Source organism: Eumetopias jubatus, unplaced genomic scaffold (assembly GCF_037043125.1).
Source record: "Eumetopias jubatus isolate StellerSeaLion01/CBP00866 unplaced genomic scaffold, mEumJub1_p1.0 scaffold_1, whole genome shotgun sequence".
Classification (NCBI taxonomy): Eukaryota; Metazoa; Chordata; class Mammalia; order Carnivora; family Otariidae; genus Eumetopias; species Eumetopias jubatus.
In genome coordinates, this window is record NW_028274807.1 from 102,621,764 (window position 1) to 102,910,121 (window position 288,358).

Here is a 288,358-nt window from a genome sequence, read left to right on the forward strand (position 1 = left end):
AATGTCCCTTGAGTTACTGGGCCTTTACTACCCAGTAAGGGGAAAGGCTGCAGTGGCTACATGGGCTGGAACCAGGCTGCCCGGGGTCAAATCATGGCGCATCACTTACTCGTCATGCAAGCTCACGTGGTTTCTTACCTGAGTTTCCTCGTCTATAAAAACGGGAAGGTAATAGTTTCTCCTCGTACAATTATTGGGAGGATTTTATGCATTTGTGGTAAACGCTTAGAAACACGCCTAGCATTTAGTTAGCACCCAGTAAGCATTAGTTAATGTTACTTCTAAAAAAGGTCACGTGAATATATTCTCTGATGTTAAATTGATGTCATAATTCACATACATATTCTTAAAATGATTTTATTTATTATTTTATAATAAGAGAACAAGTGAGGGAAGGGGCAGAGGGAGAGAGAGTCCCAAGCCGACTCTACACTGAGCGTGGAGCCCGATGTGGCATTCGATCCCATGACCCAGAGATCACAACCTCAGCCAGAATCAAGAGTCATATGCTTAACTGACTGAGCCACCCAGGTGCCCCTGCATATTTTTTTTTGTTTTAAGTAAGCTCCAGGCCCAACGTGGGGCTTGAACTCACAATCCTGAGATCAAGAGTCACGTGCTTTACTGACTGAGCCAGGCAGGTGCCCCTCCCATTCATATTTTTAATATTGTATTCAAGGAAACATAAATACAACTGAAGTTTTTGACCTGTTCTCACCAAATACATGTCAACCAAAAAATTGATACAATTCAATTTTTTGAAAATGTGGCTGGGTTGGTTTTTTTTTTTTTCTTCCTTATTTAAAATAGATTTCTTGGTCAGCTCAGACTGTTACAATAAAATACCAGAGACTGGGTGGCTTAAACAACAGACAGGACATTCATTCCTCACAGTTCTGGAGGCTAGGGAGTCTGAAGTCAGGGTGCCGGCAGATTTGGTATCTGGCGAGGGCTCTCATCCTGGTTTGCAGACAGCCACCTGTCACTGTGTCCCCACAGGGGGGTGGGGGTTTCTCCCAATCTCTTCTTACAAGGGCACAAATCCTATCATCAGGGCAACACGCTTATGACCTAACTCACCTCCTAATGCCTCACCTCTAAGTACCATCGCTTTGGGGATCAGGGCCTCAACGTAGGCATTTTAAGGGGGCACAAACATTCAGTCTGTGGCAATATTGTAATGCACTTTGTCCTAAACTAGGAAGCCAGATCATGCTGGCTAGGACCAAGCGTCTAGTCTTCAAACAAGGATAGCACCCAAACGGTTCAGGGTGATACAGCCAAGGGGACTTACCCGTCTGTCGGTGCTGGCCCCAGACAAAGCTGGTTTTTCAGGGTGCCTGGGTGGCTCAGTGGTTAAGTGTCTGCCTTCGGCTCAGGTCATGATCCCCGGGTCCTGGGATCGAGCCCCGCATCGGGCTCCTTGCTCGGTGGGAAGCCTGCTTCTCCCTCACCCACTTCCCCTGCTTGTGTTCCTCTCTCGCTGTCTCTCTCTCTCTCTGTCAAATAAATAAATAAAATCTTAAAAAAAGAAAAAAAAAAGCTGTTGTTTCTTCTCTTTCTGTCCCCATGTTTTCTTTCCTCATTAGGATGTCTAAGGTGCTTTTGCATCTCTTGAGTTGTCCAATACCCGCCTTTGGATGTCTGGCCAGGCTACTCCCCAGAACTGTTCCCTTTGCCCAAAGCTCTGGGCCCTCGGTGGGACAGCTGTCAGCGGTTTGTTTTCATGCTGATTCTCGGATTAAGTCATTCTCAGGTGTGAAAAACACTTTCACTCTTTATTTCCTTTTAAAAATAATTTGTTGATCAAATGAATCTCTAACAAGCTAGGGCTGGGGAATATTTTTAGGGAGGAGGGGCCTTGGTCCTGTTAAGTTCCTTTGCTCCCCATCCTTTATTCTGTGAAGGCAGGGACTCGCACCAGGCACCTGGTGAACACCTGTGATGTGCTGAGTGCTGTGCAGGGACAGGGCATTGCGGAAATCTAAACAATCTTAACGCTTTTCACAAACTGATGTTGAGCATTGACTCGATGCCGGCCCTGTACTGTGTCATCGAATCCTCACAACAGCACTGAAATAGGGCCTACAGTTTTCTGAATTTCACAGGTAAGAAAATAGTAGCAAAGGAGGGTTTCACCAATTTGGCCCAGTCACCAAGCCCAAAGACTGCTAATAATTTTCAAAAATTGCTCACATGGTGTATGTATTACATGTCAGGTGCAGTGTGAGTGCTCTGCATGAGCTGTTCCATGGAACCCTCGCTCTGATCCTCTGAGGTAGGTTCTAGCATCGTCTTCCCTTCTTAGAAGAGGAAACAAGGAAAGGTTAAAACAACTTGGTCATGTTATACGACTTGTAGATTGTAGGCCCAGGATTAAAAGAAAAAAGAGACAAACTAACCACATAATGAAGACTGGAACTAGTTGGGAAGAGGTTTCTTGGGCCAGTCATGGTAATTTCTAGAACCAAAGTAACGCCTGTGTTCCTCTGTACAAACCCTGTCCGTAGATGATCTGCTTGCCTCTCCTTGTTTCTGGGCACAGACCACAGATGAGTCGTCATTACAAGTGAAGGATGGCCCATCATGCCATAAAGCTATTCTTCCCATTATCAAAGCCACTGAAACCCCAAACCCAACACTTAAAGGCAAGAAACTCCTGTCTGTGAATCACTTGCAGGCCATTCAAGGTTGTGGAGGAATCCCTCAAGAAAAGGGGAGTAGGTGTTGGGATCTAGCTTCTGATGATTTCTATCTAATTGTATACCAAGTGGGGTGAGACTTTAAACAAACGAGTCAGTCTGCCACACAGATGAGGGGTCCCCAGGGATACGAGCTGGGCTCTGGTGGGCAGGAGTCACGTGAGGAAGGCGGCAGGACCCCCTAAATAGTGCCTTTCTTACAGCCTTTTCATATGAAGGAGGAAGATGATTATCAGAGCACTAAAATTACATGGTATTCTGCCAAGTGAATCTTTTAAAATTCACATGGTTTAGAGAATTAAAAAGATGGAATTTAATATTGGGTCATTAAGAGCACATCTCTTAAGTCAAAGAGAGGCAATTATCCATGTGGTTCAGGCAGAAGTTCTATATCATTTGAAGCAAATGGAGAATTTTTCTCGTAATTTGGAAACAGCTTCCCCCTGAGGGCCCAAAGGGTCACAGAAATTAGAATAATTTAACTAGAAGGCCTCTAAATGATATTTTTCTCAGTTGGAGGATGTTATTATGCATTTATCTAATGCACACAGTATGTTATGGGGCTGTGGTTAACAGGGAAAAAACATTTTTAAGTATTTTACTTTTAGATGCAGATGTTGAACAAAATATACTCTCAAAAACCATAACTCACCCGATGGCCTTGGTCTTAAAGCGTATCTAGTCTTATGAGTCTCCCTTTAAAAATAAGAGATTAGAGGAAGCAGGACTTGGGTAAGAATATTGTGGCATTCTTTCCAAGGGAATTTTGTTCACATTGGAGTTTTCAGTTTTCCCACAATGTGTATTTTAATGCTTAAAGTATTCCAATTAGAAAAAATATGAGACATTTTATTCAATCATTTTATTTTTAGAACATGAGATATTTCTCAAATCCATCTGATAATAAATACTTTAATAAATATAATATAAATAAATATAAGTTAATTCACATGCCTTCATGAACACAAAATTATATAAATAATTATTTTAAAATAAATTATGCTTGAGTGTGTTTCTACAAACACTTTGGTACAGAAATAGCTTATAAATTCTTGCTCTTCTATTAAAGGGAAAAGAAAAACATGTTCAGTGAGGACATTTTCCCTCCTTAGCAATTTGCTCATGAAAACTTAAAAAACAACTTATCCATAGTAAATGTGAAATCTACTTGATCAAAGGCAGCCTGTGGATGTAACAGTCACATCTTTCAGATTTGGGGGGGCAACTAATGTAAACAAGCATGAGAATTATTGTACTAGCTTAAGTAGGACCAGGTCAAGCCACCCCCTCCCTGGTTCTTAACCCACATCCTGTGAAAAATATTTTTGGTTCACATTATTATAAGAATGACTTGAAGGTCGGGAGGGACCTCAGCTTTTTAGGAAGAATTCAGATAGCTCATCATTCTATCGATGGTCACTGCACGAATTCTGAAAGCATGAAGAAGTATGCAGAGCTTGATTTTAGTTTTATAGAAATCCGGTTCTTCAAGGGAGGATTTCTGTGGCACAGTCGCACTGTTGAAATTCAGGGCCTATGAGGATAAATATTAAGGATGACATACATGGTATTCCAAAATTAAAACATTCATCCGTAGAAATGGGTGAAGCCAATACATGTCTCAGAGTCTGCAACCCACTCCCTCATTACATCTCCTAAACCCGACCCAAATCTACTCCCAGCCAGATGGCCAGGCAGAACCTGAGAGAAGAAATACTCATTATCCAAGCACATGTATCTTCAGTGGGCTCTGAAAAGACTCTTAAAGCTATTTAGAAACTCATCAGTGGGAGTTGAGTTTTAGAAAGGAACAATTCTGTTCAGATGACATCTGCTGCAATATCTAATTAATTTTTGTATGTTATACTAAGAAGCTAAGTCCTTTTTAGAACAGAGAGGTGACGGATTGCTACTGATCGGAACTCCTTGAGTAACAGACCTGTTTGCTACAGACACTCATTTGTACCAGATACATAAACCTGGCAACGGATCTCTCAGTTTTACCCTTTCATTTGATAACACAATGCAAGATCTTATATTTGCACAAGGATCAATACTTTCACTTGTTCCTTGCAAAAAGTCCAAGAGAAAGGTAAGGTGGGTAAAGCCACACCATTTTACAAGGGAAAATACCGACTCCCAAAGGGGGTGAATGGTTTGGGCATGGTTGGCTGATTCCTGGTAGAATGGATTCCGATGCTCAAGTCACCCGACTCTAGGACCCGAAAATGAAATAACTCTCTAGATGCTAACATTCTTTGATACTTGCAGGAAGCTCATTGCCTTTCAAACAGTGATTTGACACAAAGAGAGAAACCATACTTATTTGTATTCCATGCCCTGGTCACCAAGGTAGTCACCCTGTTCTTTCTTATGTGAACATTTCTCTGTTTTGTATTAGCATCATGAGCTATGGTGACTCAGAAATTACAAAGCCAGTTCTTGTCTATGAGTGACATTGTGGATGTCCCAGGTGATAGGTCATTCTTTTACTTCATACACATTTTAGTTCAAAATGGGTCACACCCAGGCATTAGTCCCACTTGTCTTCTCTGACAGTATTTGCAGATATGCATGCTGGCCCCTCAGTGCACATCCTGGAGCCGTTAGAGGTGAGAGGGAAGATAAGCGTCGTGAAATCTCTCTGATGGGGGTTTCAATCCTGGCTCTGTCACTTACAAGCCATTTGGACAAGCGGCTGACTCTAAGCTTGGCTTTCCTCCGTTGTACACACCCCATGTGGTTGTTGTGGGGATGGTAAGAGAAAATCTATGAAAACATCTGCAGAGAGCCTGGTGTATACCACATGATCAACAAGTGGGAGTCTGCTTTTCTTGCTGTGGCCTGCTCACGAGTGCCCTTTGTCAAGAGGCTCTGTAGGGGATATAGGAAGGGGATTTCAGGCCTTTCCTAATCCAGGAAGGGGCGATTTTATACTTCATCATGGACCCTGACTAGCCGTCTCGGCATGAAGAAGGTGCTCTTACTGGTAGTATGAAGTTCTCACCTGTAAGAGCTCATCAATAGCTGTCAGCATGTTTTGATCCAGAAAGATCTGCCTCTTAGGATCCATTAAAAGCTTTGCGTTCATGGCCTTGAACTCTATCTGGTACATCTTCAAGTCCTCATAGATACTGCTAAGGCACAGGGTCTAAGTGATATGACAAAATGGGGAAGGAACCACTTAGATGGCTAAAAATGTTTCCCCCACATTGCATTTGAGGAAAGAAAGAATATTTGTGTCTTACCGTCATAAAAGATGCCTTTCTGGAGGCCAGGCAACTCCCATTCTAGAAGAAAAAATAATGAGACATCAATGATATGAATTCATCATATGGGCTGAAACCTTTAATTTTCTGACTTACAGTTATCAAAAAGATCTCTCTGGAAGCCAGGCAACTCTCATTCTAGAGAAAAAAAAAATCACATCAAAGATATTAATTCTTAATATATGTCTTCCTGGCTTTTCTCAAACATATCTTTTTTATTGTGGTAAAAAACACATAACATAAAATTTACCATCTTTACTACTCTTAAGTGTACAGTTCAATAGTATTAAGTACATTCACATTGTTGTAAAACACATATTTGTTGTATATATATGTATTTTTTTTTTTAAATTCAACTTCTGAAGTGGGACCTGTTAAAATCTCACGATGATAGAGACCAGAAACATGCACATTTCTGGAAGAAGGTGAGGTTTGATGCCTAGCTCTTAACTGCATTACATGCTTGGGGAAGAAAATCATCTATACCATGGTTAATTCCAATGGTAAGCAGGCCTCCACTGTGCTGGTTTTATCCTTTGTGATATCTTCATGATCAATCTCTTCGGAAGTGCAGGAATAAAGTTCTAGGGTTTGTCTGGCCTGTAAAAAACATAAAGAGTAACCCAGCCTATATTATTAATAAGGCACCTGGCTTCATATGAGGCTGGCCCTGCAGGGTGCCAGCAAAGAGAGAGCCGGCTGCTTCTGACATCCATCTCGTTGACCTGTAGGAAATTTGGGATCTTCCTAAGACAAAAGGAAACCGGTTATTTACATTCTCTCTCCATCTCTCTGGATGATCCATTTTTCCATTATGTAAACACTATAAATCATTTCAACAGGCTATGCTAATCAGCATCTACACCACGCTGTGACACTTGTTTCTGGTGAAGACAGTTTTTTCCTTTTGCCAAAGCACCTGTGTTGTATGAATATCCTTTTCAAGTATAACTTCTAAAGGCAGAACTGTTAAGGTCCCAACTTGATGGATATAACAAACATGTAGCTCTAAAGACAAGTGGAGATTTAATTTGCGGTTCACATACACATACGCAACCACACACACAGATGTCATCTTACAAGCATGTTGGAAAGCACTGTCGGATTAGAATTATGAAATTTATCTAAGAAGTCCATAAATTTGATCGAAGATTGAGATCATTTTTCCATTCATCAAGGCCCAGGTGTGCGAGTAGTCCCCCCTCTTATCTGTGGCTTCACTTTCCTTGGTTTCAGTTGCCTGCCAGCAACTGTGGTCCGGAAGGAGATGACCCTCCTTCCAATGCGGAGTCAAGAAGTTACTAGTAGCCTTATGCTATGCCACAATGCCCCTGTCACTCACTTTACTTCGCCCCATCACGTAGGCATTCACATCACAAGAAGGTGAGTACAGTACAGTAAGATATGTAGAGACCACATTCCCATAACTTATGTTGTTAGAATGGCTCTATTTTATTATCAGTTATGTTATTAATCTCTTATTGTGCCTAGTTTAGAAATTAAACTTTATCATAGGTATGTGTGTATAGGAAAAAAACACAGTACAGGGTTTGGTACTGTCTGCAGTTTCAGAGGTCCACTGGAGGTCTCGGAAAGTATCCCCCTTGGATAAGGGGGGACTTACTGTACTAAGGAACATGACAAAGAAGAGGACTATCATCCGCTGCTCCCTTCCCAGATTCCAAGTTCAACTGCAGAGACAGGAAAGTGCCCAAAGGATGAGGAGTCATGTCAGCAGGTGAGAAGTACTGAGAAGGCCGAGATGAGACATCTGCATTGAGAGGATTAGAAGGTGGCAGGCAGAGGGGAGGGATTTCAGGCAGAGGGAACTGCATGAACCGTAATCAAGACTTGAGATGCAGAGCATGTTTGGAAAAAAGTAGTAGAATCTCTGTGGTAAGCAGAATAATGCCCTAACCAGAATAATGCCCTATCCCCCAACCCCACATCCACTTCCTAACCCCTGGAACCTGAGAATATGTTACACGGCCAAGGGGAATTACAGTTGCTGATGAAATGCAGGTTGTTAATCAGCTGACTTACAACAGGGAGGTTATCTTGGATTATCTGGGTAGGTCCAATGTAATTGCTGGGTCAACGTCAGAATAATGCAGCATGTGGACCACTCAACTGGCCATCGCTGGCTTTGAGGATGGAAGGGGGCTATACACCAGGGAATGTGGGTTGCCTCTAGAAGCTGAAAAAGGCAAGAAAATGGATTCTCCCCTAGAGTCTCCAGAAGGGACACAGCTCTGCTCACACCTGGACTCTAGCCTATTTCAGATTTCTGAACTCCAGGGCTGTAAGATGAGAAATTGGTGTGGTTTAAAGCCGCTTACTTTGTGGTAATTCGTTATAGCAGAAACAGGAAACTATACACTGGTCCTGGAGGTGTTCACACACACCTGGGCAGTCACCATCCTGAGCAGGTGGTAAAGAGTTACGTTTTGGAAATACGGGCCCTCTGTTGTAGTTCTTTAGATCTTTTCGAGAGAAGCCGGAAATCTGGATTCTTATATGAAAGGTCCTCTTTTTCAATGGCATCAAACTCAAAATCAAAGACAAAAGGTATGGACCAAACTCTACAAATCTGTGGGCTGTGAATCACATGCATTTCCCACCTCTTTCTTCTTCTGTAAGTAGCCAGCTGATTTGTTCTAGCTAATTTGACAAAGGAATGATATAAAAAAATATCAAACTGAGTTCTGCAATCTTTTGACTGTTAGTGCTGTACTGGGGAGTTGAAGAGTTAGCTTTCTCACAAAAAGCATCTATTTAAATTGCAGCTCCTCAACTGTATCCATATCGAAACTTTCTTGAGGAGTCAAAGCACTTTTCTCTGCAGTTTTCATTTGGCCTTTTTAATTAAGATTGAACTGTCAGAAGCAATTGGCAGCACACTGTGAAAGCTTAGAGCGGGAAAAGAATTCTTTAGAGGGCCTTGTGGCCTTGAGCTTATTTTAATATATTCATAAAACAACAAGCTAGAAAATATTCAGGAAAGATTTACTAGAGGACAGGAAGCCAAAAGACAGCTTTTAAAACATCAGTTTTTGGCTGTTCCAGCAGAAGTATAGGTATAGAAGTACTTTTAAAAGGAAAGAAGATGTTTTTGCTTTAAAATATGAAACCTAAAAAAATGAATGAAGCTGTAAATAATATTAGATAACTCTCTCCCTAGAAAATGAAGGCTGGACGCCCACTGCCATAGGCCCCCTGGAATGTGCTGCTCAGACAAAGAACTGTGTTACCACATTGGAAGCTGGTGAGCAACGTGAGGGGAAAGTCTAATTCATCTTTGTAGCCCCTGGAGCACAGAGGCTGCACCTAATAATGGTTTCCTGGATTGATAAGTGTGTCAGAGAAACAGTGTGGGCCTGACACAATTCCATCTCTGTTGGCAGGCTACAGGGAACACTGTAAATATCCGCTTTCCTCTGTGTAGACATAGCCAAAATGAGTGCCCTTATAATTTATTACCACTCTTGCTTTCTCTGGAGACACAATTCCATTGAGACTCTTTAGCTAATAGTTGGGCCCTTTGTAAAGTTCTGTCTCCCTGTCTTGACAGCTCCTGATTAACGTCCCCAATTTTTCCGCAGTTCTTTTCAGGTGACCAGGGGTTCAGAGAAGCCCCTTCCCTAGAGAGGCTGCAAAGTGGGAACAAGAATATTGAAAAACTCACCTTCTGAAGCGTGTTGCTGACGGCTTTCAGCAGGTTTTGGGAGTGGTTGAGGCACTGGAACATTCCTGGGCTTGGTGAGGCTGTGGGGAGGCTCCTGGCCAAACTGAGGTGGTCCAGGTGGTTTAGGAGGACCAGGATGGTCACAAGGAGGAGGCCTGGAAAGGAAGAGGAGCAGGCTGAGCTTGTCAGCTTGGTTAGGCCTGCCTCTACCTTCTATCCATTCTGGTCATCTCCACCCATCCACATCTTAACCACACCAACTTCCCTCCACCATTTCCAATCTTCCTTCAACACCTGAGAAATGAATCAAGTTCTTGGAAGGCAGGGCTCTTTTGTAGGGCTAGAAGCCAACTCCCTGTGAGGGCCCCCTAATGAGCTCAGACAAGGATGTTGGATTCAGCGCTCTCCCAGTAAAACCCTCTATTTCACCAGTAGGGAAACTGAGGCCAGGTAGGGAAGTGACTAGCCTAGACTCATGGCCTAGTGTTTTGGAAACTGGGGAGACAGCCTCACTTTGAAGCTGGCTGGGATCCGCCCTCTCATAGCTATAGCTGAGGGACCCTGAGAAGGAAAGGTACCGGGTGGGGCCTGAGTTTCAAACCTGTGAAGTGGGCATAATGATAGCCCACGAGGCTGTTTCCAGATAAGGAGACAGTGTCCTATTTAGCGCATGGTAAGCACGCATTCATTCTTTCTTTCACCTCTGCACGAGGTTGCTGACTGCCCTCCAATCTTCCTTTAGCGGGTCCCAAGTTTCTGCCACCTCTTCCCCGGCTGCCGCCCCTCCCCACCCGAGCGCCGCCGAGCGCGCCGAGCGCGCCGAGCGCGGCGGCTCCGGTCGGGCTGGGTACTCACCGCGCGGCGGGCACATGCTGAGCGGGCACTGCGTGGACGCTGGGCCGGCGCTGGACGCGGACTGAGGGCGCAGCAGGTGAGGGCGGTGGTGGGAGGCCGACCCAGGGGGTCACATTTTTATAATTGTCCCGAGGCGCGGCAGGACTTTCCCGGGACTCTGGTCTCCTGCTTGCTTTCTCTCTCTGTCTCTCTCTACATCAGCTTCTCGGTGACACGTGGAGTTCGGCCCGCGGGGTTTGCGGCGCTTTCGGATTAACTCCGCGGTGCCCGGCCGCAGCCGTTCTGGGGACGGCCCCGCCGCCTCCAGCTGGCCCAAAGCGAAAGCGAAATTCGCGCAGAGTCGTGGCGCAGGGTCCGCCGGCAAGCCCGACCCCTCGCGGGCCACCCTGGGTCCCCGGCCTCAGACGCCCCCGCCCCTAGCCATCCAGCCCTCGCCCCGCCGCCCTGCAGCACCCCCTCCCCACGCAGCGCCGAGGACTGCCACTCACTATCCATCTATATCCAGCATGTGCCCCGATCGTGACCGCCCGCCCAGTCCTGAAAGGGCGTTCATCATTCATCCACTTATCATTTGTTCATTCACACGGGCCACCGTGTGCCAGGTTGACATTGTGCTAGGCGTTTGACACCCAGTGGTGAACAGGTCCCTTTGGGGGCACTCCCACACTAATTCTGACTCCATGTATTTTATTCACGGTTGTATCTTAAATATGAAAAGGGATGAAACCAGACTGGTTATGCAATAAACTATTGTCATAGAGAATCCGGTTTCCTATAGTGAGAGAATGTTATAATTTAGTGGGATGGATGCACGGGGTCTTGGGAGAGAAGCCCAGAGAGAGGGCACCTCAGCAGGACAAGGGGATGGGGAGGCAATGAAGGCTCCCAGAGCAGGGCCCCCCAACATGCTTCTAGGGGCATGAGACTGTTCCCAGTAAATGGGATGCAGGTTCCAGGTAGGGGGAACAGGGATCAGAAGCACAGTCAGGGAGGGTAGAGGGAAGTGGGGATCTGGGGGTCCTGCCATCAGGGTGTGAGGTTGGAAAGAGCAGTGGGGCTATGCTATGAGAGTAGTAGATGCCACGCTAGGGAGCATCTGCTCTGATGGTGGTGGGGAGCCTTCTAAGGTTTTAGGCAGGAGACGCGGTTAGAGAGGCATGAAGATTCCCTTCAGCAATAGCACGGAAGGTGGGTCCCAGTGGTCAGGAGTAGAGCACAGGGAACGGCTGGGAGGGTATGGCCAAGGCCTCAATCAGAATGAGGAGGAGAGAGTGGGCCAGAGAGATTCTCAGGGTGCTGAGTGGCCAAGGCTTGGTAACTCCTTAGGTGTGATGGGCAGGAAGGTGCTAAGGATGGTGGAATGGAGATTGTTCCAGGGCCTGGGCAGGGGTTACTGTAAGAGGGGAGCAAGTTTGGAGGAGATGGTGAGAAGTTCCATTTTGGATGTACTGGGTGTGAGGTTCCTGTGGGGCTTTTCAGTTCACTCATCTCTACCACAAGTGTTAGTCACCCTGGGTATGTGTAAAAGGGAGGGGTGTGTTTGGTCACCTACTCAGAGCTTCTGATGAGTCTGACTGTGCTCAGGCCCCAGGACTACATAATGGAGCCACCAGTACCCACTTCTGTACAGATGAGCCAGTCTTGAATAGGGAAAAGCCTTGAGGATACAAGAAAGAAGAGTGGATGTTCCCTCTTTCTCTCCTCTAGGTCCCCATTGAAGTCGGGATGGATGAGTCACTGTAAGCCTTGAGATGCTGCCAGGAATGCTAAGCAGGGCCAATTGAAGATGGAGTGATGAAGCCAATTAGGAGAAAGCTGTGTTAGCCCCTGGTCTGATTCAAGCTCTCTCAGTTGTTAGCATCAGCCCCCCAAGGTGGATCATCTGCTCAAGGGTGATGAGGCACCCACTATGGGGACTTTTAGATGAGTGTAAAATGAGAGCAACACTTGATCTCTAAGGCTCCTTCCAATGCTGCTGTCTGTGAATTGCCCCATGGGGATGGAGACCAATGTGTTGTCAGAAGCAATTGCATCTAGCAGATTGTGTGAAGCAAGTGACAGGTGCAGAGCTCTGTTGTTGCTATAGGGCTTTAGGATGGAATTAAATGTACTTACAGTCAGAATGAAGTCAAATTTATCACAACTGAGCTATGTCTCCCCTGGAAGGGCTATCTCCTAAGGAAAAGTAATATCTGTGGCGTAGATAAGCACAGGGCCTGTCTGCTTAGAATGGATTCTTGACCACCAGACACAATTTCTAGCCTATAGTCTCTGAAACAGTTCTCTGATGTGCTGCATGTATATAGCCAAGATAAAACGAAAACCTTCTTCTGGGACAACATTGCCTTTTTTAAGAGACATTCTTTGCCCATGATCTCTTCTACAGAGAGTCTACCATTTACTGGAAGTCTTGGCCAATGCTATAAGGCAAGAAAAAGGAATGAGAAGACTTAAAAATTGGAAAGGAAAAGACAAAATGGCCATTATTGACAGTTGATATACCAAAAAAAAAAAAAAAGGCAACAGAAACAATAGACCATAGAACTAATTAGAGAAATCAGCAACTTCACTGGATGCAAATATCAGCTTTTAAAAATCAACTACATTTCTGGAATTAAAATTAAAAAAAAGAACACTAGGTGATGTATGGAATTGTTGAATCACTATATCGTACACCTGAAGCTAATGTAACACTTTATGTTAACTATACTAGAATTAAAATTTAAAAAAAGAACTACATTTCTCTACAACTGCAACAATAAATTAGAAAATATAATAAAAATAATTTATTGGATAATGAATGAATAATAATACAAAGAAGATACCATTCACAATGGCAGCCAAACTATGAAGTTTATAAAGTTACTGCCTGTAAATTGAGAGGCAATACAGTGGTTAAGAGTATGGACTATAAACTATTTGAATTGTAGGCTGTTACTTACTTTACTCACTTGCAGTGAGTTCTTGGGCAAGTCCCTTATTTCTCTGGGCTCAGTTTCCTCATTTGGAAAATGGTGATACTAGAAGATTAAATGGTTGTTGTGATTATTACCTGAGTTAGTGTAAGTATAGAATAGTCTTTGGAAAAAAATTTAAAAGTCTAATCAAGAACATAGAGTGATTTAATTTAAATGGAAACACATTCCATACCCTTGGGTGGAAGATCTTAATATATAAAGAGCTCAAGTCTGTCCTAATTAATTCACATATTCAATGCAATCCCAATGTAGATTACAAATAATTTTCTGAGGAACTTAATAATAAGCGTACCATAACATGTATATGTAAGAATAAAAGCCCATGAATATCTAAGCTAAACTTGTAAAGGAGTCATAAACAGGGGGAGTAGCCCAGATATAAAGACATCATTCAAAGCAATAGTAATAAGAATAGTGTTTGGCAAAAGAGATAGACCATTCAAATAGACCATTGAAACAAAATTAGAGACAGACGTGTACATATGAGTATTTAGTATAAGATTCAGATGGCACCCAGGTCAATGAGGAAAACATGGATTGTTTAGTAGAAAATGTTCACTATATGGTGAAATATAAAACTGGACTCCAACCTAAAACAGCATACAGAGAGAAATCCACTTGGAAGTGGATTAAAGACTAAATAAGAAAAGTAAAATTGTTATAGTGCTAGAGGACAATGTAGGAGGCTATCTTTGTCACTCATGAATGGGGAGAACTTCTTAAAAACATCAAAGCTCCAAGCCATAAGGCAAAATACTGATAAATTTGATTACCGAAAAACTAAGAATTTTTTAAAAAAGATTTTATTTATTTGAGCTACAGATCGAGAGAGAGAGAGAGAGCATGAGCAGGGGGCAGAGGGAGAGGGAGAAGCAGGTCCCCACTGAGCAGAGAGCCCTATGTGGGGCTCGATCCCAGGACCCTGAGATTGTGACCTGAGCTGAAGGCAGACGCTTAACCGACTGAGCCACCCAGGCACCCCAAAACTAAGAATTTCTGTAGTATGAATTCCTGTTAAGCATTGACAGTTAACAGACAGCTGACTGAAAGGGAGAAGATATTTTGCACTGTCCCATAGGAGAGTAGACTAGGACCTCCTGCAAGTCAACAAGAAAAAGACAGAAACCCCAGTGAAAATTGGCAAAGCTTATGAACAAGTGATTTACAGAGAGGAAACCCCCAAGGCTAACCAGCATAATGAGATGCCCGCATATATTATAATCAGAAAAACACAAATGAAAGAAAGAATGAGATACCACTTTATATCTATTAGATTGGCAAAAATTAGAACATTGGATACTGACAAGTGTCGGGGGGAAATGTCGGATTCCAGAATGCTTTATATAATACAAGTAGACCGATGCAGCTATGTCCTGTCATCTGATTCGGTCAGATTAAATACATGCATACCTGATAATTCAGTGTTCTACCGTCAGTGTCCATCCCAAAGAGATTCTTATGCAGACTCACAGAGGGACATATATGAGGACGTCCAGCAAGTCATTCTTTGAAGCGGTAGGGAGTTGGAAGCTGATCTGGGTGGAATCAGGTTCTGGACAACTCGAAATGAGAATTTTTTCCTAATCCATCTCACAGGAGGAATGACCCATCTCTTCTGGCCAAAACAGTTAGACAGGAAGACATTTAAACTCAACTGTTTGGTATCATATACCTCTGTTTATTTGATGACCCACTGCTTGGGAAATTTATAGGGTCTGATAACACTGATCTCAGAGTAAGGAGAAGGAAAATGGGACAGGAAAACACTGGGCATATTTGTACTTCTGAAAGGGAAGAGTTGAATCAGTTTTCTGTTCCCAAGTGCTACCTTTTGGCAGGAGACCCAAGCTTTTTATTTAGTAGATTTCCAAAGAAGTCCCAGGTGAAAACAACAACCCGGACCTTTACTGATAGCCTACAATTTCATTTCCTCTGTTGTTTTTACAACGTAAAATGTCCCAGGGTTTCTCTCCTAAATAATGACACAAATTTACCCAATGTCAAGGAACTTCAAAGAATCTAGAACACATTCTGAATATTCATGCCACTGGTAGGAAGATCCTCTCAGACAACAAATACAGAACAGTTTTGTTTCTCTCTAGAGCTGAAGACTAATGTTCCCACACCCAATAAATATCTCTATAAAAAATTAAGCTACTGTGTTCTCATAAAACAACTGAAAATGATCTATTTTGGATTTAAATAGAGCTAAACTGATTTTATGCAAGTTTTAGGGCCTCCATCTGATAAATGGCTCTCTACAAATGATTTCATTTATCTTGGGATCACCTCAGCCAAAACTTCCGAGGCAGCCAAACAGCAAACTCATTGAATTCCAAATTAATTGGAAAGAAATTCTTAGTTAAGTTGCTCAGGGACTTTAAAACAAACAAACAGACAAACAAACAAGCATTGATTTTTTTTGAAAGCCTATGGCCAAAATGTAGTAGGTCGATACCCGTGAGGCCTGTTGATGAATTATACAGCTGTTCGTGCTGTGATAGTTCCGAATTGTGGCCATTGCCCCTGGAGTAGATATGTTTCTCTTGAAATAATAAGAAAAATACCATTGTGAAAATAATGTATAACGCGCAGAAAACACCTTTCAGAAGATCCTCTTTGCTTCCAGGTGGTAACTAAAGAGGCTGCCATTTTCAGAATACCGAGGCTTTGTGTGTGGATACAATAATTGCGTGACTTCAGCTATAAACAGTTTTATTAAAAAGGGAAGCTTGGTACTTTTCCCGACTGTGTTAGGGGATTTTGCACCCAAATATTACAATGGCTAGGAGTGAATCGGGAGGAGTGATTTTACTGGTTACTGGTACCAGTTGATAATACTTATTGACTGCATGTTATATGCCAGGGACTATAATAGGCAATTTTATGTTATCATTTCATTTAATCTGTATAACAGCCTATGAGCTGGATACCCCGTTACTATCCCCACTTTACAGATGAGGAAACTGAGCTTTCATGAGGTTAAATAACTTTCCTAAGAGTGGGGCTGGGATTTGAACCCAGCACATCCTTGCTAGTCTCTTAGCCTATAATGGGGTGACAGGGATGGTTGAGGGTAGTAGGAAGGAAGTGTAAATTAATACGACCTTTCTGGAAAGAACTTTTGAAACACTTAACAAAAGACTTTAAAAACATCATATATTTGGGCCAAACAGTTACATTTCTGGGCTCTAGTTCAGGGCATTGATTAGAGATTTGTTCAGCGATCATGTACAAGAATGTTCACTGCAACACTATAAGAGTTTATAATATAGGTTGAAAACAATTGTCCATAATAGGCACATAATATAAATTATGACAAAGGCATAGTTGAAACATTACATATCTTTTACTAATAATATTAAAAACATGTTATTAGGGGGCACCTGGGTGGCTTAGTCAGTTGGGCATCTGACTCTTGGTTTCAGCTCAGGTTTTTGATCTCATGGGTTGTGGGATCGAGCCGCGTCAGGCTCCCTGCTCTGTATGGAGTCTGCTTGGATTCTCTCACTCTGCCCTGCCCTCCACGTGCTCTCTCAAATAAATAAATAAATCCTCAAAAACAAAACATGTTATTGGGAAGATGTTCAGAATTTGTTGTCAGGGGAAAAAGAAAGATGTAAGACTATGTGTGTACAGTAGGATCAAAATTATGTTTAAAATGGGTTTTTGTGTAATTTTTATTTTCTATCTTATGCTTTTCAGTATTGATACATTTTTCTACAATGAGTATGAATTACTTTTATAACCAGAAGAAAATGTTATTTTTTTAATTTTGTTTGAAGAACAGTAAATTAACCAACATTGCAATTTTCATTGTTAGCAAATCACCTTTTCTCCTGAAGTTAATTTTTTAAAAATTTCTTTTGCTCTTATTTAGTATTATTTTTTTCTGTGTGACTTCTAAAGTATCACTGTAGAAGAAATTGTGATCTCAGGCAGATATGTTGGGGCAGAGTGAAGCCCTGGGTTTACTCAAACCTGTGTCTTAAATACTGTCAGTGCTCTCTTTGGTCACATCTAAATTTCTCGGACTTTCCCCGCAGATGTAAGAAGATGCCAAGGCAGGGCCCAGGGAGCTGTCGTCAAAGAACTTCAGAATTGGAGAAGAGAGTCAAAATGTAGCCTCTGATATCGACACTAATCAAAACAATAGAAGAGCACCTACAAAGTAAAGGTACTTTTAGAGAAGATTTGTCAATACATTCTTTTGTTTACTCAGCAAATATTTATATTTATACCACCTTCTGTGTTAAAGATTCTGTGTTAGATGGCTTGGGGAAAATTAATATAAATCAGCTATCATGAGCCCATGTTGCTGCCTTAGTTTTTATTAAGATGACAGGTCTCAGGGCGCCTGGGTGGCTCAGTTGATTAAGAGTCCAACTCTTGGTTTTGGCTCAGGTCATGATCTCAGGGTCACGAGATAGAGCCCCACGTCAGGCTCCATGCTCAGCAGAGTGTCTAATGAATAGGAGACCGAGAAGGGGCAAAACACAAAAGTAGATCTGGTCCCATCTTTCTCCCTTCTCTTTTAGTATCCTCAGACTAGAATCTCAGATCCCTTTGGCCAATATCATAATGGATCCAAACACCTCCACGAATGGCTGCGAAGCCCCTCATGGACACTGCTCTTCGTGTGCAATCTCAGGTCTGACCTGGCTCCCTGTCCACCCACGTTTCCCGCGACTCTCAGGAATCACTGCCTTTCTGGCCTTGAAACATGCCGGGCAGGTTCCCACGGCAGGGTTTTTGTACTTCCTGTTCCTTCTCTCTGCACCACTGTTTCCCTCAGCTATCTTCACAGGTCCGATCACATGTCTTCTCGTTGTTGCTTCCTCATGACTTCGTGTAAAATGCGCTTTTCCCTCTGCCCACTCTGTGACTCTCCAGCCCACTACTGTTTTATTTTGCTTTCCTAGCAGTTACCACTACTTGACAATATGTTACCTGTTAGTTGTTTGTTTAGTGTCTGTTGTTCTGCATTAGAATGTACAGTCCCTGAGGGCAGGGTCTTTGTCCATTTTAATCACTGTTCTATTCTCAGCATATAGAATAGTGCTTGGTCCAGACTAGTTGTTCAAGAAGTAGTTATTGAGTAAATGAATGAAGGGATGTACTTTCCTGGAGGGCAGTTTGGAAATAGGTGTCAAAACATAAAATTATATATGCTTTTGACCTAGTCAGTTCAACCTCTTAGATTTGTATTTTGGAGATAATTATACAGATGGGAAATTATATGCGTAATAAGGTTAATCACAGGATTGTTTATGGTATCACAGAGAGAGAGAGAATCTAAATATCCATTAACGGAACATTGTGATATAGGCAAACTGACATTGTGATGTGGAGGTCAATGTTTATCAACACGGAAAAATGTTTACAACATATTAGGGGGTGAGGAAAATCAATTGTGGAACAACACATATGGAACACATTAATAAAATTCTATCATACTTTGTATATATCTGTGCATACAAGGATGTGTGGAAAGGTATTCACCAAAATAATAACAATAATCTTGGTGGGTGGGAGTGGAATTTGGGGTAATTTTTATTTGTTTCTGTATACTCTTGTGTATTTTTATTTTTTAATATTTATATATATATTTTTAGGATTTTATTTATTTATTTGACAGAGAGAGACATAGCAAGAGAGGGAACACAAGCAGGGGGAGTGGGAGAGGGAGAAGCAGGTTTCCCGCCGAGCAGGGAGTCTGATGCGGGGGCTCGATCCCAGGACTCTGGGATCATGACCTGAGCCGAAGGCAGACGCCTAATGACTGAGCCACCCAGGCGCCCCTACTCTTGTGTATTTTTAAAAATAAATGAGCTTGAATATTTCTGAAAAAAGGTTTTAAGCCAAGCTAATAGAACTGTTTTATAAGTGAAAAGTTCTTCCTACTTTAGAATTTATTCTAGTGCATCTTATGTCAAAGCAGCCCACAGTGACCTGACTCGCTTCCTGTGATTCCAGTGAAAAGTGTTGTAGTTTTATCTCACGGATCCTACAGGGGTGGTTCACTGTGCTTCCCGATGTCATTCCTTTCTCCATTGCTCCTGCCACTGCCCTATGTTAGACCCTTACCTGGACATGCAGATTAGAGAGCAGTTGGTCTTCCTGCCCCCTCCTGACTCTCTCCTCCAGTGGAGCAAACCACAGTGGCTTCCTGTGACCCATAGGAGAGTCTGGCTGGCTCAGGCCTTCCACACAAAGCCTCTGCTTCTTTTTCTAACCTCATCCTCAACCCCAACCGTCTTCTGCCATCGTTATCTGCCCAGTGTGTTTGGCTCTACCTTACATATTCATGCCTATCTTTCTCTCTGGAATTCCTTCCTCTCTACCTACCCTTCTCTTAAGGCTCATCTCACCTTCAATTTTTTCATCTAAGCCTTAGAGAACTACCTTCCAGGAAAGCTACGGTACTTAAAATCAGTACCAATTCTTAGCTTCTTAGAAAATTGGCTTCTTTTTATTTATGTATTATATTTGTATCACTGGTAAACTCTTTAAGGGCAAGAATATTTCTTATGCTTACTTGAATTATCCATAGAATCTATTTATTCATTCAACAAATATTTGTTGAGCACCTCCTGTGCACCTGACCTTGTGCTAGGTTCTTGAATAGAGCAATGAATGCTTCAGAGCTTCTAATCCAGGCAGCCACTGAGAAGGGCCTCACTCATTTGAGATCTCTTGATTGATAGTCTTCCTTCCAAACTGCACATCTACTAGTAATATTTTCTCTGTCCCTTTAGCAAGAGAATAATTTGTAGAGAAAAGGGATCAGTAACTAACACTTGCCTCTCTCTATTATTAATGATTAACAAAAGGATTTTGAAAGGAGATGGTCTCTTCTCTTGGTCTTTCAGGCACTGTAAACTCTAGGATCTGTAGAAGGAAACCCCCAGATTTCTGATAAACAAGGTCCTTTGAACCAGGCAAGCTTCCTGCTGAAGAGAGGATAGTCATAATTCTGAAGGTGAGATCCTGACGTTCATAGACCTTTGTGAACCTGTCAAATGGATCATTCAAGGGCATGATTTCCTCTGTGAAATGTGGCAAAATATAAGATCATGTCATATTATACACATCCCAAGTTTTTCATGGGTAAAAACCAGGAGGTTAAATCTAAGAATGCTAAGAGTCTACTGTTTAAATACAAAATATGAAGTTATGATTATTAATAAGTTTGAGAAGTCACATAAATATTAGTAAGCAATCACAGTTCTCAGCAGCTAAATTAACAAAACGCACAGTATCTCAGTACTTACCCTAAGTGTTTTAGGGGGATCCTTGGCCAATAATTTCCCATGCTTTTTTCAGACCTTAAAGTAAGTATTTAGTTCTTTTTGGGGGGAAGTGAATGAAAGATTCAGAACCCTGAGAGACAAACATAATTCAGAAGGCTTTTTCAATAGAACCTCTTTTGCTGTCTACTCAAGGTAACATTAAATAATAATGGGTAATGCTTTTGCTAGGTTTTTTTCCTCTGGCCCCAAAAGTCCAAATGGGGAAAGACTTTTTTTTTTAAAATTTTTTATTGTTATGTTAATCACCATACATTACATCATTAGTTCTTCATGTAGTGTTCCATGATTCATTCTTTGTGCGTAACACCCAGTGCTCCACGCAGAATGTGCCCTCTTTAATACCCATCACCAGGCTAACCTATCCCCCCACCCTCCTCCCCTCTAGAACCTTCAGTTTGTTTTTCAGAGTCCATCGTCTCTCATGGTTCGTCTCCCCCTCCGACTTACTCCCCTTCATTCTTCCCCTCCTGCTATCTTCTTCTTTTTCTTTTTTTTTTTAATATATGTTGCATTATTTGTTTCAGAAGTACAGATCTGTGATTCAACAGTCTTGCACAATTCACAGCGCTCACCATAGCACATACCCTACCCAATGTCTATCACCCAGCCACCCCATCCCTCCCACCCCCCATCACTCCAGCAACACTCAGTTTGTTTCCTGAGAGTAAGAATTCCTCATATCAGTGAGGTCATATGATACATGTCTTTCTCTGATTGACTTATTTCACTCAGCATAACACCCTCCAGTTCCATCCACGTCATTGCAAATGGCAAGATCTCATTCCTTTGGATGGCTGCATAATATTCCACTGTGTATATATACCACTTCTTCTTTATCCATTCATCTGTCGATGGACATCTTGGCTCTTTCCACCGTTTGGCTATTGTGGACAATGCTGCTATAAACATCGGGGTTAACGTACCCCTTCGGGTCCCTACATTTGTATCTTTGTGGTAAATACCCAGTAGTGCAATTGCTGGATCATATGGTAGCTCTATTTTCAACTGTTTGAGGAACCTCCATACTGTTTTCCAGAGTGGTTGCACCAGCTTGCATTCCCACCAACAGTGTATATGTGCTGCCGAAGCGAGCACTGAATTCCTATATGAGTTCTAGCAGTTTTGGGGTGGAGTCTTGGGGTTTCCACATACAGTATCATATCATCTGCAAAGAGTGAGAGTTTGACTTCCTCTTTGCCGATTTGGATGCCTTTGATTTCTTTTTGTTGTCTGATTGCTGTGGCTAGGACTTCTAATACTATGTTGAATAGCAGTGGTGAGAGTGGACATCCCTGCCGCGTTCCTGACCTTAGGGGAAAAGCTCTCAGCTTTTCCCCATTGAGAATGATATTCGTTGTAGGTTTTTCATAGATGGCTTTTATGATATTGAGGTATGTCCCCTCTATCCCTATACTCTGAAGAGTTTTGATCAAGAAAGGATGCTGTACTTTCTCAAATGCTTTTTCTGCATCTATTGAGAGGATCATATAATTCTTGTGCTTTCTTTTGTTAATGTATTGTATCACGTTGATTGATTTGCAGATGTTGAACCAGCCTTGCAGCCCAGGGATAAATCCCACTTGGTCATGGTGAATAATCCTTTTAATGTACTGTTGGATCCTATTGGGTAGTATTTGGGTGAGAATTTTTGCATCCATGTTCATCAAGGATATTGGTCTGTAATTCTCCTTTTGGATGGGGGTCTTTGTCTGGTTTTGGGATCAAGGTAATGGTGGCCTCATATAATGAGTTTGGAAGTTTTCCTTCCATTTCTATTTTTTGGAACAGTTTCAGGAGAATACGTATTAATTCTTCTTTAAATGTCTGATAGAATTACCTGGGAAGCCATCTGGCCCTGGGCTTTTGTTTTTGGGAGATTTTTGACGACTGCTTCAATTTCCTTAGTGGTTATAGGTCTGTTCAGGTTTTCTATTTCTTCCTGGTTCAGTTTTGGTAGTTGATACATCTCTAGGAATGCATCCATTTCTTCCAGGTTATCTAATTTGCTGGCATGGAGTTGCTCATAATATGTTCTTATAATTGTTTGTATTTCTTTGGTGTTGGTTGTGATCTCTCCTCTTTCATTCATGATTTTGTTGATTTGGGTCCTTTCTCTTTTCTTTTTGATAAGTCTGGCCAGGGGTTTATCAATCTTGTTAATTCTTTCAAAGAACCAGCTCCTAGTTTCGTTGATCTGTTCTACTGTTCTTTTGGTTTCTAGTTCATTGATTTCTGCTCTGATCTTTATTATTTCTCTTCTCCTGCTGGGTTTAGGCTTTATTTGCTGTTCTTTCTCCAGCTCCTTTAGGTGTAGGGTTAGGTTGTGTATTTGAGACCTTTCTTGTTTCTTGAGAAAGGCTTGTATTGCTATATACTTTCCTCTCAGGACTGCCTTTGCTGTATACCAAAGATTTTGAACAGTTGTGTTTTCATTTTCATTGGTTTCCATGAATTTTTTTTTTTAAAGATTTTATTTATTTATTTGAGAGAGAGAATGAGATAGAGCATGAGAGGGGAGAGGGTCAGAGGGAGAAGCAGACTCCCCGCCGAGCGGGGAGCCCGATGCGGGACTCGATCCCGGGACTCCAGGATCATGACCTGAGCTGAAGGCAGTCGCTTAACCAACTGAGCCACCCAGGCGCCCAGTTTCCATGAATTTTTTTAATTCTTCTTTAATTTCCTGGTTTGGGGATGGACTTCTAACCCTTTACTTAAAACCAAAACGATTCTCAGTAGACATTCAATTACAACCTTTCCTTTCTCATTTAGATACTGAAAGGTCAACTTTATTTTTTAATAGAAATATCACAAGATAGCAAGCATCTATAAGTTTTCAAGATATAGAGCATGTTATAAAATTTTGCAAAACGTCTTTTTTTACATTTTATTATTATTTTTTAAAGATTTTATTTATATATTTGAGAGAAAAAGAGAGAGTGTGCATAAGCAAGGGAGAAGGGCTGAGGAGAGGGAAAAGCAAGCTCCCCACTGAGCATGGAACCCGATGTGGGGCTCAATCCCAGGACTCTGGGACCATGGCCTGAGCCAAAGGCAGATGCTTAACCAAGTGAGCCCCCCAGGAACCCCCCAAAATGTCTTTTTTTAAAAAGCTATCAATATTTTAATTTATTTTTTATTGAAGTATAGTTGACACACTATATTACATTAGTTTCATGTGTATAATATAGTGATTCAACAAGTCTCTATGTTATACTATGCTCACCATACACTATTATAGTACCATTGACTATATTTCCTCTGCTATACCTTTTATCCCCATGGCTTGTTCATGCTATAACTGGAAGTCTGTACCTCCCACTCACCTTTGCCCATTTGCCTATCCCCCAGTCCTCCTCCCCTCTGGCAACCATCAGTTTGTTCTCTGTATTTATGGGTCTATTTCTGCTTTTTGTTTGTCCATTTTGTTTTTTAGGTTCAACGTGTAAGTGAAATCATATGGTATTTGTCTTTGTCTGACTTATTTCACTTAGCATGATACTGTCTATGTCCATCCATGTTGTCATGAATGGCAAGATCTCATTCTTTTTTTATGGCTGAGAAATCCATTGTGTGTGTGTGTGTGTGTGTGTGTGTGTGTGTGTGTGTGTGTGTACGGCGTCTTTATCCATTCATCTATTGATGGACATGGGTTGTTTCTTGCAAAGTGTCTTATGCTTCCATTAATTCCCTTATGGTAACATACATTATCCTTTGAGAATGAGACATCTTGCACCTACAGCTCATACCATTCTCTTCTGGAGATAGGGTCCAGATGAAAGAAGTATTGTCACAAGGTAAATAGCCAAGAATTTTGGTCTATAAGTGCAGGATTTTTTCAAAAAGTACCTTCATTCCCCCCCCCCCCGCCTTTTTTTTTCTGTTGGGAAAAATGGTCATAAAGATGGCCGTGCATTGTATTATTAAGGATGTGAATATTGATGTTATTTTAAAGACAAAGGTAGCAGCAGCTTAAATAAGGTAGGCATTTCTCTAGCTCACTTTCTTAACAATGTGGGAGGAAATAGCCAAGGTGGGTTTGGTGACTACATGGGGTTAAGGATCCAAGCTACTTTCATCTTCTTGCTCTACCCTAACATGCAGCTTCCACCTTGTGGGTCAACGTGGCTGCTGTAGCTCCAGCCATCACACTTGCATTTCAGCTGTTGGGAAGGGGATAAGTGGAAAGGGAGAGCATACTTCTTTCCCTCAAGGGTATGACCCCAAAGTTGCATACATCATTCTATTTCCATTCCACTGGCCAGAACTTAGTCACATGACCACACTAAGCTGCAAGGGGCGGGGCAAAGAAATATCAACTTTACCTAGGCAGCTGTAAGACAAGCTAAAAACTCTAAATCACATGTAAGAAGATGAGACTGGAAACAAGGAGACAATTGGCAACCCCATCCCCATGTATGAACAAAGAAGGAAAAGAAAGAATGAAAGAATTTGGCAAGTGAAGAAAGAGTGAAAGAGAATGGGAGAAGGATAAGTTGAGATTGTGTTGATAAAGGCAGATTATATTTTATGGTGTTTCTCATTTTCTGCTGTTCAGTTGCTTCTAGACTTCTGAGTTTATTTCTTATCACTGCAATTTGCAGTGCTATGTAACAGATTTAAACCTCTGTTAATTTATTCTCCAAAGCTCTTAATTATTGAACTCCATTCAAGGAATAAGTATTTGTGAGTGCTTTCAGCAAACCTGAAATTGTGGTAGGTGTAGTCATACAGTGGAGAAGAATAATTGTCAGTTTCTGCCTTCAAAGAATGATGTGAAAGTTTGGGGGTGGGGAGATACTGACCAAATAATTAAACAATGATTAGTGATATAAAATGAGAAGTACTATAAGGAACTACAATGGCATAGAGGTGAGTGCCCAGGCTATGTTGGGGAGAGAATAATTTCTCTTATTAAATTCCTTTCTGAGCAAGATACCTACAGAAGTCCATTAGAAGGAGAATAATTTTTCTGGATTGCATTGATCCCAAGAATGTTACAGTAGAGGCTAAAGATTCAAGCCCATTTAATTGAATCTAATGAAACAACCATATCTTGAGTATCTACTGCATCTGAGGTACTGGGCCAGACACCATGGGGACTACAAAAGAGAATAAGAGATGGTCTTGCATCTTAAAAGTAGCTCATGCCCTGATGAAGGAGACAATAGTGGCACTCAGGGCAAATGTGATCAAGAGCTACAGTAGAGATGTCCACAAAACCTAAGGGGAAAGAGACAAATTCTACCTTGGTAAGGTCTCTGAGCCTTCAAGGAGAACATGGCATGTTCACTGAGCCTTGGCTAATGTGATTGGGTTAAAAGGGTCCTTTTGGGAAGACACAGCTGGAACAAAAGGCAGAAACTGCAGTGTATGTTTAAGGACTGACATTCAGTCAAATGTAGCAGATGCAGTGGAGGGCTGGGCAAAGGGGTGTCTGGTGACCCCAGGGTCATGCAAAACAGATACTTCTGGAAAGGCAGAGGGCAGATGGGAGAGAGGCTTGATCACAATGCTAAGGAAGCTGACTATGGAGAGGAGGAATCTGAAGGCAAGGAAATGAGAGGAGGCTTTAAAATTGGCTAGACAGAGAACATCAAAGAGAGAGTCCCTGTTGAAGAGGCATCTTTAGGCTGAGCACCTGACTGGATGTTCACAGGGGTTGGAAAAAGCAAGCACAGAGGTGAAGAAAACACAGAGGTTTTAAAAGCCTGAGTGATTAGAAGGGTGATGGTAACATTTAGTGGTTTAGGGAAGAAAAGGAGGAAAGAAGCAGTGTATAGACACTGCTCGTTGTCTCCCCAACAGCCATGTCCCTGTTCTTCACAGCACCTTGATTTTGTCAGATGTCCAGCCCATCCTCCACCCCCGAGGAACATCCTAACTGGTGTGAGCTAATCAGCTCAAGGCATCCCCCTGCAAACTGTCACTGGTCTGGGCGTGGGGCTGGGGCTGGGAGACATGGCACTTAAATTGGCCTTATATTGAGTGTGTATATCACGTTTGGGAATGCATACTCTATGTTGTGGGAGGTACACAGCCCTGGGGTGGGGGAGACTAAACACCCAGATTGAAAGGGAAGCCCCCGGGAATGAAAACATATCAAGAAGATCATGGAGGTAGAACAGCTCAGGAAATCAACCCCATCAGATAGTTTATGAATCCCTGGGCTCACTCCTGGGCTCACTTGGACCTGCATCTGTGTGATCCTAAACAGATTATTGGATTATGAGAACAGACCTGTGGACTGACACCACGCTGGTCCCTTAGTGGTCACTGGATGGCACACACAGGGCACAGATCTCAATAGCTCTGCAAAGACACTGAAAACTGAACTGTTGTTAGAACTACGATCCACAGAAGGCGGGTTGGAACTTGTGGACTGACCCCAATCAGGTCAATTGCCTGTTAAAACAAAAATATCAGAATTTCCCATAGGATTTACACATGACTCCAGGTCTCATTACAAACATTTAGAATGTCAAAGGTGCAATTCAAAATCACTCGTCATACAGGTAAATGTCATCTCACATAAGAAAAGCTAAGTGACAGATGCCACTGCTGAGATGACACGGATTTTGGGATTGTAGCTTTTAAGTGGTGATTATAGACATGCTCCAAGAAGTAAAGGCAAGCAGTCTTGAAATGAATGGGAAGATAGAAAAGACTCAGCAAAGAAGTAGAAAATATAAGAAGAACCAAATGGAAATTTTAGAACTGAAAAATACAAACACCAAAATAAAAAGCCTCCAGATAGACAGAATAGCAGGCCTCAGATAACAGAAGAAAGAGTGAGTACATTTGAAGACAAATCAATAGAAATTATCCAGTCTGAACAACAGAGAAAAAAGATTTGGAGGGGGTAGGAAGGGCAAAGCCCCTTTCTCCCGTGGGAGAATACCAAAAGATCTGAAGTTCATGTCATCAGAGTCCTAGAAGGAGTGTGGAAGGAGGAAACTTCAGAAAAAACATTTGAAAGAAAAATGACTGAAAATGTCCCAAATTTTAAAAAAATGAACAACAGGGATACAGGATAAAAGGAAAAAGGCAAAAAAATGTCATAGAAGACGATGAAGGATTGAAAAGGTTTTGAACACATGAACGCCCAATACTGCCCCTTACTTATTGTGTGACCTTGGGGAATTTTGCTTATCCTTCTAAGTCTCAGCTTCATCTGTAAAATGGGTAGAATAAGACCTACCTAAAATAAAGCTATCATAAGAACTGAATGCATTAATCTAAATTAAGCACTTAGCATAATTCCTGACTCACAAGAGGTACTTAATAAATAATAGTTTTTAAAAAGGAGGAGAGTGGTCAGCAAAGATGTCAAGGATGGTAAGGACTGAACAGAGAACACAGGGTTTTGCAAGGAGACCTGAGATGATTTTAGTAACATGGCCCGGAGAAATAGGCATTAATAGAAGAGTGAAAAGAATGACTTAATATGTGAAAGATCCACACACACATATAAAGATAAATATCTGAAAATTACTAGATTTTTCTTTCTTTCTTTTTTTTAAGATTTTATTTATTTGACAGATACATAGCAAGAGAGGGAACACCAGCGGGGGAGTGGAAGAGGGAGAAGCAGACTTCCCGCAGAGCAGGGAGCCTGATGCGGGGCTCGATCCCAGGCCCCTGGGATCATGACCTGAGCTGAAGGCAGATGCTTAACGACTGAGCCACACAGGCACCCCTAGATTTCCTATATACTAACTATAACCAGTGAGGAAACATAATGGGAAAAATATTGCATTCCCAATAGCAACAAAAGAGATGAAATGCCTAGGAATAACTTAACAAGAAATATGAAAGATTTATATGAATAAATGACAAGATTTTACTACAAGATATAAAAGAAGGCTTCAATAAATAGAACCATACCATGTTCTTGGGAGGGAGAATGGAATATTATAAAAATGTCAATTCCTACCAAATTATAGTTATAATATAACTCCAGTCAAAATCCCCAAAGGGTTATTTTTAGAATATGACAAAATCATTCTAAAGTGCATCTAGAGGACAACAGACAATATAACTAATACATTTTGAGGAAAAAAAAGAGAGGTTGCAGGGAGGGATCAGCTTTCCCAGAAAATAAAAGACAACAGAAAAGGGCAATAATGTTATCAACTTGTTTCTACTGTTAGCGGAGTTTAGTGAAACAGGAGAGGGCAGAAATAGCCCATAGAACATCCACGGTGACGATAAAGATGGCATCACAAAACAGGATGGCAGTGAAGGGTTCGCCAGTGAATGGTGCTGGATGTCACTGGGTGGGGTGGGGGCGTGAGAGTGGGGTGGGAGGAAGGGATAGAGAGAAGCTGTTTTCCTGAGTGTGTGTTTCTAGGTACAGGGTCATCAACTAGAATCACACTTCCTGCTCCCCTCCCAAGCCTTTACTTTTTCCTTTCTAGGGGAAGAAGAGGGAAATACCTGACTGATGAGTTTAGAATTCTAAGAGAAACAAGAGTGCTTGTGACTCAAGCCCTTCCTCCCTCATTTGGATCTGCTGGCCTGCAGATAAACTGGATGCTGGTCTGCCCTCTGCTTGGGGGTCCCTTAGTGAGAGGGTTCCTGCTCCTGCACTTCTGGGATTCTCTGGGCGTCTATCAGGGCCTGGGGGGGAGGCAGCTTAATCCAGGGAGGAGGTGCATTAGCAGCTTATTTTGGCTGATTATCTAACATTACATGTTTTAATCAGCTTTACAGCATTAAGAAGACAACATCTGCCCACGTTGTATCCTTATCTCTTAAGTAGTTTCTAATTCAAGAGGGGGAAATGGTGTTATTTGTTGGTCCAGCTAAAACTCCAAAACTGGAACATTAGTGGTTGGTTAGTTGGAAGAAAAATTTATATGATAACACTTGCCATGCCAGTATATGAAGAGCAACTTGAATAAATCTCAAACTATTAAAAACAAAAACTAGAAGACAGTATCAAATTTCTGGATCAGAGAAGACTCTTCAAGGCTAAAAGCAAATGCAAAGAGTCCAAAGGCAATGATACATAGCTTTAACAAGATTTAAAAACAGTAGGCACAGGGGCGCCTCGGTGGCACAGTCAGTTAAACGTTGGACTTGGTTTTGACTCAGGTCGTGATCTCAGGGTGGTGAGATCACCCCATGTCGTATTCCTTGCTCAGTGCAGAGTCTGCTTAAGTTTCTCTCTCCCTCCTCTCTGCCCCCCCCAGTAAATAAGTCTTTAAAAACAAACAAAAAACAGTGGGTATATGTAAAAAGGCAGAAATGAATGAAAAGGCAATCGTCAAACTGGAAAATTACTTTTGCTGAATGTTACACATAATTACTACACTAAATTTATTAAATGCACACACAAAATGTTTAAGAACATGGGGCACCTGGGTGGCTTACTCGGTTAAGCATCTGCCTTCGGCTCAGGTTATGATCCTGGGGTCCTGGGATCGAGTCCAAGATTGGGCTCCCTGCTCCTTGGGGGACTTGTTTCTCCCTCTCCCTTTGCCCCTCCCCCTGCTTGTGCTCTCTCTCTCTCTCTCTCTGTCAAATAAATAAATAAATAAATAAATAATCATGTTTAGGAACATGAATACCTCAATAGATGAAAGAGAAAAAAACATTAATAGGCAATTTGCAAAAAGACAAGTACAAGTAGTTAATGAATATGTGAAAAAATGTTGTATATAACTTGAATGATCAAAGAGATGCAGTTAAAATAAAACCCTATTCGTTGGCTATCCAGTTGGGGAAAAACTGGTAACATGAGAACACCTAGTCTTCGTGAGGGTATAATGAAATGATCACTGTGACTAGGAACATAAATTAGTACAGCTTTTCTGAAAAGAAACTTGGCAAAATTTATCATAAATCTTAAAGTGTGGCCCCATTTGGCCCCAATAAATCTAGAAACCTACCATGAAGAATTTGCAGAACTGCAAAATAAAGATTTATGTCTCTAAGTTTTTATGATAACAAAATAACTGGAAAAATATATCTGTGTCCAACATAGTATAGGTTAAGTACATTATTACATAATGGAATATAATGCAGCCATTAAGCTTAAGCTCCAAAGAGCTTTTTAAAATCACCCAAGAACACTAAAAGAAAAACAAAAACAAAAACAAAAGAACAAACCCAAAACTTAAAACTCTCTCTATTAAAACAAAATGATTTAGGGCAGCTTGTGAGTAGATTGAAAATTCAGCAAGAGTGCTTCAGTTAGAAGTAGATGAGGGAAGAGGCCAACAAATGTACGGACAGATTAAGAGCTGGAAAAAAGATATTGCAAAAATGAAAACAACTGCTCAAGTCTGAACGTGAGCTATAGGTGGGACTCCAGTCTGGCTCTGTGCAAATTCAAAACGGAAAGGTGCTCTAGAACATCACAGTGTGGAATTTGCTAGGGAGGCAACATGAGCTAAATACAAAAATGGTTAGGTATGATTAAAGGCACACGTGAGGTTTAGCAATATGATTTTGTGGTGTATCCACTTGGCAGACTCTCAGCAGCCTGAAAATAGTAGAAGCCACAGCATCAGAGGCTGAAAAGAAATGAGTGTTATCTAAATTCAAGTTTGGAGGGGCGCCTGGGTGGCTCAGTTGGTTAAGCGACTGCCTTCGGCTCAGGTCATGATCCTGGAGTCCCGGGATCGAGTCCCGCATCGGGCTCCCTGCTCAGCGGGGAGTCTGCTTCTCCCTCTGACCCTCCCCCCTCTCATGCTCTCTCTCTCTCTCAAATAAATAAATAAATAAAATCTTAAAAAAAAATAAATTCAAGTTTGGAAATTGACACAGTGAAGGTGGGAGAGAGCCGGGGTGGTAAAGGCATGTGGAGTGCTTGTTTGAGCAATCGTTTATTCATTCAACAAAATGAGTAAGTTATTGACACATGTCATGTGCCAGGCACTGTCCTAGTCTCTCTGGGGATACATTAGTGAACATAACAAAGATCTCTAACCTCAGGAGTGGGGTGGATAGGGGACACGGAATAAATACTAAAGACCATACATTTGTGTGGTTAGCAACAAAAGAAACCATGGAATAAGGTATAGGGAATTGGGAGTGTGGCCCAAGTGGATGTGGGTGTGCGTGAGCAGGGAGTGAGGATTGGAAGGAGGTGCGGGGGTGAGTCATGAAGATTTCTGGAGGAAGAAATCTGGAGATTTCTTCACCAGGGGTGAAGGCCTCTGGGCCACCAGGATCTGGAATGGGCAGTGAGGAAAGAAAGGTGGGGTGAAGACCTGAGTGTTGGAAGGAGAGAATAAAGAGGGTCTAGGTACAGTTCTCGAGGGAAAGAGAGAGAAATCAGGAAGCTCTGCCGAGAGTGGGGAATTCCTGAGTTTGGAATCTTAGAGACTCACAACCCTTATCTTGAACCTATTCCCTTTCGTCACAGAACTATTTTTAAATTTTCCAATTACACATGTCTCCAGAGGTATACAGCCCTTTCCCTGCCTTGATTTCAGAGCAAGTGCTATGTGGGCCTAGTGAAAATTAGGATTTTATAGGATAGAACTCTTTGATAAAAAATTTTAAAAAGAATTGAGTGACTCGACATTTGCAAGTGCCTTCTTCAGAGGTTTAAAAATAAAAAAATAGAATTGTAGAGCACGTAGTTGTTACAAACAGGATGATCACAACTTTGTCAGATAACGACATGATCCGCAATCATCTGCATAGAACAAGGAAAGGAGGGTGGAAGAAAACACCACATTATTGACTATGGCTGGCTCTCTTTGGGTGATGGCATCATATGAATTGTCTTCCTATATTTCTTCTTGTTTCTTAATACTTTAATAATGGCTGAAGAATCTTTCACCTAAAAGTAGGGAAAGTCCTGCTAGAAAGAAAGGGAATGCAATGGATGAAGGGCACAAACAGATAATTAACATAGGAAATAAAAACAGTAAAAGTAGTATGAAAATATACTCAACATCACTATAGCCAAAGAAATGAAAATCAAACATTTAAAAATGTATGTGTTTTGCTTATTACATTGGCAATTAAAAAGTTTATAATGTGGAACTGAAAAAAATCAACAAAGAAATGGTTCAACAAAATTTTCTGGAACTAAAGGAAACAGAAAGAGCTCGCTGAGTGGCCATCAGCATAAATGAAAACAGACTCACATCAAGCCATCGTCTCATTAAATTTCATAACACAGGGATGTAGATGTGATCCTACAAGTTTCTAGAGAGAAAGGAAAACAGATTATGTAACAAAGGATGATGAATCATAACAGTTCTGGATTTTTCACCAGCAAAACTAGAAGCTAGAAGAAAGTAGAGAAATGTCCTCAAATATATCAGAAACAAAATGTTTTACAATCTATAATTCTATACCCACCAAGCTATCAAGCAAATGAAGATGAGGACATTTTCAAGATCTTATAAATTTACCTCTGATCCATTCTTTTTTTTGAGGGAGGCTGCAGAAGGGTGTGCACCACCAAAACTCAGTAGTAAACCAAAAAAAAAAAAAAAAAAGAATTGCTGAAAGAAGAGACAGGGAAAAAAAGAACATCTTAGGGTGATGCTAAGAAGTATCCCCAAATGGCAGCTAGCTCTGATCAGAACAGGTCAGAAATCTCCAAGAGAAAATTCTTCGAGAATATGATTTTATAAATTTCTCATGTTTCCGAACATCTGGAGAAGAATTTAGATGATTGATGGAAACTTTTTGGTTGAATCAGTAGTAAGTATGTTCAAAAATAAGTAAATAAAAATAGGTAGTTGTAAACTCCAGGAAAAGCCCAAAGTTTTACAAGAAAGACTATAAATCATAGAATAACATCTGACTCAGTCTGAGTAATGTCTAAATAGTCATCAGAGTGTAAACACTGAATATCTCTCTAATCAAAATGGTGATGTAACTCTGTTGGGAGAATGGAGGACTAAGAAGGGGCATGTGTTTGGTGGGAAAAGAAAGCAACATCCTTTTCTTCCAAAGAGTGAAGTTAAAACATAATGCATAAGTTGGATAGACACCTCTTCTCTCTTTGGGTACCCTTATATCTGGATGGGAAGTTACCAGAAAGGCAAGCAGCCTGAGGCTCAAGGTGACCCAGTGAGGATAGATAGCAGAGTGGAACTATAGAATTAATCAATCCTGGAGTCTCCCCCAGTCTACTTGGTGTGCAGGCACCGCCCTCATGACACTGTGAACGTCTATGGCTTCCACATTCGAGCACTGTGCACAATGATCCCCACAAGTTGGCACATCTTCTATACAAGATTTTCATAAAACTGGAAACGCAAAGAAAGAGTCAATGTTAATGGTTAAGATACATTATTATTAAGTGCTGACAATGTGCCATGTCCTTAAGGCTACCTGAACTTTGATGGCCCTTTTGGACCATGAATTTTACTGCCTTTGGTTTTAAATCTTTGCATACATGGAATTATTGAAAGAAAAAAAATGACTTACTTAAAATACCCCCTAGTGATTATATAGAAGTTTATACTTTTAAAGAATAATTTCGACACGTGACAAGTTCCTATTCTAAAGAGACACACTACTATGTGCTAGTTACTTCAGAAATGCAGAACTAAAGAAATTAATATGACCATTTAAATTTCTACAGGGACTTTCAACTATATAAAATTACCAAAAAAAAGAACCTTGTCCTAACATCACAGGACAATAAATAAATAAGTAAAGATGAAGATAGGTGGAATTAAAGAAAATCATAATCACAAGTATTGGAACTAAGCTTATATATATATCAATATGTTTGCTGGTATTGGTAGAGATTTAAGGAAACTGACTTAATCTCTAACCATTTATCTCAAGTAGCCAAGAAAGAGCTCACCTACATCCCATGACAATAGCTTATGATTTTTGAGTTCCTGGATGTGGTAGGTGCTACATTCAGTACTTTATGTGCATCCTTTCATTTAATTTTCACAATTATCTTAGGAAGGGAGTATTACTATCATTCCCATTTGGCTTGAGAAAAGTATAGTTCATGGAAGTAGGGTTTGAACTCAGCTATGCTTGGTTCCAGAGCCTGAGCCCTTAGCTACCGTGCTATATACTCTTTCAGTAAATGTGAAGAAACCTGATATTAAATATGCTTCAACCATTTTTGAATAGATTTCCATACTAAATATGCAGTGTGGGGGTATGTTGATGTGGGTCAGGGGTTCTCTGATCGCGGGTACACACACCTGGTATTCCTCTCAGCTCCTGATCTCTCTTTACGCTCAGAGGTACTTGACCCTGGACTGGATGTACCATGTAAACACTGCTTTTACATTTGTTTGGGATTTTAGTATTCTGTTTGTAGTCTTCTACTTACTCACCAAATCGTGATGTCTGGTTTTGATCCCACGCTCCCACAGACCAAGGCTTTTTGTCTGCCTCACCTGCTTGTTTCAGAGTTCTGTCACAGTCCTGAATTTTGCCAGTCATTCATGCAACCTGCAAGTAAGAAAAATGGGTGAGCAGGAGGGGCTCAGTAAGGGGGAGGTGATGATCAGACCTCACTCAGGCATGGAGCCTGGGAGCTGTCTGAACCAAGGGCTTAGGGGAGCAGAGACCCTCTGGGCACCAAACAGAATCACGGTCTGAATTCTCCTTATGGCCACCGTTAGCCTGCTACCCTCCAAAGATTTTTCACTTGCTTACCAAGGAATTGGTACAAAATGGCTTGTGAATAATGTCCCAGCATGCTCCTGACAAACCCCGAAATTCGAAAGCATTAAACAAGATTGTATTGTCAATAAATGATATGTAAGAACATCAACATAAAAAGCTTTTATATCTGTCTCCATTATTTAATCTCTGCCGGTTCAGATGCACATCTTTCCTGCCCTAGTGTTAATAAACACTGACATCTGAAGCAAAGTGAGCTGTTTCCATATCCTTTGAAAATGGGAATGGAGGTGTCAAGGGAGTGCAGGAAATAGAAATGGGAAAATGCTGTTCATCATAATAGCCGCTGATTAAAAATGCACAGTAATACTGCCAGGGCTGTGAATCCGTACAGCGGGTCTTCTGGATGATAACGGTGTTTGTCAGATTGGGCCTTTGGCTCTGGTGGTTTCGGTCAGCCAGCTGCCGAGGCTGACTGTGTAGATGTTCCCCCAAGTTTCACTTTTAAGGGAGTCTTAGAAATATGAATATCCTATACTAGAAGAGACCTTAGAAACCATCAGAGTTGGGGCACCTGGGTGGCTCAGTCATTAAGCGTCTGCCTTGGGCTCAGGTCATGATCCCAGGGTTCTGGGATCGAGCCCCGCATCGGGCTCCCTGCTCCGTGGGGAGTCTGCTTCTCCCTCTCTCTCTGCCTGCCATTCCCCCTGCTTGTGCTCTCTCTCTCTGACAAATAAATAAATAAATAAATAATAAATAAATAAATAAAATCTTAAAAAAAAAAAACCCCATCAGAGGCAATGCTTTGTTCTACAGAAAAGGCAATATAATCTAGAGAGAGGAGGCAGCTTGCTAAGGTCAAAGCAATGGTCTACCTGCATCCAGAACAGAACACAGGTTAACACAGGTTAACTGTCAAGAGACATTGTCACATGATGCAGACAAGCACATGGTTTAGTTGAAAGGACAGGCCCATGCTGTGAAAGACAGGCTGACTTTCTCTTAGGCACCCAAACACCTGGGGGCAGACAGGCACAGCCATGTTTTGTTATTTCCGGAGGGTGGGATCATGGGTGATTTTAATTTTCTTTTTGTCTCTTTCTTTTAAAAAAGAAAAGTTAATAGTATTTACACTGTTTCTTTTACAGTGAGTTGTATTGCTTTTGTGCTTTAAAAATAAGATAAAATATTTAAAACAGCATTTCAGGGTCCAGGATATGACCATGGGAATGGGTTGTTAAGATCAAAGAGTATCGAAACTGGGGGTGGGGTGGTGTCCACAATTGGCGGGTTGTGAGCTGATTTGGTCATGTGGATGTTGAAGTCACTCTTGGCGATGTTGTGAGATGGGTCAGAGAGAAAGCTGGAGTCAGGGCCAATGTCTTCAATCAATGCGCCAAGGTAGGGATGTGTGTGTGTGTGTGTGTGTGTGTGTGTAAATCAAGACGGATAGTGGGCGACTGAGCTTGGTGGCATGGATTTCAGTGGAAAATAAAAGAGTTATGCTCTAGAAGCAGCTACAAGCCCCTAAAAGTGGAGGAGAGATGTGGATGAGAGAGCCAGATCTCCACCAAGACAAGGAGTTTGAGTGAATTATTTTGTGAAGAGGTTGAAACTATGGGGGAGTTCCCATTTTTCTTTTCCTTTCTTTTTATTATGAAATATAACACACATAGAAAAAAGTATATCAAAACCTAAATGTACAGTATAACACATAATCGTAAGGCATCTGGCCATGTGACCACCAACCTGTTGAAGAAATAGATCATGGCCAGCACTGCAGCCACACCCTCTATGGTGTTCCCTCTTCTTCACGTCCCCTTCCCTCAACCCTGGAGTTAACCACTGTACTGACTTTGGGGGCCATTACTTCCTTTCTTTTCTTTGTAACTATCATGTATTATTTTTTTCATCCCATTTTTCCTTTCTGCTTGTTTGTTCGATACCTTTAGTGTATCGATGTCTAGTGTTACCCTCCCAAAGGACAATAAAAACAATTAGGATATTCTAATTTCATTTACTGCTTTCCTGACCTATATGTTATTGTTTTGATATATTTTAATTTTCTATATTTTAAAAACATTAAGACATTGTTATTATGTTATGCTGTCAGTGTTCATTCAGCTTTACATACGCACTTTACTACTTTCTTTACTTTTCTTTCCCTCTTGTAGCTCAGACCTTTTTACTTGCAGTCATTCCCCTCCCGTGCAAAGTGTATCCATCCTTTAGAATTTCCTCTCACATGAGTGTGATGGCAGTGGCATCTCTTGGTTTTTGTTAGTCCGGAATGTTTTTATTTCATCTTCTTTGTCATATGATATATTTGTTGGGTGTAAAATTCAAGTGCAGGGGCACCTGGGTGGCTCAGTTGTTAAGCGGCTGCCTTCGGCTCGGGTCATGATCTCAGGGTCCTGGGATCGAGTCCCACATTGGGCTCCCTGCTTAGCGGGAAGCCTGCTTCTCCCTCTCCCACTCCTCCTGCTTGTGTTCCTGCTCTCGCTATCTCTCTCTCTTTGTCAAATAAATAAATAAAAATCTTAAAAAAAATAAAATTCAAGTGGCAGTAATCTTTGGTAAGCTCTTTGGAGATAGGACTGCATTGTTTTCTTGTCTCCATTATTGCTGTTGAGAAATTGTCAGTTTAATTGATGCTCCTTTGAAGTTGATGCCTTTCTTCCTCTGGAGGTTTTTAAGGTTTTATTTATCTTCGTCTCTAGTTTTCACTATAATGTGTCTAACATTTTTAGGTATATTGCTAAATATTGTAGTGATTTTTGAATTTTTGGATTGGCATCTTTAACCAACTCTGGAACATTTTGAGCCATTATCTCTTCAGATACTGTCTTGGCCCAATAATATCTAGCTTCTTCTGATACCAATTAAATACACATTAGACTTTATCCCTCTGTCTTCTGTTTCTTACCTTCTCTTCTGTGATTTCCATTTTTTTGTCTTTCTGTGCTCCACTGTGGATAATTTTTCTGACCCATATTTCAGCTTACTAATTCTCTCTTCAGGAGCATCAAAAACCATCCACTGAATTCTTAATTTGTTATTGCATTTTTCTTTCACAGAAGTTCTATTTGGTTCTTTTCTAAATACATTATATTGCTTTTTTATGGTTTTATGTTCCCTGCAGATATCTTCAAGCATGTCTTTCATAAACTTTAAACACAAGCATAATTGTTTTATAGTCTTTATCTGATACTTTCAGTATCTGAAGTTGTGCGTGAGAGTTTTTGTTTATTGCTTATTGCTCTGGAGTTGTTAGCTGTGATTGTGTGTGTCATTATAGTTGAAAAAAATCTGTAATAACTCAAAACCTATGATAAATTCTACAAAAAGAATGTTCTTTGCTTCTGCTTGGGATCTTGGGGCACTAATAACCTAGGACCGCCTTGTAGATTTAAGGATTGAGGTTCCCAGGGTGAGCCAGTTTAGCCTCACTCTCAGGCTGTACTCTTTGGCAGTCCTAGCTTACTATGGAACCTGTCTATGTGTCTCCTGTTAGACCCTCGGCCTTGTGCAGGTCCAGGGATTGGTAAATGTGCCCTTCACCCACAAGGCCATTAAAACCAAAGTTCAAAATTTTCAGAATGGACACATGGTCTTAGTAACTTTTCTGCTTATTGAACTCACTGGGCTATCAATTTCTCTTCAGTTTTATAATTCCTTGCTGAATTCTTTGATTCTTTCAAGAAGACTTAAAAGTGAATTCAGCTCTTTTTCAGTTGTTTCCAGCAGGAAGTTGTTCCAAATAACCTATATTACTAGAAATGGGAGATTTGGAGATTTTTGTTTTTTTGTTTTGTTTTGCTTTTTACACAGAGTGAGGATTCCAAAGGGAATGGTAGGCAGTTTCCTTAGGAAAAAATAATCACGGTGGAAAAAGATGAGAAAGAAGCTCTAAGGAATACAGAATTAAGACTATGTGAAGTATGAGAAACCGAGAGAGGCTTACCTTTTTTACTATAAGGAATTATAGTAAAAATTTCTAGTTTCCAGAGAGGACAGGCAAAGAACCCAGTGATATCAATCCAACAACCGGTCAGACTTAGAGACTGGGGTTGTGGGCACCAGCTTTGCTAGGAAAACAGCAAAGCTCTGAAAATCCATTGTTCTGGTGATCCTGGAGATTCCTCTTCCTGGAAGGTTGGGAAGGGAATTCTTAGTTCCAAGAATGCTCACCTCTTGAAAAAATTAGTGATATTCAGTGTCTTGGAAGCCTCTGTGGCCTCATTGTAATCTGGGATATTAGCAGGAATTATGAACATTGATCATTTAAAACTAATTTTAAATGGTTATAAAACTCTGTAGTTGTAGCTATGTTTTATGGCACATCATTTGTGGCCCCTGGGATGAAGTGCTGAAATCCAGATCATAGGCAACCCCAATTATAATTTTTTTCTATGGGGAAATAGACCATGCTTTTAATGTTGTAATTACAGATGTAGTCACATATGTACAGAAAAAAAAAAAAAAACCCTAAGAAAACACATCAAATACTGACAGGGAGTTTTTAATTCTTTATTCAGACTTTTCTTTTTTTCCAAAATTTATACAATAAACATATATTATTTGTATAATCAAAAAATAACAGAGGTTATTTTGGAACAGTAACAAGGTGTTGTCCACTCCACAGCTGAATCAGAACAATCCACAGATTCTTTGTAATGTGGGATTAGAATGTAATTACACCATAATTTTAAAATAGAATGTACTGAAGAGAAAACACTTGGGATATGGGAGTAGGTGTCTTCAATTCTCGGGTACAGGAAATAAGGTCAAAGCCAAGCAACTCATAGAGAATTTGGCTGCTGTCTTGTCACAGGGATGCTATTAGTCAAGGAGTAGTCATCCATTAATTTGAATCTATTCTGGGACTGTTTATGGAATCCAGAAAGACCTCTGATGGCTTTGCTCTCTGTCTCTGGAAGATTCTCCTGGACAGGAGCTCTGACCTTGTCTCAATCAGTACGAAAGCCTGAGAGAGAGAGGTGGGATGGGGCGGGGGGGGGGGGGGAGTGGGAGAATGGGAGAGAGGAAGAGAGAGAGAGAGAGAGAGAGAGAGAGAGAAAGAAAGACTAATTTGCTGCTTGATTCAGTCTTGCTTTATAGCTGCACTTGATGGAAACATTTGTTCTTCAGGTAAAGGGTAAACATTTTAACTACTCAGGAGTCAGACCCTATCACTGCTTTTGGATCAGGTTTTGGAAATGAAAATTGCAAAGTCTCAGTTGGCAAGTCAGAGGATCCCACTTTGTTTCCCTCCAGCAATTTAGTGAACTAGCAGCTATGTCAGGAGCTTTGTCGTGGGAATACTTTGCTGGAGCTTTGCTTACACTTAGTTCTCTATCACCCCAATAGCTCTGGGAAAATCACCTCTCTTGGTCTCTGCTTCTGACATCCAGCTTCCAGATGACCCCCAATAACTGCTGTCTTCTCCTATTCATACCCTTGTGTAGTCCCCTCCCACCCCATACCAAGGTAAATAAATAGGGACAAATATTTTTATTTGTACTGCATATGCAAGAAAGTGAGTTGTTAAAAGAAGTGACTTGATTAGTTTAATAGGCTAAAGGGAGCAAAAATCTGGTGTCACCTGACACCAAATCCAATACCTTCTTATGATGCTGTTCCTTGGAGGGAGAAGAAATGAAATGAATGAAATCAATAGTTTTGCATTCATTCAAATGGCTGCTCACAGGGTAAGTAGTGCCCTCATACCCAGAGGAAATGCACAAATATGTATTTACCCTTCAAAATTCTTTTCAGTTAAATACATTAATAAATGATGAGTAACATCAAGAGGGATGTGTATCCCTCTTTCCTCCTCTATCTTTTTAATTAATCAACCCACCCCCTTTTCCAATGGCTCTGAGATAGATTTGCATAACATCTTGGTTGCCATGGCTGATAACGTCCTTTGTTAGTTAACTCTTAAAGGAGAGTCATGAAAAAGCCTGTAAATGACCACATGAATTATGCATAAGGAACTCAACTCAAGTCATGCATATAAAATGGGCATTAAGAACACAAGTTTGACTCTCTTATTCTTTTATAAAGAACCCCACACAGGGCTTGCTAGCTTAATCTGTAGCTCTCTCATAGCATGAAATGGAGTTTGATTTATTGGTTTGAACTAATTTACAAAATGGAGATCAGTAACCAAGAAAATCAAGTTATATAAACACAGTTGGCATCTGGCAAATAATAATATGCCTTTTACAGTTTCTGTGTACCTTGTAGACCATTATATAATATTCTGTACACATGGTGACTGATAAAATCTAACCTTTTCTTCTCCCACCCAGCCAAGAAGAACCAGTTTTAGACTGGTGTGTGATTTGCTGAAGAGCTCAAAAGGTACCAGAAGAGATTCATATTCAAATCCCAACTCCCATTCTCTAACCTTACTCTCTATGATCCTTTGAAGACAAAACTTGAGTTTCCACAGGAATAATCCTACACCAAAAGGACAGACGACTGCTGATTTAGTTAGCTGGAGATGCAGGGGTGTCCCCTGCTCTTCAGCATGGCAGCCAAACTCCCTTTCAATCTCTGCTGTCCAAGACCCAGTCCAGCTAGTTCAAGCTCATCTTCTCAAATTCCAAAGCTATTAAAGATTCAAGGACACCAAAAGGGTGTTTCCTCTATTCTTCTGTCTGAGACTAAGACAACTCTAGCATGGCCTGTTGGAAAAGGGCATCCCTACATGGTTTGATTGAATCTTATTTGGGAGAATTCATTTTTGTTTTTCAACCACCAGGTAACTTAAGAACAGCTTATTGATGCTTTCCCATGATGGCAATGGAAAAATTGAGATTTGGGTCAGCTGGCATGCATGCCTCATCCAAACCATCACCCTCTCTCACCAGGCTACTGCCACAGGACCTGGTGTGGTCTCCCTGCCCCCGCCTCTCACTCTGTACAGCCCGTTTCCCACTCAGCAGTTGAAACCATCTGTGGCTTCTCATCACACTTAGAGCAAAGTCCAAGCCCCTGACCGTGGCCCATGAGGCCTACCATGACGTGGTCCTCCTAGCTTTCCTAACTGATTTTGTCCCACCTTCCTCCTGCTCACCACTTTTTAGCCCTTATTCTCTTTTGGTTTCTTGAACACATTAAGTGCTCCTCCCTTAGGTCCTTCGTGCTTTTTTTTTTTTTTTTTGGCCTGGAACAATCATCCCAGTACCCTATCTTCGCCTTCCCAGCTCCTACTCATCATTTCCTTTTCTTATCAAGTGTCACTTCCCCCAGAAAATCCTTTCCTGACCGCCCAATCTGAATTAGTAATTCTAGTACATTACTTGGTTTTGTTTTCAACCTATTACTTCCAGATATTTACTTGTTTATTCAGTCTGTTTTATTGTCTGTCTTCCCCCTGCCAAACTGTAAGCTTCAAAGGCAAGAACCTTATATTCTCCTAGAACGTTGACTGGCACTAGTAGACACTCAGTGTTTGTCAAAGGAACAAATGAATGAATGAACACCTTTGTTTTAATTTTTATTGGTCATCTTAGAAAAATATGGTTGGTTTATTTCCACTTGGGTTGATTTGGTCCTTTAAAAAAAACAAATCTTTTCCAGTTTAAGTCAATTCATAATTTAATAAAAATTACTACATGAGCCAGCTCAAGCTTCAGTAAGTTAGCATGCTATACCCCTCATGTATACAATTCGTATCCCTGACGCAGATACCTGAAAATATAATTTGAGTTACAGTTGTTGGTTCTGAGATTGCTTTACTTTACTTTGGTCTGGGCTCTAAGGGCCCAACACAAGTCCCATGTCCTCTGTAAGTTTTCTTTGACTTGCTGCCCCCTGACCCACAGAAACGCTTTCCTTGTTGGCTCTTTCCTTTTTTATAGCACTTAGTATTTCAGTCACTCAGCAGGCCTTGGGTAGAGGTGGCTATTAGGTAGTGTCCGCTCTATGGGGTGAATTTGCAGGGAGGTTGTTAACTTTCTGTGTCTCTGTTTCTCCTGGGCTTCTCTCTTGGACCCCTTCATACCGTGTTTGTCCTGTGGATAGTCTGTTGACCAGCAGACCCAATTCCAGTAGCTTTTTCTCCAGTTTTGTTATTTTTAAATGAGTGTCTCCACCTAGCAGGGGTAGGCCCCCAGGACAGTCTATCTCTAATTTTGGCCATGGTCAGTGGCGATGGGCAGGGCGGAGTTCAAAGGGGGGCTCTTTCCAGGATACCCAAAATGTGTAGGGTGTTTCCCCTTTTCCTTACTGTTGAGATCACCCAGTGAAGTTATCCTTAGCCAGAAGTGGCTCATAAAAAGGTAAGAACTATGTCCCTTTTCATCCCAAATAGCTTTCCACAAAAGAAGGAGACCCTTCCAGCTGAGATAAAGCCTAATTTTAGCCAAAGCTGCAGGGCAGACCGACGACAAGCCCGCCTCCATGGCCAGGGACCCATCAGTATCTCTTAGCAGATAGGAGATGATGCATTAGCAATAGACTGCTGACATCTTGTTCCCCTGAGAAAGGGTTTGAGTCTTGGGAGAAATAGTGTCCTTAGTGTAAAGATATGGTTAAAAAACACTGCTTTTCTTAACAGCAGGCAAACCTTCCCCTCTCCACAGAGAAACTTTTAGTATAGGTGATTCTTTTGATAAGATGCTTGGCATGAAGGTGGGGCATCTGAGTTATAATCTTGGCCTTTGGGGATGCCTTCTAAAGGAAGGTGGGATCAGATGATTGAAAAGTGCATGGAGAATTCCTGCTCCCCATCTCTCTCAGCAGTAAGGAGTGTCTGCCACAGAGATGAATTCCTTTTTTGTCTTGAAAGCCTTTCTGCCTTTCAGCACTTTTATTAAAACGTAATTCTCCTTGACAGGGGTAAACTCTAAGACATTCATCAGGTGGTGGGTTATGGGAATAGACTTTCATGCACACTCCGGAAAGTCTTAAAATAATATAAACAACCTATGATACAGAATTTACTACATTGCTTTTTTCATGGTTGTGACCCCACCAGGTGGACACGGACCCTGGAGCACAATTTATCTTATTTATCTTTTCACCCTCAGGGCCTAGAACAGTGCCTGGCACATGGTAAGTCCTTGAGAAATATTTCTGAATGAGTGACCAACATTGCTAAATGCTTCCAAGTGTAGGAGCCAGCTGAGCCAAAGAGTAGAACACAGATTTTAGCCCAAGAATAGTTGTGGGGAGAGGGTCTCTATACAGAGAAGCAAGAGGTTCCCAGGACTTCTGGGAATCTTTCACCCTTGGCCACATAAAACGGGGATGGTGACAAGGAGACCTGATTTGGCAGGGCTAAAGAGAAAGTTCTCAGGAGACGCCATTGGTGTTTTTCAAATGCTAACTTTTTCTGTCCTACTGACACAACGAGGCCCCTCCTTCTGCGACTGTGACAGCTGAGCTAACCCATTTCATCCCCTCACTCATCAGTAAAAGTCTCTCCTTGCTAAAGCATTTGGAGGGTGAATTCTAAAGATAACCCTGGGAACTGCTCCTTCACCAAACTGAGGGGATTAATGTAGGCTTCAGGGTCGGCTGTGCTAGAGATGATGGCAACATGATTTGCTCGGGTCACATCTCCCCCTGAAAGGAGGAGGCTGCGTTTCCTTGCTGACCGCGTGCTGGGGAGTGAGGCTTATGGTGGCTGCGCGATGGTCCCCAGTGGGCCCCAGTCCCGGCAGCCCCAAACCGATGGTGGGGCAAGACAACCTCTGGCAGGATCCCGGGCGCTGGGCCAGAATGGACCATCCCTACAGCAGGGAGAGGGCAGTCAGCTTGGCAGGATGCGTTTAGAAAATGTTTCTAGCGTGCTATCACGAGGCACCTTTGTCACCGAGTGTTGTGTGGATTCCTCTGGCAACTTTCTTTCCAGGAGCTGTTGCTGCCTCTGTTTGGGTTTAGTAACATCAGCAGCAACAACTAATACTTACTAAGCATGTACTGCGTGCTCAGCCTAATTCCGAGTGCCTGTAGGTATTTGAATTTACCCAATCCTCATACCAACTCTATGACGTAAGCTCTGGCATCATCCCTATTTTACAGCTAGGAGCTGTATGAAGACGCACAGCTTAGGGGCTCTACCTTAGCCGTCCTCTTCCTATTGAAGACTGATGTATTAGAAAAAGGTCTCAGCTTTTGAGTTTCTGAACTCAGAGGGTCTCTATCTTGCTGGCCCTTCCTCCCGATTTGCTTCCCCCTTAGCGGCCCCCTCACCCTTCATTTCTGTTGTACGACTGGCAGTTGATTCTGCCCTCTGAGTGCCCTGGGCTCTGTACTCCCGGCCCACAAACCAGCCCTGCTTCACCTGCATCACGAGCGGGCCCCTGAAACCCCTAGCTGGGGTCAGATGGGTGGTGCCACAGGGTGCCTGGGTCTGGGAGCAGAGTACATGATTGTGTGGAAACACCAGGTCCTCTTGCAAAAGCGGGTACTTAGCACCAGGCAGGTCTCTATATGCAGGCGTGTTCTATTTTGTCTATGGGAGCGCTCTCCATTTTCTGGGCCTTTGGAGAGTAAGATCAAGTTCCTGGATAGTAGAGTAACGTCTTTGAAAATCCATGTGCTGCAAGAGCCCTCCAACACATCACTGAGAAGTCAGCTTCTCTAAGATACCTTCACTTGAATCTCCACCGAGATAGCTACTCCTCCCACCCAATTCTGCACTTTTATCTTTTATCTTCTGCACCTGACATCATTTAACTATCACTTCAGCTACTTCTCACACCCCTGTCCTACTAGTTAATTCACACCTAGCTTCACCACCACACATGTCAGCAATCTCTATCATCCCGGGTTGTATTGGTTGCTCTCGCTTATTCTTCTTCTTGTGTGTTACATTGTTTCCTTAAGTAGATTGTAGATCTGGAAAGTCATTTATAATTTCTGTACCACCAGTATCTAGCCCAAGGCTGGGCAGAAAACAGATAACTTAGAAATTGACTTTGCTGTTGGTGAGGTGCCATATTGGCTCCTCACTGCATGGGCATCAAGGATTCTGGTGTTGGATGTAGGCCTTCCTTAAAACTGTGGTCTCCTCCATTGCTGTCTGCCTCTCTTCTACACAATCTATGAATCTAGACTAACCTACATTTTTTTAAGAAAAAAGATTTATTTATTTTATTTTAGAGAAAGAGAGAAAGCACGAGCAGGAGGGGCAGAGGGCAGACTCCCTGCTGAGCATGGAGCCCGATGCTGGGCTTGATCCCATGACCCTTGAGATCATGACCTGAGCTGAAACCAAGAGTCAGATGCTTAACTGACTGCACTACCCAGACACCCCCAGACTAACATACTTTTATAAAAATTTTATTTTTTAGGTTTTTATAGACTTTTTAAAAGAACAGTTTGAGTCACAGCAAAATTGAGTAGAAAGTACAATGAGTTCCCCTATGCCCCTTTTCCCCACACATGTCCCTTTCCCCCCACTATCAATGTCCCCACCAGAGTGGTACATTTGTTAAAATCAATGAACGTACATCAACATGTCATTATCACCCAGAGTCCATAGTTTCATTAAGATTCACACTTGGTGTTGTACATTCAGTGGGTTTGGACAAATGCATAAGAACATGTATCTGTCATTACAGTGCTGTGCTGAGTAGTTTCACTGCCCTAAAAATCCTCTGTGCTCTGCCTATTCACCTCTCCCTCACCCCAACCCCTGGCAACTATGGATCTTTACTGTCTCCATAGTTTTGCCCTTTCCAGAATGTCATAGAATTGGAACCATACAGTATATGGCCTTTTCAGATTCAACCTTCTGCTTTTCATTTTTCAATTACTTCTTTTGTTGCACTTTTCCAAATCCAGGATTTGTGTCCCTGGATATGTTGGGTAATCACATAGCATAGCCTGTAGGGTGTCCACAAAGAGAGAATACAGTGGAATACTATGAGTGCAGTTCAAGGGCCAGAAATTCCCCTCCTACTCTACGTTACGTTGCAACTGCCCTTTAGGTTCAGATGTTGAAGTTCCCTGTTAAAATACAAACATAGTATCTGGAAGGGATGATAAAGATTATTAAACATTAACATGCTGACTCAAATTAGATGAACAGAATAGCGAAAGGATATCATGAATTTGGGAAAATGTGCCCAAAAGTTAGGGCCTGGGAGCCAAAGAATAGCATGAGGGGTCCCCTGGGTTGTTTGTACTTAAACAATCTGGACTCTTTGAAAAGTAGAGAGAGATAAAAACAAAACAAAAACAAAAACACATGGTATGGTGAGAAGAATACACTTTAGGGAGACAAGGAACAGAATGAAGAGCTCTCTAGTTTATTAGTTATTTATTTCTTTTTTAAAAATTAATTAAGTAACTTTTTATTTATTTATTTATTGAGAGAGAGACAGCATGAGCAGAGGGGGAGGGGCAGAGGGAGAAGGAGAGAGAGAATCCCAAGGAGGCGCCCAGCTTACAGCCTGACACGGATCTCCACATGAGATCATGACTTGAGATGAAATCAAGAGTCGGAGGCTCAACGGACTCAGCCACCGAGGCACCCCTATTAGTTGTCTACTTCTGTGTACCAAATTAGCCCCACGACTTAGTGGTTTGGAACAATAAATATTTGTTATCTCACAGTCTGTATGTGTCAGGCGTTTGAGAGTGGGTTTTGCGCAGTTCTGGCTTAGAGCCTCTCATGAGGCCAGAGTCAAGATGTTAGTTGAGGCTACCATCACCTGAACACCTGATTGGGTGAGCCCCCCTGCCAAGATGGCTCACTCACAAGGCTGTTGGCAGGAGCCTTCAGTTCATTGCTGGCTGTTGAAAGGGGCCTTAATTCTCTCCATAAGGCTGCTTGATTGCCCTCACAACTTGTGTGTTGGCTTCCCCCAGATGAGCGAACCAGCAGACACAGCAGCAGCCCTCTATGACCTGGTCATTATGTGGTCTTTTCTCCATATTCTGTTTGTTAGGAGCAAGTCACTAAGTCCAGTTCATGCTAAAGGGAAGAAGAATTGATAGGCTTTATTTTTTTTTAAGGAGGAGTTTTGAAGAATTTGTGGACATATTTTAAAAACCAATGCCTATGTGGTGTGTCCTTACACAGTGGATACCGGGAAAAGTGGAGAGAGAGAGAAATATGAAGTCATAGAAAGAATAATCTCTTTGGTATTGAAGACCCAGCTTGAGTACGAGCTCTTCCACTCACCAGCTGATGATTCCTAGAAAATCACGAGTGATCCGAACCTTGGTTTCCATGGTCAGAATTGTATGGATGATATGCTTTCCCTCCAAGCTGCAAAGAGCCTTATAGAGGTCTAAGGGTGAAAGCTGTTTGTCTATCACAAAATGCTGTGCAGACTTATGCTCCTTTTCTGTTCGGGCTGGCTTTCTGTGTGGTGGAGGGAAGCATCCATAGCAAAATTTATCTTCACTCAAGCTTTTCCTCTTCCCCTGTGGGCAGAACCCAGACCGCCGCCCCCTTTCTCATCAGAAAGTGCAGGTCACAGAGTTCCTACCCAGTTTTACTTCAGGATCAGGATTTTAGATTCCAGGGAGGAATTCTTAGGGTTATGCCTTCTTGTTTCACACTCTTTCCCAAGCTCCCCTGGAAGCCTGGGTAAAACATTCCATCCAAACTCTAGTCCCGTTTCTTGCAGAAACAAGTTGAAGACATCTCTAATTAAGACCAAATAGAGTCCAATTCAGAAAGCAGATTTTGCATTTTTGTGCCAATGGAACATTTTATATTAGTCTTTTCTCCCTATTGCTAAGCCATCCTGGACTTTCTGTTTTATTTCCTTACATGGTGGCAAATTTTTATCAAAATGATGTAAAGACAGATTTGTCTATTGGGGATACTATCATTTTCCTTTCTTTAAACTTGCTTGCATTGGCCATGGCATTTCAGGTCCCTTCTTTAAAGGATTATTTGTGATTGAATCATCAAGCACTGAAAAATGTGTATCTTAGTGGCTTGTGATGAGAAGTTCAAGTGATGTGTTTGTTTAGTCCAAGAGACTGCTTTCCACCTCCACCCACCTAAATGGTTTCCATGTTGGGAAGAATCTTAGAAATGGAAAAGAGAGTAGACATTCAGATTTTAGGGAGGGATAAGTGAAATCACTTTCGGCATTGTAGTCATTTGAGAAAGGATCATTTGAAATACTTTCTTGATGTACACTTAAGAGGGGAGAAATACACTTTGCAACTTAGAAATGGGCTCCTGCAAAGTTCGTTGTAACTTTTATTTCTCAACCAAGACAAAACCATCAGCTAATCCTGTGTGGCTGAACATGACAATATGTTTTTTAGGTTCTTGGTCTGTTCAGCATTTCTATTCCTTTGGAGGATGATGGGCCACAGTAGAGTGAACCCAGATTACCTTTAGGGCAAATTTTCCCTTGCAACATGCCAGGGGATTCCTATTGTCTCAGGGCATTCAAAACTTTCACAGCAAAATCAGTTCAAATCCTCTAGAAAATATTTAATAATAGATTATAAATATTTTTTGAAGAAACAAAAGTTTGGGGGAAAGTAGAGCAAGTGAAGAATTAACATGGCTCAAACTGGAAATCATTGATTTCTACCCAATCCCCTTTCTTTTCTATGGCAGAGATTGCCAGGTGTCTTGATATCAGATCTCTTCTTCTTTTACACTCTAGAATCTACAGAAACATGCTTCTAGGTTTTAGCAGGACACTAGGCCATCCAACATCACTTGCAGCAAGGTGCACCATGTGACTGAGTTCTGGACTGTGGTATGTTAAGTAGAAATAGTGTTTGCGCTTTCCAGAAAATTTTCTTGAAAGGAGGGTTGCATGCTTTTCTCTTCTTTCTGTCTTCTTAATGACTGGAATCCAGATGTGATGGCTAGAATTGGAGCAGATATCTTGGATCAGGAGATGATAATTGGAAATGGAAACCATACATAAGAGAGCCTCAGGATAAAAGGTGTGTGGGTTAGCACCATGGAGAGTGATGGCAACCCTTGCCCATCCATCAACTCCACACATCCAGCTGAAAGGTGGTCCAGCTGGTATCTTCTTGCTACCATGTTGCCCCAGGAGCAGTGTCACCTGGTGGTTAAGAATGCTAGCTTTCAGAGTCAGGTGATTCTGGCTTCACCACTTACTAGGTGTGTGACCTTGGGCAAATTGTTTAACCTTCCTATGATTATGTATTGCCATGTAACACATTCCCTCCATTTTGCAATCTCATAAATTTTAAGGTGAGAAATTTCGATAGGGTACCTCAGGGCAGTTTGTCTCTGTTCTCTGCTATCTGGGGCCTTCGCTGGAAGACTCAAAGTCTGAGGAGTAATTTGGCAGGTGGGGGCTGCCATCATCTGGAGGCTCATTCACTCACATGTCTGGTTGTTGATGCTGGCAGTCAGCTGGGACCTCAACTGAGACCATCAGCTAGAGCACTTACACATGGCTTCTTCTTCATGTGGCTTGGGCTTTTTCTACGTGGTGGTTGTATTTCAACAGTGAGTGTCCCAAGAGAGAGCCAAGTAGAAAATGAATTGCCTTTGCTAACCTAGCCCCAGAAGTCACACAACATCACTTCGGCCACATTCTGTTCATTGAGATCACTACAGGCCCACCCAATCTCTAGGGGAGGAGAAACAGAGGCCCACTCTTGATGGGGAAGTGACAAGGTTCTTGAAGAGCATGCATGACTGGAAATATTGTTGTAGTCAACTTTGGAGAAGAGAGTGTGCCATACTCTTTAAAGCTTCTGGTTCTTCATCTGCAAATGAGGATAATCATGTCTACCTCCTAAGTCAGGGGTGACATTAGAAATATTTAACCATGGGTACAGCATGGACACTGACCAATCACAACAGTCTCTGGGATCTATGCTTTAGTCCTGGAACAGTCCCGGATGTCCCCAGGGAAGAGGAAAGTGTGAACAAGGTGTTGTGTGCATGGAGAGGGAGGGCACTGTCACTCAGCGGTCTCAGGGCAGTGAATATATACTAACTGGTGAAGAAACATTTCAGTTACTCCACAGTCTACTACTGCATCCTGGCTGAATGTCAGCTCTGCTTGTAAGATCGTTTGGAGAATTAAATAAGACACTGCATATAAAGCAACTGGCACATGGTAAATATGGAATAAACAGCAGCTATTAATGTTGTTGTGGCTCTTTTGCTACTTTTCCATTCTAATATGTAGCATTGAAATTAAAATCTTAAAAACATGAGGTCCCTAATGCTTTCTCTTTCTTTTCACATGAGGACACACTCCACTTTCCCAAGAGCTTATAGACCATGTGAGCATTGGAGATCTTTACAAAACAAGTGGATGACCTTTCAATGGATAGATTATTCATAAGAAATAAGGAGTCTGTTTTTTTCCCCTTTTATTGGAAACCATGAGTCAGTGACAGTATTGCTCTGCATAAGTCTCTTTAAATGCTGTACAAAGCTTGAAAATTTCCTAGATGTTTTGGTACATGTTGTCAGTGAATTGATGTGATAACGGAATAGAAACAAAAAAGTATTACCCAGCTGTAATTTCAGAAGGGATTCCTGTGGCTTTATAGAGAAGTGTGCTTTGCACCATGGAACCCCACATCCTAAAATCAGAATAGGCTGAGAGAGACAGAGTGCAGATGTATAGTTCCTCATAGGATAGGAACCTTTTTTAATAATGAAATTATGCTAACAGGGCCTGACTCATTAGCACATTTCCTGGACATGAATGAGCCCCTCAGAGTTGGGCTGGTGGATATGCGAATTCTCTGGAAAAATGTGATTGATGCTGAAGGATTTTCCACAATGCTGTGTAGCCCCATTTTCTGCCAAGCCACATCAGTGGGAAAGGTCAAACGAAGGGTTGGCTAATAATGGTGACAGGAATGAAAGCTAACTTTAGTGTCGAGCAGCTACCCAACCATCTGGACCCGAACACCCCTCAGGGTTCTCTCCTCGGTCTCAGAGTGACTCCTTGTTCTCCATGGTGCCTTCTAGAGGATTTCTGCAGCAGGTGTAGGCTCCACACATCGTTCATGCTGGGGGCTCTGAGCAGGAGCTGCTGTAGCCGGGTTTCCTCCAGTTCAGGGATTAACCCAAGGCCACCTTCGTGATGCCAGTACTGTGGGGAGTCTCACCTTATGGACTGAGCTGGGCCACAGTCTCCCCGGCCCCAAGTTACGCCTCCCAATTCAGCATAGAAAGGGTGCTGTAAGGCCTGATTTCTGATTGCCCTCTCTCTCCAGGACTGGTACTACATTCCCTAGGGTAAAGTTGGGGGGTAGCTGAGAGGTGTCATGTGGGTGGTGCCCAGAAATGCCTCTCCTCACCAGCCTTCACTTGTTTCCCCAGTGTGGTGCCCCCAGCATCTCCTCCAGCCTCTGGGTGAGTTCTGAGCCACCCAGGCTTCTCTCTGAGGGGCTGAGCCTGCCTTCGCCCCTCCCTCCGTGTCCAGGAGTCTCCATCCCAAACACAGAATCCTTTTTCCTCTGCCAGACATTCACCTACTTGGACAGATGACTGGCCTCCTGGCAACTCTCACTGGGCCCACCACTTATGAGATAGGAACACATGTCTCCTAGCTTCTTTCCTGTAATTTGGAGACCTTCACTTAGCCCTGGTAATCAGAGGAAGATGAATTTTAATTGGGTTCAAAGCCAGACATTTATTATACAGGCAAATCTCATTAACCATTTGTTTAATGACAGGCCCTAACAAAGTTAAATGTGGTCCTTCACCTAGCCGATCTTAACAGATAGCAGATTCAGTCTGTTTTTAATTTGCCAAACATTTGTGAAGGGCCTACTGCAAACAAGACACTGCACCGTGGGGACGCAGTGATCATACATAGTTCCAAGCACAAGGGGCTCACAGTCTAGTGAGAGATGAATGAGACCGTGTCCGCTCTGTGTGGTCAGGCCGAGATGGGAGGAGAGTGGGGCTGAAACTCAGCGCCCAACCCAAGAAAGGATCTGAAATTTAAGACAGTGTAAACCTTCTTATAAGGGTGGTTAGGAACAGGGGTAAAGGAAATGGTCACTCATGTGTTTCTGTGCCTCTGAGGATGTAGGAGAGGGAGGAAGTCTTGCAGACACAGTAAGCATAACTTCTTCAGTAAGCTCAGCGAGGTTGGTAAGAAAGACAACCTTAGAAGTGTTTCCATTTAGCTCAGTAATTGTGGAAACTCAATAACCTGTATTTTTTTAAAGATTTTTATTTATTTATTTAAGAGAGAGAGAGAGAGAGAGAGTGAGATAGCATGAGCAGGGGGAAGGGTAGGGAGAGAAGCAGACTCCTCGCTGAGCAAGGAGCCTGATGTGGGACTCGATCCCAACACACTGGGATCATGACCCGAGCCGAAGGCAGATGCTTAACCAACTGAGCCACCCAGGTGCCCAATAGCCTGTATTTTGAAGAAACTTTACTTGAAAAATCAAGGCCAGTGTTTTCCTTTCTTTCTTTCTTTTGCTTTCTTTTTTTCTTTCTTTCTTTCTTTCTTTCTTTCTTTCTTTCTTTCTTTCTTTCTTTCTTTCTTTCTTTCTTTCTTCTTTCTTTCTTTCTTTCTTTTTCTTTCCTCTTTCTTTCTTTCTTTCAGATTTTTATTTATTTGTTTTAGAGAGAGAGAGAGAAAGAGAGAGAGCACAGAGTGGGGAGGGACAGAGGGAGAGGGAGAGAGATAATCCTGAGCCGACTCCATGCTGAGTGCAGAGCCTGATGCAGGGCTCGATCTCATGACCCTGAGATGATGACCTGGGCCAAAATCAAGAGTCAGAGGCCCAAACAGCCTGAGCCACCCGGGCATCCCAAGGCCAGTGTTTTTCAAGTGTTTTCAGGCTGTGATTTTGACATCATGTTCCAGGTAAACATCTGTATTTAAAAAATGACTTCCAGCTGAAAATTGTTTCACAAAACAATATTGCTCATAATGTGTGGAATGCACTTTATTTTCTCTTTTTCTTCTCCCTCTCTCCTTCCCTTTCTCTCTTGATGATTACTACCCACTAAATTGATTTAACATATAACTAATGAGTTTTAAAAGCACCGCTCTAGAACACTGAACGAAAAGTTTTGAATTGCCAACCATACCCTCATAGAGCTGAATGACTCATAAATTAAATACTATCTTGTATCATGTCCACAGTAAAGGCAATTAGAGCCCAAGGTCAAGGTGGGATCACTGGCTGGATCAAGATGGCTCACCTGGAGCACCATTCTGCTCTGCACAATTGGGTGAATTTATTTTTTTGCCCATGGTTGTTGAAGCTTGCAAGATTACCCAGAGCAGTTGGTCTTGCTGCATCTTATAACAACTTTATTCTATAATCCTCAGAGCTTCATTTACACAATAAATCTAGACACTTGGAAATTACTTCAAATTGCATTTGGAGCCATTTTAGAAAAATCAACTTCAGAATCAGTTCATGCTTATAACGAATACTCCGCTCGTGTTTAACACCATTTCATTTCTTGGGCTTGAGCCTCAGGAGTTGTTAGAAAAAACTTCTCAATGTGGTGTAGTGGTTGTGTTTATGCTTGGAAGTCAGGCCTGCTGTTAAACCATTTGAGCCTCCGTTTGCTTGTCTGTTAAATGGGGGTAATACAGGTTCTGCTCTCATCGGAGAGTGGTGAGAAGTGAACGACAGGGTGACTGTAACTTACTTTGCAGAGTGCAGATGTGCAGTGGCAGCGGAGGTCACTGGTGTCACCACCCCACACCACTATAAGCTCATCACCTCGCCCACCCTCTCATGTCAGCAGTCCCTGCCCAGGGCTCCCGGAGACAGTTTTGCTGACTATACATACTTGACATTTTGAGACTTCCTTGTTTAGGTACTACTTGTTTCCTCCCCAGGTGATCTTCACTTGTTGAAAGACAGAAGAAAACTTTTACAATAACAAGGAAGTGGAATGTCCCTGCTCTTTAGGAGGATGTGTAAGTGAGGGCGCCAGGCTCAAACTTCCCATAAATATCTTGATTTGAATTTTCATGGGGATGTCCTCCACGCAGGAGACTGGCCCCTGAGTGAGAGATAGTGAGAGAAGACTCTTAAGTCTGCCTGAAGTTGGACTAAAGAGTGACAATACTGATTTGTGCTCGGGGAGGGGGAGAATGGGGAAAGATGGGGTCCCATGAATAACTGAAATTTGGAGAGCATTTAATATAAAACATTTATCATACACCTACTGCTCACATTCCCCTATACCATAAAACACAGACTTAGTTTTCCAGAAACTTGCCATCTAATTGAGGGTTAAAATATATGTATATGTTCACATTTAAAAATAACCCAAGAGAACTCATGGGCTGTTGGATAGTGGCACTCCATGTCTATGACTTGGTGCAATGTGCTATGACTTCTAGACATTGTGCAAACAGGAGGTGGACTGGAGCTGGGTTCTCTTAGGAGTGAACTCTAGATAAGTGAACAGGACGGCGAGGAAATCTATATTATGGTGGGGAGAGTTGTCTTGTAAGAAAATGGGTGTCAAAGTGGAAATGGAATAGAGCACAGGGGTGGGTACATGTAAGCAAATAGACTGAGCAGTTGGATGGGGGTCAGATTGTACTCGATGACCAAGATGCCTCCTTTTATCCAGGTGTTTCATGTTCCTGCAACAAGCCTTTCACTAGAGTTACTAACAAATAATGAATGGACCAGGGCTAGATTAAGGTCAACTGATACCCTAAACATAGTCAACAATGGTGCCCCCTTGGCCCTTCCATCGCTTCAAATAAAGGATCTGTTACACAAATCACTGGTTGGAAGTGAAACACTCATGCCATGAGAGATGGGGAAAAAAAAGGAGATATCTGACAACACCTTCAAACCAAACTTAAAGTTGAGTCACCATGCCAAAGAAAATGCTTTAAGAAAAAAAAAAAGATTGTATTTATTTATTAGAGAGAACATGGCAGGGAGGGGCAGAGGGAGAAGCAGACTCCTGGCTGAGCAGGGAGCCCATGCGGAGCTTGATCCCAGGACCTGGGATCATGACTTGAGCCAAAGGCAGATCTTTAACTGACTGAGCCACCTAGGTGCCCCAGAAAATGCCTTTTTAATGATGCTGGTTCAAGGTGAACGTAGGCAGATAAAGACAATTATTAAGCTATTCCACTCAAGTCAAGAATGGCAGTGAAAGAGTTAAGGGCATCAGCACCAGAAGGAAAACTCCAAGGTGCCCCTTTTCCTTGGTCAGTTAAGTAGTGCTTATTTTGCCTAATAATCCAGGGCTGGAAAGAACAAGGGGGAGAAGAAAGGGGAGTGAAAACTTTCCAGCTGTAGGTAAGGCTAACTGGAGGGTGATAGCTGTGAGCTCCTTGAGGCAAGGCCCTTGTCTTACTCATCTCACTCTGACCCAGGCTCCGTCTCATAGAATTCAAATTCACAAACATTTATTGACTGTCTACTATGTGCCAGTATTTGGAACTAGGAATAAAATAGAGTCAAGACTGAGTCCTGCCTGGAGGGTACTCATAACCCTGGTAAGGGAGGTAGGTGTGTGAGGAGGACTTTATATGATAAAGTCCGTGAGCAATTATTCACAAATAAGGTAGCCCTAAGGAGGTGATATGTGGGCTGGCTCTGAAAGAGAGGAGGAGGCAGAGGGTTTATGTGTTTTTTAAAAAAGGGTATTTTATGGGGCACCTGGGTGGCTCAGTCGGTTAAGCGTCTGCCTTCAGCTCAGATCATGATCTCGGGGTCCTGGAATCAAGCCCTGCGTTGGGCTCCCAGCTCAGCGGGGAGTCTGTTTCTGCCTCTCCCCCTGCTTGTGCTCTCTCTGTCTCTCTGTGTCTCTGTCTCTCTTTCTCTCTCAAATGAATAAATAACAAAACTCATTTAAACAAAAAGATATTTTAGGCAAATCTGACTAGAAATAGAAGGAGATCGATACATGTTTGTTGAATGAACGAAGACGTGATTGAAGAACATGTACCCAAGCATGGAGTATACAAACTTGGGTGGTGGGGCAGACACATAGTTTAGAGAAAGAGAGCTTATCATTTGTGGTAAGTTTTGTACACAGGGAAACACTAAGAAAGTTAGTCTTGACCTAAGATGCATTATTGCTGCTAAAGTTGCATAGGCGGACTATTTCATTTCTGTGTACACTGTCCTGGTAGAGAACTAGTTAGTTAGGTACTTTGTATTGTTTTGTTTTTTAAACATTTTTTAAAATTTTAATTCAATTAGTTAACATATAATGTATTATTGGTTTCAGAGGTAGAGGTCAGTGATTCATCAGTCTTATATACTACCCAGTGCTCTTTACATCACATACTCTACTTAATGTCCATCACCCAGTTACCCCATCCTGCCACCTCCTCCCCTCCAGCAACTTTCAGTATGTTTCCTATGACTTAGAATCTCTTACAGTTTGTCTCCCCCTCTAGTTTTGTCTTGTTTTATTTTTTCCTCTCTTCCCCTATGATCCTCTGTTTTGTTTCTTAAATTCTACATATCAGTGAGACCATATGATAATTGTCTTTCTCTGGTTGACTTATTTCACTTAGTGTAATACCCTCTAGTTCTATCCATGTCATTGCAAATGGCACGATTTTATTTTTGATGACTGCATAATATTCCATTGTGTGTGTGTGTGTGTGTGTGTGTGTGTGTGTGTGTGTGTGTACATATATATATATATATATGTATATACACCACATCTTCTTTATCCATTCATCTGTCGATGGACATCTGGGCTCTTTCCATAGTTGACTGGCTCATCAATAGAGAGAATTCAAAGGACCCGTAGAAGCACAAGGTATGCGTGATTCCAGTGAAAGGACTGGCTTTCACACCAATATAAGACTCCTGGTTTTATGTATCTATATCTACATCTCTCTCTCTCTCTCTCTATATATATATATATATATATCACATATCATATATATGTCTTATGTATATAAAAATTTAAAATAGGAGCAATATATGGAGCAATATAAAAGCTCCTAATCTTGTCCTATCCTTCCCGAGGTGGGTTGTTTCCAGAGTTGAGAAGTCAGCCAGACTTATAGGTATAAATCGATTGTCCCAGGAAAGGATCACTATTAACGTGGCAAGGCTCATAAGATTGAGTACACATTGCTTTCTTCTACTTCTGTCTGTTTTACTTTACTTTGTTCTCAGGGAGTGGTTGGGGGAGCAGAGTTCTAGGGCCACAAGAAGCAGAAAAGGATAAGTTGAGTCTCTGTCTCATCCTGCCAGGGTGGGGGTGGGGACCTCTCTGCAGCTTTAAGAACTAGGCAGGGCTGGCCTTGCAGGGTGTCCTGGGAGTCTTTACCCCTGATCTGTGACCACATTTACCATGGTGCCTAGCTGGAATCCCCACTCCACTGGTAATTATATGGCTTGTATTTTTATAGCCCTTCTCAAAGCACTAGCACGCATATTATCTCATTTGAAACTTGACAGTAGCCCTGGTTTCTGCTTTATTTTTACAGATGAGGGAAATGCAGCCCAGATCTTCAGGCTATAAAAGGCCTCTGAGCTGAACCAGCCTGTTTGACTTGGCCAGGAAGCCAGCGTTCCTCTCCCCAGAGGGAGACACATATGCCTACATGCATAGAAATTGGCTACTTTTTTTTCATAAAGAAAATGGGCTTCATTTTTCCCTAGTGCCATAGAAACTAAAATGCTTGGACATGCTTTTATATGCAAAAATATTCCCACAGCAGAGAGAAGTAAAGTTAATTCAAAAACAAATATGTCCTTCTATAGGTACATGGAACAAAGGTGGCCACATAACCCAGATTTTAAAGGGCAAATTCCAACTTCTAATGTTTAAAAATTGTATAGCTAATAATATATATAGTAAATATATATAGCTAAATTTATTGTTTTATATGGATTTGGCTTTAATGAAAATTTGTTAAATGTGTCACTAAATAGGATACACAAGTCAGAAAATTATTTGTCATCATACTTTATGTCCTACTTTTTGGTGTTGAAAAGTGGAATCATCATACCTAAATGGAAAAAAAAAATCAATTTTCAAATGAGAGTGGACTGACCCAAAGCAAACTCCAAAAGGGACCAGACTGCTATAAGGTGGGGATATGTCTTTGGAACATTACAGAACTCAGTGATAGACAAGTGGGGTACTACCATCCAAACAGAACTCTAAAACCAGCGTGATGCTGAGCCACCAAGGAACTGGTCCTGAGCTCCTTCTCCTGCCTGTCCTTCCCAAGGGGGATTGCTTCCACAGTTGAGAGACCAGCCAGCCTTACAGGTATAAAGACATAAAGCCCACGGCTCTCAAAACCAAAGGGATGCCGGGACAAGGAGCAGATCATTGGCACTATAGCGCCATTTGCCCATCATGCCCAGCAGGCTGTTGTTTTAAAAAAAATTCTTAGAATTTTAAACTTGTTCTTAAACTTTGACACAAGTCCTTATACTTGTTGCAATTATGTACGAGATAAAAAATAAGTTGGCTCTGAGTGAAAGTATGAGGGTCACTGCAATGAAGAAGGTGTATACACTTCTGGCCGTAAACCATGAAATAAATGTCTCTTTTGGCCACTCGGACCATTTCAACTTCGTATTTCTTACCTGCTTCTGATAGTGATTTCTGGATAGATACAATATTATTATAATTAACTATAAATGCATATAAGGCATAGATGCATGAAAAGTTGTGTAAAATTGTAAATTTTATATAAAATGTAAAATTCCTTTACATCTATTGGCTCAGGCATTTTCTTGGCATCCACAGAAGGCAAGGGAGGCAGGTGTCTCTAGGGAAGCACGGGAAACTGCATTGTGAATTGGCACTTAAGCTTCTAGGATACATACATGCCCCTCAAAGGAAAGCTACTGCATAAAAACCATACTGACATTAAAAACTGTGGGTGGCTAATTTTATTTGAATCAGGTATTTTCCGCAGAAAATAACAATAAATCACCAAATAGCCTCTACTATTTGGGACCCAACTAATCAGTCAAGTTCTTTAATGCCTATGGATCCTATAAAAGGCCAATAATTCTTTCCTGTGGTGCTTTTTTGGGGGACTCCCTGAAAAACTGATTGCACAGGTAGGAAACTCTCGTGGTTTGGAGAAAAATATGCATTATAAAATAGTTATTTATTTTTAGGTAGTTTTGAGTCAAAGATATGACTGGCTAAAACATAGCAGATAAATCACATTGGAGGGGAAAAAAGGAATGAGGTCAGCATTTTCGAAACTGAGTTCTTCAATATAATAGTGTTCCATGAAATGTTAGTTGGTGTTCAGTGAAAAATAAGACAGGGATCCCTTGAGCAAGTTTTGAGCAAACTGTCACCCTCTTGGAGATTTATAATGCATACCAGAACTTTAAAGTTTTTGAGAAGTCTTGCAGGTATGTATTTAATTCATGTATTCAATTAACAGTACTTACTGTGTATCTATTGTGTGTCACTGGGGTAGAGTGATAAACCTAATATTTTCCCTTCTTATCTGATCACAGAATCCTGGTGTTGGTGTAATCCACCAACATGACTTGTTCCAAAGAGTGCCATTTGTACAATGTTGGCTAGGTCTTCCTGATCTTATGTTAGCATTCCTGCCAGTATTACTTGTGAGCTTCTCCTCCCAGAGAATAGAAGCCTTCTTCAGGGAGCTGAATTGTGGAATTAGAGCTGATTGGTAATGTTGGGTGGGATTTGCGGATAGGCTGCAAGATATGAAACTGAGGATGAGACAGCCAATGAACTGGGGCTGAAAAAAAACCAAAAACCCAAAGTTTCAGGACAACTGAGTCATCCATCCAGAGGCTCTGTGGAGACTCCAGGTTTGGGGCAACAGAATGGCATCTTAGGGAGCCAGACCAGAGGGAGAGGGCTTGACACCAAATGCCGTGTGAGAGAAGCCCAGAGAGTTCTTGAAATCTCTGAAGCCTGTTTATCATTTTTATAAGGTGCCAGTGACCTTGGCCATGGGTAGTGAGGGAATTTTGAAGGACAGAAGTGATGGCTAAGGTAATGTGTCTACTTATTCAAAATCTTATATTTTACCAACGCTCTCATATTCTGTTAAATAGTGGTCAATAGCTGTTTGGCAGTCATTTTAAAAAGTGATAGCTATGAAGCTAAAACCATAGAATGAATTAAGAGCATATGTGGTCTCCAAACACAAACTTCCAGGTTCTGTAAGTAGCTTTTGGATCAGAGCTTAGTAGTTGGAGGAAGGGAGTGTGCAAAAATGGGCTAGAGGATTAAGTGGCTAGTTAAGTGTACTTTCTCATTTCCCCCTGTGGATTTGAAAAGATCTGGCTCACCATCTTTTATGTAACTCCTTTTTTTTTTTTTTTTTAAATATCTGATGACTGTTACCAACTGCTCTTCTCCCCAAGGCTCCCTCAGCTTCCCCAGGGTTTTCTTCTTCAACTTAGTTCTTCAAACCATTTCTGGTGTCTTTTCACATAACTATCAATTTCCCAGCCCATTTATCATTTTCAGTGATCACTGAAAGAGTCCCTTGGTTTACAGATTTATTTTGAGAAGCCAGAATTCATCAAAGCTGGTCCATGCCTGTCCATGTGGGTCTCACCTGCATCAAGAAATCCTCTCTTCTCAGAACCCAGAACCTGAGGGACTGCAAACCCCGGGTACTTGAGCTGTAGTGTTAGGGCAAGACGTGCTTCCACGGGGTGATTATTTTAGACACCTCCGTAAGATAACTGCTAGTTTCTTGCTCGAAAAATCCTCGTCATTCAAGACACAGCTAATATTTACATTTGTCAAGTTTTCATCAGTCTTTTCAAAGTGACCTTTCAAGGGTAAAGATGAATGGGAACTTTGAGCACTAGGACCTCATGTCTTCCTGAGCTGAGTGCAGGCAGAAACAGAAGGCTGAGGTAATGAATCATTGCTTTCTGTCTTGTCTGGAGATCTGCCTCATGAAACCCTCGTTCCTAAACAGCAAGAGGAAATTCCACTCACCCTGGCTGTGCTCAGGGAGCCACCATTTACAGTTGTGGGATATTTTGTTTCCCGCTTTTTTCCAACCAACTCCACGCTGGAACCTCTTCTTTGTTTTGGTTTCTGAAAAGAGTGCCCAGCCCTGCTCGTCCTGAGGGCGGGGCTAGGCTTCCTGAGCCTGACTCAGGTCTTTCTTCCTGACTCACAGGTCTTTCCTTCTGTCACTTTTCTCATGCTTACTGCTAAGCCATGTGGGGTTTTTAAACCATTAGCTTGAGTAATGAGGCTCTATCTGGGTTATTTGCCATAGTAATGCTATTTCTGGTGAAAGGCCTCAATGTGTTGGTGTTGCTGTTCATACCTGCTCTGAGGCCAAGAGAAAATGAAAGTTCTTGTTTACCCTTTTCTGTGAACGCCCATGGTCTCCTCACACTTCTTCCTCAAATGCCTAGCTTTGGTTCCCTCTGGTGTTCGCTACTGCAAGTGACCAGATGGTCCCTGACCTTGTGGAACTGTTTTGAGTGAAGAGCTTCAACCTGTTGATTATAAGTTGGAGGGCTTTAGTTTTTCCAAGAGCTATGACTGAGACCTGTTGAATTCCCACCCCAGCCCTACCCCCCGCAATCCCGAGCCAGATCCCATAACTTATTAGTCAGGGCCTATGTCAATCAAAATTTCCAACTTTCATTCAAATTGAGCTCTGTGCCTCTGCGTGCAAGCTAAGGTGCTCAGGGAGGCCTTGCTGAGAAGGTAACATATGAGCTGAGGGCCAGGTCACTTACGGACTTGAATACGGCCTGTGGTACGATGAGGGGTCAGCCAGACACACTCTTGCTTACATAAAACCCAGTAACGGCCTCTATTTTCTTCATAAATCCAACTTGGGCCTTTGTAATCTCTCCAGCCTTTCTCCACATTCCATTGCCAACTCACCCCTCACGTTCTTCACAACATTCATTCCTTGAAAGTCAAGGGTTTCTTCTCACCAAGGCTTCTGCACACACTCCTCTCTACCTGGAACACTTTCCCACCCAGTCCTCCTTCCTTTGACTTCTGCTTGGTTAAACTCCACTAATTCTTCAGACCTCAGATTACATACCTCTTCCTCCAGAAAGCCTTCCCTGACCACCCACACTGGGCTAGGTTCCCTAGTCCTGTGCTTCATGGTCCTGGTCATGATGGCCTGTATCCCCACTGGACCATTCTTTCCTTAAGGGCAGGGACCATATTTCTTTCTTCATCACTTGATCTCTGGCATTGAGCCTAATGCCTGGCACATAGTAGATGCTCAAAAAATGTGGAGCAGATGATGGCCTGAAAGCAACTGTGAGGCCCTAAACCAGCAGCAGGGTCAGGTTTTTCTCAGACCAGATCCCTGGTATTTCAAGGGTATGAAAGGGGCTCATGCTGACACAGATGGGAGCTGGAAACCCCAGCACAGAAAAGACTGGAGTCTGTTCTTCTGCGGTAAGAAGTAGCTGCAAAAATGTCCTGATGCAGAGACGAGAGTGTCTTTGCAGCAGACTCAGGCCTGGCAGGCTGGAGGCCTCCATCCAGATTCCATGGGCCTGCCTTACCCAGGGCCAGCTGGAGTGCTTCACCTGGGAGCCCTCTCGAAGGGGCTCTGACACCACATTTTATGAGCCGCCCCCTGGATCCAATCGGCAGATCTGTCTCGACCATCTGTTGAAGTTTCTCCACTCAAATGTCAGCTCAAATTGGAGACTGAGGATTTGTTCTCTCAAAGTCAGGTAAAGGACAAAGGAGGCTGCAGGATCTGAGAGAGAACAGTGGAGAGGGCTCAGCTGGAAGGATGCGGGGCTGTTTTCTCGGTCCCTGTTGTGTTGCTGGGGTTTTTCTGTGTGACTTGGGAGATGCTGGGAAACCACTCTCTCTGGCTGACTAGAGGCTAAAGGAACAACAGCAGAGGACAAACCTGTCTCTTGTTCATTCTCTGGGTTGTCACTGACAGTGTCTCTGCCCTCTGGCTCAAAACTGGGCCTTGTCGGGTCTGCCAGAAGGGGCGGGGAGAGGACACCTGACGAGTGTGTGGGGAAGGGCTGGTAACCTGGCAGAGGGGCCTGAGGTCCCCATGCCACTCCTCACTCAGTAAGACAGGTTGAGGGTGTGGATGTGGAAGCCCGAAGCTCTGTCATTTATTCCTTGCCATGTGATCTTAGGTAAGTTTCTTAAAAGTTCTTAGGCTCCATTTTTTCCTTTGTACCTATCTCACATTTTAAAAATCCTTAGAATACGGCCTGGCACCTAGTAAATTCTGAAGCAGCGTTGTCATCTGTAAAATGAGAATATTGGACCTCATGAACTCTGAGAACCTTTTCAGTATAAAATTCCTGACCTGTCTGGGTTCAAATCCTGACTCCATTGCTGCCCAGTTAGGCGTTCTCAAGGTCAGGGACTGACTGGACCTGGGTCAACTCTGTACCCACAAGGGGCCTGGGACAGCACCCAACAGGTTGTAGTTATGTGCGTGAGTTGCTTGCGGAGGCGCTTGTGAAGAGGTGGAGAGGCTTGTTCTGAAGCAATGGATGATGGTCTCCCTCTGCCGCTAACAGTTGGACTCCAAGGCCTTCAGGAAAAAAGAGAGGCCTCCTCTGTCTTAACAGATGAATTTGTGGTCTTGAGGAGCCCTGAAACCAAGAAGAAGAGAGGGCAACAGGAATTTGGGGGAATCAGAGTAGAGGAATATGTGGGGGAACTCGCCATAGGCTATGGCCTACTCCCCTGAGAGAGAGACGGGCCCCCAGCTGGCCTGGACCCCAGCTGTCCAGCAGAATGGAAAAACTAGCTGACTCAGAGCCCAGAGACCAGAGTGTGAATCCAGCCCTGCTTTGCTCTATTATGTGCCTCGAGCAGAGCACATACTATGTCAGACAATCAATTTTAATAAACTAGGCCATGAATTTTAAAGCACTTCTCACAATATTGAGAGAATGGATAACTAGAAGCATCACTAAATCTATTATTCTCTCTTCTTTTCTTAGGATGCCCAATCATATGATGTTTTCCACAGACATTTTTAGTCTTCAGAGTGCTTTTAACAATCCCTTGCTACACCCAGAACACTCCTGCAGGGCAGGAGCCATCCTTGTACTCATTTAAAAGACTTGATTCAGAGCAGTTGCTAAGATCGCCTAACGAGTTGGGCCCAGATTTGCAGACTTCAAACCTTGCCATCTTTCCCTTCTGCCTCCCAGCACACTGCACAGATCTCCAGATGAACACGAGATCTAGCTGGGTGGTTGAATAAAGAAGAAATCTGGAGAACATATACGTGCAGTGTGTATGCTTATGGCTCAAACTCTCAGGCTAGTGCCGCCATTGCTGGGAACCGGGGACAGAGCAAGAGGACCCATGTGCCAGTGGGCCCAGCTGTCAGCACTGGAGGACGTTCAGCTCATGCGCAGGCGAGGCACCCAGGAAGGCACGCAGATTACCTGCTTACTGAGAGTGTAGATGGCAGGCTCATGGTAGAGAAATTCTTCTAAAGAAGAAAAAGCACCGCAGGAAAATAAATGCAATTGCTTCTCATTTGGGGCATTCTGATATATGTCTCCGGAGAATGTCCTGTCCTTTGGAAGGGAGATTGGAAAACTTGGTTTGGGGGGTTTGAAGCGTAACGAGAACAATAAAGAAAATTAGTTATGCATCTTCACGAGATCTTTACCAGGCAACATTCCAATACACATTCATTCATTCCAGATTTCCTGAGCCCCTATGATGTGCCAAGCCCTGTCCCAGGCAATTTGGGGGGTATAGATTCAACCCAGGTGTAGTGCCTGACCTTGACGACTCCCAGTAGCTGAGTGGTATAGTCAGGATTTGAACCCAGGCAGTCTGACTCCATGTTCTGTGTTCTAAATTAGTACTATGTCTCCCTGTTAGAAAACACACATAACCTGGAGCAATCAAGGAAGTCTTCTATGAAGAAGTATCACTTTTGAGTTGAGTTGAGTTCAGCAAGTGGATGAAGAGGGAAGGATGTTCTAGGGAAAGAGAACAATACGTTCAAAAGGCTAAAAGGTGTGAGGAGAGAAAGGCATATTTAAGGAATTGTAAATTATATGGAATGACAATAATAATACTATTACAATTGACGTTTGAGGTAGGACAATGACATGATCAGCACTGTGACATGGGACATTGTTTAAGGGGTTCTTCTAAAATAGGGTTTCCCAAGCCCAGTCACTTACTTACTAAAAGAACGATTTTTTTCTTCTTTGAACCCACTCCTGTTCCAGCCTTCCCCACTGTGGTAAACAGTACCCACAAATGTCTGTGTTTCAGGGTAAATATCTAGGAGTCATCCGTGATTCCTCATATTCCCACACCATCTACATTCAAGCTATCAGCATATTCTCTCTTCTGCTTCTGGAATATATCCCAGTCCATTCACTGCTCTCCATAGCCATCATCCTGGCCTGAATGAATGATTGTGTCCGTCTCACGATCAGGTTTCTCCTGTCTTCCCTAAATCTAATCTTTATGCGGCAGCCAGAGGGATTTTGCAGAAATCAGATAATGTCAACCCCCTACTTGTATCCCTTTCAAACAACTTTCCATTGCCCTTGCAGTAAAATCCAAACTCATAACAGCCATCAGAATGGTGGCCACCACTCCAGGAAACTTGGAATCCACTTACTCACCCTCTTTTGTTAGCAGGCTCTGGCCAGCTGGCCCTTTGACAGTTTCTGGGACTTGCCACGCTCTCTGACTCAGTTCTTTGGACTTGCTATTTCCTATTCTTCGAACACCCTTCCCTGAACAGTTCTTGTGCCTTGTCCCTCCTCCACCCTCCAACTTAAATAGCATTTTTAGGGAGGCGTCTGCCTCCTCACAGTGCCTTTCTTTCATAATATATATATATATATCCCTAAGCCTAGCACAGGGGCTGGAGCCCAGAGGCACTCAATAAATATTTGCTGAGTGAGTGGTTGAATGAATAAATTGAATGCAGTTTACTCCTCTAAGAGCAAGACTTTTTCTTAAGTTGTCTCTCTCATTTTAATAAGGGAAAGGATGCAGAGTGGAAAAACAAAACAAAAGAAATTATTCCCTTTAGTCTTGTCTCTTGTCTTTCTTCTCTGCCAAATTTCACTTACTAGTTATGAAGATGAATTTCTGACACTGCTTATTCCATCCCCCTCCCAGGACTGGTTCAGAGTGCCGACTGGTTGTGGCCTGTGGCGACAGCTTTTCATCCAATGGAAGAGGTGTTGCTTGCTCCTGCAGGTCAGAAAACAACCTGAGTCCCGAAAGGGGAACAGAAACGCATTCAGCCCACCACTCAGTGCACATAGCAGAGCGGAAGGGACTGGGGAGGGCGACCCAGGCTCAGCCCCTTGGTTGTATAAAGGAGGAAACATGTCTCTGGAGGTCAAGGGAACAGACTCTGGTCCTCTTTTCTCTGACACCCCCTCACCACCCCCCAATCCTACTCCTAATGAGAGTCTGGATCTAAGTGACGTCACTGCCCTGTGGCCTCTTCTCACCAACATCTGTTCTGATGGAGACATGAAGGACTGCATTGTCAACAGCATGCTTGTCCTTCTTGATCCATTAGGAATGTACTTGACATCTCTGAGTGTCCTTTGCAACTCTAATTTGGGTTATGTTTCCATGAATTTAGGGGAAGCTTATTTTTATTCTCAACCCAGATCATGCCTAGGAGTTGATGAGGTTCTTAACTCTCTGATTTATTATGTAGTAGTAGAAGTTTCTGTCATTTACGTTTAATTTACTCTCTGCAAAATCTACAGCAGGGACCAGCATGGCGATCTGACAGTTGCGTGTGGTTTGAGTGTCTCAGAGCCCAGCAGGTGCACTTTGTTGAACCACCATAACTAGTTTGAATTAGTTGCTAATGGAAAACTTGGGTAGTTTCACGTAATAATCTGAGATTATGACTTCTCTTGGAAAATACAAATGTACTGCAGTGCGGGGCCCACAATTCTTTATGGTAAGAGTTGGCTGGAGCTGAGTAGAGGTTGCTCCGCATAGACCTGGGCACACTTCCTAGTTTGATGCAGGTGTCGCTACGCTCGGTGTCCTTCTATGCAGCTGGTGTGTGCTCTCCACTGGGGCGTGGTCATCACGTGCTTTCAGCAGAACCATTGTGACATTTGAAGCAAAGTGAGTCCAGAGGAATTTGGAAGAAGGATGCAGGAGAAACTCAAGATAGGGTGTAACTATTTTAAGTGAATAAGGGGACAGGTAAAAGTTCTGACAATCTTCCACAAACATTCATTTAATGTTATCTCTTAAGGTCTTACTATATTCCAGTCACAAAGAGCTAGAAATATCAAAGGTTACTCCCATTTACTTTCTACCATTACTATCTGCTTCTTTTCTCCCTACTCTTCTCAAGTTGCTCTTTCAAGGGTCATTAACAGTCTCCACTATGGACGAATTGTGTCCCCATCAAAATTCATATTTTGAAAGCTTAACCCCTAATGTGATGGTATTTGGAGATGGAATCTTCAGGAGTTAATTAGGTTTAGATGAGGTCATGAGAATGGAGCCTCTCTCTCTCCTCCCTCTCCCACTCTCTCCTCCATGTGAGCACACAGAAGCAAGGCAGCTCTCTGCAAGCCACAAGAAAGTCCTCACCAGAACCCAACCATGTTGGCACCCTGGTCTCAGACTTCTAGTTTCCAAAACTGTGAGAAAAATAAATGTCTGTTGTTTAAGTCACCCAGGCTATGGTATTTTGTTATGGCAGCCCGAGCAGACTAATCCAGTGTCCTAATTGCCTTTCCTGTGGTTCTCATCTTACTTGGATTCTTTGCAGCCTATGAGAGGGTAAACACTCTTTCCTGTTCAACTCTTATCCCTTGACATCAAGGGAACATGCTCCTCCTACATCTGGAGCTGCTTCTGAGTGTCCTTTGCTGACTACCTCTTGAGAGTTGGTGAAAACCCAGTGTATATGAGGGGATGAGGGTGGAAGGAAGGGTGAGGGTCAATCCTTGATCTTAGCCCTTCTTGCTCTGATGCTTTTTCCTGGAAATCTCATCTATTTCCAATGGTCTCAAACTCCTGAGCTCCAGACAAAATCCCCACTTAGAGGCACATAAACCAACAGGACTCAAATAAACCACTGCACTTCTGCCCATACATAGATTCCTCCTCCCGTGTTTTTGCCTATTCATGTCACCATTAAATCTATCTTCCACCTTACAGACTGGGAGTCGTACTACATTTATTCCTTAGCCAATTGGTTTTTGAGTATTTACTGTGTGCCAGGAATTGGTGTTAATGCCAGGGACACGGCAGTGCACAGACAGACAACCATCCCCTGTTCTCATGGAGTTGCCATTCTTCAGCTGCTCCCTCACTTCCATGTCCAGTTGGTCTCCATGGCCTCGATGCTTAAAACTTCTCCAACCTGTCACCTTTCCTCAACCTCCACTGCTTTTCTGAAGCTCTCACCACCTCTTGTCTGGACTGCTTCATTGCGTCATTGCTTCCTAATTGGCCTCCCTGATACCAGTCTGTTCCCACTCTCCACCATAGTTAACTAGAAAAAAATCAAATCTCTTCCATAGCTAAAGACTTTTTCTAGCTTCCTTTTCTTCAAGGAGTCCTTTTGTTTGGCTTAAGGCATCTTTCCTCCCCCTCCCCATCTTCCCCCTCCCTTCCCTCTTCCTTCCCCTTCCTTCCCCCTTCCCCTCTCCTTCCCTCTCCCCTTCTTCTCCTTCTTTGTCTTCTTCTCCTTCCCCCTCTTCTCCTCCCCCTTCTTCCCCTTCCTCTCCTCCTCTTCCTCCTCCTCCTCCTTCTTCTTCTTTCTTCTTCCCCTCCTTCTTCTTCCTCCTCCCCCTTCTTCTTCCTCCTCCCCTTTCTTCTTCCTCTCCTCCTTCTTTTTCTCCCTCTTCCTCTCCTCCTCCTTTTGATCTGGCCTCTTCCTACCTTTCCAGCTTTTTCCCTAAGAAGTAGGCAATACATACAGAATAGTGCCTACAGTGTACACAGAGTGAACTTTTTCCGTTCCCCAAACATGTCAGATTCTTTCCTGATACTTCATTATCTTTACACTCACTATTCCTTCTATCTGCACTGTTCTTGCTTCAGCTCTTCTTGGCCTGAAGTTTGAAGATGTAGTTCAGGAGGCTTCTCCTTTGTGAAACTTAATTTTTCAAGGTAGGGCTCCTCTTTCTGCCAAACTCCCATGAAACTGTTAATTCTATTGAATGCCTGTTGCGTTCTAGTGTTACTGCCTGTCTGTTTGTTTTGAGGTCAGGCTCTATGTCTATTTATTTTTAAATCTCTAGTACCTGGTAGATTAACCAGTTCATAGGAGGCACTGGATACATCATTCATAAATAACAATGTGTTCTCTAAACTCAAAGGGCTTTTTAGTCTGCTAGGGAAGCAAGACCTGGTGCTTCACCAGAAACTCTGTGATTAGTGCTGAACAGTATTAGATTTGTTCCTAAGTATCTTAAAGTGTTTATTGCTATTATGAATGGGAACTTTTGTTCATTATGTCTTTTAATTAGTTTCTTCTGGTGGGTGCTATAGGGCTGTGCATTAGTTTCCCAGGGCTGCCATTTCTAAAAGCTTGATGGCTTAAAACAACAGAAATTTAAGGATAAATGAGGCAGAAGAGAGCATTAGCGATATAGAAGAACGAATGATGGAAGATAAAGAAGCTGAGAAAAAGAGAGATAAACAGCTACTGGATCACGAGGGCAGAATTTGAGAGATAAGCGATACAATAAGATGAAACAACATTGGAATAATTGGGATCCCAGAAGAAGAAGAAAGAGAGAGAGGGCCAGAAGGTATATTGGAGCAAATTATAACAGAGAACTTCTCTAATGTGGGGAAGGAAACAGGCATCAAAATCCAGGAGGCACAGAGAACCCCTCTCAAAATCAATAAAAATAGGTCAACACCCCGACATCTAATAGTAAAACTTACGAGTCTCAGAGGAAAAGAGAAAATCTTGAAAGCAGCTCGGGAGAAGAGATCTGTAACCTATAATGGTAGAAACATTAGATTGGCAACAGACCTATCCACAGAGACCTGGCAGGCCAGAAAGGACTGGCATGATATCTTCAGAGCACTAAATGAGAAAAATATGCAGCCAAGAATACTATATCCAGCTAGGCTGTCATTGAAAATAGAAGGAGAGATAAAAAGGTTCCAGGACAAACAAAAACTAAAGGAATTTGCAAACACGAAACCAGCCCTCCAAGAAATATTGAAAGGGGTCCTCTAAGCAAAGAGAGAGCCTAAAAGCAGCATAGACCAGAAAGGAACACAGACAATATACAGTAACAGTCACCTTACAGGCAATACAATGGCACTAAATTCATATCTTTCAATAGTTAACCTGAATGTAAATGGGCTAAATGCCCCAATCAAAAGACACAGGCTATCAGATTGGATTAAAAAACAAGACCCATCAATATTCTGTCTGCAAGAGACTCATTTTAGACCCAAAGACACCCCCACATTCAAAGTGAGGGGGTGGAAAATCATTTACCATGCTAATGGACACCAAAAGAAAGCTGGGGTGGCAATCCTTCTATCAGACAAATTAGATTTTAAAACAAAGACTGTAATAAGAGATGAGGAAGGACACTCTATCCTACTTAAAGGGTCTATCCAACAAGAAGATCTAACAATTGTAAATATCTATGCCCCTAACATGGGAGCAACCAATTATATAAGGCAATTAATAACAAAAGCAAAGAAACACATTGACAACAACACAATAATAGTGGGGGACTTTAACACCCCCTGACTGAAATGGACAGATCAGCTAAGCAAAAGATCAACAAGGAAATAAAGACTTTAAATGACACACTGGACCAAATGGACTTCACAGACATATTCAGAACATTCCATCCCAAAGCAGCTGAATACACATTCTTCTCTAGTGCCCATGGAACATTCTCCAGAATAGATCACATCCTAGGTCACAAATCAGGTCTCAACCAATACCAAAAGATTGGGATTATTCCCTGCATATTTTCAGACCACAATGCTTTGAAACTAAAACTCAATCACAAGAGAAAAATTGGAAAGAACTCAAATACATGGAGGCTAAAGAGCATCCTACTAAAGAATGAATGGGTCAACCAGGAAATTAAAGAAGAATTAAAAAAATTCATGGAATCCAATGAAAATGAAAACACAACTGTTCAAAATCTTTGGTATACAGCAAAGGCAGTCCTAAGAGGAAAGTATATAGCAATACAAGCCTTTCTCAAGAAACAAGAAAGGTCTCAAATACACAACCTAACCCTACACCTAAAGGAGCTGGAGAAAGAACAGCAAATAAAGCCTAAACCCAGCAGGAGAAGAGAAATAATAAAGATCAGAGCAGAAATCAATGAAATAGAAACCAAAAGAACAGTAGAACAGATCAACGAACCTAGGAGCTGGTTCTTTGAAAGAATTAATAAGATTGATAAACCCTTGGCCAGACTTACCAAAAAGAAAAGAGAAAGGACCCAAATAAATAAAATCATGAATGAAAGAAGAGAGATCACAACCAACACCAAAGAAATACAAACAATTATAAGAACATATTATGAGCAACTCCATGCCAGCAAATTAGATAACCTGGAAGAAATGGATGCATTCCTAGAGATGTATCAACTACCAAAACTGAACCAGGAAGAAATAGAAAACCTGAACAGACCTATAACCACTAAGGAAATTGAAGCAGTCATCAAAAATCTCCCAAAAACAAAAGCCCAGGGCCAGATGGCTTCCCAGGGGAATTCTACCAAACATTTAAAGAAGAATTAATACCTATTCTCCTGAAACTGTTCCAAAAAATAGAAATGGAAGGAAAACTTCCAAACTTGTTTTATGAAGCCACCATTACCTTGATCCCCAAACCAGACAAAGACCCCATCCAAAAGGAGAATTACAGACCAATATCCTTGATGAACATGGATGCAAAATTCTCACCCAAATACTACCCAATAGGATCCAACAGTACATTAAAAGGATTATTCACCATGACCAAGTGGGATTTATCCCTGGGCTGCAAGGTTGGTTCAACATCTGCAAATCAATCAACGTGATACAATATATTAACAAAAGAAAGAACAAGAATTATATGATCCTCTCAATAGATGCGGAAAAAGCATTTGAGAAAGTACAGCATCCTTTCTTGATCAAAACTCTTCAGAGTATAGGGATAGAGGGGACATACCTCAATATCATAAAAGCCATCTATGAAAAACCTACAGGGAATATCATTCTCAATGGGGAAAAGCTGAGAGCTTTTCCCCTAAGGTCAGGAACGCGGCAGGGATGTCCACTCTCACCACTGCTATTCAACATAGTATTAGAAGTCCTAGCCACAGCAATCAGACAACAAAAAGAAATCAAAGGCATCCAAATCGGCAAAGAGGAAGTCAAACTCTCACTCTTTGCAGATGATAGGATACTGTATGTGGAAAACCCAAAAGACTCCACCCCAAAACTGCTAGAACTCATATAGGAATTCAGTAAAGTGGCAGGATATAAAATCAATGCACAGAAATCAGTGGCATTCCTATACACCAACAACAAGACAGAAGAGAGACAAATTAAGGAGTCGATCCCATTTACAATTGCACCCAAAACCATAAGATACCTGGGAATAAATCTAACCAAAGAGGCAAAGGATCTGTACTCGGAAAACTATAAAATACTCATGAAAGAAATTGAGGAAGACACAAAGAAATGGAAAAAGTTTCCATGCTCATGGACTGGAAGAACAAACATTGTGAAGATGTCAATGCTACCTAGAGCAATCTACACATTCAGTGCAATCCCCATCAAAATACCATCCACTTTTTTCAAAGAAATGGAACAAATAATCCTAAAATTTGTATGGAACCAGAAGAGACCCCGAATAGCCAGAGGAATATTGAAAAAGAAAAGCAAAGCTGATGGCATCACAATTCTGGACTTCCAGCTCTATTACAAAGCTGTCATCATCAAGACAGTATGGTACTGGCACAAAAACAGACCCATAGATCAATGGAACAGAATCGAGAGCCCAGAAATGGACCCTCAATTCTATGGTCAACTAATCTTCAACAAAGCAGGAAAGAATGTCCAATGGAAAAAAGACAGTCTCTTCAACAAATGGTGTTGGGAAAATTGGACAGCCCCATGCAGAAGAATGAAGCTGGACCATTTCCTTACACCACACACAAAAATAGACTCCAAATGGTTGAAAGACCTAAATGTGAGACAGGAGTCCATCAACATCCTAAAGGAGAACACAGGCAGCAACCTCTTCGACCTCAGCCGCAGCAACTTCTTCCTAGACACAACGCCAAAGGCAAGGGAAGCAAGGGCAAAAATGAACTATTGGGATTTCATCAAGATAAAAAGCTTTTGCACAGCAAAGGAAACAGTCAACAAAACCAAAAGACAGCCAACAGAATGGGAGAAAATATTTGCAAATGACATATCAGATAAAGAGCTAGTATCCAAAATCTATAAAGAACTTATCAAACTCAACACCCAAAGAACAAATGATCCAATCAAGAAATGGGCAGAAGACATGAACAGACATTTTTCCAAAGAAGACATCCAAATGGCAACAGACACATGAAAATGGCTAAAATTAACAAGTCAGGCAACGACAGATGTTGGCGGGGATGCGGAGAAAGGGGAACCCTCCTATACTGTTGGTGGGAATGCAAGCTGGTGCAACCACTCTGGAAAACAGTATGGAGGTTCCTCAAAAAGTTGAAAATAGAAAACCTCAATGAGATACCACCTCATACCAGTCAGAATGGCTAAAATTAACAAGTCAGGAAACGACAGATGTTGGCGGGGATGCGGAGAAAGGGGAACCCTCCTACACTGTTGGTGTGAGTGCAAGGTGGTGCAACCACTCTGGAAAACAGTATGGAGGTCCCTCAAACAGTTGAAAATAGAAGTACCATACGATCCAGCAATTGCACTACTGGATATTTACCACAAAGATACAAATGTCAGGATCTGAAGGGGTACGTGCACCCCAATGTTTATAGCAGCAATGTCCACAATAGCCAAACTGTGGAAAGAGCCAAGATGTCCATTGACAGATGAATGGCTAAAGAAGAAGTGGTATATATACACAATGGAATATTATGCAGCCATCAAAAGGAATGAGAGCTTGCCATTTGCAACGACGTGGATGGAACTGGAAGGTGTTATGCTGAGTGAAATAAGTCAATCAGAGAACGACATGTATCATATGGCCTCACTGATAGGAATTCTTAATCTCAGGAAACAAACTGAGGGTTGCTGGAGTGGTGGGGAGTGGGAGGGATGGGGTGGCTGGGTGATAGACATTGAGGAGGGTATGTGCTATGTTGAGTGCTGTGAATTGTGCAAGACTGTTGAATCACGGATCTGTACTTCTGAAACAAATAATGCAATATACGTTAAGAAAAAAAAAAGAAGAAGATAGCAGGAGGGGAAGAATGAAGGGGAGTAAATCGGAGGGGGAGATGAACCATAAGAGATGACGGACTCTGAGAAACAAACTGAGGGTTCTAGAGGGGAGGGGGGTGGGCGGATGGGTTAGCCTGGTGATGGGTATTAAAGAGGGCACGTTCTGTGTGGAGCACTGGGTGTTATGCACAAACAATGAATCATGGAACACTACATCAAAAACTAATGATGTAATGTATGGTGATTAACATAACAATAAAAAATTTAAAGAAAAAAAACCAACAGAAATTTAGGGGTACCTGGGTGGCACAGTTGGTTGTGTCCAACTCTTGGTTTCAGCTCAAGTCTGATCTCGGTGTTGTGAGATGGAGCTCTGAGTTGGGTTCTGTGCTCAGTTCAGAGTCTGCTTGGGTTTCTCTCTCCATCCCCCTCCCCACCCCATTCTCTCTTTCAAAATAAATAAATAAAATCTAAAAAACAAAACAAAACAAATTTATTCTCTTACAGTTTCAAGGCCAGAAATGCAAGATCAGTATTACTGGGCCCAAATCAAGCTGTTGGCATGGCTATACTTCCTCCAGAGGTTCTAGGGGAGAACTTGTTCCTCACCTCTTCTAGCTTCTGGTGGCTGCAATGTTCCTTGGTTTGAGTCCACATTAATCCAATCTTCAAGGTCAACCTTCAAATCTCTCTTTGCTCTATCTTTACATTGCCTTCTCTTTCTCTCTCTCTCTCCGTATGTGTATGTGTGAAATTGTCCTCTTATGAAATGTGTGATTGCATTTAAGGTCCATCCAGATAATTTGGGATGATCTCCTCATCTCGATCCTCAACTTATCACATCTGCAAAGATCCTTTTTCCAAACAAGGCAACATTTTCAGGTTTCATGGATTAGAACCTGATATCACCGGGGGCCACTATTCAGCCTACTATAAGCTGCTATTGATTTTGGTGTGTTGATCTTGGAATCAGGAACATTTAAAAAGTTTGTCTGAGAGTCAACTCTTCTATAATAGTTATATCAAAAACAAATAATTTTGTGTTTACTTACTGATTAAAAGAATTTCTGTTCTTTCTTTTCATTCTCTCTTCCTTTTCCTGTGTACTTCCTCTGCATTCTTCTCTTTCTTCTTCTTTTTAATTTTTTGGTCTTATTTTCTTATTTTTAAATAATTTAAATAATTTTTGAATATTTTTTTGTTTTGTAACAGCTTTATTAAGACATAATTCATATGCCATATAATTTACTCATTTATATTGTAAAATTCAATGGCTTTAGCATATTTACAGAGTCATGTAAGGGTCATCACAATCATTGTTGGAACATTTCATCACCCTGTAAAAAAACTGCACACTCCTAAGTTCTCCCTCCCTCTGAGCCTTACACAAGGACTAATCTTCCTGTCTCTATGAATTTGCCTATTCTGGAATTTCATATAAATGGAATCATACCATATGTGACTTGTTGTGACTGGTTTCTTTCACTTAGCATAATATTTTCAAGGTTCATCCATTTTGGAGCATGTATCAATACTTCATTTCTTTTTTTATTGTAGTAAAATATACGTAACGTAAGATTTATCATTTTAGCCATTTGTAAGTTTACGTGTCAGTGGCATTAAGTACATTCATATGTTGTGTTATCATCACCATCATCTATATCCCAAACTTTTTCAACATCCCCAAGAAAAACGTTATATCCATTAAGTAGTACTCCTTCCCTTCGCCCTCCAGCCCCTGGTAGCCCGTATTTTACTTTCTGTCCATGAATTTGCCTATTGTAGGTATCTCATGTAAGTGGAATTGTACAATACTTGTCCTTTATGTCTGGTTTATTTCACTAAGCAAAATGTTTTCAATATCCATCCAAGTTATAGCACATATCAAAATTTTACTCCTTTTTTATAACTGAATAATATTTCATTATATATATGTTACATATATAATGTACATATATATAAGTATATATTATATATAAGCATATATAATATATAATATATATAAGTATATATTATATATATATCACATTTTGTATATCCATTCATTCCTTGATGGACACTTGGGTTGTTTACACTTTTTGGCTACTGTGAACATTGATGTGCAAATATCTGTTTGAGTCTCTACTAGTTCTTTAAATTCTTTTTAATTTCCTAGGAGTGAAATTGCTGGGTCATATGGTAGTTTCATGTTTAACCTTTTGAGAAACCACCGAACTGTTTTCCACAGTGACTGCATCATCTCATATTTCTGCTAGCAACACATGAGGGTTCCAATTTCTCTGTATCCTTATCAACACCCATTTTCATTATTATTGCCATCCTACTAGGTGTGAAGTGGTATCTCACTGGGGTTTTGTCTTGCATTTCTCTAATGATTAATGATATTGAGCATCTTTTCATGTGCTTACTGGCCACTTGTAGATCTTTGGGAAAATGTCTATTCAAGTAATTTACTAATTTTTGAATTGGGTCTTTTTTTGTGGTTGAGTTTTAGGAGTTCTCAATATATTCTGGATGTTATTCTCTTATTGGATATATGATTTACAAATATTTTATCCCATCCCGTAGGCTGTTTTTTTTGTTGTCTTGATAGTACCCTTGGATGCACAGAAGTTCTTATTTTTGTTGAAGTCCAGTTTATCTATTTTTTCTTTTGATACCTGTGCTTTGATTGTCATAGCCTAGAAGTCATTGCCAAATCACTTCCTTTCATTTTGTTGCCAAAAATATTCCCTGATACAAACATGCCACATTTTATTTATCCATTCATCAGTTGATGGCTATTTGCGTTGTTTCTGCCTTTTGGCTGTTATCACTAGTGCTGCTACGAATATTCACGAAATCATGGTCTTGTGTAGACTTAAGTTTCTATTTCTCTTGGGTATAAATCTAGAGTAGAGGGGTGCCTGGGTGGCTCAGTCGTTAAGTGTCTACCTTCAGCTCGGGTCGTGATCCCAGGGTCCTGGGATTGAGCCCCTCATCGGGCTCTTTGCTCTGCGGGAAGCCTGCTTCTCCCTCTCCCACTCCCCCTGCTTGTGTTCCCTCTCTTGCTGTCTCTCTCTGTCAAATAAATAAATAAAATCTTAAAAAAAAATCTAGAGTAGAATTCCTAGGTCATATGGTAACTGTTTAAAGAACTGCCAGACTGTTTTCCAAAATGGCTGTACCATTTTACATTCTCACTATTAGTGTATGAGGGTTCCAATTTCTCTACATTCTCACCAACAATGGTTATTACCTAACTTTTGGCTTATAGTCATCCTGGTGGGTTTGGAGTAGTATTTCAGCATGGTTTTGATTTTCATTTCCTTAATGACTAGTGATGTTGTGCATCTTCTCATGTACTTATTGGCCACTTGTAGATCTTCTTTAATCCTTTACCCATTTTTGAACCAGTTTGTCCTTTTCTTACTGAGTTGTAATAGTTCTTTATATTTTTTAGATAGAAGTCTCTTATCAGGCATATGATATGCAAAGATTTTCTCCCATTCTGTGGGTTGTATCATCACTTTCTCGATGGTGTTCTTTGAAGCAGAGAAATTTTATTTTTATTATTATTATTTTTTTAAAGATTTCACTTATTTATTTGTCAGAGAGAGAGAGAGAGAGGGAGCACAAGTAGGGGAAGTGGCAGGCAGAGGGAGAAGCAGCCTCCCCACTGAGCAAGGAGCCTGATGCAGAACTCGATCCCAGGACCCTGGGATCATGACCTGAGCCGAAGGCAGATGCTTAACCGACTGAGCCACCCAGGCATCCCTGAAGTGAGGAATTTTAAATTTTGGTGATGTCTACTTTGTGTATTTTTCCTTTTGTTGCTTGTGATTTTGGTGTCGCATCTAAGAAATCATTGCCTAATCTAAGGTCATTTTTGCCTCTATTTTCTTTTAAGCGTTTTACAATTTTAACTCTTACATGGAGGTCTTTGATCTATTTTGAGTTCATATTATGTAAAGTAGGGGTTCACTCTTTTGCATGTGGCTATTCAGTTGCTCCAGCACCATTTATTGAAAAGACAATTTTTTCTCCATTGAATCATCTTGATACTCTTGTTGAGATCATAAATAGGAGGGTTTATTTCTGAAACTTTTCTTTATTTAATAGAGAGATGATAGTGAGCATCTTGACATGATCCTGACTTTATTTTATTTTATTTTTAAAGAGTTATTTATTAATTTGAGGGGTGGGGGAGGAGCAGAGGGAAAGAGAAAGAGAGAATCTCAACTAGACTCCCTGCTGAGCACCGAGCCTGTTGCAGGGCTCCATCTCACAACCGTGAGATCATGGCCTGAGCCGAAATCAAGAGTCAGACCTTTAACTGACTGAGCCACCCAGGCGCCCCTGATCCTGATTTTAATGGGAAACTTTTAGGCCTTCATCTTTTTGTGGTGCTGCTGTTAGTTTTTGATAGGGTAGCCTTATTAATAAAAGGATGTTTATTTGCATTCCTGGTTTGTTAAAAGAGATTTTTGAAATTTGTGAATGATATTCAAATGTTTTCTCTACATCTATGATGATCATATTTTGTTTTTATTCTTTAATCTGTTAGTGTGTTAAGTCACACAGATGGGTATTTCCTAATAGCAAATTCTTGTATTCCTGAGATAAGCCCTTTTGGGACTTGCTTAGGTTTTATTTAGGACTTCTGTATCTTTCTGTGTAAGTGAGATTGGCCCATAGAGTCCTTTTCTTATATAGTTTTGATCTGGTTTTGGTGGCAAAACCTGTTTTTGGTTTTGGTATCAGGCATCTCTTGAGCATTAAACATCTTTCCAGCACTACCTCTAACTCCTGAATGACCAGTTCCGTGCTGGTTTTGTCCCAGGACAACCTACCGTACCTTGTCTCGGTTCATGCCATGTTCCTCTCACATCCTTCCTCGGGCTTTCCCAATGCATAGATGAGCGATGCCCACAAAACCTGCTCTGTGCTGGGGAGTGAGGAGCTAACACCTGTTGGGGGGCACTCTTTTTTTTTTTGAGATTTTATTTATTTATTTGAGAGAGAGAAAGAGAGAGTGTATGAGCATAAGCAGGGGGAGCAGCAGAGGGAGAGAGAAAGGGAGAAGCAGACCCTCCGCGGAGCAGAGAGCCTGATGGGCACTCAATTCCAGGCCCCTGGGACATGACCCGAGCCAAAGGCAGATGCTTAACCGACTGAGCCACCCAGGCTTCCCAGGTGCCCAGGGGAGCACTTTTGACCAAGGGTGGACTTGACCAAACTCCTCAGGTGAGCCTATGCATCTTCCTTTCTTTTCCCAGGCTGACAGTCCCAAGATGAAATTAATAGGGCCTTTCGGTCTCCCTTAGCGGAAGCCAACCCATTGATGATATCCTTATGTTAGCTTTCCTCCTTCCTTGTTCCAATCTTCCGTCCCTCACTTTGACTTCCTGGGATCATATTCCAAATAAATGACCCACACGCAAACCTGAGTTTCAGGCTCTGTTTTCAGGGAAACCCAGGCTAAAACAGTTTTGTTCCAGAAAATAAGTTGGTAACTTTCTTTTTTTCTTTGAAAAATATTCTGTTTTTTTTGTGATGGTTGTATTGGATAGAATAATCTATTGAATGCTGTTAAAACCTGCCTATGACCATACTGTGCCGCTTGTGAGAGGACAAAGGAGCACTTCTTTCCCTTGCAACTTATTCAAGTTTTTAAGCAGTTGTTGGTTTATTCAAGTCTTCCATTTCTCTTTGAATTTATTTTTATAATTTATATTTTCCAAACTTATAATGTTTTTCTCTTATACTTTAAATTTTCAACTGCATCCATAGTTATATCTTCCCTTCATTTCTAATGTTATTTTGTGCCTAATTTGTGTCTTCTCTCTTTTTTCTTGATCAGTATAACCGGGGGCTTATTTATTGTCTTTTCAAAGAACTGGCTTTTAGCTTTATTGATCATAATTAGTTTCTGCTTTTGTATTTATTTCTTCTTTCCTGCTTTCTTTGAGTTTACTTTGAGTCAAATGCTTCCTGAGTTAACTCATTTATTTTTCTTAAAAAGTTTTAATATATGAGATATCCCAAATACCCAGAAAAGCAAAAAACCAAAAACATATATATGTAATAAAGACCCATGTAACTACCACACAGATTTAAAAAATCAAATTATTTTCAATCTTACTTTGTTACTAAACATTTCTTACTTACCAATAAATGCACTTAAGACTACTAACATAATGTAATATAACATACATTGCATCTTACAAGTCTTGATTTATACAGCTTTGGTTATCTTTTAGTTTCCAACATTTTGAAATTTATGTTGTAATTTTCTCTTTGACTCATACACTATTAGAATGATATCTTTAAAATTCCAATGTATTTTCCCTTATCTTTCTATATTGATTTCTAATTTTATTGGAGAGAGAATATGAAATCTATTCTTTTAGATTAGCTGTTACTTCTTTATTGATTTGGAAAGATGCTCAGGACATATTATTAAGAGAAAACATCATTATGTTCAAAATTATTGCATTGAGGAGAAAAAGCATGTACATACTGGCAGGGAAAAAAGATAAAGGGGATACAAGCCAAAATGTTATTCTGACAAATAGTTATCAACAAAGTAAAAGGAGATTGGTTTTCTTTTTTATTTTAATTCCAGTTAGTTAACTTAGAGTATTATATTAGTTTCAGATGTACAATATAGTAATTCCACACTTTATGGAAGGTTTTCTTCTAATTCATTTTTCTTCTTGAATTTTCAATGATTTCTCTAATGACCATGTTCTCTCTTAAAAAATTAAAAATCAGCTTACTGATTTTTAAGAACATTTCTTTGTAAAAATATTTGATGCCCATTCAAAAAACTTACTAAAATATAGAGATGTATACTATACAAAGATCTTGCTTGACTTCTAAACATACAGAGCATACTAATTTAAAAATGGTATATATGTAAACATATATGTATTATATACATAGATGTAGATATATGTATATGTAGCTATTTCTGCAACTTGCTTTTATCCCTTAAATTACATTATGGACACTTTTGCTTTGCTGTAGCAGACTGACCATATGACTTACACACGTATTCTCCTGAAAACTCATTGAAATGACAGCATGTACCCCCAAAGAGACAAAATCATGATAATACATTCTGAAAAGGATAACAAAAAATAAAACATAAGAAGAGAAACCAAGTCTCAGGAAATGGTGGTACCATTATCAGGAAGGTAGGGGTGAGGTGGGTTGGGGCATAAGGAGCAGACCACCTCCACTTTCTTCTTGGCCCCAGTCAAGAGTTAATTCAGAGAAATAGCCCAGGGAAGCCTTAACTTGGGGATACCAGGCACGGAAATTACTCGGGGACATACTGGTGAGGGAAACAAACAAATATGTTGTAGAATGATACACATGAGGTCATGTCTTATATATTAATAAAACAGAATATATGCACATAAATAGGAATGTGAAAGCATGGAACCACCCTGGAAAGATACACACAATATCTGTGGTTACATTATAGTTTCCCACTGGCATCGTGCTGGACTCTTCTCTAAATTTTCTCCCTGAGTGATCCTGTTCATTTCTGTGGCTTTAAATGTGGTCTGTGACTTTAAATTTTCGTTTCCTTTGGGTGGGGCCCCACCACTGGCTCAGACTAAGCCAACTGTGGTGCTGTATTCCTCAGACACGGGGAAGCGCATGAGACTAGAGCCTATGGGACTTGGTGGAGCTCCGAGGCAGACACTTTTCCCGGCTGACTTTGCACCTGAAAGGGAGAAAGTTCTGGCAGCATTCTTGCTCTAAGCTGTACCAGTTCACATTGCCACCCAACTGTTACTAATCCCGAGTAACATCAATTATTTATTTTTGTCTTTGCCAGTGGGTTAGGAGTAAATACATCTGCTTGACATTTTGTGTGTTGTTAGTGAGGTTAAGCACCTTTTCATATTGTGTATAAGTTGTCCATTTATTCTCTTTTGTCATTTATAAATTGCCTTGTTAGCCTGTGCCTTATTGATAAGTAAGATGTTTTAACATATTGTGACTATTACGCCTTTCTTATAGGTATTACAAATATATTTAGCACACTGTTTTAAATAACTATTTTCTAATTATTTTAATGTTGTTATTGATGCTGAATGTGTCCCGGGACAGTCATTAATCTACTGTGCCTATAAATTCACATGGGAATTAAGGAGTGTAGCAGCCTCTTTCTAAGTGCTTATTCTCCTAGCAACATCTCCCAACATTGGTTTACTGTGGATTGGCCAAATATGAAAATTCTTCACAGGTTGTTAAAGGTGTGCAAGCATAGACTTCATTCTATGAAAATTTACAATAAAGAGAGAAAAACATTTGAATAATCACTTTGGCTTTATTTATCACTGAAAATGCAAATTGCTTCCAACATGCTGACTTCACATATAATTTACCTTATTGATTAAGTGCAATGTGAGTTTTTGTCTTAAAAATTAAGTCCATTTAATGGTAAGTTTTTGAGTTCCTCTTTGAGTTCCATGGACCAACAATTAGGAAATGCTGACTTACCTGACCAGCAAATAATTTAATAAGAACAAATAGAAGAATAGCTAAACTTTATAAGCATTAGTAATGTGGTACTATTCTAAGTGTGCTACACACATTACACCCTTTATTTCTTTTTCTTTTTTTAAAGATTTTATTAACTTATTTGAGAGAGAGAATGAGAGACAGAGAGCACGAGAGGGAAGAGGGTCAGAGGGAGAAGCAGACCCCCCGCTGAGCAGGGAGCCCGATGTGGGCTCGATCCCCGGACTCCAGGATCATGACCTGAGCCGAAGGCAGTCGCTTAACCAACTGAGCCACCCAGGCACCCTACGCCCTTTATTTCTTAAAACAACCCCATGAGGGGGCACCTGGGTGGCTCAGTTGGTTAAACATCTGCCTTCGGCTCGGGTCGTGATCCCAGGGTCCTGGAATCGAGCCCCGCATCGGGCTCCCTGCTCACTGGGGAGCCTGCTTTTCCCTCTCCCTCGCTCCCCCTTCTTGTGCTCTCTCTTTCTCTCTGTCAAATAAATAAAATCTCAAAAAACAAAAAAAGACGAAACAAAAAAAACAAACAAAAAAACAACAACCTCATGAAGCAGGTACTATGATTATTCCTATTTTCCAGATGAAGGAACAGGCACAGCAAGGTTAATTAACTAATCCAAGCTCACCCAGCTACTGGGGAAGAGCAAGTCTTTGAACTCAGGCAGTCTGTGCTCACTGGCTGCACCTTGAGCCATTAGGCACACTGCCTTCTTAGTGCTTTGTTTTGTTTTATTTTGGTTTGGTTGTCTTAAGCTTGATTTTATCACTTAAACGCATATGGTTCAGATCTGAATTTATGTTCTATCACATGAAAACGGGAACTCAATGTGATAAGGACTCTTAGTGTGTTTAATCCTGAGTTCTGCAAATGGGACTGGCATATATTTTTAAGAGATCAAGAATTACTAAAACACTCTGTGGTGTCTCATGCAACCCTAAACAAGAATTGAAGTCAAATTTTGGAATGATTGCAATTTTGACCTATGCCAAGAATATGGCATGTATATATTTTCTCTGAGTGTGTATTTATCAAGCAGTGGCTAGTTATTTCAGATGATCAGAGAAGCAGAGACCTGCTGTCTTGGCAGGGTAAATAGGGCTCCTAAGTGTCACCTTAGGGAGTGTCGGCCATTGCCTGGAGCCAGGCTGAGCTAGCAGGCTGCTCTGGGAGAGCCAGCTGCCAGAGACCTGGCCACAGGAGCTGAAGGGAAGAGCTAGGAGAATCTAGGTGAAGGGACCTCTGACTCTTGGGTGCCCAGCCTGAGGAAAGAGGTGCTTGGTCAGTAGGCATGTGGGCCAGGCACAGTGGGGCCTGATGCTCAGGGATTGGGCTTGGAGGAGGGATGGTCCGGAGGAGCTCCCAAACACCTGTCTGAGAAGCGTGGTGGCCAGCAGGTCATTCTGAGTGGATTTGGTACCACTTGGGGGGCACAATTGTGCATCTGAAAGCAGCCCCATTTTTAAGCTCCTGCTCTCGCCCAGAGCTGGTAAGGACATTTCACAGCCAGTAACCTCTCATGAGGGATACACTGGGGAACCCTAGAAACAATGTTTACAAATATTGATAAGCACTAATATCTATTGAGCTTATACCACCGGTCAGGAATGATTCAAAGACCTTCCACATGTACAGACCCTCTGAGGCAAGTATTGTTTACAGGAGGGGCAGGTGAGGCAGGGGGAGCGTAGGAAAATCGCCCAGGGTCACACAGCATGTAAAAAAGGGGCAGATGGAAAAGGTGGGGGGGCCGTTCCATCTGAGCGAGTTTGGCTCCACCCCGCACATCAAGCTATTATTAGTAAAGGACTCTTCTCTGTAGATATGAGGAACACTGAACTTGCTACACTGCTTGCAACAAAATATCTCAGTGTCAAGGCAATAATTTCTTTCAGCCCCTCAGCTGCTTTCCAAATGTCCTTCACCTCTGGATTTTCCTGAGCTGGGAAGGGGCTCAGTTCTTAGCGTTTAAGCCACAAGAGGCTACATTTAATACATATTTTTACTGCTGCCTTTTTTGGTCCTATTGGGCTCATTTTTAAAAAAATTTTTTTAGAGATTTTATTTATTTATTTTGACAGAGAGAGAGAGACAGTGAGAGCAGGAACACAAGCAAGGGGGTGGGATTGAGGGAGTTTTTGTCCATCAATTTCCCCTGCAGAACCAAGACCAACCGTGTATGCTGAATGCTGTCCAGCCACCTCATGACTGCCAGGTCTGGCACAGCAACGTTGGGTCCTGGCTCTCCCATAAAGTATTTATCACTTACAGTACTGTCCACTGATGGCTGTGAGTCAGAGCTGCTGGAACAATGAGAAGTCCAGTAGAGGAAGGCTGCTCATGTTCAAACTCAAGTTCCAGACTCCAGTAGGGCAGAAGGAGCAAGTCAGTATGTCGTCCCCCTAGAGGTTAATGATAAAACTAGACAGCATTGTCAACAGCATCCACTTCAGGGCTCTGGAAATCGACCAAAGGCAAACAACAAATTGAGAAGTGTTCTTTTCATCCAGAACTGCTATATTTGGTAAGAAGAATGGGAAGATATGGCATTCTTGCCTGGCACTGTCCCCCCCCCCACTCCTGTCCCAGCTCAGTCAGTGCAAAGCTTCTAGTAGAATGTGGTGAGCCGAAAGCACCCATGACAGGTTTGCTGCTGGAGAGAGCACAACTGAGTTCCAGCAAAAGGTGAAAAACACCTCCCAGTCATGTCGTCAGGATCTTGGAGGCAAGTGAATGAGGGCGGCCAGCACTTCATTCAGCAGAGGTTGTTGTCAGGTTGGTAAAAGCAATCTCATGGCCAACAAGCCAGAAATTTCATAGAGAGATCTGGAAATGAGACAATCACTGAGGAGCTTGAAAAATTCTCCACACACCTGCCTTCTGAGAGTGTGCAGTGTGGGAGCAGAGAGGATCCAAGTTCTCCACACATCCCTGGCTAACTGACACAACAAACTTGCAGAGGACATGTGGATGGGCATGTGGGAATCCTACCGGGTTGATAGAAATGTTCTAAAGCTGGATTGTGGTGATGTTTGCACAACTCTGTAAATTTACCAAAAATCACTGATTTTATACTCCAAATAGGTAAATGATACATCAGTAAAGCTGTTAAAAAAAACATTTAGGTTCTAGTGAATGACTCTAAAGAATGTTGGTTGGAGAATTTGCCTTTGGTATATTATGGCACTGCAAAACCAACTTTGGACAGAACAAATGAACTATTTTTGGTAAGAGATATTGGTCACCTGCAATGATTTCGTCAGTCCATCATGCACTGCATTAGAGCTTAGAAAGTGTTAACTTTCAAAGACCATCAATAAGCAAGACTCACTTGAAAACTATACATTTAAAGACGAAGATGTGTGTTCTGAGACATCATGTGTCAACATTGATTGAGCAGAGTTTGCCACAGAGGCTAGGAGGCATACTACTTAAATTTGACAGCCTTCAAGGGGTTTATACTATTACAGTTATAAGTTAATTTACAATAGTTTGTTAAAGTTACATATTATATTACTGTTACTGGGATAGGGCTGGTAGAAAATGAGATGTTGCCAAACACATCTGATAAATTATAAAATATCTTCTTCATTCGTTACTGCATTTAATCCTTGTAACAATCTTGTGGGTATTGCCAAAAGACAGGGAAACTGAGGCTCAGAGTGATTCAGCAGCTTGTTCAAGATCACATATCTTATGCCAAAGCTGAGATATGAATCCATGTGGCTGATTCTCAAGCAAATGTTGGTGAAGATCTGGGATAACTGGCACTCATACCTGGTTCATTGGGGTGTAAATTAGTAAAATTTCCGTGGAAGATAACTTGGTAATATCTCGCAAATGAAAACTGCATATATTCTTTGTCTTTGAAATTCCACTTCTAGGATGTTTGTGGTTCAGTATAAATGGCCATCAGTAATGAATTGATTAAATAAACCTCTGTCTAGAAATGGAATACTATGCAGCCATCAAAGGATGTGTATCCGAATATACTAATATAGAGTAATCTGCAAGATATATTATCAAATTAAAAAAAGCTGTTCTCCACACTTTTTAAAAAAGATTTTATTTATTTATTTGACAGAGAGAGAGATCACAAGCAGGGGGAGTGGGAGAGAGAGAGAAGCAGGCTTCCCGCCGAGCAGGGAGCCTGATGCGGGGCTCGATCCCAGGACCCTGGAATCATGACCTGAGCCGAAGGCAGACATTTAATGACTGAGCCACTCAGGCGCCCCTGTTCTCCACACTTTTTTGGTGTTTTTTAAAAGGGACTGGCTGCCTAAAGAGACAGGGAGTTGTGGATACTATCATAAAACCAATTATACAATTTTAACGACTGAGCCACCCAGGCGCCCCTCAATTATACAATTTTAAACTGAGGTCAGTGGTTAATTATTTTTATTTTTTTTAAATTATTATTATTATTTCGATTTTCCATAGCAAGATTTTTTGCAACAAAGTGGTTATTAAGCTCTGCACATATATTAGGTATTTGTTTGTTTTATTATTAACATATAATGTATTGTTTCAGGGGTACAGGTCTGTGATTCATCAGTCTTATACAATACACAGCACTCACCATAGCACATACCCTCCCCAATATCTGTCACCCAGCCGCCCCATCCCTCCCACCCCCCTCCAGTCCAGCAGCCCTCAGTTTGTTTCCTGAGATTAAGAGTCTCTTTTGGTTTGTCTCCCTCTCTGGTTTCTTCCTGTTTCATTTTTTCCTCTCTTCTCCTATGATTCTCTGCCTTGTTTCTCAAATTCCACATATCAGTGAGATCATATGATAATTGTCTTTCTTTGACTGACTTATTTCACTTAGCATAATACCATCTAGTTCCATCCATGTCATTGCAAATGGTTAAGATTTCATTTTTTTTGATGGCTGCATAATATTCCATTGTATATATTATGTGGTTAATTTTTAAAAAGATTTTATTTATTTATTTGAGAGAAAGAGGGAGAGCATGAGTGGGGGGCAGGGGCAGAGGGAGAGGGAGAAGCAGACCCACCCCTGAGCAGGGAGCCCGACACGGGCATAGGGCTTGATGCCAGGACCCTGAGATCATAACCTGAGCCAAAGGCAGACACTTGACCAACTAAGCCACTCAGGTGCCCCCATGATTAATTTTTAACTAGTGTCTGTGGTTTCCATTTTCACAAATGGCAAAATAGTGAGCTGTTGACTAGGATATGGGATGGCCTCGTTGTATATAAGTGAGTATTTTTATGGTATTAGTTAAAAGGAATTCTTCCTAGTCTTTCTTACTATATTCTAGCAGCTCTTCTCTTTTCTGACTTGGCCTATCCAAATCTTCAGTGTTAGAAGGAAACTTAGAAACTTGTGTGGTTCAATATTTATCAACAGCAGGTCATAGCCTCCCAGTGAATTCTGAAATTAAATTTGTGGGTCAAAACTGACATTATTTCATTCACTGAAAATTAAAAAAAATTAAATAATATAGACTAAAACCTTATGGATAAGGAAATGGAGGCTCTGACAGGCCCAGTGACTTGCCCAAGATGAGTAACAGGGCTCGAATTTCTACTCTTGTGTCCAGACTTACAGGTTCCTTCTTTGTTTCATCATATTTTGTAGATGTTTCTGTTGCCAGGGTCACTGAAGGACTTTAAAGAGTGGAAAAGTAGGTAATTGAACTTTTATTTTTGAAAGACCATGAGGAACAATGTGGAGGGCGGGCTGGAGGGGACCAAAGGGAGGCTGGGAGCCCAGGTAGGAGCTCCAGTGAGAACTGATGATCCACTAAGGCACTGGCTTTATGCCTTCTGAGGAAGAGAAAGGTGTGAAATTTGTTTAGAGGGCAGCAATGACAGGACCTGGAGATGACTGAGTTTGAAGTGGTACAGGAGAAAGAGTCAAGAAGAAATTCTAAGTTTCAGACTTGGGTACCTGGGTAAATGGTAGGGTGGTCTGCTGAGCAAGAGAAAACAAGAGAAGGATCAGTTTTGGGGGCAAAGACAATGAGAATGGATTTGAGATGTCTTTGGAAGTTTCACATGGAGACGTCCAGGAGGGAGTGAGAAATCCAGCTTGGAATGCAGAAGAGAGCTCAGGGATAGAGCTTCTTATCTGGGGGTCATCAGTAGAGGGTGAAGGGTAGCTGTGAAAGGACTTCTTCTTTCGGGTTCCTTTGGTCCTGACCCCTGAGTGTGGTTTCCAGGATTTCTTATTGGAAAGCCATGAGCAGAAACTTCTCACCGCACATCACCTCAACCAAATGCCACAGATATACAGAATGAAACCATTGGGGGCAGACGCAGAAACCAACACAGCAAATTCTCCTCTCAAATTCTCTTATTTACTTGTTTGGTTTCCATTTGTGCCAGTGTAATTAAACAACTCTTTCTTTCACTTGGAACCTCTTTATTTGGCCACTAGGGACTTCCCTCTGGCAGTGGCAGCAGTGACTTCAAGGACTTACCCCAGAGACCTCAGAACAAAAGCAACTGCTTTTCCACTTGAACTGTTATTTCTCTGCCTGAGGGAATCTTCTTGACCAGTAATCCTGCTAACCATTAATGGGAAGTTTGGCCTCTGGGCTCCTTTATAGATACTAAATTCACAGTCAAGCCGCGTAAGAATCCCATTCATTAAAAATTTAATTCATACTCTCCAAGCTGAAAACAAGAAACCACACTTTGGGTTATATGGATAGCCACTCTCAGTGACCCAACTGACCAGTTGTTTCTGTTATGATACATACTTCCTGTGAATTCCAAGGGAATTAATGAAATAGAAACATTTTCTTATTTCACATTTCATGTAGATGCTAAGGCTTTGTTGGGAGGTTACTTGGTTATGGAGCAGGAGTATTTCTCAGTGGAGGCTATCAAGTTAGGCTATGTTGAAGGACACTGGATGCAGAATTTGCCCGGATTGGAAGGATCTAGAGTTTCCAGTGGCCACAAATACAAGATCACTGACTAGATTCGTAACCTCGACAAGTCACTTTGCCTTTCCAGTCTTCATTTCTCTTCTTCAAGAAAAGGTGAAATGGCTTTTCCGTGCTGAGGGTCCATATGAGGGTCCACATTGTTCTGGGTCCCTGTGGAACTTAAAGGGAAACTTTCACAATGTCTGGAGCCCTTGGCGTCCTCCTGCGAAGGGAGGAGGATGTCCTCAAATTCCTTGCAGGAGGAGCCCATTTAGGTGGCACCAACCTTGACTTCCAAATGGAACAGTACATCTACAAAGGGAAAAGTGATGGCGTCTACATCATAAATCTGATGAGAACCTGAGAGATGTGTCTACCGGCAGTTCATGCCATTGTTGCCATCAGAAACCCGGCTGATGTCAGTGTCATATCGTCCAGGCACAGTGTCCCGGGGGATGTGCTCAACTCAGCTGCTGCCGCTGGAGCCACTCTGTGCCCGCTTCGCTCCCGGAACCCTCGCTAACCAGGTGCTGGGAGCCTGCAGGGGCTGTGTCTCCTGGTGGTTACGGATCCCTGGGCTGACCACCAGCCTCTCACAGACATGTCTTCTGTTAACCCGCCTGCCATCGCTCTGTGTAACCCAGACTCTCCTCTGCGCTGTGTGGACACGACCACCCCCACAACAGCTCTGGAGCTCACGCAGTGGGTCGGGGGTGGTGGATGCTGGCCTGGCAAGTTCTGCACATGTGTGGCAACATCTCCCGTGATCTCTCCTGAAAAGGCCATGACCAAGGAGGAATTTCCGGGTGAATGGGCTGCCCCAGATCCCGAATTTACTGCTACTCAGCCTGAGGTCTCAGATGGTGTGCAGATGTCCCGCAGTTCCCTACGGAAGACTGGAGCTCCCAGCCACGGCTCAGGAGTGCTCTGCAGCTCCCACTGCTCAGGCCACTTGGTGGGTAACAACAACCCCTGAGTGATCCTAAGCTGCTCTTCCACAGACTCTTAAACAGAAAATGGATATAAGGTTGATGGAAAATAAACCGTTCCCTAAAAAAAGTAAAGGAGAAATGGGATCAAGTGGTCACTAAGTTTCCTTCTGAATCTAAAACGGCTGTGATTTTATAAATGACTCTATAGTGATCCTCATTTAAAGGACAGTTTATCATTTAATTAAGCAAATATGCATGGAGAGCCAGTTGTGTGCCTGCACTCTACTTGGAGCTGGGGAAACATAGGCCAGAGGTCACAGCGCCCGGCCCTTGCAGGCTACCGGGAGATGTGACAGTGCGTTCCAGGGGCCGCAATGGCCTGAGCCTTCTATTTCTGACTCTATCATGATCATGTCCCTAGTTTGCTCACTGTAAAATGGAGTCAAATTCTGATAACTTATTGTCTATCTCCTCTACTAGCACAGAGGACAGTCTCTTTTATTGATTGTTGTATCTCCAGTAACTGGAATAATACCCACCACATCGTTGGTGATTGATGTACAAGGTGTAATGATGGGGCACAGATTTGAAGGATATATTTAAAAGTGGTAGAAGAATGAGCTCATACAACGGTCTTCCAACGTCAGTATGCAAATCCCAAGAGAGTTTACAAAGACTTTCCATGACACGGGCGGGGATAGATAGCTTTAGAGGAATCAATCAACTTCCACACGAACCATTTCTCAAAGTGGATCTGCCTGGGAACTGCTGAAAAAGTTGTCCTGCTGGCATTTCCCCCATCTTCCCTCTTACAAGCTTCTCTTAATACATTAATGACTTTTCTCCCAGTCTTACTGAGATGCTTTCCCCCAGGTGGTAAAAAGCACCTGAGAAGAAATGCCTGGGGGTATAGGGGTGGGTTTAAGACCGTAAATGGCTCTAATGACTAATACATTTTTTTGCAAGCCAAGTGGTCTCCAATTCTTTTGTCAACAAAATTTAAGTAGAACCTAATGAGTTGTCACCTGATAGATGGCTAAAAATAATTTTTGATGCTGGATCAATCACAATGTGATTTTTGGCATATACTTCACAGGGAACTCAGAATTGATTGACATTGCTGTAACAAGACACCTTCCATTTCCATCTACTTATTTATGAACAGGGTTTCTCAAGGTTTACATCTATAAAAACAAAAATGGAAATAGAAATGGTGAACTCTTGTCTTATTCTGTTAATAAGTAATATTCACTGAATACATGAATGAATTGGAAATGAAAACAAGCTCCTCTCAATAAAAGGTGCATCTCCAAAATAATTTCCTTTTTAGTCTATAATTGTTCAAAGTTTATAATATATTTCTATTGTTTTAGTTGATTGATTAATAATAGTAATTATAACATTAACAATATAGAAGAATTTTATTACTTAGAACCTTATGGTCACAGGAAACTTAAAAAAATAAATTGATATTTATATACTATTTTTGTGCAAAGAAGTTTGATAGGGTGATCAATAAAACATTTCAATAAATTAAATAAAATTACATTAGGACTGAATTTTAGGCAGAAGTGGAATGGAAATATAAATTCAAGAATAAATAAATGATATAAATACAGAATTTCCAACGGTTAAAGAAGAGCTTGTTCATTTATTCATTTTTTTAAAAATGGAAGTGCTAGTCAAATTGCTTTGGTATTTAAATTCCATTGGATACACTTAAAGGATACATTACATTGGATGTACCAAATATATTTTTAAATGTTTAGATCTAGAAAGTTCTGGAAATTACATTCTTTGCAATTCTTTAAATTCTTATGATTTTAAGAATTTAAATTCTTATGATGGACAAATTTTGAAGTGAATTTAGTGATGTATGAGGAGTATGTTTTTTTCTTTTAAGATTTATTTATTTATTTAGAGAACATGAGCAGAGGGAAGGGCAGAGGGAGGGAGAGAGAGAGAGAGAGAGAGAGAATGCCAAGTGGACTCTACCCTGAGCATGGAGCCCAATGTGGGGCTCCGTCTCACGACCCCGAGATCATGACCTGAGCCAAAACCAACAGCTGGACACTTAACCAACTGAGCCACCCAGGCGCCTCAAGGAGTATGTTGTTTTAAACATTTTTGGGGGACCTACAGGTTTGAAGAGTATTGGTTAGTAATACAAGTGTGACATTCTAGGGGCGCCTGGGTGGCTCAGTCATTAAGCGTCTGCCTTCAGTTCAGGTCATGATCCCAGGGTCCTGGGATTGAGCCCCGCATCGGGCTCCCTGCTCCGCGGGAAGCCAGCTTCTCCCTCTCCTACTCCCCCTGCTTGTGTTCCCTCTCTCACTGTGTCTCTCTCTGTCAAATAAGTAAAATAAAATCTTTAAAAAAAAACAACAACCAAGTGTGACATTCTAATCCTGGCTGCATGGTTGTTATCAAGCCTTGGGAAATGCCCTTCTTAATCCCTCTCTGTCCATTTCTCTTTCCAAAAAAAAAAAAAAAAAAGGGCACACCTGCTTGCTTTCCCTTATTCTCAGGAAAATTCTGAGATCATATGAGATAATGAAATAATGTGAAAGGTCTAGATTATTTCCTGGGGGCAAGTTGGACACCTCTGGGAAGTTTCAATAACTTTTCAAGGTTAACAGGATACTGGCTAGTTCCCCAGAAAGTATACATGGAAGGTATTCTTATTACTACCTTTATGTCACTGTGCCTCCCCTTTCCCCAGTTTTGATTCAGCCCTTGGAATTTCACGAAAGCAGTCTAACCTCATAGGATTAGTTCTGCATCTCTGCATCAGAGGGTTAGCAAGAAGAGACCTCACTCTATTTCAGGGCACAGTCCAAGGTTCTACTCTGGTGGTCAGGAAGAGGAACCATAGACTCTACAACAGAAAAGCCAACAAGCCTGAACTCCCTTCCTGGATGGCCATGGGGCACATGTATCTTAGCCCAGAGTATATTGTCTGAGGTTCCGAGTGTTGTCACTGTTAACACCTATTCAAGTAACTGAGGAGAGTCAATCCACACCACAGGGGCCCCTTCAGCTTGGTGGATTATCTGACATCTTGTATTCAAGCCCTTTCCTCTTTTTTTTTTTTTAAGATTTTATTTATTTGACAGAGAAAGAGAGAGAGACAGACAGACAGAGAGCACAAGCAGGGGGAGCGGCAGGCAGAGGGAGAAGCAGACTCCCCACTGAGCAAGGAGCCCGATGTGGGACTCAATCCCGGGACTCTGGGATCATGACCTGAGCCGAAGGCAGACGTTTAACGGACTGAGCCACCCAGGTGTCCCTCAAGTCCTTTCCTCTTAAAGATGCTTGTAATTTTGTAAACAATTAATGGAAAGTTAGACCTTAAGCCGCTCCTCCCAGTTCATAAAGCTCATTAGGTTGTGTTATCAGATGGGCCTAATGTGCTTCAGAATTGGCTTTGCTTCAGAGGCCTTAATGAGAACATCAAATTTCAGATGAGGACTTTTAAGACACCTGCAGTCTTGAAAAGTCATGGAGTTTTAAGTTGTAGCATCAGTCTAAGAACTTGTGAGGAAATGGTGGTGGGGAACTGCATAGGAGAAGAGAAGCTCGAGGAGGATTTCTCCAACAGGAGGGACAGCACATTCATTCATTCACTCGTTCAGCATATATTTGTTTAGCCTCTGTCGTGCCATTTGCAGAAATGCAGATAAATGCCCTTCCCCGCTCTCAGGGAGCTTATACTCTGGCTGCAGGAAGGTGAAAACGATGACAATACTATGCAACTACCCAAATGAAGACACTGTTGGAACAAAGGAGAATAAACAGCAAATTCTACGTAGGGAAGCAAAGGAAGACTTTCTAGAGGAGATGGCCTTTGAGCTCAAAACAGGGAGGAAGGCAGTTCAAGAATAGAGAATGTCATGTCTCCCTGGAGGCCAGGGGGAACTTGGGATTAACAAGAAGCTCAGATGCCACCCACTCAAAATCGGAGAAGTGGCTTGAGTTAGGCTTGATGGGAAGACGAGTTATCATGTCCAGGGGAGGATCTGGCTTCAGACACAATCCAAGAACTCATGGGTTGTCGTCAGTTCTTTCTCCGTATCCCCTACCGTCTCTCAGCCCTGCTGCTCTCCTCAGCTTCTGATTCAGCCTCTCTCCAGAGGAAATGAGATGGCTACCAGACTCTTATTTTCTCTGTGTAGCAACTCCAATATCCATATACCAATTCCAGGGAAGTTTCTCATGGCCTCTGTGGGGTCACATGCACAATCATAAACCAATTATTCATGGAGGTTGGGGGAATGGGGATTCCATTCTGGGTGACTGCCTGGGCCATTCCTATGATTGAGGGGGCAGGCACCAAGTCTGACAACTCCAGCAGAATCCCAACAGAGAGTTGGGAAAGAGATCTCCAAAGAAACTAGAAAAATAGACAGACGCTGGGAATATAAAAAGTGTAGCTACCACTGACCACAAGAGCAGAATTTGATTACAATATGGCAGTGGAGATATGGAAGAGACGATAGACAAAGTAGGTCTTCAGGGGCTATACTTGACATCGAGACTTGGTTTTTGCTCTCCTGATCTTCTGAAAAAAATGGATTTCTGTCTTTGGCAGCTACCTTCTCCCAGTGGATGCTGCCACTGGGAGAAGATTGGAAGTATTGGTAGCCAGAGAGGGCTAAATAAATATATAGAGATAAATATATAAGTAAAAATAGATAGATGATACTAGAGATATTTATTTGTTTATGATACCTTTCTTGGTCCCTCCAAAGAATTTGAGGCAACTTATAGGAATAATATAGTAAACTAAGAGTCATATTACCCCAGTTCTTATCCAATTTATTATAAGTGGGCTGCAAATGTAGTTCTTTGCTTCCTGGAAGCCAATGCAAAGGGGGCAACATTATCAGTCAAAAAGTTTGCAATGATTGGGCACCTGGGTGGTTCAGTTGGTTAAGTGTCCGACTCTTGATTTCAGCTCAGGTCATGATCTCAGGGTGGTGGGATTGAGCCCCGTGTCGGGCTTCACACTGGATGGACATGGAGCCTGCTTGAGATTCTTTCTCTCCCTCTGCCTCTGCCCCTCCCCGGTTTGCATGCTCTCATTCTCAAATAAATAAATAAATAAATAAAAGCTTTTTAAAAAAGTTTGCGATGATCATCAGAGAAACTTGATTATTATTGATTCTGAAACCTGAAAAGGAATATTTCTCCGGCACTCATAAAGTTGTCCTTGTGTAAGGTTGTAGTAATATCGTTCTGTCAGTAAACATAATAATACAATTTGTGGGGATCTTAGAATGGTTTTCTGTGGTGGCTAGTATCATATAGCTAAAGCATTTGTTAAGAGAAGAAAGGTACTCTGTAACAAATCCAGGATATTTTGCAATCTTGGAAAAGTCTTGCAGAAGCCAGGTGAATCCAACAGTTAGATGAGTATTAGCATTTATTGAGCTGTGAATCCCTTTAGTCAGGGCATGGGCTCCCCGTCATTCTTAGCGTCTTACACCCAATTTATTTCTGTTACTTGTATTACCAGTCTAGCCCCTAAATGCATGTGCATATATGACTTCTGGAAGAGATGTACATAACCCAACGGTCCAAGTTCCCCTCCACACTTCTCCACCCACATATCAGGATACTGTGGTATCTCCCCCCTCTTCCCAGCTGCCTATTATACTAGTTTATCAAATGTCCCTTCCATTCTCCTCCAGTCTTCTTTGGGAGAATCATCCCATTCACCCCCTCCTGCTCTTGGCTTCGGGACCGGGAAGGTAAAGTTACCATCTTCCTAAAGACTCAGCACCCCCACTTGCAGTGTGGTGAGACTGATCCATGTTTTTGGATTGTTTGCATGACTGGCCTGGAAACTGAAGCCAAAGGAATTCCCAGTGAAAATGCTTTCATCTTGAGCCAAGAAGCCTGGGTAACTTTGAGTTCGGAATGACCATAGCTGCTTGTCTCGGAAATCTGAAGTAGCCAAAAGATTTGGCTTTCATTTTCTGGTGTGATGTGAAAGCAACACTGCTTGCCTAAGTAATGGGTAGTGGAGGAAAATCCATGCAAACACCTGAAATGAGAGTCATTTGTACATGAACTCCCTGCTTTCTTTGAAATTCAAGATTCTGAGGATGAGTGAGTGTATTTGGCTCCAGCTAGTAAGTACAGAGACTCCAAAGATGTAGGAAGGCAACTGCGAGGTTTTAAAGAAGTAGCTAACTACCTCAGACGGAAACCAACTGTTGGATGATTTTATCGTCTAAGATTCTTGACAATGAATATAATTTAGGAAGTGATACACATGTGTGTACTTTTAAAAAGAGGAAGTGGGCATTTAGAATTTTTATTTTAGTGTATTGGGGAGAGCATTTTAGGACTATATTGGCACACCAGCTATGCAAATCAGGGGGTTGGGCTGACCATAAAAGAAACAGGAGAGAGAGAGAGAAAGTAAGACTTGAAATAAACTGAGATTTCAAAATCTCGGGGGTTTATCTAGGACTCTTTTTGATAAGGGGCAAATGGACAACACATTTCAAGTGTAGTCATAGAGGGCATAATTAAAAACTTTAATTTTTAATTTTTTTATTGTTGGATTTGCCCCTGTCCTGCAAACCTCATTAATTTATATTTCCTTAATGATCCTTGCCTATTTATGGGGAGGTAGCCCCCAGATAAGCTTGGGAAGTAGAGGAAACTTGAAAGAGGTTTTTTTTTTTAATTTTATTTTATTAACGTTATGTTAGTCACCATTAGTTATGTTAGTCATCATTAGTTTTTGATGTAGTGATCCATGATTCATTGTTTTCATATTCGAAAGAGGTTTTTAATTGTTTAGGTATTGCCTACAAAATTCATAAAACCTCAGTTGTTCAGCCCCTCTCAGGCTGCCTTGGACAAATGCCTTCTAGGCCCCAGCACTCCTGGGGTGGCCCTGGCTCTAAGGCTCACCCGGACCCACTGTGGTGACTGAAGAATGTCCTCCCAGAAAATGGCCCCTCCCTGAAAGGCACACTGGGTAGCTCTGCAGCTCTGACTCTCACAGAGGCAACACCCCCAAAAGCATCTGCTTGGCAAATGGGCTCCAGGCACCAAAATGCATTGGAGGAAGTGGAGGTAAGGCTTGGAGTGGAGCCGCTCCCATCAGCAGGTGCTGTCAGGGCCCGGGGGTCTCTTACTGAACAGCATTTCTATTCTCCTCAGTCCTCACATTCACCTCTCCTGCCCTTGGCCTCGGGTCCAGGAAGTGAAAGCTCTGTCTCCTTAAGGACCGGCAGCCACACTTGCAGTGTGGGAGACCAGTGTGGGAACTCCGAGAAGCCCCATGTTCTCTTCCACTCCCACTCTTGGTTTAGCCAGAACTGTAGGGAGATGGATTTATTACTCCCATACAAAACGTCCCACGCATAATTATTCCTCCTGAGGCATGTATTACTTCCCTTAAAAAATTACTTGGCCTGACAGAGTTGCCTGGCACTTCATTCTCAGTCTGATTTGCATCTGAGACAATGACATTTCTTAAAACCAGCCTCCTTAAGCAGAAGGGACAAGAGTCCTTCGCATCATTGGAAAGAGGAAATAGATGCTTTGTGATAGATTAGTAAAGTCCTTTCTCCTCTTTGCCTGGGAGAGTCACCACCATTTTCACCTCGAACCCTCCTGTCTAAATTGCTCTTAAGGTGAAGTATGGGCTCCCGGCTGTCTTTGAAATGCCATTTCTAATACGTGGGGATGCTCTGTGACCTAAAAAGCCCCCTCACAAGGTAAGATGACACGTCATTACAGACTGTAATTTCTACCGAGAACTAAGAGACATCTGGAGCGAAGTAACTTTATGAGGCAGAAAATTAAAGAACTCACTTCCAGCCTCGTCTATGCTCTACCAGAGTCAGGATACACGCCACTATTTTCTGCAAAGCCTGAAAGCAAATAAGATATTGATTGAATATAAAAGAAGAGAGATGCTAGTAGTAAATAATCATCAAGAAAGTTTGAATGCCTAGTCTGGAGGGTGAGAATAAAATCTCTTTTCCCATAAGTATTGCTTTTCTACCTTGTGTTCTTATAGCATGGTGCAGGGAAGTAGATTGAATAGTTTTTAAACAAAGGCCATGTTATAACCACAAGCAGAATATTGCTCTAGAATAGAGAAAGGTATGAAGAAAATTATGCTATGGCAAAGAATTTCTTACAACCAATTAATTAGTTCTGGTGACTTGCTTCCTACTAAAGCTATTAAATGAAATACTTTTGGATTCTCATCTCAGAAATTAGGAAGATACTTTCATTTTGCATAGCCAGACCATGAATTCATAAGTTATTTAATATAATGTTAATTTATACTGACTACTGACTATAAACCTCTATTAAAATATTCTGGAAAACTCACTACCCACCAACCTATCTCATAATGAATGTGTCATATCTTATTTAGAGAAAATAAATGAATGTCAGTGCAAAAGGTAATTGGGTTTCCTGAGCATCAGAATTCAGCCGGGACAGTAATAATCAAAATGTGGTCTTGAGGGTTGTAGAAACCCAAGGCTCTTCCAGATGGACACCGAAGTATCCTGTAGTCACTTGATAAATATTTATTTCTAGCTTCATAATAAAATCCATTTTCTTGTTTCTGGCATGAATTGTTTGTTCATGACAAATCTCATTTTGGCCCTCTCTGCTTTCTGCCAAATGGCTGGAGAAAAAGAAAGAATGAGGGACAGTATTTCAACTAAACTGAAGAGGTCTATGAATTGAAAAAGCGTAAGTCACTGACTAGAGAAGATCTTCTAGATGAAAGAGGTGGGTCTCTAGCAGTCATGTGGCTGATCGTTAAGAACACAGGGTTTGTCTTCACAGACCTGGGTTTGTGTTCCAGTTCTTTCTTAAAGCACTGTGGCTGTTCTTGTTTGGACTTGCATTAGTTACAGTAATGCTAGCCATTGTAACAAGGAGATTCGATGCTGTGTAATGGCTCAGACATAATCACAGTTCATTTCTCACTCCTGTAACTGCCTGAGGCAAATCCTATAAGCAGCAGGCAGCTGTGCTCATGCAGCGAATGCAGGAAGCCAGACTCCTTCCATGTTGTGGCTCTGCCACCCTCTAGGTCCTTGGGATTGCAGCTGGTGTAAGGAGAAAGAGAATGTGTGAAGAACACAAACCCCTTCTTAAAAGCCTTGGCTGGAATGAAGACACCTCACACCCACTAACATCCCATTGGTGAAAATCCATGATGGGTCGCATCTTGACGTAAGGGGATGGTGAGTGGGAAATGTAGTCCCTGTCTGTTCAGCTGCTTGTCAGGAAAAACTCTGTTAACTATGAACATGATGAGGAGGCATACATTTTGGCAGACAGCTGGCTATATCTGCCATAGGGCTGTTTATCAGAGATGATTATGTGGAAGGGAAGTCGCTGGATTGCTGATGAAAAATTCGGAGAGGTGAAGGATTTAAGAAAGAGTCAACCAGTAATGGGGGTACAGGCTTGAGAACAGTGAGATTAAACCTGGGTAAAAGCCAGGTCAAGGAGCTCATCTCTCAGCTAAGAGGAGAGGCATCAGACATCAGGAAGACTAGAGTGCCACCAGTTAATGCCAGTGTCAAAAGGGCGGGTTCCAATGATCAGAGACTTTCTCTTCCAGGGAAGCCTCCCTACTTGGTTCTGCGCTGAGGGCTATAGTTACTGGAGTGGCTGAGGTTGGCCTCTACCCTCAAACAGGAAATGGAGAAAATCCTGTATTCAGGAAGCAGATGATGGTCCTTGGAGGCTGTGTAATACACAGAGAGAGAGAGACAGTTGTGTCAAGGAAGTGATACCCATGCTCTTTAAAGATGAAATGATGATAGACGAAAATGAGTTGGTGTTTGTCAGAACTTCTCTGCAGAGGCCTCACCTGGTCTTTCCTACTTTAGCTTTCTGTAATCTGAAGTATCTAAACATGATACCAAGTAACAGTTAAAGAAAAATGAGGTGATCACAGAATGAAAGCACAAGCAGATGTTAAGTACAAGCATGCTTATTGATTGCATCATTGTTTTTAGTAGCAGAAATCTGGAAAGACCCTTAATGTCTAAATGGCTGAAGGGGATTACTATACAGCTATTAAAAAGAATGGCTTAGATCTGTATATACTGACCTGGAAGGATGTCCACGGGTAAAGCAGGTTGCAAAGCCGTTTGATGTGATCCCACCTTTGTATAAACAAAGTGAAACACAAAACCTGTATGTGTGTATCTGTTTGTGTAAGCATGGGGAAAAGTGTGTAAGAATACATTCCAAGTTTTAACATTGATATTTGGAGGAGGGAGGTGTTAGAGATTGGAGGTTTTTTTTTTAATATTTTTAAAATTTATTTATTCATGAGAGACAGAGAGAGAGAGAGAGAGAGAGAGAGAGGCAGAGGGAGAAGCAGGCTTCCCACTGAGCAGGGAGCCCGATGCGGGACTCGATCCCAGGACCCTGGGATCATGACCTGAGCCGAAGGCAGACGCTTAACCATCTGAGCCACCCAGGCACCCGAGATTGGAGTTTTTAACTTTTTCCTTAAGTATCTGTTTTGTAAGTTAATGATTAATAAACAAGAAAAAAAAAAGACCCACAAGGGTGTTTTAAATCTCAGAAACTGGTAAAATACAGAATGCTTCCTCTATCCAAACCCTGATCATCTACTTCTCCTTTCAATAATTATTTATTGAGGATCTACTGGGTGCCAGGTGCTTTCATGGACATTATTTTATTCAAGCTTTAGAATAATCCCAAGAGATCTTATTTATAGGTGATAAAACAAGAGAAAACAGAGATTTAGTAACTCGCTCAGGGTCAAATCACTGGGAAATGGTAGAGTGAGCATTTGTGCCCAGGCCCTCTGGCCCCAGAGCCTGTGTGCTCGTTTGGACTTCACGCTCCTAAAATCAGGAAGAGAGGTGGCCCAATCCCCTATCTCTGAGGTCAGGGATCTGAGCATTCTAACCAAGACTGGTTAATTAGTAAGGGTCCTAGTTCATGAACAGAAGGGTGACCTAGAGCAGGTCAGAATCCTGTTGGGAATAATCCCAGTCCTTGCTGAAAATCATAAGCAAAAGGACTGGAAAGACCCAATCTTGAAAGAATCCCCCTGGACGTGAATCACTTGGTGACGGCTCTACGGGGGCAGAGAAGTACACTGGCTATAATCTTCTTGAGGGTCTCAGGGTAGTGGGAAGAACTGCTCTACTTTTGCAAAGAACCGCTTTGCCCCCAGAGGTGTTTTCGGGGGCCCTTGTGTGTGTCAGCTCATTCTCTTCCTTCTCCAGTTAGGAGCTCTCTGGTTATGATTATGTGCTTCCAACAACTGAAGAACTGAGAGGCCGTGGGTTTCTTCAGAATACATTTCCAGCCAGAGATAGCATTGTGGAAGACAAAGAAAAAAACTGATTTCTAAGTTTTTATTGGAATTGGCAATTCTGGCAAGGATTTAAAAAACTAGGATAGTTTCTCTTGGTGGGCTGAGCGTTAGTGTCGAGTCTCGAGGCTGTGGATGACCCAGGAGGCTTAGGTCATGCTACTGCGCTTCTGTGGGCACAAACATTTTTGTGGCATGCTTCCTAGGTCAGCTCCAGAAGTTTCAAATTAGTAGGAATGTGTTTTAATTAGACGAAATCGTAGATATTTCAAAAATAGTTAAAGAAAAGCTAAAAAAGAAGAATGTCTAAGGCAGTGGTTCTCAGTATGAGTATCGTGTTCAGGCCACACCCCGGACCAGTTAAATCAGTATCTGTGGGGCCAGTGGTTTCTACAGTTCCCAGGTGCTTCCACTGAGCGGCTGAAGGTGGGAGCCACTGGCTTACTGACCAATATTCTCACCCAGCTGCCCCCCAGCAAAGGTCCGGCAGCTGGGCCTGTTCTCAGGGCTGAGGTCACTCTGGGAGATGACTGACAGCTGATGCAGGACTCCGACGCTTAGAGAGGACCCCTCTTTGGGACCCACCCTTCACTCACTGGTGAGCAGCCTATCCTGCTCAATAACCAACTCACAAAAGCCAGAATATATTTATGGGTTGTAGTATTTTTCCATCCCAAATGAAAATAACTTGATTGAGGCCCATAAAAAATGATTCGTGTTACAACTTTAGGTTACCTATTTTATTAAATAGAAGACTGAAGTTTGGCAACTCTTAATTACTCTTACTTAAAATATCTATGGGTATTTTTAAGAAAGGGACAGGTAGACAGTTGTCTAAACTTCTATCTTCATGTTATGTAAGTGATGAATCACTAAATTCTACCCCTAAAACTAAAAATAAAACAAAATAAAATAAAATAATCTTCAGATTACATCATGGACCAAATAATGAAACCAGGTAGTCTGTGGGTGGTTCTGGAATGTTGATTGCACATCTCTGCTTTAGTTTATGATTCTCTAATACCTGCATGGACATTAGCGAATTATTCCGTTTTGAAACTCTACTTATTGGGGAAAACCTGTAATCTACTTTAGACTTGGCAAGTTTCTTCATGAGACCAAATAGAAGTGGTTAAAATCTGAAACATGGCAACAACTGGCCTCGGAAAAAGAGTAAACGCAGCATCATTTGTTCATGTGGCAAATTTGGTAAATGGAGTTTTGATGTGGTAACAGGCTCTAACAAGACCAGGAGCTTGTAAATGGTAAAGCGCTAACATTCCAGATTGATAACTGAGCATTGACAGAAGTGGTGATGTTGCTGAGGTTGTCCTCTTTGGATCACACACACACACATACACACACACACACTCACACACACACTCTCACACACACTCATACACACACACACTCTTACACACACACATACACACACACACACACTCCACACCCTTCACAGTCTTCCTGTCAGTTCTCCACATTGCTTTCCTCTGGAGTACTTTATCTTTTTCACTGACAAAAGCTTCACGGTGGGGAGTTCAGTTGAGGAGGTGTGAAGAGGTTAGAAATATAGCCAGTATCAGGCTTCCTAGTGAGCAAAAAGACATATCCTATGAAACAAAGTTTTAATTTTTATTTTACATATTTATACATAAAACTTTCAAGGAACCCTCTGAATCCAACAGAATGTTAATAGCACATCTAAAAATGAACTTCAGGTAGTCAACATTCACAAAATGTTGAAAACTGATTAAAATGTACGTATTACAGAGAGCTACAACTTCACTACGAGGCAGGCATGTATTTCTGACTTGTATAGATAGCACCATCATTTACAGGTCTTCTTTAAAACTACAGTGAAGAATGAAAGTAGTCAGTGGTAAAATACTGCTCCAACTTCAAATCTCTAAACAAATAAAAATAAAGTCAAAACTACCCTCTTTGAGAACCATGACTTGTGATGGTGTCAGTACTGTACATTTTTTGTAACAATATTTTATTAAAATGCCTGACATTTAGTGGCACAGTGAAAAAATTAAAATAAATTAAGAAGCAAAGGCCAGTCACTGGACGTTAAGCTTCAGACATTATCAATGGCTAACACTGATATTCATTTGTTTCTGCGCCACCTTTAGAAACAGCATTTTTACAACCACGGAAGCAAAAGAAATTCTAGCTTGTCCTCTCGGTCGGATGGCTTCTTTTACTTGGCAGGCATTTTCTCTGCCATGTGTTTCTGCTGACTTTCCGCATGTCTGTAAAATGAATCATACGATCATTTAGTGCCAAGGGGGAAGATTCAAACTGCTTTCTAATCCACAGTTACAACAATCCCCCAAACGGAGGCTCAGAGTTACAGTGAAACCCAGAGAATTAAGTAACAATACTTAATCCAAATGGCTTTGCCCTCTTTAATTGGTATATTCTATGTACGATTCCATTTATTGAATAAGCCACTAGATTAACCTGAGAATGGTAGATGTCACTACTTCTGAGAGAAAAAGCACGGTGCTTAAAAAAAAGAGAGAGAAGTATCTGGGAAAATACAGCCAACAAATGTTTCATGTGTTTCCACGTGCCAGGTACCGCTCCTGGTGCTGTGAATTTGGCGGTGAGCAGACACTCAGGTCTTTGGTTTCGTGGCACGTATATTCCAGGGGAGAGGGGCAAAAAAGGAACAGATAGCAAAGAAGGAGATAGCAGATAGAATGTAAGTGCTAAGCAAAAAGTCTAAACAAGGTGTTGTGACAGAAGGGAACCGCATGACTGCTTTATCTAAACATGCACACAGACACAAACATAAGCATTCAAAAGGCTCTTGACAGAAATTAAAGCCAATAATCCAGTTCCCCTCTCACAAAACCTAGTCTTCCTAACAAACTGTGGGTCTCTGGAGATGCCAAGATTTTCCATGTTTGCATACTTCCCCCGGCTCCCGCATTAGTCTTAAGGGCATGATCATGGTAGTGAGAGTAAGTGGTAGAATGGGAGGAGTCTTCTTAGTCATTGAGCCCTATTATGGCCCGTGAGCCCCACATCCAGCCAACCCAGCCACTGGCCAGTGGAGACAGAGGGGGAAGAACGGCCAAGCTGATGACATCACCTGACTAAGTGTGCCAATTAAATGTTTTCCCAGAGAGTGGTAGGGTTTGACGTCTGCAAAAGACAAATGTTTTGAAGGACAATTTTAGGAATTCATAAATTTGGCAAGAGAAAGCATCTAAGGCTGTGGTTTCCAGCTGTAATCAAAGGCTCAGGGGCAGTTTTTGTGTGCTGCCTACATTTGGGTAGTCAATGACGTCAAGTTGAACTCACTCGTTTTGTGCAGAATGTCTCCTATCTATGGAATAGGGGAGACAAACCACAAATACTTTCAGAAGTAGGGAAGTGACAACAGTGTCCTTGCCACATTCAACAGCCCACAAATAATTGGTGATATTCATTTAACAATAAAGGAACTCGAGAAAAAGAGATCAGCCCTTTATTCCTAAAAAAATATGCCCTTCAGCAGACCCTGTCATGGCCCTGTTTATGTGTATAAAACAGCCTTGATCACTTTCATCAAGTAGCTTATGGGACCCCCTTAAATTCAGCTCAAGAAATATTTTGATGCCCACTGAGCTAAGATTCCACTGTAGCTAATTAAATTATAGTTTCTATAGCAGTTCAAAAATATGTATTCATGTGAGTGCACACACGTGTGCATGCACACATTAGCGAGGGGTTTTTCTGAGCGAGAAGGACAGGAAATAGCTTCAGAAAATATTGAAAGCTGGGTGTTATTTTGAGACATACATACATACAAGCACGAATTGCATTAGCATTTTAAAGGAGGGAAAAGGTTTTAGTCCATAAAACTAAAAGGTTCTCATCAACTATTTATATGAAAGTCCTTATTAGCATTTGTTTGACTCAAGCCCCCCCACAAGGACTCCTTTTTTAGCAACAGTCATTACCGAGGACCTGTGCCAGGCAGGCACTGTCCTAAGGCTCTGGGGACACAGCAAAGAATGAAAACAGCCTGGCCTCTGCTTTAGATGGAGGAGGGGGCTGTGTGCAGTGAGTAAGGAGAAACAGCAGACGATTTAACACAATATGATTGGGCTCCACATGGAAGGGATGCCATGTTGCCAGGAACACAGAGAAGGGGTCCTACCCCAGTCTTGGGGGCTGGGGGGGCAGTCAGGGAGCACTTTTCTAAAGAGGTGTTATTTTAGCCAGTACATCTCAAATTCAGCTCTGCATTGGAATCACCTGGAGAGGTTTAAAAAAATCCGAATGCCCAGGCCACCCCACAGAATCATTAAATCAGGATCTTCGGGGTGGGACCCAGGTGTCAGCAGTTTATAAAGCTCTCCAGGTGATTCCAATGTGCGGCCGAAATTAAGAACCACTCATCTGAATGACACCTGGAATGGCAGAACGTCTCATTCTCCACTGGACAGGCGAAGGGGACAGGTGAATGGAACTTCCCAGCCAATTGCCCTTAGCCTTCTGGGATCTGGCTGCAAAATTCTGACCTTGCCACCTTCAGGTATGTTTAAGTACCCTCAGATCCCCCCCCATGAGCAAAGTTACAGCTTGCAGCCAGGAAGGGACATAGAAACATCTCCCCACCTGCTCCACTTTAAAGGGTTCCTCTAACAATTTTAAATTAGTAAACTCCTCTTCTTTTCACCCCACGGTTCTGTTTGCTAGTAAGGACTAGCTTAACACCCTGAGAGCAGAGAGGGGCCTCTCGGCGACACCCTGGTGATGAGGAATGCCAGAACTGCTTTGAGGAGCAGAGGAAAGGTCTCTGCTGTCACAGGTAAGTCACAGCGTTTACAAAAGAGCTCACATTGTTTTTAGAAGATGCAGGTTTTGGTCTTAGATTTCACTAGTGATTTCCCATAATCTTAGTATCTATATACAAATTTCTTAGACGAAACAAAAAGGGACGTGTCTTACAGTTGCTGGGGCAGTGCCTGAATACATGGGTAGATGGCAATAATATTATGTGAGTGTTCTTGTGATATTTTAGATACAGACGAATATACTAAGAAGGTATGAGGCCTTCTGGCTTTTTGTTTTTGTTTTTTATTAGGGGCGAGGCAATACAATATCCAAAGCATACAACACAGAGTACTGGCCATAGGTCTTTTTTAAAGAAAAAGCCTAGACATAGTTCTATAGCATTTATTTTGCTACCCAGACTATTTTTATGACACTGAATTTAGAAAAATATTTTTTTACCCAGCATTACAATTGAGAAGAGGTCCTGTGGTAGGTGCTAAGTGCATTTTCCCTACAAATATTTTCAAAGCTTCTCTCAGATGGTTCTGGATCCTGTGGTTAATTCCTTATGTTACTGTGACATGCAGCATTCTTTCTCTCCTTGGGGAGCCTTCTACTCTCTGAATCCCATTTCTGGGATTAATAGTAATTATTATCTCTTGGTTTAAAGACTTCGTATGTACAGTCTTAGAAAAGGTAGCAAAGTAAATATGAGATCATAAGAACGTTCACAGTATTTCATATACTTTATATACTTAAGAGGATAGACTTTTCTACAAAGAAAACTACTAAGAAATGCAAGATCTTGACTGGCCTTAGCCTCCTTTCCGTATCCCGGTGGGGCGGGGGTGGGGGGGAGGCAACATTCTTTCCCTCTGTATAGAGGGGTGCTTGGAGCCAGGCCCAGCTGGAAACTCAAGTCCTGGAGTTTCCTCCCCAGTGAGAGCAATCTGGTGGCACTGGTGCGGTGGAAAGATGCCAGTGTCCCTGCCTTCTGGACATGGCAGGTGCGAGTGAGAGCTGGGTGGCAATCACCACACGGCTGCTCGTGTGCTGGACGCGTGCCAGCATGGAATGGCTTAGGGCTGACTGCCCAGGGGAACAGTTCTTCAGGAAAAAGTCCTCCTGGGCCAGAACTGCTGACCTGATTTCGGTGGAGGTGTAAGAAATTCGAATGCACTGGGAGGGCGGTTGTGAAAAAGCAACGCGCGCACGTGGGTGTGTGTGTGTGTGTGTGTGTGTGTGTGTGTGTTTAAGCAATGCATCTGGAGAGGAGTTTTAGCCACTTCCTCTCCATCTCAACAGCTGACACCAGCAGAGATGAGGTGAGTTACTCATGGAAGTAAGGGGAAGGAGTTCTCTAGAGCTTGCTGTTGTCTTAATTCTTAAACTTCAGAGCCCCCTGGGCTTCTTCCCTTCTTCAGAAAGGGTGAGGCATCACTGACCTGGTCAAGTCCTCGATGTCCACCAGCATGGCGTCTTGCTCTGTGTGCAGCTCGTCTCGGATGAGGAGCAGCTGGACCAGCTCTTCATTCAAGCCTGGAGCAAAGAAAAGGGAGCATTTAAAAAACGGATAAAACTGTGTCTAAGTCACAATGTGCCGCTATACGGACCCGTTACACGAGCTACTTTTGCTAAGACTTGGAATTCTTCTATTAGCCTTTCACAAGCCCAGGAGAATTCCTCAGTTTGAGAACATGACGAGTTTGCACAATTACAGAAGTGTTGGAAGAAAAGGACCACAGTTTGAAGGATTTCCAATGACATTCACATTAAAGCAGGAAACGAAACCGTTAGTTGTTAGGGAAATAGCTTGCTAGAAAAAGCAGGGTTTTGTTTTGCGCAAATGTGAACAAAAATGTCTGGGGCATGTTAAGTTTTCCACCTTCCGTCTTGAGGATGCTCCCACCCCCAACAGCTGGAGGGACATCCAGCATCAGCAGAGGAGGGGCCTCAGAGATGCTCCAAGGCCTCCTATGGCCCACAGAAGCAACAGCCCCAGGGCGGGCTGTTCTCAGGAATATCTAAGTCCTATCTCAAGTTATGCAAAAGCCAGGTGCGTAAGACCTTGAAATCCCGGATGAGTGCCAAGGAAAAGATTCCTTAGGGTTTATGCTGGGAACCAAACACACAGAGAGAGAAACATTTCTAATCCTCCCGAAACCAGTGCACTGGGTGAATTTGGCTCCTGTTCCCGAAAAACAGGAACGAGCAAGGGGCTCTCTGATTTTTTACCCTTAGATCGAAGCTTCTAGGTCCCGACACACGGACGCATGGACCATAGCGTTCATTTAGCAGCAAGAGCTCTGGGCCCAGAAACAAAAGAAAGGAAGGAGGTATTCAGCTAGGTCCTCCTTGGAAATGTTTTTAGAGATCCTGACTTCAAACGATGCACTGATCTGCCTTTAGTTCAGACTAGTTTCCAATTTAAAAAAGGGAGGGAAAAAAATCATACAAAGAGGTCTAAATTCATCGACTACTGAAAGGAGCTAGATGATAATTTTAGTATTTAGAAGTCTAAGGAAGATGTTTCAGTGATAAAATATCAGAAAGCCTTTAGGTCCTTGAAAGAATTATAGTCCTAGTAATTTGCTCTCAACTAAAATCAAAATGTAGTAGAATTAAAAAAAAAACACCCTGTGAATCTATGGTTTCTTAATTAGAATGTCAAACCCTTTCTCTTGATTTTAAAACAACACTGAACATATTAACTCTGAATATGCCCAATTCTATTTTTTTCACTATGTTCTTAGGGTAGCTTTTTAAAAAATTAAAAAAAAAAAATCCCAGTGGAGTTGCTTTTTATACTAGCACTCAGTAGAGGGCCCACATAATGCATGGAAATTTTTTTCCCATATGGAGTTTTTCACTTTTTACTCTGGAAATTTTCAAACTGATATAAAAGCAAAGAGACTGATTTAATGAATCCCCATGGCCATGCACCCAACCAGCTTCAAAAAGGATCTACTCATGGCCAATCTTGACGCATCTATCTCCCCTTCTCCTACCAGATTATTTTAAATTTCAGACATTGTTATCATTTCATCTGTAAATATTTCAGTATGTATCTTTAAAGACAGGGCTCTTTTTTTTTTAAAAAAGTTAACATACCCACAATACCTCCATCATACCTAAACAAATAAATAAATCTTTTTTTTTTTTTTTTTTTTTTTTTCAGAGAGAGCTTGCCAGTTGGGGAAGGTAGGGAGGGACAGAAGGAGAGGGAAAGAGAGAATCTCAAGCAGACTCCATGCACGGAGCCCGACGTGGGGCTCTATCTCACGACCCTGATGTCATAACCTGAGCTGAAATCAAGAGTGAGCCACTCAGGTGCCCCATAAATAAATCGTTAATAAAACATTCAGTCCGTGTACAAATTCCTTGGTTGGCTCTTAAGTGCTTTTTTATAGTTAGTTCGTGTGAATGCATGTGGTTGGTGTGTCTCTTAGGTGGTTTTTAACCTGTAAATTTTATAGAATCATATGTTCCAAAGGTTGGAGGGCACATGGGTTCTGTTGGACTAACCACACTGCCCAAGTGAGCATCTTCTATGTTCTCTCTCTCATCAGGCCGAGCAACTGACTGCCCTTTTCTGCACAACCAGCCGCCTCAAGTGAGTGCCACTCATTTGCCACCTACTTGGCACACTTCTCTGGGAGACCCTTCTTTATTATGGGGAGAAAAAGGCCCATAATTTGTCATCCTGTAATTGTCACATGCTGGTCATACATATTTTCCCCACCTGGAGTCCCACAAAGTAAGCTGAATCTGACTTGATGACCTAAAATGAATAGATACACAAGTAAAGTTGAGGGTATAATTGCATAATTAATGAAGTGTAACTACCAAATTGTAGTCTAGAAACACATGTCGCGAGCCAAATACACACCAGCCACTGTGCTAGGTGCTGGGGGTTTGAGATGAATAAAAAGGACCTGTCACCTCTGTGAACCTTGAATAATTCTTGAACTTTCTGAACATTGTACAGTAAAAAAACCAAAAACAGAGCCTTGTGATTCTCTTCCTTCTCTTGCAGCACGCAGGAGGAACCCAAGGAAATGGACAAAGGAAGTGAATCAAGGAGGTAGCACTATCCCACGATGTTTCACACTTGACACACCCCATTTTCAAGCACCCCGCACACTTACTTTCTATCTGGGAGTGGAGATCATTGACTATCACTTGTAGCTGCCCAAGAGTCATGTCCCGCAGGTCGGTGGGCTTTAAACTTCTTTTCATCAGGCATTCGCTTATATGAGGCATGTGTGGTAGCTGAAGATGCAGAGGGAAGAAACGGAGGTGTGACCCGAGCAGCCAGGGCACTGAGCACAAGACCCACTTTTCTCCTGACAGACCTGCTCTCACCCACTTCCGTTCAGGTTCTGCGCTCCACAGCTTTCCCAGTCTGAGCTTCCCAGTGCGAGCTCCCCGTCCCCCAGCCCCATACACCACGTTGTCCAAAACCCTACTGGCATCAAAATGCTACACTACTCAGATCAAAAGCTATCCGACTGGTCGTGAACACAGGCTGTGACAACCGTGAGTCAGTGATCATGTCCACAAATGAATGACTAGGGAGCTCCAGGAATACCAATGACATGGGTAAAATTAATAATATCCGCTCTTTATGAGTTTGCACCATGTTACAAGCACTGTGCTATGTGCTTTGGATGCTTTGTTCACTGAATTCTCACAATCGTGCTCTCACAAAGGTGTTATTATTCCCATTTGATAGATGACAAAACCGAGACTTCAGTAACTTGCCCAGAGCCCCACAGCAAGTTAATGGCAGCGCTGAACTTCAAAGCCCAGGGCCTTTATCCAATATGCCATACTGTCTCCCCTGAAAGGCGGGAATGACAGCCAAGACGATAGTGAATTTACCACAACCAGCAGGTTCTAAACTGATACTGCTTTAATGACACTAAAATATCCCCCTGACAGCTAATACCACCTCTAAGAAATACAGTAGATATGAATCAAGAACAGTTTACTTTCGTGTAATCTGGTGCTTATGAATCTTTCAGTGATACAGTAGGAAGGAAAAAGAAACAAACTTAAATATTTCTCAATGACAGTACTTTTTACAAACTGCCTTGTAGAAACCCAAGTTTGCATAACTCTGGGAAAGAACTGGGACCACGTCAACCATTTGCAGCCACCAAACACTCTCTGGCGTTTCAGCGTCTACTGCTTACGAGATCAGCGACGGGAGACTTTTTCCTGTTCTGTTTTTCCACTTCTACTTGCATTTTGGCCATTGGTTTGGCCATGGCGAGGGCCATTTTGGCTTCGGCTTGCAATTTCTTTTGCCTTGTGAGGAAATCCATGTCATCCAGGGATTCGGATTCCTCTTCAGTAGTGTCTCTATCAGAATAGGAAGAACTCTGTTTGCTCTGTGAAGGGAAAAAGAGCAGCCCTGAGCTTTCTGTGTCAGGCGCCATCTTTGGAGATGGGCTACAGCAGTCCCTGGGCCCTCCCAGAGTGGCTGAGAGAGAGTCCCCTCCCTCCATCAACATGACTCGCCACCTGATTTGGTCTGTACGAATCTCAAATAACATTAAAGCAGATGGTTTCTTTCCTCCGTGCCAAGAACAGACTCTGATTTTAGCAGAGTCACATAACAATAGGGAGAATCTACTTATGACAATAAACTTGAGATGTCCCTTTGATTCTTGGTCTCAAAACTTTCCTGAAGGGATCAGACACAGCAAAATATTTAACCCAGAGCTAAGGCAGTGTGTTCTCTGGAGTGGACAGGATCTCAGGCATCCAACGGAGTTCTGACCTTGCCCTGCACTCATGGACCAACACAGTTTCCTGTTGGTTGGTCTTTGGTAAGAAAGGTGATAAAGACTTCACAGAGAGTAAAGGATTCCAGCAATTAGTGGCCTGGACCATTAAGTCACCCTTTGTAGTATGTGTGCAAGGAATGCGTAAGGAATGTTTTATGCACATTATCTTGCTGGTTTCTCTGAGCAACGTCTCTGCATGCTAGCGCTCCCATCCTCACCCGGATCCCGGCCCCTGCCTTTTAAGATGTGTCCCACTGCTGCTCTGCACTTAATGTTTCTAAGCCCAATGGAGAAGGACTGGCATCTAGCATAATCTTCTGGGGCATATGTGATTTCTCTCATGGCTTAATGTGAAAGTAGTTGCTAACTTTAGCAGAGCTTATGTCTCCTTGTTGTATCACAGCTTTGATTCTTCATTGCCAAATTTTAGGAGCACGCTATGTCAAGAAATGGCACGAGACATTCCTTTTTTAATCTCTGCCATGTTTTTTTCCTGACTAACAGCAACAAAAAAGAAGCTGGGTGACCAGGAAAGCACACACACAGAGCTTTGGTGGCTTTGGACTCACCATGGGAGACAAGGGGGTGTCCAAGCTGGTTTCAGTCTTACTGTCATCAGCATCGCTGTCCTTATCACTGCCGCTGTCGTTGACGAAGCATATCTGCAGGTTCATCCCACTCTGCAGCCTGCGCGGAAGCAGACAGGACACCAGTTCTGCTCAGCTATTTGTTATCTGGGGGCATGCGTTACAATTGTCTGGCTTTGGTAACAGAAAGCAGTTTTAGGTGTTCTTCGTGTGGAGAAGCGGGTGACCAATATCACTCCCAACTTACAAAGGAGAACTTTTACTAAAGAACAATGATGATAACTTAACGAGTTCATAAGTTGATAAATGATAACTTTTGCTAATATTGTTTTTTTCCACACCAGTTTCATGTTAAGTGGAAGATAATTTAAGGCCACATATAATAGCTCCCGGCACAATACCAAACACATGGTGGGTGCATAATAAAAACGTGTGGAGTCACTGAGTTTACATTCCTGTTGATAAAGATGAATGGGCTCCTCAGCCTGCCGTCATCTAGTGTCCTGTCCCATGGGAACAATTCAAAGAAGTACACCAGAGCCAGCATTCCAGGGCCACGGCTCTCTGAAGAAAGACTCATTTTTTCCCTCCCCCAAATAGGCAGAATAGGGCTGTCTGAAGGAAAACTATGCTTTGAGTAAGTTGCCAAAAGCCACCCAAGGGAGCTCATTTATGTCATTAGAAAAATACACCACAGGTTCACCCTAGAGAAACTTAAGGAAACCCCGAGCCCAGTCAGAAGGGCCCAACCTTGCAACCCATCAGAGTGCCTGGAGCACAAAGAGCCTCAGAGGTGGAGACTTCTCCAGGACTCATTATGTCTGTGGTGAATCCTGCAGCTCCACGAGCGAGGCTGCTGGAGAGGTGGCCACAGAGGGTGTGTCTGTTCCACACGAGGGTGGGCCACAGATACAACTTCTGTCCTGACCTTTTTTTTTTTGAAATTGAACACATTTCAATACTGTTTGGCTATGAAGAGTTTTTAAAGAAGTAATTTTCCAAGCCTCCCTAGTGGTCCCAGTCTGTGTGTCAGCGTAGAAGAAAAGGCAAACGAGGCTCCTCAGCAGCAAGGGATCATAAGGAGACTTGTCTAAGCCAGGTTTAGGAAGCCAACAGTGAACTGCTCTGGCATTATTACTGTCACAGGGAGGAATGCAAAGAGCAACTCGGCTGGTAGTTGACAGTATCTTTTTTTATTCCAATGGGCAGGGATGCTTTGTATAAATTGCTCAGATGACTCACATAAAGTGATTCTTTGACAACGATAGGGAACCCGGAAAAAGAAAATCTACCGATTTAACACAGGCACTGTCATTGTTACGTGTATATACTGCCACCTATTGGTAACTTCTGGAATTACTGAAAATCCAGTGAGGAAAGACAGCCTTCCCCTGAGCAGACAAGGAGCCAGGCCCTCGCCACGCCTGGAGCCTGGAGCCTGGAGCCTGGAAGGCACAGGTTCTGCTGTGGTCAGCTCAGGATGCTTGGAGTCAGTCGGATTTAGGTTCTGAATCCTCACTTCTTTCTCTGGGCCCATTACTTAACCTCTGTGAACCTCAGTTTCCTTATCAGTAAAATGGGGTGAATAATTCCACGTTTTGTTGGAAGGATGAAATTAGTTCAGAGCTAGGCCCAGGGTAAGTACTCTGTACATATTCATAGTCCTCCTTTTTCTACTTTCTGAAAGCCCAGACAAAGGAATACAGAATTTTAAAGGTGATACGGCTTTGTAAAGGGACCTCTAAAGTCACTTACTTGAATACCTCGCCTGGCCTTGAGTAGCTCTGACAGAGTGTCCTCAAGCTGTCTTAAACTATTAGGCAGTTTGGACTTCTACTGAGCTGGGATTTATTGCCTTTTAATTTTCTTGCCTTGGAGTTTTTTTTTTTTTCCTGGAGAATTCTAATATATTCAGGTTACCCTATGATCCCACATAAATTAAGTTTTAAAATTAATTATCTGTAGTTTGTCAACCACCCCCTCCAATCAACCCATTTTTAATTTAAAACTCAAGATATATGGATTAGGAAATAGTGGGAAGTAAAACTGCAAATTAAACAAAACACATTAAAAGCATATTTTAAAATTAAAAAGGCATTTTAAATTAAACTTAATTTGAATCTAGGAGTATGTAACATTTTCTATTTATTGAACTGCTAAAGTCTTGAAAAGAAGTGTCTGCCACTGGGTGCACAGATTATAAAAAAATACAATAACCCCTGATACCATTACAAAATAAGGTTTAAAACATCCGGGGATATATATTTTCATTCTGAAGAAAGTCTGATCATAAATTCTGTCATTCTGCCCCCAACTGACCTTTGTGCTAAGGATCAACGCAGACCTCAATCAACCAAACCATACAGCATTTCTAACTCAGGAAAGGCAAAGAAAAAAAAAAAGAGAGAAAGATTTAGTAGTCAGAATGAAATGAAAAAACACCTCAGGCAGAAATTCAGAAAATCGCCTTAGTACCACATTATCACCGTGGGAAACTGAACAGAACTTCTTACGGGGTGAGACTTATAATTCCTTACAGCAGTAGTCACCAAGAATGTTACTCTCAGGAAAAGGAAATTATATGACATAACAGCTAATGGTTCAGAGAGGATTTTAGTAAAGACATCTTAAAATGGACTCAGGTTTCAAGAAGGATTTGTTTGCCTTTAGCCTTTAAGCAGGTTTTAAGATGAAGACGGCTTTGGGGAAACTCAATCGCAGATCTCAAACAGCAGTCCGGCTGGGGGGTGAGTGGGGCCACCTGGTGCTCTCGAAGGCCTCTGTGTCACAGGGTCAAGCAATGATAACTAACCCCTGTTCTGCTCCTCCCCCCCCCGCCCCGGGGCGGGGGGGGGGGAGCACGGCTGCTCTGAGGCTCACTCCTGCAACCAGGAGTCCCCGGCCTCGGTCCCGCACACTGCAGTGCGCCCGGCCTCACTTAGACCCAGGCTACACAGTTTTGCCAAATCCAAGCTGCCAGGGGTCTAATTTGCCTGGATCTCTCAAGCACCGTCAGAGGTGAAAACAAAACACGATCCTCATCTTTTAATTAGCGATATAATTTAAGGTATCCAAGTCAAGGTTGCTTGATGTTTCGAGCAGCATTTAGTAGTGTTGCACGCAAAAGGCTGCCTGCCGTCTGCCTTGCCTGTCGATATTAGAGCTGGAAGGTCTGTGTCCTTCTGATTATCCCAGAAACCTCTTCCCCTTATGAACCACGAGAGGCAGTGAAAAAGCACACCGCAGCCCGGAGTTACTGACAGGGAGCCCTGGGACCTGAACAGAGGGTGTTCCGGCTGGAGAATGCTCAGAAATACGAAGACACAAAGACTGTGTCTTCTGGGCATCTCAGCGTGAGTGGAAGGGGCTTTCTTAGTGACAGTGCCTGCTCGCCAGCAGCAGGAAGGCATTTAGTCGGGAGGGCGTTCAGCACAAACATCTGCCTGGCTTTTAGGGCGAGGAAGACCTTTTTTTGTAAAACGCCTATGCTGACTTCCAACTACCATTGCCGGGGATATTATTAAAATATGCACAATGCCAAGAGGATGGCAGAGGTGAAAGGTTTTGAACTACTAAGAGGACAATATCTCAAAAACCTAGCCAAGTGATAATATAATCTGGTATATAGATAATACTTTTTTTCCAAAATACAAGGGCAAGACCAGTTTATTCCCTGATGTGATGGTTGATCCTAAAGTTTGCTGTGATTCCCAGTAGGGCGGTAGCCACTGTGAATCTGGCCTTTGTCCTTGGCTGTGGTTTGAGGTAACTGGGACTGGGCTGTTGTGAGGCCCGTTCTGAACCCCAGAACTACTTGGTGTTTTCTGATTTTAGAAATAGCCGTCTTCCAGCACCAGCTTAGACCGCCGGTGTCTACCCAGAAACGTTTAAGATTCTGTGGTTTTTACCTCCCCTACACCACCCCTTAGCTAACTTCACTTGAACTGCTGCACTGAATTTGAGTTTAAAATGATGTTCACATGTATTCCCTCATTGGGCTGTACAACCACCTGCAGATAACAGGCAAGGTAAGAGTTAGTTACTCAGAGAAGTCAAAAAAGTTCCCCAGACCCGTAACAACCTGATTTATAAAAATGGTCCCGATTCTCTCCTCCCTGTACCTGCCCCCTCTGTAATGTGACCTTGCAGTTTCTCCCATCAAGGGCTGGAGTCTATTTCCCTCCCCTGGGCTGGCCTCTGATATGTCTTGCCAACAGGATGCATACGAAGTACCAGTGTTCCAGTGCCAAGTCTCCCCCTCAGGACAAGTCCAGGCTCGCCTGCTGGCAGATGAGTGACTTCCTAGCACCGAGCTCCATCAGCAGTTGTCCCTACCGAAGCCCGCAATGCCCAAGAGAGCTCGGCCAAGGGCGGTAAAGGCACCTCACCCACCTGCAGCGGACTGCAGACGCGAGTAAGCCCACAGGAGCCCATCTCCGATCAGTAGAACTGCTAGGCCAACCTAGAGGCTCCTAAGCAGAAATCAATGTTTATTACTCTATGCCACTGATACGGGTGTTTTTTGGATTATACATCATCACTGTGGTGACAGATAACTGGTACAGGGTCACAAAGAAGAGACTACAGGCTGAACCTCTGGCTTTTGAATCCAGGGCCCTTCCCCCCATACTACACTTAACCTCAGGTCTGGGTTTATTAGCTCTTGCCTGTGTGTCTGCTAATATAATCTTAGTGGGCTTATATCTCCTGCAGTTGCTTATAATTCTAAGGTAATTGTTTGGTTTTCCTCGAGAAGCAGACCAAGAAGGAACTATCCATATGCTTAGGGTTTCAAACGTGCCTTGCTCATTTTCTGTCCACAGCCAGAGTGGCTGCGAGAGCCACGGGCCCCGCTCTATCATTTGTTGCTCAATATCCCCAACTAGTTTGTGGCTGAGCCATGAAAATATGTTATTTACATGTATTTTAATGGATCTTTGATGCATTATTCAAAGACTTTATGCACAATAATCACCTATATTTTTATATCTTTTTTTTGTTTCATGAAAACTTCAAAGGAGAAGAAATATAAAATGTGGGTTGTAATTACCTAAGGGTAGCTGTAAACGCATCTCATCTTTCTAAGGATGTGTTGTGAAGAAAGAATGTGAGAACAATTGTGGTTTGGGTGAGCTCCCGATGTCCTGAATGTGTGATGGGTCCCTGCAGAGTGTGCTGAGGTGGGTTAAAGTGAGGTGTTGCTACCCCTTTGATAAAAGACTTTTCCCATCCCCAAACCCTGACCCCCCTCCTCTTCTGCTACCCAATATTTGTTATTGTGGATATACTACTCTAAAATGCTATTTCTTATTTTACTTGAGTGGGATTGTGTTCATTTCTTTTGCTAAGCGGTGTGTAATGCATGGGATGATCATTTATTGGACTTTTAGAAAAGACTGGTATTTACATAACAGGTGTGAATATTGCTGGTCCAGCATATATCATCACAGACACACACAAAAGTACTATAAACGATTTTTATACTAAAGAAGGGATGTTTAACTGTTCACTCATTCACTCATTCATCTGAGGATCAGGGAATACCTTCTCTGCAAACTCCATGGCACCAACAGGCTGGTGCTGAGTAGCTGCTGTCCGTTTTGGCCAGGGCATAACAGTTTCTAATTTGCTACGGTCCCTGCTACTCCCTATTGCCTTGTATCTGGGCTTCTTCACTCATTTATGTTTCTTGCTGACCCCTGAAGGCATTTTATAGTTCATGACCCCTCTGTTAAGTGGGTGCATAGTTAGTAGTTGAACCAAGAACAGAAATCTGGTTTTTTAACGGGTACCAAGTCTTCCAACAGGTACCAAGTGCTTGGATCATTAAATCATAATGTACAAACAGAAACGTGGAATACACAGAGCATTGGAAGAGAACTCGAAAAACACGTAGTAGATACTATCATCTATCTATCTATCTATCTATCTATCTATCTATCTATCTATCAACTATCTATCTATCATCTATCTATCCATCCATCCATCCCTATACTCCCTATATGAGAAAAGAATACTTTTATGACCTGGACATCCATTAGTAAATAAGGTGTTAACCAAGAAGGGTGACTGAGCAGGGAACTGCAGAAGAAAGGTCTTAGGAAATCGGAGCAGGGCGGGGGGTGGGGGAGATAAAGGCAGGAGAGATGGGAAAGCCCACCCTCTGGCAGGCATATGCCCAGAGAAGTTCATGGTAGCTCCAAATTCCATGCCGCAGAGAGGACTGGGGACAAGAGGGGACACCATGTCTCTTTATGTCCCATCCTGACCCCACATCTTACAGGACTCAGACATCGGGCTTCCTCTGTGAAAGCTGAGGAAGGCAGCTCCAAAGGTGGCTGGGGTGTGAGAGGTCCTCTTTAGGTTTTTTTCTCCTAATCCTGCACATAATCTCTTTTTCTGCTTCCTTTTCTCAGGCTAGTTCTGGGCCTTCCATCTGTACATGTTTGCATGATGGCTGGAGGGCATCCAACACCACACAGCCACAGAATCTTCTCACCACGTAAGAAACTGATAGAAAAGGGGAAGAGGCATTCATCAGCTTTTCTTTGGTGAAGCATCACAGCCCCTGTATCCTCACCCGATTCTCCTAAGAGCTATAAATACTTGCATTCCCCGGACAGCTGTTGGTTCTAATTTCACATCAGTGTCCAGTTTCTTCACTAATGACCACTTACATGTAATTAAACTTGGAATTATACGATCTTAATGTTGAAAAAAATGATTTCACCTGAAATATTTTCTACCATGAACTGAAGACCAGAATGAGGCTCCTTGTGATATTGGAATGACGATGGAATAAAACAGTCATCTCTCTTAGGTACCAAATGTGGTCTACTTTCATCTTAATCAAAACCAAATGATTTCTAAGCAATTTACATTCTGAAATAAAAAGTTACTTTTTTTTTTTTTTTTTTTTTGAGAGGGAGAGGAAGAGAGAGAATGCTAAGTAGGTTCCATGCCTAGTGCAGAGCCCGATGCAGGGCTTGATCTCATGACCCTGAGATCATGACCTGAGTCGAAATCAAGAGTCACACGCTTCACTGACTGAGCCACCCAGGCGCAAGAGTTACCATTTTGGATCATCTACTATGTGTTAAGGCACTTCATATATATATTACCTCTACCCCTTAGATACACTAAAGTATTATGAGCCTCATTTTACATACGAGAAAACTAGGATTCAAAGGCTCAATCGCACAGGTCACAAAGATGGTACTGTACTCCAGAAGCATCTGTTTTGAGAGGCCGGGGCACTTTAAGAAGGATAGAATAAATTCATGAATGGAAGCAAAAAAAGATGAAAAAAGAAAGCAAAAAAACAAAAACAAAACAAAAAACTGGAAGCAATTCCAACGTCTAACAATAAGAGATTAAGTTTATTTGGTGAAATATATAATGGCCATTATGCAGCTAGTAAAAACACATATGACAGAAGAACAGTTATGAACATGGGCAAATGTTCCCGATACACCGTTAAGTGAAGAAAAATCAGGCTATAAAACAGTAGGTAAACTATGATTCCAATTTTGTAAACAAAAATGTGAAGATATATTATGCATAGAAAAAATGGCAGGAAATATACCTAGATCTTTTTTGGTGGAAGAAATTCAGTTGATTTTGAATTTCTCTCCTTTGAGCTCCTCTGAGTTGTCATGTGTGGGCATTTAGCAGGAATTAAAAAAGGAAAAGGAGAGAAAATGGGTGAGTTGATTAGCACTTGTGTGTTGGAGAACAGGTGAGTAGGATGAAATGTCTGACAGCTGGAAGAAGATGGTTGTGTGTCTGACTCAGATGGCGGCTATGCAGGGAGCATGACTCACCTATGAGTCAGGCTGGCCTTTTGGTTTTGGCAAGGGGCTTGGGGCGGGAGATCCTCTTGGAGGGCGGCAAGAACCGTGTTCTTTTAAGCGAACATTTCTGGAGATGGACTCTCTTATCAAATGTTGACATCCCTTCCAGGCCCAGTCTCAATCCTATTCTCCCTGCTCAGATCTGCAGTAGATTGTAGACTCGGAAGTAATTGATATACCTTTAAATATCTGTGTTTTTTAAAGCCAGCCTGCTTATTTACTCCTCTCAGCCCAGAGTTTAAACTTGTATTTGTCTGACCTGTTACAAATAAATACAGATGAATTTCAGCTGCTGGAGATGAAGAAATGCTTGTTGCTTCCGGACCGATGGTAATGTTCATGTGTCGGGGGTAAAGATATGGCAGTTGGCGAGTCAGTGCCTGTGCATGCTTTTGAGCGGTATGACTGGATTTGATGACAATCTCAAGTGCAAATTCTTTTACTCTCTTGTACACTGAATCCTGTTTTCACCACTTTTTATATTCATGTTTTAAAAAAGCTGGGCTATCACTCAAGCTTGGTTGCAGAGTAAGCTTTATCCCAAAGACATTCTTTTTTTTTTTTTAAGATTTTTATTATTATTTATTTGACACAGAGAGAGCGAGCAGGGGGAGCAGGAGAGGGAGAAGCAGGCTCCCCGCCGAGCAGGGAGCCCGATGCGGGGCTCGATCCCAGGACCCTGGGATCATGACCCGAGCCGAAGGCAGCCGTTTAACCGACTGAGCCACCCAGGCGCCCCCCCAAAGACATTCTTTTTCATGATTTAATTTGTGGTCATTTGAATTATACGCATTCAAAAGAACGTAGATCTATTGGATTTCATTGATTCTATGAAGCGTGGTTGTTCATATTTTGCCATCTTTAAAGACAGGTGTCTCACAATCTGAGCCACCTCAGCGGCTGGTGGCATGACTTTCACTGAGCTGTCACCCCCTCAGCCAACAAACCAGTTAAGGACCACTCATGAAGAGGTGGGATCTGATAGTTCAGGTATTCATGCCTTCTGATAAGAACAACAAAGCTCCAGCATCCAAACCTGCAGAACAAGGCCGGTGGCTTGGAAGGTGATGCACAGCATCTCCTGATGGCACAGAGGGGGACGCTGTGGGGGAAACGCGAAGACTGACAACTCGGAGGCAAAGTGGTTAAATGGAGAGTTGGAGTCTGAACGTGAAGAGGGTTTCAGACTATCTTAACCAACATATTTTACTTTTTCTTCTTCTTTTTTAATATGTACAAGACACAGGTGATAAAAGTATATATCCAAATAAGTCTAGAAGGCTTCTTTCAATCACTAAAATAAAAACCCTAAGTGTTAAGGAGGCTTGTGGAATGGTGGTGGCAGGGGGTTTTCAAAATATCTTCCATGGGTTTTTAATGCATGTGATAATCTGGACGAGAGCAATCTGAGGGGCACGGAAATTTTCCAAGATTGAACAAAAGGACTGTGTTAAACCTCCAGATGACACAGCACACTTGCAGTCAGTGGGAGTGTTTTCTCGTAGCAACGAATGCTTTTGTGAACTCTCAAAGGAACACGGTCTTCATATGAGCTGCATGGGTCCAGACACAGTGTCCAAAGGGAGTGCGAACAGCAGTAATAAAGTCATGATCACTTGTCAGAGATGATGCGCCAATGAAAAATCATTCCTAGAAGCTCTTTTAATTAAACATTTAGCTGTCCACTGGAGCCATTTTTAAATATAAAATGGAGCCCTGTGGCCTTATCCTCCCTGCTTCCCACCCTTTTGCAACAGCTCCAACAATTGAATTCTCATTGGTGATAATAAAAAAATTCATAAGACAGGGTACAGAACAGCTGGTTTTGCCTCTAGCAAGATGTCAGCTTTCGCTCGCACAAAATTAATTGCACCTCATTAAACTGGGGTCATTGGCATTATTGTAAAGTGAGGCTATTTATTAGACAAAGAAAATTTCTCAAATACCATTTTGCTTTTCTTTCAGGTTTGTGAGGGAGAAGAATTGCTTATATAATTAAATTTGTTTCGCCATTTTAATCTTATGACTCCCCAAAAGATCCACTTCAAATCTTGCTTTACTTTTAAAATTTTGTGCTATTTTAGAACAGTAGAGGTAATCCTTGGAGGAGGACATAAAAAAATGACAGGTTTCCTATGGATTACCTAATTGTTTTTCAAACAGCATAAAAAAATAATTTGTAAACTAGCATTTACAATGACATGTATCTTGGAATTACTTACACGAAGGGTTTCTAAGCAAATTATTGGTACACGTGTATGAGATTAATATGAAGTTTAAAAGATATGTTGCACGTTATAAATAGGTTGCTACAGTATGTACCTATTACTTCAAGAGAGATGCCACGGAAAGCAAATTTCATTGCGTTGAAATGGGATTACCTCTTTCCTCACCCATGCTGGGTGTACAGGACTACGCTGCTTCTTTCTCCAGGAAATAATGCAAAAATTATTACTGTTAGAGACAAAAGGATGATTTACTTTCCTGGCAAAATGATGCTGGTTCAACTTGGGATTCTGTGGCTATGTATATGCAGATTCCCAATTGCTCATAGTCAAAGCTCCTGTGAACCCAGTTTCTTTACAGGTTCTCTCCATCACTGTTATCTGTCCAGTTGATACAACTCCCTGGGCTGGATGCCTCCCCAGCCTCCATCCCCAGCCCAAACCCAAGAGAAGGGGGTAGGTATCTATGATTGGTCTTATCTCAGCCATTCACCAAGAAACCTATAAGAATAACAAAGAAATGGGTTCCGATTCGGGGATGTTGGAACGGTTGAGATGCGTAAACAGTAATCATTATTCAAACCAGCTGCTCAAAAGCTCTCTGGGGGAATTTCTGTTTCTCATAATATTTACAGTGTTTAGAGAGAAGAGTTTAGCCTCTTCTAGGTTCCACCTTCCCGCTGTATACTTTATGAAAAGGACTGTATTTATATTTATATGAATATGTATGTAAATAAAAATCTATCTCGGGGTAAGGTAAGAACAGAGGGAAGAGTCAGGTTTATTTTATGGTTAGTCTGAGGTGAGGAGAATGGAGGAGGCCACAGACGTTTTCTCCACAACATCAGATCAGGTTGTAATGTCTGAAAAATGAAAGGTCTCCCTGCTGTCTATTACAGTGACCGCTCTGTCTGTGCTCCCACAGCAGCCAAGCTGGCTCCAGGCCTTTAATAACACTGAGCTGTACCAACTCAGAATCCCAAATATTACGGCAATTCAAGATTAATTTGGTCAATGAAAAAAATAGTTTATAGGAAAGTATGATACTAGTATTAAGAGAAAAGGAGTATTTTTTTTTCAAGAACATGACTACACTGGATATTTCTTAGAAACCTATTTAAAAGTACAGTAGGTGATTCACTCTTCTCCTTTCTTTGTAAGCTTTCTTAAAGCTTTCGCCGAAACATTTCTAAACAGGGAAAAATAACAAAGGTCATATAGTCTCAGTTCGAAAAGGCTGATTATGTGTGGATTAGCATGTTCTGAAGAACAAATGGCACCTCCTATATTTGCTGTATTTCAGTGTAAGTCAAATTTAATTAGTTGAGTTATGAAGCAATATCAAAATTTCTTTTGCTGCAGTATTAGGCATGAAATGTCTTTATGGGATTATTATAAGCCTTGCTTACATTTAACAGCTTGTCACTCTTTTAAAAAGTGCTTTGGGAGACAGCACCAATTAGAAAAATTCAGTGGGGCTAAAACCCAAAGGGCAACTCAGAGGCACTTACACTCACAGGAACAGCTCATACATGTCTTCCCAGAAGACCCTTATGTTACTTCACAATTTCTCACACAGTGTGTATGAAGATAATTTTTACAGGTGAATGCACCTTCCTTAAAATACATAAATAGAACTCCATGATTTTGCCAAAGGTCCCACTTACTTGGGGACATCTCGTCTTAAAAGTAAGCTCAGCACCTCAGAATCCATTGCTTGGCCAATTAATTTTAAGTCCTCGGCCTCATTTAAAATTCAGCACTGAGCTCTTTGGAGTCATACAGTCAAAAAAGATTTACCTGGTTCTGATGATTTAATAATTCAGCACATGTACTCTCGTGCATTCTGGAGCACCATATTAATGGACTTCCAAGTTCTAACATCCCTCAAGTGCTTTTGTAAGTAAGAGGTGAGGTATTTCTGGCTCAATGAAGAATTTCAGGGATTGCAATACATTAGAAAAAAATTAATTCTAATAGGGATGGCAAATGTGGGTTACACAATCGCAACTGAACATTTCCTGAGGCTTTTCTCTTACATTATTACTGACAAGGGGAAATGACAATCAGTCTTTGCACACTTTCCATTTACAGGGATAAAGTGGTATTTCTTAGAGACATTAAGTCTCATCATTAGCCATCATCCTAAAGGGTATCCAAAAAGTCACCGTGTTCTCACCGAGGATGATCTCATCCCAGAATGTGGAGATGAAAACATCTGAAAAAACAGGATATAAATAATCTTCCCTATGGCAAGTCAACAAGCGGAGCTTGTTATAAGCTACTGTGAGATCCATATGTGTTTCGATAGCTGTGTCTACACCGGGGGTAGATGACTCAGTGATTTTCAAATTTGGCTCTGCCTGAAGAGTTTCAGGTGGGCTTTGGGGGTGTGTAGGGAGTGCTGGAGAGAGGCCCTCTGGTGGAGGCCTGGGGAGGGGCACTGAGGGGAAATGACAGGGAGGCATTTTCAGGGCAGGGGTATCAAAGACCCCCTTCTTCTGTCTTCCCAAACCACAGGAGGACAGCTTGGTTTTACACACAGGGTTTCTGCACAGGATTTTATTTGAGAAAATACTTCTGCTATTAGAAATAATGAAAACCATCCTCCAGGAAGCCATCTGGCCCAAACCTTCATGAGACTTCTAGTTCAACATGGCATTCTGAACACAGGTATTTGTCTAGTCTCTCTTCTGAAATCCTGGTAAAATAATATTAAAGGAAGAAAGAAGGCATAAACCTCTAGGGACAAAGAAAGTGGAAAAGGAGACGATAGCACACAAGAGAGTGTGAAAAAATGTTGGAAGATAAAATGCAGATGGGTGAGAGGTATTTGACTTAACATTTCAATTTGCTGGGTGCTTGCAGGGATGGCTGGGGGAGGAAATACATACATGAGCACTGTAGAGTCCCAGACATGCTCAGGTACACCTGCAGGCCGGGGAGTAGGCTGGGACTGCACACAAAGAAAGACTGACTGAGCGACTGAAAGGACTACCCAGACCCTCAGTTTGCCCTGTCCACTGTGGCCTGGGAGAACGAGGAAACTATCTTGAGAGGTTGAACCAGGGGAGTTCTGAAAAGGGGCACACTCAGCACAGCTGAAGTATCAAATGGAGGGCCTTTACTGACATCAAAGGAATTAAATAACATTCTACATGATGAACCTTCAACCATTTCCCGGTAGAGCCTTATAATACTGGCAGCCAGGCTTAAAACCCCTCAGGATGAGGTTGGAGAGTTCTTGGTGGCAACTTAAGAGTCCAAAAGAAAAGACCTTTACATACTTTTATTTGGAGGCACCCTAATGAAATAGTTGCATTTTTATTTGACCATTCTAAGGGGAAGTTCACAATTCCTTAATTCAACAAAATTCAACAAATCTTTAGTGACTATGTATTAGGCAGTAATTATTTTTATTTTTTTAAAAGATTTATTTATTTGAGAGAGAGCGAGCGAGCACTGGAGCAGGGGGAGAGGGGAGAGGGAGGGAGAGAGAATCCTCAAGCAGACTCCCCACCAAGCATGGAGCCCGACACAGGGCTAGAGCCCAGGACCCTGAGATCAGGACCTGGGCCAAAATCAAGAGTCAGTCGCTTAACCAACTGAGCCACCCAGGCATCCCTGTATTAGGCACTAGTTAGTCAATAGTTATGGTGGAGAACAAGATAGACCTGCTCTCTTGTAGCCCATATTTTAGTGCTAGACAAAGACAAAGAATGAATCAAAAAAAGAAAAAATATATATGTAATACAGTATTAGGTAGTGGTAAGGACCACAGAGGAAAGCAAATTAGGGTAAGAAGATAAGCCAGGTAAGAGGAGAGAAAGTGATAGGCATGGTGGGTGTTTACTTCTTAACTGTGAGGTCAGGGAAGGTCTCTCGGAGGAAACAATGTATGTCAACCAAGCCCCAACCACAGAGTTCACTTACAGTATTTAGCATTTTACACTTAATTGTTGATGGGCAGAAATCAAAACAAACAAAAATAAACTCAGAAAACATCATGGACAATGTAGAAATCAGAAGAAAACATTTTAAACAATTTACCTATAATCAATACCTACTGTAAAATGAGAAAGCATCATTTCAAAAATTTTTGAAAACTTAAACGAAGTGGGACAAATTTTTAGAAAAATACAACCCGGGGTGCCTGGGTGGCTCAGTCGTTAAGCGTCTGCCTTCGGCTCCGGTTGTGATCCCGGGGTCCTGGGATCGAGTCCCACATCGGGCTCCCTGCTCCGCGGGAAGCCTGCTTCTCCCTCTCCCACTCCCCCTGCTTGTGTTCCCTCTCTAGCTGTGTCTCTCTCTGTCAAATAAATAAATAAAATCTTTAAAAAAAAAAAAAAAGAAAAATACAACCCACCAGAACTGACTTAAGAAGAAATAAGAAGCATGTACAATCTTAACACCATCTAAAAACTGGAAACAGTTAAAGCAAACACACAAAGTAAATACCAGGCATGAGAGTTATACAGGTGAGAAATAGCATATTCTAATATTATGCAGACTTTTCTTAGACATTATGTAATAATGTAACCAACCAATTTTTTAAAATTTTATTTTATTATGTGATGTTAATCACCATACATTACATCATTAGTTTTTGATGCAGTGTTCCAAGATTGTTTGCGTATAACACCCAGTGCCCCATGCAGTACGTGCCCTCTTTAATACCCATCACCAGGCTAACCCGTCCCCCCACCCCCCTCCCCTCTAGAACCCTCAGTTTGTTTCTCAGAGTCCATAGTCTCTCCTCATGGTTCGTCTCCCCCTCCGACTTCCCCCTCTTCATTTTTCCCTTCCTACTATCTTCTTTTTTTTTTCTTTTTAACATATAATGTATTATTCGTAGCCAACTAATTTTTAAGCCAGCATTGCCCTGATACAAAAACAAGAAAAAAATACCATAAGAAAAGAATACAGCAGACCCATGTCACTCATGAATATAAGTGTACTAATCCTAAACAAAATATAAATAAAATTCAATAGTGTCTGAAAAAAATTCAACCAATTTTGCTTTATACTAGGTATGCAAGGATTGTTCAATATTTTAAAAATCTGTACATGTAATTCAGTAAGAGATTAACAGAGGTAATCCTATAATGATCTCAACAGATGCAGAAAAAGCATGTAATAGTTATATATCTAGTCATGATAAAAATTCTTTACAAATTATGAATATAAGGGAATATAATTAACTCATAAAGAGAGACGTTAAAGAAAACCTAAAATTAACATCATCCTCAATGAGGAAACACTAGAAGTATTCATTTAATATGAGAAATGAGCTAAAGATTCCAACTACTACCATTTTTAATCCTTATTAGGGCCCTACCCATGCAAGAAAAGAAAAAAAAACCAGAGGCGTGAGGATTGGAAAGCAATAAATAAAGCTGCTGTTTTTCAGATAATAGTATTTAAAAAATCCCAAAGAATCTACAGACAACTTTATTAGAAGTAATAGGAGGGCAGACAAATAGTAGGAACAATATAACGAAGTGGATGTATTTAAGGCTAGTATAAAAACTAAGCTGCATTTCTGCTCACCAGCAGCAAAACAACAAGAACGCATTATCAAAGAGAACTTAAAATAATATCAGAATGCCAAGTACCTAGAAATAAATACAACAAAGGACGTACAATATCTGTAAACGAGAAATTACGAACCTTATTAAGAGATACTCAATAAGATCTAAATAAAGGAGACAAAGGCCATGTTGATGGGTAGGGAGATACAATATTGTGAAAAGGCATTCTTCCCTGAGTTGATCTATAGATTCAATACAATTTTAGTCAAAATCCCAAGAGAGTATTTTGCAGCACTTGATTAGATGATTTAAAGTTGATATGGAAGAATACAAAAGCAAGAACAGGTGGCACACTTCTGAAGAAAAAGAGGGGAGGGACTTGCGTGCCTGTCCAGGTATCAGGACTTATTTTGAGGCTACAGTAATTCAGACTATATGGTATTGGTGCAGGGATAGAAACACTAACCAACGAAACAGAATGTATTCTCATTAATGTATAGTTTATACAAAAGTGGTCTGTCAGATCAGTAAAAGAGGGATTGTCTAATAAACAGGATGGAAAAAATGGTCATGTGAATGGAAAAAGATGAAATTAGACATCTCCTCCATAACCATACCAAGAAACCAACTCCTGATTGATTACAGACTTTAAAAAATCACTTTCAACTCTTGGTAGGAAATCTAGGTTAATGTCTTTTGGACCCTGGAGAAGACTTTTTGTACAAGACACAGAAAACATGGACTATGAAAATTTGATAAAAAGAACTCTGGTCATAAAAGACACAGTGAGGAAGTGAAAAGACAGGCTACAACCTGGGAAGAGATATTTGCAATACATACAACATATTAAGGATGAGTATCATGACAAAAGAATGTTGATAAAACAATTTTAAAAAGCATAAAGAATACGACAGAAATTTGGATGTAAGACCCAAATTGACATTTCACAGAAGGGGAAGCAAAGATGCCTAATAAACACAATGAAATACTATTTAATACCCACTGAATTAACACAAAGGTAAAAGGGATCAGCAATATAGTGTGAGAAAGACTTATGGATCCACAGGATCTCTGCAACCTTGCTGGTAACAGTGTAACTTGCTGCAACCACCCTGGAGAACACTTCTGGCGTTATCTTCTGAATGTGAACATTCATGTATTTTCCTAGTAATTCTGTTCCTAGGTGTGCACCAAAGAGAAGCTCTTGCACGTGGGCAGCAGGAGACATGTTCAAGAGTGTTTATAAGCAGTGCTGTTTACAAGAGCAAAACCCCCGAAACAACTCAGTGCCTATAGTCAGAAGAGTGGCTGAATGAAGTGTGATATACTCACAGAGCGGAAGAGAATACAGCAGTCAAAACCATGGACTGGCAAAGGGAAAAAAATGGGGCAGTTCTCATTTCAAGACAGTGATGCTTCTCAAGTAATCACAGCTTACTACATGGTTCAGTGTAAATAATCGATGATCTTAATAATGTAAACAATGAACCGTTGTTTGACCCCAGATTATGAAGTAATTATAAAGGGAGAATACGGGGAGTTATATTGACATGTCTGTGGGAAGGCTGCAGAAGATGTGAATCGTCATTTTCTATAGTTGGTGGTCAGCAGATGGTTATTTAAAATAAAGACTAAGAAAATAGGCATTTTACTTAGAGACATATAAGAGATATATAGGTAAATTACCTTTTATTAAAAAGGCGTTAAAAGTTGGTGTTAAAAGTTAAAAGTTATTGTTTCTGGAGAGTGGCACAAGACAGAGACAGATGGGACAGGGGACTGTAACTCTTGTGTTGTGTTATTATACATCTTGTAGTTATTGTTAATGCCATTTTCAGAGCCTTATATGCACGTATGTGTGTATGTGTGTGTGTAACTTTTGATTTTAAAAACAACCTCCCATTTGGGCCAGATGAATGTGACTTTGCTGAGCAGAGAGATGGGGCTTCTAGAAGAAAACTTTTTGGGGCTTTGGAATATTAGAGAAAAGCAGTAGAGATCTATATGGTCAAATCTCATTTTACAAAAAACAAAGAAACTGAGGCATGGTACAATGAAATTGTTAAAGTCTCAAAATCAGAAACTGACTAGGACTAATCCTCAGTCTCCCGGTCCCTAGGCCAGAGCTCCTCCTGCCACATCCTACAGGGAGGGGAATGACACGTGAGAAAAGTGAGGGAATTCTAGGAGACCCAACTAGCACCCAGCCGAGGATGAGATGCCGTGATTCTGCAACTCCTGTCTCCACGTATGAACCTGCAGCGGTGACTCCTACATGTGCACATATGAGAGCGTGTGTGTGCTTTCTGATTTTTGCTGATTCAGATGAGTCTCTGAGGATGAGACTGAAATACAAGGTTTACTGAAAGCCAGACAGAATAGATTTAAATAGACGTTAAAGTGTCTAATTCTGGGCATCATAGGAAGGAGAGAGTGGAAATCTGTTGGTTGAATAAATGCATGAACACTGTCATGTGTCTTCCACACCTGGCTTAACATGGTAAATACAGCCTGTATTTATACAGGGAGTGATTCATATGCATATTAAAGTTTGGGAAGCTCTAGTCTACAGCCCTGTTTTCTAGGTAAAATTATAATTTTAATGTTTTAACTGGAATTAAAAGCTATGCAAATGACCAATGGTATCCTGAAATAAATTATAATAAATGAGCAATGATATCCTGAAATAAATTAAGATTAAGGAAAAATGCCTGGAGGACAGGTTAAGTGTACTGTAATAAACATCGAATGATCAAAGTGGGAATTGTATTTTTCAGTTACCAGTATTCATTGCAATCAAATGCATCGGGGGCTGGGGGGGGGATGCTGGATGCTTTGGGACTGCTTAATGGGAATTCTGGTGGTCTGCCACACTTCTCTAAGCATCAGTTGGCTCGATTAAGAGTGTGGCTTGGTTTCCCCATCAAAGTGCAAAATCAGAATTGTGCTTAGGAAAAAAAAATGAAATATAGAAATATGACCTCAAGTGGCTAGGCGAAAACTAAAAAGCAAAAAACAAACCCAACAGGTGGGGAGGGGGCTGTCTAGAATCCAAATAAAGTGGTAGTATTATGGGGAAAAATACTCAAGGGTTTAAAAGATATCTTTTATTAAACGTATAGTCAGATGACAAAATCCATTAGGGACATATCAGAAAATCAACTCAAAAGAACACTCACCGAGAGGAAAGGCTTGGCTTCCCACTTTTGCTACAGCTGGTATAAATTCCTGGGCCATCATCAAAGAAACTTCCAAGTGCCAACTTCTGTCGGATAGATTCTCTCTCATTTTTCTGTGCCTAAAATTTCAGGAAAATAAAAAATGCTGATAAGCGGGCAGATACATCACAGCCATAGCCTGTCTAACTGCTAAGTTTCTTAGAACTGCAACCTCAGAGGAAACACCAATAGACCACAGCACAAAAGCATGTGAATTATGAAGAGCTCAAATTCACCCAATCATTCCTGGTTTCACCTCCTCAAGCAATTTCAGTTCTTCAGAGCCTTTCACGATCACGGGTCTAGGAAATCACCATGGTGGTACTAAATGTTGGTCACCGGAAGAGAATTAGATTTTTGGGTGCTGTAATCTTTCTTCTTCTTACCTGCTAGATTCGACAGCACGTAAGAGTAAAGTTGTGGAGGATAAGCACTTTGTCCCAAATCAAATCACCTTTATCCCAAATGTGGCCTTTCCCAGGATCTTGTCTTCTCTCTTCTGTATATCGTCTCTTTGGCCCACTTTCTCTATTGCAAGAATATTAATTCATTCAGCCAATACGCACCAAGCCTCTAGGAGATGGCAGGTGCCACATTACAATGTGGGACCCAGCCCAGGCTGGATGATCGCAGCCCCTGCCTGCACCTAGCTTACAGTCTTGGTTCAAGAGGTCTCCTGATCTCATCGGGTTCAGAACCCTAACATATGGACTGGAATAGCTGGAGAATTCTAATTGGGCCCACCTGTTTCATATTTTGAAGGGAAATCAGGGTCAGTGTGCGTAGCAAAAGGATGTGGGAAACTATACTACTGTGATAATTTGGATATGTTTACAACACTTGGCTTCCCATAAAAGTCCCATAAAAACTCACCATGCTGAACTTTTATACCCTTTAAACAACATGGGAGAAGATTAGAAATGGTTTCCTTAGTTAAAAATAAAACAACTACGAAAAAAATATAATGAGTGAGAAATCCTGGGGTGAGAACGAGAGTTTGGTTATCTGTTCTGTGGGATGATGAAGGATGGGAGAAGCATCTTCGATGTTCTGAGCGGGGGCTGAAGACGATGAGCAAATTTTATTACCCAAAGCAGCTCACATGATTGAGCGTGGCTATGGAAGGCAAGATGGCCCTTGATTCTTCCCGTAGGAGGTTCTGGAGCCACAGCTGCTGCCACAGAACCCAGAAGTTACACATGAAAGCTCTGAGCTATCATCCAAGCATCACTGTGGCAGTGACGAGACGCACAACCTGTTGGAAGGGTCTCTTTTCACCCCCAAGTGAAGGCGGTGTACTATAGGTTAAGGCTGCTCTAACATGGTGGTTATCAACCACATGTGGCTATTTACACTTAGATGAAAAATTAGTTAATTAAAAGTTCAATTCCTAGGTCACACTAGCTACATTTCATGAGCTCCACAGCCAGGGGCTGGGGGGCCCCATAATCAACAGAGTAGAATAAAATACATGACAGCACAGTGCTGCTGAGACAGTGGTTCTCAGTTGCCAGCTTCCACAGTTCGTGTCAGAATTTCCCAATTTCCCGCAGCCTTTTAAAACACACATTCCCATAGCTTCTTGGACTTTGGCTAAGATCAAGTGTAAAATACACATCCCAGGCTCCAGCAGCAGATTTTTAGTTTTAATAGGTTTGCGAACTTCTAGTTCAAGGACAGCTCATCTCTGTTCTCCTTTTCCCTAACATTTTTTAATTCTTGGAAACCATAGCATTCTTTCGACTCTCACACTTATGGATTATATCTGTATCTATTGATTTGGATAGCCCTCCATTTTGGCATGTCCCGACTGGAGCTGTGTCATGCTCAAGAGCTATAGTGTATGGGTGTGTGTGTACAGTAGGGCCCCACAGAAGACTGTGGGTCTATAGTGACTATAAGACTATAGTGACAGATGCGATGCTGATACATTGTCGCTGGCCTAGCACAACAAAGTAACCATAAGGTTGTAAAGGAGAGCAAGAAGGCTTTTAGTTTTATTAAATTTATTTAATTAAAGCCACCCACCCTCCCAAATATGCAGGCTGGTACTTGTGATGGTTCTGCCAAAACACAACCATTTGATATCATTTGACATCTCTGTAAGTTCATTTCAAAATCCTAATATCTGCCGTGCAGATTTAGTGTAGTTAGTGAAACTATCTCTTAATTCATATAAAATACAAAAGAAATTTTCACCCAATAATCTTTACAGTCAGAAAACTTGAGTGAAATTGAATATCCAAAAAGAAAATCAGCAGGTAACATGAATGTTAATGACTAATGTTCAACAATATGCTGGTGCTCAACATTAGCCGGGCAGAGGTTTTATTTGAAGAAAATACCTATCCCAGTGGTGAATGTGTGAACACACCCTTGATTCCATGTCTATCTTTCCGGATTTACTTGGTCCACTAGAGCTATCGATACTGGAGAAGGTCTTAAAAATATTTCTATTGACATTAATTACAATTCTCCATACTTGGATATTTCATGACCAGTTGAAGAGGACTGTCTTATAATACACACTCTCACACTTCCCTTCTCTCTCTCTCTCTGGATCCCACTGAACAAATCAAGAGAAGTGTAAATAATATATCACCCATAATCCCACCCCTTAGACACAGATCACTGCTAACATTTGGGTTTTTGGGGATAGCTCTTTTTAGCTTTTTATGTATTTGTTCCTTTTTATAAAACTGGGATCATATTGTTTATTCATTCTGAAAATTCCCTCATATCATTTAATATTCTTTAAAACGCAATTTTTAATGGTTGTATATCATTCTGTCCTATGGAGTTACCTTCTATTGTTAGTCATTTGGGCTGTATCCAATGAAAAATAACACAGAAGTTAGCATTTTTTACATAAATCCCTGCCCACGTGTCTGATTATTTCCTCAGGATAAGTTCCTGGATGTGGAATTACCAGATCAACTGAGTGTGAACATTTGTGGAAGCTCTTGACACATTTTGTCACATTGCTCTAGAGAAAAGCTGTTCCAATTTACATGCCCACCAGCAACATAAAAGGGTGTGGCTTTCACTACATCCTGGCTAATGCTGAATTATTTTCACTGGAAAAAAATGCTGTTATTTTTAATTTGATAGGCAAAAAGTGGTATTCTTTTATGTTATTTCTTTGATTAGCAGTGATAATATTTAGACTTTTTTTAGTTACTGTACTTGCATTTCTCTGAATTACTTCTAGCTTTGCTTATTTTTCTATAAAGATCTAAAGTTTTGAAATTTTTATATTAAGCACGTTAGTCCTTTTTTGAGTTTAAATCTAAGTGTTAATGTAGTTAAGTCAATAGCTTGCTTTCTCTGAAGTGTCGTTGAAGGCATTGTGCTTGGAAAGCCCTTCCTAGTCCAGAGGTAGAAGATCTCCCTGGATGTTGGGAGGAAAATGAGGAAATTTATGGAAATTGCTTAGCAGCAGAGGTGGTGGTAATGTAAATGTGTCATAAATGGTAGCTATGACGGTTAATCCTCCGACAGTTCTTGCTTTGAGGATGAGGGACTGGAGGATGAAGGAAGGTTACCCTCCTGTTAGAAGACCTAGGATTCAAGTCCAACCTTCTGGTGCTGGATCTTTCTGCCCTTCCGCACTGATAAGTGAGGTGTCCAGGCAAATAATGGTGCGTGCCATGTTGGAGATATGATGTGGGACTTATGAGTTACAGATCTATTTCTTTCCAGAAATGGGTGTGATGTGCTTCAGAAAAGGAGAAAACATACACACCAACGCCCAATCATAGCCACAAATATTTACAAAACAAATACCTTCTCATCAGAGCCACTCTCCTTGATACCACTGCTTAGTCTTCCTTTTGGAACAAATGCCTAACATTTCAACTAACTATAATTCAACTGACTAGTGAAACAGTTTTTCTCTTTAAATTCAACAATTGGAATTATTTTCCTTTCAGTTGCCGGTGTGTGTGTGTGTGTGTGTGTGTGTGTGTGTGTGTGTGTGTTGGGGGGGTAGTTTCAAAATTCTTTTGTTCTCTAAGGAATTATACCTGCAGGGCAATTATGTCCTCCAAACCTCCCGGAGCCCAAATGTGCCCCAGTGTGAGGAACAGGGAAGTGTCCAGGAAGAGGAAGAGGCGGACTCAAAACTACACTGTTGGCTAGGCTTCTGGCATGTGGAGCCATGTCCACTCCTAAAATGGCCCTGGGAACTACCCTCTTAAAACAAAAGGAAAACATGGAAAATGGATAATTGCTCGCAAAAAGCAAATGGGCAGCTGAGGAATAGTGGCTCATCACTGTGAGACAGAAAGCCTATTCAAGACCAAGAGGAGAGTAAAAATGTGCTCAGAAATTCACCATTGTCCAGTCACAGGCAGTGAGTTTTTGTCCTCGCCTGTTGCTGAATTCCCTACTGCCAGCCTCTGTGCCCTGGCAGATAAGACTCACAATGGCTTCTGAGGGCACCATGTGAGCCACGATCTCAGAACACAGACCACTGAGCACTTTCAGCCCCCAAACGCCGATGCTCAGCCCTTCCCACCGTGCCACTGCTCAACTGACATTCCCCAAGCTTGATAAGAACAGAGAGGGCTGTTTGGTAAAAGAAAGAAAAAGCAAAATGTTCTGCTTGAGTGGGTACTGGCCCTCTCCAAATGTGGTATGTCCCCAAGTCCTTTGCACACATTTTTCAGGATGGGGCGGTGCCTGTCCCTTACACATGGATACCATTCCGGGGGCCACCTTGTCTTTCATATGCTAACCTGCACATAAACTTGTAAATGGAAGACTGGGGGTATCTTGTGGATTTCTAAAATTTATTTGACACACTGTGTTTTTTGTGGGGGTAGCTGTGGGGCCACCAGGCCTCTCAGGAACACGCTTTGGGAAATAACATCCTACACCTCAACCCAGCTGGTTATCAGGACGCTGCAAACAGCTGCTTCCTTCTGACTCCTGCACAGATGACGAAACCCACGTAGCCGGAAAGGGCCTGTCCGATGAAAAGGGAGGTGTTCCTTAAATTCCCCAAAGGAGGAAGACGTTTAAAGAAGTTTGGTCTAGAAAAACAGAGGACCCGACTGATGTGACTGGCACAGCAGCCTGCAGGAATAAAGGCAGATGTGAGCTGGGGAGCAGCAATAATCTGGCCGGGCCAGGATTCGGTTGTGGGCCTGGGAGAAAGAAAACGGTTTCCCCCAAATTTTCTGTCTTCCATCTTTTCCCTGGATTGATCTTCCCCTCCACCCCAGTTCCACTTGTTTCTTACTTTTACTTGTTCACCAAGGGAATAGAAATAACCTTTTATTATTGGATGTGCTTGTTTTTTTAAGATTTTATTTATTTGAGAGAGAGAGAGAGAGAGCACACGAATGGGGAGGAGGGGCAGAGGGAGAGGGAGAAGCAGACTCCTTGCTGAGCAGGGAGCCCAATGTGGGGCTCGATCCCAGGACCCTGAGATCACGACCTGAACCGAAGGCAGACACTTAAACCACTGAGCCACCCAGGTGCCCCTGGATGTGCTTGTTTTATAATGCTAACCTTCTCAGTACTCAGTTCACTTCTAATCCTGGAAGATCCCCCTTCTGGCATCTTCCTCTCTGCACTGCTCAACTGCTGCCTGGTCAGGGCTTCTCACACTTCAGGGTGCATGGGAATCACCGCTGAGGAAAAACTTCCTAAGAATGGGGGTGGGGGGGCTGCATTATTCCAGAAGCTGATGAATACCCTGGTCCCCCATGGCCGGTAAAGAAACTCAGGATGCCAGGAGGTTGCTGGAACACGAGTATGCCATGTGGAGAACTGCAGAGGCGGGCACACGTACAAAGTGGCCCTCTCTCTGTCACAAATTTCTTGAATCTGGTAGTTCTCAAACTTGATTATGCATGAGAATCACCTGGAGGGCTTGTAAAGACACACTATTTTTCTCACTCAAAAGGTCTGGGGTACAGCTGAGAAAATGCATTTTTTAAAAGTTCCCAGATGCTGCTGGTTCAGATACTTTTGAGAACGCTGGCTCTAAGCAATTGAACAGATCAAGTGGCTAGATGGAACACAGAGTGGGTTCTTCTCTGAGTACACATCTGTTTCATGCGGATAGCCAGACTCTGGATCCAGGAGGATTTCCTCTGCAGCTGCCTGGCCTTGCCAGGATGCATGTTTTGAAGCAATTAATGAACTCCTTGCTTCAGTGCAATCTATTGCCTAGTGATATCGGCATCATCACCATTAACAGCATCCACCAGGGAATGCAACTGGGATTCTGGAGCTCCCTGTGGAAAAGCACTCTTCCTTTAGGAAAATAGAAGTCACTCTTATTTCTCTCCTCAGCTCGTAAGGAAGACAGCTTTACTCTAACGTTTACAGGTAGCATTCCAGTGCGGAGGAGCTGGAGGCTTTTAAACTCTGGGAACCAGAAGTACAGAACTTATTTGTTCATTAGGCAAATTGTGTGAATTTTCTTAAAAACAAAAAAATACCCAAAAGAAAACCCAAGTATACTGATACTAGTTATTTTCCTATTGAAACAACCATGGGTTTGCCACAAGATCAAAATATGAAAACATCCTTCTATAAGAAGATAAATTGTACATTTTTGGATGTCAAGTGCATAAATACACTGTGCAGGTTTTTTCAAGTTTTTGCATCTTATTTTATCCCCTGGGAAGAGGAAACAGAGGTTAAATAACCTGGTATCTTTCCATTGTATCACTGAATGGATACCTTCTGGATGTTTTCTCTTCCGTTTGTATTTCTGATGTTTTCCATTTCAGACACTTACACTAATCAGTCCAGAAAGATTTCCTGAAATGCTGTTGAAATCTCTTATCTTTGCATCCTTGCACTGATCTGCCTAAACAAGTCCTCTGGACTAGATGTCAGGCTGGGCTGTTGGGCAGTGTTGAGGCCTGGGTTCAGCTTGCTCAGCATCAGTACTCACGAGAGAGCTGGCCTGGGAGACCTAAAGTCCAGGATGGGCACCCTTGACTCTAGGGCCCAGGGTCTTCTGACACCTATTTCAGAGAACTGCCCGATATTAAAAGTGTGGGGATGCCAGTCCAGAGGATAGAGATCTTTGTTTACAATTAGTTCATCCCGAGGATGGCTTTGCCTATTGACTGTATTCCTTCTCCTGACACAATAGGGAGGCGATATAAACAGAAGCAGGTGGACACAAGTGCTATTGTGCAGAGTCCCTAACAGTCCCTGAATACTCAATTGTTAAGGACTAGAGTGAAGGTATCTAACACCTAGGGTTGAGGTTTAGTAGCCAATTACTGGCTGAATGGAAGAACTCTGGTGAAGGTAACGGGGCCCCAGGTGCAATCCACAAAGATGACTATGTAGCCCTATGAGTGGCATGTCCCAAACAGGAACTGCTGGGAGCATCTTGTTTTTGTTTTTTTATTTTTTTTAGGATTTTATTCATTTATTTGAGAGAGAGCATGTGTGCACACGAGCGGGAGGAGCAGCAGAAGGACAAACGGACTCCCTACTGAGCATGGGCCAACGTGGGGCTTAGGCTCGATCCCAGGACCCTGGGATGATGACCTGAGCTGAAGGCAGACGCTTAACTGACTGAGCCACCCAGGCGCCCCTGCTGGGAACATCTTGAGGTCTTTCTGGTTCTCACATGACTAGCCACAGAGACTACTTTTTAACACAGGGCAGTGTTGTCTGGGAATCTTTCTAGCAGGTGACGTTTCAGAAGTCTCTAAAACCACCACTGTCATTCAGTATCACAGTGAGAACACAACATTTCAAAACACCCACTGCATGGTTATGAAACAGCCCAACCTCAATCAACTTCCAGGAAGCTGATGTCCTCAATTTCCCATGTTGGGGTGGACGTAGGATTGGGAGAGTCAGACACAGGTATGACCAGAAAGGAGGCAGGGTGTTCAGGGGATTGGGGGTCAAGAAGACCCAAGTTAACATCTTGACTCTGATGTTTACGAATGCAAATTAAAGAAACCCTTTAAGCCTCAGTTTCTTTTTCTGAAAAAAGGGATACTAATACCTATCTCACAGGTTGTTTTAAGGATTAAATGAAATACAGAAAGGACCTGGCACAGTGCCTGGCCCAGAGAAAAACTTATTCAAAAACTTTTAACATAAAAATTTGTTAACATTAAAGGGTAGAGGTGGGGTAAGCTGGTGAAGAGAGTGCAGAAATGGATAAAAGAGGGCCAGAAATGTCCAGAACCGGCAAATCTATGAAAACAGAAAGTAGATTAATGGTTGTGGGGGAAGGGGGAACTAGGAGTAACTGCTAATGGGTACAGGGCTTCTTAAAGTGTTTTGGAATTAGCAGTGGTTTGCACCTTAGGAACATACTAAAACCCACCAAAACGTACAGTATGGAATGGTGAATTTTATGGTATATGAATTATATCTTAAACCCCCCTCCCCCCCACAGGTAACTCACATACCACATATCTGGAAAATCCCGTTACCTGAAACAACCCATTCCTGACCGGGCTGGCTGACGGAGGCATGCCAACAGGGTGACAGGATGGAAAGAACCCTGAACTAGGAGCCAAGAGGCTCCATATTTTTAGCATCTGAGACCAACGAGGCCAGTTTCTCCCTTGAAAGAAAAGGAGACCGTGGCCCAGAAAGCTGAAAAGATTGTCCCCAGGTGGCCGAGGTAAGGCCAGGTTCCAGGGTTCAGTAACTCCACGGAGCTCTTCAGGCGTATTCAGCCCTTCCAGGCAGGAAGACGTGAGGGTTAATGGAGGTCGACGGCTGCTTTCCCTCCGTAATTGTGTGGGGAGGGCAGAGCTCTTGTCTGGGATGGCAGCCGGCATTCTGTGCTCCTGTTTATTGCAGTTTATCTCAAGCAGTCATTTCCATTCACCTTTTAAAAAAAACATGAGGCGCAGCTGTGGCTTCCCTTTAAATATTGTTCCTTCCAGGCTTTTAATTTTTTCACGGGCTCCTCCCTCATCTTTCACCATAATTAGATGCACCACACTAGAGACAGCACCTCGGAGAAACAAAGCGAGCAAGCTGGCTTTTCCATGCTCTGACCACACACAGCCCTGTCCGCAGCTCCTTCTTCTGCAAGGAGTAGCCTGGGGACAGACCCAGCCTCTTCTGCAAGGAGTAGCCTGGGGACAGACCCGCGTCCTGTGTCTGCTCTGCTCTGGGACAAAGCGGGGGCCAGCATTCTATGTTAAATTCTCATTTCCTTGCCCAGGTCCTGAGATGGCAAAGGCTGCACGTTTCCCAAGTCCCCACTGGATCCGAACATTCTTCTAGGCAGCATCAATTCCATGTCAGCTTACTTGCTGGTGTGCCTCCCCACGTGGATGCTAAGCTCCTTGAGGCGAAGCCCAGCCTCCCTTCTGCGATCCTAGCCCCCTACACAATGCCAGGGGCTCTTGGGAGTGATGGCTAAGGAATCAGGACGTGGATCCCATGCTGCATGCCACTGTGGTCCTGAGGACAGTCAGCTGTGTGGGTCTTTGCCAAAAGGTCAGAGGTTGCTCAGAGCAAAGCAGGACAATAATGGACTACACACCTGAGATTCTGCCGTGGTGCAGACTTTCCTCCCTATATACTAACATCTGTTTTACTACTCCTCTACTGAATAAACCAGAGGTCCTTAATGAAACATCTTTCTTACCATCAGGACCTTCCCCTGAGGAATAGGAACAGATGTATACTCTTTTCCTTCCTTTGCCAAGGTGGAATCTAATTTTAGTCGTCAGAAAGTGACCTTTCCCCCAAAGGCTGTTTGCCTGACTCTAAAACCTTGTAAAATAACCCCTAGACACATGTGGCATTTATTAGTGTGACTGGTATAGGAAATTGTACTGTACCTAGGCAGGGGTATACCAATTTTCCAACTGTTTTTGACAACGGACCTCAAAGTGACAGGAAGTAAAAGAAGAAATTATTGAAACTTTTATATTTATAAACATTTTATGTTAAAAAGATCTATTTGTGTATAGGTTTTTTACATACAAAATATGTGTCTGTAGTAGTGTATATGTATAATTTATGAATAGAATAGATATATATTAGAGGTATGAGTTCAAAAACATTTTACTGATGAATCCAAGGTTAAAAAAGCCTGCGGACCACTGCTTTACAGCATCTAATTAACTTTTCTACTTAGCCAACCAAACAGGAGAAACATGAGAGAGAAAAACATAGAAAAGGAAGATGTGAATTAGGAAAAGTGATTTTTATACTAGGTAACTGTTTTCCTAGTCTTTATATTTTAAAGAAAGCATATGTCTTGCCCTGATTCACCAGACGTTCATGATGAAATTATCAACAGTGGTTTTTTGTTTTTGTTTTTAGCATACTGAAGCCTCCAGAGTAACCAACATGTACATTAGTTTGAAAGTCGTTGGCTTAAGAAAAGTAGTTACAAAGCTGAAATGACAAGAGCACGCTCACGTTTAGGGGCCAGAAAAATACAGATTGATCTCTGTGTATCCTACACATCTAGTAGGTTTCATCTCGTGGTCTTTTGTTCTCCCCTATTAGATATTGTTTCTCCTGAAATCACAGGTGGCATTCTCCTGCCTTAGATAAGGCACTATACAATGCAACTCTGTTTTGTTGCTGATGATGTTTTAAAGCCACTTGAGCCTCACATGTTTGTCATTTTAGTCAGTGCTGTATCAGGTTGCCGGCATATCATCGCTTGCTCATTCCAGGCATGTGGGCTCTCTCAGTTTCCAAGAAGGGAAAAACTACAGCAGTCATTACTCTGTTGTTACTGCAGTAGCCACGGTATGTCTTTCATTTTTTCCTAAGTGCAAAGTGACCTATGCTTTTCTACCTGAGAAACGGTTTGAGCATGACCAGTCCTTTGGCACTGGAAAGAGGCGGGCTGAGAACTGTGCCGCTTGTCTTCCGGGCCGGGTAAGTGACCCACTCTGATGGCTGAGTGTCCTATGCCTCTTTTGCACACCCGCTTCTGGCAGGAGGGGACAGCTGAGAGCTGTCAGAGTTTCAGTATTTGGCACACTTATCACCTTGTGCACTCGTTCCCTTCTTGGGGAGCGCAAGGGAAGAAAAATGCATAGGGCAACATGGCAGGTCATTTAAACCTCTTTTACACATTTAAGTTTTGGGTTCTGGAGAAAAGAGCATCAACTATTGTGAACTGCTCTAAGAAATAAAGTACATACTTAAAACATCCCCCACATTCAAACACAATTTAATGTATGAGATACAAAATGCCATATTTTACACTATTATACTTAAGAAACTATCATGATAGAACTTTCTATATCTTACTCTGGAGGAAAAAAAGTTAACGACATAGTTGATCAAATTAAAAATTGAGCAGCAAGTTTTGCCGTTCGAGGAAGCTGCATTAAGTAGGATTTACCTCTGAAGGAAAAGAGGTCTTGCTTTCAGGTCCATGATGGAAGGACCCTTATTCTTCACACTGTGATGTGTTGTGACCTACACTTGACTTGTGGAAAATAATAAGGGGGAAAGGATGTAGTGTGGTTTGGCCTTCTGTGGACAGACAAGCATATACTTGTAGTTTAATTTCATGACCTCACCCATATAACTAAAGCTATTTTTGCTTGGGCCTGTTATTACCGACAATTACCAGATAAAACATTCCAAAAATATATTTACTGTCTTTCAAAAGAAAAGGCTAGCAAAGTATTAGCAGATACTGTAACAATTTTTCAAAACCCCACTCTTCTCTTGGTAAAACTCTATTTTTCATTGTTAAAAAAGTCACACTTAAAAGACAGGTTAAACATTCTAGTAATTATTTACTGGGGGTAAACTATCAACCTATGTCAAAAATTTTTAAAAATTATTCTTTTACATAAAAAGACTGCCTAGCAACTAAATGCATGATAGGGTTTTTTCAACTTCAGAATAACAACATGTGTATTCCAGTCACTGTATAATATATTAGTGAAGACAAGCTGGGAAAAGCAGAAAGAAGAACCCTCCCAACTTAATGCCTCCACCTCTGTGCATTTAGCTTTCCTGAATATATTATGGCAATGGCTACCGAGTGTGGAATTTGGCCACTCTTCAAGGGTGTTCTTTCTCCCAGTTAGAAAAATGGTCCGATTGTTTACAAACAAAAGAGCTCTCCCCCCACCGCCTTACCTTTTTATAATTCCCCTCCATATCCAATGGGGATTCTTGACTGATGATGTCATCCATTCCATCACTGGCCAAATTCATCCTTTAAGTCTTTAGAATTTCACTTAAGTAATAACCTCCCATGAATTCTGATAGGCTGCTGTGCCAATTGCCCAGTACCCTGGTTACTGCTCATGCTGACATGGAGAGCCAGCTAAGAGCCTGTGCCTGGTTGTGCGTGTCCTTGCCCCTGCTCTGTCCCAGAGACACCGCCCTGCGTGGCCTCCCTGCTCTGTCCTGAGCTCTGGCACGGGGGCAGCTGCTGTTTCTGAGGCTTGCTCTGCCTTGACACTCAGCCTGCTGAATGTCCAGCCTTCCCACGTCTACTGTCCCCTTCCCCCGAGGGGTCCTGCCTAGATTCCTCTCCGTAGCACCTTTCTTTCTCCTCCCAATCAAGGGAAACCTGACTCAATCCCTCCCGCCACAACCCCCCACTCCCCAGTTCAGGGCTGAGTGTGGGCTGAAGCCCTGCGAGGAAACCAGCAACTTTATTCTGAACCAGGGTAGTGTGAGGGATAAAAATAGATGCAAAACCCCAGCCTCCCAGACTTCAGTAGTGACTTAAAAGCCGGGTATCCCACGACAGAATGAAAACAGTATAATTTAGAGGCTAACCTGTAACACAGATGTTTGCTTTTCCCCCCTTTGTCCTATAACCAATCATTTCTTAAAGTCAGATGGGAAAATCTCATCTTCTGGTATTAGCCCCAGCACAAGGATAAAATTTATTTCCAACTCAGAGAAGGACCCCTCTGCCTCAGGATCAGCGCTTTGTTCTATCCATATAGGCAAGAGAAAAAGATCCATCAACTTTTCTTTAAAATCCAGTCAGTGGGGAAGAAAACTCCAGCCAGTGGCGGGCTTTTTCACAAAAGAGAACGTTCCTTTCTGCTGCTCTCTTTACCCTTTTCCCATGGCTTTTGGTTTTTTACTGGCTTTACATACAGAGAAGGAGAAGGCCCACAGCTGGAGGATGTTTTGCCACAAGCAGCAAAGAGAAGTGCACACACAAGCACATACTCATCATTATCAAATTACTACTACCAGAAACTAAAAATACACGCACTATTTATTTAAAAAAAAAAAAAAAGTTACCGTTTGCATGAGAAAGGGGCCAAAGAAGAATTCAAAGGCCAAGACCCCATTTAACAAGCCATCTTATACCCTGACATGCTTGGACAGAAAGCAGCAAATGTCCTACTCAGTACATTTTCCAGTAGGAACTCCTGACCAACCTCAATGCTGTTAAGACCAGAGTTCTAAAGTAAAAATGCCATTCAAGATAGCCTTGACACACTCACATTCAGTGGTCTATTTATCTCCACGAGTTAAAAAAAAAGAAAAAACAACATTTCAATTTGTGGAAGGCTTGTGGCATAAATGTGTCTTAATGTAGTTTACTGCAGCCCTCCGTCTATAAGGCAAATACTGTCCTGGGCAGTCTCTGACTCAAATCCAAATCCTGCCTTTAGTCCACCCTCATGTCCCGAGCTCAGTTCCCGAGAGAATGACTTGCACGTTTGCCAGACGGTATGATGGCAAGTGATACCGCAGAAGCCTTGCATTTGGGCAGGGTTTCTTCCCAGTAGAGATCTCCCTTATCCTACTCTCCTCCAGACCCCAGAACCCTCACTCTACACAAGGGTCCTACTATGTGCATGCAGAATGCCTTCCAGGCCTGGGAAGCAACGCTGACCACCAAGTGTGGCCCCAGCGTGGGTGTTCCCAACACTGAAGAATTCTCCAAAGCTAAGGCTTTGGGTAAAAATGTTTTACTTTCAAGGACTCTAGGACTATTAAATCCTGTCAAAGGAGGTTAAAGTGAAGGAAGCATGCATCTTATTATCGGACATAAGTTAACATAGTAACAATAGCCACCCTTTGTGGAGGGGTCCCTAACGGGCCAGGCACTTCATAGGTGCCTCTTACATATGTTTGTAGTCCTCACAGTAACCCTCTGGAGTAGATATTATTATCAACTGCATTTTATAGCCAAGTGGGAGCACGGTGAGGCGAAGGAACTTGCCCAAGGCGTGGCAGCTGGCCAATGGTCAGGCCAGAATTGAAACCTGGAGGTTTCAATTCGAGGCTGCTGGGGCTCACATCCTACACGGGCGTACTATACCACCTCCCACTGGTTGCCTCAGTAAGAAACAACCACACGCAATACAATAATCAAGGCTAGCTTTTAAAAATTCAGGCTTAGTTCAGAAAGAATTCTGGCGGCACACAGAATATCATGCACGGAAACGTTTTCTAAATTGCGCATCTGGAACACCCAGCATCGATCACCACTATCCCCTGACGATGAGGCTTCAAGAAATGAAATAAAACTCCTTCACTGATGGTCATGACCTAACACGCTGTAGAGTGAATTTTCCTTTCTCGTTTACCATGGTGTTTTTAGTACCACTCTGGCTTCTTTCCAACAGCCGTTATGGTTGCAAGCTTTTTTCTAAGGGGGCAGGGATTTTGGTTTATCCGTCCTGCCTTCCCCACAGTATCTAGACAACGCCTTATACACGTTAAGTGGACAGTGAAGGATCTTGAATAAATACATGAAGAGAGGAGAAATGTATGTGTTACTTAAAATGTTTCCTCTAAATGCTCTACAGTAGGAAACATTAATAGTTCATATTAGTGCTTTTCACCTGAAATCTTCTGTGAAAATCATGTATGTTCAAAAGGTAAAAATGGGTCTGGATGGGTTGAAGGGGCGGGGCTACCACGAGTTTCAGGAATTTCAGTCTCTGCCTAGGTTAACATCCTAGTCCACTTATAATCAAGAGTTAACATGGACGAAATCATAAAAATCTACAGGTTTACAAGACTGAGTATAATACACAAAAGTAAATTGCTAACATCTTTTTACTTTAATTCTAACCAGGTGGGTTTATGGATATATATAGTTAAAATGACCGAACTCTCACTATTAACTACATATATTTAAGTTAATATATATACACTAATAATATACTGACCACATACATACATAAGATAGGTATACACACATACACTATTAATATATCATCTCCTGGAGAAGGGCACCTCAAAATCCAAGATGGAAATTTCCCCGCCAAATAACAGCAACAAGGATTAGTACTAAGAAAGTAATAAGGACCATTCCCTTCCTCTGACCCCGACACCTTTTACTGTCATAAGTGGTTCTCTAATAAGTACTACAGAGAGACAAGTGATAGAACGTCTCCCCCGAACCACGGATGCAAGAGCTTGTGGGGCGGTGCCCAGTGGAGAATTTCCTTTGTCCCTCCACCTAAAGGAGTGCTCAGCACATAGACAGGTTCATAGCTTAAACCCTTTCCAGAAGGAGCTGTACCACTGCTATCTGAACAGCTTGTGCCATCCTGAGATCTCTAATATTTTCCTACCATGGGGACTGATCTTTGATGCTCTTGAGAGTTTTGCTACTCAAAGTGTGTCCTTCTGATGCAGCATTTGTATCACTGGCAGCTTACTGGAAATGCAAGCTCTCAGGTCTCACCCCAGATATACTGAATCAGAAATTTCATTTTTAAAAGAGCCTAAGAATTTTGAATGCTCCTTACATTTCAGAAGCACAGCTGTAGACCTTGGAAAAAAAATTCATTATAAGCTATTATCCTTCTATTTCAGACCACACTGCCAGGCATGGCGGCAAGACCCTGACGTTAGATGCTTGGGATCAACACTGTAATTGATTTTACTTCCAAGAGGTCCATCCAAATGAGTAGAGGAAAGGAAAAAACAAACAAAAGACCACCTCGGAAGACTTGAGCTGAGTATAATGTTTGGTGGTTTTGCAGTAGCTATGCAAACAAAGGGATAACAGCCCCTCATGTCCTTCCTACAGATAATTTGCCCTGGTTCTTTCCTCTACCGCTGACCTCTCTAAAATGAACTGTGCTGACATAGCATGGGCCCAGATGTTACCACTTTCCTTTGGAAAATGTACACACAGCCCCTCACAGTCCCTGAGCTTGAGAGGGCCTCTTCCTACCCCCTGCCCTGAAATTTAAGGACTAGAACGGACAGCTTCAGTTTCCTGACAAGGCCATAATCTGAACTGTGAGACGCACTGGTCATGTGAGCTAATGCTTTTAAATGATCATTATCGGCCAGTGGTGGAAATGATCGACTCTGAAAACACTCACCGCATTACTGGGAAATCACTTATGCATTATCAAAAGATTTTCCTATTCATAGATGGAAACTCTGGTTCATCCTGATTAACCCTTCAGCATCCCACTGCCTTCTCTTCAGCCTTGACATCCAAATGCCATGTGCTATACAAACCGATGCCTGATTTATAATCTCTTTTCAAACGAACCATTTTTTTTCTTTTGTGCAAAGCTTACCTAAATTTGCTTTGCTTTTCCATTAAGGTAGCTAGATCATCTATGAAAACATGCAGGTTATTTATTTATTTATTTAATTTTAGAGAGAGAACACATGTGTGCAAGTTGGGGGAGGGGCAGAGGGACAGGGAGAATCTCAAGCCAACTTCCCACTGAGTGTGGAACCCAATGTGGGGCTCAGTCTCATGTCCCTGAGATCATGACCTGAGCCAGAATCAAGAGTCAGACACTTGACAGACAGCCACCCAGGCGCCCCACAGGCAATTCCCCCCACCCCACCGCAGGCAATTTTTAAATGGACTTTTTGGTGCAAGCTAAAGAAAATTAAAATAATGGCAGTGGGAATGTGGGGTGGAGGAGGTGAAAGTGTTGGCAGTAGACAGAGTACCAGACGTTTACCCATATCAAAAAGACTGAGAACCCCAGATGTAAATCTTTCTGCCCAACTGAAAACCTAAGGATAAGAAACACTATTGCAGTCATTTCAATGGCCGCATCACAGCTTCCAAGCGGGACCAGTAGTAATGCCCGCAGTGCGTTTCTCTGTGTTCTTAGCGTTCTTGCCCGATTAATGGCTCACTTATGTTGATTGTCACAACCTCCCTGATGTTTCCTTCTGAATTCAAGTGCTTTTGTCAAAGTACTCACTATTTCCGGAAGTTTCGTAGTTCCTGATGCTTCTATATACTGCACAGGGAACAGTAAGTACATCAAGATTTCTAATTTTCCCTTGATATAGAAGATATAAGTAAATAATAGGTCTATGGCTGTACCACCCTGAATGCACCTGATCTCGTCTGATCTCAGAAGCTAAGCAGGGTCGGGCCTGGTTAGTACTTGGATGGGACCGCCTGGGAATACCGGGTGCTGTAGGCTTGGGGTGCCTGGGTGGCTCAGGTGGTTAAGTGTCTGCCTTTGGCTCAGGTCATGGTCCCAGAGTCCTGGGATCGAGTCCCGCATCAGGCTCCTTGCTCAGTGGGGAGTCGGCTTCTCCCTCTCCGTGTGCTCTCTCTCTCTCTCTCTCTCTCTAAGTAAATAAATAAATAAATACATAAATCTTTAAAAAAATAGGATATGGCTCAATTGGGATATGGCTCTCTTAATGTTGAGCTTCTGCATGTGAAACTGTGATTAGTTACCCAAGATTGTGTGTGTGTGCCTGTGTGTGTGGATGTGGGGTCTCTACTCTCCCGAAATTATCCATGCATTGATATTTCCCATAGAGATGTTCCTCTTTCCTCCCCTTCCCTCATCGCACCCCCTTTCCAAGAGTAAATACTAGATCTTCCTCTTGAAAGTATGTTGCATATTTATTTCTTAAAATTACTTGATGTCTGAATCATGATGTTTGAAGTCCCAAGTGCTACTTTAAATAGGAATGATGTGTTGTACTAAATTTCTGCTTCAGATCAGGCCCATAATGAAACCCTGTTGAAACGATTTTTTTTTTCATCTGCGTACTTATCACTGGGTTCCTTTTGTGGTAAAACATATAAATTAGATTTTTAGCTATCTTGGCTAAAAACAAGTGCAGATGAATTTACATCCAGAATTATTTTCTTAATTACATTAAGGTGATATATATGTTACCTCCTCCTCAGAATAACACAACTATACATCAACCAGGCAAGACAATGAAGATGAAGTATTCTTCAACACTATTTAACTACGGGAAAATTTTTTTTCCAATTAAAAAATAAATCTATAAAAAAATCTATAGACTAAGCCAGAACATTGTTTCATCGAACTTATATATATATATATATATATAAACTTATATATAAAATCCTGTAGGGTGCCTGGGTGGCTCAGTTGGTAAGCATCTGCCTTTGGCTCAGGTCATGATCCCAGGGTCCCGGGATCAAGCCCTGCATCAGGCTCCTTGCTCAGTGAGGAGCCTGCTTCTCCCTCTCTCTCTTCCAGCCGCTCCCCTGCCTGTGCTCTCTTTCTCTCTCTCTGTCAAATAAATAAATAAAAATCTTTTAAAAATATAAAAGCCTGTATCAAATGGTGCAGTAAAATGCTTTCAAATTCCCTTTTCTGTTAGGTCAATACATTTTTCTTCCTGGCTATGGATGAAACCAGGCTTAAACTGGGCAGAATCCTGAATGAACTCAAATTTGATATCTTGTTTTCTCATTCACAGGAAGGGATTGGGAAATGAGCCCTCACTTGGCCTGATGTCAATAGGGATAGAATATATTTCCTTTCCTTTGTTAACTATTAAAAAACCCACTAGAATCTTGGCATGTTTACTACTTTTTCTCCAGCAAGAATTTAAAAAATATCTTGATGTACTACTTAAATTGATATACTCCCTAATTTTATTGTTTGAGATCAATACAGGGCATCTTTTATCTTATGTGCTGGGTATGACACTTCAATTGGACTGAAACATTTCACCTAAGAAAAATTTCCTGTTTCAGGAGGCAGTAAAACTACTGCTCTATACGGTGAAAAGATGCACTGAAACTTTGCAAAATCGATGTATTAAGGAAGGCAGCTTGGGGATGAGCACTTGCTTCAAAAGTGCTTGGGGACAGACCATGAGGTTCACCTTGGGAAAATTCTCTGGGTAAAGGAAAAATAGGTAGAGAGGTATGTTCTTAATGCATTGTTCCTGGGAAGGCTGTGATGTCTGTCTCATTTATTTTATTCCTTGCACTACATCCCACTTTTTGGCACACGGGATGTTTGAAATGCTGGGAACTGTCCGAAAGGTCCACGAGCCAGATACAAGGAGTGCTGTGCTGTGGTCAGCTTCACCACCTCCCTGTTGCAGTGCACAGATCTGAGCCTCCCTCTAGTGCTATGATGGGCGATCCTGATCCTGGGGACTCAGAACACCACCAGATGTGGAAAATGCAATTAATTCAACAGACATTTATTGAACACACATTCCATGTGTACAGTAGGGAAGTAAAACAAGGTCCTTCTTTTCAAGAAGCCTGTTGTCTGATGGGGGAGACAGACTTGTATGTCACCAGCTGTAAGTGGGTTCTGTTAGAAACAAAAACAAAGTGCACTGAGAAGGAGAAATTTTGAGTGCGGGAAGAAAAGGGAAGTTTCCCAAAGGAGGTGGCATGTGAGGCCTGAAGGCTGTATCCACCTGCAATAGGGTAGAAGCAGGTGGTGTGTGGGTGGGAGCCATTCTAGGCTGAGGTACCATAGCAAAGCAAAGAACTGAAGGCAACATGGGGGCAGGAGTGTAGGGATTAGAGGGAGGAGTGTTTCTGCCCGGGGTTCAGATCACAGTTAGCCCTTGAGTGCCACGTAAAGGGGTCTGGAATATATCCTAAGGAAAATGGGGGAACATTAAAGATTTCTACTGTGCTTCCTCAAGACCAGGTGTGTGTTGAAGAAGCGTCTCTTGATGTTCCCAAAGGAGGAAAGAGATGAGAGTCATTCACATACCATTTTCCTTTTTTCCTTTCAAGTCTCCATTCCCACAGTAGCTAAGAATGTGAGGGTGTGATCTATATCTGAGGTCGTAGGGAAATTTAAGCGATGGAAAGAAAGGGATGAAAGCATGTCATTGTTTTTATATACACACTAACCCCAAAACCAACTGCAGGGAAAGAGGAGAAAATATTTGGGAGCTTTTAAGCAAAATGGACCTTTTGACCTAAACTTGTGCTTTCAAGTTAACAATATTTCAAAGCTTGCTCTCAGAGGCCATTTAGAAGAATTTGGCCTCTTGAAGGCTGCCAGGCCTGAAGCTGTGGGCAAGGTTCTTTCCTGAAGAGACTGGCTTCCTCCCAAGACTGGAAAATGGAGGTCGATAGCTCTATCTTTTAACATGGCTACAACCGATAATGACAACACATGCCTCAGTAACCTCTCAGCTAATGTAAATCCTGCGAGGGAGAAGTACACGGAGATGATGACGATGTGAGAACCTTTCGAAACAAAACCACCATAAAAAGTCCTGCCTGAGAATTTCCCTCTGAGCATCCCTCCTTGGGTTAACTTGTTCAAAGCCCAGTGCATCCAAATATATCAAACAGAGGTTTTCAAGGTCTTGGTAGCAACAAGACACTCTTTTTCAAAATAATCATCTACTTGGAAAAGCAGTGAATCAATTATACATCCATACCTTAGCAACAAATAATTGGGAAATGAAGTGATACATGGTCTTCCTGGGCCTCTTTACAATCCTCACTGAGCCCCTCATGTGCATCAGAAGAAGGTGGCTCTTAATTCACGGTAACTGACTTATTCATGCAGAAAGGTGGCTTCTGGCAGGAACCATGCCAGGATGTTAACTAGGGAACATCCCATTTCACAGATGAGAAAACTAACAAGAAACAGAGGGATATTATGACCCACAGACAATGAAAACAGTGCAGGTTAATGGTCTGGGGGGGGTGGGGGGGGAGGAAGGACAGAGTAAGACTCAAAGTCATCCCAGTGGCCATCAGAAATATAAGAAACCACGATGCCGTAGTATGTTTACAATGCCTTCTCTCTTCGTCAATTTTATACATAGTAGGCCTACCCATCCATGCTACCTGCGGGTTTGTTTTAAGCACTGGGAAAGCAGATGGATATAAATATAAATTTATGGCCATCATGGAGCTTACATAAAGTGAGGGAGACAGAAAATAGACAAATACGTAAAATATGTCTCTGATAGATGGTGATGAATGCCAGGTATAAAAGTAATTAGGGAAGTGTAACAGAGACACTGGGCTAGACCTGGGGAGTTGGAAGTTGACACAGTTAAGTCCAGAGAAGGCCTTCCCGAGAAGGTGACGTTTCAGCAAGGACCTGAAGGAAGTGAGACAGTTACTGACAGGAAAAATACAGGATGCCAAGTTGAATTTGAATTTCAGATAAACGGAGAATGACTTTTCAGTACAGACATGTTCCAAACACTGCAGATTATCTGCTAAATCTGGCAACCCCACATGGCAGTACCTAGGGGAAGCACACACCAGCAGAAGGGGCAGCAAGTTCAAGGCCAGGCTGGCATAGTGGGAGGGGAATGAAAGGAAAGGGGAATGTGGAAAGTCCCAGAGGAATCAGGGGCTAGTTGATGCAAGGCCCTCAGGGTCAGGGATCTGAGAGGATATGGGCTTTTATTCTGAGGAGGAGAATTTTGAGATGAGTGACATGCTTTGACTTAGGTTTTAATAGATCACTCTGGATACTGTGCTGATAATTAGGCTACAGTGGGGGGGGGCAGGGGGAGAGTAAGAGCAGGGGCAGTTAGGAGGCCGTTATGCTCCGATGATGATGATGATGATGATGATATAGTAATAATATACACCTAGACATATGCACCAAAATGTGCATATAGTTTTGGGGAACTGGTCCCTGGAGCTCCATTCATGGACTCTCCATTAAGAAACCTTGGTATACATTTATGGGAAGAAGGAGTCAGTCCTACAAATAAATTCTTACTCACTAAAAATGCTACCCTAAGGAATTTGCTTTAATCACTGCATTTTCTTTCATCCTTAAAAACAAATAAATAAACAAGCTTTCATCCGAAAAAGGGCAAGTTTCTGAAAAACATCCTACTGTTGATACTACCAGTGCCTATGATAACATCAAGCCAAGGACTTAGAGAAACTGCCCATTCTGAATCCAGTCACGTGCAGTGCCAGGTGGGTTCAAACCTAAGGTTTCTAAGTAGATTAAGACTTGGCTTCACGGTGAATGTTTCTGTTTTTACTGACTTATGAATAAAGGGAGGATGTTTCAAACATACACATGAAGGTAGTTCTACTCCAAAACTCCAGAGAGATACAGAATCTTCTATTATCATCTGCCTAATACACTTAATTTTATTGTGAAAATAAACAATAAATATTTCAAAACTATTAAACACACAATGACAGTGTTAGATGTTGTAGTTCGTGTAAAATAAAATCAATTTGTCTCCTTTCAGAAGTAGTCGGCTAACAAAACCCCTCCTCCTCAGATGAAATTGCTGATATCTGACCAATTCTTGACCTCTAAAACCAGTGATTTCATGACCAACTTAATGAAAAGGTATAGGGAATAATCTTATAGTAGTTTGCCTTTCAAAAGTTAAATTACATAGCTTCTCTGAAAAGAGAGTAGAAAAATTATTTTAATTTTATAGTAATTTAGTCACCTGGAGCCATGCCATCAATAGGCTAGGCTCTCCACAGGTGTTTGACATTCCCCATTCGCAAACCCTGTACTGTGTATAAGTGAAGTTTTCGGTTTTCCTCAGCATCTTCCCTTTCTCATGGGAAGAATTCCTGGGAAGCGTAAATCTCGATATTTAGGCTCTCTGGACCTAGATGTACTATGAAATGAAAATACAATAAAACAAGCCCGTAATTACAAAATTCCCATCTTGAAGCAGAGAGGAGTGGATAAATGTATTTTATAGGCACACTTTACTTAGCTGAGAAACCACTGTCTTGAGTCCTGTGAAATGTACGATTCTGCCTGCATACATTTACCTCTGGGAAATCTGACCTAATGAGAAACACCTGCTTGTCTCAGGCAACCCACCTCACACAAGGAAGAGGCATTGTTAAGTTAAAGAACTGGTCTCTTAGAGCTTCTGAACTCGGTCAGTTGAGTAATCCCCCAATAGTAACCACCCTGGACTTGGATTAGCCATGCCTGCTGCTGCAAAGAGCAATTACTCTGAGAACATTCTCGTTGTCTGATTACATCGAGGACGCTTTCAGTGTTGCCTTGACAGTCCAAGTTGCAGGAAGGAGTTATTAACACTCTCGAACTGATCTTTTGAAATCGTCTAAGTGTATAATTCAAAACTCCACGTAGCAAATTAGCACAAAGATGAATGTGTGATACTAAAAAATTTTCCACGTGGAGTTTTTTTATGCACGTCAGCCCCTTAATTCTTATTTACTAACCACTGAAAACAACATGCTAGTAAAAATAAGTTTGGAAAGACATACAAGTGCAACTTTAAACACCAAGTGCATGCTGGCCGATTTTTGAAAATGTCTCAGATCATCAATTACGCTTCTTATTTACATAATTCCCTTAAAGACAATCCTAAAAACTGGATGCAAAACAACTCCCATCCTATGCAATGAGCAAAAACTGTATTTTGCAATGTTCCCCGAGTGAATTCTGACCAGGTTTTTCCCTCCGTGAAGCCCCTTAAATTCAATTACAGTTTACAGCAGTTCCTCTCATTTGCCCAGACAGAGAACGTGCAAAACACAGATCACCTCAGTGGATTTCACGGTATGCTTTAAGGGCCAAGGAAGCAGTGTTTTCTGCCCCATTACTCCCCGGAAAACCTAATTACAATTCAGATACTGTATGCGGGGAACGCCAGGAGTGCAGGGTGGCAAAATCCCTTGCAAATCCGGCAAGAGGCAACCTGCTGCTTTGGAAGAGGAAGGCCTCCTCTCCCCGAGGATCCCGGCCTCACAATCAGGCTGTAAGTCTTACCTGATACGAACAGTTCTCCTGATGTACCATCTCAGTGCATCCTAGGGCCCAGACCCCAAAGCAGGACGGCTCAGCGAGGCTGCAGAGGCCAAGCGCGGAGCATCCACTGGCGGCGAGAACGCCCTGGGCAGGCAGGGGCTCCCCGCAGATTAAAATGGATGCTGTTTCGCTGAGCAACCTGCGCAGTGGCACCGCCTGTGCCGGGAAGCGCGCAGCGAGCCGAGCCGCTCTCCTCGGAAACCAGCAGCGAGGCTCACAAACATGGAGCTAGGACGGGGCTGGGGGAGGGGGCGCGCTCCTCGCTGGCACAATCAGCCAATTATATTATAGGCACAAAGAAAAGGATCAGTCTGGGGCTGGTGTGACCTTCTGGTGCTTTATGAAGGCAGCTAAGTGATGTGGAAACATGCTAGTCCTCATTAAAGGGAAAAAGGCCAGCGAGGGAGAGGGAGAGAGGCAGACACAAATCAATGTTGCAGCTGAACATTTCTAACCTCCGGCATCATCCTGCCAGCCCACAGATGCTGCTTGCATGGTGCTTATAAAAAAGAGGCCTTGAGGATCATTTCAGAACTTTTAAAGTGCGGAAGGGAAAACAATCCATTCTGAGCATGGACGCTGAATGGATGTTTCCCGTGTTGAGTTTCTGAAGTGTTTGTCAACTTTGTAACGAAAAGGAGGGTCTTCGTTCCTTAAAAGGATGTTATTTGGTAATGCTTTTGATTCCCCACTTCTTTTTGGCTTTTAAGCTGCCTTTTAAGTCGCACAGAAATCGAATGAAATAATTATTCCTAAAATTTTTTTAGGGAGGGAGCTTATTAAGGTATGAAAGTCAGTATAAGTCATTTGTTTCATGAAAATGAAACTAAATTGCAAGGGGTTTTTTTGTTTGTTTTTGAAAGTAAGGTTATCTCTATATATAATCCAATGCCAGGGCTTGAATATATAGATACTCTAATACAGGACATACTATCCTAGAGACAGACCATTCTATCTAAGAGTCTGTAATGGAAAGAATTCTGGACTTGCAGATAGTATTCAAGGGAAATATGGGTTTCTGGGGGCGGGGGAAAGGGAGACAATTTCTGAAATGCTTCACAGGGTCATTCTGGGATTTTAGGATATATAGAAAGAAACAACAAGCTCTGTAAATTCTTGAAGCTAATTTAATGATGGCAAATTAAGAAAATAAACAAAAAAATAAAATTTCCTTATCTATATTACTCAGTTGCCATAGGCAATTTGTTTTGTTGTTTCTTAATAATATGGCCCTGAGCGCATAAATGATACTCAATAAAGACTTGACTGAATTTAAACCACCAAATTAAAAAAAAATTCAATAGGGATATTATTCTTAATTAATTTTTACCTACCTATCTATCTCTCCACCTCCTCGAAAACTCTTACTATTAACCACACAGTCTTCATCATGCTACTGACAGAGGAAAAAAAGTACTTTATGCCTGAGGAATGAAATCAACATGTTTAACAAGTTTGCACATCAAGCCCTATCTCAAGGAATGGTGGGAATTTGCATTAGGAATATATGGTGATGTATCTATAATTTTGTAACAACACCTCTGTTCTTTGGGAAGAGAAAAACCTATTTTTAGAAATATTCTTCATTTTTGTGATTTGAGATTCAAACAGGAGAGAAGTCTGCTACCTGAGTTCCACTCCAGGGACACACTCACATGCATGGCTTCAGCTTCCCAGTTAGGGGAGTGAAGAAGTGGCAGGGAAGGCCCTACAGATGATCTCACAGGTTCGGATTTTGGCACCAGGTTCCAACGAAAAGTACCGTGAAGATGTAGCCTGCAGAAGCTCCCAGCCCTTCTCTGTGGAGGAGAAAGACAGGCCGTGGGACTGAAGGACTCTTTAGGCCTGTTCATTGGCACGTGGCACAATGGAAGTTTGATGAATGAAGCAGAAACCTGAGCTAGATCATCCTAAGTGTAGGATGAAGAAAAGATGACAGAAACTTTTCAGGGAAAGGAAACAATATTCAGTACACCCGCATCCCAAACTCCATCCTTCTCTATTGAGTCATCCACACTGGACAGAGACATAGACTTCTGTGTGGAGCACCTTGCTATACAACCCCCTAGATGAAGTTTTTGGATTCATAAGTATGTGTAAGGAAAAGTAGGCCCTACTAAAAGTTCCTTTTGCAAGGTGACAAATAAGATGAAATGAAAATCCTTTACCTAATATAGAAGGCACACCCCAACTTTCCAAGACAGAACAGCTTTAACTTCAAAGGCTATTAAAACTTGACTCAAGTTACTACTTTGACAGTCTATGACCTGAAGACTCAGGAACATGCTTTCAAGCTGTAAAGGCCTAAAAAGACGCTTCCAGGACTCTGTTCTCTTCTGAAAACTAAAGGCTCTGGGATAGATTACATAAGCTCCTAAAAACATTTATCGTGTGTTGTTTAAAAAAAAAAAAAGTCTAAACATGATCCCACTCTTCACAGTTGCTGTTCCATAAATAGTGGAAGTGACTCAGAGGTGGCTCTGGGGAGAACAGATTTCTGACAATTGTATCCCAAATCCTGTCAAAAAACCCTCTCAAGTGGTATAAACAAGATTAAAAAAAGGTAATATATCAAGCGAGCTTCCCTTTATAGTCATTCATTGGAAAGGACTTTGTGTTACAATTTAAATTATGATTTGCTAGTACAAAAAACTTTAAACAGAAACCAGCTGTTCCAAGAACATTTAAGCTAGAATAACTTACCAAACTACAGTAACATTTGTTATTTTTGGACCAAAAAATATTGGCAAACTGTGTAAGTATGGTCTATGTAGCGTAGAGATTCTTTTTTCTTCTTAGGTCTACACAACTTTCCTTCCCATAAAAACTACTGGGTTTCAGATTTAGGCAGGACTTCAAGAGATACACTGTTATTTTCCAGATCCGGAAACTGAGACCTAAGAAACTTGTGACATGCCCAAGAATATAAATCCTCCTCTCCTCGAATATCAACAACAAGGCATCAAAGCAAGCAAAAAAAAAAAAAAAAAAAAAAACCCTCCAGATTTTCTAGGTTCATATCCTGTGAATGTGTTCTTATTAAACAATGCTAAATAGAGGCCCACTAGATTTGGAGAAATAAACCCCTTTGACTGAGCCAACGTAGGTTGGCCTTGAAATCAAAATCTATCATAAAGTAAGAGGCTGCAGTATCGTTCTACCTAAATCTGAATCAAAGGTATGCTTAAAAGGAAGAAAAATTAGAGTATTTCTTGATTAAGCTGTTTTTCTGGGACTGAGCAAACTATGGTGTCTGTAAATCCAGAAAAGTATTTTTTTCAATTGTGGCAGTTAATAGCAATAGAACGAAAGAGATTTTTGGGGTAGTGAATGTAGTGATAAAAGTCATGTCTACAAGTCATGTGAGCACACAGTTTCAAAGTGAATTATTGGGATTAGGGACTAACTCGGAGGGGGCACGGGGAACTTTCTGGCACAAGCTGTGTGATTTGATAAGGGCTTGGCTTACACAGCTGTGTACATTTGCCAAAACTCATTGGATAATACACTTTTGCACTGTATGCAAAATGTACCTGAAAAGAATAAAAAAGATCTGGTGAACAAATTCTGAACTGTAGTTAATGATATGCAGGCATCTGAAATGCATCAATAAATGAGATGAACTGATGGATAGATAGAGGAGACAGTTTGATGGCAAGCTGTGACAAAGCAAGTTTAGCAAAACTTTAACTGTAAAATCTGGATGGGGCATAAATGGGTATTCACCTAAGAACTGTCCAGTTTGAAAATGTTCATGAAATTTTAGGAAACAAGGCAGTTATGCGGGTGGGGAAGATGAGCAAGGAAGTCATTGTCTTAAACTTTTAAGCTTTTCCTTAAGAATTTTGGAAGAGCAGGTAGACATTTTTTAAAGCTTTCAGCTGTGCTTCCTTCAGAGCAATGGAAGAAAAGGAATTATGAAAAAAATCAATCTTGGCCACATTAGGGCAACTAGGTCCTTGAAGGACCTACCAAAGAACACAATCGGTGTCACCTAGACAACAAACCTTGGAAAATGGCTTTATAGTTTACAAAGTACTGTCCCCGACATTTCCCCCAATTCTTACAACCTTGTAGTTGAAACAGATTCCTATTATGTGCTACGTGAAGAAGTGTTTCTGTCCTCAAGGAGTTTGGTAAGAGAAATAAGGCAGGATACAAATGATTGTATATAATGGTGCATGATTTGTGCCTTCAAAGAGATTTTGTTGTTTGTTCACTAGGAATTCTGGAGACGAGGAGAACTCTTAGCAAGGGTACACCAGGAGACTGCAGTAATCTTGTTCATTTGGTTGTTCATGTCTTGAATACCTATCTTTTTTATTTCTAGATTAATGTAAGTTTACTTAGAACTTGGATCTTGGTTGGTTTATTCAGTGCTAATATCCCCAGCATCTGAAATAGTACCTGGCATATAACAGGCTCTCAATAAATATTTTTAACTGAATGTATAAATGACCACGACCTTCAGAACATCATCTCATTTATCTTGGGCCTCAGTTTCCTCTTCTATCAACTGAGGATGTTAATTCCTTGTTTATTGGATTGCTGACAGGATGAAATGAGAATAAAATATAAAACAGCTCTTGGGTGCTCAGGAGAGGAACAGAAATGGATTCCCGCCCCCCTCTCCTAATTAAAGGCAATGCAAGAGGTCAAGAACAAAGAGAGGCCTGAACGATGGAGGCAATAGTGGGGATGGAAAGGAAAAGACAGAGGGACGCATTGCATGAGACACCGTGAAAAATGAACTGATGCATCCAGCCAGTGGTCTGACTTGCGAGTGGACAAGACAAGGAGTCATAAGGCTTTGAGAGTACTGCTTTCGGAGTAAAGCTGGCGCTGCGCAAAGAACAGGGAAGTCAGAAGGGGGAACTGATTCTGGGGGACTGGGCTGCAGTAATGAGTTCTTTTATTTTTCCCCATAAGTTCTGAGTTGAAGGTGCAGGAGGCAACCGGGGCTCAGGAGACAAGTCAGGTCAACAGGTAGAATCTGGGTTTTTGTTTTGTTTTGTTTTTTGCAGGGACAGGAAAGTTGAAGCTGTAGAAAACTAGATGAAGGGAGAGACTGTAGAGAAAAAACAGCAAGAAACAAAGACACCCCAACAAAGACATAAGCACAATGACTTCCCAAAGTATCCATGTCCTAATCCCCACCTGGGAAAGGGGAATTAAGGTTGCTAATCAGCTGACCTCGAGATGGGAGATTATCGTGGTTACCTAGATGGACCTAATGTCATCACAAGGGTCCTCAAGGTAAAAGGAGGAGGCCAAAGACGAAGGGTCAGAGAGATGGCAATGTGAGAAAGGCCTGGCCCAGTGTTGTTGGCTTTGAGGACAAAAGGGAGAGCACACAAACCAAGGAGTATGGGAGGCCTCTAGAAGAGGAAAGGAGATGGATTCCCCCCTAGAGCCTCCAGAAGGAGCACAGCCCTGCTGACATGTTGATATTAGTCCAGTAAGACTCCTTACAAACTTCTGACCTCCAGAACTACAAGATAATTATTTATATCGACCTAAGTCACTAAGTTGGGGTAAATTTTGGCAGCTGCAATAGGAAATTAATACTAATCTTGGGTGAAAGCCCACATTTAGAGAGCAAGAGGATGCAAGGGAATGTGGTTAACAGGGTAGGAGGAAAATGAAAACCAGTGTAGTGAGGGGATGATGGGGGTTGCTGGCAAATTGCACTACATTGCTTCAAATGCTTTTCTGCAGGGAAGCAGACAAGACCAGTAGGGTGGACAGGAAACACAACCAAAAGCCATCAGTTCTGACTCTTAGGAAGGCATCGGTTCCTCTTGAGAGAATAATCTCAGTAGTAGTGTTTTAGGGTAGAAGCCAGGTTATAAGTGGTTAAGAAGTTGAAGGACTGAGTAGAAAGCAGTTTGTAAGGAAGTCTGTTGATGAATTAGAGCATTAGGGTGGTAGGCTGGAGTGCACAGTGGAATCAGAGGGGCTGTGGTTGTGGTTGATTTTTCAGATAGGGGAGACCCAAACATATACGTGTTCAGCAGGGAAGGAGCTAGTAAGAAGGGAGAAATGGACGACAATGGGTGAAAATAACCAAAAGGGCCAGGTCCTGGAGTTAGACCAGGAGCACATGATGGGTCTTCACTCAGCCGTGGACCTGAAGATATGATGAACAAAGTTATGAAGCAGTGTTGAGTAAGAAGGAGGTCACGGTGGTCCTGGTGGAGAAAGATGCAGGAGCACAGGTAGGGAGTATCCTTCGGCCCTTAAAGGAGGAGCAGGTGGTTAAGACCTGAAGGGCAGGGAGGGATAGGGTGGGATCAGAGTCTGGACCAATATGGTGGAAAGCTTTTCCAAGAGATTTTGTAGAGGGTGCTGCTGTATTTCTTGAAAATATTCGGCTAATGCTATAGAAGGACAAGAAAAACAAATGGGATGAACGAAACTTATGAGGTGTGAAGAATAGATGATGAATATGTAGTAGCTTGTCAGACATATGTGAAACTGCATAAGATATTTAGACTGAGACAATGAGTGTGCAAGTAGACAGAGGCAGAATTCATGATATGGGTTAAGCATCAGTAAGTAACTAAGTAACTTGGATGTGTTAGACTTGGATCAAGCGTGTGTGTGTGCAGGGCACAGAAAGGAATGGAAAGAATAAAGAAGCACCTAATATTCACAACACACTAAATAACCTGAGGCATTCAATATTCATTAGATTGTACACTGGTGACATCCATTCTGGCCCTACGTGTCCTCTGCCCAAAAAATGCAAATACAATCCATAGCTGCTCCTCAGGAGAGGGGGTGAGCTACAGACAAAGCCAGAAGGACTTACCCCTGTGTCTCTGATAAACCAAGTTGCCTGTCATTGGCAGGCACCTCTGTCTAACTGGGCCTCCCTTCTCAAACTTCAACTCTGGCTCACAACCTTATCATCGACAGGGAAGGTGGCTGTGGCAGAAAGGCTGGACATAGAAATATTGTATAACCTGAGATGCAGGTAGTGTGGTCCTACGCCGTGTCCTGTGTATGTCAGTGTGTCCCCTTTCCCTTGCTTTTTGATGTGCATTCTGACTTGAGTCAATGAACTATGATTTGAGCATGTTACTTTGGTCTGTGACTTCTGGGATAGAGTGCCTGTAATGGACTTGGAGGCTCCTGTTGCATCAAGGTCATTTCTCACATGACAGAGAGAATGCTTGGTATCAGAATATTCCCACAAGCTCTGAGGCCCAGAAATGGGAAGTGAGAGAAGCATAAAAATGAGATGGGTTATAATGTTTTTATCCCTGTCACTATAAATAAGGAACTTATCTGAGAGTCTTACAAACCACTGTAAACTAATTTACTCAGAAGTTTTTACTATTCTGACCCTGGTTACCTTTGTTTCAGGTATTAAAAAGTAGTTTCTTGAGCAAATTATTAGTGTGAATCAATGGTTGTCACATATTCTTTTCTTTTTTGAAGTATTAGAATCTGTTTTTAAAATGAAAACTGATATGCAAAATAATAGAAGTGTTTTTAGAGCAACATAAAATTTTTAGTTCAAATTTATATTTACCGGTTATACCCTTTATTGAGAACATGAGGCTGTTTTGTTGTACATAAATATTTGAAAACAGAATTTATAGACGTCAGTTAAAGTTGTAGTCCAACTGTATTTTTACATTTATTTAGTTTGTTTGGTTGCACCACATCAAAAGAATCTGGTTTCACATAGATAAGTAGTTGGAAATGGTAGCAGGCTTTTTTAATACCTTATGTTGCAATCTCTGATATTCTTCATTAAACGTATCTAGAAGCTTGACAGCAAAGTAATAAGAAATTTATTTCCAGATTGACTTACTAACACTATAGAGCAACTGCTCACATTTGTCATAAGGAACAGATAGAGAAAAGACAGTGTGCCCAAACTTCCAACAGGTCATCTCTCTAGAACCGGACCTGCTCATTTGAGGTATGGGGCATTCACTTGGCATTGTGCAATCTACCTATTAGGCTTGATGAGGGAATGTGCCCTAACCTGGCACTGAACTGTGCTGGGCCCCGCGGGCATCTCAGATAATTTTTCCTTCTTGGACATGCACAGGCATGACTTTTTAGTAAGACCAGTCCAGAGGTACCACCTACATGGTCAATGACACATTTACAAGTTCAGTTTTAAGGACTGTAAAAGACTACTTAGCCTGGAGAGATAAATTAATATGCTGATGTCAAAAAGGGGGTGGGGCAAAATACTTTGCATAGGCATGAGGGAATGAATCACTACATTTGGTCTGAAATGTTACATTCTTCTTACCACAGCTTTTCGGGACCACTTTTCTCTAAATGCCCAAGGTCTCACAGACAATCTCATTTGTATCTATACTCAGAATTATTTTTACATCTCTTTAATTACCAATTTGATTTTTTGGGGGGGGGTGTTGGGGGTGAGGTGTTTTAGCAGCTCATAGAACAGGTGCAAGTGAGCCTTTAGAAATTTATCTCCCGCAACCCTGGGTTTCTACAGACAACAGTTTGAAACCAGATGCGTCAGGCAGTGCTATAGCGGGCAGCCTCCCTCTCCTTCTAGAATAATGTGACGGTTTATATTTCAATAGAATCTGCCAAAGTGCTTGTTTATTGGACACAGTCCTAGTCCTCTCCTCATAGTATTTTCTGGCCAATGCTGACTGAAATTCGCATGCTGTAGAAAAATAGTAACTGACTCAGATAAATTTGGGTGAAGTCTACATGGTTTCATCCCAAATATATGTCAGTTTTTAAGGACCATTTCTTTTCGTCTCCATTTCCCAGCCTTTGGAGTCAGAGAGCAGTGGCAGGAAAGTGAAAGGTAGTATAAACCTGCCAGGGCTAACTAACACAAGACCTTCAAACAAAAATAAGTTGGTCTGTCAAGAGGAGTCAAGCCAGAACTAGCACAAAGTGTGCGTGTGTGTGCGCGTGCGCGTGCGCGTGCGCGCGCGTGCGCGCGCGCGTGTAGAGGAAGCAGGGGCACAATCTCCCTCCGTCCCTCCAGGTTTTTCAGTAGCCCAGACAGCTTTCCCTACCAATACAAGTATGTGTAGCTATAGCACCACATGGAATCCCCATGATAGAAAAGGCTGTTCATTTCTCCAAGGTGGCGGTGCTTGATTTAAAACCAGGTTAACAGAGCATTAGGGAAGGGGACTGACCCTTATCTTGAAGTGAGGTGACCTCTAGTGGACAATGGTGTTTTTAAACCTGTTTCGATTGTGAATAGCATTAGAAAACAAAAATCACGTGAAAAGTGTGCTTCATTGTGTAATTGATCCTCCCATGATGTTTTCAAATACCAATTCTAAACATAAATACGTAAGTCTTCAGTTACATTAATGGAAAAGTTTAAAGTTACACCAAAGCTAATACATCCACAGTTACAATCTAGGCTATCTTTGATAGTTCTGGACTTGATGGAGCCTCGGACCAGGAGTCACATAACTGGGTTCTGGGCTCAACTGTGTTTCTTGCTAGGCAAATTCACTTGGGTAACAGCTTCATATCTTTCTGGGATGCACGGGTGGCTCAGTCAGTTAAGCGGCAACTCTTGACTGGCTCAGGTCCTGATCTCAGGGTCCTAGGATGGAGGCCCTGGTCGGGCTCTGTGCTCAGCAGGAAGTCTACTTGAGATTCTCTCTCTCTCACCCTCTCCCTCCGGCCCTCTCCCCACTCGCACATGCTCTCTCTCTCAAATAAATAAATAAATCTTTAAAAAAAAAAAAAAAGGAGCCTCCACTTTCCAATCTACATGAAATGTTTGGACTCAGAGCTGTCATCTTCCTTTCCCGCTACCCCCACTACTACTTCCAGGCTGTCAAATACCTATCATTTAAAATTAAGCTTATTTTATATCCCGAGGTTTCCAAATGAGCAACAATAAAATTAATATCACGGTAGATATTAGCATTGGGCGAGTCAGCAAAAAACTATTAGATTTCAATTCAAGGTCTTCCTTATATAAATGTAATAAAGATAAAGGCACTGACTTTTTTTTTCTTTTTTACGTGGCAGAAAAAATATTTCAAAAGCTACACACACTAGATCATCGGTTTGTGATGACATTTTAGCTTATTATGAAAATTAGCCACCATTTTCAAAAGATTTATTTCAAAGAATAAAACAAAGTAATGAAAAAAAGAAACATAATTTATGTAGTGTATCTCTTCTGGAAACTGCTCATCAACTGACATATTTTCCTAGTGTGTCACTGAACACAGGAAAGAGGCATAATTTATGATTAAACTCTATTAACGTAATCTCTAAGGAACTATTAAAATTCTTTAGTGGTACTTAAATCTTATTGTTCCCCCCCCCCCAATACCAGAGTAATGTAGAGATGCTATTAGTTATAATGGGATTTAGTGCTTAAGAGCTTCCTCGGATATATTCTCTAACTAGCTTTTCTGGGGCCAGTTAAGCAACAATCTGGAATTTACAATCTTTCTAATAGTCGCTTTTCAAAGGAGGTGTTGGAATGACTTTTATTTGCTAAAGGGTAGGAAAGCAAACACTGGTCCAAAAAGTTTTTCTGAAGTGTAATAAAGATGCTAGAATGTCATTTAATGATTTCATACACTTACTTTATCTTAAAGCTATTGAATGAAGAAAGTTTCTCATTTTTTGGAAATAAATTCTTTCTGAGGAGAAAGGTACTGGTTAGGACATTATGCTCCCCCAAACAGTGGACAGTGAGTGGACTCATTCTTGGAGAGGAGGGTTAAAATCCGTCATGGGTTATTCATAAGCAGGAAAGGTAATCTGCACGTTAATCCGGACCCTTCTAAAACTCCCCAACTGAAACCAGTTTTCCTCTGCGAATAGCAAAGGGAGCCTCTTTCAGAAACATAGGCTAAGCCAACAAAACATTCACTTATAAGTCCCTGGCGTTTTCATTATTTATTGAGAAAGTCAAGATAGGAATCAGCAGTGTTTTTGAGGTTCGGGGCGTGGCAGAATCCCCATCCACCTCATTCTGATATTCTCCTCTCCCTTCATCTGAGACCATAGAGTTGGCTTGTTTTCATTCTTAACAGTCAAGCAGAGCAAAAAAAGAAGGAAAAAAACCAAAACAAAACCCTAGGAAAAGAAATACAATCCATTATGACCAGACACCAATGCTTCCTCTCTTTCTCTCACGGCCTCTGACTTGCGTGAGAATAGCAGCCAGCTAAAAAGGCACACATCTGCTTTACAGACAGCAGTAGAAATTTATACTGATGGTTTAGGCTCCTTGTGTTTTGTTTTGAGGTTTTTTTAAATCAAATTCATGTTCCAAAAGACAGAAGCGATCTCTTCAGCAGAGCTCTTGCTACAACTATGGTGATCAGACCTCTGGCCCTAATTTTAAATGGCATCCATTTATAAAGCAACCTTTTAAAAGAAATTAAGCCTCATTCACTCCCCCCGGTTGCCCTATTTGATAGTTTTGAGATTTGCATGCTTTTTGATATAGTCCCCAAATTGTCATGAAAAATTAAGTGCTTGTAGCCTTACCCTTTGTGAATGAAAAGTACTTCTAAAAACATAAATCAGATTATGTCACGTCTTGGTTTAAAACTCCTGGTGGCTTCCCAGCACCACACGAGGATGAAACATTTAGCATGAAATAATAATTTCCTCTCCCTGCTGCTCTAGGTCCTGACCTACGTTCGGGACTTCTTCGCACTACTCACAATCTTGCTCACTTCGCCCTGGGCGTACTGGCTGCCTTTCAGTTTCCTAGAAAAGCCAAGCTCACCCCTGACTCAGGGCCTTAGCGTGTGCTACTTCTCAACCTGACCATGCCTCCCTCTTTGGCCAAGTAACTTCTGCTTAACGCTGGAGGCCTTTCCCTAGCCCCTGATCTAAATAAAGTCCTGCCTCAAATGTAGTCAGTACATTATGTTTTCCTTCTTAGCCCTTACCACAATTTGTAACTATTAGATAATTTGTGGGATTTGTAATGTTGACTTGCTCCACTAGATGGTGTGGCCCATGAGAAAGCAGGGGCCATATCTATGAAGTCTACCATTATATAACCAGCATATAGCACAGTGCCAGGCATATGTAGTAGGTGTTCAAGGAATATCTGAACGAATGCATGCCATTCTCGAAGTTCCCTCACGTCAGAGCCTTGGGCTTCAGGGCAGGAAGCATGCCTGCAGCCAGCTGGTATTAGCTCAATTCACTATTGCAGTAAAGCTGGTCAAGTGCCCAGCTCGCCATCTCAAGACAGTGGAGCCTCACCTGGAGAGCCAATGGCTGCCTGCCAGCTTGCAAGCTAAACCTGGTGAGGTCTTCTGACAACATTTCCCTCCTCACTGTGAATTACAGCTTTGGCAGACTCATCGGGGCCCCTCCTCTTGCTGATGTGTCTCAGGGGGAAGACTGACCGGGCCAGCTGGACCTGAGGGCAAATAATCATTTACAGCTTCCCATATAAGGCTCACACGTACTAAGCTGAATCCACTAAGCCTCTGATTTAATTCAAAATCAGTAAGGAGAATAAAACCCAGCCTAATGTGTTTTCCCCCTTCTCAATTGGCTCCTTTGTGTAATGGATTCTTGACTCCATAGGACAGCCTGGAAAAATAGCAAATAATTTGTCAACTTGTACACCCCAAAGAAGGATGTTGATAAGAGTAAAAAGTCAGAATCCTTATATTTAAGGAATGTTAATGTTCCAGCTAGTTTTCTCATCAAAAGAATAGGATGTAAAAAGACCAGTAGGAAGGTGAACTGAGTTTGTGAAAGATTGATACTTTTATTTTTTTAAAGATTTTACTTATTCATTTGAGAACGAGAGAGAGAGAGCGTGAGACAGAGCACGAGTCGGGGGGAGAGGCAGAGGGAGAGGGAGAAGCAGGCTTCCCGCTGAGCCAAGAACCTGATGTGGGGCTTGATCTCGGGACGCTGGGATCATGAGTGGAGCTGAAGTCAGACGCTTAACCGACTGAGCCACCCAGGCACCCCCTAAAGACTGATACTTTTAAATGTGCCCACCGTGGAGGTTTAGACTGGCGGAAAAAAGGCAAAAAAATATTTTTTAGCGTGTTTATTTTCTTAGAAGAAAACAAACAAAAATGACAGCTAAAAAACAAGCAATAAGCTACAATTTAGGCTGTGGCTTTCCAGAAAGGGTTCTAACGTTTAAAGAAGAAATGCTGGATGTGGCTTGTGTCTCTCTAATCCAAACGCTCCCTCTCTGTAGAAAATACTTGCTATTGTGTATCACAGCATCATCACTATGATTTCCGCAGTAAAAGAACTACTACGTTGTCAGTATTTCAGGTACCTGCTTGCCCGGTCTTGGTGACAAATTCGTCTTGAATCTGGGTCAAGGGTGCATCGAGTACATGTCTGGCACCGTTGAATCTAAAAAGCCCGTGTGGACTCCTCATTTAACACCAGTCACCATTATCTAGGTTCAGTGGCTTAATCTGTGGAGGGGTCTGCTTTCCCCAGACTGTGAGTGCAATAAGGCAGGTCTGCTGTCTGCCCCCAGATTAATGATGATTCCACCTGATATGCATCCTTGTCCTAACCTGCCCTGCCTGTGTCACCTCTTTCTTACCCAAGACTACGGTTCTCAAATGTATGCACCAGAGGAAGTCTTCTGTAAAGACAAGGGGGAGCTCCTACATGCAGGCATGAAGCATGTTCAAGGAAGGATTCAATCTTCTCTTTGGCATGAACAATAATAATTCAGTCATGCTTCACCTGGAGTTAAGAATAACTTTCAGATTTTCAACTTATTAATACGTGGAGGTAATGGCAATAAATGAAGAATCCTTCTGAAAGTGATGCTAGTTCCTCAGGTTGAAAAAAAAAGATTAAAAACTGGGAGTTCATAGGTTTTAGATGAACGCAATTATTTTCTTATTTACAAATGATATGGTTAAGGTGTTTTTCATTATTTTCAAAATACCCTTCATCACTAAAATGTTGACACATCGATGGATAATAAATCAAATGACCTGACCCCGCCAGGGTCATATTTTACTCTTATTTGGGTTTTTTGAGGCGGGGGGGGGGGGGCTGGAATAAGCACAGGACCAGCTACGTGATTTGCAGAGCCCTGTGCAAAATGAAAATTGGGAACCCTCTGTTCAAAAATTAAGAATTGCAGGATGGCAACAGCAGAGCATGAAGCCAAGAGTCTTGTGTGACTTTAGAGGTTACATGCCCATGACGCCCGTCCTGGGTGGCAGATGGGGGAAGAGAAGGGAGCCAGACATACAGTCATTTCATTTGAGAATTATGTGAGTTCTTGCTTTTGCAAGAAAAAAGTATCTCTGGCTTTTGGCTTGTGAATACCAATGGAAAGATGTAATAACTTCCTTCAGTGAGGAAGGAAGGAGACGAAACTAAAGAGGTTGCTGGGGGGAGAGGAGGAAAATGAATTTACGAAGCACCTAACGCATGTCAGCTGCTGGGCCCGGAGCCGCCCCTGACACTGTCACCGACCTTTCCTGCTCTGGCCTAGGTCAATTCCATACTAGAACCACAGAAGCTAACTGAGGCCAATGAGGAGTTGAAGCTTAACTGCTTTGAGTTTAGAAAGAGCAGGTTAAGGTAGGCAGACACGGGACACCTGGGGGTATTCGGTAATTCTGGAAGGAATTTCTTTCCTGACCCACATCCTCTGCTTAAGACCACTCACCCTCACTGCTATCAGCTCAAACACCCCAGAACTCTTCCTTTGCCTTCAACACTAGCAGCCTCCCCTCCACTATTCGTCTTGGAGACCAGCCAGCCTTACCATAACGTCTGTCCACTCTTAGTTATGCCCCTTCAACTCCCAGGTCACTGCTCATCCACCTAAGTGCCTTCTTATATGGCGTCCTATACGCCTTCCTCCTCAGACCCCTGCCCCTCAGTCCTCCACAGGCCTTCCAGGGGGCCCTCTTCTTGGAACATTCCCTTCACTGTCTGGCTCTCACAGGAGCCTGAAGGCCCTGTCTCCCCTACAGCTCTTTCAAGGGGTGGCTCTTTTCTCTCCCACCTCCCTCTTGCCCAGGGCCTGTTGGATGGGTAGATGTCTTCCTTGCTCCTGTCTTGCTTCAGGACAATTGTTGCTCCTCTCTAATGATCTGCTCTGACTCTTCTACCATCAGACCCCTGATACCACCCCTAATCAGCCCTCCTAGCTGCAGTCACCTCCCCCTAGCTTACCTGCTTCATGCCTTGAAGACGCACTCTCTGACGTGAGTTCTAATTCTTGGGGATTTCCATGTCAGCTAGACATCCCTCCGATATCTTGGCCTGTAAGTTCCTTGACTTCCTTCCTCTTCCATTCTAGCTCAGTGACACCGACTCCCAGGGTCTTATCCTGACCTTGCCATCACCAACAACGTCATGACCTCCAAAATTTCAATGTCAATCCTCTTATTCTCCAACAGTCTCATTTTCTCATTCCAGCCAACTCTCTCTAGTATTCTAATTCCAATAATTCTTCAACTACAGCAGGCCCTGCATCCCATACACTGCCCATCTTCCTCCATCCCTCAGTACCATTATGTCCTCCCTTCTCTCCTACACACCTTAGATTCCATGGTCCATCATTATAACCACCAACTTCATACTCAGTTAAATCCCAACTGTGGTTAAATTGAGCTCTCTGCTACTCTGTGCCTCTTTTCAGGCTGATAAATGTGGCTGGAGAAAAATATACAACCACACTCACTTTAAATTCATGACTGCTTACCCCAAGTGTGCCCTTGGCACTGCCTGGTTTCCTCTCTATTTCCCCAGTCCATTTACTCCCACACTCTCCTAGACAACCACAACGCTTCCCGAAAGAGTCGTCCAGACTTACTGTCTACATTTCCCTCTGCCCTTTGTTCACTTTTGAACACCCTCCAGTCAGTTTTGTCTCCCCCATGTCACTGAAATGGCTACCCCTTCCTAAATCTCAAGATCAATTCCCAGTCTTCCAGATCTTCTAAATCTATGAGCACTATTCAAGTATTGTATATTTGGTTTCCGAGACAACATTCTCTTCTGGTTCTTTTCCTGTGTTAAAACCTGTCCTCTGCTGATCCCGCTCTGCTTCTTCCACTTTTAGCTACTGGAGCCGTGCTGCCCAATATGGTAGCCTTGAGTTACACGTGGCTACTTAAACTAAAATTTCAAAAAACTGAAAATTCCGTTCCTTAGTTGCACTAGTGCTGTTTTAAGTGCTCAATAGCCACTTGTGTCTAGTGGCTGTCATACTGGATGGAGCACATGGAGAACATTTCCATCACAGAAAGTTCTACTGGACACTGCTACACTAGAATACCCAAGGCTCAGTCCTTGGGCTTGTCCTCTATATGGAACTCACTCTGTTGGAAATGTCATCCAGTCGCTTGGCTGGTGACTCCAAAATTTATACCTCTAGCTTGGACTGATCACTTAACTCAGATTCCTTCATCTGACTGCAAACTCACCATTTCCACTTGCATGTTTAATCGATATCTTAAATTTATTATGCCCAAAACGAACTCCCATCTTCCCAACACCTGACTCCTGCAAACTCTTTACCCACAGTCTTCCCCGTTTCAGTAAATGACAGCTCCAAGCTTTCAGGTGATCGGGCCTAAAATCTGGGGGTCATCCTTGACTCTTTCCTGCCTCTCACACCCTATAGCCCACCAGCAAATCTTCTTTGGCTGAACCTTCAGATATATCCAGAATCTGCCCACTGTTCACCACCTCCACTGCCACCATTCTGTTCCGGACCACCATCATCTCTCACCTGGATTACTGCAAGGCTCTTCTATCCCGACTTTCTGCTTCTGGCCTTCCAACCTGCCTTATCTGGGTAAATTCTCAACAAAATACTCAGAATACTTCTAAAAGATAATCTGATTATATCATTTCTCAGGTTTGCTCAAAGCCTTCTCATAGTCTTCATCTCACTCACAATAGAAGCCAGAGCCCTGCTAAGAGCTTGCAGAGATTTCTATCACCTACCTCCTAGCACCCACAGGACCTGTTCTTCCTCTGATTTGGGCCCTGCCACAAAGCCCTCTACAACAGTCCCTGAACAAGCTCAGCACTCTCTTACCTCAGGGACTTGGTACTCTCTGTTTCTGCTTGGAACTCTCTTACCCTGGATAGCCTGTGACTTGCTACCATACTTTCTCCAGATCTCTCCTCAAATGCTGCCTTAGCTTTCAGGTCTTCCCTGACCACCCTATCTAAATTTGTAATTCTTACTTGATGCCTCTCCCTGCCCCCACACTCCCTACCCTCTCCCTCTGCTTTGTCTTCCTCTGTAGCACTTACCACATTTAAAATACTACATATGTTCTTGTTTGTTTATTGTTTAACTCCCGGTATCATATCAGCTCTAGAATAGCAGGGGCTTTGTTTTGTTTATAAGCTATCCCCAGCATCTAGAAAATTAACTGTAGCACTCACCTCAGTAAACATTTGAGGAGTGAATGATCAAAGAGAGGCACATATTTTCTTTCTTTTTTTCTTTATCCTCAGGTTTCAGTTACTTTGTTCTAGTAACTACCTCTACCCCTTTAGGGTAAAATGCACTTAATTTCAGGCAGAATGAACGCTAAAGGTTTTAAAATATTCTAAACTGATAAACTCACTTGATTTTATATATATATACATATATATATACACACACACACACACACACATATATTATATATATACATAAATCATATATATACAAATATATATCCATATATTTTTCTTTAAGTATAAGTTGTCTATAATTTTAATTTTTAGAAATTTTAATCATTTCCTCTCAAAGGAAGAAATCATAATTTCAAGTGTTTAGTCTTGATGTCTGATTTAAGTAGCAGAAGTTCCTAATACTTATTCTGATTAAGGTAGGTGCAGTGGGTGAAAGGTAAAAACACATTGATTTTAGAACTGGTTCTGCTCTCTTCTTCTAAGAAAAAAATCACTTTAAACTACAGAATTAACCTTAGGGTCACCCTCCTGGAGCTATAGAAGTCTTTTTACAGAATGTCCACCTGGAGTCTGGTCAGAGAGCTGGGAATGGCCAACAGCAGAGTTCTCCAGGTTGCCAGGTGACCCTGGTAATTAGTATAGGTTCACTCAAACCTCGAAATAGCTGGCTGATTCCAACCAAGGTCAACTGGCCCAGGGAGAGATGGCTCCCAGGACCTAAAGATCTGAGCCATCTGTCCTGAGGCTAGGAATACCAGGCAGCAGGCTAATCCCCACCCTGAGGCTCAGGCCTCATCTAGGGCCACAGGAGGAGAAAAGTATGTGGGGGCCAATCTATGCGAGAGCCCCAGGTACCAGCTCAGCCTTCTGGTGGCCTCCCTTAGGTCACTGGCCTACAGGATAAAGAGTGGAAGGCAGATTCTAGATCAAATGGCTGGCTCAAATCAGAGCTTCATCAAAAGGACAAGTTGTATTATTTGTACATTTTCTAGTCCCTGTAAATTCCTTGGAGAAGTAAAGATGTCTCTGCTATGCAAATAACCATTTCCTTAGGAAGCAGTTCAGGGGTGGGGAAATGTTTTCTTAACTGAAGCCACTGGGTGGTAAGAACATGCAAGTGACAGTCAAACAAGAAAGCAAAGTGATTTACTTTTAGGGGTGGTGGTATTTTTGTTTCTTTCTGTTTTGTTTTGTTTTCCTCAGAGGAGTGGAGAGAGTGGGGTGGTTTTAAAATATGTCTCAAATTCTTTGATGCTCTTCCCTTAATGAAGTGGAACCTAATTCCCTTCTCCCTGAGTGAAGGCTGAATTCAGTGACTTTCTTCTAAACATGAGAGACGATGGACTCTGAAAAACAAACTGAGGGTTCTAGAGGGGAGGGGGCTGGGAGGATGGACTAGCCTGGTGATGGGTATTAAGGAGGGCACATTCTGCACGGAGCACTGGGTTTTATACGCAAACAATGAATCATGGAACACTACATCAAAAACTAACGATGTAATATATGGTGATTAACATAACATAATAATAAAAAATAATAAAATATTTTTTAATATTAATAAAAAATAATAAAAAATTTTTTTTAATAAAAAAGAAAAAAGAAAAGAAAAGAAAAGCAGAAACAACACAGCAGCTACTGTGGAGACTAGGTTTAAAAAGACACATCTGCTTTCTCTTGTTTTCTTTCTCTCCAATCACTTGTACTGGGGTAAGTTTTCCACTATGTTCTAGAACACTCAAGCAATGTATGGAAAGGGCCACACGGTGAGGAGTGGAGGCCTCCAGCCATGTGAATGAGCCAACTTGCAAGAGGATGGATGATGTCACAAACCCACTCAAGTCTTTGGAGGACTGCTGCCCTGATGGACATTCTGACCGTGACCTCAGGAGAGACTCTGAGCCAGACCTACCCAACCAAGCAGCTCCCAGATTCCTGACCATCAGAAACGGTGAGATAATAAATGTTTGTTGTTTCAAGCTGTCAAATTTTATAGTAAATGGTTATAAAGAAATAGATAATAACTAAGACAGAAGGTAAGGACCACACAGTTTAACTTTTTTTTCGTTTTTAAATTAAGAACCTGAAACAGAACTTTTTTTACATTAACAAAATTATATAATTTGCCAGAAAGGAAAACGACTTAATGACATCTCCGCAGACCTGGGCAGGGCCTCAAAGCAGGTCACCCCCGATCCTGCTCAGTGACCTTTGCCCAGAAACTTGGCTTCTCTGAGCCTCAGTGTGTCCTCATGGTGTGGTTATGAGGGCTGCATGTGTTCATGAGAGCAAAGCCCCTGCCACTGAGGGGGCTGATGGTAGTGGCATTCCCGTACCCCAGGCTGGCGGGGCTGATGGTAGTGGCATTCCCGTACCCCAGGCTGGCGGGGCTGATGGTAGTGGCATTCCCGTACCCCAGGCTGGCGGGGCTGATGGTAGTGGCATTCCCGTACCCCAGGCTGGCGGGGCTGATGGTAGTGGCATTCCCGTACCCCAGGCTGGCGGGGCTGATGGTAGTGGCATTCCCGTACCCCAGGCTGGCCTCCACACATGCAAGGCCCGGCAGACTCCCTGACAGTGCTCTGCCCATGGCTCCAAAATGCCCCTTCCTGGAGAAGAGGATGATATGAACTTGAGGTGATAAGGATCAGAGAGCAGACCGCAGAGGAAAGCTGATGGCAAGTTCAGGGCGTTTCCAAGTGGTCAGGCTCGCTACACTATTTGTACACTCTTCTCCACTTTACTTTTGAATCTCAGAGTGTTACTGTCCCCGCTTTAAAGTGTATCCAGCTATGGTTTCCAGCTTTCCAACTGCTTTCTATCCCTAGGACAGTAGTGTTAGACACAGCACTCTGACCGCAGGCCCTGTGATAGGAGCACTGAAGCTACTGCTTTGGTGTAAAATGAATGCTTTCTTCACTTAGCACCATCTGAGGATGAATGACATTTTCACACAATGGCAGTTTACTCCTCTGTGCCCACTCCTGGGCTACTTGAGTGTAATATACATGCACTTGATAAACACTCTTGCACATCACCACTGACTGCGTTGCCTGTCTTTAGGGTGTATGTCTACGCTTCAGTTGGCTCCAGTTGCTGAAAATCTCCCCATCAGATGGGTGAGAGGGGGCTGTATGTTTATTTTAAATTCGGGTTCTTAGACTGTAGCACACTGGAAGTATATGTGTATAAAAAAGAAAATCCAAACAATGGGACACTGAAGAGTCTGGAAGACCGTATTCCCGAGGCTATGACTGGCAGAAACCACAGGTGTCGAGGCTATGACTGGCAGAAAACACAGTGACAAAAGTACAGTGAGGAATTCAACCAGGAGCTGGCAGCTTACACTCAATTCCTCCACTGTTGTCATCTGGTTGAAAAGAAGTATTAATCTAATGGGTAATTCACCATAGGGTCACTTGGGTTAACTTTAATCTGATCTCATCAGTAGTAAGGTGTTCTTTTGATAGCAATCCATGAAGAAAATAAGCCAAATTATAGGCATTTTTATTTTATTTTATTTATCTATTTTTATAAAGATTTTATTTATTTATTTGAGAGAGAGAATGAGAGACAGACAGCATGAGAGGGAAGAGGGTCAGAGGGAGAAGGAGACCCCCCAGCTGAGCAGGGAGCCCGATGCGGGACTCGATCCTGGGACTCCAGGATCATGACCTGAGCCGAAGGCAGTCACTTAACCAACTGAGCCACCCAGGCACCCTGTAGGCATTTTTAAAAAGGCGGCACAGAAGTACAGATATGGACCAATACCCAGAATGGCCACACACAAAAGTGGGAAAATGACTTTAAACCCAGCTAAGCACTTCCTAAAGTGATTGGTTTTCAGGGAAAGAAAGACACAACTCAGTGTCCACGTTGCTTTATATGACACTTTAGGTTATTAAAATCTTCTTGGTGCTGTTTTCACTCATGACACCCTGTTGCCCACTTTGCCTTTTCAGACCTTACCGGTCATCCAAGGCAATCATTCTTAATCCACAAAGAGAATTCGTTATCTAAGCATGGGTTATATTCTTGATATCCAGGAGCTGTTGCTGGCTTAGTTTTATTTATCACACATATTTAATTCCTTCACTTGGTCCCTACCATTCCTTGGTTTATTGAGTGTTTAAGATAAAACAGGCATATTAACTGTACAAGGAATAAAGAGATGAAACAAGACACATCCTCTCTTTCAAGGTGCAGACACTTAAACAGACAATTATACATGCAGATTTATATTATTTAGACATAATATATATAACTGGTTAGGGTATCTAACCAGTCTCGGAAAAGGAAGGGTCAAGAAAGATTCTCTGGAGTAGGTGATGGCTGAGCTCCGGTGATGGGTAGAAGTTAACTTGGCAGGTAAAGGACAGAGTGTGCAGGGTACAGAAAACATTTCAGACAGAAGGTACAGCAAAGACATGAAAACTAAAAACAGCACGAGTTAAGCTGTTCAGCAGATCAGTTTTGGTAGAGCATAAGAAAACAGCAAGAAACGAGACCAGAGATAAGAAGGATCCAGACATGGGAAGCCTCTAATGCCAAATTTAGTAGGAGTTTAGGCTTTACCCTGAGGAATTCATCTGAGGGCTGGAGAAGGAGACCCACCTGAACAGGTGGATAGGTAGGTAAATTGAGGGAGGGATTTAAAGAGTACAGGACTGGATGGGGGGAGACCATGTGGGAGAAGCTGTAGAAGTTGGGTGAGAATTAATAGCATTTGTAGAATGGCAGGGATGGCTGTGATGGGGACGGGGATGATTTGAGACACATTTAGAAGGCAAAATTGGCAAGACTTGGTGACTGAGTGGTCGTGGATATCATGGATATGATGGTGGAGGCCACCGCCATTATCTGAAATGAAGGATACTGGCATAGACTCAAGTCAGAGGAGAAGATGATGATAATGAGTTAGTTTTGAATGTGCTGCATTTGGGATGGTTTATGATTGATTTATTCTCCCACTGTCTTCAACGGGCAAAGGAATGTATAAGTTAAACTATAGTCTAAAATAAAGGTAGCAGGGGGCGCCTGCGTGGCTCAGTCATTAAGCGTCTGCCTTCGGCTCAGGTCATGATCCCGGACCTGGGATTGAGCCCCACATCGGGCTCCCTGCTCAGTGAGAAGCCTGCTTCTCCCTCTCCCACTCCCCCTGCTTGTGTTCCCTCTCTCGCTGTGTCTGTCTCTGTCAAATAAATAAATAAAATCTTAAAAAAATTAAAATAAAATAAAGGCAGCAGGATGCCTGAGATCAAGTCCCACATCGGGCTCCCTGCTCAGCAAGGAGCCTGATTCTCCCTCTGCCTGCCACTCCCCCTGCTTGTGCTCGCTCGCTCTCTTGTTCTCTCTCTCCCTCTCTGATAAATAAATAAAATCTTTAGAAAAAAATAAAATAAAGGTAGCAAGGACTGTGTTAATGGATGATGTCACAAATTCATCAGCGCACACTTGCTCAGACAGTCCAAACACAGCTTCAGCATCCTTCTCAACACATTGCTCTGTCCCTGCAAGGCAGCCACCATCTGCTTCAGCACAGCAGGGTGGCCGCTACCCATTCAATAAAGAGTGCATGCACTGGAAACCCATGTTTCTCCCCAATCTAAAAGCTTGAGAGAGTACCATTCTTTAAAAGATACACGTCATGAAAAAAAAATAAAAGATACATGTCATGATTTGGAGGTATTTTTGAAGTGAATTATACCTAGCCAAATTAAATAAGCAAGACCATGTTAATCTTGAGTACCAAAGTCAATGTGAAGTCTTACCATATTTCTGAGAGATTCCTAACTTTGTTTTCCTTTTTTTAAATTAACATATATTATTTGATTCATCAGTCTTACACAATTCACGCACTCACCATAGCACATACCCTCCCCAGTGTCCATCACCCAGCCACCCCATCCCTCCCACCCCCTCCACTCCAGCAACCCTGTTTGTTTCCTGAGATTAAGAGTCTCTTATGGTTTGTCTCCCTCTCTGGTTTCATCTTGTTTCATTTTTCCCTCCGTTCCCCTATGTGATCCTCTGTCTTGTTTCTCAAATTCCTCAGATCAGTGAGATCATATGATAATTGTCTTTGAGAGATTCCTAACTTAGTTGAAGGTCAAGGCAGGGCAGACCATGGTAACTGATATCATCTGATTTAACATTTACTAACTGCCTGTACAATGGACCAGGGTTTCTCAATATGACTTCAGCAGGACACAAGACTAGTAGATGCTCCTCGGAAGGTATCAGGAGTGGGGAAAGGTCTTCCTGCTGAGTTAAGGTAAGATGATTTAGATTACATCCCCCTCCTTGAGACCACAAGACACAGCAACATATTAAAGACTAAGAGATCCTACAGTAAAAATATCCATTTAACTTAGTTTATTTTTTAAAAGATTTTATTTACTTATTGGTTAGAGAGTGAGAGAAAGAGAGAGAGAGAGGCAGGCAGAGGGAGAAGCGGGCTACCCACTGAGCAAGGAGCCCGATGTGGGACTCAATCCCAGGACCCTGGGATCATGACCTGAACTGAAGGCAGATGCTTAACCAACTGAGCCACCTAGGAGTCCCTATTTAGTTTAGCCTAGCATCACCCAGAGTTATTTTGGCATGGAAGCCTCCTGTCACATGATACCAATGAACTGCCTCTGAAATTAGGAGTATTTCAGTCCTCAAAACATACCCATTTTCCAAATGAGCAACAGAAGCTTTAAAGTCACACAAGAAGAAAGTTGGCAAGGGAGATCTTAAATTCAGACTTTCCCTTTCCGGCTTCAGGGCACAGTTCATAGGATCAGATGAATGGGGCAGTAAATGTTCAGGGTCTGGGCCGATATCTCGGTGACACATTCATTTTACCAAGGGAATGTCAGGGTCAGCTCCAATATTCTCACTGGGCATGTGGGTCAGCTAAGGCTTTCTGGGGTGTTCTCCATCAAGGCTGATACCTCACTCTGTTTTTCAAAGTCCTCCACCGTTGGGCCCTGTTTTCTAGCTTCTATAAAACACTCTATTCCATTTATTCTCTGCTATGGCCTCAAGAAGAATTCTGGCCTCTATGCCTTTGTTCATGCTGTTTTGGCTCCTTGGAAATCTTAGAGATCATTTGGAGGTCATCAGCAGGAACTTGATCGAGGAGCACGCTGGAGGTCCACAGCTGGGAGGGACCAGAGGAAGTAATATAGGGCAGAAGGGGAAGCTGGCTTCTGATGCAGCAATAGCAAAGCCTAGCTGATCCTGTAAGGGAGCTCTGGGGCTGGGCTGGCCTTTCAGAGCTGACCCAAGTTGGGAGAAAGACGCCAGGCCTTTATGTCCCAGCACCAACCGGGCATTAGATAAGGGCTGCCCTTCAGAAGGGCATGTGACCTTGGTCAAGGCAGCTCTCTTTGGACATGAGCAATCCCCAAAGAGGCTCCCGGATGAGAACTATTGACTGCTAACCTTCTCAGAAGCTGGCGGGGGGGGGGGGGGGAGGAGCGCTCCATTTCTGAAGGCAGGTTGGGGTGGTGTCATGGATCTGGGCTGCCTGATAGTACCCTCTCCATCGTTCAGCTTGTGTTTTCCTATTGGATTCCTCAGGTCCAGAGAGTTGTCTGCATTCTGTAGATGCCAACAGAACTTAGTGTCTGGGCTGTGGGCTCTCTCACACTAACTTTACTTTTAGCACGTTTCATGGGTTTTACCTCCCTACCTAGATTGCAAAGCCTTCCAAAAGTTTTCTATTTCCCTTGGGTTTAAGGGGTTTAAGAAAGTGATCAATAATCACTAATATATGTAGCAGAAAGGGTAAGGGATTTGGGGCCCGAACTCCTAATTTTAAATCCCAGAACTGCCACATATAGATGTGTAAAATTATACACATCACTTAATGTCTGTGAATCTTTCTTTCATCATTAATAATGTGGGAATAATAAAAACCCTTATTTTACTGAAGCTCCAGGGTTGCTCTGAGAATAATAAGATGGTAAGCTGAAAATGCTTTGTAAACTAATAAACTAAAATCAGTGTTTTCCCATGTTGAATACTAGACACCCATTAAAGGGAAAAACATTGGGTCAATAAATGTAAAACTAGGTAAAAATTCTTTATGCTGATAATACACGAAAGAAACAAATTTACAAATATAAACAAACACGATATACAACCAATTAATTACAGTGAATAAATAGTTATTGTGACAGATGATGTTGCTTTATTGGCTTTTACACATTTGGTACTAACTGTAAAGCGAAGGTTCATTCGGGTTGCGTGTGTGGATGTCCCGTGTGCCGGGTGTTTACTCAGTTTTCTCAACACCATCTCCACTGTCCTCTGTGAAACTGATCATTCATCTAATGCAGTCTTCACGGAAAAACATTATGTATGTATGTTAAGTCTACTTCTATTCCTTTAATTTTCTATTTTATCTGCCAATTAGAACATGAATCAGGACTTTGATTTAGCAGAAGAAAGTCCATAAAACAGTGACTTTAGAAAATAAGGAACAAAAGATGTATAAGATTTATAAACTGAAAACTATAAATTATTGCTGAGAGAAATTAAAGAAGACCTAATAAATGGAGAGACATTCTACATTCATGGGTTAGATGACTCAATATAATTGAGATGGCAATTCTCCTCAAATTGCCCTGTGGATACAATACAGTTCCCATCAAAATTCCAATAGACTTTTGGCAGAAACTGACAAGCTGATCCTAAAATCTATATGGAAATACAAAGGACACAGAAAAACATTCTTAAGTACACCACCAACAGCATGATCCATAAAAGAAAAAAATAGAAAAAATAGATTCCATCAAAATTAAAAACTGTTCTGTTCCAAAAATTATCAATAATAAAGTAAAAATATAAACCACAGTCTGGGAGAAAATATGTACAGATATTACTTCTGATAAAGGGTATATATCCAGAATATACAAAGATCTCTTACAAACCAGTAAGAAGACAGACAAACCCATTAAAAAATGAGCTAATAAGCACATGAAGAGATGTTCATTATCATTAGTCACTAGGGAAATAAATGCAAATTAAAACAACAGTGAGATCCCATTTCATGACCACTAGAATGGGTATAATCAGAAAGACAAAAATTATTGGTGAGCATATGGAAAAAATGAACCCTCATACATTGTGGGTGGGAACGTAAGGTAGTACAGCACCTTTGAAAAAGTTTGGCAGTTTCTTTAAAAAAAGGTTAAACATAAATTTACCATGTGACCCAGCAATTCCATTCCTAAGTATCCACCCAAGAGAAATGAAAACACATGTCTCACAAAGACATGTATGAGTTCATAGCAGCATTATTCATATCAATGGAATAGAAACAATCCACATGTCCATGAACTGGTGAATGGAGAAACAAAACATGGGAGAGCCATATGATGAAATATTATTCAGCAATAAGAAAGAACAAATTACTGATACATACTACTACATGGATAAACCTCAAAAACAGTAAGCCAAGTGAAAGAAGCCAGATGCAAAAGAATTGTACACCGTATGATCCTGTTTACATGAAATGTCCAGAAAAGGCAAATCTATAGGGACAGAAACCAGATGAATAGTTGCCTATGGTTGAGAGTGGGATTGGGCAAGCAGGATTTTTTGAGGGTGGTGGAATTTTTCTAAATTTGGATTGTGGTGATGTTTGCACAACTTTGAAAATGTACTAAAAATCACTGAATTGTACACTTAAAATAGGTGAATTTATGGTGTGTAAATTATTATCACACTAAGGCTATTTTTAAAGTCAGCTTATTGTTCCCATATAATAAATTGTCTGTAGATAGCCATATTCATGGTTGTCATGATGTTTGTTGGGGGTTTTTTGTTTTGTTTTGTTTTGTTTTTTTGCAGTCACTAGAGAGTCAGACTCATTCCATTTGCAGCCATCCCTAGCATGTTTTCTTGCCCTCGTGGTCATAACTCGGTCTCTTTCCAGGCTAGAAAAGAAGAATAGAGACTGCAAAAGGCATTAGCCTGCTAAGTGGCTACATTTAGGAATCTTTCTGGGAAGCCCCACCCAATAACACTTATATATCATTGGCCAGAACAGTGTCACATGGCCATTCTTAAATTCAAGGGAATCTGGGTAATACAGGAATATTGCTCCCTGCAGTCAAATCAGGCTTCTGTTAGGAAGAAAGGGAGAGTGGATGTTGGTAGAGCAGCTAGCAATCTCTGAGGTGGAGAAATACTTCTTGGTGTCAATGTAAACATAGTTAGAACCAGAATTGCTTACGTAGTAGAGTAGTACTCGGTTATAAAGTGATAATCTAGGTGATCCAGAATGTGCTTATTATTAATGGTTTATTTTCAAAATGAATACAAAGCAATTAAAATCTCAGTGAATATATAAGGGCTCCAGAGAAACCATCTGTTACTGTTGAGAAACACTAAATGGAATAAATGCTCATTGTTGCGTGTATTTTTATTTCAGAGACAAAAACTTGAGTACTGCACCATTTGGTGTAGTAGAAAGAACAGGGTCTTTGAGTTTAAGAAATATCTGGATTCAGAAGTTGGCCACACCCTTTAGAAACTATGCCTGGGGCAAATTTCATAACTTATCTAAGCCTCAACTTCTTCATCTCTACAAGGAGAATAATAAAACCTCCTTCAAAGGGTTATTTGAGGACCTAATAAGACAGCAGGTATAAAGCACGTTCCTGTGCATTTGCTTCCTTCCGTCGCAAATCACACTGCAGCATGGTACAATGGTGTCTCATACGCTCAAACAAAGAACTCCATTTTTTTTTCTTGCCAAAATTAAACAGCTGTGTCAGAGTTCTCCAGCCATGGTTTCCCCACATTTCTCAGACTGGGACTTTTTCTCAAGAGAATTCCTAAGTAGTTACTATCTATTACACACACACACACACACACACACACACACACACACACACACACACATACACAAATGTGGTGGTACAGGGGGAGCAAAAACCAAACCAAAGAAAACACACTGAAGCTAAAAGTAAACCTGGGGAGAACACAATTCTAAAAATACTTTTATTTTTCTCCTTAGTGTTGTAACCTTCCTAATAGTTAATCCTCCTTTTACAGAGTCACAGAGAGCACTTAGAAAAACATACCAACCAAATTTATGTACTTGGCACATTTTTAAAAGGTAGAGCCCATGTCAAGTGCTTGTGAAAGCAGACATGGGGGCGGGGAGGGAGGGCTTCTGCTGGCACGAACCCCAGGTCATCCATTACTTGCCCGTTTTTCATACATCAGTCCCATGAAGCCAACGTGGAGCCGCTTCCATCACTTTCTCCCTGAAGCACAAACACAGCTTAAAATAGGACTGTTCAAACTGGCTGATTGGGATTGGTTTGCAATGTAGAAAGCTTTCTAAGTCTCCGTGAAACACTGACTGAATAAAATCTGTATTTCTGTAAGAACACTAAGTATCTTAGAAGAGAAGGATGAATCCAAAGTGGAATCAAGCAATTTGTCAACTGAAAGCGAGAATATTTAGTATCTATCTATCTTCATTCTCAACAAAATACCAAAATTGTATTAATAATGACGATCTTCACAATAAATAGCATTGCTTTACTTAGGAGACAAGAGGAGGCTAACAAAACTGGTACAATGATAGAGTTTGATTTTTTTTTCCCCATCCGTGACCCATCTGACCACGATGGCACGGACTTGCTCATTTCCCTTCTCCCCGTGCAAAGGGGAAGAGAAAGAGCGTGACTCCTCTCCTGGAAGAGCTCTTCCAGGCTGCTCATCAGGAGAGCCCCTGGCCAGGAGCAGCCCCGCTCTCTTCAGTCAGCAGCAGCCTGGCCTGCCAAAACCAAACAGCTGTGGGAACTTCTACAGCTGTCGCTGCCACCGCTTTCCAGAACTCTCCCCGGGACCTCAAGACTGAGAAATCCTATCTGTCCTTCGGTGCCCTCTGCAGCCAGGGGCCACTCATCTCTCCTCAGAGGTTAGCGCCAGATTTCTCTCATCCTGAGAACTGCCACGTTACACTTGAATTGGAAGTCAATTAAAAGCAAAACAAAATGTAGACAATAACATTATTCCATTTTTTCGAGATTCATCTTATAATACCATTTACCTGCCTTTCCACTCTGCACCTACCCCAAAACATGGAACCCAGGAAATACGCTGTTACTTCAAAAGCACGGAACAAGGGAAGGCCCCATCTAACCCAGCTTCACCCACAGCTCAAAATAGGGCTCCTAGTAGCAATGTTTGCTGATTTGGTTAAAATAAAAAGCTCTGAACAATCAGTGTCTTCTCTGCTATCCTACCGCGTGGTGGCATTCCACGTCACAAAACATGTGATTTTGGGGTTGTTGGCATACTTTCATATTTATATGCACCTATTCCAAATACAATTGGTTGCTCAGTAGTTGTTTTGCGAACACAAGCCGGCTGATATATTTGATATGTACAAGTGAAAGCAGTGGCTAGGGAGGGGGGGCAGGAGAGCTGAGCGACATCTGGGTTCTCCATTTACTCACACTAGTATTCATGAAACATCTATGTGCCAGCGGCTGGGGGCTTTGGGCTCATTAAAGGACTTCCAGAAGCTTCATTTTGCTCACACCCTCATTGTGTGAGGGGATGGCACAGCTTTTGTGATTCTCATTTCAAAGGTGAACCCAAATCTCTGGATTCTCTGTACAATGCTCTACTTTAAACACTAGGGGTCAGCAGCCTTCCAAAAGTCACAAGTCAAGGGCCGAGCCCTAATTCCTGGGGTCTTGGGGTGCTGCGAGAAGCGGGTGGGGGCTGATTCTCACAACAGGGAGAGTCCAATAGATACTTGATGCTTTCCCAAGCCCCATTCCCACTCTTTTATAAATATAACCTTTACGTTTATTTGGGTACCCTCAGCTTCTCATGCAAAGCCCGGGTGCTTGGGGGAAGTTAATCTGGGAGTGGGATTTGTGGCTCAAAGTTAACTTGCATTATCCCACCTCCCAGTTAAACGTACTGGGTCAGGGACAAACACGTGACCTATTTGGACCAATAAAGACTGAGGAAAAATTTGCTGAGAATGACAGGGAAAGTAGTTTCCTTGCTCTTCTTTCTGTAACCACCTTCTTCCCCTCTACTCCTTTCCTACGTCCCTTTCTCCCCCCCCTCCCCCACTCCCCCAGGGGGATGAAGAAACCCAAAGCCCTAGAGACACAGTCATCTGGTAACTAGGGACAGCTATAAGATGAAGGCGACTGCGAAAACAAAACAAAACCAAAAAAGCACCAAACAAAAACAAAAACAAAAAACCCAGAAGAGTGGTGAAAAGCAAGAAACTGGGGAAAGAATAGGGCTCCAGCCCAGCGCTTTGCTATGACCTCCTTCCCCTGGAGAGCTCTAAGCAGTCTGCTCCTCTGGCTCTATAACAGCGGCAGAGGGGCTATGGTGATAAAGGGTATGGATTTTGGAGTCCACCAGACCCAAGTTCAAATTCCAGCAACTTTCCTTACTAGTTATGTGACTCTGAGCTTTTACTTCTATAAAAAGAGAATGAATAAAGCCTACCTTTTGGAGTTGTTCTGAAGTTTAAGTGCAATAACGTATGTCATGGGTTGAGCATTCAAAAAATAGTTGCTAGGATTATTATTTCAATATTCCTTGAGAGGAAAGAGCACTATGACAGGAGAAAGCAGAAAAGCGGCCAGCTCCCTAAAAATTCTTCCCAATGCATGTATTTACTTCCTACCCATGATGAGATGCCCTGAGTGTATGTGTGCTGACGAGAGTGGGTCGCAAGAACTTCGGAATCCATGTCCCTCGTGCACTCTGTATCTATGTCAGGGAGCTCAGACCTTCAAATGGAAGTCGTAAGCTTCTGAAAGTAACAGCAGGTTTTGAGCTAGTGATTCATTAGTAATGGAATTCCTCAGGTAGGTCTCACTTGTAGTGAAGCAGCGTGCAAAGGAGCTACTCAAAATGATAAAGTTGTCATCTTTTTTTTTTTTAAGGCATGGGCTCCTAAACATTTCTATCATTCATTCAAAGGCAGGCACTCAGCGTGAAAAGTGAGGACCCACATCCACACGTTTGTCCCAGGATTCCCATCCTAGGCAAAGCATACATAAGGTATCCTCAAAGAGAGGACCTGAGGCAATCTTTCTCTGTTACACAGTGATCTCCTTTCCATTCTTTCTGTGGCAGACTACTAGTCCCCCAGTAGCTGTTCTCTTCCTCTTCCTCATTGAGAGAGTATCTCCTCACACCCACACCCCAGGATGAGACTCCATTTTCTAGCCTCCCTTGCAACCAGGTGTGTGTCACACACATGTGAGTACATTCTGGCCATGTAAGTCCCAGCCATGTGAGTACATTCTGGCTAACCGGATCTAGACAAAGGTGTCAGGTGTGACTTCTGGAAGGGGTCCTGAAAGGAAGGGAGATGTGCCCTTCCTCCTTCCCACCAGCTGGATTACAATGTGATAGAAGGTGTTCAAGTAGCCAGCCTGGACCATGAGGAAGAAAGGCCTGTATTGAGGATGATGGAGAAGCAAAACACGAAAAAATCTTCGGTCATCTTGAAACTGCCTTCAATTCCTGACCTCCATATTTCTTTTACATGCATGAGAAATAAAATTCTATCTTGTGTGAGGCACTGGCATTTGAGGCTTTTTGGGTCACTCACAGCGAAACCTAATCCGAACTGATATTTTCCTATATCCGTCGTTTGTTTTCTCCATTCATTTTTGAGACCAGACTGCACTGTTTTTAACAATGACAAGCCACTCACGAATGGGGTATGGATTCATCAGTCATTCCCATCATACTCCCCAAATCCCACTCACATCCTACAGAATGAATTCTACCCACGGTGTAACGTGGGAAAGGTCACCTCCCAGACATGGAAAGAAATAGAGATTTTTTTTTTAAACCAAGAACAAAACCTTTTTGTTTATTTTACAGAAAAACCTATTCAAGATGACTGCTTTCTCCCACTTTAGCCAGCAATTTTATGAAACGAAGACTATTTTCTTAGTGACCTAAACCTCTCAAATGCTTCCTTATCAGTTAAAAATAAAATACTTGCTACTTGCTAGCATCAGTTAGATACAATGTAATAAGAGACAATGTACTCTGGAAGAAGGTCAGGGGCTTTGGCTTCAGGTCTAGGAGTACTTCTTGGTTTTGCCACACACTTGCAATGTGACCTTGGTAGGTGATTTAGCCCTTTTGTAATTCCAGTTTCTTCATCTATAAAATGAAACCTCATACAATACAGCTGACTCTTGAACAACACTGATTTGAGCTGCATGGGTCCACATATACACAGATTTATTTCAATAAATACAGTATAGTACTATAAGTACATTTACTTTTTAAGTGATTTTCTTAACATTTTCTTTTCTGGTCAACAGTAGGGTATTAGTAGTTAAATATGGCGGGAGCCAAAAGTTATATGCAGATTTTCAAGGGCAGGGGGGTTGGCACTCCTAACCCCTGCATTGCTCAAGGGGTCAACTGTACTTGCAAAAAAATTAAATGAGCTAATATGTGCAATGCACCCAGCACATAAATAGGTGCTCTAACAACAAAAGGTTCTTTTTGTTTGTTCTTTTTGTTATAAATGAAAGGCTATGGAGTTTAGGTCAGTAGAACTGTGTCTTAAATTTTTTTTTAGTCTCTAAAACCTACTAGTTTTACAACAATAGTGGACTTCGGTTACTTAAGACTCAGTTTTTTTCAACTGTCAACCAGGCTTACAACAGCAGTGATATCATTAATCATAACAATAACTGTTGACATGTTGCATGGTTATCAAATTTCAGGCACTGCATTAAGTCCTTTATTTTCATTACTTTATTAAAACCTGTATTTTCTACCTCCAAGAGATGTTTTTAAGGATATAAATAAAAATGAGAAGCTGATTGTAAGGATACCATGCGTAAAACAAATTTATAAAGCTGTAAGGTACCTACTAATATAGTAGTATTGACCAAATAGATTACTTCTTTTAGAAGCAAATACCTTAATTTTTAGAAAGCAAAAGATTGTAATCATAAAGGAGATATAAAAAATTTGTTTCTTCCTGAAACTTGTATTTAATTTAAAAAGCAATCTAAAGCTATATAACTCAGAATAGAGGCACCTGCTTTGTTATTCCTTGCCAGAAGAGATGTAACAAAATATCCATGCAAAATATATGAATTTTCTTTCTTTTTTACTTTAAACAGTTCTCACCATTTGATGCAGGAAAAAGTATCTGACAATTCCTAAGAAAAATATATTATTTACTCATGTGTTCTGTGTGTAAATATATATTTAATACATTTGCATGCACTTTTTCTTTTATTTATAAATAAATGTTTGTGTTCCATAATGTTTGTAAATTGACCAGAATTCAGAAATTTCTCCCTTCAGAGAAACATTTACAACTGTAACTTACAGTAACTGCTACCATCCCAGCTGAAAAGTCTTCCTTATATAAAATCCTTGTATATACATAAACTTACTTTGCATATAACTTTTCTATAAATGCAAGAACATTTTGCCCAATTTTGAGTCACTCCTATTGAACATAATGAGGGATGAAAGGACTCAGTGAGGAGTGAAAAAGGCAAAAAAGTAGATGCCACAAGCAGAGGTTTCTGCAGGACAGCCTTGGAAAAGATAAAGGAAGAATGCAGCCCATAGAAGACTGCAAACTGTTGGGGTGCCTGGGTGGCTCAGTCGGTTAAGCATCTGACTTTTCATTTCAGCTCAGGTCATGATCTCAGGGTTGTGAGATGGAGCCCCGCACTGGGCATGGAGCCTGCTTAAGATTCTCTCCTTCTCCCTCTGCACCTCTCCAAGAAGGAGGAGGAGAAGAAGGAGAAGAAGAAGAAGAAAAAGAAGAAGAAGAAGCAGAAAAGAAGAAGAAGAAGAAGAAGAAGAAGAAGAAGAAGAAGAAGAAGAAGAAGAAGAAGAAGAAGAAGAAGAAGGAGAAGAAGATTACAAACTGCTGTTTAAAAAAAATGCCCTTAGTTGCCAACATTTAAAAATGGGGATTTTCACATAATAATCCCATGACCTGCATTCCAGCACAGCCCCAAGGAGCTGGTTGTACACAGTGCTATCTAGGTCCCCTTAGTTTAAGTCTGCTATCTTCATTTTTCAGGGCAGGGTAAGTGTTCCCTTATTTATGGCATATGAACTTGCATATATGATTGAAGGTATCTTGAGTTTGCACACACACACCTCTGCCCTAGGTAAAAATAAAAGACTGTGTAACTGTAGATCATGGGCCTCCAGCAGCAGAAATAAAGATCTGGCACGGTTCAGTTGTCCTTCTGTCACTGAGACCCTCCCTGCCCACCAGTGGTCAGAGACCACAAGTGGAGAATCACTGCCATATAGTCGCATAGCAACAATTACTGTGGAGGTTGGGGTTTCTCAGACCCAATGGTCTCATTGCAAAGTTTACCTTCTAGCGCAAGATACCACTGGGTAGCAGAGTTGATGATGATATTCTGTCACTGTAAGGTGGTTTAGTTTGTGAGCCTGGTTTTGAATAGCTTTGAATCAGTCCCTTTCCTGGATCTGTTAGTGGGGGAAGGGCAGCTGCAAGAGTGGCTCCTGGGGGAGAGCAGAAAATTCTGGCTTTTAGGACTCAGGCATGCCATTATCATGGTCAGAGGTATGCACTGACTGTGCATTGGGGAGGTTGGCCAGACAAACACGTGGTCAACTAGACTTGACCTTTCCTTCTAAGAGTGAGATCAGGTAGGTATGCATCAGCCTGGTCATAAAATCAGGTGTCGTGTGTGTTTCATTTACACTCATTTGTGTTATAGGCTGACTGTAGCTCCAAGAGGCAGAGACTGTTTGTTCACTATTGTATCCAGGGCAGAGTTGAAGCAGCGTGTGCCATACAAAGATGCGCAGTGAGTATGTGTGGAATAAGTGAATGAATGAAAACACCACTTCTTTCTTCCTGGAGGCCTCTTCTTCCTAAGACTAGCCTACCATCATCTCTCACCTGGAAGACATCCGCTACCTCAGCTGAGTCAGACCTCAGGCCTCCATGTTTCTCCCACTCAAATCCAATCTCTACCCTGAATTATCTTTCTAGAATCCAAATCCGTTGTATCACTTTGCCATGTAAAAGCCTGCAATAGGTTTCTTGTTATTCTTAGGATAAAGTCCAGGGGGGGCCTGGCTGGCTCAGTCGGTAGAGCATCTCACTCTTGATCTTGGCGCTTGTGAGTTTGAGCCCCATATTGGGAGTAGAGATTACTTTAAAAGAAAATTTAAGAATCTTAAAAAAAAAAAGGATAAAGTCAAAATTTTTAAATGGGACCCCAAACCCATCCCTTTCAATCTGGCCAGCCTTACTGAACTTCTCTGCGTGCCCAGCAATCTCCTGCATGGCCCTCTTTCCCATCTCCCACCAGACTGGGGGCAAACTCCTCGCTTATCCATCGGGTCTCAGCATGAACCTTCCAGGTGTTCTCACTGCTCCTTATTCCCCATCATTATGCTGACCATGCTCCTCTGTAACAAGCTGCGAGGCCATCTGTCCGCTGGCCAGTTAACATGGTCAGGCTCGTCTGTCTTGTCACCTTGGTCCCTGACACTTGGCTCAAGGAGGGCCTGGCACCAAGGAGGCAGCAGGAAACTTTCCTGGAGAAGCAGGTTTTATTTTGTGCCAGGTCTGATGCCATGTTCCTTATGATTCTCCATTTCATCACCTCAGAGATAAGAAAGCTGAGGCTCAGAGTGCTGAAGTAATTTGCCTGGGGTTAGGATTCAAATTCAACTCAGTGGACTCGAGAGCCTTCCTTCCCACTGGGCCATGTGGTGGTGCTTAGCCTTCCTTTTCCACCAGAGCAGCCCAGGCAGCATACCTGTGTCTAAGTGGGCTTGACGGGGCTTGCATCTGTTACCTCAGGAAGAAGGAATGCCTGAGGAGATGGAATTTTTGGTGGTTACTCAAGACTGTGCACACAAATAGGAATAAAGCCTCTTGAACACCAGAGTAAAGGAATGTAGGTCAAATAAATTGCCCTGCCCAGCGTCTCCCTCTATTACCCAACTTTTCTCACTGCACATGTAAAGCCACAAGTAGAAGATAGCTAAATGGAAAATTCCAGGAGCTTTGTAACAGAATTAAAAACAAAGGCTCAAGAAATCAAGGAAAGGATTTTTAAAATCACTTTCCTTTTGTATCATTCCAATTCAGAAGTTCAGGTTCGTTACTTTATTAAGAGTCAACCAGGTAGGGGCGCCTGGGCGGCTCAGTCGTTAAGCGTCTGCCTTCAGCTCAAGTCTTGATCCCGGGGTCCTGGGATCGAGCCCCGCATCAGGCTCCCTGATCCGCGGGAAGCCTGCTTCTCCCTCTCACGCTCCCCCTGCTTGTGTTCCCTTTCTTGCTGTGTCTCTGTCAGATAAATAAATAAAATCTTAAAAAAAAAAAAAGAGTCAACCAGGTATAGAAAACTACAGTAAGCCTTTGGAAAAATAAGCCTTCTTTGGCTGTTATGAAAATGGAGGAAATGATGATGACAATGACACAGAAAACTAACATTAGTTATGGGTCAGGTGTACATACACATTGCCATTTAATTCTCTAACAACCCTGTGAAGTTAGGTACTATTAATAGCCCCATTTTACAGATGTAGAAGTCAAGGTACAGAGGGGTCAAGTAATTTGCTCAAGGTCACAAACTAGAAGGGACAGAAAGATTAGAATCCAGCTCAGCTGGTTCCAAAGACTGCCCTGTTCCACTACACAGTACCAACCTTCTGGTTTGTGTAATACTCAAAAATTACACTTCCTAATAGATTAACATTTTTAGAATAATGTGGTACAATATGGTCTAACAACATTTCAATACAATTTGTGTCCTACATATGTGCTGTCTACAATAAGAAACTTCACAAAGTTGATAGAATGCTTAATTCCTTCTAAGGTAACAATGGAAGAAAAAGAAAAATCCCTCGGAGGAAGAATCTGAAGGAAAGACTTAGGAAGTAAGTGGATACCGGATTTCCACATTTTAACCTAAGAGACATTTAAGGACATCTAATAAAATCAAGGTTTATAGCGACCTGCTGGATACTGTTACCAACGGAGGCAAAATATTCAGGTTCAAAAACATACAACGACGTTACCAACTTATCAATTACCGTGGCTGCAGAAATAAGTGGTATCATTGCCTCCTGCCAATTTAGGGGAATTAAAAACATAGTCCTTCATGTTAATAATTTTGCAGGATTTAAGGCTGAACACAAAGATGTGGATCTCCTGAGCAGCAGAAAGCCAAAGACAAAACACAACAGGAAAAGCCAGTTAGGCATGGAAAAATGGATAATTCAGTAGCTGGTCGTTTAAGTCCTTATTCTAACTAAATGACATCATCTAGAACGAAAACACTGTGGTGCTTGTCCAGAAAGTTTCAGTCACCTCCCTCCTTCATATACAGAGAGCATGGTTTTAGTTTTTATCTCCCTTTCATGATTTCATAGCCTTGGTATGCTCTCAAGAGTGATTATTCATTTCTCCATGATCAATGTAAGGCTTTATCTTCACCCAAGTGTTCTTGTTCTTGTACATCTGTTCTTTGTTTCAGTACCATGACTCTCAATTCTTTGCATTGAAACTTATGTCCCACATTTTCAAATTCCCTTTTAGTACTGTTATCATTACCTAGCAAGTGTCACAGAAGAGGGGGGACTGTAGCTGTGCAGATGGCTTTCTCCCTGTTACCCCAGATATCATTGCCCAGTCATGCGTTTTCATCTCTGCTTTTCTCTGGGGAGCCCGGGAAGGAGGGGTGCGTGATGGCTCCAGCCTGACAGGTCTCCTTTGCAAGTAGTAGCTCATCAAAGACTCACTGGATTCCAACCAATCACTTCGTGCCAACTCAATAACCCAGACTCCTCTCTGATCCCTTCTCCCCTGCTGCCGCCCGCCACACAGACCATCTCTTACTAGGTTCTGGATGATTCAACATGCATTACATGGCTTGTATTTCTGCCCTTCTCTCTTCCACGGCCACCCTGTCTTTGTTCAGGAGTGTTTGCACTGCATATCCAGGGCTTCTAATACACAACTCACTCAGCACAACCTTGGAGAAACACTGCTCCACAGCCTTCCTCTCACTGATGGCTACCTTCCACACATGCTACTCCATGGCCATGTGGTCCCCATGCAGTCTCTCTTCTATGTCTCCATAATTTTACACATGTTGTTCCCTCTGCCTGGAATGTCCTCTTCCACATCCTCCTGGCAAATCCAGGGTTAATTATTTTTAAAGACCTAGCCCAAGATTCTCTTCTCTGACCTACTCAAATAAAGTGACTCCTTCCTGTGGACCACCATCGTGCCTAAGGGGATGGGAAGGCCAAGATCAAGGTGCCAGCACATTTGGTATTTAGTGAGAGCCTTCTACCTATATCCTCACATGGTGGAGAGGGGAGAGGGCACTAATCCCAACATTAGGGCTCTACTCTCATGACCTCATCTAAACTAATTACACCCCCCCCCAAAGACTTCACACTTCCTAATACCATGACACTGGGGGTTAGGGCTTCAACATACACACTTTGAGGGGGGACACAAACATTCAGCCCACGACACCAGCTATGATATTAATATCTCTAAGTGCCATCTGTAAATGGAGTGAATAAAAGTACCTGCCCTATTCAGCTATTGGCACTATCCTAGGAAGTACTGATGTTAGTGAGGAAACTAAAGCAAAGAGATTAAGCACATTTCCAAATGTCACAGAGCTAGTAAGCAGAGAAGTAGGGCCTTAGCCCCCAAGCAGTCTGGTTCAGGCCCACATTCTTAACTACTGGAAACCTGTATTCCCTACTAGGAAATGAACTGGCTAAGTTGTTGAGCTGCCAAGTGTCTAAATTTGGTTCTATCCTGCTCAAAGTTCACAGAGTCTTCAGCAGCGTTTGGCAGAAGCACGGGGGCAGAGGCAGGGTGAGCTAATAGACTTATTGCCCATGTCTGTGTCCCAGCTCTACAGAACTGTTTCCAGCTCCTTTACTGAGCCCTTGACTTCAACCCTACTCTTGTAGGTCTTCCCGCTCTTCTTCACTTCTACGAGACCAAAGTCAACGTCACTTCTTTTATGACAGGTATTAGAACTCTGCCAGGAACAATCAAATCAGAATCTGTTGGTGTGTCCAATAGATTTGGTAGTTTTAAGGGGCACCACCCACCTTCTGCTTATCATCTCAATAAGCAGCTAGACTTAAAAACCATTGCCAGGAGCTTCCCCTTCTCCTGAGCAGCGTCCTCCATCTCATGATCGTCTTTTTGGTGACACCTACCATTCTTTTAGGATCCTATTTGTTGGCCTGTCACTAGAGTTCTTGACCATTTTAATACCATGAAAATTGGCATTCTGGTGAAGCCTGTGGACCCCTTTATAGAATGATGTTTTTATATGCATATAGCAAAAAACATAGGATTACAAGGAAATCAGTTATATTGAAATACAAATATATTGACCATTAGGAGTGACCAGGTTTGACCCTGACCTTAAGGTCAGGAATCCAGACTTCTTGTATCTAGGGGCTGAACACACACTTGGTGGTCAAAAAATGTTTGTCAGGGGAATAAATTTAAGAGTAAGTCACACTCTGTTGAGAATTACTGTTCTAGTGGCAGAAAAGTACTCTACCTGAGGGAAACTTTAGCAATGCCCCATTTCAGAGCTGATGAGATTCAAATGTTATGAAATCTACTTCTGAAGCAAGTTCCTAGGCATGTGAAAATTTAAAAATTGGTAGCCTTCTAAAAAATCAATAAAATCAAATTTCTGAATATGGTATCATCACTTTCAGCCTTTGGAAATATTCCTCTCTTGCCTATCAGAAACTGTAGAAAAGAAATGTGATTAACTCAGAGATTTCTATACTCAAATGAGGAAAATGGGATTTGAATTTTATTCCTGCCGCAGTAGACAGAATAATGGCCTCTCCCAAATATGTCCATGTCCTAATCCCCAGAACCTCTGATTCTATTTCCTTACCTGATAAAAGAGACTTTGTAGACGTGATTAAGTTAAGGGTCTTGGATGGGGAGCTTATCCTGTATTATCCAGATGGGTCTAATGGAATTACCATCCTTATAAGAGGAAGGTAGATAAAATCAGAGGAGGAGATGTAATGACAAAAACAGAGGTAGGAATGAAGGCACATGAGTCAAGGAAGGCAGGCAGCCTCTGGAAGCTAGAAAAGACAAGGAAACAAAGTCTCCTTTAGAACTTCCTGAAGGAATCAGCCCTGCCAACAACTTGATTTTAGCCCTTCAAGATTATTTCAGACCTCTGGCCTCCAAAACTATCAGATAATAAATGTGTTTTAAGCCACCAAGTTTGTGGCAATTTGTTATAGCAGCAGTAGAAAACTAATACATCTGCCTACATCCAATGAGCAACAAAATGGCCAATAGATGCAATGTAAGAGAAAGAACCAAGCACACAGGTTGGTTGTTTCCTTTATGCCAGTGTTTTCCAACTGGTTGCATGTTAGGACCACCTGTGGAGCTCAGATAGATAGATACATACATAGCTACATAGACAGCCAGACAGGTACAGATAGAGATACACATGCGCGCACACACACACATGCACATGTGTGAACACGCACGTGCACACGCACATGTGCACACACATGTACACGCATGCACATGCAAATACATACGCACGCGCACACACGTGCACAAGCACACGCGCGCACACACACACACTAATGCTAGGGTCCCAACTGAATCAGGCTCTTAGGATAAGAGAGTGATGCCTTGGATCTGAATATATTAAAGGCTCTCAGGGTTTGTGATACACAGGCAAGGCTAAAAACCCTACCCCATACCAACAAAAGTAGAATAAGATATAGTTTATATACAGCTCTTTTCATCCAAGGTAAATATAATGTTATGTATAAACATTCTTTTTAATTCTTATAAGCTACTGTGAATCAAGGAGATGACAAACACAAAATAAAAATAAGCAAAGAATCAAACAGTTTGCCTACAGTTATTGGCAAATCTCTGACGTGGTTAAACAAAGAATCCAAGTTCTTTCTAAAAATTCAATTCGGTACTCTAGTCACTAGAAGAGAACATATCTCGTCACCTCAGCCCATACCAAATCTCCATTCCGATTAGCCAACTGTCAGCCTGCAAGTAAGGCCTGAAAACCCCAAGCCTGAAAAATGGTTAAGGCGCTTGAGTTATTTATTTTTAATTCTCTTATTAAAACTTTAGAAATGAAAAGCCAGTCACCTAAATCCTTTCTGGAGGTAGGAAAGGGAGTTGCATAAATCCTAAACAAACTAATAACTTTAAAAGAAGAATTCCCTTCCGAGCCAATGACAGCTAAGATGCTGATTAACTGTGCAAATGAAACACAAATATCTCAACAATGAAAACTTTATTATTAAATTTACTAATGTCTAAAATGCCTACCCAAACTATGAATGATTATCAAAATGGTAATAATTAATAACAACAGGGGCACCTGGGTGGCTTAATCAGTTAAGGCTCTAACTCTTGATTTCGGCTCAGGGTCCTGGGATCCAACCTGCCTGGGGCTCCCCGCTCAGCAAGCAGTGTGCTTGAAGATTTCTCTCCCTTGCCCTCTGCCCCTCCCCCAACTTGCATGCACACGAGCACACACACACACACACACCCACTCTCTCTCTCTCTCTCTCTCAAAAAATAAATAAATAAATCTTAAAAAAATAATAACAATAGCATGTTACCATTTATGGAGCACTTACTACCTCCCAGACATCATGTCAAGTACTTTACACACACCATCTTTTAGCTGCCCTGTGATGTTAGTGTTTATTCTCACATCACAAACGAAGAACTGAGCTCAACAGGGTAAGATACCGACGTGGTAGAGCTGGAACTCAAAGGTGACTCTGTCCGATGCCCAAAGCCATGGTACTTGACAGGCCCTTAAGAAAGGCTTCTTGAACTGCTCTGAATATGATACAAGGAGGGCACTATCATTACCAACTCCATCAGCCCTAAAGATGAACACACAAAGGAATTCTCTAAAAAGAGAAACCATGGAATTCTAATCTTTAGGAGAAAATGAGTCATTTTTTTTTTAAGACACAAGACAGACACACCGAGATCAGAACAGTTATTATGAGGACAGACTTTTACACCCAAATATGAACATGATGTCAAATAAAATCTCAAAGTGAAATGAGAATATTACACCGCATTCTATTCTCTGAGAAACTTAAATGTGATATTAAAAATAAGCTGAGGTTTCTGTTTCCTTCATTAACATAAAAGTTATTTCCTAACGACTAGGAAACAATCTGTAGGATAATCTAAATAGATTAACAGATTCCCTCCATTGTTTTTTATAAGTGATCCCTTTATCACAAACACTACCCTTACTTGAGATACCAAGGTTTTTTTTTTTTAAATAGAAATAAGTGAAAAAAAAACTGATAGTAAAGACCAACAGAGGAAGGAAGGGAAGCAAAGAAAGCCATGAGCCTCTGCTCTAAGATGCCGAGGCTGAGATGCTGTAAACCGTATTTCTCAGGCTCCTTTGCCACCTGGCTCCCTGCTAGCTCTTGCCCATGGGAGGCACCAGTGGACTGACCAGTGAGAGCAGAGGAGGGAGATGTTTTGTGAGGTCCAGCTTCTCTGGGGCATTCCTCCCACAGCTGCAGTGAGCACCAGTCCTAGGACAACCCTTCTGAGATCTGTGGCTGCCAGGTGGGCCCCAGGGATGGTCCCCAAGCGTGGCTCTGTCCCCCCCAACCCCACCACCACAACCCTGAGCTATAGCCCAGCCACATGAGGGCCCTCCAGGGAAGATTCTGGTAACACCAGCTTTTCCCTTTTGTTCCCTCAACCCTCAAGGTGGTAGCTGCTTCTTGTAATTACTAGTCTCCCGATTACCTTGGTGTCCACTTTTTGTTCTTCCTTCACTTGTGTAACCAATTCCCTGTACTAAATCTACTTCCTAAAATTTGTAGAATGGTTTCTGTTGGCTGACTGGACCCTGGGAGGATATGACAGTGAAACCAGAAGGTTAAACGTGAGAATGCACCTGCTTTGTGCTGTGTCACAGAGACTGGTGTGGATCTACATCTTGTCTGCACTGAGGTCCACGCACAATAACCCACAGGCAGTTCCAGGGCCATCCATCCCCATGTGCTAAGGCTATTTATTCAATTGTCCTTTTTAAATTTTTTATTGTTATGTTAATCACCATACATTACATCATTAGTTTTTGATATTATTCCAATGTTTTTAACAAGAAGTTCATGGCAGGCCTGGTGTGAGGGGTTATGCAGACTCAACCCACATTCTGATTTCTCAGAGCCAGTTTTAAGGGTCTGTCTTTATTCAAAGGGCCAAATTTTTAATGCCGGTAAAGGCAATTGCAGGATTCTGGAACAAGAACACTAAAGCAAATAATATAAACATAACTTTTTTACAACACAGTTTGGTTCAAATATCTTTATTAAGAAAGGAATCCCATTCTTAATGTAAAATCTAAAAATAGCATCATGGAGGCAAGAAGCCAGAGCTCGGGGAAAAACAACTTCTAGATGGACTTGCAACATTGTGAAAATATGAAATGTATAAATGTTTTTTCAAAGTCAAGTTCCCTTCATGTGCAAAGAAAGATGGAAATCATCTTGTAAGGGGAGATTGTACCTTTACTCAAATTAACTACCAACAAAGGAAACTCAACATATAAAGGACACACATTAACAAATTCTAATGCCACCCAAGTTCCTCTTTCATAAAAACAGTGTATGTTACATCTAATGAAAAGTTACTATACAAATTAAATGTTTAATGATTCGCTAAAAGTATTTCCAATCTCTGTGGATTTTGTGCCCCACTGCTGAGTAGGGTTTGTAGTGCCGAGAGAAGCATTCCTACAGACCAGTAAAAACTGAAGCTTTCCACTTAAAGGATCCATTCCCCAAACAATGGCCCTGTCTAATCCTCGTACAAAGTCCAGGGAGAGAGGGCCTTGGCCGGTCAGAATGTGACCATCCTTGGTGGGGGTGGGTGCAGCAATCAATCATCCTATCCCTTGGCTGATTCTCCAGCTACTTCTGCTGTATTCCATGGAGCTGCCGGAGCAGGGACTACCACTCCTAAGCTGATACGATTATTCTGCTCACCGTGCTGGATTTAGTTCTTATCAGAAATCAGTATATTTGCCCTGATATTTTATACATCAGCCTGGTAAATCTTGATCTATTTGAGTTCATCTCTGAAAAATAAAACTACCTTTATGATCACAAAATCAGTTTCTCAGCCATGAGGCTAAGGAGCAGATCCTGGATGACATAAAGCAAAGATTTGACTCAAATTGTGGTCCTTGGATCAGCAGTATCAGCCTCATCTGGGACTTGTTAGAACTGCAATTTCCTGGGCCTAACCCCAGATCTCCTGAGTCAAAGGGGTGAAGGCCAGCTTTTTGTTTTAACAAGCACTCCAGGGGATTTTGATGTCTGCTCAAGTTCAAGAGCCATTACATTGAAATTACATAGTTATTTGAGGGTGGGTAGGGAATGGATAGTTAATTTTAGGCGTCAACTTGGCTAGGTCATGGTGCCCAATTATTTGGTCAAATGCCAGTCTAGATGTTGTTGTGGAGGTATTTTTTAGATACGATTAACACTTAAATTCATAGACTTTAAAGCAGATGACTCTTCACAATGAGGGTGGGCCTCATTCAATCAGCTGAAGGACTTAAGAGAAAAGATTGAGATCCCCTGAAGAAAAAGGAACTCTTGCCTGCAGACTGACTTTGGACTCAAGATTGCAGCATCAACTCTTGTTGAAACTTCCAGCCCACCAGCTGCTCTGTAGATTTGAGACTTGTCAGTCCTGGCAAGAGCCAATTCCTAAACATAAATCTCTCTCTCTCTCTCTCTCTCTCTCTCTCTCACACACACACACACACACACACCCCTACTGGTTTTGTTTCTTTGTTTCTCTGGAAAACTCTAATACAGGTTTAATATGTGTGCACATTAGAACTAGGATTCTGTGTTTTCCAGTACCGTATGCTTCAGTGCCTGGAACGTAGTAGGCTCTCTATATTTTTGATGAATGTATGAACTGTGATAAACCCACTGAGAAAAGGAAGCAGATAATTTGGCCTTGTAAGGGGGCTCTTGGAAAAGAGTCAACCCTGAGGACACCTCCACTAAATTCCTGTGAGCAATAAACCTCTCCTCAGGAATCTTCTAGAGTGTATCAATAACCAACGGGAAATCACATTCAGGAATTGTATTTAGTGTTTCTGAGTTTAATTTCTTACCAGTGAAAGAATGCTCAGCACTCAGCAGGCCATTCTTAAGATTTTGTTTGATCCACAGACCCGCTGTTTTAAGTGGCATGAGCACAGTGACTGCATCTTGTCACTTCTGTTATGCTGTATGTTGTAATCTAGAACGTGCTTTCAGAGTAGATTCTTATCAGTACATTGTTTTTTTGGAAAGAGTGAAATTAAAAACCTCGTCTCAAATACTGTCGATTTTAGTGTCTGCCCCAATACATTAATCTAAAGAATGTACTTTCCTGAGTGATGGGAACAGAACTCATGGACAGGGACGCTCCCCTCCACATCCCTGTCAGACACTCAGCAGAGTCAGCTAAGAACAAAGGCACAGCTTAGTCTCCAGGCTGAGGGGATTGCTTCTGAGGGTCAAAAGTCATCTTGATTAGACTATTTGAAAAGTCTGGGATGGTCATTCTATCTGCCACATGAAATCAGAAAAAGTAAACATTCTTTGGCTAACCTCCACCCCCGGCCGACTGAAGCCCAAGTCAAGTTTCTTTGAAAACATGCCAGATGTTCAGTGCTGGTGGACTGATTCAGGCTGAGTGAAGAGCTGGTCCAAAGGCAGCCAGAGGTGGCAGAAAGGAGGACGAGGGCCAACAAAGTAGTCAGTCCTGAGGCTAAATTTTGGAAAGCCGTTAAACTACAAAGGTATTCTCTTGGAGGGAAAAACACTAAGAATTACTTTGTTGGATTTGCTCCCTGTTCACTTAAAAAAAAAAACAAACACCCCAGAATTTGAGGAAACTGATTCACATTTCACAATGCATCCATTCGGCTCCCTAAACTCTCAGCAAGAGCCCGACTCTGGGGCAGGGCCTGGGTCAGCCTGACAGTCCCTGAGCTCCCACAGACTGAACTTACAGGCCTGAGCCAAGTCTGTGTGAACATGTGTGAGCTAAACAGGCACTGGAAAATTAGAGGAAGGTGCCACAGCAACTTCTAGTGTTTAAAAGACAGCCCAAACAAAAACGGTTAGAGGGCAGGCAGAGACTCAGACCAGACATTCAACCCAGGTGGGAGTCAGAATTTGAAATAAATTCCAGGTATTTGCTGCAGAGTTTAAAAGTCTTAGAATAGGGGCGCCCGGGTGGCTCAGTCGGTTAAGCTCCTGCCTTCGGCTCAAGTCATGATCCCAGGGTCCTGGGATGGAGCCACGCATTGGGCTCCCTGCTCAGCGGGGAGTCTGCTTCTCCCTCAGCCCGCTGCTCCCCCTGCTTGTGCACGCGTGCTCTCCCTCTCTCTGTCAAACAAATAAAAATCTTTTTTAAAAAAGTCTTAGAATAAAAATAATTAGATCTGTAGTGAACCTTATTAACAGGAAAAAAATGGAATGAAAACGATTTTCTTCTCGAAACTAAGCAAAAACATCTCATTTTGTACGCCCCCAAACCAAGAGGGAGAGAAACAACTCATTATTCTAAATCTTCAGACTGTTTAAAACAGTTTAAAACTGTTTAAAACACAACAAAAAAGAAAATACACATACAACAAAAATACAGAAGATGTATTGAAATTTCCCAAACGAGTATCACAAAATACCACAAAATAAGTCTGATGATATCCACCGGTTTGTTTCATATAAACTAAGTCGTCATTGTCTGGGAGAGAATAAGCGGTTCCAGTGACAGACAGCTCTTTTGTTTCTGCAAGCAGCAGCGTTCAGTGGTACCCTGGCTGTTTTGTTCAAACTTCTGACTGACATCCTCGTTATTCAGATTGATCAGGAAAATATATTTTTCTTTTGACAGAGTTGGGCTGCTTTTAAAGGAATTACTTGTTTCAAATTATATCCTTCTACTGGAGCACTCAAATTTGACACCTTGTGCAGAACTCACAACTTGCCTCCCAACAAAAAAACCACTGGCCTGCAGGGATGGCTCTGTATTTACATTCAGCCACACACATCAGCAGTTACCAGGGTGAGGCCGCTGGCTGTCAACTCCTGGCTCTTAGTCAATATTTAATCACTATGCAGTTATGTAGGGAGAAAGAAACATTCCATCTCCCCATACATGCCTTTAATATGAAAAAAGCTTTCATTACATTTATAGAAGCATGGTTACGCTTTTCAGAAAAGCTATCAAATTGAGAAGTTGCACAACGGTTCTGCTATGGCGTTTTAAGTGTATTGCCATTAATAGGTGTATAAAACGAATCATACATAATTGTGATTATTTTTCAAAGTATTACAAGCCTTTGGGTTCACTCTAAAACCTTTTTTTTAATGGAGAAGGGTTAGAGAAAAATCACGCAATACTCGTGTGGTTCATAACCTCTAGCCCTAGCTCAGTCTCCAGGTTACAAAGCAAAGCAACCATGCCAAGGAGAAAATTCAGGTTCCTTTTGACTTTTACTTAATGTTAAAACCTGCCCAGTTTTGTTTTTTGATAGAGATTTGTAAATAATTTTCTTAGACCCAGCATGATGCTATTTTAAAGGAATAACTAAAGGAACAGAAGCCAATGGTTAAAGAAAATGGGCACCACCCACGTTACAGGGAGTCCTTAGGCTCCAACCAGACAAAAACATTTCATGTTTCTTGTGTAGCAAATGGCTCTTCTAACAAGCTGATCACCTGAGTTGCAGACGTTTTTACCATTTAAACAAGATCTGCCATGTTCCATAGGGTAAGGCTCATGCATTACTTACAGTGTCAAGATAAAAGGAAACCGGCAGTGAAGGTGAATCAGAGTATTAAGTATTTAAAATGCCTTAGCTCAAAGGCACACAGTTCTTTCATTCCTTCTACTAACCATCGACCAGATGAACAGGTGTGGACTTGCTCTACTGGATGACCTGTGGCAGGAAACATTTCACTTCCAAGTTGCAAACTGTATTTGACATTCAACAGGTTTTCATTGTGGGTGGGTAGACGAGAGAATTCGGCTTTACGTCAGCTCCTACATTTCACTGGTCCTGCGCTGATGGATGGAGGAAAGGAGGGGTTTCCCTAACTTTCCTGCCCCTGCCTGCAGAGCACTGGAGGCTTCTGGGAGGAAGTTCCAGGACTGGGTGCTCACGTAGCTGACATTAGAACGGCTCTCTGCCCCCAATCCTGTCAGCATCTAGCATTTCAACATCTCTGCCCAGTCTCAGGTCAGTGTGCCTAAAGCTTCAGGTAAATCACAAGTAGCTCATCAGGAGAAACGCTGGGACTCCATTTTAACATATTCCCAGCCCACAGCATCCAGGAGACCTGATAAGAAAACTCCACAGATATGCCAACCCCTTTAAACCAAAACACTCAAGAACTTCCTGGAGCCTGAGAAGTTTAACATTAATTTACTACTGAATTCAAATAGCTTCTTCTCACTTATTCCCTAAAAGGCTCCATTCTCCACAGTACCCCAGTTCTCTGGGTACAAGGAAATGGCATTTCAAGCATTGTGTCTATCATTAAACTCTTTGCAGCATAAAAAATATTTTAAATTTACTACAGGAAAATTACACGGTTATTTTATTGTATAAAAGATGGCTTTTAGGAGTAGAGGTGGAAAGTTCCATAAATGAGGTGCAGACTCAGATGCCTAGGCTATGTTTGTTAGGAAAGAGAGTAATTTTCCTCAGGCTAGTCCTGACTTGAGTTCCACAAACCTTTCCAAACTCCTTCCCTGTGCCCTTGTTGTTCCCCTCCTCACCCCCTTACCCCCTCCCCGCCCCGCCCCATGTGGCTCCCTAGGGTGGCTCTGGCCATCCCACCCTGCACTGGGTTCCTTTCTCTCCAGGTCTTGGGTCAGTTGTCTTCCTGCAGCTGCCTCTGCAGGTGGCCGAGCCAGAGGCTTCCAGATTCCCGGACCTCCCTTCATGGCCCTTACCTCGGATATTAAATACCCACCTGAGGAAGTTGTTTAATGTCCATCTCCCTCGCCAAAATAAATATGCCACTTGGACAGAGCTCATGGCCCTCTCATCTCCCTTAGTGTCCAGCAACATGCAGCTACTGAATATAAATGGCTGTTAAGTGACTAAGTACCTGAATGGGCAAGAAAAAGTCACAGGAAGCACTGGGTTCTGCTGTAGCCTGAGCCCCCTCTACTTCAGCCTACCTGACCTTCTCTCCCTCCCTGGGCCTTCAGACGGCCGTTTCTTTTGCTAGACTGCCACAGGTGACGCTATGCTGAATGTGGTCCCAGGCCTTCTGCAAGGAAAGTTCTCTGGCTGTGCTGCCCAACACATGGCAAGGACTCAGGCATGCCCCACTGTTTACAGCCACCTATAACCTAGTGACCCACAGTCCCATTCTATAGGTAAAACAATTTATGAGGAGCAGCTAGCTCAGGATTGGGTGTCAAGAGAGCAGGAATGCACCGTTTTATCTGTCTGAACCTCCACCCAACCAGAGGATCATTATGATTCCTTCAAACCAACACATAGGGCAAGTTTTTGACTGTCTTAATGGACTTAGCCAGATTTATGGGAATAAGCATAGGGATATTGGTGGGGACCTTCAAAGCCAAGGGAAGAAACATAAAGCCATGCATTTATGTTGAATGATTTATTTTTTTTAAAGATTTTATTTATTCATTTGAGAGAGAGAGAGAGAGCGTGCAAGTGCGGGGAGGAGTAGACGGAGAGGGACAAGCAGATTCCACGCTGAGTGCAGAGCCCAGCACAGGGCTCAATCCCACGACCCCGAGATCATGACCTGAGCTGAAATCAAAAGTCGGATGCTTAAGCAACTGAACCACCCAGGCGCCCCTTGAATGAACTTTTAATTAATTAATTAAAAAAAGTTTCCATTTATGAAGAATTCTCAAATAGCAGCATGTGGGTACAAGCAGATGCTGTATATCCAGAGATTACATCTGTTCGGATGTGACTGCCGCCATTAGCAAAGACAAGCAGTTATTACGCAATGAATGTCAGAGAGGCTAAATCCCAAGTACCTGGTGCAGCAGTTTTACTAGTTGAAAATGGAAAGCACATGGCCCTTGGAGCCAGTGAGACCTGCGCTAGCTCTGTGATCCTGCCAGAAGCCTCAGTTTCCTTGTCTGTGAAATGGGAGTAACAGCATCCACCTCGCCTCACTGTGAGCATTAGGCACAATAAATGAAAAGCAGCCAGCTCACTACCTGCCCATAGTTGGCACTCAGTAAGTATTAGCTGTTGTTATTATCATTAAAACAGGTTTGACACATGTCTCTCCTGTTCTCACAGCAGCGTCACCCTCTTCGACAGCACGAGGCACGTTGGTGTGTTTATGGGATTCGGGTCAGCCTCCCCCACTGGGCTGCAAGCTCCAGGAGGGCAAGAAGCCCCGTGACGTGACTGCTCCATGTGAGCCTCTGCTCAACCTTACTCTCTATACCTAACGCATAGGAGGCACTCAGTATGTCTTAACTGACTGAATAGGCCACGAAGAAAAACAGTGGCCTATTTTAAGGAGAGACCTGGCAGACATCATCGTGTGGACTGCGCTTTGCTGAAAAGCTTCATGTAAGCAATTTTAAAATCCAGCTTTTAGTCCAAAATGAACTCAGAAAGCTTACTCCTTCAAAATTCAGAGACTTGCTACCCTTAGATCACACAAGAGCATAGTTTCTAGAAAATAAAGAATGGTTAGAAGACATTCTTAAATTCACATTAAAAATTTATAGATTTATACCATGATACTAGTTGTTTTTATCCCAATAATTATAAGGAGGCCACGACTACTATTCTGGGCCAGGTCTGTCTGATTCCAGAGCCTGCTGATAACTACCCTCCTTATACAAAGTCTCAGCTGCATCACAAGAACACATCTGGACTGGCATCAGAGTATACTGGGGTAATGCCTGCTGACGTTTCAGCCCCATGTTTGAATCTTGGTATTAGCATCACCAGCCATAGGTTGAACCCCATGTGGTCCAGTTAGCTTTGATCCTGATGTCTCCCTTAGATCTGCCCAGTCAACCCATGAGTCACAGGAGTAGAATGAGGGTGTGTGGACAAGATGCCCTGGGCAGATGAGCCTACGACATCCAAGCGGGATGTCAAAGTTCTGTTTATGACACCTCCAAAGTCTCTCCTGCTCTGTGTGCCTATTTCCTCATCTGTAAAATGAAGCGGACTGGGCCAGATGAGCTCTAAGTTCCATTCCACCTTTGATATTCAATGATTCTGTGAGAGACTGAAAAATATTATTCTATTTAGTGATATTGGGCCTACAGATATATGAACTGGATTCATAAGTCAAGAGACTGCTATCATCAGTTAGGGTTCCTGATTTGAAAGCAATAAAACCCACATCAGCTGACCTAAACTCACAGATTCAACAGGAGGAGGAGGTAGACACTGGGGCAGCACAGAGAAAGCCAGGGAGGCAGGGCAGGTCGGGAAGCAGAAGCAGGCCATGGTCCCTCATTGGAAGACCTTGGCAGCCAGCACCACTATGAGGGCCTCCAGCTGACCTGAGGGCCTTGCAGTGAGTGCTCTAGACCCCTAGTCCCAAGGAAGCAGAGCCAGGGGAGGGAGAATCTGGGGCTGAGGTTCCAGAACATGAGTCAGCCACTTGCAATTACCCTCCCACGAAAATCATACACAGCAGGGAATGGGTAACTCCCTAAAAGGAAGCTGGGCGCTCTTAGGAAGGGTAACTCATGGGGGGTGCAAAGCCCAAGAACATCCACCATGGGAGGACGAGCCTAAGAATACAGAGGTTGGTGATGCCAAAATATCCTCTCCTCCAGCACAGCATCTAAAGAATTTCAAGAGTATATAAATTTGAAGCATTTATGCAAAACATTCTGGTCTAGAATGCAGTTTCCAATGTGACTTTATGGGTTTCGCTGAAAGAAACGTTTACTGAGTAGTATCATAATCCACAATACATTGAACATGTAATTAGTAAAAGAATTCTGGGAAATTTAAACAAGCCTAAGAGGCAATCACTGATCCTGTTAGCCGAGCCAGGCCACCAAAGGCAGGGAATGACTAACCAGGAAACCCTCTTCATGGGAAATCACTGAGTCACGGGGACATCCTGCTGCTGACAAAACTCTGTCTGGTGCCCATCAGTAGCTTAGTTTTTAAAATTCTGATGATTCGGTCAACAAATACTGAACATCCTGACAGGTCAGTCTCCTTTCTTTTTCCACGCCTGCAAGAGTCTCAAGCCCGCTTCCTCATTATTTCTAATCTGTGAAATCTCCCACATGTGTTCCCACGACTTATTACTCATTTCACATCTTCAGTGACATTCACCCCTAAGTCACTCTTTAGTCAACTGTAAACTTACTCCCTTCTGCCTGAACTTTCATGCCAGTCACAGAGCCTTCACAATTCCACCGGAAGCTTAACTTTAAAGAAGTATACTCCCAAGCTGAAAAGCTGTTTCCTAAAAACAAACAAGCAAGCAAGCAAACAAACAAACAAAAGCTCTGGATGTTGGTGAGCCAACTAACATTCCCAAGGACAGTGAAAATTTGTGGCCATTTATAGCCCACAGAAAAGAGCCCATGGGCAAGTATGTAATTTATGCTATCCTCGGGAACTCCGGACACAGCCCCCCACATCCACCCTCCTGGTTAGAGAAGCTGTGCCCTCTACAGGTCTGCATATGCTTCTCTTTCCACCAGCCCTGCTCTTCTTCATTGCACACGCTTTCCCCACAGGGCAGCTGCAGAGTTTCCACCGAGGAGGGACAGAGGAAGGCAAGCTGGTTGGCAGAGGGGCTAGGAGAAGGGTCTTCAAAACACACTTACAAGCAAATACACAGTGGAATATTTGCTTTGGTTTCAGGTTCCCTTGGGATGACTGTGGGGAGGTAAGGGAGACTATGGAGGGACGTAGCTCTCCCCTCTCTCAAGCCGACAAGGATGTATTACTCATTACCTTTGTTGACTAGATTTTAATTGTAAAATCTAATATAAATCCAAATAAAGCCAGGAGTGTAGGTAATAATACTGTGTCCATGTTCATTTCTTAGTTTTGACAAATGTGCTGTGGTTATATGAGATGTTAACATCAGGAAGAGCTGGTGAAGGATATTCATGAACTTCCTGGACTATCTTTGTAACTTTTCTGTAAATCTAAAGTTATTCCAAAGTAAAAAGTCATGTCTAAAAAGCAAAATGAACAGTGTTTTCTATTTTTCTAAAGGAAAGTGAATCAAGACCCCAAACTTGTCTCATTTGCTTGAAATCTGTGTTGACTTTGTACTTGGAGCCAGTGGTTCTAAAGAGGAAAAAAAACCCCCCAAAACTTCGCAACCTCTATGCTTCCAACAGTATATCATGTAGTAACAGCTGGAGTTAAATAAAATCTAAATATGATTCAGCAATCTTGAAGTTTCATTAGATTCCATATAATAACAAGAAATTTTATCAAAACTCACCCCTACTGCCACCCCTTGAATTAAATGGTCTCAGACGAATTTCCAGCAGATAAAAGAACTGAGACCACATATCCTGTGTGTGTGTGTGTGTGTGTGTGTGTGTGTGTGTGTGTGTGTGATTGTTTAAGGTAACTTTTTCTTAAAGAATTTCTCCCTTTCCATTAATCATAAGTAATGAAAAATAAATCACAATACACTTCCCTGACTCCAAATAAAAAATCAGTTTTTGAACTGCTTTGAAGATGAAAGAGAAAAGTAAATTCTAAGTAATGGGATGTGTATAAAAATTAGGTAAAACAGAATAAGGTGTATGCTGTTATCTCTCCCCCCACGCCCCCGATGTTATTGTTTCAAATTATTTTAAGCCCTGAAAGGGGTAGAGGAAGCTACTCTGGTGTCAGTAAATCAGAACATTGCTTCATGAGTTTTCTTCCCTAGCATCTCTCATTTGTAGTATCTCACCAGACCTCTCAGCAAGCCCCCCCCACCCCCACTTCAGGAAAAGTTATTGATCCTCTCTGGGCCTCAGGGTTCTCATTTGTAAAGAGAGATTGGGTTTGGTGTGGGATGGGAAGCTGGTAGCCCAAAGACCATATTCTGAAGAACTTATATGCTTGTTAGCCCTACAAAATTATGTGGCTTTTTTTTTTTCAGTTACTTGTCAAAGTTTCATATTCAAGATATTTCTCATAAAACCTTGGTCTCAGGCTTCTCCTGATATATCAGAACGTTGACTATATTCTGGCATGGCAACAAGTCCATCAGTATGTTAGAACAGCTGCCGCTTTATGTCTGGGACATGCCATCCAGTTCACCACGGTCCTGCTTCCCCCTGACGCACTGCCCTCGTGAGTTATCTGCACGGCTCTGGAAGCAGCTGGGTTTTCCATCCTTACTATGGAATCCCTCCCAGCTCTAATATTTGGATTCCCAGTGTAATTGCTTATTAGGAAAACGGAGTTCTAATTAGGCTGCCAGCACACTGGAATATTCTGTAGGGGGTCTTACTTATAAGTTAGTGCGCACACAACAGTTATACATTGGCTTTGTTGAGTGTTTCTGCATGAAACACAAGAAACATAAATCTAATATTGAAACCACCATACCATAGTAGAGCAGGTATTCAAGAAGTTTTAAAACCACTGCTACCTCAAGTTTTTCTTCTAGAACAAGATCTGACTTTAAGGGCTATTTGGGTCCAATTGTGTGGGGCCACCATAGGCTGAGCAACAACTCTAACAGGAGATCACTAGTTACATAATTTAAGTATTCAAAAATAAGATCCCAGTGGTCTTCTCTCTTACTCCTTACCAATTTTAGAGTGGAAATAAAAAGGACAGAGCACTTAAGATGCAGTTGCTCATAATAAAATGTCAGACCAGGTCAAATGGACCAAAAATTATGTAAGATTTCACAAAGAAAAAAAAATTGTCTGCAGTTCTCATAAGTGGTATAATTTTTAGCTACTGGTGCCATGAGGAGAAAAACAGAAGGCTAAATTGGTTTTGAAACTATTTGAAAACATGTTATTTTTATAGGAGTTGAGATTAGCCTTTAAGTTCTCTTCTAAGGAGACACTGTGCAGGTTCCCACAGGTCCAGACCCTTCTTATTTTAGAAGTAAGTTTCACGCTACTTTTTCTTTGCATGGAGAAAAGGAGGGTACCAGCTATTGTGCTACTTGGACTTGACACTCAAAATGCCCCAGCAATTCATAACATAGCAGCTTTTTTGGTTCTGTTTTTATTTTTTAAAGCTCTAACCTCAAATCTAAATTTACAACACTGCTGGAGATCTTAGGCATTATAAGGAAATTACCTCATTCCCTTTAAACCTTTTTAGACAGCAAAATTCTTTCCATATATGGCAAACCCAGAAGGAAGCAGAAACAAATGACGTTAGTTTAGTAGTTGCCATGACTTACCTGTGGTTTTGTTCTGAACATGCCTACGACGTATTTGCCACTGAGGGGCCCCTGGCCATAGCTAGCAGGCCCAGAAGAGTGCCCATCCTTGTCTCCTCATCACCAGCTGGTCCATGAGGACACCTGGCTAGGGGCCCTGGTCATCAGAGGTGCCCAGAACTGGATGAACCATTTTCATACAGACTTTGAATTGGTTCTCTACAGACAGGGGACCTGCACACGAATGAAAGAGGAAAGAGAGGCAGGCTGAGGATCACAGTGGGGGGACCCTAGGGGAGGTCGCAACAGGTATGCACCACTGAGGGGGCAACACCGTGCCAGATGAGCTCACCCAGACTCGGGGAGGTCCTGACGGGAGATCTGCTGCCCAGAGGCCTGGCTGTGAGGCTACAGAGATTGCACTCTGCTCTCTGCCCTTTTCCAAGCACCCTAAAAACCAGCCTCATCTGCTTGGGCAAGTGCAGCAGCACCTAGAAAAGCCCAACCCACACAGTTTCTTGCTAGATGCTTTTTGTAAAAAAAACAAAAACAAAAACAAAAACAAACCCAACTCTGGATAACTCAGACATTCATTTCTACAAGAAAGAGTTTTGAAGGATCAATCATCTCTTTTAGGACATGGGTGATAAAACCCTCCTGAATTGATATATTTGCAGAAATCAGCTGCTGACTAATGCACGGCTTCTTGTAATCCATAAAAATTGAAGCTTTTAAAAATATATATATACTATACTAAGATCCCAAGGAAGAAAGATCCACAATCACTTTCAAGAACATAAATGCCAAGGAGTAACTTTGAGAAATGGAAGGAAATAAAAGAAGAACAAAGATGAACGTGATATTGTTGATGATGGATATACCAAAAAAGGTCATTCAATTACAAATAAATATAAAATATTTGGGTGGAGATTCAAGGGTATCAGTAGAATGTACAGATATAAGTGGCAATTTTAAGAAATCTGATAAACAAAACTAGATGGAAGAAAACTGGTTAACTCTTTTGCTTCCAGTAAGCTTTGCTGTAACTTCACATCAGTTACAGGTAACTCAAAAATATTTTAAAAGTACTTTTAAAAAACCATCAACCTGGAGCTGAACCAACACTGGTTGAGTTCATTCCTATCACCTGAGTATTTCATGGCCTAAACCATCATCTTTCGGATTATATAAACTTTCTGGAGAAAATACCGCCAAGGTAGGGAAAAATGGGAATAACCCAAAATGACACACACATTGAAAAATAGATCAGGTGGGGACACTAAGATGAGGTTAAGTATGTGCAGGAATGGAAACAGAGAAAGACAAATGACAAAGACTGGTGATAGAACATGCTTGACATAATAATTTAACAGATATATAAGGAAAAGAACATCACAAAAGTGAAGTGGTAGCCAAAAACAAAACAAAGCAAAGAAACAAACCAAGAGCATCTGAAACAATGCGGGCTCTTACAGATTTGATGAGGCTTGGCTAAGTGAAGGAGAACGGTTATTTTGAGTTTCCTGGCCTTGACAAGAAGAATTAGTGATGGCTCAGTTCTACACATTTAAATGGGAAACTAAGAAACATCATATGGGGAACATAAAAACCCAAACACATCTCCCTTTCCTGATGTCCACTTTTCTGTTCCTTGTTCTCACCCACATTCTGACGAAGCCTGATGTCCTAGTGGAGACTATTTCATGGGCTGCTACTGAACTCTACAAATACTTTTCTCTCTCATTTTTTCTTGTTAATTTCCCCTTTGGGAGGCTTACAATCAACTATTCACTTAAAGCTCTACTTGCATGTGGGTGAGCTGCACAATCTTCTCTCGCCTGTCTTTCTGAGCTCAGGCTCGACCTCACAGCCTGACAGTTCACGGAAGGACTTTGTCTGTAGAAGTGACCTGCGGAAGGGTGAACCCAACCCTCACTGCTCCCCTCTCTGCCTCCCAGAACTCAGGCGGCTCCTTGCAGAGTTGTCAAGGGCCAGTCATCCTCTGGCCCCACAAGAGGGAAGAACTGTGTGGCCCAGTGGTGGAAAGGAGGCTGGACGGACAGGAAAAGGAACAATGACGGAAAATATCGTTGACCCAGGGAGAGCACTGTTTTGTTGATAGGAATACACACAGTGATGAGCTGAAGTCTGCATGGAAGAAAGCAATTTTGTAATTGTCTGAAAATGCTGGTTTAACAGAAGAAAAAGAGAAACAAACAATAAAATGAAAACTTCCGATCAAGTGCTAAAAAGTAGAATCTACTTCCAGACTGGGACAGGCCTGGGCTGAGGACGTTGGGGGAAGTTGAGTGAAGGTATTTAATCTCCATAGATCTATTTCTGCCCTTGAAAAAGATGAGGGTTTTGATGAGATGACCTCTCGGATCCTTTCTATTTTCAAAATCCTATTACTTTTCTATTTAAATAAAGTTTAATTTCATAATTGACACTTAAATTTCCACAGAAGTTGTATGCAAAATAATCTTCTGGTCACTGACAGTATAAAACATCATCTGTCCTATCTAACAGCTCAAGGAGCCAAAAGTGGTTAAGAAAAGCATTTGCAAAAGCCCTTTTTGTTAAAATACTTGGGACTGAATTTCAAAAGTAAGAAAACAAGACCATTCATGTCTTCAGCGGTAAAGGTCTAGGAGTAAAAACAAATTTCTACTCTTAAGTGCAAATGTAATGTCACAGAGTTTAGACATGGACCTGGAATTATGATTACTAGCACTTGGGTAGGGAACACACATACCCATGAAAAGATAATTGAGAATATCAATTGACATATCACTGAAAGAGCCTGGAAGCAGAGTCAGAAATTGACAGGTCTGGTCTGAGTTTTGTCGGGTCTGAGACTTCAGGTAAATCCCTAAATCTTGCTGGGCCTCAGTATTATCATCTTTAAAATGGATACAAGTACTGCCTTGTGCACATTTTAGGTGTCATAAGGATGGAATGTGATAACGTGAAAACACTTAAAACCAGAAAGTTTTTTTTTCAAAACCTAAGTATGCGGAAGTAGTACACAAGTGGAATAAAAAGTTCAGAAGAGCGAGATGATCAGGTACAGTTTCCCAAAGAGGGGAGGCCCTGAGTCAGAGCAGGCCACGGAGAAGCAAGTGCCAGGCAGTTCGGTGGACAGCAGCATCTGGACCCGCTCTGAAGCAAAGGGCTCGTGCTGGGCCTTCCTGAGTGAAGTAACAAGGAATGCCAGGCAAAGGATCTGGAGTTGAAAGTGTGGCAGAGCTGGAAAAAGATGGAGGATGGTGAGAGGATGTCAGCGGTGAGATGTTCAAAGAGCTCCACGAACGTGTGATGAGAATGTCTACATCTGTTTTTCAGATACGCACCCTGAAAATTTTCCTTAAGACGTTTTAAAGGACGCTATGTGCAAACCAATCGGTGGGCAAAGATCTCCTTTCGCCCAACCACAACACTTTCAAATGTTCCGCTATAGGAGGAACCATGTGATGGTAGTTTAAATACACACACAGCCCCAGAACGTGTAGTTCACCTGCAACCTAATGTTTTTGTAACCCAACCATATATTTCTTTAAAGTCTCAAGTACACGCTAATGGATAGAACAGCCTTTGCAGCTCGTAAACAAATATCAACATCAATTAGAAAAACAGGCAATGATGGCACGAAACATTTCAAAGTAAAAGGTTGAAGCACAGAGTACATTAAGTCCTGGTAGTTTCTGGGTATGATTTAAAAAAAAAAAAAAGATTTAACAATGTCATGTAGCGCTCTCCAGCAGGAGTAAGAGATAGTTGCACACCACACAGAATATTTTCACTGCTGTGCCCCAGGCTGCCAAAGCACCTGACTTATTAAACTTACAGATTTTACAATATTTTGTAGGAGTAATAAAGACATCTTAATTCAGTCTATAAAAATGGGAATTCATAAAATTTAAACATAGCCCAAGTAACTACAGAAACAAGCTACTTCAGCCATTCCAGCTACTTCAGCTGATCATTGACGGGGAAGGAGGACCTGGGCTAGAAGGCTTACAGAATAATACATTGAAAACAACCTGTGATTACTACCATTCTAGGAAGAAATATAGGCAGTTTAAAGTTTGCTACTAGTCAATAGTACAAACAAATGAAAAGAAAAATTATTTTCAAGTACTTAGGAAAAAACTTCATCAGGAGAATTTGCTGTCAATGAATCTTATCGATTAACATTATTCTTATCTTCTCATTAAAAGAGGAAATGCACCTGTGACAGGCACTAAAAATAACAAAACCATAATTAAAATGTGTTGGGTCTACAAGTAAAACTCTTCTCTAATTTAAAAATGGGTATTTTTGAACAATGGGTGTAATGACTCTGGTTGGATGGAAGATGGGAGCCTGGTGCTCTCTCACTGTTTTAAGAGAGAGGGAAGCAATCACCCCAGTCACCTGAAGAGAGATATTTTGCAAGTCCCCAAAGACAGAGATGGAACAGAGCAAACAGTGGGAGAGGAAGCCAAGGTTACAGTGAGTACATGAATAATCGTGGTGACAGAAGCATAAAAGGGTGCAGCTTCTTTGGAAAACAGGTAACCCCCAAAGTTGCCTACCACATGATTCAACCCTTCTACTCCTAGGTAATTTACCCAAGAGAAATGAAAGAATATGTTCCTACAAATGAATGTTCACAGCACTTTCATTAGTAATAGAAACTAGAAACAACTCAAATGTCCATCAACAGGAAAATAGGGTATCTCCATAAAATGAAACACTACCTAGCAACAGAAAGTAATGAGCTATTGCTCTACACAATAACATTGCTCTACACAATAACATAGATGCGTCACAAAATAATTACATGCTGAGTAAAAGAAGCCAGACAAAAACTGAGTACATATTATATGATTCTACTTACGTTCATTTTAGAAAAAAACAAGCTAACCTACAGTGATAGAAATAAGACCAGTGGTGGCCAAGGGACAGGATGGGGAGATTGCAAAGGGGCACGTGGATACTTTTCGGGGTGAGAGATATGTTCATGATCTCAATTTTGGTGTTGGTTTCACAAGCGTACACATTTATCAAAACCGACCAGATTGCACACTTCAAACGTGTGCGGTGGACTGTCTACCTTACCTCAACAGTTAATTTTTTTAAAAAAAGAATCAGAAGTGGGAAAAGAGGGAGAAAAAAGAGGGTGAGTTTCCAGAGACAGAACAGGCTCAACTTGGGAGGACCACAGACACTGAGGACAGAAAACCTCACAGAAAGACGACTGAGAAAAAGAGGTGGAATAATAGTCCATTCAGGAAGAGGAGTACCTTGAGACAACGGGCACTGTCACTCCACCTGCTATGCGGAGGGGAGCCCTTGAGTAGGTAGAAGAGTGATCTGGAGACAAAGTAAGATCCAGGAGAAGCAGAAGAAAAGAAAGTGGACTGCTTGGGTCTGTGCTGAGAAGAGGGAAACCGGGGTTTCCCTCCGATTGCCCAAGCCAGTTTACCAGTCATAGTAGGTAGGAAAATGAGAATTCAGGGTGAATATGAATATTGGGGAGCAGGTCTCCCTTAAACTTGCCACAGCTGGTTCTGGATCTGACATCAAAAGCACCAAACCAGTCCCCAGTATCTTTCTTTACTCCTTAACTGTGTGGGGCCTTTGATGCTGATGCAGGCCCAGGGCGGGCCTGTGAGAAACAGGTAGCTACCAGAGGCCCAGGGGCTGGCCAGCTGGAGGGGGCACTTCTGGGAGCAGTTCTGGTTGTTGGGTGAACGGCTCCCCCTCCCCATGTGTGTGTGTCTGGCATTTGTGCCAAGCAGGAGGGAGCTACTGGGGATAAGGCAGTAGAAAAAAGAGACCTTGCTGCCCTCAAGACTCCGACACCAAGGTGAGGGGGGGTTGCTCCATCAAGGAGGTTGGGCCACCTGAGGGCAGGCAAATTTGTCTAGCAGGATAGCAGGATGGAAGGTCACCAAAGTGTTTCCTTCAGGACTTCCTCTGGCACCTCAGAGCCCTGACCCCAAAGACAGTTCCGGCACCATCCAAGCCCCATCCTCTTCAGCTGACACTAAGGGAGAAATTAGCTGCTTAAAGCCTTTCACAAAAAAAAAGGTAAGCCCTAGGTTTTAAATCCCACCTAAATGTTGTATGTTTTTTTAATTTGCCTCTAAATTTCCCCTAGATTAGGAATGGCTGATGGTCAACACAATTTTGACATCTCATCCTTCCTTTTGAGATCTTGCTGCAGTCATTATTCTATTAAAACGAACCAAAACTAAACCAGGCCTGTGAGAACAGACTCTGAAATAATGGGATTTTGATTATTTCCTAATTTACTTAGGTCCTTAATATTTACCAGGAAGCATAAGAGGGGACTTGTCATTAGGAAATCTAGGGAGAGGGAAGCCTCTTTCCTTCCCTTTTACTTCAAATTGATTTTAACCTTAAAAAAAGAAAAAAACCTTAGTCTGGCGTAAGAAGAAAGCTTTCCCTAGGTTACTTAGTGGGCTCTTAGGCAAATCACTTAACTTCAATAGGCCTCAATTTTCTCAGCTGTTAGATGAGGGGATTAGCTTAAGTCTGGGGCACGTGGGCCTAATAAACCATTCATTCATTCATTCATTCATTCATTCAGTATTTGAGAAACTACTGCATCCCAGGCACTAGGTTACAGCAATGAAAAGAGAGGCAAGACCTCTACACTACAACTTGATTCTACAGAAACCAAAAAAGAAGGGGAACCAAACAAGATAAGGTCAGGTAGCGATAAGCACTAAGAAAATACACCAGAGTGCCTTACTTTTCTTTGGGGACGGTGGTCAGGGCTGTGAGAGCTGAGAAGTCTGGAATGATGGAAAGGAACCAGCCACTTGATTCCCAATAGAGGCAAACCCTACTGCGGGTTTTCCCTCGGGTGGGAAAAGCTTATTTGGTTCTCTTCATAGGTAAAGGAGACTATACCCCTCTTTTTCATTTTATATCCTTCCTCCCAGTACTCTGTATTAATTCCATTTATATACACTTTTTATTTTTATTTTTACTTTTTTTTAAGATTATGTATTTGACAGAGAAAGAGAGAGACAGGACACACAAACAGGGGGAGCGGAGTGGCAGGGGGAGAGGGAGAAGCAGACTCCCCGCTGAGCAGGGAGCCAGATGTGGGCCTCCATCCCAGGACCCTGGGATCACGACCTGAGCCTGAGCCCAAGGCAGACTCTTAACCGACTGAGCCACTCAGGTGCCCCATGTACACAACTTTTTAAAGAGGAGCAAAAGTATTTGATTTGAACAACTTCCTCCAGATAGGATTTCTCTTTTATAGGACTCCTTTGTTATTCTCAAGTTTCTGTCCTCATAGTTATAAATTCTCCCATTTATTCTAGGCGGGAGTAAACAGGATTTAAATCAGTGTTTTTCAACTTTTATGATAACAACCCACAGTGAGAAATAAGTTTTACATCATGACCCAGTGTATAAAACCAAAAGTTTTTTAAAACCAAGCTTACTGTAACTACCCATAATGGACGGTAGTATATTCTATTTTATTTCATTTCTTTTTTAAATGCTAAGATGATTTCGTCAGTAACTTATAGTATGAAAAACACTTCTAAACTGACACTGGCTAGCAATTTTGTTATTAACAAACCAAAAAATGGTAAAATTGATTAAACAACCTCAAAGGCTCTCTCCTCCCCTTTTTCTGTACACATACTTGCTTTAAAGAAATGGGTTCCAAATTTCTCTGTGTAACTTGTGGAGGAAATTCCCAGAGGGGACATTTGCAGAAGGACTGGGGTGGAGGGAGGGGAGCCGAAATATGCAAATTGTTCAATAGGTGAGGTGACACCTTTAGTTTCAAAGATTGCCCAAGAAGACTCATAAAGTCTTCACAATAAGTACGAGGCTGTGGGGGTGTGTGTGTGTTGGGGGAAGGGATGCTGTTAAGTAATTTATTAAATTTTAAGTTCCTAGAGGGGAGTCAGTCTGCACCCTTACCTTTCCTCACCATAATTCCAGTCTCACATGGACAGATATGTAACTGCAGCACTGAGAATCAGACCTTGCATTTAGCACATGACACACAGGTGCTCAGTAACATTTTGTTTCATAACTTTTAAATAATGGAGCTCACTGTTATCATCAAATCCTAACTTTATGTGTACACCAATTGTTATGTTCTCCTGGAATGTAAAAATGTCATGCAGTAGTAAATGACATGTGTTTATCTTCAAGTCATTGTTTTAAGTCCAGGGAGCTTAATCAGGTATTTTTCTCAAGCACTAAGTGGGAAAGGGATGTTTTCCATTGCAAGATATAAGAGAGGAGTGGCTGTAATGGAAAGAGTCCACATCTGCTAGTGGCCATGGTAAACAGCTGGGATTAAAATGAGTGTGTTAATTTAATAGGTAGTTTCTCAAGGGACACTAACCAGTGGGCTCTGTCAGCCAAGAGCGCTGTCTGATAGAAACCGTGCCAATTTCCCTGTGAGTCGCAGTTACTGCCCTCACCCCTGAGGTCAGAAGTGCATGCACCCAATTTCCAGTAGGCCCAGGGCTCTGGAGCCGAAAAATTACACCTGCACGCAAGCATTCTCCCGCACTGCCCCACCGCCGCTACACGCAGAAAGCAGCGCAGTGAAGCTGGGGGCCCTTCAGCCCCATTTAGGGGCATCATTAACGATTTCAAATTACAACTGTTGCTTTATCTCACAACAGTGATAAACAGCGGAGCTACATTCGTGATGTTTTTCTTTTAAGTCATTTATTTGCTCTCCTCTCAGGGGCAAGAAAGATGTTGAGACAAGTGCAAACCTGCCAGAGCTTCTTATTATAGATGGAGCCCTCCTCCTCTCCCTCTCTCGGTTCCACTTCAGCACCCCTCCCTCTCTGGATTTCCTGAACTGAGGCAGTAGCCTCCGTAAGAAACTGCAAGTGGCTCCTTTTCAAAACAAGGAGGGATTCACCAGAGAGGCTGCGGCGACAGAGGCAACAACCACTCCCTCACCCTAGCAGGTCAATTCACCCCATTCCCCAGGTCAGCAATAGGTCAGGTTTCAGAAAGGAACGAAGTCTTAGAGGAGGGCGGGCCACCCATTCAAATTCAGGAGCATCCTCTTAAACGCGAGATGTGACAAACCCTGCTGCCATACCGGAGGTGTGGGCAGGCGACTGTGAGCGTGGGCACGGGGACAGCCTATATATAGGCGAGACATCAGTGGTAACGAAGGGAGACCCACCACGGTCGACAAAGCCACAACTATTACGACTTGAAATATCACCCGCAGGGCACTGGCCTCGGTGCCAAGATCTCCCCGGATTTATTTTCAGGCAAGTGACTCACAACCTCGTCTCCCTAAGTAATTCCATTAAAATGAGTCGCCGGTTCCACTAACCCGACTTTCCGCTGCCCTCTGGCTGCCACTCCCTCCTCTCCGCCCATCAGGCAAACCCACACAGCTGCCAGACTGAGCAACCATACCCCAGGGGAGCAGAAGGCAGGCTCTTAGGCCCGGCCCCCACCCTCGGGGAAGGATGAATGGGGCCGGAGGCTGGTGGGACCGCCAGGAGGGCGCTTGCGGGCGGTGCGCGGGGTGTGTACGCGTGTGTGCGCGCGTGGGCACGCACCCCGGCCAACTTACGGAGGTGGAGTTGGTTCTCGCTTGGCCCTGGTTCCGCACCTCCTGCTCCCGGAACTGCAGTCCAGCCAGATGCTTCTCCAGTGCCTCCCAGTCCATAGGGGGCACCGGGGGCTCCTCCGGGACGCACGTCCCGCCGTCGGTGGGCTGAAGGCAGAGGACCCCAGCCGCCGGGCCCCGGCCGCCGCGTCGGCCCCGCGCCGGCTGGGGCTTCTGAACCGCCCGGCGGGGGCCCCGAGAACCGCTGGGCCGGCCGGCCACCACCACCACGTTGCCATTGTGCCTGAGGTCCTGGGGGTCGTGCGGGTGGAGGTTGCCGTTGGGCACAGGAGGCGGCATGACAGTGGTGGCGCCCTTGCGCCCGCCGCCGCGGGTCCTGGCGCTCACGTCCCCCGGCTCCCGGGCCGGACAGCGATCATCCCGGTACCCCCGCTCGTCGCGCTCGTCTTCCTCTTCCTCCTCCTCTCCGTCCTCCTCCGGCGCCCACTCATCAATCACCTTCTTTTGGTAGACCGGGAAGGGCTCCTCATAGTCTTCTAGGGCAGACACCAAGTCCAGGCTGCCCCCCGGCGACGACGAGGATTTGCACTCGGAGCAAGGGGTCACTTTGGTGGAGTTGGACTGAGAACTGGCGCGGCTGCTGCTGCTGCTGCTGCCGGCGTCACTGCCTAGATCCATCCCATCCTCTCGGTAATCCTGGGTGGGGGGGGGGGGGGGAGAGGCAGAGAGTGAGCTGCCGGGCCGAGCCTGCTCCGGCCGCCCGCCGCCCGCCGCGTGCACCCGGCCCAGTGCCCCACGCCCGCCTGGCCGGAGGTGCGCCCCCCAAGGAGGCTTGGGAACCGGAGCCGGCACCAGCCTGAGGCTTCCCTTAGCCCACCCTTCTCACCATACTTCCTCCCAGTAACTAACCCTCAAATTAGCAAAGGGGGTGCCCAGCCATCAGTGCGGACACTTTCCATAAGAGGGTCCCTGGGGCGCGCATGGACTTTGTTGTAACCATTTTGCGCCGGGCGCGCCCCTGCACCCCGCCCCTGCACCCCGCCCCAAGGATTCTCCGAGAATCACTTTCCCAGAGAATTATAATTCTCTGGGGGCGGGACCGAGAAGAGGGTGGGCGCTACTGAATTCGCACCCCGTTCCGGGCGCCGAGACCACCCCCCGCCCCGGCCCCGCCTCGCCCCGGCCCCGCCCCGCCCCGCCCCGCCCCGCCCCGCCCCGCCCCCGCCGGCGGCGGGGAGCCGGGCTCTGCTCGCTAGCTGAGATTTACTTTCTAAGGAACCGCAGGCACCTCGGAGGTCTCACTCCCGCCTCCGCGCCTCCTTGACCCGCCCCTCCTCGGCTCGCCGGAAGCCTCGGGGTGGGGGGGCACTCTCAGCTTGAGCCGGAGAGGGTGGCGGTCACCGCCCCAAAGGTGTGCGGAGCCGGGGCGCGGCGGCAGTAGCTGCAGGCGCTGCAAGCGCCGCCGCCACCGCCGCCGCCGCCGCCGCCCTGGGGGAGGGAGGACGCGCCCTCCCGGCGGCGGAGCCGGTCCCGCCACCGAGCATGCCCAGAGGCTGCCGGGCGCGGTGTAGTCCGCTGTCCCGGTTTTCGCGGCAGCAGGCTGGGGCGGGAGGCCAGGCGGGGATGGGGTTGGAAAGGTCGGGAAAAGGCCGAGGGAAGGGGGCCCTGGGCGTTAGGCATGCAGACCCGGCCAATTAACAGGGGCGGCACCCTGGGAGGGTGGTGGATTTTTATCCCCTAGACGCACTAATATTTTCGGGGCGCGTCTCAGGCCCTCTTTTCGGGGCTCCTTATCCTGCGTAAGTCTCCTAGTACCCCAAAGCGCGGGCGCGGCGCATCCTAGCCCACGCGGAAGTCCCCGAGTGATTGGGTGAAGGACCTCGCCCCCCCCACACACACACGCGCACAGACACTAGCCCATGTGGGAGCCCGAAGTGACGTGTGCTCATTGGTCATGCACCATCATTTCCCTTCCACCTTCCTCGGCCACTTCCTCTCCCTCCACCGCCCAGCTCCAGTCGCCTTGCTGGCTCCCCTTCCAAGTTCAGGCTGTGGGCGGAACCTGTTGCTTTAGCTCACGCTTCCTTCCCTCTCCCGGCCGCACGCTGAGGATGACCTCAGAGAGGTGTGTGTATGGGGAATGGAGGGGTTAGGTGTAAGATGGGACTGATACCCGGAATTTTGGAGGAGAATCTGTTCTAAAGGTTCAGGCGAACCTCTAAAGTCCCCTTTGGCCACCTCCAATCAAGGAGACATTAAAGGAGGGGAAGACGTGAATATCAGGTGACCTGCTCCTGGCACGTGCACTGGCTCTGCGCCCTCAAATTTTTCTGGAAAGCGAGTCAAAGAAACATATGCTGGCTTTTTCAGAATACACACTGGTTCCCTGAGTTTGGTATCTCATCTAATTAGGAACAAGTTTCCGTAAAATGAAAGATACCAACATTTGAAAAGCATAGATGAGTCATAGAACACCTTTTCAGGATTAAGAATTTCCTGTGAACCAACCAGTTCTGGCTTGTAAACTGGGAAACTAAGAAATGCCCTCTTCTCTGGTGCTTATGAAAAACATTTAGAACTTAAATGTTCTCACACACAGGCACAAAACTGTGAGGTGATGGATGTGTTAACTAGATGGGGGGGATCCTTTCACACTGTATGCTTGTATCAAATAACCATGGCACACACTTTAAATATTTACAATTTTATATGTCAATTATACCTCAATAAAGCTGAAAATTTTCAAAAAAGAAAAAGAAAAAAAAACCAGCACTTAATTTTACAAAAGATTGGGGAGAACCAGTTTCCTTGAACTTCCAGATTTGGGCTGTTACTAATTATTCCCAGTGAATTCAAGCCTGGACCAGGCCACTACCCTGGCGTTGCACACTCCAGATGGAGGAACAGGGGAATGCTTGTAATTCTTTAGTAGGGAGTGGCTGCCACCCTGACATTTCTTCTAGGTCCTAATTGGGACTGGGTGCAGAGACCCTTTGTTTAAGTGACTTCAGTGAAGTGTGACTCTTTCCTGTCCTAGGTAGGCCTGAGCCAGGGAAGATAAACTAATCTTTTAACTTGTCTGGAAGCAGCAATCTTATGAATACAGGAAAAGGGGCCTCTGGTCTGGCCCCTTTACAGCTCTTCTGTAAAACAGGACTGATTATAATTTAAAATGTCTTTTATGGTAACATCTGTAAATAGCGTGCCTTGTGCTCCAAATATGGTTCGATTTTGAGGTTGCTGTGAAGCACTGGGTCAGTTGGCTGCCCTCCTGTGGGATGGAGGTGACTCAGAGTGTTCAGAGATGTGGGTAGGAAACATTGCATGCTGGGAATTAGATAGCTGCTTTTCAAATCACCATGTGATTTGGCAAGGTTTAGGTCAGGAAGAACTCCTCGCTCTGTGGCAGGACACAGATAGATAAGTATTGATTAACTGGGTGATGAAGAAGAGCTGCGGTCTCAGTCCCAATTTTTAAACATTAGGACCTCCTTAGCCACCCACCCAGATTCCCTCTGGGGAGGGAACTCATCCCCCTGCTGCCCAGATGGTCTGTGTTCAGGGGATGCAAAATAAGGCCTTAGAAAAACATTTGGCAAGGTAAATCCACTGCCAAAACTGCATGGCATTTCAAAGCCAAATAGAAACCTCTTTGAATTATCTGTCCTTTTAAATTATTTTTATGACCAGATATTCTGGATCAGATGGGAAGTTACCAGGTTTCCTTTTTTCTTTTCTCTTCATGCAAGGTGCCTGGCTAGCCCAGTTTCCATTCTGTTTCCAGCTTTCCATCTCCTGCCAAGAACTGTCCCATTTTGGAACAAGAAGCCTTGCCAATTCCTAGGCCGGCAACAGTCTACAGATATGTCCAGCAGAATGGAGAGATGATTTGGAAAGTGATTGAAAGGTCCTGTCTTCCTGTTTATAGGACCGTTTCCTCAGGTGAGAAGCTTGGGGCTTACAGACTTAGATTTGTCCCCTGCAGTCTCTGTACATTAGACATCCCAGATGTGAGTCGAGTGGGTGTCATCACAGACCAGCACCTTCTGCCATCAATCACCAGTCCCTCTTGAATACCCACTGCCCCCACCCCAGTCTAGACTGCTCTGTCCAGAAATGACTGAACCGTCTTCCTACTACCTATGTGTATTGTCTGCATGCAGCCAGAGTGCCCTTCTGAAATGCAAATCTGAGCAAATCTCTCTGGGCTTCCTCAAAACCCCCTTAGCTCCTCATTGCTCTTAAAGGAACTGCTTCCTGCCCAACCTCCCCCACCTTCTTCTGGCAAATTTCTAGTTATCCTTTAAGTCTAGGCTTAAATGTCACTTCCTCCTGGAAGGCTTCCTGATTCTCTGTGCCCCCCAAAAGGGATCGGGTATCTTTCCCATGCTCCTGAGATACTCACCCCACTTATCACACAGGCTGAGGTTGCTGTTAATTGCTTATCTTCTCTAGCAGACTCAAGAAAACCATTTTATGTCAAGACTCAGGCTACACATACATATAAAAATACTTAAAAGTTTCATAAAACCCTTATTTTGTAAAATCCTATCCTAATTCATTAAAAACAAATTCTGCCCACATGTCACCATTGACGTCTTATACCTTGAATGGATCAGGGCTCCTACCATGAACAAATACTCTAAATTCCATGAAGGGAGGAGCTATTTCTATTTCATTCATCGTAACTGGAATGGAATAGAAGCTTCATCGGTATTTGTTGCTGGAATTATTAATAATAACATTGAATTCATTTAATTCTCCAAAACTCTTATGAAGAAACTAGTATCTCCATTTATAGGTATGGATGCTGAAGATAGTGAGGTTAAGTAAGTTGCCTAATGTCAAAAAAGCAGGAAAGCTGGGCGGCATAGCCAGGATTTGGACCCAGGTAGCTTGGCTTCAGAATCTTGGCTGTCACTCAGTGAAAGCCTCCGTGCTCTTTGGCCTGCATGCATATGGATAAATTTACCAAGCAAAACGCCAGAAAGCGTCTCCTTCCAGCAACTTCGAAGGAGTCCTCAGTCTCCTCCCCTGCAGAGGCTCCTTGGGCAGTACTTATGTCTGTGCAGAGAAGAAGGAAGCTGGCAAGAGCCGCTGTTCTCCTCTGCTCACATGCGCCCCACCTCCTCAACTGTCAACAAGTTCGGCACTGATGTTCAGCAAGTTGGGGGCCTTAGCTGTGTAAAGGCAGAGTACAGACAGACACCTCAGGAAAGGAAATTCCACATCATTATGAGCTACATGCTTCAAGTTCCCCCCACCACAAATCCTTCCAGAAGATAGCCATCATGAGATTGGGATTTTCAGTTTTGTCATGAACAGAAAACTGGAATAATACTCAAAGGGTAGGGATGAGAGCATGCTTCTAGAGGCCAGTGCTATTTATAGGATTTTAATCTGTGAGGGCGACATGTGAGAAAAGACATGACTGAAATATTTAAATCATAAAGAGCTGGGAAAAAGGTTTATTTCCAAAATTCCCAGACTAATTCGGAAATGATTGCCCCTCACACTGAACCTTCTCTCAGTTGTGGCATTTAGAATAATAAAGAAATAGCTGGCAAAGAGGTTCCTATTTCATCTTTATTACATGAATTACATGCAAGTCACATGCAGTACACAGATGCTCTCCCATTTCACCACCTGAAATTTAACTACATGGGAATGTTTAATAGCACTGTGGGGCCAAGTGTGCTGGATATAGAACATCTGGGCTTAGTTTCCAGCCCAGTCACTAACCAACTTTGTGACCTCAGTTTCCTTATGACAGGGCTAGGCGGCACAATCACGGTGTTAAGCAAATAGTAAGAATTAATTGAACAAATGAATAAGTGAATGAATTAATAGGCTTCTTCCAGCTTAAAGACCCTTTGGATTTCATCCTAGACACTGTGGGAAATACGGTATAAAAATGTCTCTCAATGGTTTCCTCCCCTTCCCTGTTGGGACATAAGAAGTTGGTTCCTCCACTAATTCAAAAGCAACGTCTACATGTCCATTAGGCTCGCTGAATGCATGGTATTTCTCCTGTAGAGCCAACCTTAACTTTTAGTCTGTATGTGTAGATATTTTGGAGATGGAGCCTATATCCAATTTTTTTCTTTCTTTCATTTGCAGAGCTCTATCTTAATGGAAAACATCCCTTAAAAAAACATTAACATCTTAAATGTTTTGATTCTCTAGAAAACCATGAGAGTGCATTTCTTTCCTGCATTTTCCTCAATAAAATTGAAATGGCAAAATCTAGGCAACTCAGCCCTTAAAAGATAGCTCCAATGACCTATTTTCTAAACCTGAAACCAGGACACTTGGCTTGACAGATGCTATAGTGCTTACAAAAACTAGGTGAATGTATGAAATGAAGATTACTCTAAAAAGTCTATAGGCATTGGTGAATAAGGCAACTCTAACTTCAGCATGGGATGGCGTCTTTTTTTCTTTATCAGGGAAAAGTCCCACAGAGGTGTCAGTCAGGACCTCAACATATGGCCACACAGATTGTGCCCTGTCCGGTGGTGCCAGGAGGATTGTGATCTGCACCACAGGTGCCTGCTGGGAGGAACAATTTGGCACCTTTTGCCCAGGTGGCGTTGTAAATGGCACCCCCTAGGGCTATGCAGTGCACAATCTGCACAACAGTACACAGAGGCTCTATTGGTAATCCCATTGGAAGGAAATTTGTTCCCTGTTGATGAGATTGGAAGAGGAAGGCTGCTATTCTTTTCCTAATGAAGCCATACCTCAGATTGGATGGCATTGACAAAAATTCAACTTATTTAAGCTCTCGTCTTTCTTTTTCCAGAAGTTCTCTGTCATCGTATTCTACTTTCCTGGCAATTCTTGGGAAAATGCATGTCTGTAAGCAACTCTGAATTTACTTTTTGAGCTTCACTGAAGGGCATACATTACATAAAAGGACATTTAGGAAAAGCTAGGAAAGTTTGTAGACTCACTGCATGAGCTCAGGGAAGCATTATAATACTGAAACCATGGGCACATGACCCCAGGACGAGCTGAACCACCTCCGAAACTGCATGCGCCTTGTGCTTTGATGTGCGAGGCTTGTCAAAGAGGAACAGCCTCACAGCATGCTCTCGGAAGTAAATACTGTTCTGGTCACTTCTCGACATAACTTTGGAAGTGTTACCAAATCAGAAAATAACTGCTGGCATCGTCAGTGCCGAGAGAGCAGGAGGAATGCATCTGAACGTGAAGGAGGCGGCTTGGTGGAACAGGAGGGAACTCTTCCAAGAGTCTTGGCTCTGCCTCTGACTAGCTCTGCATTTATGGGCAAGGCAGTCCTTGCAGCTCGTTAGGCCGCCGGCCTTCTCATGAAAGGAGAGTTGGATGAAATTGTCAGACGTCTCAAGGGTTAGGCAGCTGAGGTAAATGAGGGAAGTAGGCAGCATGGGTGACAGGGAGTTCCAGACTAAGTCACTGAATCACGGGACAGCACAGCACAGCACAGCACAAAGATATCCATATTAAAATTTGGAACAAAACCCATTTTTATCTTTAATTTATCCCTGGATCACCACTTGGACCTCTCCTCTCAGCTCTAGATGCCCAGAATTCTAAGGCTACATGAAAATGAAAGAGTTAGGGAAACCATTCATCTTGGCTTGTATAGGATGGTCCTGCTTTATACCTGTTGTCCTGGCATAATTATGAACAGCACCTTTCTTCCCTCTCAAAAGTGTCCCAGTTTACATGATAAATTATATGATCACTCAAGGTAAGGGGGAATGTGAAAAATGTCCAACTTCACTAGTAATCAAAGAAATGCAATTTCAATAATAATGAGGTAAGATTTTGCCTATAAAATATTTTAAATTATTTAAAACTATAATACTCAGTGTCAGAATGAGTGTGATCAAAGAAACCGTCATATACTGTTGGTGAGCTTATAAATTGGTTGATACAAACTTTCTGGAATACTATTTGATAATACTCTTTGATAAATGTCTTCCTAAAGTTTATACTCCATACCCGTTAATCATGCAACAAGTGTTTATTGAGCACCTACTACATGTGGGAGATATTATGGTGAAAAGACAGGAACGCTCTTTGCCCAAAAGGAAACATCAGTCTAGTGGAGAAACAGACATTACAGGAGAAAAAATGATACACAACAATTTAGATTACAATTTATCATAAGTACCCCAAAAGTAGACTCATACAATGCTGAGGGAGCATGTAGGTGGTATGTGTGTTGGGGATGCATCAGAAAAAGGTCCGGTCAGCGGAAGAGGGAGGGTGTTCAAGGCAGAAGAAACCTCTTAAACAAAGCTTTTGAGGCTGGAAGAAGCTTACCTCCATCGAGTAGCTGCAAGGAAACCACCAGTTTGGAGCAAGAGAGTGAGGGGAAAAGTGGCGAGAAAAGAGGTTGCCATTAAGATCTTTATCCCAACAACCACTTAAGGTTTGTAAAAGCAGGCTGACATTTTTATTTATTTTTTTTAAAAGATTTTATTTATTTATTTGACAGAGAGAGACACAGCGAGAGAGGCAACACAAGCAGGGGGAGTGGGAGAGGGAGAAGCAGGCTTCCCGCGGAGCAGGGAGCCCGATGCGGGGCTCGATCCCAGGACCCTGGGATCATGACCTGAGCCGAAGGCAGACACCCAATGACAGAGCCACCCAGGCGCCCCTAGACTGACATTTTTAGAAATGTTCTCCTTGGCGGAGAATTAAGAAAGGGACAGAAGGACAGAGCAGGACTAGAGTGGATGCAGAGAGACCAAGTAGGAAGCAAATGTGTAGTCCAGGGAGGAGATAAATGTGGCTTAGGTGGGGGTGGCGGAGATGGAGAGAAATCGAAATATTAAAGCTATATTTAGATGAGAGAATTAACAAGACCTGGTGACTGAATAGATGGGGGTGGTGAGGGAGACAGATGTCACTGATGGCTTCCAGCTTCGTATCATAAGCAATTGAGCGGAAAGGTGACGTCTCTTTACAGAAATGGGCAATAAGGAAGGGGGTTTGGTAGGGAGCAGAGGGAGGGAAGATACTGAATCCTTTCTGGACATTTTCTATGTGGGATGGTATAAGACATACAAGTGGAGATGACAAGTAGATACCTGGATGTGTGCGTCTGGAGCTTAGAAGAGAGATCTGGGGCTGGAGATGTAAATATGGGAGAGTGTGTATCTGAATGCTTGGGTGTAGGTGATATCTTCTGCAGAGAGAGAGAGTAAGAAGAGTAGGCCAAGTTTCTAGCCCCAGGAACTCCATCATTTACAGAGCTAGAAGAAGAACCAATTTGTAAGAAGGACAAGGAACAGAATGGGGGGAGGAGACAATAGTTACTCTTTTAAAAATCTAGCCTAAGGACACAGAGATGAGGATCTAGATTTATGCATAAAGACGTTCATTGTGGCATTTCCAATAGTGAAAAATTAGCTTCAACCTAAATGTCAAAAAATGGTAAGATGTCTAAATAAATTGTGACATATTCATTCTGTGGAATAAATGCAGTCAAACAAGACGCTTTTGAAAATTATAACATTAAATGAATAAAAGAGGATATACTATCATACATACAACGTGACCCATATTTTGAAAAATTAAATGTTTATATGCTTAGAAAAAGATGTAGCCACATGTTAACAGTGGTTAATGATAGACGGTAATATTGCAGGTGATTTTTTACCTTTGTATCTATTTGGATTTTTCAAATTTTTTACAATAGTCACAAAATGGGTAGTAATATTTTTATGAAACAAAGAAAATTATGCATATTTATTTTACTTAAAAGGAATGGCTCTGAATTGTTGAAGAATTCCATTAAAAAAATTGTTCAGGGGCACCTGGGTGGCGCAGTCAGTTAAGCCTCCAACTCTTGGTTTCAGCTCAGGGTATGATCTCAGGTTCATGAGATCTAGCTGGGGGGTGGGGCACTGCGCTCAGTTGGGAGTCTGCTTGAGTTTCTCTCTCCCTCCTCCCCCTCTGCCCTTCAACCCCCCCCAAAACAAACAAATAAATCTTTTTTTTTAATTGTTCAGATGAGCTAGAATTTATTTGTATAAAGTCTGTGATGAATCCTTTTATAAAACAAATAATTTTCTGGTTCCATAAATCACTTACTAGTTTGAAGTTTTTGAATGTCAGATTTTATTTCAAAATAGAGATTGGGTCAGCACACTTTTGAAAAAAGGTTTGGGGTTTTAATGGACTGTAACGGGTCAGCAAACTTTTCTGTAAAGGGCTAAATAGTAAATATTTTTGGCTTTGTGGGTCATATAGTCTGCAGCATTTTTTTAAATCAAGCCTTTAAAAATGAGCTCTCAGGCCATTTAAGGGTAGGCTGCAGGCTGCATTTGGCCCACAAGCCATAGTTTGCTGACTTCTGGACTGAAGGATGAATGCACAAGAACAATGCATAATACTTTTCATTAAAAGCTAACATAATATTGGGACTATAGCTAGGTGAATCTTCAATTATTAGAGTACTAGAACCAGTTTGGGTTTGTTTTCAACACGAAGCAGAATAAGTGGAAAAGGTCTAAAGAAAACGCTTTTTTTAAATAAAGTTTATATGTCTTTAGCAGAAAATTGATCCTACACAAATATGCCAAGAAATTGGTATTTTTCACCTAGGAAGTCAAAGCTAAAGGAAAATTTATATATTTGTAAAATGAGAATCCTTTCATATTTCTTCGGCAATCTTAGATTGTTGGTGTTATGAGGGGACTGTTGTTACATATGGGAATCTATTCACTTGTTCTACTCACATTCTGTTCACCATGCCACAAACCTGGGGGCCATCCTTGTTCCCCTCGCCCTGACCTCTCCTCCTCCAGCATCAAATGTACTTAGTGCTGTTAGTGGCCCACGCAGGCCCCTGTTCCTGGCCACCACACCTAGCCCCCAGCTGATGTGAGTACTGGCTACAAAGGCTCACAGCTATCCTCTATGGGGCAATTTATCCATCTGCCTTCATCGAGCCAAGCGTACCATCTGATCCACATCCTGCTTGGCATTTCCCCCTTCCCCTATCCTGCTTCTCTCACGTCCTTATAGATTTCTCTCCCAGTAAACCACCTGCATCCAAATCCCTCTCTCAGGCTCTGCTTCTAGAGAACCTGACCTAAGACACCACTCTTGGCGAATCTACTTCCTAAATATATTTGACTTTCTGACCACTCTATCTGCTTGGAGAAAGGGTACTGGACCACATCACACTAACAATTGTATTCCAAACTATGAAGAAATTTCAAAATTTAATGTATGATGTCAGTAACTTTTATGAATACGAGGAAATGGTTCTTAGAAAATTATGCATTAATGATCTGATAAAAACACCATAAGGATAGACAAAGAACTTGGAAGAGGTTTAGCTTTCAATTGACAGCACTATATAGAATTATTGCTAATATTATTAGTACCAGTGAGTGGAAATAGCTGCATCTCCAATACTATCAATTTTGCTAATTGTTACTGCTTATATTTTTAAAATTACACTAATAACTAATAGCCTATAAATAATCTTCTGTTATAAGACCTTTCCTTTTTATTATACTATAATAGGTTCACTGATGCTTAGTATGATGTGACTATTTGCTGACTCTGAAGAATACCTTTCTTAGGATATGCATATGTGTTCAATTTAACTTCTCAATTACAGCTACGTTAAAACCTTCAAAATTAGGTTTGCAAAACCAGGCTCTGTTCAAGCAGTGGCGCCTGACTGACTTGTGACCTCCTGCTCTATTGCATTCTGGCTAATGATTCACAATACCCTTCAAGAATAAGCACCAAGGAAATCAGAGGGTTTTGCATGGCTCGTGGGAAAATGTTCACCCAGTACCTAGCAGTCTGAGGACTAGACCTCGTGCAGGGTGAGAGCTGAAAGCACCATGAACACAAATCCACGCAACAGTCAGGGAGATGATGTGCGAAAGCGGAGCATTTTTCCAATGGAATGTCAACAGTTTTTCCCAACTCCAACTAAAATGATTCCTCTCTTCACTTCCATTCTGGAAGTAGGAAATTAGCCACTTCTGTGTTTTGTCAATGAAATACAATTTGCTTCAAGTTATTCATAATTGTAACCGGTAAATTTATTATGAAGAACAAAGCAGACCATTCTTGGGCTTAATAATCACTGAAACGGTTTCATGTCAGCCATTATTGGTAAATAAATTACTCAGCAAGAGAGGCTAAAATGCTGTTTTTCTCCTCCTTCCTTCATGGAGAATTGGTTAAAAACAAAACAAAATAGAAACCTCTCAGTACGCTGTTATTTAAATAGCGGCAAGTCTAGATTATTTCAATACCTGTAATGAGTCTATTTCTTAGGAATTTCTTTTCACTCTCATGAAATGACTTCAGTGAGTTATAGCCACATTCCTCAACCTGAGCAGAGGCATAATTGCCCAAATACCTCTCCCATGCTCCGTGGAGGAGACAGGCTCTCCCTTAGAAGCACACAGCGCTGGGGGGGAGGGGAGTGTTTGGCCTGAGCTCACAGGTGGGGCCAACAGGCAGTATCTGGTTCTCTCCAGTCAGGCCAAGTCACAATCACTAGGCTGCCACCTCAAGGATTTTGTCACACTATATTCCACCTGTACTCCTATTTACATAATATTTTTCTTTAAATCAATTCATTTTTAAATCCATTCAAAAGAGAAGCTTTATATCACTGCATTTTATCGATTTTAAGCATGCTTTTAAAAATAATTTTAACACCTCTGAAATTGGGATGTGTCTTAGAATCAGTAGCATCTTGCAATTAGAATTAGCAGCATGTCTGCTGTTCTTTAGTAGCATATAAACTAATGATGTGTTTTACATATCAATGGTACATTAGGGTTGATGAAATATAGTAAATTCTATAAAAACAATATTATTAAACTTGTAAAAATGAAAAGTAAAAATGCCAAACAAAAATTAGAATAAGTCAAATTGACATATAAAATGTATGGCTGAGAATAATTTTCTTATTGAGAGAAATGGCATTTTTTAAATCAAAATAGCTAGATATCCTAATTGATGGTTTCAGACAAAGATGAGGATCCACATCAATGAGACAAATCTGTCAGTTTCTATGTTAACCCACACTAAAAATCTGAACTTACATGAGGATACAGTTGGACAGCTCAAAAGATATTTCACTATTTCATCTGTAACATATAACATATTTAACAGTACATACACTCTGCAACTGCAGGAAGTGACATTTCAGTATATCACTGAATAAAAAACAGAGGTGCCTATGGAATTCAGTGTTTGGGAATCCCTCCCTCTTGGTGTTATTCCTGGCTGTCTATACTTCTAATGGGCCTGGTCGAGGGTTCAGTTACTGAGGGCTTGGAACATCGATGATTATGTTGGAGCACCTTGCCTCTGGTCTATGAGGTCCAGGTAAAGTTGATTACCATGGCACTACCTATATTTGTTTCATCCTAAGCAATATTCTCTGTGATATCACAGGTTTTATGTGCTCATTTCCCCCTCCTCAAACATACATGAATATAAATACAAGCCCATCAGAAGACACTTGTCTGAGTATCACCTAGAAATTATTATGTACCACACTCTGGGAAACAGTCACTTGGAAGAAGCACCAAATAGGAAGGGCTCAGCAGAAATAGGGACAATTGGGTTACAGCCAGAACCAGATGGGTCAGGTGGGTTAAGAAAGGCAGTTAGGAGGCAAAGACTGCCCAGGGACTGCCCAGGACCAAGAGCTTTGACCTAGAGCCCTACCTGTTAGGGAGGGAGGTGCTACCTTAAGGAGATAACAGCACTCATTTATCCATTCTTCTGTTCATTCAATTACTCATTCATTCAAAGACCTACTGTGTGCCAGGGACTGGGTTGGACTTTAGAGAGAAAGAGTTGAAAGAGGTCAAAGAGTTTACAGTTTAGAAAGGAAACAAAGAATATCCATGATTTCATTTGGGTTTCAAAGTATTTGGGAGGGCATGGTCAAAGAGTGCTATGAAAGAAGATACTGGAGGGAGCATTTATCTCAATGTGGACAGCTCAGGAAAGCCTTCCCAAAGTAGTGATGCTCAAATTGAGTTTTGAGGGACAAACAAAAGTTGCAGAAGTTCCCTAGGGGCCAACCGATGAAAGGACATTCCAATCTCAGGGAATAGTATCGTCGAAAGTTTGGAGGTGTAAGAAAGCATGGTCTCTTACCTACAAATAAAATAAATTTGGTATAACTAGAAAAGACAGTGTGAATATATACAAGAGAATAGTAGAGAAGAGGCTAGAAATGGTAGGAAAGCAAGAGCTGGACGTGAAAAATACTAAACTTGGATTTGAACTTGAAATTGATAGGGACCTGAAGGGCTGTAAACCGGAAATGGCTGGATTATATATGTGTTTTATGTTTTGACTGATGTTGAGAAAAAGTGAATTCTGTATCAAAACATAGCCTGAAAGCCTTAGCTAGAGTGCTAAACAGTACACAAGAGATCTGCATCATTTTAGAAAAGACTTGAAATATAATCAAGGGATAGTGGGCTGCTGACAAAGAGTAGAAGTGCATATCATTACCATCGCAGAGGTGAGGCATTGGACAAGTCAAACACCAGCACCAGGAAATGTTCCAGGTGAGAACGAGAGTTTGGAAAGAAAGGAAGAGGAGAAGCAAGTGCTAAACTTCACAATGAATTTAGAAGGATGGCTGAACCAATAAATGACAATGACAAGGACAGCTGGAGTTCTAAGATAATTCATAGGATCGATTCTGTATCCATCTATATTCTTTTGATTCTTTTAAAAATAAATTTTTTGAATGTTTGAAACACTTCAAACATTTACATAATTGAAAAGTATAATGAAACCTCACGTGCCCATCACCCAGCTCTGGCAACTATGTACCCATGGCAATCTTATTTCCCCTATAACCCTCCATACTCCCCCCACCCTCCCTAGATTATTTTGAAGCAAATCTCAGACATCATATTATTTGAAAACAATGGTCTTTTTTTCTTGACCCAAATCTGTGTTGGAACCACAGGATATGATGCATCTTGTACTGTGGCTAATTAGAAAAACACTGAAAATTAACAAATACAGAAGCAAAGTCTACCTAATAAACAAATAAAATATAAGACAATATGAAAATGATTATCAGTTATTTAAAGAAAGGGGTAGAATAGAATAATTTATAAATAACACTAATTTGGTAAACAAGGTTACTAGCAAAATCTTATGACATGAATTAAACTATGAAGTTAAATACATGAGCAGGAAACACAAGAAAATTTAATTTAAAAATGTGTAAAGCATCGAAGAAATAAGCTATGAAATAACTACGAGAAGAGAAAGAAAAACCTGAAAGCAGAAAGAGACCTGGGCTGAGGGTGGGATTGGGAAGCAAATTAAGTGTAAGTTCAAATATAGTCTAGCCCATTTAAAAGAGATCCCAATCAATTTCCCCATTCTGTAATTACTTACGGAGCACCTGCTGCATGCAGGGCGGTGTTCACTGCTCTGGAATGTCAGGTGCCTTTAGTAAAACCATCTCTGCTGCTTGAAGAGGAGGCAACAAGTGACCTGGGGGCAAGCAGCTGCATCTACCTGATTCTGCCTGAACCTCATCCAGATTCTTAATAAACACCTGGCTTCTTGAGACATGGAGGCAACTGGAAGGGGTTCAAAGAAGTGGAACAGAAAATGATTAGAGGAAGAGATTGATTTTAACAGAAAGATCAAAGGAACCAAATATAGGGAACTTGGCTAAGCTAGGGCTCAAGAAAAAAAATGAGCTATGTGAGGCATGTAAAGAGTGAAGCAAAATAAGAAATACTGAGCTGGTGCACAGAGCATAACGGAGAGCCCTAGCATGGGCAGCAGCACGGGGAAAGGCAGGCAGAAGGCAGGGCAAGATGCTTACCGCCCAGCGCGATCCCATAGCCCCACTGAATACATTCTGATGTTAAATAGGCTTCTGTCCAATGGCCACCTTGTGTTAGAACAATAGCTTCCAGAGAGTACACATTTTTAACCTTTCAGCTTTGGAAAAGAAAGTGTGCTAAATCACTCCTGCCCTGGCCAGCAGGATGGGGTGGGGGGGGGGGGGCACACCGGGGATTTATTTTCTCTCCAGTGTAATTCGTAGATAAGTTCTAATGCTCCTTACTCCCACAGTTTTTCTCAGTCAGCAAAAATTTTACCAGGGAAGGCAGAGAGATAAAGAAGGAGAGAGGAGAGATGGGGGGGGGAGGGGAGGGGGAGGGGGGAAATGGTGGGGGGATAGAGAGATTGACATCTGTACTGGTTTTATGGTTTCTGTTTTAAATTTTCACTGAAGGTCTTATTGGCTTTATTTGGACAACTGTTTTTAGTTCCCAGTTTCTTTCAGACATTGGGTCTCCATTTATTGGAGGGAGTTAACTTTATCTCTTTACCTTAAAATATATCATACATACAAGGCAGGATATAAACGCATATATGCACAGTTTAAGGAATAATGATAAAATGAACAGCCTTCCCCACCTTTCCATTTTAAGTCAGATCATTTTGGCATCCTTGAAGCCCTCTGGGTATCCTACCTTGATCACATTTTTCTGCCTCTCTCTCCCACTTCACGACACTATCTTAAAATTTAGCTTAATCCCTTGCCTTTCCTTATGGTTTAACTGTAAGGTATTGTTGAGAGTTTGGCTGAGTTACCCCATGGTATTGCTGCCTCGTCATCCATTTTGTTGGCCAGGTGGCCTGTGCGGCTTCAACAGGCACTAGCTCCTTGGGGCAATCACGTGCCCTGGCTAGCAGCCCCCAGAGTCACAAGCAAATGTATGCTCCTGATATGACACCTCTAATAGCCCTTGTGGTCAACAGCCTCCCCTGCTTCCCAGGGGCTTTTCCTGGTGTGCCCCTTAGATAAGACCCCCTGGAGCTTACCAAAAATCTGCTCTTTTTGGTTTGAATAAGGGTTAGTATTGTCATTAAACCTATAGTTGAATACTCACCACTGTCCTCTCCCCCACCCCCAGGACAGCACTAATAAGGGCCAAAGGGATTTGCTGCTTTTTTTTTTTTTAAGATTTTATTTATTTATTTGACAGAGAAAGAGACAGTGAGAGAGGGAACACAAGCAAGGGGGAGCTGCAGGCTGAGGGAGAGGCAGACTCCTGTGGAGCAGGGAGCCCAACGTGGGGCTCGATCCCAGGACCCCGGGATCATGACCTGAGCCGAAGGCAGACGCTTAACGGCTGAGCCACCCAGGCGCCCCGGGACTTGCTTCTTTACACAGTGGACGGGAAAATTAAAAATCATTGAGTTCATAACACCTGTTGCTCAAGTTGGAAACGGGGCTTAGGAAAATGGATGGATGAGCCATACATGGCCCATCACTGTGATGAAGTGGAGATGTTCGTTATTCTTCATCTTGTGGACAGTATCTTGGAATTCAGTATCCTTTGGGGACAGCACTATCGATGCCACACTTTTAGGGGCAGTGTCATCTTGGCCTAGCCCTGGGGTGGATCCAGTGGCAGCATCTTCTCCTCAGTGTCTGGTTCAAGGAAGAGGCACATTCAACTGTGCTTCCCTTTTCCTTTTGGCGCCCTTCCTTCCTTTCTTCCTTCCTTCCTTCCTTCCTTCCTTCCTTCCTTCCTTCCTTCCTTCCTTTCTTCCTTCCTTCTTTCCTTCCTTCCTTCCTTCCCTCCCTCCCTCCCTCCCTTCCTCCTTCCTTCCTTCCTCCCTTCCTTCTTCCCTTTTAAGACTTATTTATTTGAGAGAGAGAGAGCAGGGGGCAGGGGTAGAGAGAGTCTTAAGCAGACGCCACGCTGAGCACAGAGCCCAATACTGGGCTCGATCTCACGGCCCTAAGATCACGACCTGAGCGGAGACCAAGATTCAGTGGCTTAACTGACTGCACCACCCAGGCACCGCTTGACCCCTTTCTTGAGCCCGAAGCACTTGTGCATGGTGCTCCCTGGTTAGGCCGAACTCATCAAACATTTGGCCACTGCTCAAAGTTTAGACAATGTGCCCTGTCTCAATCCCCTCAAATCCAAACTCCTGGAACTAAACCAGGCTTAGGTTTGTCCTATTCCAGGCCACCTCTGCTGTGAGTCCCCACTCCCTCCCTTCTCAGCACCACCCCTGCAAGGCTTAACTGTGTTAGTAATTTGGCTACACAAGGGGTTTCATCCCACAGGGCCCTCCCTAGGTTCTTCAGCAATTATGAGGCCATGGAGTTTACAAGTTAAATAAGTGAAGGATCAAAGCTTTTAAAGACAGGATGCAGGCAGTTTTAAACTTTCTGATTTTTTTTTTTTCCGGGAATAGCTTAAAGAGGCATGAAGTTATAGAGAGAGACATCTGGAAATTTCTACTCAGCATTTTTTTTTAAATTGGGGTAGAATTGGATATAACATTTTATAAGTTTTAGGTATGCAACATTATAATTAGACATCTGTATACACTACCCAGTGATCACCAAATCTACTTGCCATCCACCGCCATACAATTGACCCCCTTTACCCACCTACTCAGCAATTTTATACTAGCTCTTTATAAATATAAGACATTCCATAAAGTCTAAGTAAAACTCTAGTATTTCTAAAATCCTGTGAAACTGGTATAGCTCAGTGGAGATACAGGGTATTAGAAGCTGTGATACCTGCAAATTATTGCTACAATATCTAAAATTCCCTCTTTCTTCTCTCTCTCTCCCTTTCTCTCTCTTGCTCTCTTTCTCTTTTTAATTCTAAGAAGTCCAGGATGTTATGGGCAAAATATATGGCTTTTAGCAAAAGCTGGCTCTTGAGCTTTGAATTGGCTTGGGCTCATTCTTCTCTATTTTTATATCCTCTCTTTCCATTCATTCAACAACAAGCATTTATTGAACATCTAATAAGTGTCAGGTATAGTGCTAAGCACTGGAGATTCTTTTTTTTTTTTTTTAGGTTTTATTTATTTATTTGTCAGAGAGACAGAGAGAGAGAGAAAGCACACAAGCAGGGGCGGGTAGCAGGCAGAGGGAGAAGCAGGCTCCCCGCTGAGCAAGAAGCCTGATGTGGGGACTCGATCCCAGGACCTTGGAACTATGACCTGAGCCAAAGGCAGACGCTTAACCGACTGAGCCACCCAGGTGTCCCAGCACTGGAGATTCTAAAGAAAAACAAAACTATGGCATTAGTGACTCTCTTCAGAGGAGCTTAAGAGCTACTAGAGGGACAGAGATGTGCAAAGAAAGAAAGAAAAGCGATAATGGTCTAGTTGTGTTAAGGGAGCCAATGGGGACAGCATGAAGAAAGTTATTAATTCAGAAGAAGAGAGAGAAATAGGACTTGGGGAGGTGGATGGTTTGGTTTGCAAGAGGTCTTAGGGAAGCAGTGAAGACCTTGAGCTGAATTATGAAGTACGGTCTCAGAGCCCATCAGAGTCTGAAAGAACTTTTGATCAACCCTGCATCTCAAGTTCAAGAAGGTGACCCTCTCCAAATTTGCATGGCTAGTTGGTAGCTGGGACAGGACTTACTAGCACAAACCATTTGCTCTTTCCTTCCTTATACATGATTCTGGTTTCCCCTTCTGGGGCCGGCAGCAAAGTGGCCCACCCCTTGCAGGATGACACGTGTGCCCAGAGATGAAGGCAGAACTTCCTCCTCCTAGGTTTTTCCAGGCAAGTGAGATCACTTGATATTTTATTTCCTGGGAGCCTGGCTTATCGTGATTGGGTGATGGGTTTAAAGATTTAATTGGGGGGGGTTCCTATCTGGTTTCTGATTCTCTTCTTCACTTTCATCTAGAAATTGGCAGGCAGGATGTGGTCGGGAAGGACTTGGCTTCATTAGCTCCAGCTGGAGGCTGTGGCGGATTGTTCCACCGGTCCCACATCCGGTCCCCTGTGTTCTTTGGCGACTACCCTCCTCTGTTCTCAGAACACAAGATGCTGGTGGGAAGACCCACTTCCTGACTTCCACACTCAGTGAAACCATTACTGGTGTGGGTATGGTCTCCAGCCAGCTGCCTCCTCTGGTTCCTCCAGCCAGTCCCTTCGGGTCAGCCTAGAAGCCAAGAAGCTCCCCGCCCCGCCCCGCCCCAGTACATGAGAGGTGGGTTCCTCTGGAGATGAACCCTGGAGCATTCTGGGGGCCACTTGCAGTGGGGGTGCAGTGAGAAGAGATGGTGATGAGGAGAGAGAAGATAGCAGTTGGGGGGATTCACTAAAATTCTGGAAGCTGAACTGCCTTTGTGGAGGAGGAGCTGATGCACCTGAAGACTATCTGCAAGGCTTTACTGCTCAGGTAAAATTAGGACTGCAATGCCTGCAATCTCTTCAAGAGATTTTGATGTTCACTTAATGTTTCTCTTTCAGCAGAATAAATGTAGATTTGGTCCCTGTTATTCACGCGATTAGGCACTGGTTTTGTAAAATGACATAGGTAGGCTAATTCCTATTGACCCTTCAGAGAGAGAAATCATATATTGTTATTCAAGAAGCACATGTAATTTTATCTCTTTTTAAAAGCCCAAATCAAATAGATTACCTTTTTGAGCTATGAACCACTCGAAATGCACACGGATCCGCAAGGTTAAAGAGCAAGGTCTACTGTCATTTGGTGCTGCAAAGGTTCTCTTAAACGAATATAGAGGAAACCAGCTGATTCTGGAACTGAAAATCTCTTTCAAAAAAAAAGGATAACATAGGTGTGTCACAGAAAACAGCAGTTTGCATTTAGCTAGCAGTCTTCTTGAAGGTGAAAATTATTCCCCAAACTCCACCATTCCAGCCCTGCCCAGGCCACCATCATGTCTACTTTGGACTATTGAAAGAGCTGCCTACTGACCATCCCTGCTATCACCTTTGTCCCTATAGGATTGACTTTTCACTCGGTAGCCAAAGTGATCTTTTAAAGATCATTTTTTTCAATGAATCATGGAACACTACATCAAAAACTAATGATGTAATGTATGATGATTAACATAACATAATAAACTAAAATAAAAAAAGAAAAAAAGATCATTTTTTTAAAAGGTTACAACTCTTCAATAGCTTCCCAATGTAGTTAGGATACAAGTCAAACTTCCTATCTGGGCCTTAGAAGGCTCTCGGGATTTCTCAATAGGAACAATATCTGCAGCACAGCATGAGCAGGTCAAGTCTCACGTGAGTCCATCCCAAGCAGTGCAAGATGTTAGCATCCCTGGTCCCTGCCCATTAAAAGTCAATTGTGGTCTGTGTTCAACTCCAGCATTTTGCATCCAAATCACCACCTGCATATCTTCAAACACCCTCCAGTCAGGGTTGGGGGGGTCCCATCACCCCAAGCTGAAAACCCCTGTTAGCTTACTTGATCTGGCCCCTGCTTACCTTCAACCTCAGGATCTTTGCATAGACTGTTCTCTCTGCCTGGACTGTTCCACTCCCAGCCTATCCATGTTTGGCTCTTTTCCACTTTCAAGTCCTAGCTTAAATGTTACTTCCTCAGAAAGGCCTTCCTTGACCACCACCTAAAACAGCAACATACACATACACACTCTCACCATGCACACTTACCACCATACACAATTTTCTTTTTATTTGTTTACTCTCTGTCCCTCCTTCTAGAACGTAAGTTCTATGAGAGCAGTCTGTTTTGTTTGCTGCTATATCCCAGCACCCAGGCATAAATTTTTATAAATATCTATTGACTGAATAAAATAGATGCCATGAAGTTATATGTCATTTAATCACATACATAATAAATGTTAGGAAGAAGCAGAAAAACATGATCAAACTCATTTTTCAGATAAAGCACTGAGATACTAAAAATAACAAATCCCACACTGAATAGGAATGATGGAGGGAGGAACAAAACTAGAAATGTCATTACCTCCTTATTAAGTCACAGTGGATTATTCAGTATAAGGCAATCCACTAGAGAGGTCACACAAAAAGACACACAACATACAAAGTCCATAATTAACATAGTTCCCTTGTCCCCACTACTTTAAAGTTAAATGCCCATGTAATGACCACTATCTATATAGCAGTTGCATTTCATTTTACTTTACAGGTTATTATACCTTCTGAAATCTAGGCTCAAAGACTTAGCTTCACCTTCAGAGAAGGGGAGAGAAAAGGAAATATAAGTTTTATTGTTCCCTATGGAACAAATTTGAATACTCATCTCTCATCTAATTCTACTAACTAACAAAACTGATCCGTGAATGAAGCATAATGTAGGAATGGCAAATACACGGCACCCATGTTGCCCCTCTCCACTCCTGCACCCTCAGCGTGTGTGGCTCACTGATTCCAGAACTCCCTCCCGCTGAGCACCCAGTCCACGTGGGACGGTTCAACCCAGTGCTCCAGGCAGCTGCTCCCAATGTATCAGAGTTGACATACAAGTTAAACATCTATTGCCAGCCTTGGAATAGCGGAAAGAGCCGATCTTTCCAGATAAATCTGAGTTTAAATACCATATCTGTTTTTTGTCACTTATGAAGCCTTGGCTTTTTACCCTCTTTCTGTTCGTTTCATGTTATCAGACTTGTAGGGTTGTTGGGGAAATTACAAATAATGGATGTAAGGTGTGTAAGCACAGTGCTTGTTACAATTAGAATTCAATAAATAGTAATATTTAACTGTGGTTAGGAGAAGGCTCTATTTCACTCTCAAGAATGGAGCAGGTATAATTTTGGAAGATGGGAGGGGTGCAGGTCACTAGAAACACTAGAGTGAGATTTAGCATTGGACTAGAGGAGTGGTTCCCAAAGTAGTTCCCAGATCACCTGTGAACTTGTTACAAATTGCAGATGTTCGGGCCCCAGCCCAGACCTACAAATCAGAAGCTCTGAGGATGGGTCCCAACATTCTGTGTGCTAACAAACTCGCCAGGTAATTCTGAGGCACACTGTCTCTACTTTAGGAACCACTGCGATTAAGAGAAGGACAGGGAGGGAAAATAGAGGTGATGATGTCAGGGGAGAAGAATGTTTGCTCACCTGGTGATTAATTAGAGAGGTATCAAGGAGTGCTGCCCCTCAAAGAGGCTGTGACCCTATCAGCACCACCCCCCACCCCCAGTGGCAACTTTCTCCAGGCAGGCCAGCAACTTGCCATGATACACAGGACGGAGCAGAGCACGCTAACAGAAAATGGGCTTGTATTACCAAGTTAGTAAAGGGATAACTTCCCAAAGGCAGCCCCAGCGCAGGTAGACAATAGAACTGAACTTGAAAGGCTCTTTCCTTGAGCAGAGGTAGGTGGCCATTGGTTTTGGTAATTTTGGACGCAGCTTTGATTGAGGGCAAGAAGTTGGTCTAGACACTTCCTCAAGCTTCCCCAGCTTGGCAATTTCTTGAAAAAACTGCATCTGACAGCTCAGGGTGAATGGGGGTTGGGCGTGGGGGTGGGAGGAGGTGTGTCGAGAGATGCAACTCCACCTGCTGCATCTAGACCACTTACTTTCCCCCATGCCACCTCCTTCTTTCAGACACACAAGTGCTTCCCATGCAGCCGAAAGTTAAAAATATTTTTTTAAAGAACATAATCAGGGGCCCCTGGGTGGCTCAGGCGTTAGGCGTCTGCCTTCGGCTCCGGTCATGATCCCAGGGTCCTGGGATTGAGTCTGGCATCGGGCTCCCTGCTCCGCGGGAAGCCTGCTTCTCCCTCTCCCACTCCCCTTGCTTGTGTTCCCTCTCTCGCTGTGTCTCTCTCTGTCAAATAAATACATAAAATCTTAAAAAAAAAAGAACATAATCAATCTGAGGTCCTGTTTCCAAAGTTAACCCCTGCAGCAAGATCTAGATTGCCTTATCACCTACTTCTCTTCCATTCCACCTCATTAGAAACTTAAGTTTTCATTAAAAATTTAATTTACACATCCTTAGACACATCCTCACTTGCAGAATGTTCTAAAGGGTAAAGACAAGATCTAAGGCCAGTATCTTATTAAAGTACAAGGAGCATCTTGTTAGAGACTATCAGACACTCATCTCCAACATAATTATTGAGCACCTACACTGCCAACTTTCCTGCCTTTCCCACAATTGTGTGCATACATATCATTATCATTTCCATAACGCAGCATGTAGAATGGAGGCTCAGACACAGCAAGGAACTAGCCCAGGGTCCCACAGCTACTTTAAGTGGCCAACTGTGGATCCTAAACACCAGTGTCCTGACAGAGGTGGTAGTGAATCCACAACTAGAAGATCGGCTATAGGGGCGAACTGACCTTAATTTAGTTAAGATGACAGTTGCAATTCCCAGCTGATGTATGCACTGTGATCTGTACTTCCAATGGAATGTTTCTGCTGCTGAAATTGATCACCACCTTTCCAAACTGGTGGAGAGAATGTTTTCATTTTAAAAGTATGTTATACACAGCCCTCTTGCCAGTAAGGTACACTGTTCTTGGCTTGAACAACGAAAACTGTAAAATTAACACTACCCATGTTCTTAATGACAGCTGTGTGAATGTGTTAGGAGATTTTACCAAAAAATAGCAATTGGTTATTAGAGAAACACTGGAAACAGGTGCCTCATAATAACAAAAAAAATCCTTCAAAAATGCTTTTAAACTTTCTTTTGGATAAATTACCTTTGCTGAGATTCTAAGAGGGCTTGCTATTGTTCTTCAAACATACAGAATATTTTTATACCAAAGGAAACCAATCAACTGTTCTTCATATCTCTGAACACAAAATACGTGGAAGTGGGTTTGCTTTAAGAAGAACTTCCCATGAACCTGGTTAATAAATAGGAGTGGGTTTCCTAGGGAGATGGGCATCCTTTTTTGTAGGAGGGTAGGAAGAGGGGGTGAATTAACTATGGTTCTAAAGTTGTTTTGTGGAGCTGGTTTCCGTTCTCATAACACATTTCCTCCCACAAGGAACAACATAGTTTCCTAAGTCATAGAAAAAGGAAAAAAAAATCACATTTATGGAGGCTCCTGGGTTCAGGTTCCTCTAATTCTTTTGACATTGTTAATTATCTACTCTCTTTACAAATAGGGAACCAAGGCTCAGACTGGCGGTGTAACTTGCCTAAGGTTATAGAATAAATGAAGGGACTGAAAATGTAATCTGGATCTGTTCAATTCCAGTAACTGATTTCTCCACTCCACTGAAAGTCCCTCCCAATAAGGCACAATTTTAAGGGTGAGAAAACTGAGGCACAGATAAACTAAAAAGCTTGCCTGAAGTTGTAAAGTCAATATGAGACTGAAGGTCACTGTATGACATGTTCAGGAAGCCACATCGTTTTTTTTCCTTTTCCATGCCTTGATTTAGCTTATGAAAGATCACAGTATGTTACTTTGAGAGATTTTCCAGCTTTGGGCTTGGGCTTTTGTTTTTCTTGGCAGCATTGATATTTGAAAGCAGTATATTTGACACTGCTTTCTGGATTTAGCTTGATACAAAATGAAGCAAAGTTAGACCCACGCACCCTGCTTTCTTCCAAATTGTGAACGCGAACGCATTAACTTTTTGCTCAGGACACCAGCGTTTCCGAAGGAGTAAGGCCCAAGTGGAGTCTTGTGATTTTTCAGGATCAATAGATCTTGCTATTCAGCAAGTGATAATCACCATTTTGCCCACCCATCAGAAGTGAGAAGAGAGGAACACTTGCACTAAAGAACCCCTGTCGATAAAGCAATCTTTTTTCATGAACATTCTGTCTTCAGAAAACAAGGGATAGAGCACTTGTTAATAATAAAAATAATTCATCAGTGAATACTCAGATGAATGAACATTTTTTAAAGGCATGGAGTATGTAAGGAATGTTAATCCAGCCTCTATGTTCACTCCCCCACACAACAACTGTAAAGAAAATCACTGGCCTCTGAGTGATGAATGGCCCTAGACTCAACTAGGAGGGAAGACAACCCCAAGCCCTATAATTTGGCATCTCCCTTTGTAAATTCCTGGGTGGACTTCTTTTTCGGCTCTAGCTGATGAAAAGGCTCAGTTTAAAGGCTTTTGGATACACTGTAAAATGACCATCAAGTGTTTCTCTTCATATGCCATGCCCACCTCTTTTTATCCTATCAATAAAATCCCAGCCCCAACTGTATACATCTCAGCCTTTCACAGACACATGCTGTTAAAAAGTTCTATTGGTTAATTTCAAATCAATATCTTAGGTGGCTGGGTCCAGGGGCTGGGAATCGGGAAGCTGAATTAGTAAATAACAGAGAAGTAATCAGCTTAAATGAGACTTCTTCCAGCCCTTTGCTTGCAGAGGACATGAATTTGCAAGCTTAGAAAATCTCTCTTAGAAAATTTCTCCTCTGCAGGTGGTACTGTGGGGATACCAGAGATGCGTTTCCACAATCACCGCCTTATTCATTTATTTAGTCTTCTACTGCAGTCCCCCATACATGCACCCGCACCCCCATCCTCTCTCCCTGCTTTGTGCAGTCCAACACTACCGGCTGAACAGCCAGCTGCAAGAAGGGTTAAGGCTGCAGCCTTCTATGCCAGTAGACATTGCAAACATTCGGATATACTTTCTCATCTGCAGTCAGCTCTGTAGCTCCGGGTCCTGCAAAGCCTTTAGCACTTGCAGAAACATTATTTCCTCCCAGCTATGTTTGGTTTAAACTTGCAGTTGACCAGGTTCTCCTGCTCAGGATCTTAAACTTAACCCTGCAGGCTTTTACCTAGAATCTGCTCCTCTTCCTCTGCTGTATTTGTTTCCCCCTGCCCTGTTCTGGAATGCCTCAGGGCCTCAGTGTAACCTTGATGCCTCTTCCCCACTGGAAGTTAGAAGCATCCTCCCAGCTGCATTACTGCACATTACCCTAGTAACCTTGTTTTTTCCTTCAACTCAAACTTCTCCAAACACCACCCCTGCTGACCCTGAAATTCTCTAGCCCTAGATAACAGCTTTTCCAACCTGCTCTGTCAAGAGAGATGTTGTAGAATGTAAACTGGGGAAAGAAGGTTTGGGAACTCACCTGCACAGCTGCAAGGATCTGACACACTGATGGGGCTGCCGGCAAACTTCCCAGGGACTGTCTGCAGCCAAGTCTCTTGGCCTTAAAGGGACAGGGCACTTTTCACCATATAAGGAAGACAGTTTCCCTTGTCTGCTTTGGGGCCTGTTTGGGCAAAGCAGCTCCTTCTCCCAGTGATTGCAGAGGCTTAAACCTTCCAGGGAAATCTGCAGCCTGTCAATTCTCAGGGATCTGTGCCTAGTAGGCAGCTTAGTAACAGCTGGATAAGGCACAAGAATGGTGTTTGGCAGGCCATTTTCAAAGGCCAGAAAACCCTTTATATGGGGCTTGTCTCCCTACAGAAAAGGTTTAAGGTGATGGGAAGACTTTCTCAATTAAATGAAAGGGCTTCTGCCTCTATTTCAGGTTTGGTTTCCAGGAAGCCAGCAATCCTGCTCATCTCAAAGGGGAGGGCAGCTTGATCCCCTTCCTCCTGACTTTGAGACAAAAGAGAGGGGACTCAAGGGCAGTAAATCTTAGGGAGATTTTGATTAAGACACATTAGCAGTGTGCCCTGACAATGAGTGAAGTGGAGATGATTTTGTTATTTCAGCTGGTGGAGGCCCTTCCTAAACAGATAAACACAGTTCTCAACCAAGGCCATGTCCACTGCCGAGAGACCTTCTTGGGCTCCTGTGGCTAAAGCCCACAGCTGAAGTTTGAGGGCTGCTTTATCTTTCAAATGTCAGAGGTGAGAAGGTATTTTAGCAAAAGCCAATATTTTCTGCTGATGTTATTCAAAATGCAAGTCTGTCTTGTTGGTTTGGGGTGGATTAAAAGCAGTTATAAAATAGTGGGAAAAAGTGGAGCTTAATTCAGTTATCACTTGGGTGGTTATACACTTTTTTCTTCACTGCCAACTGGATATGGTCTCTTTATTGCCTGGCTACTATGCCTAGTACTGAGTATTTGTACCATATATTTGGGATCTTTTTAAAAATTCAATTTGGCACCTGATTATATAGTCTGATACTATTCTCACATCTTACCTTCTTACAGAGATTTTGATTCTTGAAGGACAAAGACCATTCATATTCTTCCCTACTCTGCTTAACACCTAGCATGGAACAAGCATATAATATAGACTGGGAAATACTTGCTGAATTAAATCCATTTAATGGGGGTGCTTGGGTGGCTCAGTCAGTGAAGTGTCTGCCTTTGACTTAAGTCATGATCTCAGGGTCCTGGGATCCAGCCCCGAGTTGAGCTCTGTGCTCAGTGGGGATCTGCTTCTTCCTCTCTCTCTGCCCCTCCCCCCACTTATGCTCTCTTTCTCTCAAATATATAAATAAAATATTTCTTAAAAAGCTAAATAAAATAGGGGTGCCTGGGTGGCTCAGTTGGTTAAGCACCTGCCTTCAGCTCAGGTCATGATCCTGGAGTCCTGGGATCGAGTCCCACATCGGGCTCCCTGCTCACTGGGGAGCCTGCTTCTCCCTCTCCCACTGCTTCCCCTGTCTGTGCTCTCTCTCTCTCTCTCTGTCAAATAAATAAAATCTTTAAAAAAAAAGTTAAAAAAATAAATCATCTGGATGGAATCCAGGGTTGTTGTATGTCTACATAGTTTTATGAATAAAATGGTTTTTACTAAATTGTTATTGTCTAATAAATCCATGATTTCTTTGCTTTATCATCTCTTTTATATGAAGTAGTATTTATTTTCCATACCAAATTTCCAAATTTTCCTCAAGGGCAGAGGCTAAAAGAATTTCTTTAAAAGGTAGTCATTGTGATAAACTCTTTGATCCAGCAATCTAATTCCAGGGAACTTGATTTAAGGGAATAACTAAAGAGAAGCAAAACATTATATAAACAAAGATGTGCATTGCACTGTTGTCTGTAATAATAAAAATAAGAAATGACTTAAAGGCTTGAAAGTCACTTATACATCAGTAATGATAGCTCACACTTATTGATTGCTCCCCATGTACCAGGCTCTGATCTGAGAATTTTATGTAGATTAGCTCATTTGATCATGACAAACCCATGTGGTAGGACCTGTCATCATCCCCATTTTATTTAGAAAACTAAGGCACAGAGGTTAAGAAATTTGCATTTGAATTGAGGTATTCTGGCACTAGTACTTTTTTTATTTTTGCATTTTTATTTGTTTTTTATTTTTTTATTAACATATATTATTTGTTTCAGGGGTATAGGTCTGTGATTCATCAGTTTTACACAATTCACAGCACTCACCATAGCACACACCCTCCCCAATGTCTATCACCCAGCCACCCCATCCCTCCCACCCCCCTCCACTCCAGCAACGCTCAGTTTGTTTCCTGAGATTAAGAGTCTCTTATGGTTTGTTTCCCTCTCTGGTTTCATCTTGTTTCATTTTTCCCTCTCTTCCCCTATGATCCTCTGCCTTGTTTCTCAAATTCCTCATATCAGTGTAACCATATGATATTTGTCTTTCTCTGATTGACTTATTTCGCTTAACATAATACCCTCTAGTTCCATCCACGTCATTGCAAATGGCCAGATTTCATTTTTTTGATGGCTGCATAATATTTCATTTTATATATATATATATATATATTTTATATATATTTTATATATATATATATATACATATATATATATATATATACACCACATTTTCTTTATTCATTCATCTGTTGATGGACATCTAGGCTCTTTCCATAGTTTGGCTATTGTGGACATTGCTGCTATGAACATTGGGGTGCAGGTGCCCCTTCGGATCACTACATTTGTATCTTTGGGGTAAATACCCAATAGTGCAATTGTTGGGTCATAGGGTAGCTCTATTTTTAACTTCTTAAGGAACCTCCATACTATTTTCAGAGTGGCTGCACCAGCTTGCATTCCCACCAACAGTGTAGGAGGGTTCCCCTTTCTCTGCATCCTCACCAACATCTGTCATTTCCTGACTTGTTAATTTTAGCCATTCTGACTGGTGTGAGGTGGTATCTCATTGAGGTTTTGATTTGGATTTCCCTGATGCCGAGTGATGTTGAGCACTTTTTCATGTGTCTGTTGGTCATTTGGATGTCTTCTTTGGAAAAATGTCTGTTCATGTCTTCTGCTCATTTCTTGATTGGATCATTTGTTCTCTGGGTGTTGGGTTTGTAAGTTCTAGATTTTGGATACTAGCCCTTTATCTGATATGTCATTTGCAAATATCTTCTCCCATTCTGTTGGTTGTCTTTTGGTTTTGTTGACTATTTCCTTTGCTGTGCAAAAGCTTTTTATCTTGATGAAGTCCCAATAGTTCATTTTTGCCCTTGCTTCCCTTGCCTTTGGAGATGTTTCTTGGAAGAAGTTGCTGCAGCTGAGGTCAAAGAGGTTGCTGCCTGTGTTCTCCTCAAGGATTTTGATGGATTCTTGTCTCACATTGAGGTCCTTCATTCATTTTGAGTCTATTTTTGTGTGTGGTGTAAGAAAATGGTCCAGTTTCATTCTTCTGCATGCAGCTCTCCAATTTTCTCAACACCACTTGTTGAAGAGACTGTCTTTTTTCCATTGGACATTCTTTCCTGCTTTGTTGAAGATTAGTTGACCATGGAGTTGAGGGTCCATTTCTGGGCTCTCTATTCCGTTCCATTGATCTATGTGTCTGTTTTTGGGCCAGTACCATACTGTCTTGATGATGATGACAGCTTTGTAATAGAGCTTGAAGTCCGGAATTGTGATGCCACCAGCTTTGCTTTTCTTTTTCAACATTCCTTTGGCGATTCAGGGTCTTTTCTGGTTCCATACAGATTTTAGGATTGTTTGTTCCAGCTCTGTTGAAAAATGCTGATGGTATTTTGATAGAGATTGCATTGAATGTATAGATTGCTTTGGGTAGCATAGACATTTTAACAATATTTATTCTTCCAATCCATGAGCATGGAATGTTTTTCCATTTCTTTGCATCTTCCTCAATTTCTTTCATAAGTGTTCTGTAGTTTTCAGAGTATAGATCCTTTACCTCTTTGGTTGGGTTTATTCCTAGGTATCTTATGAGGTTTGGTGCAATTGTAAATGAGATCAATCCCTTTATTTCTCTTTCTGCTGCTTCATTATTATTGTATAGAAATGCAACTGACTTCCATGCATTGATTTTATGTCTTGCAACTTTGCTGAATTCCTGTATCAGTTCTAGCAATTTTTTTGGTCGAGTCTTTTGGGTTTTCTACATACAATATCATGTCGACTTTCTTCTTATTGCTCTTAACTCGTCCATCCTTCTCTAGTCCTCTAAATGATGCTATAGGCCTTGTGTCAAGAGGTTCCCTCGATGGTGCCATTATCCCCGAGGAACCTCTCAGACAGCTGAATGCTTCACTGGAACTAAAGGTGGGGCCCACGTGCATCACACAGTGTACACCTACATTATCATTTGCCCTTGAATTAACTGTATATCAAAGTATTATCTTACAATGTCCATTTTTACCTATTATTTTGTGATTTGTGGACCTGGCTGGGATAAAGCATTATGTTATAGTGACATTGAGGAAATGTGTCTCACCAAATTTTTCCTTATGTGGGAAGGCTTTCAGCCCCAAGGGTTCTAAATCTGAAAATGTTTATCAATAAACAAACAGATATGTTTCAGAAGATGAGCTTATTCAATGAATAAAGGAGAAGACTTTGGTATAAATTAATAAGCAATTAAAAAATTATATAAAATGCTGACAGCTGTCGAAGGTTGTATTAAATTAATGCATTTATATCTTATAAGGTATTGCAAACTCGAAGGGAGGCTATAAAAAGCAAACTGAAAACTTGCATCAGGAGGCATTAATATTTTTATAGCCTTGACCCAATATCATATTTTCTTTCCTAAAATTATTTCAGAGATTTTCTCTCATGGGAGAAGGAGAGGAAAGGGAGAGAAAATCATGTGAATCAAAATGAATGAATACATGAACTAAGATTTTAATAAGCTTAATAAAATGTTTCAAGGAAAGTAATTGTTCTTTTTTATCCATTTTGGAAAACTAAAAACAAGTATAAGAAAAAAACAACCAAACAAAACAAACTAAACATTAGGTTTAGTACAATGGTCATTTTCTTTTTCATTAATCCTTTTGTGGTCACAAATCTTTTGCACGTTACGCCTCTCACCGTCAGTAAATACTACTTTACATGTATTATTTTTATGTTTATGTTTAAGGTTAAGTTTATTCTTAGGAATGTCATAGTTTCTTTGTATTCTTACATTTATTTTTTGGTTTCACAAATTAAAACAAATACGTGGATGCTGATGTTAAAAGTATAAATGGTGAGAAGGGGAAATCCTCCGTAGAAGTACCTGGAGGTATCTGTTAGAGGTTATCGTGGAGCCACAGAAATACATGAATCCCATCATTTCTCTCTTATGCAAAATTCCCCAGGAGCCAATACACAGGAGGACATGCAGAATGGGAACCAGAGAATAATGTTGCTAGTGGCTTTAAGTGAGCTCTGCACCCTAATGAGGAGCTGCAGAAGGCCAGGTTGGAGCCAAGGTTACATCAGCAAACCCTCTGATTCACGGCCCAGATCAGAAGCGGCTACTCCCTCAGGAGGCAGCATGGAAGGAGATGGAGAGAAGCAGGTTTGGCTTGGAAGTAAATAAAATACTGTCTTACTCAGGCATCTATTATTTATAGTTTGATATGTTTCCTTCCATACATTTTCTATGCTTATGCAAAAAATTACTACTACTACATACATTGTTCTATCATTTGATTTTTCAATTAATAACATTATAACATGAACATCTTTATGTAAGGTATGCATTTATTGCATTCCTTTTAACATCTGAAAACTTAAACTTAGCTGTACCAAATTTATTAAATATCTCCCTGCCCGGCCGATGGATATCTGTTTCCAACTTTTGTTATTATAAATATTCACACTCTAAATAGTAGGCACTATAGAGAAAGATAACGTTTTAGTTGCTGCCGTCCCCCTGCCCCGCAATGCCATGTCTTTCTAACCCTGTGTATGCTTACTTATGCACATGGGCAACAATTTCTCTAGGATATGGGAGAAGTTGACCAGCTAGGTAGATGGGAATGCTCATCTACATATTAATAGGGACTGTTAAATTGAACAAGTGCTCTTTTTTAGGTCTATGTTCTTAGTCCTTTTTTACTTGAAAATATTTTTTTCTTGAAAAGTTAAGACATATACAAAATAAAAACACCAAATGGTATAAAAAGGATATATGGAAAAAGGTAAGTTTTCTTTACCCTATTCCCCATTCCACATCTCCAGTGGCAAAGTGTCTTGGGTGCTCTTTGAAGTGTGTGTGTGTGTGTGTATGTGTGCGCGCGCGCACGCACAAATGCAATCATAATGTATCTCTGTATGTATCTCTATGTGTGTATATATGTACACATACACATAGATATGTCATTTCTGTGTATTTCTGCAACTTGATCTTTACATTAATAATATATCTTAAAGATTATTCCATATCCAGGCCTGCAGATCTCCCTTATTTTTTTAAATAGGAGGATACCATAATGGCATCCTTTGGGAATAGGCCATAATTTAACCCATCTCGTCTTGACGTACATTCAGATTGTTTCAAGGCTATTGCAACTATAATAATTTTGTAATGAAGATCTTTATTTGTCACATGTGATTTTAACAATAACCAGAAAAATCCTGTTGACATTTTTACTGGTATTATATTCAGTTAATAATTTAATTTTAAGAAAGTGAACATCTTTATAATATTTAACTTTTAATTTAAACATAGCAAAAGCCATTTTATTCCCTCAAGATTCAGTCATATACATCCTGCGTGTTTTTGTTATTTTTATTCTAAGGTATTTTATTCCTCCACGTACTGTTTTAAATGGGAATTTTTTCAATACATTTTCTAAGTTGTGGTTCTTATATAGTAAAGTTACTGGTTATTAGTTACTGCATTTAACAATGAATTTTTCTACTGTGTTATTTTATTTCCGATAGTTTTCCATTGGCTCTCTCTTTTTTTAAAAATTTTTATTTATTTATTTGACAGAGAGAGAGAGACAGCAAGAGAGGAAACACAAGCAGGGGGAGTGGGAGAGGGAGAAGCAGGCTCCCTGCTGAGAAGGGAGCCCTATGCGGGGCTCGATCCCAGGACCCTGGGACCATGACCTGAGCCAAAGGCAGACGTTTAACCAACTGAGCCACCCAGGCACCCCTGGCTCTCTTTTAGTTACGTGATTATATCACTTATAAATAGTTATTATTTTGGTTCATCCTTTCCAATTTTTTATACATTTCTATCTTTTCTCTAATTGGGTGGTGCTTAAACATATTTGTTAAATGTGTTAACAATACTTTCTTTTTTTTAAAAAAAGATTTTATTTATCTACTTGAGAGACAGAGTGCGGGCATGCTAAAGCACAAGCAGGGTGGAGAGGCAGAGGGAGAGGGAGAAGAAGCAGTCTCCCCTCTGAGCAGGAAGCCTGATGTGGGGCTCCATCCCAGGACCCTGGGATCATGACCTGAGCTGAAGGCAGACGGTTAACGACTGAGCCACACAGGTGCCCCAATCTTTTCTACATTTTAATGGGAAACCTTTCGTATTTCACCATTAATGAATGGTGAAATATCTTTTTTTCTTAAAAAAAAAGGAGGATAAATGGATAACTCCTTACTACTATAAAAATAACATGTATAAAATTTCAATTTGACTAAGAGTTTATCTGGAACAAGTTAATTTTTAATGACTAAACTTGGTAGCTCAAATACCCCCTGTCCTGACTGCTAGGTAAAATTCTCCTTCTAACTGTCCCTCAGCTTTTTCTTCAGGTTTCCAGGTGCTCTCAGAGGCCATTTCAAGCATACCCAAGGCAGGTGGGGCCTCCTTATTTTCTGTGCTCTGCTATCACTACCAAAAATGACTTTTAGGAAATGCTGTTCAGCCCAGCTATCCTCTGCTGGTGACACTGCAGCTAACTCCATTCTGATCTCACTGAGGATGAGAGGGAACTCTCCTCCCTTCTGTTGTTCCAACCAATGTGAGACAGATTCTCCCCTTTATCTCATAAGACAGCTGGTATCAGGATTAAACATAACCAGATGTTACTAGACTAGGAAGTGAATGGAAGAGAAATAGTATCACACATCCCAGACTGGCCTTAGGGGTCTCCCCTGTGGGGGCTGGTAACCCGCCTCAATCTTCATCTGCTTCTAGATGTCAAGAGAATCTTTTCCTCCTGGAGTTTGGACAATACTAACTACCTGCCCAGAGACAGGAGGAAGATAATTTCTGACATAAATGTAAGGTCCACTTCCAGAGTTCGTATTTTCTGTCCAGGATTGATAACTTCTAGAATGGTAGTCAGAAGATCCATTCCCTTCTAGGAAGCACTTATCCCCCATTCACAGACATATGGGCTGTCCCTAAGGCACCAGCAAGACAATCACAGTGTAACCTGACATCATGAAGATTAGAAATTTTAAAAGTGCCCTTAAGAGTTAACACCAGGTGAAGCCCTCTTTAAATTACTGTTAGATTATAGACTGACTTCTTTTTAAAGACTGGATTTTTAAATTCGGTGATGCCATGGGTGTGACCGGGGTGGAGAGGGCAGAACTGGGAATTATCTGGACACCCGTTTGGAGGAAAGACTGACCAGTGCATGCTGTAGGGTATAGGAAGTGTCCTGAATAAAGGCTAACTGATTTGTTGACTATTGTGAAGGCTTTAGTAGCAACACTTCATTTCATATAAACTTACAGGCATGGAACCAATATTCCCTATATGTATTCCACAGTGTGCCCTGCCGCCCCCCCCCCCCCCCCGTTCCTACAGTAGCCAGGAAATTGAGATCCAATCTAATTATCTCTTCTAGGATATTTGAGCCTTTCCGTAAGATCCATCAATTCTTCAAGCCCCTATTACTTTGTTTGAACTCCTTTTTACTGAATAGACACATGAATATTATTGATATTTGTGGTTTTGTTTTTCTATCTTTTGAGTCCACACTCCTTCTCAGGGTAGGAATTTACTCATCCTTTGACAAGACTGTTGAAAGTCATGCTGGGGGATGCCTGAGTGGCTCAGTCAGTTGAGCGGCTGCCTTTGGCTCAGGTCATGATCCCGGGGTCCTGGGATCGAGTCCCGCATCAGGCTCCTTGCTGAGCAGGGAGTCTGCTTCTCCCCTGCCTGCCATTCCCCCTGCTTGTGCTTGCTGTCTGTCTCTCTTTCTCTCTGTGTCAAATAAATAAATTAAAGAAAAAAAAAGTCATGCTGGGCTCTGTTCAGAATCCTAGAGATACATCCATGGACAAAATGGGCAAAGTCTCAACATTCCAGGAGCTTACATTCTTGTGGGAGACAGACCTATAAAGAAATAGGGGAGAAAATGTCAGATAGTGATAAATTCCATGAGGAAGATAAAATAGGGTATGTGAAGGGAGTGACTGCATGTTGATCAGGAAAGGACTTTCTGAATTCTTGATTTGTAAGCTCATCACATCTTTCTTCTTGGTCCCCACAGCACTTCACCTTGCAAATGGTTGGTGTTCAAGAAGAATCAGAGAATCGTTTATTTATGTTTTGAAACCTGACGCAGATTTCTTTTGTATGGCTTTTAACTTTATTGGTTCAGAAAGCAGAATTTGGTCTTTAATCTCCAAATCAGATGGCATTCTCAATGGCCTTTTAAAAATTTATGTATTTATGTATTTATTTACTCAATAGCCTTTTCATGTGAGCTTGCCCTCCTACTAGGTTTCCAGTATACTGCCAGTTGTCACTTACACTGAGAGCACAGACGCAAAAATAGTCTATGTGCTGCCGAAGTGGGCACAGAACATATGCAAAAATAAAGTGACCTCAGATTCTGGTCAAGAAACATCTGCTAAATAATTGGCATTATTCTTAGACCATCTTCTCTTTGAGCAATTTTAGGAACTCCCTAGTTGTACTCCTGTAAAGGGTTGCACCTGGGAAATGGCACGGAGGCTCTCATGAGGAATGCTGTTATAGGCCTTTTGCCCGTGCTGAGAGGAGAGGCTGTTGGGAGCTCTATTTTATGGTTACAGTAAGGTTAGCCATATACTGTTCCCATAAGCTATTTCACTTGCAATAAAGGCCAATGGGCCTTTTTAGGAAGGAGAGCTAGACCCCTGTCTAAAACTGCTGTCTTCCATAGTCAAAAAGACCTTCTTTAGATTCTTCTGGAAAGCGGTAGGATGTTTATTTAGCTGGCGAAGTCGTTCAATATGACCAGCTGATAAGCAAGGCACTAAGAATTTGCTGACTTCAAGGTGGAAGACTTAAATCTTAATGTACCCTGACCACAAACCTAAGCAGGGTGTGGCCGGCGGTGGGTCTGGTTGTTACCTTGACATGTGAACTCTACCAAGAAATACATTTCTGTATCTGGAACTCTCTATCCCTGGACTTCCTAGGAAGTTGGTGTTATAAATGACTATGGTTTGCAGCCCCCAGCAGCTGCAAATCCGGTACAGCAGAAACAGTCCTGCTGACAACGTATTTTTCTTTCTTTCTTGTTAGCTTTTAAGTGAAATCAAATTGGGTGGGCGTTTCCCTAAAGATAGCACAGGGCACTGGGCTTCAACATTTTTGTTCATGATCTCCTAAAGGAATTTTGAAAAACTATGCATCTTTTTTCAGTTTTATGTTGTAACGTAAAAAAAAAAAAAAATTTCATCAGAAGCTTGAACAGTAGCAAAGAATATAATCTACAGTTTGTTATAAATATTGGCTTTTTAAAGGGATACTATTACCCAACTTGTTATAATAAATCCAATGGAATGTAAATGTTACGGCAACTTGATACCCAACATCAGCCAGCAGGTAGGAATTGTAAATTTTACATCTTTCTGGTTCCCTCTTGAATTCTTATTTCCATTCCTTTACAGAATTTCATCTTAGTAAAATGTATTTTTGTGCTTAAGAGTATTTAATTATTTACTTTTTTATACTTCGCTATAAAAATAAAGTGGAATTACAATTTGTGGCCATAAGACCCTGTTAAAAAAAATTCATCTAGGGGCGCCTGGGTGGCTCAGTTGGTTAAGCAACTGCTTTCGGCTCAGATCATGATCTCAGGGTCCTGGGATCGAGCCCTGCATCGGGCTCCCTGCTCCGCGGGAAGCCTGCTTCTCCCTTTCCCACTCTCCCTGCTTGTGTTCCCTCTCTCACTGTCTCTCTCTCTGTCAAATAGATAAATAAAATCTTTAAAAAAAATTCATCTAGATTGAGTTGTCATTAACATTATTATCCAGAGTACCTGTGGCAGAGACAATGCTGTGTTCACCACTCCCTTTTCTCTTCCTACAGGTATAGGAAGTTTATATTTCTCAGTTTCCCATTGGGAGTATGGGCTAAAATGATGTATTGCTTCCTGTCCTAGGCAGTTAAGAGTGGCTTGAGTTCTATGCTCTCTTTCTCTTGTCTTCCCAGTTGGAAGCTGGGAACTCTGAGACAGCAGAGATGCAAGATGGAAGCAGAGTTATCTGCCGTGAAGGAGAGCCTCCTTGTCTGTACCAGTCTAAGATGTGAAGGAGCTGTAAACTTTTGTCATGTTAAGCCACTGAAGTTTTAGGTTTCTTACACTATCCTGATCAATATATGACAGAACTGATCAAAACAACATGAACATATTGTCGCTTTTGATAGGTCATTATTAAGAGAAGAATTTCATTATAGAAAATGTATCTTTTAATAAAAACATTCAGAAATCTTGCTCATGTAGATGGGAATGAAGGCAGGTATAGCAAATGTCACTCAATTCCCACTGAGTTATATGCATACCTGAGTGTAAATCACCATAGCACAATTTTGTAAAATGGGAGAAACACTACTGGAAAAGGGAACTAGGAAAAGATTTCCTAGGCCATCAATCTTAGGAACAAGTTACATGAAATTTGGAGATCTGGAAATTAGTTCCCTTAAAAAATATCTATGTCTGTGTACCCTTTTGGAAAGTCTGTGAATGCCCCGTGTGACACTTGTACCCCACGTTAAGAACAAGTCTAGGAATGAGGAAGGAGAGTCATGAGATGGAGTGTCCCTTGACCTGATCCTCTTTTGGCTGCAGACTTTCACCCAAATCCTTGGTCCATCTTTTCCTGACCTACCTTCTGATTTCCACCAGCTCACAATAAAAAAGATACTGATCAAGATCAAGATTAAAGTCTATAATATATAAAGTTATTTTAAATCAATAAGAAAAACATGACTACTTCAACAGAAAAAGATGGGCAAATGATATGAACAGGCAATTCACAAAAGAAGAAATACAAATGGCCATACCCATAGGAAATGTTGAAGCTCACTTGGAAATCATAGATGTGTGACTTCGAACAATGAGATGCAATTTTGGAAATCAAACTGGATAAATCAACCTTTAGTGGTGGTTGAGAGAAGAATATCATTTCTAGAGAGTAATTTGGTAATACTCATCAAAATTCTTTAAAAATGTATAAAGTGGAGCTAGAATCCCACTTCTAAGAATTATCCTTTTTTAAAAGATTTATTCATTTATTTTAGGGAGAGAGAGAGAGCAGGGGGAGGGGAAAAGTGAGAGAACCCTCAAGCAGACTCCCTGCTGAGTGCGGAGCCTGGTGCTGGATGTGGGGCTCCATCCCACAAGATCAGAACTGGAGTTGAAACCAAGAGTCGGATGCCCAACTAACGAGCCACCCAGGTGCCCCTTCTAAGAATTATTCTAAAGAAATAATCATGAATAGGTAAAAAAAAAAAAAAAAAATTCAGCCTCAAGCTTTTATCACAGTGTTTTAGTCAAGGTTCTTTTGGTTGCAAGTATTAGGTTGCAAGGCATCTTTCATTTAAAATGCCTCCTCTCAGCTACATTTTCTGGGTCTCTTAAGTTAAAATTCTTGATTGATTTAGACTAATTGCTTGCTGAGTGCCAATAGATTGGCTTTATCCAATCGACTGTTGCTTGTCTGTGAAGAGAACTATCATAAGGATGCATAGGATTACTTCTTACAGGGGCTATATGTGGGGTTAGGTTTAGGTGCCCTATGCTCCATAAGAGACAGGAAATGACATACTATGTTTATCTAGAATGGTAAAGAATAGAAATAATTTAAAAGCCCAACCAGCATGTGAACTATGCACCTGACATCATGTAGTGAGATAGTCATTAGTTAATGACATGGAAATGTACTTGTGATATATTTTTATTTCTAGAGAAAAAAAAATGTCCAAAGGGAATAAACAGTTGAAGCTCATTTTAAAAAAGTTTATATTTTTAAAGAAAGAAAGAGCTATGGATAGAATGTGTCCCCTCCTCCAATTCATATGCTGAAGCCCTAATCCCCAATGTGATGGTATCCAGAGGTGGGGCCTTTGGGAAATAATTGGGTTTAGATGAGGTCATTAGGATAGAGCTCACATGTTGGGATTAATGCCCTTATAAGAAGAGAAAGAAACCAGAGCCCTCTCTCTCTCCACCATGTGAGGACACATCAAGAAGAGAGTTTGCAAACCAGAAAGAGGGCTCTTACTAGACACTGAATCTGCAGGAACCTCGATCTTAGACTTCTCAGCTTCTCAGTTCCTCCGGAACTGTGAGAAATAGATGCTTATTGTTTAAGCCACCCTGTCTACGGTATTTTGCTATGGCAGCCTAAACTGACTAAGAAAAGATATACATCAAAACTTCAGGGGTAGAAATATTTGGATGGTGGATTAATGCTGATTTCTCTTTTCTTATCTTTATGAAGCTATATTTTTCTAAATTAATTACAGTTAACATATAAAAGTATCTTAATAAGAAAAACATTAAGGTTAAGGAGTAGTTCTGCAATCTTAAAGAGGACCAAAGAAAACCAAATTAGAACCTAAATTCTGGATGAACTAAGGTCAAGAACTCAGACAAGAGGCTGCAAAATATTTACCCAGTTCCTGGAGCACTGGACACACACAGGCTTTGGTCATGAGCAACAGCAGATTCTAAGTGCTAGAACCGGGAGAAGAAGAGATGCTATTAAGAGAAAATACCTCACCTACTCTTTGTGCTACCCACTTTCCAGGAGCTGGGATGTGCACTCTAAAGCCCTTCAGTTATATTTTTTGATTTCTATAGGAAGGCACACAGTTTAGGGAAAAGAGGACCGGACACAAAGGACCCAAATCCAGTCTGGTGGTTTACTAGTTGAGTTACCTTAACGAAGCCAGTAAACCTCTTTGAGCCTCTTTGGAGATAATAAGTAACCTACTAAGCACCTGACTCTTGATTTCAGCTCAGGTCATGATCTCAGTGTCCTGAGATCGAGCCCTACATTGGGCTCCAAGCTCAGTGTGGAGTCTGCTTGCCCCTCTCCCTTTGCTCTTTCCCCCACACCAACCCCATGCTCTCTCTCTCTCTGTCTGTCTCTCTAATAAATAAATAAAGTCTTTTAAAAAAAATAGGGAACCTGCTTTCCTCATAGGGTTTTGTGACAATTGAATAAGATCACATGTGAAAGTGTTTGAAAAAATGATATGATACAAATGTGCATGTGCACTCATGCTCACAGGTTTCTCTCTCTCTCTCCACACACACATGCAAACATGTACACTACAAATGTCTCAAGTGTGTGTGTGTGTGTGTGTGTGTGTATTTGATATATATATATCAAACTGTGGAGATAATAATTAGAAGCCTAAACCCCTCCTTTGACTTTGGCTAGATGTCAATGAAATTATAGATCCCTATGGATTTGATGAGCTACCTTGAGAAGACAATGTCTTGTTGACCCAAGTACTTTGAGAAGTGCTGACTATTACTCTTCTCCATAAGATAAGAAAGAGAAGGTTAGAGAATATTTACTTGCTGGTGAAAACCAGAGCACAATAAACAAGGAACATTGTTGAAAGATAAGCTAGAGGAACAAAGGTCTTGTTTAAATTTAAATATTTGCCTACAGTGTTTTAGAATAAATTATTGCCCTCTTTTTGAATGTTTTTTGAGAAAAGGATGACACTAAGATATTCAAATATTAGCAATAAATATGACCATTAACCACAAAGTCTGAGATTACTGCAAAGCTTGTAAAATACATCTGATATAAGAAATATATTTGTTTGCTTGGCTATAAAATATATTTTGGGAAATTATATTTGTTCCCAGGCTGAATATGAACTCTCTGCTTTGGACAGTAAACCCATTCCTCAGTCAACAGACTCACCAACAATATATATTGGATAGATTCTCATCAGCAATTAACCCCCCTACAGTATATACTGGATAGATTCTCACATGAGTTCAAACGTTTCAAACACTTGGTTCTAGCTTTCTCTTGGTAGACCACCTGGTAAGTCCCCTGAAACAGAGAGTGCTTCTAGGATATTCAATTCAAACACAGCAAAGTCTGATTTATTTCACAATGTTATTGAAGGTTACATCTGAGGAGTTGACAGTGCAAGTGAGAGGAGAAAAATAAATTTTTACTGTAAGTATTTGTGCATTGTTGGAATATTATTTCATCAAGCATTTACTAGTAATAACTACATTTTAAGTGTTTTGACTATAGCACAGGACTATATAAACTTATTTATTCATATATCCATGGGTGGGAGGGGGCAGGGCTTGAGCTTCTTTTCTTCCTTGAGCAGAAGTGGACCAAAACCTACCCTTCAGTGACTTGCCATGAAGCTGAATCTGTTCATGGATGTATCTTATCAACTCCCACATTATTGGCCTGTCCATTAATTTAAAAATAATGATTTAATTATCAGCATTTAAAAGCTCAAGTGATTTCTGCATAAAAATACAATATGGTGCTAAAATGGATTATTGCTCTGCATACATTCCACATGTCCCCCACCCGCCCCAGAGGCTAAGCAGCTAAAAATGCCCTTTGTAATCTGGACATCCAGAAGTGATTTAGCTTTAGCTTTGAGTGGGCAGATGCATTCAAGTGAGATTTAAAAGGCAGAGATCCCAGCTGCCCCGGGTGGCAGTAATGATCAAGGACGCTTTGGGATTTTCTGCAGTAGCATTCTTGTCACCAGCTTTGTGGGGATCAACAAGTGATGTCAGCAGCACCTTTTAGCTGTTGTTATTTTTGTTGCCAGTATGGACCTAACAGGTGAAGCTTGGCTCCAGGGCCAACAGTAACAGCATTGGTAGCTTGTTCCTAGAGTTCACCGTGCAGGGGAAACTTCCTGATTTCCCATCTTCCTGACCAGCAGAGTTGACAGCTTCCTTGGGGGCGGGTTCTTCATTGTTCCTCTGGCAGTCAGTCCTGGAAGCCCAGCCTCAGCACACGGTAAGCACCTAATTCCCTGTTGGAAGCCCTTTGCCCTTTGTGCTTAAAATAGCCAGAGTAGTTTCTGTTTTCTGTAACAGAACTCTGACTAATGCAAAGGAAAAATAAGAAATCTGGTAACTTCTGGCCCTGATTTGGGTTATGGTAACAATAGGCTTGTAATGAACAGTAAGCTCCAACTTGCAGAAACCCTACCATACCTCAGTGTAGCCCCCAAACTGGAGGCCATTTATAAAGCACCATTTTTTCATTTATGTAGTGTCTGCTTGTTTTTAACAGACATCCCACTTTTCTTAGTTACTGTACCTGCCTGGACCCGGTAGGGATTTTAGTTTGCCACCCCACTAATACTTACCTAAAGCTTGTTTGAAAACCATTTTTTGATTTTCTAAAGAATGCAATTCTTCCATTCTAAATATACTCCAAAGAGCCCCCAGGTCAAAACTAGAAAGCTGTACACCCAAACTGCATTATTTAGGTTGCTGATAGAACTGTTTTTGCTGAACTAGGAAACTAGTTGTCTTATTAACCTTAAGGATGTTGTTGAGTAAAGTGTAATGTCTCTTCTATGAGAACACAGCAAAGAGGTTTCTTTCAAGTCAAGTTTTATCTTATAACCATGTACTAGATCATATTGTGCTTTTACATTGGCTTTTAGAAAGGTGGGGCTAGAGGCTGCCCACGTGACTGACTTCTCAAAGTGTACGCTACGCACACTTGCACGCTGTGTACTAAACTCTACTCCTGTGTCTCACGGTTACTACTGTGGTTTTCTCTTCACTCACATTTCTTCACATATATAGTTTTTAAATATTTACTTATTTATTTTTGAGAGAGAGAAATAGTGTGTGAGTGGAGGGAGGGGCAGAGGGAGAGAGAGAATATCTTAAACAGGCTCCACCCTCAGTGCAGAGCTAGAGGCAGGTTTCGATTCCACGTCCCTGAGATCATGACCTGAGCTGAAATCAAGATTCGGATGCTTAACCAACTGAGCCACCCAGGCACCACTCAGATTTCTTCACATATTAAAAAAATCCTATTGTACTAAGTTTGAAATACATTTTAAGTCCCTCTTGGATAATGAAGAATAAACATTTAAATAAACTGCCTTCACCTCCCCTGCTCTATTCCTTTTATTATGTCTAATAGACACCTGTTCCTCAGTTCTCTCTGCCTTCATATGCTTGGTTATGTACTTCTGCTAATGTCTTCACAGACCAAGGCTATTCATGGGTATGCTCAGGATTTTGCAATCTAACAAAAATTTTAAAGATGTAGTCAAGTCGAAGAATGAGGAACTTTTAGCAAAAACCAATTTGTTCAGTGATTTTCTACTGAGTAAGAATCTCAGGAGATTTCTGTGTAAACCAAATGGAAGACAGTCTTTTTGGGAAGCAAAGGATTATACTTCTTTTGAAATATCCAGTATCTATCTGATCTTAAGCTCACCTGTTTTTTTCCATTTTAATTAAACATTTTATTTTGAGATAATTATAATTCACATGCTGTTGTAAGAATAATATATGAACAATCTCATGTACTTCTTACCCAATTTTCCCCGATGGAAATATCTTGCAAAACTATGGAACATCACATCTACGCTACGGGTATCAATACAGTCAAGATACAGAACATTTGCATCACCAGAAGGATCCCTCTGTTGCCCTTTTATAGCCACACTTCTTTCCCTCCCAACCCCACCCTTGACAACCACTAATCATTTCTCCATTTCTACACTTTTGTCATTCCAAGAATAACTAGTTTCTTTTGATGACATAAATGTTCATCAAGGTGACAACATGACATTTACCACCATCCTCCCCCAACTTTGATTCCTTATCTGCCCTTTTCTAACCTACTCTGTGCCTGAGAAGGCTGACCTTTGAAGACTATATCAGACTCTCTTGTTCCGTGGCTTCCAGTTGGAGTCAGTCATGGCGGAGGATGGAAGGAGTGGGAGAAGAGAGATGTAAGAATACTCATTCCCTTGTGCATTCACCCTCCCCCCATGCCTTGTGGTGGGGTAACGGTAGAGGAGAAGGGAAGGAGGAGGAGGGGAAGAAGAAGGAGGAGGGAGAGGAAAAGGAGAAGAAGCACTACCACCACTACCAGAGAGGAAAGTTCCCAGATGAGGAAGTGGACAAAGACTTTGGCCAGTTCAGTTGCCTGCCTTCAAGGGGTGAAGTTATCTTGGATAGTGAATTAATCAAATGACTGTGATGGACTGAAGATTAGAATTAGAGATTGAATTCCTTGATCTGGCACAGCTCGTTGATCTAAAAAAAAATTCTTGATCTAGGTAAGCGTAAGATTTAATTAGATTCAAAGCAAAATGGAGAATCATGGGATTTCTTTTAAAGTTTGTGGACCACAGTTCGTACTCCCTACCATTAATGGTTTGGTGCTCTCAGTCTTACTGCTGGGTTACTCAACCCCAGAATCTACTAGTTTGCAGTTTAAAAGGCTTATGTTCTGCCTTCCATGAATAAATTGTCATTGTCATGTCATGTCTATTTATGGATTATAGCCAACGTTTAATAAACACTATGTATTAGGCATGGGCTTAGCATTTTATATTCATTATTTTATTTATCTTAGCCAACAACCTTGTGAGGTAGATGTTTTCCTAATTTGACAGATAGGAAACCTTAAGTTCAGAGATCCTAAATAATTTGCCCAAGGACACACAACTCATAAGTGGAGGATATGGAATTCAAGTCTATCTTTTAATAATTGTGCCATATTGCCTCTCAATGAGGTATATTGTTTTCCACCTGGAAATGGAAAGAGGGGGCTGTGCCTTCCAATGATCTTGATTGCTCTTCCCTTCCTTTTTTCCCTGGATAGCTCTTATACATTCTCAATTTCTGATTAAGAGTCATATCTTCAGGGAGCTATCCCCGTCTTCCTGCCCAGGTATAGCCCTCATGAACACTCTCCTAGCACTGTGGATTTCTCACTGTAACAGTTGTCACCATTGAAATTTGTATTTGTTTGTGTGATTTTTTTTGATCAATGTCTATATTCTCTCCTCTAGACGGTAAGCTGCACGAGAGAGGCCATTTTGCTCCATTACATCTTTAGCACTTATAGCACAATGGCTGACATATAGTGAGTGATCAATAAATGTTTATTGATTGAATGAATCCTTTTATCTTCATTTCATAGAATTATAGATCCTCAGAGTCAGAAGTCATCCCAACTGCTAACTATCCCACTCATCCATCAGAAGTCCTGTGACATTATTGTAATCAAGTGGTCAACCAACTGTTCTTGAACCATCTTTGGACCACTCTGACTACTAGAGCCAGCCATTGTTCAGGAGAGCATACTAATGAGTTCCAGCTCTATCCACCTCCTTCCCCTCCACGCTGCCCCCCCAAAAAGAAACCTTCACCCAAGTCTTCTCTTCTTCAGGCTGCATGTATCCAGGACCTTAGACTATTCTCATATAATCATCTTGTCCACATTCTTCTGAATGTGTGTTTCTCATGCTCAGTACTTAGGACAGAGATCTGAATTTTAGATATGCTCTGACCAGATTTAAACTAAGATTATGCTAATTGAAGCTCATCTCTGACTGATATAGACTGTGAAGAAAACCTCAATTCCATTTAAAATATGTGTGATGGAGGTAATTATTTAATCACTATCTAGTGTTTCCCAAGTACCTGTGCTGGGCCTCTCTCTTCCATGCCACTCTATTCCCCTTGCCTCACTAGAAGCCAAGGATTCTCTCATGCACCTATTTAAAGGATGGTTAGGAGGCTCATGGATATCTTGAACAATCAAAAAATGGGACTTAATTTACATGGGACAGTGTAGATGGAATTCAGAAAAGTCTTGGGGTGCAAGTGAATGTTCTTAGGCTGGACAAACCACAGGTGGCATGAAGACACCTGTTGATAGAGGGAACAGCAAAGTATCTCTTCTGTCTATGCCTCATGAAATTGGTCTTTAAAGTGATGATTAGTGATCTAAGCTTCCTCCTGATACTGGACTCCAACAATGATGGGCAGTCTTCCGATGTCGACCATCCTCACATCCATCAAGCCTCTTCCTGTTGTACTTCACGGGTACCCCAGGTCAGGTCATTTTCTCTTTTGTTTCCTGACCTTAAAAGCTCTCCTATGTCTATATCTGTTGGTCGTCCTTAGGACCTCCTTAGGAGGGGTGGGGGCTGGTGGCTTGGCCCTCAGCTAATCTCTTTCTACTTTTATGTCATGATCTCTGGGCTCCCTCAAGATAGTCCTTTGATTTTCAAAAGTCTGCCTCAGAGTTGCAAAGCTGAACAGGTACCATTCTTCTCTTATTCTCAATCTAATCATTCTACTTTCTTTGAGACACTGTGGTCACATAAAAGGAGGTTGAGAAAAGAAAAGCGATAAATTAATTTTTAAAGATATTATCTTGTTACAATTGTATTGCTACCAAACTCTATCTGTACTTGTGCCATTGATTCTTTTGGCTTTAAGACCAGGATCCAAAAACTTTTAAATGAAGGTCTTGGTGTTGAAGAAACAGATTATTTTCTGTAAAAGAAATCCTATTTTAATTTCCAACAGAATTGCCTAAAATAAAAAAGAATACTGTCTTTCACTTAAAAATGTTCTTTCATTCAAGAAATATTTATTAAGTTACTACTGGGTGCCAGGAAGTTTGCTTTTCCATTTCTGTTATTTAAAGAAAGAGGAGGTACCTGGAAATCATAGGAATTGATATACTGGTTGGTCATAAATAAGACAGTCTCTGTTCTAGTGAACTAACATTCTAGTGGGATTTTATGGATATGGATATATTCATTTATTTAGTTTTTCATTCGACATGTTTTCTGAGCCCCAGCTCAACATGTGGCACTAAATACAGGAAAGACATGTCACCTGCACTCACCGTGCAGTAGACCGTTAAACAGATAACACAATAATTACTTTAAAGTATATTTAAGGTTATTTAATGTAGACAAAGAAGCTCTTGAGAGGGCATCATGGAGGACTTTCCAGAGGAGGGGAAGCTTGGGCTTTACTTTCACGGATGAGTTGGAGCTTAAGAAAGTAAGGAAATGTGGAAGGGACGCCCTAGAACATGCAAAACACAGAGGCAAGAGAAGCAAGACTATGTTTGGAGAGTGACACAGTACCCGGTCAAGTAGGTCAAGCAGAATGGCTTTTGTCCAAATACAGTTCAACACACAAGAAAAAACTCAAGTTCTCTGAATTCCTGTGTTCCTTCTTTCTTGAGAGTAAAAGCTTGACTGTGCAAGTGGAAACCATTCAAATACTTGCTGGTAAGGATGACCTACATTATGCTGAGAGACACTGGGGCCTCAGAAATGTTTCAGGGCACTGGAATGTAGAGAGGTGGCGGTTAGCTCCAGTATTGCTTGGGTGTCCAATTTCTGTAAAATATGGTGGTAGGTCTTGCTGTGGGATCTCTATGTCAATCCTCAGGGTTTTTTTGTGGCACATTTTACCCATAACTCTATGGTGGGTCAGCTACAAATCTTAGGCAGAATTCATCCTAAGCTACTTGCAAACATCACTTACTGTCAAGCTTTAATTCAACTTTTCCTCTACCATGTGTTCTTAGGTTAATAAGGGAGAAATGATTTTGGAAAGAGAACATTTACAGAAGAAAATCTGAAAACACTTTCCTTTAATGCAAATGGTTAATAGAATAAGGTTTTTCATTCACCCTGGAACTCTACTTGATACTGCAGCTCAAGTTCTTCATTCACTTGATTCTTTTTGGCTGATCCTCTTTTGCTGCTCGAGGCCAAGCAGAAAGGTACTATACTGGATTCCGATCACTGACTGAATTAAGATCAGAGTTATGAATTCAGCTCAAGGTCCCAAATAATAGCCTCTTCCTTTATGCTTCAGTACTCAGAGAATGGCAAACAGAGAAAGAATAAATGCACATATTCTGTCAATTATACTGACCATTGTTTAAGGAAGAATTGTCATTTCTATAAATAGAAATGCAAGAAAGATTAAATCTTTGACTGCTTTTAACTGATTAGTCTACTTGTTTCAAAAGGTCATCACAAACTCTTGCTACACTTTGGTTTTGAAAATAATCCTTTTAATGAAAATATGAAATATATATGGAAAATGCATTTTTAAAGTTTTGAAATGTGTAAACCATGTATAATAAAGTTTGTATAGTTGAGCCTTAGAAAATTAAGTGCAAAGGGGCGCCTGGGTGGCTCAGGCATTAAGCGTCTACCTTCGGCTCAGGTCATGATCTCAGGGTCCTGGGATTGAGCCCCACATCCGGCTCCCTGCTCCGTGGGAGGCCTGCTTCTCCCTCTCCCACTCCCCCTGCTTGTGGCTCCCTCTCTGGCTGTGTCTCTCTCTGTCAAATAAATAAATAAAATCTTAAAAAAAAAAAAAAGAAAATTAAGTGCAAGAATGCAATTGCACTTTCGGTTTCAAATGCTGTACTCATTTTCTGAAAATTTCAATCAGAAACTAACATCAGGTTCTAAATTCACCTGCTAGGAGGAATCCAGGCAATTTATTTTCAGAGTGCATTTTTTCCTTCCAGAATTCAGTTTAGCTTCTTGCTTTTGGTGGGTGATTTTTTCAGATAGAGAGCTCTGTACCAAACATCTGAAGTTAGGGCATGGGTGATAACTTTACAAATGTCCTCTGCTTAACAACAAATATTTCTTTCTTTACCCAGGTACAATAACCTTTAGGCTATTTGCTGAAAAGATCTCAAAGCATTATAAATGTGTAGTTTAACTAATGATGTACTATACAGTGGCTAACTGAAATTAAATCTAGACACTTTAAAAGTTAAACATTCAGGGGTGCCTGGGTGGCTCAGTCGTTAAGCGTCTGCCTTCGGCTCAGGTCATGATCCCGGGGTCCTGGGATCGAGCCCCGCATCGAGCCCCGCATCGAGCCCCGCATCGAGCCCCGCATCGGGCTCCCTGCTCAGCGGGAGGCCTGCTTCTCCCTCCCCCGCTCCCCCTGCTTGTGTTCCTGCTCTCGCTGTGTCTCTCTCTGTCAAATAAATAAATAAAATCTTTATAAAAAAAAATTAAACATTCATTATAAACCATGTCCATTCCACGCAGAATTTTCCTTTTAGCTATTTGCAGACTTTAAAGCTTACTTCTTTCTTTTTATTTTGTCAAGAGAAGATTAGGTTTGGCTTTATATACTTTTGTGAAAAAAGAGACAGAGTGTCTTAAATAAAATTTATAGACGACAGTGATAGGACCAGGTATTATAAGTAAAATCCCTTTATTATTTTGACTACTATTAATTTCTTGAGATATTAGAAATATTATGACTGAATTAAAAAGTATTTTAGTTTAGTCAGAATTTACTCATAAAGTGAGAACTGAGGAAAGCTCCTCTAGTGCCTCTGAAAACTGGGGTGATGAACCCATGATTCAGGAACACTGACCAGTCACACTGTAATGAACACTGGGGATTTCAGCTTAGCTAGGGAAATTTTTTTCTTTTTTAAAGATTTTATTTATTTATTTATTTATTTATTTATTTATTTATTTATTTATTTATAGAGATGGGGAGAGAGAGAGAGAGTAGAGGGAGAGGGATAGAGAGAATCCCAAGCAGTTTCCACACACAGCACAGGACCCAATATGAGGCTCAACCTCATGACCCTGAGATCATGACCTGAGCAGCAATCAAGAGTTGGACGCTTAACCAAATGAGCCACCCAGATGCCCCAAAGGTTTTATTTTTTTTAAGTAATCTCTACATCCACCATGGGGCTCAAACTTAAAACCATGAGATCAAGAGTCACATGCTCTACCAACTGAGTCAGCTAGGTACCCCTAGGGAAATAATTTTTATAATTTGTTTTTCATTACTATAAGTAGGTAAACTCTCTCAAGCCCATATATTATTCAAAGTCAACATTGATTTATTTCCCAATTAAGACTTTTAGGAAATTTGTCAGGATTTTGGCAATGGCCCCAATGTTTACCCCAAGGCACCTCAAGGTGTGGATTTGGATTGGAGTAGGTACTTTTATTGTCATCAGCCACATTTTACAGATGAGGAAGTTTAGGTTGAGACATGATAAGCTTCAGAACTAGTAACCACCACACCATTCTGACTTTCATACTGCTTGAAGTCTTTCTAATCTCCCCATTACCTTTTTTCCCATACTACCATATGTAAACAGTTTACATAAGAAAATAGACTAGAAGGCAAAGAAGATCAATGAGGATTAAGATGACCACTACAAAGCCCTGAGAATACAAGACAAATTACAGTAAAAATGGACAAATCCACAATCATAATCACCAATTTTTAAATATATGTATATGAAAATGGTGACACTATGTTAATTATACTTGAATTTAAAAAATAAATTAAAAAAATGACAGATCACATAGAAAATATCTAGAACCCTGCATGTAGAAAATACGCCTCTTTTTAAATATTTACCATATATTAGATTACATAGGAAAATAGAAGTTTATTTATTTAATTATAAAGTTTTTATTTATTTATTTGACAGAGAGAGAGAGAGAGAGACAGCGAGAGAGGGAACACAAGCAGGGGGAGTGGGAGAGGGAGAAGCAGGCTTCTCGCCGAACAGGGAGCCTGATGCGGGGCTCAATCCCAGGACCCTGGGATCATGACCTGAGTCAAAGGCAGATGCTTAAGGACTGAACCACCCAGGCGCCCCTAGAAGTTTAAATATAAATTCTTATAGAATGGAGATCTCACAGATCATTTTCTCTAGTGATAGAACAATTAAATATCAAATTATCGGTTAAAAATACCATTCATATGAACATTTAAAGTCACACCCAAAACACTCATGCTTCAAAGAATACATGGCTGGTAGTGGGGAAGGCTGCATGCGTGTGGGACCAAGAGGGATATGGGAACTCCACCCTCCACTCAGTTTTGCTATGTACCTACAACTGCTTTAAAAAGTTATATTTGTTCATGTTTTTTTTTAAAAAGGATATACACACATACTCTTACAATGAAAATGACAAAAATTTTATAGTTTAGTGACAATGAAAGTTTATCTAAAATTAAAAAGGGGGAAAATCTACAATTTCTTCTCTAGATAGCCGTAACCACTCAAGAAAGTCTGTTTTATATTGTAGAGGGATATATCAAATGTTTACTCTGCCAGGGCTTATGCTTAACATTACTGTATTTAATTCTTACAGACCTCCATGAGATATCTCTATTTTTATGAGATAGGAACTATAATCATCATTTTAAATGAGGAAACTGAGTCTCAGAGAGATTAATTTACTCAAGATTTAACAGCAGAAAGTAGCCTTACACTAAAATCTAGGTTTTCTGATTACCATACCATATTATACCATAGGTGAGAAAAAAACCCTGCTTTTTTTCTCACTTTTAATTTTCTGTCTCAATACCGCCTCTTTTTCAATGGATGCCTAGTATTTCCACAATTACAAACAATAGAGCAAGGGACACCCACAAGCATACACCTCTCTTGTTCAATTATTTACTTGAAATGACCAGATGTTGTATTATTACATCAATGACTTCTTTTAAAATCAGTATCTATAAAGTATATTTTATTCTATAATCTATTTCCCCTGGGGCGCCTGGGTGGCTCAGTCCTTAAACATCTGCCTTCGGCTCAGGTCATGATCCCAGGGTCTTGGAATCGAGCCCCACATCGGGCTCCCTGCTCAGAGGGGAGCCTGCTTCTTCCTCTCCCACTCCCCCTGCTTGTGTTCCCTCTCTCGCTGTGTATCTCTCTGTCAAATAAATAAGTAAAATCTTAAAAAATATATGTATATAATCCATTCCCCTTATTTCATGCCATTAATTTGTTGGAGAAACTGAATCATTTGTGGTTGAAGAAACAGGATCACTTGTCCTATAAAATATTCTATATTCAGGATTTGGCTGATTACTTTCCTGTGATATCATTTAACCTTTTCTCTAATCCCCTCTATTTACTATTTATTAATTAATGTAGTGTTTTGATTAGATTCACATTCATTTATTTAAGAGAGAATACTTTATAAGAGCCAATTGCCTCTTCCTGATGAATGCAACCCATGTACTTCTGATGTTTCAGTATCATCTTTTGTTAAGATTGAAAACTTTCTGAAGAGTGGGCGTGGTTACCTCTGAGGTCTTTAGCATGTGAAATGAGATGGCCTGGCATTATAGAACACCGGACCAACAATACTTGTTTTATTTACTAGCTGTACATAGCAGGCACATGAGATCTTTGCCTAGTACATTTTATCCAGCTCTCCTTTTCTTCTTTGACCAGTTTGGAAAGCCTCTCTAGCGTGCCTTTCACGAGCCATTGAGAGAACCTGCAGCACAAACTACTTGCCACCAGTTTCCTGGGATCCATTTCCATTATCTTATAGATATTTTCACTCTAGTTCTTTCTGCCACCACTAGATACTCTTTGAAGGAGAATTTCCACATAATCCTGTCATATCTGGCCTTAATGAAGAAGACTTGGAGAGAATTCTGCTAAGATTCTACTGGCTACCATTGTCACTGTTCATTTTCCGGTGTCCAATCTTGTCTCTCCCCTTGGATGTGATACTTCATGCAGTCACAATTTGAGCAGCACTCCAGCACAACTTTGGTTCTCCCTTCCTTGTTCACCTCTCAAGTCTGAATTTTTGTGATTAAACACCCTGATGGCTCCATTAAACCCTCCTCAATTAGTGCTACCTGCTTCTTTGGGGTTGATGCCAACCCTCAGAGTGGAACCTAGCCAGAAATCCAGATATAAGAGAGTGGTTAAGAGCACAGGCTCTGGAGGCAGGCAAACCTGGGGTTGAAATCAAGGTATAGCAATATTTGGCTGTCAAGTTTCATCTTCTATAAAAATGGAGATATTAATATTTGCTATATAGGGTTGTGTTGTGAAGATCAAATGAAATAACGGGAAATGCCTAGGCTAATGCCTGCCCCATGGTAAACACCCAAAGATTGGAAGCATTGTTTTTAGTGTTATCATATTCCCATATTCATGCTAGGTTTCTAGCCCTTTAGTTCCACAGGGCATGGAGACATAGTTAGGATGTCAAAAATTAGTATTTAATAGAGAACAGTTACAATAAAATAATGAAACAAAGTCAAGTTTAATAAAATCTACATAGTTTAAAGTAATGTAATGTTCCTGAGGATAGAATAATAAAATTATACAGCTGGAAGGGGTCTTAGAGGTAACCAAATCCAATCCCTCACTTTACAGATGAGACAACTGAGGCCCAGATAGATGGAATGATCTTATTTAAGCTCCTCTACCTACTGAGCAGGTATACACTTTAATGTGAATCCATGTCTGACTTTGGCCAGCTTGTTTTCCTCCACAATTCACTCACTTGATAATGACTCACTTCATTATCATCTGGCTTTGTACTAATGACTGAGATGATGCAAAAATTGGGGGAAAAAATCTCTGAGGTGTATTTCCTATGTTTTCCAACGAAATGAAAGAATCAAGCAGAAAAAAGAGATACACGTAAAAGGTAGTGGGGGCATATTCTTTGAGTAGTTGAGCTGATATCCATTACTACTCCTGGCAGGCACTGTTTGGTTCTGGAGAATGTATTCCTACATTTAAATGTTATGTTCAATAAAAGAATAAAAAGATTCAAAGACTTCCCTTTGAAAATAATTACAAAATTACCATGATAATACATGAGAGGAGTTTTGTTGTACCCCCACATTTAAGCTCTGTGAGAGGAACAAGTGGAAAATGGAAAGCAAGCCACCATGACAGGCCTTTGCTGAAAGCAGGATTCCATGGTGCCAAATGTGCAGTTTAAAGGTTGCTCGTTTTTTGTTTCTCTTTAACTATCACTTTAATCTCTTTGTCTCTTACTAATTATTATGCATAGACAAATATGATTATCAAATTTTAATTGCACTGTCACAGACACTGTACAAATGATGATAATAAAATAGCATTTGCAATCTGCTTTGGTAATTTTTGGACTGTAACTGTGCCTTAATTTGCACAAATGCAATGCATTTCATTTGTCTTCAAAGTAGTTATTATTCTATCCAGCTCTTTTTTTTTAAGATTTTATTTATTTATTTGACAGAGAGAGACACAGTGAGAGGGGGAACACAAGCAGCGGGAGTAGGAGAGGGAGAAGCAGACCTTCCCGAGGAGCAGGGAGCCTGATGCAGGGCTCGATCCCAGGACCCTGGGACCATGACCTGAGCCGAAAGCAAATGCTTAATGACTGAGCCACCCAGGCGCCCTAACCATTTTCGATTTTCGATTTTCTATTACAATACTGTTTTTTCTAAAAACTTGGTTGATGCATACCAATACCATAACAATTTTTATCTTTGATATTTTATATTTAGGCAGTTTTTCAAAGTAGGCTGGATTGTATTTCACACTGTTCATTTATTTGTCCAACAAAATTATCGAAGTACCTACTCTGTTCCAGACATAGTTAATATTAGACCCTGCAGATACAGAGGTAAATAATGTATGACTCTTGCCTTGTTAGACCTACTACCATCTATGGGATCATATCCATTCTCTTGGCCTTAATTACAATCTATATATGTGCTAATGACTTTCAAATCTCCGTTTCCAGACTTGTCTCCATCTTTTTCTCTGATCCCTAGATCCATGTGTATGCAAATACCTCCTGCACAACTCTACTTGTTTATTTTAAAGATACCTCAAAATCAACAAGTTTGAAACTGAGTTTATTGTCTTTCTCTTAAAACTGTCTTTCCAGGGGTGCCTGGGTGGCTCAGTTCTACCAGCTCTACCTCCTAAGCAGCTTTAAAATTTGTCCACATTTCTTCATTCCTACTGGTACTATCTAGTCTAGTCCACTATCATCTCTCACTTGGATTGACAGTGTCCTAATTAGTGCCCCTGTATCTAGCTTCTCCCCGCTCCCCAAACACTCCATTTTCACAGGCAGCCACAGTAATTCTTTCTTTTTTAAAGCTCTAATTGGCTTAAGAAATGATGCACAAATCAGACAGCATCCCAACTAGCAAGTAGAAGAGAGCTCCCCACAGTGATCATTCTAAAAGGCAAGTCTGATCATGTCATTCCCTTCTTATCATCTTTTAATTACCTTCCTGTTATTGGGGGATAAAAATCCAAATTCCTTAAATAAAGTTTCCTGAGCCCTCCACTAGCCAGAGCCTCCATCACCTCTTCATCCTGGTGTGTGGCCAGCCCCTTGCCTGTCTCCATTTGTAACGAACTTCTTTTAGTTACCTGAAAAGAGGCCCCATGCAGGTGCTCTCTCATTTCTAGGCCTGCAATGGGCCTTCCTTTTCCTAGAACATGTTCAGCCTCCACTAAAGGATAGCTCTCTGGGGAAGTCTTTCCTGACTAGGTAGTGTTAAGAACCCCCATTACCCACAGAACCTTCTACTTTCCCTCCTCTGATACTTACTGATTTTATTGTTTTCCTCAATTGTCTCTCTTCCTTGGTAGACAGTAAGACTGGAGAGTAGAAGACTTGTCTAAATTTTCTACTATTGTATGACATAGTAAATAAAAGTTGAATAAATGAATGAGACTTAGAAAATAAATATGTTATCTATGATAGATGCTCTAATAGAGGTAACCACAGAATGCTATAGAACCTGAGGGACATCTAAATTGGAGTTGGGGCTCCAGGAACACATACACTGCTCTTTGTACAGTGTACAACACATGGTAAATTGAGTTTGAAGTGCCAATAAGATTAATATGATTTAATTTGACTCTTCATGGTGAAAGGTAGCAAAATATGCCACCCCAGAATGTGGCTTGTGGGCATTAGGATTATTTTGAGAAACAGCAGGCACAGGAGATGCTTTGAAAATAGTAAAAGTTGCCCTTATGTAAGGAAAAAAAATATATATCTTCCTCCTTTTTTTTGTCTCTCTCTCTCTCTCTCTCTGTCTCTCTCAGAGAAGGATAACTTTAAATCACTAGAAACTGTCATCAATGGAGATTTAAGAGAACTGAAATCTGCATAGCAAACTCCACTTTTCATGCTCACCTCTCCATAACTAGCCTCTCCACACACTTTTTCTTTTCTTTTTCAAGCTCAAGATGGTATTTAAGCTCCCTCTGTGAGAGTTACTCATTTTTCCCTTGGTATCTCCCATGTATACATGAGGTTTACATCTTAATCAACTTGTTTGTTTTTCTCTTTTAATCTGTCTTTTGTTATAGGGGCCTGTACAGAAGAAGTTAGAAAGATGGAAGTGAAGTTATTTTTTCCTCCCTCACAACAGGATGAAGGGCATCCCAGGTAGAGGCCACAGTCAGCACTTGTGAAATAATGGAGGGGCGAATCAGAAGCAGAAGGTACAGGAGCTACACACGGTCCTATATGAGAGGAATAAAGAGAGTATGGGTGGATGGTAGTTGCTGTGAATGTAGGGCAGGACCTAATAATGAACCATGTGTCCTAAGCCGAGGAGTTTGAATGTTATTCTGAAAGCTATGGGGATTCAGGCCAGGAAGTGACATATATTTTGGAAAAAAATACCATGCCTGCATTTAGAGGGATGAATTTGATGGGTGAAAGTGGTGATGGGTGGTGGTAGATTTGACTAATTATTTGGGGGGGAGAGCGAGGGTAATAATTCAGGCCCAAAGTGTTAAGAACCTAAATGATGCCATGGCAGTGAAGATAAACCCGTGGGGCTTGGTGACAGAGAGAATAAGGAAAAGTCAGTGAGATTCTGTTTCAGGTGAATGTGTGAATAGTGGTTTCCTCACTGAAAGTTCAGTCTGGTTGGGGAGCAGGGGCGGATGAAGAAGTAATGTGCTGCATGGAACAGAGAGACATTTACCAAGAGAAGCAATAGAACAGAAGTGGCTAGACCCTCATGCCATTACCACAAACTACTTAACCAGACGGTAGCCAAGGAGGCTCAAATCTGAATCCCTGATTCCTCCAATGCCATCAGGCCCCGAACTGTTCAGAGACAAAAGCCCCATGGTGTCTTGGATCTCCCTGTCTCTTGAACACTTCAAAACTCTAGTGAGAGGAGGGATAAAGGTAGAAGAAAAATGAAACTAGGTATGAGATAGTTAGAGCAGCTGGGCAGTTCTAGGGATGGGAAGCTGGAAGCTGGATTGAGGTGAGAGTGGGGATCAAGTGGAAATTTCTTTGGTAATGGGGATGAACTAGGAAAACGGGGAGGAACGAGGACTCTGGAGCAAGGGTCAATTGTAGGACAAGACCTCGGAATGTGAGATGAAAGCCTATGATGGAAGAAGAAAACATGGTAGTGGCCATTTTGAGGCCAGTATAAGGGTTTGGTAGCTGAGGATGGCCTAGGAGTGGGAACATTTCTCTAATACTGTTCACCATGCAGTGGGTCCTTATTAGACCTCATTCGAGGTGTTCAGTTACAGGATCAGCATAGGGCCTCCAGGGCCCAGCACAGCCCCTTCCAGAGGGCAGGAACTCTATAAATATTTGTTGGATGTATTGATAAATGAGCACCAAAGATACAAACAGAGATTTCATTTAGGAGGAAATCTTGCCATGGAAAACAGTGGAGCAAGAAGCTTTAGAGTAGTCATGATGGAGCTTGTCTTTCATGGTGGGACAAATCTTCTAAATAACTTGATGGCCTGTTAATTGCACTATACAGCAATCAGTCAAGCCCTGGGACCTGGTGTGATGGGCACATTGGGCACAATCAACTAATCTATCAAGAATCACAAAGCAATTGAGAAGCTCAGTCGGAAGGGATGGAAGTACTGCTGTGTGAACCCCAGATACCTGGTTTCAAGGCAAATTGAGCTGAAATATCCCCTTATTCTATTAGCCTGGTTTTCTGGAATTAGCAGTAGGCTCAAGAGGAGACATTTTTCTCTTGAATTAGTGACAGGACTGCCACTCAGTCATAAACTTAGGGGATTCAGGTTATTCCAACATGAGATCATTTGATTTTTTAACATGCAGTTGGTCATAATTTTCATTATGAAAATATTTTAGTACAATGTCTGGGAGTCGAAAGTCCTGCAAAAGGATCTGTTGATATCAAGCTTCAAGGTTAAACATATCATCACATGATAAAAAGGAAAACCTAGTTCTTACAGAAAAGATCCTATCCACACACAGTTGTGTGTGTGCACCTATATTCACCTGCTTGTACTCACCATGGCCATGGGCCTGAATTTACTAGCACAGGCTGAATAAAGCACAAAGTGAGGATTCAGGCGAGACAAAGCTGTAGTTGCTGTGGAAACCGTGGCACTGATCTTCCTGACACATGTACCCCGAGCTCTAACATTCTGTAAATGACTTAATAAGGGATGAATCCACGTTTTGGAAACAATTTTTAAAACTTATTAACTGAAATATTTAAAAAAAATGGGAAGTTTCTATAGTTTCTATAGTTTTTGTAAATTTCAGCTCTAAATTTCTGCATACCTGTATCTCTGAAAATTGGAGGATTTTGTTATTTGCTTTAAATGCAGATGTACAGAATAGATGCTGATTCCATGGGATTCATGTGGGGTCTATCTATAGTCACAATCAAGAATATGCAAACAAAATCATAGATATCTCACGTATTCTTTTTTTATTTTATTATGTTATGTTAATCACCATACATTACATCATTAGTTTTTGATGTAGTGTTCCATGATTCATTGTTTGCAAATAACACCCAGTGCTCCATTCAATATGTGCCCTCTTTAATGCCCATGACCAGCCTAACCCATCCCCCCATCCCCCTCCCCTCTAGAGTCCTCAGTTTGTTTCTCAGAGTCTCATGTATTCTTAATGCTTTCTCCAGTTAGTCTTGAAATTTCAATCCTAACTGAAAGAAGCGCTGTACGCTTCTAGTCTAAAACTCTAATAGCCTGTGTACCAAACGTGGCAGCTCAATTATGTATGGATTGGGACCAAATTAATCCTTTCTGATAACTTCTCTACTTGGTCTATACCGAAGATGGCTGGCTGGAAAAATCATCTCCGAATTTCTTTCCAAATATAAAGTTGGCAGATTTCATCTACTCTCTCTTTATATATATATTTTTATCCTCGAAGGAAAGAAAGATCTTAGAATTTGCATTTTTTTGTGTGAGTGAAAACTGTTTCTGCTTCAACGAAACCCAAACTTTTTAATAATGTTAAATATTGTCATATTTTTAGGTAATGAGTTATTTTTGAACTACCAATTTATGGCAGCAATTCTTAAGGAAAAAATCCCTCCCTATTAACATTTAGGGGTGATATAATGTTGGTAACAGCATAGCACTCAATTTCAAGATTTAGAACAATTGATTCTATCTCCATAGCTATCTGTGAAAGTAAATATAAATTTTTGTCCAAATCTTCAGTTATCTCAATAACACTAATTTTGACCTGTGAGAACTATATGGTAAATTAATATAATTTTCCAGTGGCCTGCTCTTGAAACCTATGGGCTGACTAAATCCTTATATAATAAAATACTACGGCCCCCACATATTTGCCACACGGTAATTTTGTTATACCAAGTTCATTGTTAAATATGCTTTCTTTTTGTAGAGACTGAATAAGAAAAGTTGTTGATGCAGTAGAATAGTATTTTGAAATGTTACTGGGTCTATTTTTCTATTTTAGTAATTCCCCTTATACTCTCAGCCTGAGAAAAACACACAACTTAGAGAAGAGAGAATACAAAGAAGCTGGTGAGAACACAGTCATCCTTGTAGCTTTGAGTTTTCATAGAACGTCTTCAAAGACAGAGCTTTTGACTCTGAGCGCAAAGTTCTTGATAGAAGAAAAATTTTCAATGTTATTATTTGTTTAATTCCAAAAGCTTGGATATCAAGACAAATTATGGAGGTCTCAGAGCATAGAGTGGATACAACAAACATAAAACAGGAAGAATTCTTCAATAAACACAGAGTATTTTTCTTCATTGTAGAGAGGAGACAGAAGCAAATCTAGGATGGAGGTTAAGCTTGACAAAGAGGGAGAAGAGAAAAGGAGAGCTCACTTCATTTTGCTTAAAGTCTTGGTAGGGAGGGCAATGGGATCGTGAAAGACAAAACACTCAGAGAAGTTCACAGATCTGAGTGTAGAGGGGAGCTGGGCCCTACTGCCTGTCTGGGAAAATACAGCTTCCCAGGTGAGGTTTTGGGCAGAGAGGACCTGAGGCAGATCACATGGCTCCACAGGTAGCCTAACAGCTGGGAATTTTCCATGTCTTCTAGAAGGCACAGGCTAGGACTAGGTGCAGGTCTGTGGACCTAAAGGGACCTTGTAACTGGGATGAACAAGAGTTGGAAGAAGTGCAGAGTGAGTGTGGGTGCTTCTACAGCAGATACAGTGAGAAGAGAGGCTAATGAATGTCAAAGAATGAAAAAAGTAGGGCTAGCATCCGGAAGAGGACAGATCCCATAGGCCCAACCCCCTCCTAAGATGCGCAAAGCCCTGGAGTTTATGTTTGTTCAGAGTTGCTGAGTACTGAGTTACGGAGTATTTACCCAAAGAGACTGAGTGTAACCTGGAGGTGACTGAGTTACCTTTAATCAATACATTTGAAATTTCCACCATTGGCAGAAACAAGGGCCCAGGAGCTAAATTCAATTATAAAAATAAAGACATTTATCTTTTTTATATTCATTCTTGTATTTTTAATTTCTAGAGATCTACCTGACTTTTTATAAACTGCTTTGATAATCTTTATAGATCGCTCCTTTCAGACATTTTCTCACTTTAAAAATTTCTTTAAATATAATGTGTTTCCTTTTAATGATCTGAATGTGATAATTCAATATCTGAAGTTTCTGAATGTCTGATTCTGCTATCTGTTCTTCCTGCTGCTTCTTGCTCATGGTGCTTTTTTTCTTTGTGTACTTGGTTAAACCTTTGCTGCTGTGCTGCTCATACCACTTGAGGAAATATAAGTGAGAATTCTCAGAGGATTAATAAGGCAACATTATCTTGCCCTTGGAGAAGGTTTGGGATTACTGTCAGTCTGATGCCACTCTAAACTAAATTTTTTGCAGTGACACAAATTTGGGGCTGCACAGACTTCAAATGTTCCCACGGCTACAGCCTCTTAGGGTGGGGTTTCCTTTTTCTTTTCCTCCCACCCTGCTCTGTCCTAGGTGAAAGCAACTCTCTGTGGGAGGGCGATGGGAGGCCATGGACTTCCCTCTGGTGTGGCCCTTCGTGTTTCACTTTAATATAAGGTTCATCTATTACATTCTCCACATTTGTGGGCCTTAGGATTTGATTTCCATCCCTCTCTCCCCAGGAATCCATTGAAGCCAGAGCTCAGTTTCACAGTCTAAATAGGCAAATGGCCTTGGAACAAAAGCAGCTTCTAGGGCTTGGCCTACTTTTCTGTGTTCTTGTTTATTCTAGGTTTTGGCTTGGTAATGCCTTACTATGTTTTGGCTTATTGATGCTTCTAATAAGGATGAAAGCATATTTTATTCAGTATTTTTAGCAATGTTCAGTGGGAGAATCGCTCAGAATAAATTAGCCCCTCAGTCCTGGGCATCAGAAGTCATACCTGACTTACATGCGGGTAAAATTTCAGTCTCACTGTATCTATTGTGAGGCAAGAAAAAAAGTGTTGTGGATTTCAGAAGGGATTAAGAAAACTGATAGAGTAATATTTTCCCTGTTTTGAGTTCCTTGTAGTTTTTGCAACTAAAGCAAATTGGTTAGGTAAGTTTGGGAATTTAAATAAGCTCTTTTCACAAGAGTGGTAGAGCTATTTAAAAAAGAAAGGGTGAGAAAAGTTGTACATCATATTGATTGCAGAATTAAAGAATTGCAAATAATTATCATTGCTCTCACCTTCTACCCCAATCTTGGGTCTTTGATTCTAAACAGTATCTGAAACATAGGCAGGAAACAGATAAAGAAACCATTATTTATAATTAAAAAAAAAACAGAAAAAAATCCTTTACTTTAGGTTTTGACATTAAGACATGAAATAGCTTTGTCCTGAATTGTTTGTCATGTTTCCTATAATGAATTTAATTTTTTATTTTTACTAAGTCCTATGGACGGATGCAAAACTAATAGGAGACCAAGTTCTTATTGTGAAATTTATAATCTCTTTGGGGAGGATATGCACAAAAAAGGAAGCTCTACAAGGAGTAGGGACTTCTGTTTCTTTGGTTCACTACTATATTTTCAGGCCAGGTGCAGGTCCTGCTACACAGTGGTGGCTCAATAAAAATTTGTTGAATAAAGGAAGTTGCCGAGATGGTTATAATTTGACAAGTTGGGAAGGAAACTGACTCCACTTGCAGTGAGTTCACATGAGTTCAGGATGATAAGAAAAACCCCAAGGTTGGCAGGGTAAGTAGGACCCGGCTGCATCTTGAGCAAGGTTTTGAAGTTTGATGGATGTGTCATGGATTGTTGACAAAGAAGCCTCAAAGTGGATGAGAGGAGAACGAATTTCACACAAAGGAAATAAAGTGTTTGCAGACGGGAAAGGGATGTTGAGACTTAATCTAGGACAGTTTTTGTTGTTGTTGTTGTTGTTTTATTTTGTTTTAGATACTAAATGTAGACTTTTTTTTTTTTGATTCATCAGTCTTATGTAATACCCAGTGCTCATTACATCACATGCCCTCCTTAGTGTCCATCACCCAGTCACTCCATCCCTTCACCCCCCTCCACTCCAGCAACCCTCAGTTTATTTCCTATGATTAAGGGTCTCTTATGATTTGTCTCCCTCTCTGGTTTTGTCATGTTTCATTTTTTCCTCTCTTCCCCTATGATCTTCTGTTTTGTTTATTAATTCCACATATCAGTGAGATCATATAATTGTCTTTCTTTGATTGACTTATTTCACTTAGCATAATACACTCTAGTTGCATCCATGTCATTGCAAATGGCACGATTTCATATATTTTTGATGGCTGAGTCATAGTCCAGTGTGTGTGTGTGTGTGTGTCACATCTTTTTTACCCATTCATCTGTTGATGGACATCTGGGCTCTTTCCATAGTTCGGCTATTATGGACATTGCTGCTATAAACATCGGGGTGCAGGTGCCCCTTTGGATCACTACATTTGTATCTTTGGGGTAAATACTCAGTGGTGCAATTGCTGGGATGTAGGGTAGCTTTATTTTCAACTTTTTGAGGAAAATCCATACTGTTTTCCAGAGTCTAGGACAGTTTTTTAGAAAAGATTTATTCTACCCCCCTGGGGTCTTGTCCTTAAATGATATTATGAGGAAGCACATGGAACTCTGATTGGAATGGAGATGGAAAGCCCTTGAGCCCATCTGTCACCTTCCCTCCCCTAGTGGTAGCCCCTATGGTCCTCTTAGGAATGTCCAGGTCTCCACTGAACACCATCTGAAGGCATCTTATTCTGGCCCAAGCGGACAAGTGCATATGGGATGAGTTGGGGACAAGGCCAGCGAGAAGCACTGGGAAAACAGAAGGAAGGCCTTTTACCACTAAAGGTCAGGTCTAGTCATAATGAGGTGATCTAAAGGAACCAGGCTAGGTTCTCACTGAAGGATGATATTATAAATCTAGAACCTCAAGGAGGACTATTTCAAAAATGATGGAAGGGAAACAGCAAGGTCAGGCTAGCAACTGAGAGACAGTTGCAATGACCCAAGTGTGAGTGAGTGTCTGAACTTCAGTTTTCATGTGAATTATCCAGGTAACTTATTTAAAATGCAGATTCCTAAATCTCACTGCCAGAAATTTTGAATCAATAGGTTTGATATGGAGCTCCGGAATCTGAGGGGTTTTTTTAGCCAGGCATAATAGACACACAGTGTTACCTTAGTTTCACGTGTACAACCTGAATGTCGAATCACAACTGGTGATTTGACAAGTTTATACATTATGCTATGCCCTATCACAAGTAGCTACCATCTGTCACCATATAATATTATACAATACCATCGACTATATTGTCTATGCTGTACTTTTCCTCCGCATGATTTATTCATTCCATAACTGGAAGCCTGTACCTCCTACTCCCTTTCATCTATTTTGCCCATCCCCCACCCACTTTCCTCTGGCAATTATCAGTTTGTTCTTTGTATTATGCTTCTGTTTCTGCTTTTTGTTTGTTTATTCATTTGTTCTGTTTTTTAGATTCCACAAAGAAGTGAAATCATATGGTATTTGCCTTCCTCTGACTTATTTCACTTAGCATAATACCCTAAGGTCCATCCATCTTGTTTAATTGGTAAGATCTCATTTTTTATGGCCGAGTAATATTTCATTTTATCTACATATAGTGCATCTTCTTTAACCATTCATCCATTAGTGGACACTTAGGTTACTTACATATCTTGGCTGTTGTAAATAATGCTGCAATAAACAGTCATTGTAAACAATGCTGCCCTATGTTTATTTCTATGGTATAGAAATACCATATGGTATTTCTATTTTTAATTTTTTAGGGAACTTCCATACTGTTTTCCATAGTGGCTGCACGAATTTATATTTACAAAAAAGTATACAGGGGTTTTTTTTCCCTCCACATCCTTGCTAATACTTGTTATTGGGAATCTGAATTTTAACAAGCAT

At 41.8% G+C, this 288,358-nt stretch overlaps 2 protein-coding genes, 1 non-coding gene and 1 pseudogene across 11 annotated transcripts; 2 read left to right on the forward strand and 2 right to left on the reverse strand.

The window, feature by feature from the left end:
• Positions 1-3,660: 3,660 nt before the first annotated feature.
• IL12A (interleukin 12A) lies at positions 3,661-10,740 on the reverse strand. The gene is made up of 7 exons (XM_028103187.2): positions 10,512-10,740; positions 9,657-9,811; positions 6,458-6,571; positions 6,068-6,109; positions 5,951-5,992; positions 5,710-5,853; positions 3,661-4,236 (listed from the first exon to the last, which is right to left on the reverse strand). The coding sequence occupies exons 1-7, from the start codon at positions 10,525-10,527 to the stop codon at positions 4,081-4,083; spliced, it is 669 nt and encodes a 222-aa protein (XP_027958988.1). The 5' UTR covers positions 10,528-10,740; the 3' UTR covers positions 3,661-4,080.
• Positions 10,741-91,253: 80,513 nt separating this feature from the next.
• LOC114209032 (small ribosomal subunit protein uS2 pseudogene) lies at positions 91,254-92,034 on the forward strand (annotated as a pseudogene).
• A 13,442-nt stretch (positions 92,035-105,476) lies between these two features.
• On the reverse strand, positions 105,477-223,453 carry SCHIP1 (schwannomin interacting protein 1). 9 transcript variants are annotated; one of them, XM_028103185.2, is made up of 7 exons: positions 222,761-223,453; positions 133,295-133,413; positions 114,489-114,606; positions 113,323-113,520; positions 112,273-112,396; positions 109,570-109,663; positions 105,477-105,603 (listed from the first exon to the last, which is right to left on the reverse strand). In XM_028103185.2, the coding sequence occupies exons 1-7, from the start codon at positions 223,433-223,435 to the stop codon at positions 105,552-105,554; spliced, it is 1,380 nt and encodes a 459-aa protein (XP_027958986.2). In that variant the 5' UTR covers positions 223,436-223,453; the 3' UTR covers positions 105,477-105,551. The 9 variants fall into 9 exon arrangements, with proteins under 9 accessions (XP_027958986.2, XP_087881771.1, XP_087881765.1 ...); XM_088025645.1 differs by having other exon boundaries at positions 222,800-223,447; XM_088025639.1 differs by having other exon boundaries at positions 223,256-223,435.
• LOC114209161 (5S ribosomal RNA) lies at positions 150,568-150,684 on the forward strand. Its single transcript, XR_003609261.1, has one exon. It is a non-coding gene; the product is annotated as a 5S ribosomal RNA (ribosomal RNA).
• Positions 223,454-288,358: the final 64,905 nt, after the last annotated feature.

Excerpts from the sequence above, each read along its gene's own strand:
- IL12A (XM_028103187.2), bottom strand. Across the intron at positions 6,110-6,457 it reads TACCATTGGAATTAACCATG|AATGAGAGTTGCCTGGCTTC; the intron begins GTATAGATGATT and ends TTTTTTCTCTAG. Across the intron at positions 5,854-5,950 it reads GAAAGGCATCTTTTATGACG|ACCCTGTGCCTTAGCAGTAT; the intron begins GTAAGACACAAA and ends CATATCACTTAG.
- SCHIP1 (XM_028103185.2), bottom strand. The coding sequence starts at position 223,435 with ATGGATCTAGGCAGTGACGCCGGCAGCAGCAGCAGCAGCAGCCGCGCC. Across the intron at positions 114,607-133,294 it reads AAGCCAAGCCTTTCCTCTCG|GCTGCAGAGTGGGATGAACC; the intron begins GTGAGTGTTCTT and ends GCTTCCGCGCAG. Across the intron at positions 109,664-112,272 it reads TCTCCACTCCCAGATAGAAA|GCTTGAATGAAGAGCTGGTC; the intron begins GTAAGTGTGCGG and ends TCTTTGCTCCAG.